The sequence below is a fragment of the Perissodus microlepis genome, chromosome 1 (assembly GCF_051167445.1).
Source record: "Perissodus microlepis isolate ML-2025 ecotype Zambia chromosome 1, ASM5116744v1, whole genome shotgun sequence".
Classification (NCBI taxonomy): domain Eukaryota; kingdom Metazoa; phylum Chordata; class Actinopteri; order Cichliformes; family Cichlidae; genus Perissodus; species Perissodus microlepis.
The window spans coordinates 35,868,133-36,156,490 of record NC_140461.1 but is presented as its reverse complement, the minus strand read 5'-3'; the positions used below and the strand labels follow the sequence as shown (position 1 = coordinate 36,156,490).

At 41.6% G+C, this 288,358-nt stretch overlaps 1 protein-coding gene across 3 annotated transcripts; it reads right to left on the bottom strand.

The window, feature by feature from the left end:
* Positions 1 to 104,089: 104,089 nt before the first annotated feature.
* On the bottom strand, positions 104,090 to 261,136 carry LOC146394199 (nuclear receptor ROR-alpha A-like). 3 transcript variants are annotated; one of them, XM_084917852.1, is made up of 12 exons: positions 260,819 to 261,136; positions 158,217 to 158,249; positions 131,654 to 131,739; positions 127,336 to 127,477; positions 125,528 to 125,784; positions 125,244 to 125,442; positions 120,141 to 120,262; positions 119,625 to 119,757; positions 119,329 to 119,436; positions 117,676 to 117,786; positions 117,476 to 117,588; positions 104,090 to 116,641 (listed from the first exon to the last, which is right to left on the bottom strand). In XM_084917852.1, the coding sequence occupies exons 1-12, from the start codon at positions 260,952 to 260,954 to the stop codon at positions 116,477 to 116,479; spliced, it is 1,605 nt and encodes a 534-aa protein (XP_084773978.1). In that variant the 5' UTR covers positions 260,955 to 261,136; the 3' UTR covers positions 104,090 to 116,476. The 3 variants fall into 3 exon arrangements, with proteins under 3 accessions (XP_084773978.1, XP_084774066.1, XP_084774145.1); XM_084917940.1 differs by lacking the exons at positions 158,217 to 158,249; positions 260,819 to 261,136 and adding an exon at positions 151,796 to 151,946; XM_084918019.1 differs by lacking the exons at positions 158,217 to 158,249; positions 260,819 to 261,136 and adding an exon at positions 131,973 to 134,571.
* Positions 261,137 to 288,358: the final 27,222 nt, after the last annotated feature.

Below are 288,358 nucleotides of genomic sequence, written 5' to 3'. Positions count from 1 at the left end.
GACCACGTGTGGATGGCAAAATCAAAAAGATGGAGCACAAGAAAATAGAGAAGGAACAATGGGAGAAGGATTAAAGTCTAAAGTGGTCCTACTGGAGTCAAGAATAGAGTAAACTAAAGTCTGTTAATAAACTGAAAGCAAGTTGCATACAGATTGTAAAAAATACAGCAACAAAACAGCATACAGTGGTGTGAAACAATCAGGCAATGGGAGGCCAATGGAGGCATAAATACAGTAAGGGTTCTAATATTAGCTTGAAATCTGAAGAGAAATATCTTCACGTGACAGCAGGACTTCATACTTTAGCCATGAAGGAAACTGTGACTCTATCAACTATCTCTGTCAATGTTAGTATGTTGCTTTGTTCCAAGTTGTTATGCTGGGAAGATTATTATTTTCCGGACAAGACTTCCTAATAACATGAGGAGGAAAAAAAGCTTTTCCAACACCTACTTTTTCCCATGCCTCAAAAACTATAAAGTTGAACAGGTGTAACCACTAGAAGCTAGTTAGCACTGGCTAGCTACAGCATATGAATAGTTACTGTGTAGTATTGGGACAATTAGCAATAGACTCCAACTCATTTTTATTTTTTGGGTGATGGCTAAACTTGGTCATTTTTCACTTGGCTATAGCCATAGTAGGGAAAACAATGATTGGACACCATGGCATGACCAAAATTATTGTCACTGTGTGCAGTGAATTGACAGTCTTTGCCTCTGAAAAATGTTGAAATCAGCAGCCATCGTCAAAGCAACTTTGGTGCATTCAGACAGAGTCAGGCTGACATTAGTCTACTATCGGTTTATGACTAAGTGCTACATATAACCTATAACAGACAGTCAACACAGAACTATGTAAAGTATAACGTGCAAAAACTGCAAAAAAACCCCAAGACAAGACAAGACTGTGCAACACCAGACAGAACTGCACGATACAGACACAAGATAGTAATAGTACTGTACTGTGCAAAATTAACTTGGTGTCTGAAGGTGTGTGTGTGTGTGTGTGATTCCAGTCACTGAGTGTTCAGGAGTCTGACGGCTTGGGGGAAGAAACTGTTCCTCAGTCTGGCAGTGAGGGCCTGGATGCTCAGGTACCTCTTTCCAGAAGGCAGCAGGGTGAAGAGTGTGTGTGAGGGGTGTGTGGGGTCCTTCACAATGCTGGTGGCTTTGTGTATAGAGTGGGTGCGGTAAGTTTCCGTGATGGAGGGAAGAGAGGCTCCAGTGACGTTCTCAGCTGCTCTCACTATCCGTTGTAGGGTTTTTCAAATCCGATACGGTGCAGTTTCCATACCAGACAGTGATGCAGCTGCTCAGGACGCTCTCGATAGTCCCTCTGTAGAACATGGTGAGAATGGATGATGGGAGGATGGACTTTCCTCAGCTTCTGCAGGAAGTAGAGACGCTGTTGGGCCTTGGTTATGGAGCTGGCGTTGAGGAGACCAGGAGAGGTTCTCCACCAGGTGGACACCAAGGAATTTGATGCTCTTGACGACCTCCAGAAGCAAATGTGTGTGAAGGTTCTCAGTCATCCAGGTCTTGGTAATCTAAGGAGCTTGTGACTGGAAGACGTCCAGTCACCTTTCTTTCCAAACTCCTTGGATTAAGAAGCTTACAGCCCCACAGAACGGGCAATATGTCTTAGCAAATGAGATGATAAAGAGGTTATCTAAAGGAGGAAAAAAAAAGATGCTACTGTGTAAGAGTTCTGTTTATTCAGAGCGGCAGCTTGATATGTAGGGATGGGTATTGATAAGATTTTCACGATTCCGATTCCATTTTCGATTCTGTTTAACGATTCAATTCTCTTATCGATTCTTTTTAAAAAAGGAGAACACTAAGCTTAGAACTTTGTTTTATATCTGCTCTTTGAACAAGATAGAAATTTAGGAGTAACATGACCTTACAAACCCAACAGTGAGATCTTAAGAGATCCACAGCCTACGGCTCTTCAATGGGGTGTCACAGGGTCCCCAGGAAAAAAAATTGTAAATGTAAAATAATAAAATAAATATTCTTCTGTAGCAATAACAAAGTATAACATAAATTATTCTGTAGCAATTACACAAGAATATCCAGTAATGTCCCTGCCTACAACTAAACACATTCACTTACCGAAAATCGGGGCATCTGCTGTGGCAAATGGGTGCAAGCCTTTTACCACAAACTTAGTCACTGCTCGGTGACATTCGTCTATCCTGGCCTGAAAGGAGACGCTACCGGTAGACTGCAGCGACAACTGACAGCGTCTGAGCCAGACTCTGTCTGTCTCTCTCATCATGGTCACCTAAATGCACAGTAATGGCAGGTTTTGTAATAAGGCAGATCGCGCTAACATAATATGCACTGTTAGTTGATTATTTACCTGCCGCATTAACGGGAGAGGAGGTGCGAACGTTACCGCTGCTGCTGGGTTGAGATTCACGAGTCCGGAGTGGAATTAAAAACACGACATTCATTTAATGTCATCGCGTGTTTTGTGAGCAAATGCTTTTGCATATTCGTAGTGTTTCCTCCCTTAAATGAAATATCTGCTTTGCAAGTATTGCAAGTTGCCCTGTTGTCATCCGTTCTCGTAAAGTATAACCAAACTTTTGAGCGTTTGAGCCGCCGTGTTTCCTGCCAGGTAAATGACGCTCCGAAACGTGGTGACGTCATTCGGGGCGACTGGAATCGATAAGGGAATCGTTTGCAAAAATGGCAAACAATTCCAAGGAATTGAAACAGTGGGAACCAGTTCTCAACAAGAACCGGTTTTCGATACCCATCCCTATTGATATGTGCTCCAAAATGACTTCTGCATTGTTGTTGGTCTGTCTGTAGAAACAACTGCAGCAAGAGTTTATGTTTAAACTGTCGAATTCTACAAAAATTTTGTTGCCATTTTTCACTTCTTGCATGTCTTTATTCCATCCATCCTCACTTACCTTGAATTCGACTTTGCATTTATGAGTTTCTTTATGGTTTCTAACTGATGAGGTCACTTTCTGATGCCGCCATGAGTTAGGGGGAAATTTGGTCTCAGGAAAGACTTATTGCAGCTGGCAATTCCACCACAATCTTTACTGTTGTTACTGTGGTTATGATTCAAATGCAGCTTGTCAACCCAGATATTTATGTAAGGTTGTTACCTGAGGACAAGGCAATATCTTCCTTGCAGAAAGCACACGGCACTACATCCACATTGCTGTGACATTGTGCTGTATGTGCATTCTAAAAACAAGCAACTTAAGCAAAAATAAGTATAAGGCTAATTTTAACGGTACAATACTTAAAAATCCATTTTATATGATACAATTATCTCTGCACTTTTCAGTTTGACATTTCTTAATTGTGAGCTGGTGTCTGTGTTAGATAGTATCATTTCTGTGCATATTCACAGCTTCAGTGTAGAAATAATATTCTGGCTACTAGAATATATAGTGATCATACCCTGCTGAAGCAAACAAATAACACAACTTTATTTTTATCTTTCCTCCTCCCCTTTCTTCTTCTTCTTTTTTTTCACAAAACAAAAACATTTCTTTGCTCTTGTAGTAATCCTACTCTGCCCTTTGCTGGTGTTTCATTCTTTTGTCCTCTGCTATGTACAGCTCCATAACTGCACCTCATGCCAATAAGTGTTACAGCTATTACAGCTAAATGCAAACTATCTCTGATTGCTTTGCTTTCACCGATAATCAGGCCATTTTTACAGTATGTACTGATAACCTGTGCCAGTGTTCAGTCTCATTCCTTAGAATTTATATTCCTGGAAGGTAGAAACATTATGACAGAACATTAGCAGTGTAACATCAAAATCGACATCGTCTCTATTCAGAAGAAGACACAATGATGGCACATGACTCAAATGACTTTGGAGTCCGTGTGGAGCCATCGTTTAGAGAGTTTCATTATGCAGTTGCCATTTGGGCAAGATTTATACACAAAATTGGTTAGGTATCATCGTCTCCACTGCCATCTTCTTTCCTCTCTATTACTAGCTGGTGTACGTTGACGGTCTGCTGAGGGGCATGCCCGTTTACTGCTTCCATATAGACCTGGCTAACACACCTGCTAATAACTCACATGCAGTAGACAAGGACATAAGGCTCATCTACCCAGTCTCTGCTAGACCATTACTGCAGCCGAAGCTATAGCATGCTCAGGCTCCCTTGTCTTTACATCTACCTCTGTTTCCTCTGTCTTTAAGAATCCACTCCTTGGTTAACCTACATGGCTGCCAGCTCACTCTCCAGTTTTATTAATAAAACCACTGAACCGTGTCGCTGCTGTTTTTGGGTTGTTCATGCTATTATGTTCAGGAAAAGCTTCAATTTAAAATACACTTTTTCAAAACCTTTCATTCAGATCAGTTTTATTTATATACCACCAAATCACAACAGCAGTCGCCTCAAGGCTTTTTGATTTTACCATCATATCGAGTAACTAAGGAAAGATAGTAAACAATTAGTGATATTTGTTCATTTAAAGCATTTTTATTACCAGGTGCGCTGGAACGAAGGGCAGGTATTCTGAAGGGATCCTGTCCCTGCAAACAGACATGAGGTTAACACACACACACACACAGACACAGTGGCGTGTCCAGCGGGGTGGCGCGTCCAGCGGGTGTGGCCACCCCCCCAACCAGACTGGCCACCCCAGGTGCCACCCCAAAGCTAAAACAATCAAATATCAAATGTCTGATCATGTTTTCACAGTCAAGGTCAGATATCCGAGTGTAAGTGAATGCAGCATCGGCTTCTGCACTATGAGCATCACGTTAGCAAAGGAAGGAGAGCCAAGCACGAAAGACGGCACAGCAGAAAACAATTCTTCGGCGAAAGAAAATGAGTTGAGAATAAATGTCCTGGTAAGTAATATTAAGTTTGTTGAGTTTAGTAAACTTCGGTGAAATTAGAATACCAAGGAAAAAATAACACTTAAAGAATTATTGCAACCGTTGAATATTTCAGACAGTAGGCTGCTGGGGGGAGCTAGCATAAGAGTTATGAGTTATAAGATATAATCCAAGTCGTAACATTGCTGTATGGAGCTGCAGATTTCATTGCAGGTTGACATCGCTGGACTGGCCATCGGGCATACCGGGCATTTGCCCGGTGGGCTGATGACTTATTTATTTATTTTTGTAACGGCATGAACAATGAGAGGTGGTGGATTGGCCAGATGCTGGCCGATGTGTAAAAATAACTCAGTTGTTTGGTGGTGGCTATGGCGGAGCTTCCACAGAGGCCAGCAGGTGGATGAGGGAGAGGGGAGGCAGGGGGAGGAGAGACCCGAGGCGGCCGCCGGTCCGAGTGTCAGGTGAACTGAACTTCAGGTAAGAAGTTATGACCTGCAGTCTATCTGGGTCAGATATAAACCAAGTTTAGGTGGAGTTTATTTTCGTTGTGCTGACTTTTTACAGTCAGTTACAATAACTCGTACTGCGTGCTAGCTAGCATGACGGAGTTTCTATACAGCTGGGTGGGTGCTATGATGTTACTGATGTTGAACTTTATTTTATTCATAAGGTTAGTTAGTAGAGTTGCCAGCCATCCCGTAAAAAGACGGAATCGTCCCGCATTCAGAGAAAATATTATGCTTTTCGTATTGAGCTGAGAAGGGATGCAGTTTGTCCCGTACTTCAGCTAGAATGGAAAAAGACACAAAGCAGGATTTATTCTGCTTTGTGTGCTTTTTGGGGCGACCGTGGCTCAGGGGGTTGGGAAACGTATCTGTAACCGGAAGGTCGCTGGTTTGATCCCCGGGGTCTCTGTCCTGGTCGTTGTGTCCTTGGGCAAGACACTTTACCCTACTGGTGTTGGCCAGAGGGGCTGATGGCGCGATATGGCAGCCTCGCTTCTGTCAGTCTGCCCCAGGGCAGCTGTGGCTACAACCGTAGCTTGCCTCCACCAGTGTGTGAATGAATAGTGGCATTGTAAAGCGCTTTGGGTGCCTTGAAAAGCGCTATATAAATCCAATCCATTATTATTCTGTGTGTTTACACTGCACAGCTGCCTCTCATTCTCTCCCCTCTCTCTCCTGTTGCTACTTCAGTCATTAAACTGATCAATAATCAGCTGATCGGCTTTTCTCTTTTGTTTGTTTATCGCCCACTTTGCGCCAGAAAGAGGAAACCAGCGGATGTCGCGCTAAACAACAGTAGCACGTTTAAGCTTGATCAGCTGTTGTTAGAATTTATTTTATATTAATTTCTAGTATCAGCTGATGTTTGCTGGAGCCACAGCTGTAAAAGCTGCTGGTCATGATGTCGGTTTGGATATGTGGTGAGAAGGAAACATGAAGATGAAACCAGGAGATGTCCTTACTGAATCATCAGAGCTGAACAGGTGATGGAGAAACAGGTTCACCTTTTAGGTGACATGAATGAGTTGAAGGGAAGTCATGAACTGTTTCTGAGAGACAAATAACACCAGGATCCTTTTCTAAGTAGCTGACAGCTGGTAACTGTGCAGGGGCGGGTCTAGCAAAGTTTTGCCAGGGGGCCAGGTAGGGCATTAACAGGGAGAGGGGGGCACAAGGAAATACTTTTCTTTCTTATTCTCATTTAAAATGTCTAGCTTTTATTAAATAATTATCTGAATCTGGCGAACAAAGTTTTTATCTGACGTAAAATGTATGAGGCAGCATAGAAAGTATTTACTTGCTTTCAGGTTTCATTCAAATGTTAGTCTTTTCATTTGTTTCCCCACTTTTTTCCTGTTTCAAAATCAAACACCAGTTTGTGAGAAGATTATCTTCTTTTTTTAATAGGCAGATAACGTTTTGCATTGGCATTGGCTAATTTGCCAGTTGTATGTTAAAAATGTTCATATTTTAATATTCAAAAATGTTTTTGCCCAAAACATATCTGCACTATATGTCAGTAAAAATACTATGCAAATATTGCTGTCCTTGAATACTGAATAAACACTGACAAAGCACTGATTGTATCTCTTGTACTTTATCTAAAAACTTTGCACCGTAGTGGTTAAAATCTCATTCTAATAAGAGTTAAAAGCGCATTCGGTTATTAGGTTTATAGGGTTATCTAATGTCAGACACTCACAGTACTGCAGCCAATCTGCAGCTGAGAGAATAAAAACTAAAACTGTGTGGAGCTCAGTGCTCTGAGTGTAAGCTCCTCATTTTCACTGAATCAGCTTCTGATGCTGATGCAGCAGCATGTCTTCTTGTTGAATGTCTGCTTTGAATTTGTTGGGGTTTTTTTTTTTACTACTTTTAATGGATTTTAGTGCCTTTTTCCAACAAGGTTTTTAAGGGTTATTTAAATTATTTTGTAAATATTTGGAAAGTGGGATATGCTACGATCAGAAGTTGTTTGCATCACATCAGGGCCTGAGCTGCTGGTTGGAGCCTTACTTGCCATTCTAGCTTTGTCCAGCTTGCTTAATTCAGCAGGGCTCGCAAAATCGCTAGCCCGACGTCCCGGGGCTAGCGATTTTTCCAGTCGGGCTACCAAAATCTATCTCTGCCCTGCCCGTCGGGCTATCGTAGGAAGGAAAAATATATGTCAATGCTTTTGCATTCTTTCGGAAATGTAGCTGGGTAATTATGTCATTGGCATCGGTGAGCCACTGTCAATATGTAGTGTTGGGGAGTAACGGAATACATGTACCGCCGTTACGTATTTAAAATACAAAATATGAGTAACTGTATTCCGTTACAGTTACCGTTTAAAAAGGTGGTATTTATAATACAGTTACTTTGTTGAAATAAATGGATTACACGGCGGTATTTTCCTGTTTCATATGGTCGCGGGTCAGGACTGTTTGGCTTTTGTTTGACAGCTATGTTCTGTTGTTCCAGGCGGCAGCGTTACGGTTGCCATGGTTACAGGGTGACGCTCTCTCTGCGACTGTGTGTTTCCTGGGTGAGAGAGCGCCTTTTTGTTGTTGTTGTGCTAAGCTAATAGGCAGAATGCTACAGGCATAGCCCTAAAGAATGTAGCCTCATGGGCAGTGTAGTCCGTGCTGCAGGGAGAATGGACTGCCATACCCATTATGTGTCTGTGAGCGCGAGGAGGGAGAAAAAGGAGAGTGGAAAACTACCAGTTGTCATCGAGCAGAAACGGGAGCTGGAAGCATGTATATAAAATAACAACCACTGCAGCCAAGAAGAGTGCCTGACGAGCCCAGTTGTAAGTAAGCTATTAAGACTCGACTGTACACCGTGTTCGTGTTTTCCTCCGAAACAATAAGTTCCGTTGGAGCAGCCTTTCAACGCCTCTCTCTGTCTCAAACTTGACCCAGACAACAAAGTAAAGCTATTTTTCGGCTACGAGCCCGACACGGAGCCCGGCGTATTAGCCAGAGGTCCCTTTACTACGGGTTCGGAGCCGCGGACCTTCAGTAATAGTAATAAATCACATTCATGTAGTTGTAAACAGCATGATAATATATTAAGTAATCCAAAGTATTCAGAATACGTTACTCTCATTGAGTAACGTAACGGAATACGTTACAAAATACATTTTGGGGCATGTATTCTGTAATCTGTAGTGGAATACATTTTAAAAGTAACCTTCCCAACACTGTCAATATGTGACATATTGAAATTGCGTTTGAATTTGCGCTTGTTTTTTGCTTTCACTTTGCAATTGCGCGAACTGTTTTATAGAGAGCGACAGTACTGATTGGTGAGTGACGATAATTTGCGCACCAGTTCCTCTGACATCGTCTTATCAATCGTTAGCTTACTATGCAAACATGACAAGTGAAATCTCCCGCAGCAAGCTTAAACATGTGAGAGGTTGATCGCGCAGAGAATCGCTAAGCGTTATGTGAGTGCCTGTGTAAAAGCAGCAGGATATATATTTTAGTTCTGCTGAGCCAAATAAGACAGGTAAGGGTGAAGAAGTGACCACAAAACGTGCGCATTCGCTGTCAAAATAAAAAACGCGCACAAGATAAGAAGTTGCAACACGTGTTTGCGTACATAAGATTTTCTGGAGGAGGACAGACATTTGTTTAGAACTCTTAAAGATGTCGAAGAAGCTCCTTTAAGCAATTACTTTGGTGTTCCTCCACCGCAGAAGAAATGTCAGAAAGAGTCCGAACCACAAAAGAAGCTCGTATTCTCGGAAAAGTGGTTGCAGGAGGTGAGCTGGCTTCAAACAAATGATGAACGCACAGAGATGTGGTGCAAAATGTGCTGTGAAAATCCCACTCTAGCGGACAAAAACAGTGCCTTTTATATGGACGCAAACGCGCGTTGCAACTTCTTATCTGGTGCGCGTCTTTTATTTTGACAGCGAATGCCGGGTGTGTTGTTGGTTTTCCCTCGATCGACAAGCGCCTTTGTTACTGGGACCAGTAATTTTAAGAAAGGCCCCCTTTAGAACCCATGAGAAATGCAAGAAATGCATTATTGCTCAGTCTGCAATATCTTTCCCAGAACAAACACCAATTGCAAATAACATACTAAAAATAAACCTGAAAAATCTGTTTAGAACAGCTACTATGTTGCAAAGAGTGAACTACCACTGGCACAATTTAGCAGTCTTTGCAGACTTCAAAAAGCAAATGGCCTCGATCTTGGTACCACATGCCTCTTACCCGTGACTTCAGTGGAAATTTCAAATTCAGGATCTGACACAGGCTGATTCATGTTCTACACAGTTCTTACAAGTTCATAGAAATTTCTGTTCAATTAGAACCAAGTATTTGAGTTGATGATTGTAATTTTTATACAATGTTGTAATTTGTGTTTCAACAATTTTTTGATTAACGTTTTGTTTCCGTTACAATATTATACTTTAATGTATAATATTGTAACGGAAACAAAACAGGAAACAAAACATCAATCAAAAAATTGCTCTCTTTTTTATTCGGGCTACTTAAATTTATTTTGGGCTACCAAAAACTGAAGAGTCCCTGCCCGAAGTGCTACCAGGGATTTTGAAATTTTGCGAGCCCTGTTCAGCATCAACAATTGTTGTGTATTTTGGCTTTTTTTGTAACTTTATTTTTCTTGTTGGTTGTGGGGACTTTGAGGCAGTCAATTTTTCCAGGGCAAGCACATCTAACAGTCTCATTTAACACTGAGTCTGCGAGACATGGTCCCCGGGTCCACATGTATCATTGCTGCTGTACATCCTGTTCGATCTCCAGTTCATTTGGAACAGGACATGAATTTATTATCTGATTTACCCAAAGATTTACCTCAACTTCAAAACTTTGTTGCTCTGTATGATTACCTCGCAAGTTCTGAAACATTCTGCTTACTTTTAACATTTCAAAAGTCAAATTCAATAAGTAATGTTACAAAGCAGAGACTGCTGATTGTCTTACTACTGCTCTTATCTGGTAATGTGCAACCTAGGGACCTGAGCTGCAGTGTACTCAGACACCATCTGAATTTAAATCCTCACTTGGGCTGAAGATTGTTCATCTTAAGATGGATTTGGTCAAGATTTGGGTTCAATCGACGGATGTGGATATTGTTCTAATTTCTGAAACTTGGTTGTCTAAATATATCTGATGATGGCTGGATACAATATCTATCGTACTGATAGGCTTAAGACAGGTGGTGGTGTTGCTGCTTATGTTAAGTCAAAATGTGATGTCACAATAGTTCGATCAGGATCCATTTGGAACAGCTGTTCGTTGCTGTAGACCTTCTGCCTCTTCAGAGGCTCTGGATTCTTTGAAGATTTCCTGTCCAGACTATAGTGAGCTTGTTTTAACTGGTGACTTGAACTGGGATTGGCTCAACACTGTCTCAGATTATTTTCAAATCAAACTTTCAGATTATTTGATCCTATCAGTCTTACGTAGCTGGTCAATTTACCTACTTGTCAGAATCAAGTCAATCAAAGGGACTTTTGAGATTTGGCCAAATGTTCCTCATAAATGTTCATCCTCGGGTGTCTTTTGCAACGACCACTGTGTTGTTGCTGTTATTAGAAACGCTAAGGCGCCCGAGTCACAACATCACATATTTTTTAAAAGGACTCTTAAACATTTTAATGAACTGTTACAGCCCTAGCACAGCCTCCTCCTGAAGGTGCCTGTGTGGGCGTGTCCCACTACCTCTTCTGCCTGAGGTGCCACCTTTCCCTTTTACACAGCTGACTCTCGTCAGTAATTAAAAGTATTTAAGCCCAGGGAAAGGTTACAGCTTGTGAGCTGAGTGTTTGTTGTGTTTGCAGCTTGTGAGCTGAGTGTTTGTTGTGTTTGCAGCTAGTGAGCTGTGTTTTTGGTGGTTTTCAGCTAGTGAGCTGCATGTCCATGTTTGCAGCTAGTGAGCTGCTCTCTTTCTTTTTGGCTTACGTTTTACTTTATTGACCAATGCCTGAGTTTTGTTTGTTTTCTTAAATGGTGATAGCGGCTTGTCCGTCTCTTTTAGTTGAGCTACTTTAATAAAACTCTTTAATTTAACCCTTTTGCCTCCTTGACTCCTTTTCCTGACCCGGACACTTTTTGTTACTTCCCCCTCACCGCCTAGACCCCTCAGGGGAACGTAACAAGTGGGGGCTCGTCCGGGATATTTGAAAAGGGAGCTTCAAGTTGGATTTGATTATCTTGCTTTGTCACCTTTTTGAGAACTACAACTTCCCATTTAAGTTAGGTGAGTGTCCAGCTGAGCTTCGTTTTAAGTTCTTCCTTTGGGCAGAACAATCATTTCATCAGGATTTGTCAAACTATGATTGGAAGAAAATAGGATTGATCCCTGATGCAGAATTAGCATGGACAGTTTTTATGGATGGTTTTATGCAAAATGTGAATAAACATGACAAATTAAAGGAGATTTAGGATATAAGGTCATGAAAATCCCGGGTTCTCCCCAAAGCTGGCAGATATCATTCATGAGCGTAGCCTGGCTTGGGCCAAACCCCACTGATTGGCTTCTTTTCAGACGAAAAAGAAACAAATGTACTTCCTTTATTAAGAAAGCTAAATCAGATTATTATTATTCTCATTGCTGAGAACATAAATAATCCACAGAAGTTCTGTGTAAAAGCTCCCATGGCCTACCCACTTATGTTTTTAAGGATTCTGTTCCTGTTTATGACAGGAAGGAGATGATGAAGTGCTTCAACAAACACTTTATATCTCTCGCTCTTTGTTTGACTCTCTGAATCCAGTTTCCGTAAAATCCTGCACAAACCTTCTGGTGTACACTGGTCAGTCATTTAACTGTGTTCCTTTCTCTGTGGAGGAAGTCTGTAAAGCTCTTAAAGTGTTAGATCATAGAAGATCTTCAGGACCTGACTTACTAGATCCTTACTTTTTGAAACTGGCAGCTGATCTGGTGGCAGAGCCTCTGACAGATCTTTTCAACCTCACTCTGGATATGAATGAAATTCCCTCGGTATGGAAACCAGCTTTTGTTTGTTGTCTTTGTTTGTTATATCTGTCAGTGCTAGCCAAAATCCTTGAAGCTCTTGTGTGTGAGCAATTAAAGGAGCTTTTACACACCAGTGCTATTTTATTAGAATATCAATCAGGCTTTAAGAAAAATCACATAACTATCACAGCTGCAAATGATATGACTGTTGCACTTCATAAGAAACACCACTGTGCATCCCTTTTTATTGATTTACAAAAGCATTTGACACACATTTGATCACCAGATTTTCAAACTTAGACTCCCCCAGTCAGGACTCTTTGAGAGAGCAGTGGGATGGTTTTCAAATTAACTCAGGTCTCAGTGTATTAAATCTAATGGTCTGGATTTGTTGCAGTGCACAAAGGAGTGTCACAGGGCTCTGTATTAGGTCCACTTCTATTTATCATTTACATTAACAATCTTGGTGTAAAAGTGCCACAGTCACAGTTCAAACTAGGCTTTTATTTTCTAAATAAGTTTTTCTTTTAATAAAAAGAAGCAGCTTGTTGCTGCAACATTTTTACCTGTGCTGGATTATGGAGATATGGCCAAAAATATTTATCATGATATATATATATATATATATATATATATATATATATTTGAAAATTTGCGATAATGATATAACTGACGATATAATTGATGCGAGACAAAATACAACTCCACAACTTTACTAGCGCAAAAAAACACCATCCATTTATTTTCACTTAAACAAGCAGCTGTTTTTTATGTGCATTAAAGCTATATAAAAATTTAACAGTGCAAATGCAAATTCCTTGCTGAAAGTTTAACCAAAAGGCATTTCCAGTAGAAATGGGCTGACATATCCTGAGCATAACCATGTATAATATCCACTGAAGTTAAAAAGAGGTGCTTTGGAACAGTAAACTGCAGTGTGACCAATTAAAAAGTCAAATATGTATTTTTCTGACCATAAGGGATGCACGGGATTATAAGGCACATTAAGCGAAACAAAACAGTCAGATAAGTCAAACTTTACTCAACTCATTCTTCTTGCTTCCTCCACTTCTGTACCATTGATTCATTAATGCTGTATTCTATCACAGCTGCTCTATTCCCATGTTGCTGCAGTATATTAATGACTAACCTCATATTGTGGATGGATTATCTCAGTTGTTCTCCTGACTGAAGTTTGGTTCGTTTACAGCATCCTGCCATGCGATTGCATTTTTCTCTAACCATCGGGAACCCTCACGTTAACTTTTATTGAGTGGAAAAAAGTTAGCGCTCATCCTCCAGCTTCACTGTTTATGTTATGCTAACATAGCTGTGTCGCTAGCCACCACGTAGCACATCATTATTAGGGATGGGTACCGGTATCGTTCTGACATAAACGGTAGTAACCAGACCGAAAAGCAGCACACATTTCGGTGCTTTATTTCAGTGCTTCCTTTTCCTGAGATGTCATACAGTTTAGATTCTAGCCAATCATTTTACGTTTCCAAGGATAGTAGGCGGGCCCAGGTACGATGATGACGGATGATGATGGCAGCCGCAGCCGTTCTTCTCTGCGTGAGTAGCTTAATGTTGTTCGTGTGTAATTTACATTGAGTACGCTAACCGCGTTATTACATTAATGCATGTAAGGTGAACTAGCAAACACCGTCATAGTTACATGCGGTTGTCTTCTTGTTTGATGGCAGATACTCCCTTCACCCTGGCCAAAAAGGCTAAAATGACCAAAGAAAAAGTGGAAAACAGTTAAACATGAGAGGCTTTTGGACAAAGTTGGTGTTTTTTCCATTGATTAAGCACTGCTTACAGCCAAGAGTGATACCATAAATCCCCTATAGCTTCAGAAAAAGCTAACATTGTTATCGTTTTACAAAAAAAAACAGCTCAACATGAGAGGTTTTTGGACCAATTTTGTGTTCTCCATTCTTTAAGCACCGGTTCGAGCACCGGTTCGAGCACCGTTTAAGCACCGGCACCGTTTCAAAAGTACCGGTTTGGTACTGGCATCGGATAAAACTTAAACGATACCCATCCCTAATCCTTATATATTAGCTAGCCCAACTTCAGTAACCCTACAAACATCACTGCTGTTTAGTTTTCTGTCTTCATTTATGTTGGAAGTGATAGCAGAGCATTACGTTTCAATTTTTTTCAGAAATCTCTCAGTCAGAACATGGTATATCATGCTTAGGTAACTAGCGAAACTAACGAGCTAACTTCCGCTAATTTCCTGCTAACTTCTAACTCCGTTAAATGTAATAAATTCTGTTTTCATGGATGCCTGGATGTTAAACTTCATAGTTACACCTGGTAAAGCAGCAATGCTGATCGTTTTATTAAAGATGAAAGAATTTAGACAGTTTTTAACTCTCAGTGATGCTGCAGTGCTTGTTTGACTTTGGGACCTGAAGGAAAGGGAGTTTAGGACCCAGATTACTCCCAGAGCACCTTAGTCCAACAAATACGGCAATAGACCCTGTGCACAAGAAAATTCTAACTTCCTGGTTTGAGACTGGATGTAGGGTTGTACATTTCCGGTAGCTTTACTTTGCGGTCAATCGCTACTGCGAAGATATACTCCAAAATCATGTCCAAAACTTGAAAATGGAAAGATTGCGTTAAGTTACAAAGAGCAGAAGGTGGGAACACTCACCACTGTTGTGTCATAAAAAAATCTAATGATCAATTTTGACGTTTAAAGAGTTTAGATCGATCAGTTGTTTACATCACTCAACACAAGCAGAACTGCATTACTGCAGCAGAAGACACATCGTCCACATTCAGAAGCACATCTCTGTATAGTGACTGGTCTTATGATTTAAACAGGCAAATGTTCAGCATTCAAACTACAGGTGAACAATAGTCAAACCAGATGTTTCCCCCGTTATGTCGATATCAGCAAGTCAGGTACACACCTACACAGCATGTTAACAAACCGTGAAAAAAAAGCTACACAAAAAAATGAATGATTGCTGGTAACGGTTTCTATACATTAGTATTTACGAAGGGTATGTTGTGACTCACCTTCAAAATTACAGTGGTCCCTCGCTATAACGCGGTTCACCTTTCACCTCGCTGTTTCGCAGATTTTTTAGTGCAAGTTTGCATGCTTTTCTTTTTTACGTCACATTGTGTCCTGCGTCCTGATCGCTGCAGACGAGCTCCTCCGTGACGTCTCTCCTGTACAGTACAGAATCGCTGCATCGATCGCTAGCAGTGTGACTCTGAAGTGGAGTGCTGTATGTCCACGATGTCCACGAAACGTTTTACACCGTCAAAAAATAAAATTGGCTACTTGATTTCACCTATCGCTGGTTATTTTTAGAACATAACACCCGCGATAAACGAGGGACAGCTGAGAAATATAACATTTGAATCCCTTTTCTCTTTTGCTCTGAGGCGCGGGGGGAAAATATCGACAAGTCGATGAACATCATTTACATATTGGGTAAATGCCCAAGACATCTATAGAAATGTAAATCGCCGCTTGATTCATTCATTTGCTTAACTTGTTTTGGACCATAAACAGGGCGCGAATAGGACACCGGAAACAAAGCTCCCCACAGGAGTTTCCGCACCGGAAGTAGCTAAGAAGCAAAACTGAACACACTGACATAAGACAGGGACCTTCAGAATAAAACAGGAAACAAGAGACATTTCACAAGACACAGACTTGACACTGAACTAAAAGGGACACATGGAAACATACACTGACAAAACTCAGACCCGATACTGACACAGAACCAAAACCTAGGAACAAACAAAGACATCAAGAAATCAAAGATTAACAATACAAAACAGAAAATGCTGGGTCACCGACCCAGGACTGTGACATATGGTATCTAGAAGTTTTTGCTTAATCTTAAAATACACACACGCAGCAAATGTAAAGAGAGAGGCAAACCCAGGCCTGTGGGCTGTAATATGAGAGCTTATCAATCTTAGCTTATTAAAACTGCTTATGAGAGTGACAGTCAAAGCCAAGGCCTGCCACTAAGCACGCTCTGCTTTATTTCTGTTTTCTTATCTTTTAGCCTAGTCCTAATTTAAAGACAAATATCATAGTGGTTTTCAAAATTAAGAACTCTATAAGCATTACGTTGACACCTGTACAGAGTTCCAGATGTTGGAGGCTTAAACACTGTATTGTGATTTTGATATTTTGCTATCTGTACTGTACTATGTTTGTTATTTTAAAGCATTTAGAACAAAAGCAAAGCTGATTACTTAAGGATGTCTGTCAACTACCAGAATCCTGCTGTAATTTTTTTATTCCATTATAGTTGAAATGGTCATTAGCGGAAGAAAAACAATTCAAACCAAGCACATCACTCTATTCAGCATTTCTTCAAGTAATTCAAAGCTGGAGGCTCAGTGAAGTTTTCATAAACGTTCTCTTTACAGCAGCAGATTACAACTGCCAGGCTGCTGATAATCCCTCCCCCAACTCTTCCTTCAGGCAACAGAAAACTGGGCCTCTGTACCAATGGGAGGATTGATGGCTGCCTGGGGGCAGGTGTGGTCTGGTGTAAGATGACCAGTGCTCAAAACTTCCCCTCTTGGCCTCTTTCACGTCCAGAATAATCTATGTTAGGTGGAAACCCTGGAGTCATTCGCAAAAATATTCAGCTATACATGTATAATGGGCTTCTGGTTTCAACTCCAAATACTAGAAGCTACGTTTATATTCAGATAAATTGCTTTCTGATCAATGTTTATGAGCAGTGTGGTAATATATTTAATGTAGGAATGAAAACACTTACAGTACAAACTGCATTAGTACAAAACACCCTGATAATAAACCACTCAAAGACTCAAAAACAGAAACACTCCAGGCTAAAGTAGGATGCAAGTCTTGGTGAAATCAGATTCATTATTTTGTGCTTCATCCTGCATTGAAATAAACCCAACAGTCATATGACCTGCTGTGACCAAGCACAGCAGGTCAGTGGGAAGGAAAAACTCCCTTTTAACAGGAAGAAACCTCCAGAACAACCAGGCTCAGGGAGGGGCGGGGCCATCTGCTGCGACCGGTTGGAGTTGAGGCAAGTGTGTGTGAAAATGAGTGAAACTGCCTCAAACTTTGAGTTTGGCCCTTCATGCATTGCATCAAGTACTCAATATGAGCTCTTCAGAAAAATAGGTTAGTTCTCATTTAGCAACAAACTTCTGGGTGTTTCAAATAGTTCAAAACTTCAAGTATTGGATTTCAACAAGAACTATTTACCAGATTTGATTATAAAGGGAACTACAGTATGATTACATTTGCACTGTGTAAAATGTAAAAAGAGCAAACAGAAAACAGAATGCAACGATTTGTACTTGTCTTAAACCAGTGTTTTATTCACAATAAAGCTTTGAAACACATCAAATGTTTAGACTGTATCATTTTATTTTTAGCATTTGACTTCTTTTTTTTTTTTTAACAGACATTTTATTTCATTTAAAAAACATTAGCTTATTTTGAATTTGAGAAATGTTGGGACAGGGCCATCAAAAGATACATAGAGTTAACCAATAGAGGTTCAATAACATGACCGGGTATAACACGAGCATCTTAGAAAGGAGGAAATAAAGATGGGCAGAGGCTCACCAATCTACACAACACTGTGTCTACAATTTGTAGAATCTATGTCAATTCCTCACTTGCTGGAGGTTCAGATCAATTCAATTCATCATTTTTTTTAAATGAATACATTAAAATAGTTTTTAAAATAGTGTATTTTCTCAGTTTAAACAAATGAAGTTTTCTGTGTTCTATTGTGGATAAAATATGGATTTATGTGATTTGCACATCATTGCATTCTCTTTTTATTTACATATTTGTCACGGATTGCCGGGGCAAGCCATGTGTGAGTTATTAAGGACCCAAGATGCAGACTGCTACGGAAGTGAGCGAGCTTTATTAACATAAAGGAGAAACAAACAGGAACGAGGTGGACGAAAAACAAAACCTAAGAGTAACCTAAACTGGGAAAAGCTAAGCAAAAACAAACCTGAAACGTTGAAACCGTGAGACATGAAACAGAGATGCAGGGAGAACAACGTGGGGAGAATGCACAGGAAGATGGAGGGGAACAACACAGACGAACCAGCAACGAGGACGAGGGAACACACACTATAAATACACACACCAGTAATCAGGGGATGGGAAACAGGAGGGAAACACACCTGGGAGACATCACAGCTGACGAGGCAGGGGAAACGTAAACAGAACGCACTGACATCAGACAGAGACCTTTAAAGTAAAACAGGAAACACATACACGTAATGACACAGACTCAGAGACGCGGACTAAACACAGAGACCTTACTACACTAAAGGGGATACACAAGCAGGGATGACACCAAACAGAGGGAACACAACTAAACCCTGGGGAACCCAAAACAACAGTCATAATCCAAAAAACTATCAAAAGTAAAAGTACACAACCGAAAACACTAGTGGTGGGTGGATCGATCCAAATATCGATAGTATCGATCCCAAGTCGGCATCGGTATCGGATCAATACTAGCCTGGTGAGATCGATTCTTTACTTTGAGTTCTGCTTGTTTGCTATGCTGTGCTTTCGGCAAAAACGAAACAACCAGATCGCTGGACTCGCCGCTCCTGTGTCAGCAGAGAGCAGGCACACTTTGCTCCCCCTCCCCCATTTTTATGTTTCGGTGTTGCGCTGACACGTCACGTCACTTAGACACTTTGGGGGTTGTTAAGTTGTTTACATATTAATTATATATTTTGTTTTGGTTGTTGAGAATTTTAATTGTAATTTTTGTATTATAGTTTATCAACAGTACTTGTTTTAATTTGTTTACTAGTTTGCGTGCACTTAAGATTAACAAAAAAAAAAAAAAGATCGCCACCACGGCAGACCCGATGGCATTTTCATGCTTCGCAGCATCATTTATTCTTACAATAATCACACAGTTGCTGTAACAGTACATTCAACGGCTGCAGCTCACCCGCTGGCAGCCACCACCAAACCTGCAGCGGCATCGCAGAACACGCCCTGCCACATACCCCCATCGCCCGCTTCACCCCACCCCGCGAGCAGGCGAGGGAATCGGCCCGGACCATCGGCGCCCCATGCCCCAGCCCAGCGACGGGGAAGGTCCACTCTGGCGGTTGCCCGCGCCTCCAGCGGAAGCCCCGGAGCTGGCCTGATGGCCACCCATATGGCAAGCAGCGGTGGCGCAGCAGGCATGGAAATGAGCTGGGGCTCACAGGCAGCTGGGCAGACGGCCGGCACGCAGGACCGTGCAGCCTGCGTGCCGAAGCGGACAGCATGCCGCCCTCAGGCGTGGCAGGACCCCCACGCACCTCGACCTCCGTCTCCAGCTTGGCAGGTCCCGGCTCACCCCGAGCCGTGCGCTGTCCACCCTTACAGTTGCTGTAACAGTAGCCTACATTCAACAGCTGCAGCCCTCCTGCTGCCAGCTGTACACATCAACACCAAAAACAACAACAGCACAAGCAGCAGTTTTAAGCCGGCGAGGCATGATTGTAGATGCAGTGAAGCTGAGTCCATCTCACCTGCAGTGGCATCTCAGACCGCAACCCGCCACAATAATAAAACATTTTTTATTTAATTATAAATAAATTATTTCTCCTAATTATGTCCTGGGTTTTAACTAATTAATAATACCAAAGGAAACATCACAAAAAACACTTAAGGTCATGAAAATTAATTGCGATTTAGCAATTCAATGAGGCATCCACCTTATTTATTGAAAAGTATCGTATCGGTATTGGTATCGGCGATACTGGCCCGTATTTACTTGGTATCGGATCGATACCAAAATATGCAGTATCGCACACCACTAGAAAACACTGGGTCAGAGACCCAGGACCATGACAATATTACACTCATCCCAACATGCATCCGATCATAAAGCCCTCAATGCAACACAGAGTTAGAGGTCATATTCCTAAAACATGAGTTAGGACCATGAAATGCAAGGGAAAGTCCCGTATATGGGACTTGGAGATGGATGGGCAGGCAGGTAGTCCTGTGATATGGTAAGAAATGCTCCATAGTTGATGACTTTGGTCATGAAGTACCTGCATGATGCTGTAAACATTTCAGCTCTGAAGGAGTGACTGAAGAAGTCACTTGGATGAGTGACGAAACGTTTCTCCCACAAAACGCTACGTCCAGATGAACAGAATCAACTTTTGGAGATTTCAGCTCTTCCTTTTAAACAAATACATTAATAATGTGAAAAGTTAAGTAAAAATATAAAAGTCACCCTAGAATTAGAGATGGCTCATGCCTTCTGACCCTCAGGCCCAGTATATTGTTTTGCCATGATGTTTCTTTAAATAGCCACAACAGATTAGCAGTTAAGCTTTTCAAATGACAGCTAATGGCTCTATTTCTCATATGACCAACGTCTTTCTGTTCAATACAAGTTTCAGCTGCACTTGGATTTTTTTTTCCTTGAACTTAGCTGCTAATTAACATGCACACTATGATTTTACTGTTCCAGTTAACAATTTGCAATTTATTTCATCTACTTAATAATATTGTGCTATGCTAAACTAAAGCCGATGACACTCTTAAGCAGAACAGCTAAAAATTCTGTCCATGCATAATAATCAGGATCATCTTTATATAAAGTTAGTGAATTGTAGAAGTACGTTAATGTTGAAGTGATATGTGATCATTGTGTACTTTGTGAGAAAGAACAATTTTTTATTCACACGATGTCAGGGACCTTGTGATTTTTTTCCCCTCAGTGTCTCATCATCCTTTCGTCATCGCAGCACTTTTACCACCACTGGTTTTGTCCATGGTGCAAGAGCAGAAAGGTCATGGCCGCGATATCCCACTGAAACTCTGTGTGTGGGAGCTGTGCTCGGCCATATTTTCACTCTGTTGGACTCTTTTCACACAATAGCAACGCAGTGCTACCCTCACCGCTATAGAAATGTCAGAGCACCTTCTCCACATGTGTGGGTGAACTGAGGAAGAGCATGTGTGAAAAGATGTGTGAACAAGAGACGCTGAGAGATGGAGTGTTCACTTCCAAACAAGACAGCAGCAAAGAGGAGGATGAAAAGTGTGAGACAAACTGGTACCAGGCAGTTAATGTTATTTCTCCAATGTTATACGGTATTTAAACTCCTTAATTACTTAGTCAATGAACTCCCCTGAGGACTTTGTACTTTAAAATGTAAAAATGCAGCCTTTTGGTGAACCCGCACTTTCTCTCATGTTGCATCATTATTTCCATTCTTGGACAACACAATGTAGCTCAATGTTTGTGAAGGTTCTCAGTCATCCAGGTCATTGTAGTCAAAGGAGCTTGCAAAGAAAAGCGTCTGGACTTCTTTAAGTCAGGCGATTAGAGGATCATCAGGGGGTCCTTTTGTCCCTCTGTGGGGGGATACTCCCACTAGGTTTAAATCTGGGACTCCCCACCATTTGACCTTAGAACTGAAAAAGCTTCTCGGATGAGAGGTGAAACGTCTTCAAGCAACTTAAACAAGTCCAGACGCTTTTCTTTGCAAGCTCCTTTGACTACAATGTAGCTCTGTTTCTCCAGGACTCACTTTAGTGTATACCATAATGTTTGTGAATCTATTTACTTATTAAATCGAGGAGAATAACGAACTGTTTCAATACTGCTCTCAGTGCGTTTCTTAACCATTTCAAATGAGTTTTTGATCTTTCAGAATATGTTTCTAGTGAAAACTTTCATATAATTTGTCTTTCCCAGTGTGTAACAGCATATACCTGTACTGATTAATTCTCAGAGCAATGGGAAAGTCCAAGCAACTCAGTGAAGATCTAAGGAGAACTGCAAGTTTACCTTACAAGTTTGTAAGGTTTCTTAGAGCTTTTTATAAACAACTTCAGATTCCAAGATCATACAAGTTCTTCATATGTGTCACCACCGTGCTGAGATCGGGAAGCAGATCCAAACTGGGTAAGCATATTCAGGAACAAACCAAGAACCACCGACGCTAAAGGCACGTTTTGTAATTGTATAAGTGTAATAATTGTGATGGATTGGGCACTGCTGACACAGCAGCACCACTGTACACAAAGAAGCAAGTTGTAGATGGTGCCGAACAAGAAAGAAGCCCACGTGGACAAGCCAAAAGCCTTAGTGAGGAAACCCAGACGAATCAAGGATTCAGATATTTGGCCACAATAACAAGCAGGATGTTTGAATAAGTAAAGAGGAGGTTGAGAAGACGGTACCAGCTGTCAAGCATGGTGAGGGTAACATCACGCTCTGGGGCTATTTTAATGCCAGTGCACTGGTAGGTTCCACAAAGCGGATGAAATAATGAAGAAGGAGGACTACCTCCAAATTCTTCAGCTTCATAAACCATAAGCATAAATCATTCCTTTGCAGGTGATCAGTTAGCTGTTTTATATATTTTACTCTTTCAAGATTGTTTCTGAGATAAGGTTGGAAATTGTCTGTAATTAGCAAAGAGAACTGGGTCAACCTTTTTGAGTAATGGTTTTAATCACTGCGGCTTTACAGGCCTGTGGTATGTAACCCGATAACACGGACAAGCTGGTCATATTAAAAGTTGTAGCATTAACCCTCTGGGGTCGCTGGACGCGCCGGCGTGTCAAAATCACATGACCAATTTAAGACGACACAGCTACAAGATGCAGCGCGTCAGAGTCTCCATTTCAACTTGGGTCGAAAGTGCGGACTTCAAACTATATACCAGTTTTTGAATTGTGTCGATGGGCCACGTAAAACCAGAGTTATGATAAAAAATTCACGTGATGTTTTTTTCTGAACAAAACAGTGGTGTTTACAGCGGGAAGGACGGTAAAAACAGCATTTTCTACAGACAGCGCTAGCAAACACTCTCTGCTTGCGAGTGAAAAAAGAAAAAGAAAAAACACCCCTTCCCTATTGGTGTTAGAGTTCACCAAGTCAGCCAATCAAAAAAATTATATGGCAACATGTGACATTTGGTTGTTTAGGGAGAAGGGGAAGTTTTTAGGAGTGACACCCGCAATGGAAAGCGGGTGAGCGAAAGAGAGAGAGAGAGATTGAGCGAGTTTTCATATGTGAGACATTAGTGACATTTAGCGTGTTTGGAGGCTATAGTTAGTGTGTTGTGTAGTTATTGTTTTGTATTGTGTGTCGGTTAGACTGCTGAATTTCATATTTGCTCTAAAAAAGCCGTCAAAGGCAGATTCCAGTCTAAACGCTGTTCCCACATGGAAAACTGGACTGATGCACCTCCTGCTGTCAGACCTGCAGGGTTTAGGCCTTTGGTGTTCTCCTCTGTCTTACACTAAACACAAACTACATTTTTTGGACTGGCACAAATAATTTGTGTGCCTTTTTATTTGATGCAGCACACCAGATTGTTCTGTAAATAGATTTAAATGGTTATATAAAAAACGCCTGAGGCCTTGGCTGCATTTTTAGGTAAATAGTACCATATAACTTTGTTGTTTGCAAAACTTGTGCATAATTTTTAGAAATGTACAATTTCTATTTGCATTTCAAGTTATGAAAAGGATTCGTTAAAACATGTTTGTGGGTTTTACAGTAAAAAATATAACTTTTTTCTACTTGGATTTTGAATTTTTTTTATCTGAATTTAGATCAACTGTGCTAATATAGTATACTAAAATGAAAAAAGAGAAGAAGAAGAGTGCCAGATGGGACAAAAGACAATTTGTGCACAGTATGACAGAAGAGGCAGAAACAGCAGCCAAGCAGAACAATATGAAGAGAGTATATGAGATCACCCAGACCTCGTCAGGAAAGAGTTTCAACCCAAGTAGGCCAGTCAAGGACAAGAATGGGACAACCAGCACAAGTGATGAAGAGCAAAGAAGAAGATGGGTGGAACATTTTGAAGAGATCCTGAATCGACCACCACCGCAAGCAGTTCCCGACATACCACCAGCAGAAGAGCCCCTCTGTATCAACACTAATCCACCAACCAAGGCAGAGATCACCAAGGTCATCAAGTCGTTGAAAAATGGAAAGGCACCACGGCCTGACGGCATCCCTCCAGAAGCCCTCAAGGCAGACGCGGCAGCAGCAGCGGAGATGCTACATCCGCTCCTAGTGAAGATATGGGAACAGGAGCAAGTGCCTGCTGACTGGAAGCTTGGGTACCTGGTGAAGCTCCCCAAGAAAGGCGACCTATCCCAGTGTGGCAACTGGCGAGGAATTATGCTGCTGTCCATACCAAGGAGGGGTTGACCAGAATCATCTTAGAGAGACTGAAGGAGGCATTGGCCAAGAGACTGAGATCAGAGCAGGCAGGATTTAGACAAGACAGATCATGTACAGACCACATTGCCACTCTGCGCATTATCATCGAGCAGTCTATCAAATGGCAGTCTCCCTTGTACACAACCTTCGTCGACTTTGAAAAAGCCTTCAACAGCGTCGACAGGGAGACCATGTGGAAACTGATGCAGCACTACGGAATCCCGCAGAAGCTCATGAACATCATCCAACAGCTTTATGAATCCTCGTCCTGCCAGATCATCCACAATGGAAAACTGACCAACCCCTTTGCAGTGAAAACCGGAGTGAGGCAAGGCTGCATGATGTCAGCGACAATCTTCCTGATTGTCATGGACTGGATCATGAGAAGAACCACAGAGGGCAGCAACACCGGTATCCAGTGGACCCTCACCAAACAGCTGGAGGACCTGGATTTTGCAGACGACATCAGCCTTCTGTCTCATAAGCAGCAACATGCACAGTCAAAGCTTACCCGGCTCGCTGAGGAGGCAGAAAAGATCGGCCTGAAGATCAATGTCAGAAAAACGAAGGTGATGCGGTTGAACAACCGACAAGAACATCCACTGCAGCTACAGGGAGAAGACTTGGTGGAAACCAACCGCTTCGTCTACCTAGGAAGCATAGTCAACAGCGATGGCGGCGCAGATGAAGACGTTAGGAGCCGGACCAACAAAGCAAGGCTTGCGTTCAACACCCTGCGACCCATCTGGAACTCCAAAGCCTTATCTCAGCACAGCAAGATCTGCATCTTCAACAGCAATGTGAAAGCAGTCCTTCTGTATGGGTCCGAGACGTGGCGGGTGACCAAGACCACTACCAGCAAGATACAGATTTTCATCAACAAGTGCTTGCGACACATCCTCAACATCAGATGGCCTGAGAAGATCTCAAACACAGACCTGTGGAAGAGAACCAGCCAGAACCCGGTCGGTCAAGACATCAAGAAGAGAAAATGGGGCTGGATAGGCCACACACTTCGAAAACCACTCGACAACGTCGCAAGGCAAGCACTGGACTGGAACCCACAAGGGAAAAGGAAAGTGGGGAGACCCAAACAGACGTGGAGAAGATCTGTCGAGAGCGAAGTGAAGGCCGTCGGAATGACGTGGACCCAGCTAAAGAGAGCAGCCCAGAACAGAGTCCGTTGGCGTGGTGTTGTTGCGGACCTATGCTCCCCCAGGAGTCAACAGGAAAATTGATTGAAAATGAAAAAATAACTCAAATTTCAGATATTTGAGGTTGTGCTGAAAATAATGATACCAAATAAGGCAAGAAAAACATATTTTAAAGGTGAAATATAGAGGTAAAATCAAAAGTAAATGGTAAATGGCCTGTATTTGTATAGCGCTTTACTAGTCCCTAAGGACCCCAAAGCGCTTTACACAACCAGTCATCCACCCATTCACACACACATTCACACACTGTAGTGTGACAAAGTAGTCAAAAACGGCCAATTATAGCCTGGACCCCAGAGGGTTAATTACTGGAAGGTCTTCTATAAGCAGTCTTATAAGAATGGGGTCTAATACACATGTTTATGATTTAAAGTAGATTATTGATGTTAACTCAGAAATATTAAATAATAATAATGGATTGCATGTATATTATATTAATCACAGAGAGAGAGAGCCTAAATAATTATCAGTAGTTGCTGTATGTAATGAAAGTAGTTGTATGCAATGATTTTTCTCTGATGATTAAAATTTAAAAAAGTGGTTGTTTAATGGCCAGTACTGAAAATCCATGCTTAAAGCCTGACTCTCTCTGAGGAAGCCAACTGGTTTAAATGAACTTTACCAATTCTACCAAGTAGTCAAATATCCAGACAGAATTATGCAGAATTAAGCTTAATGACGGCTGTATGTCTGTGAAGGTTCTCAGTCGTCCAGGTCATCGTAGTCTAAGGAGCTTGGAAAGAAAAGCGACTGGACTTCTGTAAGTTTCCTTAGCATCAAGAAGTCCAAAATTCCAAGCTCCTTAGACCTTACTGATAGCTACCAAAAACATCAGATTGAGGTCCCACTTCAATGTTTTAGTTCAATATTTAACCAAATATTAATAAGGTTTACTGTATGTATATATTTGAGTCTATATATATATACTTTTTGACTCCGTGTCGTTTACGGACAATCCAAAACAACTTGTGAATCCAGTGATTTTCTTAAGTTAGATACGTGCTGTAGAACCATTCCAACGTGAAAAAAGAACAATTCAAAGAATTTATTAAAATCACAAAAGACCGTCACATTCATGCCCATGATGAGTGAACAACAAGAAGCAATCGCTCCTCCAACAGTCTGTAACTGGATAACTGGTTGCTCGCAGGTATTCTAGGCTCTGGTTGCATACTTCATACTTGTTATTCTGTTATTCTGCAACCTGCCTCCACCAGTGTGTGAATGTGTGAGTGAATAAATAGTGGAATTGTAAAACGCTTTGAGGGCCCCCGAAAAGCGCTATATTAATGCAATCCATTATTATTATTATTATTATATCTTCAAATATCTCAAAAAATTTTTTTTTGAATAAACCTGGAACTGATTTATGTACTGTGGTCCTTGAATGTGGCATTCGATTTGTCTGATATATATTTTCTCCCTGGTAGCCAAACATTACCATCTGAAAACTCTTGTAGAGAACCGTGGCCTTGTGTTACACCAACAGACACACTGAACATAGGTAGTGGTTTAGAGATAAAACGATTATTGCTGTTTAAGGATCATTCTGCAAGTATTGCATATGGCAGTATTATGTATTATTCTTATTTTTGTTATTGTTATTACTAATGCTGGAACTGTTTGCACCCCCCAAGGAACTAAAGTTTAACATGTTATCACTTTTAAAACTCCTGACAAATGATAAATGCAACACAACAATGCTGAAGCACACTCGGAAAATACTGGTTTCACTCACCTCAGAAGACATTATTAAGATATAGTAAAAAACAAGAGGCATCAATCTGTTTTGTGCCAAATGAGTGTGAAACACATCAGTCAGTCTTAATGCAAGTAAATAATACAAATCTTTCTGTCTTTATGTTTGTACGGGGAACATAGCAACAAAAGAAAGAGACATTTCTGTTCATGTAAACACGTTTCACCCCATCTGTGTCTGTTCAGGCACACAGCTCAGCAAACACACAGTAACTGAACTATGAGTGCAGCAGCAGTGCGCATTTCTCCTTTTATTTGCTGACCTTTATGAGAGTTGCCACCAATGAACTCTGAAGTTGTTTCAGAGTGAAAACAGGTTTATATAGTAAAAGAAAAAGTGACATTCGTCTTTCAGCTTAAACTTTAGAAAATGGACAAAAGAATTAGACAGATCATAGTAAAAGCTTACTTGGAGGCATACATGTACACTTTTCTATAATGATAGTAAGTCTGTGAAGGTTCTCAGTAAGTTTTCCCTTAGCAAAACACAAAGCCTGACACAGATAGATATTGTGACTGGTTTCTTTGCTTACGGTTCAAGTTAAATTTAAGGTCGGGGTTATTATTCAATAAGAAAATATACTTTAGAGGGTTTACAGTTCATCTAAGGCAAATAGGGCAGGGATAGCTCAGTAGGTAGGGTAGAGTGGTGGCCACTAGATCGGAAAGGCGGGGGTTCGAATCCACTGAACGGTTACCCTGAGGCACCCCTCAGCAAGGTACCGTCCCTACACACTGCTGCCCACTGCTTCACTGAGTGAATGGGTTAAATGCAGAGAAGATTTTTTCCCACAGGGATCTATAAAGTATCTATAAAGTATACATTAATGCCAAGTCTTTAAAAATCACACTCTAACTCTAAGCCTTGCACTGATATCTACAGATACTGGGGAAATTGCGATTCACCATTCTTACAGCCCACACTGCCCTCATATCTTCCTTTTTTGTTTCATATACCAAAGACAGATAAGTGCAGGCTGCTGACCAGGGCTGGTTCCCATTCTTATGTTCAGTGCAGTGCATCATTCATCACCCGGCCTGGCATCATTGCTGACTGCTCCATTTCCCAAAGTCCAGTCAAGCTGCAGCGATCTCAACATTTGCAGTTGCGTATAATCTGTCAGAAACTGTGCTTTTGTGCGGTCTGTAACACTTGCTAGCAGCTTTATGTTTTTCTTTGTCTGCCTCCCACATACTGTTCTCTGTACTCGTACTGATAGTCGTAGCTTGAAGCGTTGTTGATTTTGTGTAATGAGCTACTGGTGCTGCTGCCTGGAAACTGGGCCAGGCTTCGTTTTCACTGCTGCTCACTTACACACAAATGTTTTTTTGGGGGTGTGGAGATTGTTGCTGCTGTTGTGTCAGTGTGTGTAGGCAGCATAGCTGGTAGATTAGATGACCGCAGAGCTCCGTAGGAATTTCTTGGGTTTAGTTTTTGATTTACCAACAGCGCCAGGAAAAGTTTTTCTTTGCAAATTTCCCTCTTTTGTTAAATTTCATCACGAAGCATGTTTTTTTCTTTTACGACTTGGCAGTAACAATAATTCCTAAAGCATAATCCCTGACTTTTTCCTGATTTTCCAACAGCATCATGAACAGAAACTCTATGAGATCTAAGACATCATCAGTAATGAACCCAGCCTTACCACAATCCTAGACAGTCAGAACATGTAACACTGTAACACCTAGTGATGCGCGAATCATGAACGAATCGTTCAATACTCGAGAATCACTTTACTGACTCGTGAATCATGATTCACAAGCCCAACTGACTCACTGACTCATCCCTGTTGCTGTTAGCAAACTAATTTCATTAGTAGAAATATATCTAGCTTATAATTAAAATTGTGTGGAAAAAAGCAACAGCCAGTTTCTTAACAAAAACATTTCTGCTCTGAACTGGAAGAAAAAACCCTGAGTAGAAGCTCACATCAAGACAATAGCTCCTCGGTTCACAGTAGCATCGCTCTGCTAACATGCTAACAGCACATTTGAGTTACTCACCCCCTCCCTCCTGACTCACAGTTACTTCTTCTTCTTGGTTGGCAACCAATGTTAAGGAGCCTTACCGCCCCCTGGCTCACAGCTCAGTGAACATTTAGATGAGAAAATATATATTTGACACATTTGAGGAAAATACTAATAAAATGAAATAAAAATAAATAAAATAAATGTTCCCTTTGCTCTTTTTTGCTCTATAAAAATAGTTGTTTTTCTTTTTCAATCACTCATCTTTGTCACGGTTCTGGGTCCGTTGGGCCCAGTGTTTTGAGTTTATTATGTTTTGGTTTATTTTTGCATTATGGATTGTTTTCTGATGTTCTGGTGCTTTGTTTATTATTATCATTATGGATCTGTTTCTGTTATTCTTGGTGAGGGATCAGTTCTTAGGTTTTGGGTTCTCATGTGTATTGCAGTTTCTGTTCAGTGTCTAGTCTGTCTCTCAGTGTCATGTCTGCATCTGGTTTAGTAATTCTTGTTTCCTGTCTTATTGTGAAAGTCTTTGTCTTATGTTAGTGTGTGCAGCTTAGCTCCCCCGTCTCGTTAGCCCTGATCTCCCCCAGCTGTGTCTCCCTTCTGTTGCCCATTCCCTCATTACTACCCTGTGTATTTAAGCCCTGTGTTTTCCCATGCTTGGTGTCGCGTCGTACCCTCAGAATTATGCCTGTATGTTCAGTTCTCAGTGTCATTGTTCAGTTCATGTTTTCGTTTATCACCAGCAATAAAGCTAAGGTTCTCAGTTTCAATTCAGTCTCAGAGTCTCGCATTTGGATCCTCCTCTCCATCCGCCTGCACACAGAGCCCTGACAATCTTAGCAGTAGGATTTACATGAAAAGAGAAACAAATTAAGTTTGAGTGAAAATGTAAATTTTTTTGCACTCTCTGGTCAATTGACTCAGTGACTGAAAGGACTCAAAAAACTCGATTCACTTTGGTGAGTGACTCATTAAAACTCGATTCAGTAAAAAGAACTGAATTTACCACCACTAGTAACACCTAGCTCTATGCAGCTCATCAGTTGGAGATTAACTTTGTGAACTCTAAATCAATACCCGACCCTGAAGCCTTTAAAATACGTATTTTCTTTTACTCAAATTTCCTGGGCAATTGAAGCAAAGGGGGAAAAATATTCTAACTTATTTACATCAAAACAACTATTTACATGTTTGCTTTTCTCCAAAACCTGGACTGGGCTCGTCACAGATTATAACTTACACATCAGGAGGTAATAGGTCAAAATTCAAGTCAAAGTCACGTCCACATTTACTGCTAATCAAAAACATATATCTTACAATAATAGAGGGGAGAAAAACTGACTAGATATAGTTTTTTAATGCAATCTTTGTCTCTCCGGAGAGAAATAACTATCAGTCAGCACAAACGCTGATGAGAGTCGGTTGCTGCCACACTAGTCATTTGTTGCAATTTGCTGCTCTTTGAGGGTTTTTAAATGAGTCTTTGTGAACAAAAATAGCTGCCATTAGCTCCTGACTGTTGGTTGATTGAGAGACATTAGCTGCTGCCTGCGGAACCGCCTGGCAGAGAGAATGAAAACACATAAATCCTTCAGAGGAAGGCTTGTCAAACCCTCATGAAAATCTTTTATCACAAAAACAGGAAGGCTCCAGCAGCACTGTGTTACAGTCGGCAGAGCACGGTTTAAAATTAAATTTGGTGACACGAGTAATATGATACAGCATTTTCCATTTTGGAGTTTCTGCTTTTCTTTGTTTCCTTTAAAGGTCAGCGGTGTCAAGAAAGTTTGGGCAAGAGTGCAAACTTTTACCTTGCCGGCAACAGCTCTGGGAACTTTAATAATATCCGGGAAATTCTAGCAGAACATTGTGATTTAGGTTTTCACAGCAGGGTCAAAATCATCTCATTTACAAAAACACAGAGCAAAACATTGACTTCATTTATTGCTTCCTGTCATCTAAATGCTCTGTCTTAATGGCAACAAATTAGTCAAAACATTATGAGGAAATTATTTTCTTTTCTATTACTTTACTCTCATTTACTGCTCATTTTTTTTATTAGTTATCTAAGCAGCAGTAATAACTATTAGCTTTAAAGACATTATGTCCGCTGAGCTTCCAAAGTTTCAAAAAGTCACTTTCTGTTTCACAAATTGCAACCTTGTTTCATAATTTGACGGTCATCTCTGTTGGTTTTGCAGGTGGAAATGTGATTTTAAAATGTTTTTATAAAGCTTTGTTCTCCTGTTTCAGATCTCGTCCTGAATATTATTCCGCCTCTGCCTTCACATTCATTATAGTTACATTTTCAGACTGAAGTAGCCGAAAGACTCAAACAATGTACTGTAGTGTATTTAATCCCCACCTGCAAAATCCTTATGAAATGATGTGATGATGTAATGGTTATTTACAGACATATGTCTAACATAGAGTCATATTTATATTATTTGTCTACAAAAACAAGACACGTGCCTAGAGGTAGGAATCAAGAACCGGTTCTTATAGAGGACCAGTTCCCAGTAGTTCATTTCCTTGGAATTGCAACACGTTCTCACTCCCAAAGCGTAACATCTTACGCTAGGTGACAAAAAGTCAACATATTACGTTTTCGGGCCCCCATCACGTTCCTAAACGACGAGCTCGGAAAAATGAGGACATATGAGAACCGTTTGCACTCAATCGACACATGTTCGTTCACTTTCTTAAAATCGCTTGGGAAAACACTAGCTAACGTCATTAAAGTGCTGGTTAAGATTAGGAATAACGTTAGGGTTAGGGAGAAGGTTAGGTTTAGGGCTGGAATACATGGCTGGAACGTCTATTACTGCGGGAGCGTCATTCCACTGGATTTCATCCATAACCTGGCACGTACCATAACAACGCGGAAGGTCACCTTTCATGTTCCTCAGGAACGCTGCGGAACGTGACAAAACGTCGGGATGTTACGCCTCGGGAGTGAGAACGGTCTCGGAATTGTTAGTCTGCTTGGATATTGATTATGCTTATTGGTTCCACTTGCACTTGGGGTCAGCTGATTTTAGTTTGTGTGCTGGAGGAGAATAGTGGCACAATCTAAAGTGTGGACATTTTATTTATATTTTATTACACAAAAGAATGAGAGCATGATGGTAAAGTGCAAACTGCATTCAGGAAAGAAATAACTGTATTGTACCGCTAATCTATAACTTTGATTCTTTGAAAGCACCTGCAGGATAGCATGCTAGCTCTAAGCTAGCCAAGAAGCCAGAGTGATGTTAAATCTTAGTGAATGTGGACCTCAGCCCAGCAGCCAGAGCCTGAACTTTAACAGGTAACAAACTGATGAGCAGTCAGCCTCCATTTCTACCTGTTTATGTGTCTAAAGTAGAATGACTGTGGCTCTTTGTGCTAGTTTTCATCCTTGTTTTGTGTTTTTGGCTTTGTGTTCATAAATAAATACTCAGAAAAAGATTGGCTGTATGTCCTCATGGGGACAGGGATGTGTGTTGGTGTGTGGGGCCCATAGGTTTATGTTCTTAAATGGTAATTATGAGACAAAGCGTTTCAGATCATTTTATGGAGAAATGCAAAAGTAATGCGAAGAGTAGTATAACGTATTACTTTCTTCTGGGAGTAAAGTGTTCATGTACATGTAGTAATTACTGTTTATGAGCCCAACACTGATCACATGTTCAGTGCATGGAGGAAGGGCAGCAGCCAATCACTGATGTCCGTTAAGTATGCCACAGAAACTTTAAGATCAATCAAAGCTGTGACACTTGCAACCCTGTTTTTGTCTCTCTGTCATTAAATTGCAAAACCCACTGCACCCCACTGCAGAACACAGCACATTAAATCCCCTCTCTGGAGGTTGTCAGAAGGCATTTTGGAAAATGCAGGAAATGACTAAGTGAAGTGGAAACACATGATGCAGACAGAGGTAAAATGAATCCATCTTTGAAAAGTTAATGACATCACTCCATCATAAAAAGGAAATGCAGAAATACTTGGGGAACATCAGCAACCATGCAGCTGACAAACGTCTGAAAGAACGTCTCTTGACCCAGACTCATAGCAGCCGGACGCCGCTGCAGAGAACTACATTACAGTGTTGATTTGTCGTGGTGGACCTGTATCTAGACAGCATGTCCACTGAGACCGTAATGCACTGGCTGGTGAATCAATGTTCTTTTATAGCTACTAACAACCTCCAGCAGCTCGAGTCTGTAGGAGACACACTGCTGCCTTCGTTTCTTTTCTCAAAGAACAAAAACAGAGTTAAAAAACGATTTTGTTGAAAATCACAAAGGAAAACAGGATGCTAGTGATTACAGCTGATAATAGTCTCAAACATCTATATATATATATACACTGTGTATATAGATGTAACAACCAATAGCTACACACTGCAGTGTTATCCTGGACTATTTATATCATGTTTTATTTCTCCAGTTTATTTCCACTGGGACCGGCTTTATACAGAAGATTAAGCAGACGCAGCAAAACAGCTTTTATTTAACAGTGAGCGTATGTGAAGTAAAGGGTCATTGCAGATACATTTTCATAAACCAGGTAATGACATCATTTCCAGTACAGGTAAGGGTTATTGACAAAAATGTTTGAGGCAATTTTTCATTCATCAGATATACACAGTAATACGTTTTCTGCAAACCATAAAACTACAAATGAAGAACTTGACAGTCGTGCTAAAAGGTGTGCACTGACATGTCCTTGCTGGATTTTGGTGCACTCTTCTCTTCTTAATGACTAATACTTTTTAATGAGTTTGTGCAGCAGATCTTGTTCTTGCCAGTGTCTGGCAGCCTCGCCTCTGTCAGTGCGCCCCAGGCGGCTGTGGCTACACTGTAGCTTGACATCACCAGTGTGTGAATGTGTGTGTGAATGGGTGGATGATCGTGTATAGTGTAAAGCGCTTTGGGGTCCTTAAGACCAAGTAAAGCGCTATACAAATACAGACCATTTACCATTAACTGTATACTGACCACCAGCTGCACTCTGCCTGTAAATCTGCTCTACCTTCTGGCTGAAGTAGCATCATGATCAATACATATGTAGTTACCATTGGAATAGCCATTTCTTGATCTATAGAGGTCAAGAGAGTTATTTCACCGAGTGTCTACAACCATCTGTAAACTGTCATGGTTTGGAACTCAGTTTCCCAATCGTGAACGCCAAAAAGCTTTTGATAAGAAAGCATTTCTACATGACAGCGATCCCACGTGCTGATGCAGTAAAAGGATAGCAGTATCAGTCATGGCTTGGCCTCCCCTCAACATTACTGAAGCAGGGTGGCAGAGGATGGAACAGAAGGCAGCCTAAGAGAGTTCAGGCTGTGTTGGAGAATAAATGTGGTCATACAAAATATTGCCTTGCAAGCTTCTGAGACTTATAAAAACTGTTTCTGCCTAATAAACTGTATTTTCACCAACCCTGAATCCAGCAAAACAGCCCCAGACCATCATACGTCCTCCTCCAGTCCTGGCAGTTGATGTCACACACTGTGGAACCATCCTTTGCCTACTCGACGGCGTACAAAGATCCTGTGTGATGATTCATCAGTCCATAATACCTTTTCCAGTCTTCAGTAGTCCAATGGCGGTGTTTCATGGTCCAGGCAAACCTCTGTCTTATTCTGACGTCTGGCTTTCATGCTGCAACTTGTCCTGTCAAACCCACAGCTCGAAGTCTTCTCTTCACAGTTGAATCTTCACAGCTGAGACTTGCTTACTACGACCACTATTAAGGTCAAAGCTGTTGTCCTGTGAGCCACCTATCAGACAAGCTGTTAACTCTCAGAAACGTGTCCTCTGGTTCAGTCGTGTCTTTGGGTCTGCAGACCTCTTCCTGTCACTGAAGGAAACTGTACTCACTGACACCTTGACTTTCTTTGCAGCCTCTCTGTAGGACAGAACTACATTTTTAAGTGTTATAATGATCTGTCTCTCTTCCACTGTTAATTGCCTTGTTCTCAACATTTTTGTATCAACACACTACTTTCAGCAGTACAATACTGTTCAGCTGATGCACACGAGGGTCTGGTAACACCAGTGTGTGCCAACACTGCTTTTATGCAGATGGAGGGGGTTGGAAAAGTTCCTATGGGTGTATCAGAGAGCAACCTGGGGTTCAATATCTTGCCCAGGGCATGCAAGCTGGAGTAGCCAAGGACTGAACCGCTAACTTTCCACGGATGATGTGCTGCACCTCCTGAGCTACAGCCACATGTACATGCTAAAACGAAACTGCTGGTGTACCTTTGCACTTGCCTGTTTTACCAAATTTGTCATGATAGCAGTGCGCGTCCTCTCTCCATGAAGATGGCGCCAGTGTGTACGGCAGGCCGTCCTCGTCTCTGTTGTCGATCTCTTTTCCTTGATATTTGTTTATTATTTGTTATCTTTCTGGCACTATGCCACCCAGATGGTTATGCATTAATCACCTATGACCGGGATACTCTGTTAAATCTTCGTTTCCCCCCTATGCTGGGTTGGATCAAGGCTGGAATTTGGGAGACGCTACCTTTCCATGTATCATCTCTTCTACTAGTTCATACGGTTCCCCTCTCTGCTCCCCGCCTAAGAAGCGCTATAGGGAGCAGGACAAACGGAGTGGGTTTCAGGTTCGCTTAAAGGCTTACCTTAAAGCATCAGCTGCAGCTAATTCCCTCACCACCGCGGGGATTATACGACTTCCATCCGCTCGGGATCCATCATCCTTCAGGCTGCTCAACCATCGCTGGATCTGTCCGGTCCGTAAACAAGCCTGTCCGGTTTCTCCGGTAGTCTCTCTGCCTGTTCGTGTTTGGATTGGGTCCCCCAGTGATGGTGTACGGCACAGGCATTTAAGCCAGCTAAGACGTGCTTCCAGCAAAGATAAGATGCCGATCTCTCGGATGGCTTTATTAAACGCAAGATCGCTGGTGAATAAAACCTTCATCTTAAATGACCTCTTCCTCACCTCTCGGCTTGATGCTCTGTTATTGACTGAAACTTGGATTCGTCCTGGTGAGTCCTCTTCCTTTTCAGAGCTACCTCCGGACTGTGTATTCTTCAGTTCACCGAGGCCCCCGGGAAGAGGTGGAGGCGTGGCCTCTGTTTTTAAAAACAAACTTAAAGTTCGGCAACTGCCCTCTCCTACCTATTCTAGTTTTGAGGTTCAACTATTGGAGCTTGCCGGACCCCCAACGATTCTATGTGCTGTGATTTATCGACCACCTAAATATAATAGGTCTTTTATTTGTGAATTTGCTGACTTCTTAGGTTCATTTTTATTAAGTTATGACCAAGCTCTTATCACTGGAGATTTTAACATACATATTTGTTGTGCTGATGACCCCCTAGCCAAGGATTTTCTTGCCCTAATTGACTCTTTTAGTCAGTGGGTCAGGGAACCAACTCATCTTAAAGGTCATACCTTGGATTTGGTCCTCTCATATGCTTTGGATATTTGTACTATGGACATTGATAATGCTGGTATTTCTGACCATTTTTTGGTCATGTTTGATGTTGAGCTATGTGCAATTGATTTAAATTCTAAAGGCTGTCATCGCCCTGTACGTATCATTAACTCTGAGACTGTGGCTAACTTCAATACGACCTTTCTAAACTTTGCCTTTTTTGATCCAGACTTCACTGATACAAACTGTTACACACCTCCATTGGTTGATGATTTTGCCAACGCTATGCTATCCACCTGTTGTTCCATCTTAGATACTGTGGCCCCTATAAAGATGAAACGTCCCAGAACTTCTCATCAACCATGGCTAAATGACACTATATGAGCCTTACGTCGTGCCTGCCGTCAATCTGAAAGGAGGTGGAAAAAAGACAGGCTTCAGATATCCTATGACATTCTTTGTAGGAGCCGCTTTCTCTACCAGAACTCCGTAAAGGCAGCTAAAGCAGCTTTCCTATCAGACATTATTGAGACTAATAGCCACAACCCCCGAATGTTATTCAAAATTTTTAATTCAGTGATAAATCCCTGTCTGGACTCTTCGAGCTCGGCCTCTCAGGCTCTCTGTGAGCAATTTCTTAATCATTTTAGTGGACAAGTTTTATTACTGAAGGCTTCACACTCTCACTCTCTTGTGCTGAATCCTGTTCCGGTTTTAGGATGCATGTCCACCTTTTCTCACTTTGAGCTGTTATCACTCCCCACTAGGGATGGGTACCGGTTCTGACATAAACGGTAGTAACCAGACCGAAAAGCAGCGCACATTTCGGTGCTTTATTTCGGTGCTTTTTTTTCCTGAGATGTCACTCACTTTGAATTCTAGCCAATCATTTTACCTTTGCAAGAGTAGTAGGCGGGCCCAGGTACGTAGGTTCTTTTAGAGCAGAGCTACAGATTAAAAACGCCCAAAGTCTGGCTGTACTTCACAGCAAAAGATGCAAACTCAGCAGCCTGCAACAAGTGCTTTAAGGTGATACTGTGCAAAGGAGGTAACACCTCAAATCTGATGGAACACCTGGCGACGCATAGCGTTTTTTTAAAAGCCGAGAAATGCACCGTATTTGATAGCTTGCTGTGAGACCTCACATCGAGCACATCTACTGCGGGTGGGTTGCCTGTTATTGGTCCCGGAGTTAGCAACATCCCCCAAAAACCCGAAGAGGAGAGTCCTGGCACCTAGCCCTGCCAGTGTAGCAGAAATGATGACGGATGATGATGGCAGCAGCAGCCGTTCTTCTCTGGGTTAGTAGCTTAATGTTGTTCATGTGTAATTTACGCTGAGTAGGCTAACCATGTTATTACATTAATGCATGTAAGGTGAACTAGCAAACACCGTCGTAGTTACATGCAGCTGTCTTCTTGTTTGATGGCAGATACTCCCTTCACCCTGGCCAAAAAAGCTAAAATGACCAAAGAAAAAGTGGGAAACAGCTAAACATGAGAGGCTTTTGGACAAAGTTGGTGTTTTTTCCCCCCCATTGATTAAGCACTGCTTCCAGCCAAGAGTGATACCATAAATCCCCTATAGCTGCAGAAAAGGCTAACATTGTTATATATTTTTACAAAAAAAAAACAGCTAAACATGAGAGGTTTTTGGACAAAGTTTGTGTTCTCCATTCTTTAAGCACCGGTTTGAGTACCGTTTAAGCACCGGGACCGTTTCAAAAGTACCGGTTTGGTACTGGTATCGGATAAAACCTAAACGATACCCATCCCTACTCCCCACTCTTAAGGAAATAATTGAACAACTGAGAAACTCAAATTCTGTGCACGATATCCTTCCATCCCAAATTATCAAGGAAGGTTTTGAGGAAATTGGGCCTTGCATCTTATTCTTAATGAATTTATCATTGTTTGTGGGCTGTGTCCCGACTGCCTTTAAACATGCGGTAGTGCACCCCGTTCTTAAAAAAAGTAATTTCGATCAGAAAGACCCTGGCAATTATAGGCCAATCTCGAAGCTTCCGTTTTTATCAAAAATTTTAGAGAAAGCCGTCTTTCTCCAAATACAGGCTTACTTAGTTGCAAATTATATCACTGACAAATACCAGTCTGGCTTTAAGCCACACCATAGCACTGAAACGGCCCTGTTAAGAGTCTATAACGATCTTCTTGTATTTGCTGACTCTGGTCGCCCTGCCGTTTTAGTTTTATTGGATCTGTCTTCAGCCTTTGACATGGTTGATCATAATATACTCTTGAGGAGGCTAGAGCATGTTGTAGGCATCAAGGGTTCTGCCCTTAACTGGTTTAATTCTTACCTCACAGATAGATCCTTCTCTGTTGCCCCTCTCTGCTGTGGTGTGCCCCAGGGGTCTGTATTGGGCCCTTTATTATTCTCTTTGCATATGCTACCCTTGGGCTCAATATTTGAAAAATACAATATTTCTTATCACTTTTACGCTGATGACATTCAAATCTATTGTCAACTGACTGATGATTTGTCAGCATCACTGAACTCCCTGTACGATTGCCTGAGAGAGGTTACAGATTGGCTGTCAGAAAATTCTCTCGTTTTAAATGAGAAAAAAACTGAAGTTATGGTGTTCGACAGCCATATTCCTCAAGACCAGCTTGTTGCCCTGCTGGGGCCCCTTGCTAACTCTCTCTCTGATTCTATGCGTAACCTGGGTGTCTATTTGGATAGCTCCTTTAAGCTCGATAAGCAAGTATCATCTGTAGTTAAATCTGTTTTTTTTTTTCAACTGCGCCAGATTTCTAAAGCTAAGCATTATATACCACACAGGGACCTGGAAAAACCTATCCACGCTTTTGTGACCTCCAGGTTAGATTATTGTAATTCTCTCTACTGTGGTCTCCAAGCCTTCTCTCTTCGAAGGCTGCAACTCGTTCAGAATGCTGCGGCTCGCCTTCTTACTGGAACTAGAAAATTTGACCCTATTACTCCGGCTCTTGTTGATCTACACTGGTTACCAATCAAATATCGCATTGAGTTTAAAATCTTGCTACTCGCTTTTAAAATCCTGAATAACATTGTGCCCAGCTACCTCACTGACCTCCTCAATTTGTACACTCCTTGTCGTGCGTTAAGATCATCAGGTCAATTACTCCTGGCCCAACCTAAGTTTAGACTGAAGACCAGAGGCGATTGTGCCTTTGCTTCAGCTGCACCCAACCTTTGTAATAGCCTCCCTGCTTCTATTCGAGCCTTGGACTCTATCCAATCCTTTAAATCAAGATTAAAAGCATATCTATTTGACTTGGCTTTCCTGACCAGTTAATACCCTTTTAAATCTTTTAAATTTTAAACTTTTAAATCTTTTATTAGATTTTATTAAATTTATTATTTTTTTATTAATTTTACTGCTGTTTTTGTCTTCTTAGCAGATTTTTGTATTTATCTAACTCTCCTGGTCTAGTGCCCGATTTGTACCCTGTTATTGACTTATGTTGACTCTCCATATTACTGTGAAGGACTTTGGTGTGCCTTCGGGTTTTTAAATGTGCTATATAAATAAAATTGTATTGTATTGTATTGTTTCTCTGAAACCTTTCATGGCTCATGTGCAAAGAGAAGAAGAAACTGCACACTTCACCTATGGAGAAGTGTTACATTGTTTATTATGGTTTTACTCAAACACTGACATCATGAGAAATATTAAACAGCATGCTTGTGGAGAGAGGCACAGCAGTGAAACAGGAAAGAGTCAGCACGTTCATGTTCACTTTTCCAAGGCCAGAACATCTGGTCATAGATCCAAACATCTGTTTTGGATCTATGACCTTCATTTAGCCTGGAATGATTCAGCATTTTAAGCAGTCTAAGTATTTTTAATAGCACATATGTTACCGCTTTACGTACAATAAAGAAATGACAAAGCCTCTGTTCTCATGATGCTGATGTACACCCTGATATCAGATGCTCCAGTTCTATTCACGTATCATCAGCGTATTATGTGAGGAAGTGCACTTAGGCCATTTACATATTCTCCATCAGTACAGATGCACAGCAGGCAATAGCAAAGACTGATAGGTCCTCTGGTGTGCCAGAGAAGCTCAAGAGAGAATAAAACCGATAGGTGGAGAGTGCTTACAGGAAATGGACATCAGTGCAGAAAGAAGATTCATTTCCATGGGGATGTTTTAGATCCACATCTGAGCTGAGAGGCTGTAGCAGTGCAGCTGAGTGCTGCTCTGTCTGAAGCACAGATGGCGAGCTGTAAAGCACATGAGCTTCTGTTTAACAGCAAAGTTTAACGGTACTTCTTAACTTTAAAACAGAAAAGTATTCTCTCTCTGGCAGTTTGTTGGAGTGATTTGTTCTCTATAAATCTTAAATATTGGAACTGTGTAAACTCGCTGTTTGTAAAATCACTGCTGGATTCTGGTGCACAAAGAATAAATGATTACTTTACATTTCCAAATTAATGGAACAATATTTTACGACTTGCTGAGAAAGTTTTTCTGTATCTCAGTGAGTCTTGTCAACAGAACCAAGAGCATGTTAAAAAAAAAAAAGCAGGAACTTTGTGGGGGTAAAATGCAACCAGTACAGGCCAAATGTGGCTTCATGCAGCTGCACACAGTGCATTTCACTGCATCCATATCAATGTGAAATTTTCGGGTTCTTGAACATTTTTTCATCTGTCAACACAAGTGAACCCTTTTGAGTTTCCAAAGTCCCCGTTGCCATTAGTAACTGTGACTGACAAGTGCCTTAAGCTTATTTTATAATTACAACCTTTTTTTCTTAAGTAAGATAGAAAGTCCTGTTTAAAGATAATATCTACAATATTTTTCCTGTGCCCTAAATGAATTTCCGGACTGATCTGGCAGAAAGTCTGAACATCCCAGGTGAAAAACGCAGAGCTCTGATTAATGGCTGCCTCACGTGGCCTTGAACCTTATCCTGCTTCTCAATTTGAGCTGAAATAAACAGGGATTTGTCTTCACGCGTGTAGTTATGCTGTGTTTCTGGATCACAAGTGTTATGACCCAGGTCATGATTTGAATCCTCTGTATATTGTGTTTCCTCCATGTCTTCGATGATGTTCTAACATTATGCTGAGCTCTAGGTGGCTGGTGATTGGATGGAGATGAAGAAAGTCATTATTGACTCTCTGCTGGGGGAACATGTCTGCAATTTTCTTAAACTGTACCTCAGTGAAACCACTGAATAAAGTGCTACCTGTGTGTTGTTGCATTATCACTCAAACATTCATGTGTTAATCTGGTGTTTAAAAAAAAAAAAATCATTAAAATGTTTTTATACTTGACTCTAATCTACTGATAAGTGTCTTTAACACCAGAACACATATCAGTCCAAGCAATCAAATTAATTTCACTTTGAAAACAAACTAAAGAAACAATTCCTAATTTTATCGGATGGTATGTGGGTGTCATGGTCCACGCGTCTGCCCGGCTGGCCCCACCAGGCTACATGGAGCTCACTGCGGGCTTCTGCTTTTGGCCCACGCTCCTGTTTCCAGTCACGCTGCTGTTGTGCTTATTTGCCATTTAAAGCCGGGACACAGATCCTCTCCTTGCTGGATGATTGTGCGACACACGTTAGTGTTCAGACTCTAGCTTTCCTGAACCCTTTTCTTTGTGAGTGTGTGTCCTTGTTGTAACTACCTTCTTCTGTGTACAGTTTCCCCGGACCTGCACCCAAATCTGCCGTCTGGGATGTGAGTGAGTTGGTGTGTGGAACCGTGAGGTAGAGTGTGAGAGAGCCATTCCCTTTCCCGGAATTCCCTTTTGGACCCTTGGAACCCCGGATTTCCCCCTCTTGAATATATATGTATCGCACCTGGTGACTGTGTGAATAGAAACAACTGTCTTGGACTGTGAATCCCGGTCTGCGCATGAGTAAACTCCTTTGCCCGTGACAGTGGGGCGGTGAACTTTGAATTGCATCCACTGACACATTAAAGTTTCTGAGCTCTAACATGCAACCTCAGAAACAGCAGCACCAACAGCGCACTCAGCCTTAATCTCGTCCTAGTCCCCTTATCATTATTGCTTTTATATTTTTGTTCTTTAGAGATTTCTATCATCATTTTCTCTGATGTCTCTGATTGCAGTAGGTGGCACTCACAGGGATTGGGGATTTGATTAACCTAATGAGTTGATAACCAACTTTGTTCGACCACTTATCCTGATCATGTCATGTGAAGGCTGTGTGCAGGCAGGAGTGGTGAAATGGAGGACCTAATGTGCAGACACCAGGTGGCAAAAAGTGCATTCTGAAAAACAGCTTTACTGCTGATACCCAGTCTAACTAAACTGAAAATACAAAATAAACTTACACAGACAGGCAGCCAAAGCACACAGCATGAGATGAAGGCAGATCGCAAGACAGACCAAAGAAAACACAGGGCTTAAATACACAGAGGGAGCAATCAGGGAATGAGAGACAGGAGGGAAACACAGCTGGGACAAATCAGGGCTGATGAGACAAAGGAAGCAAAACCAGATGCATTAACATGAGACATGGACTTTCAAAGTAAAACAAGAACCACAGACTGAACCTACAGACTCACAAGCAGGCACTGCAACAGAGGGAACAGAGACGAGGAACCAGGGCAGACACAGACACTGACTGGACACAGAACAGAGGAGTATGGAAACCAAAACGTAAGAACTACATAATCACACGCCAAGAAGAACTGGAGAAAATAGAAATGCAAAACAGAACCCAAAACCTTCACAATAAGAAGATGAGAACACAAATAAAGGTACAAAACTGAAAACGATACTCGTCCCCCTCTTAGCCTCGCTGGAGTTTTTTTTTTATGAGTGAAGAACCTTTTTAATCCTGCGAAAAATGACTTCCTATGTTTTTGTTACTTTCACATGAAGAAAATACTTTAGAACCAATATTTACTTGTTGGGTTTAACAATTACTTCTTGTTGCCAAACACAAACAGAGAGGAATTTTATTTGTGCTTATAAGATTACTGCACACACACAGTACATGCCCACTGCTGCCCTTCAGTACATTTGATCAAGAGCTGCTGACTGGCTGAGTGAGCCCACCGTAAATCCATTTATGTTCTCAATGTGAGTTAAACTGTGTGTTAGTTTTGCTGTATGGGGAATAAGCATTGATTTGTGATATTTTTGATATCTGGTGCTCCATCTGACGGCATCATTCTATCTCCCGCTGGCTGCAGTTTAATCTGAGGGGGGAGGAGAGTCAGGGGAGGCGAGCGGCTGCAAACACTCATATCCATGATTACATTGAGTGAAATTGAAAACAGAGGTGAGCTGATACGAGTGATGTGCGAGCGAAATCGTCACTTCTCCCGTTATTTGCGTTTGAGTTTTCATTATGAGACATCACTGAGCCATCTTCCCATCAAGAAATCACCACAATGTGGCAAGACGGTCTCAGATCACAGCACGTTGCCTAAACCCCAGCCGAGTCAATATTGCATTTAAAGAGCGAATGAACATATGGTCTGCTGCCAGAGACAAAAGTTTGATTCGACTAGCTGCAAAACTTCTTCATCTTGTTTTGAGCGCTTCATCTATTTATCTCAGCATGTATCATTAGTTTACAAAGCCAGTAACTGTTGACTTAGAGCTTCCACATCTGTCATGCAAGAGTATATTCGGCTTGCATTAGAATGAAGCTTCTGTGTTCTCAGCTAAGATGATTTTCTACATTTACTTTTATATTTGATTATTTTGCTGCTGCTGTTGTTGTGTGGGTCCAAGACTGTAAACATACATCAAATGCACACACAGCTTGGAGCAAACACAAGTCAGAACACACAGCAGTGCTGTCCTTTGTGTGAGCAGCACTGATGGGCTGGCCTTAGACACAAAGACAGCAATGAAAAGCCAGGTCAGTCTGTCTTTGACAACATTTATTTTTTCCTTTTCTACCTTAAAAAAAAGTTGAGTTCATTAACTCAACCACTGGTTTTTATTCTTTACAGAGTACCTGAAACTAGACTTGTAGTCAAGACCGCCTAATCCGAGACCGAGACCGAGTCGAGACGAGACGAGACCAAGACCGAGACCGAGACAAAAAAAGTCTTTAAACTGCAGCCAGATGCTGCTTCGTTTATGGGTGTCAGGCATATTTATGTGTTTTTGCTTTCGCACAGCCCTCCTCACCGCTGTCTACTGTCTCACTCACTTACTGAGAGGACAGACGGATGCTCCACTTGACTGTCGCGTCTCTCACCCTCTCTGTTTTTCACATAATGATATTATCCTATATCCTCGCATGTGATTGGCCACAATATGGAGTGATTGGAGCATAACTGAGCCACTTTGTGAGAGCTGAGCAGCGAAAGGAAATCAAGTGAGGGTAGAAATGACTGAAAGATTATTATGGTTTGTTTTGAGTTTTGTTCAAAAAAGAATGACTTCATATATATATATATATATATATATATATATATATACACACATATATATACACATATACATATATATATATACACATATACATATATATATATATATATATATACACACACACACACACTTCTATATACATATGCAGGACACCTTAAACTAGTTTTTTAATTAAGCAGCAAGGCAGAACAAAGTCGGGCCTGTATCAAGACACAGGGACTAAACCCCAATTCAACCAGACCCAGAACTGATCCGGAATTAAAACAGGACTACAACAGTAACCAAGACAGAACCAGAATCAGAACTAGATGATAGTAGCACTAAAAATCATCATAGACCTGCACTACACTTATTTTTTAATTCTACCAAAGTACAATATTTAGATTGAGAAATGTTTATATAATTATTTAGCCTTGTTGTGCAAACAAGCCTGCATAACTTAATAAATATAGAATTTGAAAAGTAACAAATGGTATCTAAAAAGAAACACTAGGTACTAGATACATGTTCTGATGAGTTTTGGCAAACAACCATTTGACTAACATGTGTGTCTCACCTGTTTTTGTTCCATCTCTGTTCTGTCGTCATTCTCTCTCTCTCTCTCTGTTCCTCTCTCTCTCTCTCTCCCTCTTTGTGCTGACAATCAAGCCAAACACCAACATCATCAAATATACAGTTGAAACCAGATATTTACAAACTCTTCAGATAAAAACACAAACACTTTTTTAATTGTAACATCAAATCAGACTAAATGTTTATTTTTTTAGATTGATAAATATAAAAAACATATTTGTTAACTTTAAGAGTAAAGAGAGAAACTATCTGTATTTCTTAATTGTAAATGGCACCAAATTGTACTCAAAATTGAGCCACACTTATGGAGCTCCACAATTCTTTTCCTGGTGTTTTGGTTGATATCTCTTGATTTTCCCATGTCAAAGAAACAGGCTCTGTGTTTTGCCTTATATGCATCCACAGCTGTGCCACCAATTTACTCACATGGACTCTACTAACCTATCAGAAGCTTCTTCAGCTCAGAATGGAATCTGGAGTTTTCTTATTAATTAACAATAAACTTAGTGTATATGTACTCCTAAATTTGATGAAAGTGATTAAAATAGACAGCTCCCTGTTTTTATTCTGACATTTAACTAATTCAAAAGATATTTCAACATTTATTTATCTAAAACAAAAGTTTACTCTAAATTGATGTTTAACAGTAAAAAAAAGTTTTTATGTTTTCTCCCTAAAGTGTAAATATCTGGTTCCAACTGTGAATATACTGCTGTGTATTGAAATTCCTCTTGTTTTGCATAGATATACTGAACAACATCCAAAGCATAATATATAAAATAACATCTACCTGAGTTTTTTCTTTGAAAGAAGCTCCTTATGTCCATTTTTGTGTTCATCAGTACACAATTGAAACCGATTTAGAGAGTTTGTTTAGCCGTGGAGGGTAACAACTGAAAATATGAAATGTAAGCTAAGACTCTCTAAAAAATCAGCATTGCTGTTCGGCTTTTTATTTATCCATTTGTTGATTCACTCGAAGAGCAAGTAACGCAACCAAGTGATCAGTTTGATATCAATCTTTTGTGATACACCGTCATATTTACATTATTAGTTCAGTACGAATGATTTGCTTTGGTACCTGGTCAAACTTAAGCTCTCCTCTGTCTGCAGCAAACTCGCAGGCAGCAGCTTCTCCCCCCTCGCTCACATGGGTGCTGTGCTCAGTCGCCTAGTGCCTGAGCTCGGATCATACCAAAATTAGGGGGAATTTACGACGGTGCGCTCTGTGCTTCGTGTGTTGTTTTTGTTTTATACAGTTGTCAGTCAGGCATCTAACTAACAAATTACACTCCAAAAGACCCCATGCTTCTGAAAAAATGACCCGGGCTTAAGCCCAGTAAGCCACCCCCCCGCTCCGCTGAGGGTTGACTCGTTGTCCCGAACACTATGTCGATTTGAGAACGCAAGACCGAAACAGCGAGACCAAGACCGAGACCAAGACAAAAGTCCGTCGAGACCAAGACGAGACCAAGACCACGTAAAAGTGGTCTCGAGACCGGTCTCAAGACATCCAACTCTACCTGAAACCAGCAGTTTCCCAGGTGATCAAAAGCACAGCTGACCTGTTTCCAGAACATCAGTGACAAAGTGACCAGAATAAAGTCTAGGATCGTAGACTTCGGTTAGTGAAGTCAAGCAGAGCATTTTCCCTTTTACAACTTTTGACTTTTGGGACTTTGTGACCCAAACCAAGAGCTGAGAGAGAAACTGAGAGACGTGCACAGGCTTCCCAGGTCAGTCACACTGTAAAGCACAGCTTGCATTATTGTGTTTTCAACTATATAATGTTTAGAAAAATATCATATTATATCCATCAAGAGATGAAACTTGTGGTTATGAAACTGGCAGTCTGGGTTTTTACAGACTAGATGTGTCACCTCTGTTGGAAATTAAAAACACAGTTTAGAGGCACTTCCAGTTTTCAGACCTGATAGCTATAGTCTCTTATTTGTAATAATGCTAACCAGACTAGTATTTTAGTACAGAATGATAGATAGACGAGATATTCAGTCAGTGTGACTGAAGCTTTGGAAGCTGAAAGGAGGGAGTGTGGGAAAGTGCTGGAAAAATGTGATGCAAAGGACCAAAATGACAAAGCAGGCCTGTGCTGAGTAAAACAAAAAAAAAAAATAAAATAATGGAGATGCAGCTCAGAAGGAAGACATCAGTGAGGTGCTTGGGTTACCACTGTTCTGATAGAGGAGACAGGAACCTGTTTATAGCTTTAAAGGCCGGACTCTGTACTCTGTAAAGTATTGTAGCCTGCTAGGCTCCTGTGCATGATGCAGGTAAAGGTAGCTTAGCCACCATTAACACTGTGGCAGCAGATTGTCCCAAGCAGCTGGGAAACCAGAGGGGACTGGCTGATGGTGAGCAGGAAGCCCAAACAGTACACCATTAAAGTCATGTCTTTCTCCACTCAGTGGGGAAAACACTCTGGTTATTGGTGACGGTTCTGAGAAACACAGCCTACAGACACCTGCAGCCATTTAGGTAGCTGTAGGTGGCATAAAAGGAAAGGAAAAGGGTAAACGCTGATACAATAACATTATAATTCACACTGGTGGTAAGGACACTTGTTACATCAACTGGACGCCACTAAAATTAATATTGAATCCAGCTCCTCGTTTGTTTCTTCTTCACTCACCTCTTTTCACGTTCTGTGTGTTTATACATCACTCTCATTGGTTATTATTAATATCTGGCTCTTCCACAGTGTGTCTTTTGTCCCCTGGCTACCCCTCCCTGAGGCTGGTTCTGCTTGAGGTTTCTTCATGTTAAAAGGAGGTTTTATCAGTTTGAACAGGAAGAACTATATGTCAGAAATGATATTGTCTAATATAATCAATATTAATATTGATAAAAGAGAATTTATGTCCTGGGTGCATTAAGGAGTTTTAAATATTTTCTAAATCTCTATGAAATCAGTTTTTGCTGCTGTCTTACAGCGCACACTTTGATGACCTCACCCTCACTGGAAAAAGCAAGAGTTTTCAAGGTCAGCATAGACGGAGGCATCCCTGCTTGAAAATCCAATTCTGCAATCAATTTGAGATTGGTTAACACGTAAGGAGCAGGTTTCCATCAGCAGCTGTTCCATTTTGTCTCCATAATTAAATTTGCCTCTCTTTTTAACTGCTTCCCTGCCTCCTTGGTGAGCCATTTCTGTCTTGTGCTCACTCTCTCACACACAAATATCTGCCTTCTGTATCCCCCTCACTCTTTTGAATCCCACTGAGAAGTGCACTCAGGCTTGTAAAGCAAATAGCTTCAGTTCCCATCCACAGTAAATATTTTCCAGCTGCCATCGAGGCAGAGGGAGGAATTTAAATATTTATCACCTGTAATAACTGTCACATCCACCCCCAGCACCTGCTGTTCAGGTCACACAGACATACACAAGCAGATATAGAGGAGGCAGTAAAAGTGAAATGCATATTTATCATGCTACATCTCACCTCGGCCAGTGTTTTAAATAAAATGCTTCATGCGCAGTATATGTAAATCCCAAATGGATGTGATAGCAGCGGGCGAGTGCTGTTATCACATCCATTTGGGATTTACATAGAAATTCATTCAGTGTACTTCTAGGATAACGGGAAATTATTCCTTTAGCTAGCATCTTGTACACCTGATTTACCTTTGCTAAAGTTAGGAAGTAGTCCAAGCGGCCTGCTACAGTTTGTAGACTTTAAGTACTTGGTGTACAACAAAAATGTCACTGTGTACTTGATTATTTATTAAATGTATGTACACTACAACAGCATATTTTGCAGCTTGAATTAAAGAAGTTTAAAAAAACAAAACAATTTTCAGAGGCTAAAACAAGTAGTTGGACAATTGACTCAAAGGCTAAACAGGCCTGTTCCCTCATTACCCCATGACGAATTAAGAAGGTAATAATGTGCAGTTGATTCCAAGTGTTTAACAGTTCTACTGGACCCTTCACATGGGACATTGACAGGTTTAGGCAATCAAACTCTGAACTAGATTAAACAGCACAATAGCTATTACACAAACATCTGATCCAGATGTTGCGGACACATTAATTTGGCTGACTCCTGTTTCTATTTTTGCATTTGTAAATATTGTTGTCATTTTCAGTGTATATAGTACAAGGACTAGTTCTGCTATTTGTTGTTATAACCTATTGGCCCTCATGTTTTACCTATTATCAACACCTCCCGTTTAACTGTAACCTTTCCACTTGATCTTAAACATGCTATTGTCCACCCACTTCTTAAAAAAACTAACCTTGACGCAACCGTTATTTCAAATTTTAGACCAATCTCTAAACTTTCTTTTCTGTTGCTTTTATTCAGCTCCAGGCCTTTCTGGAGACTAGTGCCACCTTAGAAACATTTCAGTCTGGCTTTAAAGCACTACATAGCACTGAAACTGTGCTTTTAAAAGTTCTTAATGATCTTTTATTGACTACAGATTCTTCATTTTAGTGCTTTTAGATTTGAGTGCGGCATTTGATACAGTGGATCACGGGATTCTGCTATCAAGATTGGAAAATTGTGTGGGCATTAAGGGTACTGCACTTAAATGGTTCAGACCTACCTAACTGATAGGAGTTTTTCTGTCAGGTTCAATGGCTCCTCTTCTACATCCACCCTCCTTACGCATAGGGTCCCATAAGGGTCTGTCCTTGGCCCAATGCTTTTTTCCCCTATATGGTCCCACTAGGTTCTATTGTTAGTAATCATGGAATCTCGTTTCACTGCTACGCTGATGATTTTCAAATCTATTTTCCCTTGAAAAAGAACTCTGCAGACCCTTTTAAAGTTTTACTTGACTGTCTTGATTATATGAAGTCATGGTTTGCTTTAAATTTTTTGCATGTAAACGATCAAAAAACTGAGATTATACCTGACCCCCGTTTTTCCCTTAATGTTGACCTTGGCCCACAAGTTCTGTTTGCTAAAGATTTAGGAGTGTTTCTCGATAGCTCTTTTCTCATTTGAGAACCAAATAAATTCTGTTATTAAAACCAGGTTTTTCCAGCTGAGGGCGATTGTAAAAACCAAGACCATGTTGTCATCTGCCGATTTCGAGTGATTCATGCATTTATATCATCCAGGCTTGACTACTGTAACAGTCTCTATTTTGCTATTGACCAGGCCCTACTCTCTCATTTGCAGCTCGTTCAGAATGCGGCGGCCTGACTCGCAAATCATATCTCCCCAATTCTGGCACGTTTGCACTGGCTACCAGTACATCGTAGAATCAAATTCAACATTTTGTTGTTTGTTTTTAAATCTCTGAATGGATTAGCTCCATCTTATCTCTCGGACCTTTTGACTAAAAATACTCCAAGCAGAGCTCTTAGGTCGGCAGATAAGTTGCTCCTGGACATCCCCAGAACCAGACGGAAAAACCGAGGTGACCGAGCTTTTGCAGCTCTGTAACAGTCTGCCCCTTAACATTAGGTCTTCGCCAACACTTGACATTTTTAAAACCCGCTTGAAAACGCACTTGTATTCTCTAGCTTTCAACTATAACTAGTCTTCCATTATATTTTCTATGACTGTTTACTATTTTCATTATGTACAGCACTTTGGTTCAACCCATGTTGTTTTTTAAATGTGCTGATAAATAAATTTGATTTGATTTGATTACCCAGAACATACAGAAATGCCTGAAGTGTGATCACAGCCTGCAAATATGTGAAACATATTGCAAGAAAAGTTATTTTCAGTGAGATCATGGAAAATGTCTAATATTAAATATGCAGAAACCAACCTAAGCATTAATAGATTAATCTGAAAGCAGAAATCACTGTAAAACAAAAGCAGACATTTAACCCAACGTAACACAGATGATTTCATGAATTTTAAGTTAATTTGAGTTTTCTTTTACTTTTAGTCTTTTGATAAAGTCGAGATATTTTTGAAGTTGAGTTCTGTGGCTGAAAGAAAATATCCATAATTGAAACTTGATTTTTTTATGCATTTAAGTTTAGGTGGTTAGATTGCACTTTCGATTTAACAAGGTTTTAAAGAGTTACAGGGAGTACTCTAACATGCTGTCTTTGTTCTTGGTACAAAATTGTTTGGTGTGCTTCATGTGTACCAAGGACAAATGATTCTTCCAAAAATACTACATGTGAATAGAACACAACTCTGGCTCCATAGTTAATTTCTTACATTTATTGAGCTAATTTTCAAATTTCAGCTAACAAAAAAGGTCAAGAGAAAACAGAGTAGAGAAAGAGACTGTTAACCAAAGAAGTGCAAGAGATGATAAAAACTATGGTAGTTACAAATGCCACTAAAGGAGTATAACAGTATGAGAAGTCACACCCAGTGCAACTTTACAACAACCTCATGATAACTTTAAGCTCAGGTGGGCAGAGGAACATTCAGTCAACTGAAGACATTTTAGGATAAGTGATAAAAACAGTAAAACATCTGTAGTCTCGATAAAACAAAGAGTTTTAAGGAGTCTGTCAATACTAGCATCACTGTAGTATCAAGAAATGTAGAAAGAGCTGAACTTTGTCGATTTGGGGCAAGTCGGCCAATGTGGCATAAGGCTTCATCTACCCAGACAAGAAAGCCGATAAACGAGCAGATTTGGTCCCAAGAGAAAGCAGGAATAGCCACAAAGGCACTCCAAGCAGAGCCAGTGAGCCAACTGGCAAAACCAGTCCATCCCACGGCTGCTATACCTGGAAGCACAACTAGATCTTGGTTCAACTGGCGATCATTCTAGAAGTATGAAGAACTATCACCATTGCCTCCAATGTCTGGACTACCAAGTAGGAGAAGGTCTGGTAGTCATCAGCAATAGTGAGCACATCCTTCCTTGACCTGGCACAAGACCTGAAAGATCACATTGACCGTGATCACAATCCGGTCTTTCCAACAGAGATAATAGCAACTAATTTCACCTCATCTTGTGGTCATTTTTGCAGAAGATATTATCAAAGAAATACAGAAGACAGGGTACCTACATCACAACCCCAGCAAGGTTGTTACATCCTTCTTCAAACACAGAACATTGGGATTGTACCATCAAGTCCTATAAGCTCTAATGATCTTTTTTAAAATGTGCTCGTAGAATACAGTCCCTGCCTGTCCCCAGAAGTCAGCAAAACACAGGACTTGAACTAACCTCAGCATACATCAGACGCTGTGGAGCCCTTTTCAATCAAAGCTTGGACTTCATTTTTATGTCTTACTTTTTAATTAGTTGCCTATTCTTTAACACTTCAGGCCTAACACTATCTCTTGGCAGATTTGTTTCAGTCTCAGTGATTTTATTGTGCCTTAGAGTTAGAGTACAGTCCAGGTTGCCCTGCTGTAGAAATTCTGGAAACGACTTGCTGCTCTCGCTTGTCTTTGTATCTTTCTACTCGCATTTCTTTCATTGTTGATGTCATTCATCTGACCAGTCTTTCCTTCTCTGCGTTTCCTTCTCATATGTTTGAAATTATTAATGTTTTCATCTCTAGTATTTGTACTTTAAATATGCTTCATGGTACATATGAAATTAGAGACCGACTTGGAAGGGCAATCAAAGCACTTTCTATTGAAAAGTAAATGGAAACAGATTTGTAGTTTTTGCTTATTTATTACAGTATCACCCTATTATTAGAAAACACTGTATGTAATTATCAGTGGGACTCTATTCGATCACAAACTAACAGCAGACTGACTCCTTTTTACTGCTGTTTTATTACCACCTTGGTACAATGAGGTAACTTTGAAGAGAACACCTGATTATGAGCAGCCATTGACCTGGTCCTTGACTTCAAAGCGACCATTTGCAGTGTTCACATTTCACTTTGCATTGTATGTTTTCTTAAATTGGTAGTGTATATTGCACACTGTAGTGGTACACTAAAAATGAAACTACTACTAAGGACATGCTCACTATTGCTGACCACCAGACCTTCTCCTACTCTCACAAAAGGAGTTATACTTAGTAGTCCAGACAATGGAGGAGTGAGGCAATGGTGGTAGTTCTTCATACTTCTAGAATGATCGCCAGTTGAACCAAGATCTAGTTGTGCTTCCAGGTATGATTCAATTCAATTCAATTCAATTTTATTTATATAGCGCCAAATCACAACAAAAGTCGCCTCAAGGCGCTTCATAGATGAGCCTTGCTTTCACTATGCAATGCTGTCTAAAGTACAGTACAATATCAAACACAGAACAGAAACAGAAAAGGAAACTAAAAGAGAAAGAGGCTGCTTGTTTTGCCTGCTTGTTCCTAGCTTTGCGCGAGTTCTGTAGCTCACCTGTTAATCTCTTACCTGTTAACATCCACCAGGTCACTGGTGGTCCTTTGAGGATTAGGCTATCACTTGTTTTGTTTTTTGTTTGTTATGTTGCTATAAGTTAAGAGTTTTTTTTAGAGTCTAGAAGAGATCCTTTGCTCTGCTTTACAAAGGCAGCTCTGTTGGTATCAGTATTGTAGCAAAGGAGCATCTTAATTCAATATAAATTTAGTGTCTATTAATATGAGCAAGTTTTAAGGAGACAGTTTTTATTTTTATCTTTTTTTTAACAACATAATTCCTGCAATTGTAACAAACTAGCAGGTGTTAAGAGTGTGAACCTGGGACAGACGTTCTCTCCATGGAAAGAGCTCCGGCACTGAGAGGACACAAAATATACCCGGGTTTGGTCTCTGCTTATAACCTTTCTTTTTTCAATATCTTTTACATTTTTGAAGTGGAAGGGAAGCTTTGAGTTACTCATCCTACAGTTTTTAGGATGAGCAAGGTTTCTTCTACAATGCTAATATATTAATATTTCATCCTACCTTCACCTTTGTGTAGGTGTAAATCATCATTGGCAACAACTCCAATCATTCTCCCAAGTCTTGGCAAGTCAGAAGAAAGAAAATAATTATTCTAGGTGACATACATTCAAAGCTATTTACATTTTTCCCCAAAAAGTAGGTTATGCCTTTCTCCAAATATGATGTTAGTTTTACAACCTATGATGACTTAGACTTTTAAAAAACTTAAAAAACTAAAAAGTTTTTGACTTAGATGTTTAAAAAACAAGAGGTCATATTGGCAGAACTTCTTGAGTATAAAAGTTTTTAGAAACTTTTGTCAGAGAAAGTGGATGTGTACACGAGCAAAAAGCCCCACAAGGGTACCCTTCATGGGAGCTGCAGGGACAGTTGATTATTAGCAGCGTACTGGATCAGTCTTTCTTTGAAAATGAATAAAGCCCTTAGCACAGCAGGTATATTCGGTAGAGTAAGATCCCGAGGGGCACGGAATACAGGTATTCGAACATCACTAACAGAGAAGGAGGAGCGCTGTGGTTGAAGTTGGATCTTTCCCAAGGGTCTTAGACCTTCAGAGCAGCAGTATCCAGCCTTTTAAAGAAAAAAAAACACTCTGTCGCCAGCAGATATAAACAGTTTGGATATTCCTTTAGCTGGAAAAAAAAAGATAGCGTGCAGAAAGTGGTGCTAAAAAAAATCTGTCACATTTTACATAATAAAGAGTTTTTGCTAGACCCTGATCTTTGCCTGACATTGGGAAGATGAGATTTGCAGACGGTCAGTGCTCTGGTTATGTTTGTGTGTACCGCAAACATAACCAGACACATACACCAGATTCCTGTCACCTTCCATGTATGTCTCACATGGCTGGGGAGAAATCTGGGGAAGGTCACGAGCCGTTTGATATTCAGGACGAGCGGCCCGCCAGAGCTTCGCTGCCGATGGAAACTGACAGCACACCATCAGCAGAACCATCAATCACATGAGAGCAGAGAGTTTGGAAACATCAAGGTCCCCTGGGACGCTTTCACGAGAAAGAAAGGAGGGAGGTTTGCCATTCACACGAACCTCTGTGAGTTCATTGAGTGAGCAGAAATCGCATCTAAAACACCCGTCTGACTGATTCATGTGTTTTATTACGTTTGTCCCTTTGCATCGTTGTCCCAAAACACTGGCGCTGATTCCAGTTTCCTTACAATAAGTTAATATGCATACTGTGTGACAGCACACATTTCTTTCATTCTTATGTGTACATCAAGATATTCATTGGAGTTATGTGTGTCAGGTACAGTCAGTGAGTAGCTGGACAAAAATCCAGATCTTCTTTTTATGCAGCATCAGTGCTCGCCCCCACTTAAAAAAAATTGTTCCAGTGTTGCCCATCTAAACTTCCATAGCTTACTCATGTAAACAAAGTACGTATTTCCTGTTAATACCAATTTTTTACTGGATTTTTACTGAATATCAAACGCAGCGCTCTACAGGCGGACTGACAGATTCCCTTGGATTACATAAGCTGGTAACAGAGGGTTTCACTACCATGATTTATTATCCAAAGCTGAACAGCAACGAAAGGGGGGGGGGGGGGGGAATCCACTTTTTGCTCTTATTGGTCAGTCTCATGGAAGTGGTGGAAACATTGTTGAAAACTACAATTCTGTTAGGATGATGTCAGGTATCTGAGATGCAACATTGATTGGCTCAGGGCACTCTGCTCCCTCAACAGCCTCATATGCATCATGTCATAGTCTGCGTGGGTCTCTGTAGTTATTCAGCAGCAGCCCTGCTCCTCTGGGTGGAGACTGGTTGCTCCTCCCTGGCCGACCACCTGGGGGCAATTATTCCAGCAGCATATAAGACCTGCGCGCTCAATTAGTCATCGCCTGAGTGTCTGCTAACCCATGTTAGTCAGTGGTGTTACTATCGCTCAGTCTAGATCTAGAGTGAACATTTACTTGTTTTTCCAGTCTTCATAGTGGGCACCCGTCCTCTCTTGCTTCCCTCCACCTGTAACCAAGTACGGTGACTCAGTTTGACTTTGGGAACTCGCTGATTTACTGCTGGACCACTCTGACTGTGTTCTCCTCTCATTTCAGTGCCCCGGTTTCTTCATAGTATCCCCCCGGCTCAGCTTCCACCCCCAACAGTCACAGCTGTACCACTGTATTCTAGAGCTGCCTAGTTTTCTCTTAAATGTCTTAGTTTTGATAGCACGCCAACTAATATAGTGCGATAGTTTAAATTTGGATTTTGTGTTTACCTCGTGGGAAAATAAACTTTTGTTCACCTTGCTTACAGTTTGGATCCCACGCTTGTGTCCATCTCATTTTCCTCTGGCCGCTGGGCCACAACACATGGATTCAATCAATTTTATTCATACAGCACCAAATCACAACAGTCACCTCAAGGCGCTTTATACTTTATGGTAGACCCTACAATAACACATACAAAGAAAAGCCCAACAATCATATGACCCCCCTATGAGCAAGCACTTTGGTGACAGTGGGAAGGAAAAAACTCCCTTTTAACAGGAAGAAACCTCCGGGAGAACCAGGCTCAGGGAGGGGTGGGATAAAAGACATGCATTCCTATCAATGTAAGTGATTTTATTTTTCTTTAATAGGCAAAAAAAATATCAGCATGTGCAGACTCCATGGGTTGATGGTGTAAGTCAGAGTTCTTAAACTAGGGTTGTTTGGAAGCCTGATGACAGAGACAAAAATCCTGCTTTGGGTTAAGATGCGATTAGGTAAAATAAAATGATTGCTGCTTTTTTACAGGTCTGTTCCCTTTGTTGTAGGCACGAAACACAGCTCATAGTAAAATATAAATTTCAAAGTCATACTGTTTGTAATGAACGAACAGGACGATTGATATTCAGCTTTGCTCACGAGATGGGGCATTTATGGAAGTAGATTCGAGTTACGTTTTGTTAGGTTGACGAGCACCTGTCGGAGACTCCCAACAGTAAATAGAAAAGTCATTCTTAGAGTGTTACTGTATGTGTGCATTACCGACGTGCTGCATGTTTAAAATGATCATCATGTCAAATACTCACAGCATCTGCTTATTGAAGTCATCCTTATCTCCAGGCAAACTGGCACACAAATCCCCAGAAATTAATCCTAATCTGAGAGATCTGAGGCAGGATTTAGCATTGCTTGTTTAAGTCAGTGTATCCAGGACCACACTGGCTGTTTTAATTATAGAAACCAATTTGACTTAGACACTATCTCTGCTGTATTTCATGCACATCAGAGAATTAAAACTTTCTTAGTAACTTCTGCTAAAATATTTCGAAACTGTTCTTTAATCTGCACCTCGCATGTCAACATTGTGCCCGCAGGTTTATTTTGCCATGTAAGTGGTTTCTTGAGAGGCTGAGCGGCAGGCTACTGTAACTCCTTGGAGAACACTGCTCAACAGTTGAAGTGATGTCACGTCATCGCCTGTCAGTCTTTGTTCTTTTAGCCTGTAGAACAGCAAAATATGAAATCGTTGCAGCTGCGAGAGCTATGAAGTCTGATGCCCCGAGCATCTTTGTGTCTGTGTGTGAGACAGAGTTCATGTCTTACGCTGCTATCAGCTTCTTTTAAAGAAGGCAAGAAATCCTGAGAGTGACAGAAAACACAGTGTGACTGATACATCTGCAGATTTATTTACTATAATAGCAACACTGAGCCCATCTCCTCTGTCAGACTTCGTTGGTTGAGGACACAAATACTTGATCTGTGTTTGCTGAAGGTTTAAGCTCTTTAAGACACTGAATGTGCATCGTGTGTGTTGGCTTTATGTCTTTAACTCTTATTCTTATTCTGCTTATGACTTTATTTTTGTTTGGAGCTGAACATTTTAGAAATTAGTATAATGTGTGGTACGAGACACTGATGGACCTCTTTAACCAAACAGTCATCTTGTCTACAGCGTCATGGGGAAGTAGCACTCTAGTCCTGCTCGTGGGTTCATTGACAGCCAGAAAAAAAATCCTTTTTACAGTCAAACTTTCAGAATATTATCTGTAATTAGGTCACAGCCTTTTAAGTGTCGCTTCTTTGGCTGTCTTTATTGGCAGGCACACTGTGGGTAAAAACATCCTACATCAATACTCCTTAATCTATCTGTCAATATGACTGCATTCAGACTCATTCTGCGTGACAGGCGAGAAAGAAAATGTTCCCAGGCCTTATCTGGTAAGAGCAGGGTGTTTGTTCAGACAACAGATGAACGTTAAATTGTTCATTATGAGTAACTGAAACGAGAACCTCACCTTCATTTAAGAAGAACGCAGGTTTAGTTTAACTGCTGCTCGACTCAGCGGTATCACTAAACGCACATATCACCAAACAGAGCTCTTTAACAGAGTATTAATCGCTTACATTAGAGTCATGTAGATCAATAGTAAAAAGAAAAGGAAATGTAGTAGCAATATTCCAGAACTGGAAACAAATTAAACACAGTGAGAAGTTTGCAGCCTGCTACACAAACTAGTTTTTGGTCTGTGTGGACAGCTCCCCTTCATAACAACCACAGGGGGTGTATGTTTTTTTAAAAGTATCATTTGGATCCTTGTCAGCTTTAAAGTCAGGAGTGTAGCTGCTTTGACTGATTGGTTTATGAACACATGGAGCTGTAACTGTATACTAGGCTCTACCACAGTTAATACGAGTCACTGAACTTAACCTCTCCACTGTTAGCTTAGCATCCTGTCATTCAAATATGGCTTAAAACATACAAACAAGAAAAAACACACGGTGGAAGCCAAACACGATTTCTGAAGATTCAGAACATCAAAAAGTCCAAAGTAATGAGTGACATCACAATGGTGTCATCAGTCACTTATAAGCAGTCTATGAGTCACATCTAAATGTAGGGAAGGAGCAGGTGGAGCACCACACGCACTCTGGGTTTTTTTGCACACCTCTTATAATTTATAATTTCTTTTTATTCATAATTTCTTATGTAAACTGTTATTTGCACATTTATACTATAAATTTCTAAGATAAAATCTGTACATTTTTGTAGTAATCTATAACACTGTAAATCTTACTGTCATTAAACGGTCGGGCATTGCACAGCAATAAGCGTTTCACCACATGTCATACTGTGTATGGTTGTGTGTGTGAAAAATAAAATTTGAATTTGAAGCAACAGTAGGAGGAATTAAAGGGCCCACAGGGCTGATTATTTCACAGTAATTGTACAGATTCCAAAAGAAAAAATTATGTTTTAATGTTTCCTTTTTGTCACGGCTGCCGAGGCGAGCCATGTGGTGTTGGAGGAAAGGAGGACCCAAAATGCAGGCGGTGACTGATGATACGAGTGGCGTTTATTTACAAGTGGTGGAGTGGCAAAACAGGCAGTGAGGGAAGAGAATTTACAAAACAAACCTAAACTGGGAAAACGAAATAACAAACCAGAGAACATACGAAACGGGGAGAGAGGCAGAGAGCAGCAGACGAGGAACAGGACACCGTGGAACACAGACGAACCGGCAACAGGCAGGAGAACACACAGGGCTTAAATACACACAGCAGTAATCAGGGGATGAGAGACAGGAGGGCAACACACCAGGGAGAAGTCAGAGCTGACGGGACAGGGGAAACGTAACCTGATCACACTCACACGAGACAGGGACCTTCAGAATAAAACAGGAAACTCAGACACAGAGAACCAGACAAGACACTGAACTAAACAGACAGATTCACAAACAGACAGTGTGACACCATAGACAGACAGAACACAGAAGTGGGACCAGGGCAGGCACAGAACAGAAACCTAACAAATGGCAAATCATAACAGAATACCTACTCAGGAAAAACAAAAGCATAAAGAAACACAAAACACTGAGTCGGCAGACTCAGGACCATGATACTTTTGTTTGAGTTTTTTTCACATTAATGGTCTGTGTACACACGGACCACACTCTGCTGTGATAAATGTATTATAGACTTGCTGCTGTGCTGGGGATCGCTTTCCTGTTGCATGATCCAGTCTTGACCAAGCTTTAGCAGTCAGACAGACTGCTCATGTTTGACCCTAAAATACTCTGGTAAACAGTTAATTACCAAATGATCACCCCTCCACCACCGTGCTTGACAGAGGTGTTTGACTTTGGTCCCGTCAGTCCAAAGGACGTTGTTCCACAGGTCTTGTGGTTTGTTCAGATGTAAGCCTCTGTAAGCCATGCTGCCATGTTCTTTATAGAGAGAAGAGGCTTTCTTGTGACAACCCCTTCAAACATGCATATTCAGAGTGTTTCTAATTGTGTCTACACGAACGTTTGAACAGTCTGACCATGGGATACATTTGCTGGGAGGACTCCGTCATTGTGTGAACGCACATACGATTGCTCCAGAAAAGCAAAGCTGCCAAAACATCAGTGGTCTCACATTTGCTGATGACCAATCAGGTGCATCTGATTATCAGCACATGGCTGATAATTTACCCCTTTAATTCTTATGGGGGCAATAAGAATGTGCTTAATTTTTCATACTGGGCTGCATAAAGTCCTGTGAAAATGTTCTTCACATGACTGTACTTTGGCGTTAGGGTTGTTGTTTTTGTTACATGTTTTGTTCTCACGTTTGAAATTATTGATGTGAAATCTGCAATCTCCTTCAGATTGTGCAACTCTGCAAATAACTCAAAATGATCCTTTAAACCCAGATTAGGCCTTCCTCGACACCTCGATCGGAGGTAAAAACCAGCCACATATACATTTTGTACATATCTTTCACTAAGTAAACATGCTGGGTGAAGAAAACATTTGATTTTTGCTCCCCACCCCAACCAGCATGAAAGCCCTCCTTTGTCAACTTCATTCTCACACCTCCGCTGTGGTGAAATGTCACAGCTGTTACACCCTGTGACTCATCATCACTGTGACAGGCTGACATTTGCTTCCTCCGTTGTTGCCCTCATCTGCAGCTTCTTATCTCTTAATACAGCGGGCTGTCCCTGCTCTGTTATTCAGTCTGCATTATCAGGGCGCAGACAGGATGAACATGCATGGAGACAGGAAACGTGCAGCAGCAGCTTCACACAAGAGGATGGTACAGAGAAGAGAAATGATCAGGAGGCAGAAACAGATGGTAGACAGTGCAGATGGATAACTACCCAGTCTTGTTTAGACTACAGTAATGAAGCACTCCTGGTGAAAATAAGAAGCTCGGTGTATTTTCCTATGGCAGCTTTCACAGTCTGTGTTATATCTGCAGCACTAAAAGTATTAAATAGATAGAGACATCTACATGTACATCAGAGGGCTGATGGGTCATTTTTTCAGCACTCAATGAGTAGAGCCGTAGGGATACAACTGAAAGCAAAGTTAATGGATTCTCCCGAGGTTACAGGGAGGAACTAAACACATTTACAGTGACACTGACTGCACAACTGTTTGGGTTAATGGTGGTCAGCTATGCCCCACAGATGAAGGTCACCTCTGTGAATGTGAAGCAGCACTTGTTTGAAATCAGTTCTCACACTGGCTTTGTGAAAGACAAAAAACCAAAACATAAATGCAGTGTCTGTGTGACCTCTACAGACTGGATATAGTTGAAAATATTCTGTCATGGTCCCCGTGTCTACCCAGCCGGCCCCGCAAGGCTACATGTGTTTTCTCTCTCTCTCATTCACTGCTCTGCCTGGGCGGAGCTCACTGTGGGCTCTGCCCTTGGCCCACACACCTGTTCGCAATTAGCTATCATTACCTTTCCACTATTTAAGGCCGGACGCAGACCTTCTCATCGCTGGATGATTGTGCGGGACACGTTAGTGATCCTCTCATCTCCCATGAATCTGTGCTTGAGTGTTTGTGACTTTTGAGTAATTTCCCTCTCCCGTGTGATAGTTTTCCTCCCCGGACCTGTGACCTTCCTGCTGCGCAAACGTGTGTGAGTTTGCACGTGGAGATGAGAATGAGTGTGAGAGAGCTTCAATTTCCCTCCTCACTGTATATATTCTGCACTGGTGTTGTAAATAAACTGTGTTTGGATATGTCAACCTGCTCTGCGCTTGAGTCCCTGCTATCGACCGTGACACATTCTCCTTGTACCCAGCAGAAATTAGCATAGGTTTATTAGAATGGTCAACTGGTCAACTCATGGTCACCTTACTGTTCATGCACATTCATAAACTTCTATAGTATCAGCAAAATAGCTGATTTCAGCTGGCTCAGATAATAACTCAACACAATAATGCTCAATGAATGGTTAATAAGCTGTTGTTCCTGAATAGCATTTATCCAGATGAACCTGATGTCAAATATGTGCTCTCTAAAAGGGAAGTATCAGAGTTTAAAATGGGAGCTATGCAGCTTGCTACTGCTGTGGGGCTCACCTTACACTGACACCAGAGAGATTCCCAATAGGGATAATAAATGCTAAGAGAATGCTGATGTGGGTGTTGATCAGAACGTACCATCCAAGAAATTCGTTCATCCTTATCTAAAGCAATGTGGTGTGTGGGGTTTTTTTTTAAAGGGAAACAGAATCAGTAAACTAAGCACACCAGTTATGCACTCTCTTCTGTTTACACTATATTTGCGGGAAATATACGCCACTGCACAGATCTGTCATGCTGGTCTATTAAGATCTATCCACAGATATGCATAGACTTCACAGACTACAGTTCGTCTAGGCCAGGGGTGTCCCATTTTTAATTGGCCCGCAAGTAATTTTATAAATAGTATAGAATATAGCGCACTTCACCTTTTGCTTGAGTGTATTGCACTTCTTAGTTTTAACACCAGGGGGAGCTGCTGTTGATCAAGGCAGTTGCTCCACCAAAAAGGACATCACAGAAGAAATTTACCCCCAAGTTACTAAACATGGCAGAACCAAAGAAGCCAAAGGTAGAAAGTGAGTGCAGAAAATTTCAGACACGGTGGGAGAGTGAATATTTCTTCAAAGAATTCAAGGGGAAGTGTGTCTGTTTGATCTGCACTGAAACTGTGGCAGTTATGAAAGAATATAATGTACGACGTCATTATGAAACCAAACATCAGGCCTATGCATCTTACACTGGTGCTGAGCGAGAGCAGAAATTAAAGCAAATGGTAGCTCTCCTGCAGGGTCAGCAACAGTATTTTTTTTCGTGCTCAAATTGTCCAGGAAAAGCCTCCAATAGCCAGCTATGAGGTCGCCCAACTCATCGCAAGACATGGCAAGCCTTTTTCAGATGGAGACCTCATAAAACACGGCCTCGTTAAAGTCACCGAAATAATGTGCCCGGAAAAAGTGCAGGACTTCAACAACGTCAGCATGTCCAGAAATACAGTCGTGCGACGCACTGAAGACTCGTCAGCCAACATTAAACTGCAACTGTCTGATAAAGCTGTGCTTTTGATTTTTACTCCTTCGCATGCGATGAGAGCACCGATGCCACAGACGCCGCACAGATGCTATTTTTTTGTGGGGAGTGGAGGAGAGCACGGGCGCTTTAAAAATATATTCCACAGTACCCGTGTGTTAATGTGCAGGTACACATGCTTCAAATATCAATAATGCGCATCAATTCTGTCACTACTCTGCTTTTGCGCACCACTTTCTTATATGCGTTTTTCTTGTTAACATACAGAGTACACAGAGTGCACAGCGCACGCACACGCAAAGTCAGCTGATCTCATCTGATGCAGATTTGCTCCTTGATCAAGTGACATTTGTCCGGATTTTTGCCACGAGTGGCGATCAGCACCGCAGCTGGATGGCCCGATTTACATACCTAGAGCAGCTGATACTCACCAGAATAATTTACTAAAATTATGCACTCCTGTTATTAAGTCCAGTTCAGTCTGTTAATGTTGATAACGGTTTCAAACAAACGTTAATAGGTGTGTTGCTAAGCCTAATAACTTAAATAACAAACTTGAAATGTACCCGTCCCATTTTCCCCTTTATTGTTTTTTCTCTGTGCTGTAAATCTTCTGTCTAAGAAGAAATCTGAGGCTGCTGTTCTGAGAATGAGCTACCAAAGCTTTTTCTGAATAAATCAATAAAGATCCATTTATGGAAAGCTGTGATGAAGGCAGTTTTGTCTTTAATTATATTCAACAATATAACATATTCGACCACTTTTAAGTGATTTTTCTAACTTTAATACACTAAAGTCTGAACTTTACGACTGAACTCATTTCATTTACTCTGGTGAACTTTTTCACCACATGTCATTAAACTTTGGTGACCCTGAGACGTCAAATGCACTGCAACTTAAAAAAATACCTGCAAAAAGAAAAATGCTGCAAAAGCACAAAAAACCCAACAAAAAACATTAAAACAAAACAAAGTGTTTTTGGGGAGACAACAATGTGACAACTGTAGAAGTGAGAAGCTAACCGTAAATGGCTAATAGCATATATGTATCAACAGTATTACCGAATTTTTTCACTATAAGGCGCACTTAAAATCCTTTAATTCTCTCAAAAATCGACAGTGCGCCTTATGGTCTGAAAAATACAGTAATTAAGACACATTTCTACATCTTCTCCCTCACAACACTGATGAACCTTCTGCTTCTTTGAAGTGTGTCTGAGTGCAGTCCTCTGCATGCTGTGGTTTATGTATCTTCTGCTGCTCTTCTGTCACATTATTGTTTTCTTACGCTGCAGTCCCTTTGACATTTCAGGGTTCCCATATTAAACAGCTAAGGTTTGTTTTTGCAGTATTTCTGCTCGTGTTCAAAACTTGATGTACTTTCCTGTCACACAGATCTGTGTTTCAGGACTCATCTGCACCTCAACTGCACCTCCGACTCTTGTTTTGAGTCCGACTCAGAGACATAGTTGAGACATAGTCTTAATCATAGAAATATAGCAGTTACACAAATATTGGACTCTGACATTTGAAAAATGTCCTAATGAAAAACGGTCTCCTCTTTTCCTTTCTAGCTTCTCTATCACTGAGATCATAACAGTGATTTTGTGTGTGTGTGTGTGTGTGTGTGTGTGTGTGTGTGTGTGTGTGTGTGTGTGTTATTCATGCAATTTGCAATCCACATGCCCTCTTCAGACAGACGGACAGAAATAACTGACAGGACTACAAAAATAAGACTCTGTTTTTTGAAAAGGAAACTTACATCAGAGAAAATTTCTTGAGTGATGCAACAGTTAGCACAACAGGACTGACGGTTTGTAGTACATCAATGGATCTGTTATTTGACCTTATGGTAAAACAAGTCATGCACTGAACTGGCAGAAAAACCTGCAAACTGACTCCACAAAGGCAACTGGTGAGGCTCAAAAGTAGGAAGACAAAACAAAACATGGAATAGGAGGAGGGATTCTGGACAAACAACCTGAAACAGACGGACAGAATCAACAACCTCAAAAACCCAGCAGGGAAAAAGAATAATGTAAAGACGACCTCCGTCAGACGCCAGGGAGGGCAAGAAAGGAGCAGAGAAGGGAAATAAAAACACAGATCAATAAAGTCTTGATTTCTTAACTGAAATTAATATAACACAACATCACAAAAACGAACACACCTGTCAGCGGCTCTTGCTATAGTTTTCGTCTCCCGCTTGAGTTACCCAAATGTAAAATGATCGGCTTGCTGCTGTGAAACATGCAAAGTATAAATAGACTGAAGAGTAATGCATTCTAACAGTAATGGGACAAATAGAGCCTATAAATTTAGGACATAAGCCATCACATTTTCCTATTTAAAAATAAGCTCCATTTGTATTCACTTTACATCACTGCCCAGCTGAAAGCCTCTTTACATCAAGTTAATGTTTTCATTTCCCATATCTCAAAGAAACATCTACTACGCAAAATATGGCACTTATTAGAGGGGAAAACATGCTCTCCGGTTACTCATGTGCAAATAAAATGTAGCAAAAACTTCTTCAATAATTGACTGAAGCAAAACTAAAATAAGAGAGGCAGTTATTTCAGCCATCTTCACAAAATGAGAAAAATCATGCTTTTGCAGAGGTTCACAGGAGGACTGTAAGCTGTACGTGGACAACAGGGACAATCATAGAAGGTGATGGTGAAAACAACAAACAGGGTAAAGCCGGTGAACTAATAAAAAATAATAAAATCCAAACAAAAATTACTCAAAAACAGCAGAAAAATGCAATAAAAAAACCTGTCAAAGAGCTAAACTATTATCCTGTTAATAATTTTGCCTCCTCACCTACATATCATTCTGGATACTGTAGCTCCTGTGAAAACTAAGTCCTCAAATCAGTAGTATTTGACTCCCTGGTATAATTCTCAAATGTGCACCTTAAAGATTCAGTAAAAAGGACTAGATGTTACAGTCCCTGATAATGCATTGCTTTAGATCAGGGGTCGGCAACCCTAGGCATGCGTGCCACAGTTGGCACGCGAAGGGTTAACTGATGGCACGGCCATAGCTGGACTGGCCATTGGGCATACCGGGCATTTGCTCGGTGGGCCGATGGTGAATTTTCGTTTTTATGGGCCGATGATTTAATTTTTTTTTTTTTGTAACGGTATAAGCAACGAAAGGTGGTGGATTGGCCAGATGCTGTCCGGTGTGTAAAAATAACTCAGTTGTTTGGTGGTGGCATCACGGAGCTTACACAGATTCAGTAAAATTAACAAGTGGTGGAGGCCAGCAGGTGGATGAGGGAGATCGGAGGCAGGACGAGGAGAGACCCGAGGTGGCCGCCGGTCTGAGCATCAGGTGAACTGAACTTCAGGTAAAAAGTTATGACCTGCAGTCTGTCTGGGTCAGATATAAACCAAGTTTAGGTGGAGTTTATTTTCGTTGTGCTGACTTTTTACAGTCAGTTACAATAACTCGTACTGCGTATTAGCTAGCATGACGGAGTTTCTATACAGCTGGGTGGGTGCTGTGATGTTACTGATGTTGAACTTTATTTAATTCATAAGGTTAGTTAGTAGAGTTGCCAACCGTCCCGTAAAAAGACGGAATCGTCCCGCATTCAGAGAAATTATTACGCGTTTCGTGTTGAGCTGAAAGGAACACAGTTTGTCCCGTACTTCAGCTAGAATGGAAAAAGACACAAAGCTGGAGTTATTCTGTCGTTACGCTGTCAGCTGCCTCTTCTTCTCTCATTCTCTCCCCTCCCTCTCCTGTTGCTACTTCAATCATGAAACTGATCAATGATCAGCTGATCGGCTTTTCTCTCTTGTTTGTTTATCGCCCACTTTGCGCCAGAAAGAGGAAACCAGCAGATGTCGCGCTAAACAACAGCAGCACGTTTAAGCTTGATCAGCTGTTGTTAGAATTTATTTAATATTAATTTCTAGTATCAGCTGATGTTTGCTGGAGCCACAACTGTAAAAGCTGCTGGTCATGATGTCGGTTTGGATATGTGGTGAGAGGGAAACATGAAGATGAAACCAGGAGATGTCCTTACTGAATCATCAGAGCTGAACAAGTGATGGAGAAACAGGTTTACCTTTTAGGAGACATGAATGAGTTGAAGGGAAGTTATGAACTGTTTCTGAGAGACAAATAACACCAGGATCCTTTTCTAAGTAGCTGACAGCTGGTAACTGTGCAGGGGCGGGTCTAGCAAAGTTTTGCAAGGGGGGCCAGGTAGGGCATTAACAGGGAAAGGGGGGCACAAAGAAATACTTTTCTTTCTTATTCTCATTTAAAATGTCTAGCTTTTATTAAATAATTATTTGAAGCTTACAACCAAAGTTTTTATCTGATGTAAAATGTATAGAAATCATACATATACCAACAAGACTGTACATCACTGTCACAACAGCGTTTGTTTTCATTCAAAGGCTTTATGGCTTTAATACCTGGTGGGCCGGTCTTTAGTCAAAATGCCCGGGCCGATTTTTTGTCCCGGTCCAGCCCTGGGCACGACACGCAGTGAGTTAATCTGTGCGTGTTCATGGAGCTGCATTCTCACCTGCTGGACATCACTACCTGACAAGTTTAACTGTCTTCAGAACATTGCAGAGGCCTTGTTGACAGTATTTGGCTCAACATATCTGTGTGAGCAGATTTTCTCTCACATGAGTGTCCTCAGGTAGCCGTCTGAATGCTGGACACTCGGAGACCTGTGTCTGAGTGGGAGACCAGAGATCATATTAACATGTGTGTCTCTGTATTAACAGACATGCCATATTGGCTTAGTTTATTTTTCTTATCATTGTTGTGAGGAGACCATAGATAGCATTTGTATTTTCTGTTGTACAGTTCATTTGTTGTTATGGATAAAAAGTGTCTTTTTTTGTTTCAAAATAGCTGATAACTATTCGCTGATAGCTGCCAACATCTGCGAACAAATATAATTCTGTAAAGTGGTTCTATATAGTGTGTAACTGTTAATATAGACCGTTATTAAATGTATTGCTAATGCAATCATATGGCATACTGACCTCTGAGGAAATTTTAAATGGCACTCGCCATCAGAAAGGTTGCCTACCGCTGGTGTATTTGTATGGCCTGCCAGTTTTTAGGTTATGGTCTTTTCTCTGAGTGCAGACAAATGCAGCACTAAAAGCTCGGGTACTCATTCCTTCCTCCTGAGGTGGCTGAAAGTGGAAAGTTGAGAGTTTGAATTACATCTCTGTTCTCTTGATAAGAGCTCTGCGCTGCCGGGCACCATTGACAGTTGCCTCCTAAGCTCCACATCTCCGCCTGAAGTGAAAGCTGAAACAACCAGTAATTACATCCCCTGCGATAGAATGCCACGCCACGCCACCTAAACAATGACTCAATAACATTTTGTCTCTTTTAACCAACAGAAAAGCCTAAAAGTAGAGGAGGGTATCAGAATATTACTGAAGGTTAGAGAGGGAGAGTATTTCATTTTTATTTATCCATTAATGACCCAGGTAAGCGTTCAATGGAGCGGAAAAATAAGGCAGATCAATGTCCATCGACCTGCAGCCCATCCCACCACACTTCCCATTACACTGATGCCTCGGGCATCCTAATCTGCTCCCTGAGTAAGAGGGTAACTGGAAATAACATTCAAGAAAGGAGGAGTTGGGAAGGACTATTGATTAATGCCATAAATGATAAAAATATTGATTGTTGCAAGGTTTCAGATGGTAGTTCATTCTGCTCTGCGTTGTTTTATTTATGGTGGGTTGAAAGGTTCTTTTCTCCAAAGAAATTATATTTATAGACACCCTGAGAGTACAGAAGAAGGTCGGTAATAGATTTCACTGTTAGTGTCACCTGCAGAAGGCTACTGAACAATTAGCTTATTAAAATGTGTGGAAGGGTAGACAACAGGAGGGATGTTTGGTTGTTCCTGTGCATAATGACTGCCATTTTTATATTGAACTATCATTCACAAAAACTATTAGTTGGATTTTAATTTCTGTGCCAAATATATCAGGACATCCTTGATAATCTCATATTTTTCGAACATTATACTTTTGCTTTCCCAAATGTAACATGTAGCTACGGTTGATGGGGTCATAGGCAGAGATGGGCAGTACTGTAATCCAATTACTTTTTTCAAGTAACAAGTAATGTAAGGGACCCTAACCCTTTACTATTGCAAAAAAGTATCTGAGCGAGCAGCGAGCACGCTGCCACGGGAACGTGACATTCACAGAGAAACCCCCGGATCCTCCCACTGACATGACCGCTGTGGGCAAACCTCCACCTGCCCCACTGTTGCTAAAGAGTCTTCGATTCTATTTATTTTTACTGTGTTTTACTTGCATCTATTTGAAAAAGTGTAAACACAAAACACGATTTTAGTTTATATGCTGGAATATGCAGAACATAGGTTTAAATGTTAAACAATGTTGAATGATGGATTATGCAGAACAAATAGAATTGGGCTGAAAGGTCTGTTGCTTTATTACGTATTCAGGTTGTTTTTAAAAAGTAGATAATTACTTTTGAAAGGAAGTAATCAGTAAAGTAACAGGATTCCTTTTTTGGAAAAGTAATCAGTAATCAGTTAATAATTACTCGTTTTCAAGTGACTTGACCAACATTGGTTATTTTGCTCAACTGTATTGGATGTTTTGACTGAATTTGGTCTGCGCTGGATCAACATACGATCAAATTCATTACTTTTTTTGGGGGGTTTTTTGTTTGTTTTTTTTGCCTGTCCCGTTTGGATCTTTAGAAATCAGAATTGTTGGGGGTTGAGGGGGTTGTAGTGACGTGCCCGCGGGCTCTGCCGGCAGCCAGCTGTGCCCCGACAATATAGACACAGACGAACAGGCGCACGCAGACACAAACGTGCATTCCCACCCCCATATACACAAAAAAATACTCGGCACTCACCCGACATGGAGACAGACACAAATAGACACTGTACACACAGTCACACTCCCCAAACATACTCTATATCCCAGGTCCGGGTACCCCTGCCCCAGAGGGGCAAACTGTACCCGGACCCAGGAGATGTAACCCTTCTCTCTGGGGTGGAGGAAAGCAGACCGCCTCCTTATCTGCAGTAGCAGGGAGGCCCCGCATCTCAGACCCCAATATGACAGCCAGCACCTCCTCCCAGCCCCTCAGCCCCGACGGTTAACAGAACGGGGGTGAGTGAAGATCCCAAACCTCCCTCCGCCCGCTCATATGTAGTGTTGCTGCGTGCTCTTCTAAAGTGCATTTAAAACACAGGAGGGCATGGTGCTTCCTGCCAGAGAGCAGCACGGCTCCTCACGAAACCCTCAGTGTCTATATGCATTTAAAATTGAGGGTAGGGCACCAGCGCCAGAGGTGGCTTTGAATACACAGACCATCCTCTGGACGCTGTATAACGTGCCCACCCCCAAGGCCCTATATGTATGTGTTATGAGAGTATGAGTAATGTGGATGTCTAGGTTGCGGAATAAAATTGAGGCACAGGCGTCCAGAAGAGGACAGAGGGGGATGCCTCTCCTGCACCCTCGTGACACACCTTTACCCCAAGGCCCTGCATGTGTGTGGCTGTGGTGGAGCGGGAAGAGGGAGGCAGCTGAGGATGGGGAGGGAAGAAAGGGAGGGGCAAGTGGATTTTCACTCCCTTGCCCCTCCCCAGCTGGCCCCAGTAGGCACCCCCACACTCTTGAACCCACCAGGGCAAGGGGGCCCAGGCCCATCCGGACCGGGGCCCACAGCAGCAGCACCGCTGCTTTATTTAAAAATAAAACCTCAAATAAAAGCTGACAGTCAGCAATTAAAGCACGTCTTGTTATTTTCATTTGGAATCTATGGTGGTGGTGTGTGGAGCCAAAATGTTAGAATTTTGTCGATGTCCCAATATTTATGCACCTGACTGTATATTGTCTTACAACTAACAGAGACTGTACATCGTTGTTAAGATGTTTAATACTTTTGTATGTATGTTTATATTTCTGAATTATTTGCAATGAAGCTGCTAAAAGAGAAGCATTGTGTCTGAGCGTCGTCATTGACTTATCCCCTTTTCAGCCCCTTTTCAGGGTGTAACATAAACATTGGATTTTACTGTTGCTCCTGTCCATCTGTCACAAATCACCCCTGATCCACCTACCCCACCCTGCATGCACTTTTTGCCTCTCTTGTCAAAGTGAAGCTCGGCCCAACTAGGAATCAACTTTTAGAGTCAACCTGGATCCATGTAGAGAAAATATTTGTTGGAAGAATTCTTTACCATTGTTAGATAGTGGGAATCTTTTAGAGTACAAAGCTTGTTCATTGATATTACAGCATTGAGCAAAAGAAGAACTGCCTGTAATTCATAATAATAACCTGAAACCCTGTGCTTCAATCATATCCTAATTGCTTCATTTTAATTAAACCCTTTGTGCTGGTGTACAAAAGCAAAATTATTAAAATAACCCCGCCATCCAAATATTTTTTTCCCACAAATACATCTCTTATGAAACATGACAAACATTAATACCTTCTGCTGCAATGACGGCCGACTCCCTGGGGAGCAGTTCGGCCGAGAGTGGCTTCCTGGGAGTCAGGTGGGTTCAGCGACAGCCAAGCAGCCGTCACGACTCATTCACTTGTAAATTGGGGGAAATAACAGAACCAAATGTTCTCATTATTTCTCCTCAGCCCAGGAGCCTCAGTACCAGTCAGTGTTTTGGACCATTTTCAACAACCAGAAACCTCTCATTTCACAGAGAAGTGTGTCCCTGCATGCTCCCTTCCCAGCCCTCCTGCTGCTGACAGCAGGAGACGAGAGGAAAACAGCGGACGCGTATGACCCCGCAGCTGTTTAGGTTTCTTCTAGAAACAGCACATTGGAGATGTGTGTAACAGCTCACAAACACTAGTTTGAGTGGGGTCGATACATTTCCTCACTGTCACAGCTGTTTTATAGACATGTGTTACCGGCACCAGACCTAGGGGAATCTGGACCGGCAGCAAGCGGCACACAGGCTAGAGCAGCGGTCCCCAACCCCCGGGCCTCGGACCGGTACCGGTCCGTGAGTCGTTTGGTACCGGGCCGCGAGAGTTGAGGCTCAGGTGTGAAATGTATAGTTTTCAGGGTTTTTAATCGGTTTTCAGCGTTATTTTGTTATCGTTTTTATCGTTAACTAGGTTTTCCTGGGTCTTTTCACGTGTGTTATGAATAAATCTTCTGTTTTTCGGTACCGGTACTAGTTTTATTTTGTTGTATTTATCCGCGACACCTTAAAGGCCGGTCCGTGAAAATAATGTCGGGCATAAACCGGTCCGTGGCGCTAAAAAGGTTGGGGACCGCTGGGCTAGAGAGCACTGCGTAGCCAAATATGAGCAAACTGTGGATTAATAGAGAGGACACCGAAGTTAGCGTCTTGCTCAGGCCGGAGCTCATTTATTTCTACATATACACAATACAAATCACACTAGACCATGCATTCTTCCCATAAAATAACAGAGTTCATAAACAAAAATAAAGTTACAAAAAGCATTCTCTCAAAAGCAAAATAAATACAAACTAATTCAAAATGACTTTACATACTCACAACTTAAACAAAACACTCGCGGCTAAATACCAAATACATACCAAAATAACCCATCTCACATTCACACAACCTTTCCCCACATTCGCGCCATATACGCTATTACTTTTGAACATGGCGTCCCCTGAACGCAACACAACATGGCGGCAGACGACTGCAAACATTGTTTCACCAACGAAAAGCTTTCCCCTTAATACATGTACTCAGTACTGCTTGGCTAACACTAAAACAAACACTACAACACATTTTTTGAAGTCGCAGGTTGCCACTGTCATAGCATATACTTATAGTGCTACGTAGCATTATGCCGATGATACACTAATACTCATTACAACAAAATACCACAAAACAGCATCATCACTATCATCTCAAAATATAGCCGAACAGTCGTTACTCAACTTACATGACATTTAGAACCAGTTCGGTAACATAAAAGTTTGTTTGTCAGTACCTGTGGATTAATAGAGAGGACACCGAAGTTAGCGTCTTGCTCAGGCCGGAGCTCATTTATTTCTGAGCTACGCATGCGCAGAGCCTATAGCTAGAGTCTCTCTGGTAGTTCCACAGCAGTGCAAGAGCACCATCTACTGGCATAATGAAATATAACCATGGTCTGGCAACACATAACAATGTCAAAATAAGTCACAATAATAAACAAAAAATAAGGGGGTAATTGGTTTTCTTACAAAAATAAACATGTAGCTTTTTCAACCTGCTACACATGCATTATTTTCATTTAAGCCAGCTGAGGCCTCAACTGTTCTTACTGATGTGGTCCTTAAAATTCCTTTGGAATTCTGCAGTTGGTTTTAGATAAGTTATATTTAACATTTTCATCAAAGTTGGGGTTTTATATAATTCTGACTACAAACATTCATATTTAGGTTCTTCATATATTCACTTACAGCCTTCAAAATAACATGCACATATGCTGTCCCCACTACAAACTGTTGCACTCTTTATATTTCCAGGTATATAGATATCTAAACATTATATTCTTCAGCACTCCATCCTCTGAGAAGCAGATGATTTGTTGCATTTTACAGGATTTTATTGTATTTAATATGTAAAACTGAAAAAAAGCAGAAACATGTGTAACACACAAATTCCTGCCGAGACCTAACACATTCAAGTTGTCAAGAAATACCACAGCAGAGATGAACCTATGCAATGCTCCAACTGCTGCTGGTGAAAATAATACAAACATCTGAAACTCTCAAAATTAAATAACTTTGAAGTCTTTAGTCATACAAACCTGCTTGTTATTAGTATATGTACCCAATAAGATTAAGAATTCAAAAGCACACCAAGAAAATGGAGGAACTGCATTTCATTAGGGCTGCCACAAACGATTATTTTGATAGTCGACTAGTCACCGATTATTTTTGCGATTAGTCGACTAATCAGATCATGCATCCATTGGACGTACAGCTTATTGCAGCATGCATCTGCTCTTATATAACTATCATTAGCTTACAGCTTTAAGTGTTTAAGGTATGTGCTAACTAAAAATAAAGACAAGATGATAGTTTATTAAATTTTAATGAGATTTGCAGATTGTTTCGGTGAAGTTTAATAAACTCCTTGCTATCTAAAATATAACGGGACACCGGAGTATATTCTCGAGCATCTCACACTTCTGATAATCAGTTGTCTGCTTGACGTTTATTCAGCTGTGTAAAAACTATAACTTTAATCTCAGCCAAACCGATTTACTCAGGAACAAATAAAATACTACAAAAAGCCAAACAATAACATTTTTAAGTTATCTAAGTGACTTATATATATTTAACCTGAGTAGCGAAAGACGGCGGTGGGTTTGAAAACGATTTGCTGGGAGTCCGGTGTTCTCACGGCTCTAGTGAGCCTTGCTCCCGGCTAGCTATCGAGCTAGTGGGTAACAGACGTCTCCAAAAACGTCGGAGCGCTTTTGAAAATATGTGGTGTCTTGATAAACTGAGCAAATATTTGAGGTTTACACGGTTACATTCTCGCCTGAAAATATGTTAAACGTTTATTTTGTGACCCAGAAAGAATAATAAGAGTAATATTAAAACTAACTAGCTGCCGCCATTGTTGGAAACTGAGCTGGGCAGCGCTATGAATTCTGGGACAGAGCTACTTCTTCTTCTTCGGGGTTTAACGGCAGCTGGCATCCTTGTACATGCAGTGCTGCCATCTTCTGTTTCAGTCCGTTATTACACTCTTAAATTCTACTACTTATTCCTGCGTCTTTTGTGATCTTACAAAGCTTCAAACGACGCGTCGACTATTAAATCAGTCGTCGACGATTCTGATAGTCGACGTAATCGTGACTAGTCGACTAATCGTGGCAGCCCTACATTTCATACTTATTTTACTGAAGTAAATGTAACAAAAGTCACCATGAATTTCGAGAGGCAGAAATCGAAGGTTTTGTCACATTTCTGTGTTCAGAACACAAATAACGCTGGTTAAGCGTGAGCAACAACACTGACTGGTGCAGTCGTGGTGACCTGTTCAAACATACACACAAACACTGGAAACAAAAATCAAACACAAGAGAACCGAAAAAATGACAAAATAGAGGATTTGAAGTGAAACATAACAATCCCATGAGTATTTGCACCGGCTAGTTTAGAACTGCATTTACAAAAATCAAGTACAATTTATTCCCTGAAACCAATTTGCACAGCCGCCGTCCCTGTTATGTAGCACCGCATCGACCAGTACGGTGTGACGAACAAAGAAAAAAAGGAAGAGCTGCGAGAAATCTCCACGGAGACCAACTAAAGCAACATAAATGTACCCTCAGAGTTCTGGGTCAGAAATCTGACAGCTTTTGCTGCTGTCAAATTTAGACATGAGCTGCTGAGCTGGGAAAACATGCTAAGATAATTTAATGCTTTCATTTTAAAATTTTACACTCCTCGTCCACTCAGGACATCTATTATGCAAAGAGCAAGCACTCAGGAGAGGTAGCAAAAGAGGAGACAGGGGTAGAAGGAAATTTATTACCAGGCATATTAACATTTAACACTATTGTGTTGGCTGTGAAGGCTGTGACTTGTTAACCATTTCACTGATAATAATAACTACAATTCTTTACATTCTTATAGTTTGATATAAATACAAACGTAACATTTAGTATGTTTCCATGAATAATTACTCCTCAAACTTTTGATATTTTGGAAACAATTTACATCTTAAATTTCAGTTTGTCAAAAGTGGCTGAGTGTGTTTCATGCTTTTCCTTGTTGGGATGAAGGCTTGAGGGCTTCTTGTCTTGCAACAGTCTGTTCCTGAATGCCCCGGCTGAGAAAATGTTAAGTGGGCCATCGCCTTCATATGCAAGCGACATTAGTGAGGCAAAAGGAATGAAAAGTGAGACAGCAGCAGAGAAGAAGCATACTGGGATGGGAAACAAACCAGCCCGACAGACGGCCCAACGTCTACCCGCTCTCAGTACATCAGGCACACTCCAAAGGTTGTGTTTGCCTAATTGAATTAGTGCCTGTGGCCTTGTTGATGTGCAGCTTCAACAAAAGCTTAATGGGAGTCAGAGCTTTGATTGGAGCTCTTGTGGTTTGACATTCATTTCCTGGCAAACAACATTATCAGGAAAACCAGTGTCCAGGCTAAAATTAGCTCTGACAAAACCGTAATTGGATTCCTTGTACAGTTAATTGAAATGGGCTAAAAGTGTGCGAGCTAAAGTTTGTTTTTGGTTTTCATTTTTACGCCACAGTGGAAAGTCTGTTGATTTTAATACACTTTTCACAATAAATATTGTAACTCTGTGTTGCTTATTATAACATCAAGAAGGGGTAGGGTTTGAGTTTTGTTCTGTAAGAAGAAGATTAATCTATGGATCAGCAGAGGTGGCAACAATACAGACTTTCTGTACTGAAGTAGAAGTAGAGATAACTGTGTTAAAAATACTGTGGTACAAGTTGAAGTACTGATTCAAAAAAATACAGGCTCTGAAATGTAGACAAGTAAGAAAGTAAAAAGTAGATCTTTTGAGGATGCTGTTTATCTGCAAACTGTGCTAACTGAATCCTCTGCTTTATTAAAGCAATACAATTCAGTTAGTATTATGCGTAAATTACATAGTTTTGCCTCTTTAATCACTTTGTATACAATAACCCCTGGTGACTGATTCACCCACTGGATTGCTTTTCATGTGCTACTGTTTCATGTGTGAAGGTTCACTGTGGTGTGAAATAACTCCCCTTAAATGTCTTAAACCAAACAAGCCTGTTTTAAAATGTAAAGAGTGTAAAGTATTGATATGTTTGTTAAAAGCTGTTGTTCATGTAAAAACCTGAAAATTCAAAGTATTTGTACTTAAGTAACTTTGTTACTTTGGACTTCTGTGGAAGACAAATATCAAAGTTTTAAAGAAAATGTAATGCTGAAAAACAATGTATGAGATGAAAGTCCCAGTGTATATCCAAAGTATGGATATCCGCTCAGACAAACAGCATTGGTTGTGAGAATAGCAGCGCTGTTCGTCTGCTGATATCTTTTGATTGAGAGTGACAGACAATTAAAATAAAGCTGCCTTGAAAAAGTGTCTCTCAAACTTCTTCTGATGTGCCCAACTTCAAAAACCCAAAAGCATTCATGCCACACACACCAGAATTATTTAATTAGCTGTTTAGTTTTATATTTAGCAATGCTAACAAAACATCACTAACATTAAACAATAAAACACAGGAATCAGAATGAATTATAGTCAAATAAAGTAGTACAATAGCATTATTCAACTTAGTTTGATTTATTTTTTAAATCTGGTTGTCCACACCCCACCTGGAGTGGGTCTCCCACAGTTTGAGGACCATCTGTTTAAAAGAAGGAGTAAGGGACAGCATTTATATATATGTGGTGCTGACTGAAGAATCACCTGGTAAAAATAGAATAGAATCAATGGTGGAAGAAATGAAGGAAAAGTACAGGAGCTACGGTGCACTGATATACCAAAGAACAGAGCAAAGCAGAGAAAATACGCGGCCAGGGTGGATCAGGCAATGAAAATCATAGGAGCAGCTGGAAAATGTACACTCTAACAACTTGAGTTTCAAATTCAATATATGAATCTGAAAGCAGTTAAAGAGGAAAGAAGAAGCAGCATCTGTAGTCAAAAAAAGTAGTCAGACTCCTTCTTGTGTTTTTATCTCTGACATTTCTTCAAATGGCTGTCATCAAAGTCCCCTGGGCCTTTAATGAGGCGTTAATGCCGCTCTGTGTTTCCTGCATTTCGATTTGGATGGAGGTAAAAACACCAAACACGGCGAGTCACACGCTGATGAGCCTGCAGTGCACTGTGGCTAATTAGGCAGTCCAGACTAATTAATCATCCCAATTCCTTCTCCCCTTTTAAAGGCAAGAGCAGAGCAGATTAGCAGCTGTGTGCTTCTATTATGTGTTACAGTCAAACCTACTCAAGGTTTTCAGAAGACAAAAAGCAAAAAAAAAAAAAGACATTTTTTAGATGGCAGTGCTGATCACACCAAACACCTAACAGCATCCCTCTGTTCCCAAATGACTGATCACCATCTGAGAGAAGTGACGGACTTTTTGATTGACAGCACAGATCTTGAAAACGGGATAGGCTTCAGCCCCTTGAACAAACCAACTGATTACTGTGGGCTAAAATGAAAAAGAGTCCAGAAATGTATTAAAGAAATGGAAACACTTGCATTCATTAAAACAGCATCAAATATCACGTCAGAGGAAAAATAGCTACGGCATTCTCAAACCTACCAGAGAAACAGAAGTAAGTGCACTCTGCTCCAGCGTTTAAACTTGAACACATTTAGGTTAATAGAATGAATAAAAGGGTCAAAGCACCAGCTCCTGGTTCCCAGAGCTGCACACTCAACCGGGACTCTAAAACCAGGCAGACCAACCTGAGCACTGGCAGGACTTTGTACAAGAAATCCTATGAATCAGTGATATAGATAATGAAGTGCATGGCACAATACAAGGCTAATAGTATGCTGATAACATTCATCAAGAACTCAGTGGGACTCTAGAAGACAATACCGTAGGCCAACTCCAAGGCAATTACACAAGTTACCATGAAGTGTGGAATACCAAGCTGATGTACTGTCCCCACTGGTATTCTGCATAGGCCTTAACCCCCCAAGCCAGCTCATGATAAAGAGTGGATACAGATATAAATTCAGGAGTGGAGTGACCATCAACTCCTGGTCACTCCAAGAGTTGATGGTCATCTGTGTACCTGCTATACTAAGCTGTGTGCCAAGAGTGAGTGAGATGTCTACTCAGTGATCCACCTTACCCGGCTCTACAGCGAGGACATTGGGATTTGACTTGGTTAGTGTGGGTGGATATTTATAAGGTCGGGGACCTGAGGGACTGAAGGGGTAGAGGTGCCAGAAGGCAGAATAGTGGGCATACTGGGCAGTTAGAAGTACCTGGATCTCCCACAGGGCAATGAGAACCATGACGAAGATGCACAAAGGTCAGCTGCAGCCAAATATTTCCAGAAGATAGAATCGATGCAGAGAAGCCAGCTCAGTGGTAGGAATAACATCCAAGCCATCAATACATACGCTCGATCAGTACCCAGCTGGAATAATAAGCTGACTACAGGAGGAGGTAAATGCCGCTGATGTTAAGGCACAAAAGTTATTTTCTCTTAATCATAAACACGCCCTAAGTACCAAATCCATAGAGGCAGGGCTCAACAACAGCTGGCAGAATCCAACCCTAATCTCACCCTATCCAAGTTGCTGCCTCTGCAAAGATGCACCGGAGACTATCCAAGACCTAGTAGTGGGATTTAAGATGCAAGGTGGGACAGTGTACACTGAGAGGCACAACCTAGTGGCTGGAATAGTGTACAGAAACAGCTGTCACATATGCATTAAAAGTCCCCAACTCTGAATGGGAAACACCACCAAATGTGGACAGCATCAGGACTAAGGTCCTATAGGAGCTCCAAACAGACAAGCAGGCATACTGGTGGTTGATAAGCAAATTACAGCTGGGATAGATATGGCAGTCCCATTGGACACCAACAACATGAAGGAGCATGAGAAACCAGAGAAGTGCCACAGGCTGAACAAACAATTGGAGTAGATGTGGAACATCAAAGTGGTCCCAGTGGTAACAGGAGCATTGGGACCAGTAGTCCCCAAACTGGAAGACTGGTTTCACCAGATTCCAGGCAAATCATATGTGTGTGTGTGTGTGTGTGTGTGTGTGTGTGTGTGTGTGTGTGTGTGTGTGTGTGTGTGTGTGCGTGTGTGTGTGTGTGTAAACTGACAGCACAGATTAAAGTTCTTAAGAACTTTGAACAGTTACACATGTTTGTATGAATGCCTGTATATTCATGCTGCAAAAAAATGTGTTTACAGCAAGATAATGTTGACAGTTATAATATATCTAACTTTTTTTATTTATTTATTTTTTTACTATTCCTGCAGCGTGCACAGCAAGATAAGAACTTTCATTTGAGATAAATCCGAGCAGCACAAAGCTACTTTAAAGTCCAGGAAGCCGGATAAACACATTACAAGATGGTAACAGTGTTGATAAGCTTGGTGGGTTTCTCTGAGCATAATGCTGTTTCACTGTGATCAGGCAGGAAATATAGAAGATAACAGGCATGAAAGAAAAGTGACAACAGCTCAGATTTCTCAATACAGCTCGCATCACTGTCAGACAGGCCGTCTGTTCTCGGTGATGGGAAACCTTTTTTTACAGACTCACAGAGACAAATGTGCACATAGATGAAGTTACATTTCAGCACACACACAGCTGAGAAACACGTACAACCAGGTCGTCACTGCCGTCTATATCACTTCGGCGCTGAGCAGTATGAGACCGAGCAGGTGCTGAATCGAACCAAAGGACCCACTGTAAAATATAAGACGAAAGAAACATCAATTTATAGGCATTAACCTCCTAATATCCACATACTGAGTTTAACCACATATTTCATATAGGCACATATCCAGAAACTAGAAGATATTACTTTTCAAATTAAGTCTCATGTATTCTTTTTGGTTGTACAGGTTTTCTGTGTGATTGATTACAAAAAGGCCACTTTTTGTAATAACTTTCTGCAAATTTCTTTTGGATCACAATTCCAAATGTGATCCAAACCCTGCCCCTAATCTGAGATGGGCTGCTGGTGACTCAGTGGATGCTCAGAGGTTATGTTTTTGTTGCTGATGACTTTTTCTGTATTTATTTACAGCACAGATATTGGATGTCTTTATTCTGTCTGTCGCAGCAGATGGCCCCGCCCCTCCCTGAGCCTGGTTCTGCCGGAGGTTTCTTCCTGTTCAAAGGGAGTTTTTCCTTCCCACCAAAGTGCTTGCTCATAGGGGGTCATATGATGGTTGGGTTTTTCTCTGTATGAATTATTGTAGGGTCTACCTTACAATATAAAGCTCCTTGAGGCGACTGTTGTTGTGATTTAGTGCTATGTAAATAAAACTGAATTGAATTGAATTCAACAAAGCAATGCTATTAGCTATTAGCATGTGCTGTCTGAAATTAGGTAACTATTGAACTTGATTAATGTCAAAATAACAAAAACCTTTAAAGTTTTAAGATTCTCAAGATTTAAAAGCATAGGGAGGATGTTTTCCTAAGCAGATTCAATGCTGTTTATTTACTTTATCACAGATGATGATATCCTCATCCAGTTAAATCTGCTTTCATACTGCTGTCTGATAAAACGGTCACAAAGTCCCTTTGTTCATTACACATGTCACAAATTTAGGCTGCAACTTGATAGAGACAAATTTGTTTACCCCTGATAAAACATACCTGTTATGATTCTGGATTTTGGTTCTAATATTTATCATTTACTGCTTTTTAAAATCCTCCATCTCCTTGTACTCCCTTCAGTTTCACGTGTGCTTGTACTTCTGTTTGCCAACCCTTTTTGTGTCACACTTGTGTTCAATTGGTTTAACACCCACTTCAGTAAATGTACCACCAACTGTTTACCAGGTCATGTATGGTTGCAATCAAACTCTACGACTCAAGTTTTTAGTCTTTTTAGAGAGAAGAGGCTTTCTTCTCACAAACCTTGCAAACAGGCCATGTATGTTCAGCCTTTCTAACTGTGATGTCATGAATTTTTACATTTAATATGCTAACCGAGAGCTGTAAAGTCTGAGATGTTGGGATTTTTTTCCTACGAAGAGCAGGCACGTGACCAAAGACCACATGGCGTTGAACATTCATGGACGATCTGAGAACTGTCGACATTGCCTGGGACGAAGCTGAAGCAGTCGCTGCTGACCGACATCGATGGAGATCACTAGCTGCCCGATGCGCCGCCCGGCCTAGGAGGAACTAAGTGCTAAGTAAGTAAGTGGGTCAGAGTATTATCTGATCTTGGGTAAACTTCCTAGGACATCCATTCCAGGGAAAATGTGACATCATGTTAAACCACTCGAACACTTCACACCTGAAAATGGCCAGAAATTCAGCTTTCACAGAGATGGTCCCATTTGATCACTTAATCAGCACACAGCTCTTTTAAAGCTAATTGAGTTTGAGTTGTGACTGAACAGTTTGGTTTTTTTCCCCTCAAAGAACGGAAGAATGGCGTGATCGTTTTACTCTGACTGGCATCTAGTTACCATAAGCACACTGATCCCACCTGCTGATTGCTCGTAGGAACCTTCTGTGGGCTGCCCGTCCACAAACTGACAGCGCCTAAGTGATAGAGCTGTAGCGTGTCAGGGAGTGGAAAGCCTTTAAACTTACAAAGAAGAAAAAAGAATTGCTTTCTCGTCTGGTGCACAACATGCTGCAATAAATCAAATCAGAGCGGGTCCTCTTTGGTCAGAGCTGAAGTGGAAAAGTTGTGTTTTTGTGTCGGGCTTGTTTGGGTTCACTGTTTCTAAAGAACAAGTCCAATTTTAGCTGTATGTTTCAATTAATTTCAATTTCAGGTTGATCTCAGCACTGCCAAATTCTTTGTGTTTTTATTTTTATCAGGATGTTTCAGACATGTGACATTTAAAATATCCCCTATGTGCGGCTCTGTGGCTAAGGACACTTTTGTCACCTTGTGCACAGACAGTTTGAATTACGCTGTGCAGATTATGTCTAACTAGTTTTAACATATAATACATCACTGAGTTCTGCTGCAGCAGCGATAAAATGAGAACATTCAGACCACGTTTAAAGAATTAGAACAGAATTAGGAGTTGCCGTTTTGTACAGTAAATCATTTGCACTGGATGTGTTCCTTTCAATCTCAGTTCAGTTTTATTCATAAAGCATGAGTTTCTAGGCTTCTATGTTGGGCAAGACTTACTAATGCATTGCACCAGCAGAAAACTCATATTTCCAATAAGTGCACAGTGAGAGGATTGAAGGGAAGAAATCAGATTTTCGCAACTGAGCCCTCTTGATTGTACATTTCTGGGCGATGCTTACTCAAGAAGGAAAATATATAGAGAGAAACTGGTTTATGAACATATGTGCAGCACAGTTTACTGATAATTGTGCTGATATTTAACACGGAGTAAAAGCATTGTATTTTTTCTGCTTGAGTTTATTGAGTTATGTTGCGCAGAGGAGGCGTTGGAGCGATGTGAGAGTGCATGCTTGAAGAGTGATATATGTCAGTTTATTTGGGATCACACATACACATACATTAACAAACCTGCTAATTATAAATTTGCTCAAGAGCTGAGATGGCTTGGAACCTCGAACCAAAACCAATACCAGCGGCAACAAAACATCTTACGACTCTTCAGTTTTTGGTGTTGAGTTCTTTTCATTATACTGTGGCAGGAATTTCAAAGCTTGTTCAGTGTGGATCAAAGTGAAACGTGTGAAGAACAGAGAGAACGGAGGGATGATGACGTTGACTTTGGCAGTGGAAGTCTCAGTGTTTTTATTTTGATGTTTTGAAATGGTTTGATAGTTTAAAGGTGCTGGGTGTTTCAGTTCTTGTCAGTGTGTTTATGTTAATAAAGTTTTATTACACTCAAAGTGTAATATCATAATAATTATCATACTTGTTATTAATCTCTGGCTCTCTTCTACAGCATGTCTTCCTCGCCTGGTTCTGCTGGAGGTTTCTTCCTGTTAAAGGGGGGTTTGTCCTTCCCACTGTGGCCATTGTTGTTGATTGTTGGGTTTTTCCTCTATATAAATAGTACAGTATACAGAGTAGTTGGTGTTATACTGTAAACATTTATGAAAAGTATTTCCGTATGTCCTTCCTGACCTCCTGTCTGATTGTTTTCCATCAAGGTCAAAGTGATTAATAAAACACTGACTTCATCCCTTGAGTTTAAAACATTTTTCCTACTTGAAGATTTGCAAATGTTTAAAAAGTATTCATTAATTAATTTACTAATTAACTGCTGTTTGCTATAAGAATGGTTGCCCAAAGCAGCCATTCAAGTAAAAAAGAGACGTGAAAACCATGCCATTTATTTTTCTGTATATATTACAAGACATGTATCTTCTTAAAGAAGTATTGCAGGGAAAAGGCAAAGTCTGATCAGTATTCTGACCTAGTGGGGTGTTTTTCTTGCATTTTGACCTCGCCTTCAAAAAACCTTGAGGCTATACCATTCTCCCCTGATATCAGGAGTATTTGGAAGCTCCCACTTTATTGACTCTACTCTAAAAATCCATGACAGTGAAAAAAATCCTCAGCTTAAGAGAAATACTGGCAGAGCAGTCTGCATGCATGTACAGTACTTATCTTGGGAGGCTGGTCTGTGCACTCAGTGATCCAGTGAGGAGAGGACCAAAGCTATGTGGGAGCTGGAATCAATGGACTGGAAAATTAGCCCCTAATTAATAAGTATTTGTATTCAGCTCATCAAGCACTGCAGCAGAAGACACCTGTATGCATGCTAAATACAGCCTGCCACATTTCACACTCACACACACACACACACACACACACACACAAAACTATAACATATAAAACTAGGCCACACGCATTAGGACTCATTATACAAAGCATTGATAAGTTACAGTAAAGGGATTGTGTATTTTATGTCCATGCTTCTATACGTTGGTAGCGTTATAGCTTTGTATTCTTTGTTATATACTTAAAGCCCTCAAATGTCTTAGAGCATCTGAAACTGTCACTAACAATGTTTCTCTCAAGAAAACACTTTGATACAATGTTCAAAAAACCTGTTGAGAATTTGTATCAAATTAAATAATTAAAAAGAAAAAAACGTTGTTGGGTTAAAAAATCATAGAAAATAAATTCTCACGTTGCATGAAGAATGTGAAGAAATATTCACTTAATTTAAAATCTTCATCGACAACTTCTAAAGTAACTTGAATAACAATCAGGACTCAATAAGGTAATCAGCAATCGTACAGAAACACTGAGAACTAATATTTTGAGTAGAACGAAACATTTCTGGCTGAGAAGACAGACCTAGAGTTTGTGTTGTAGGCCAATATACAGGAATATGAACACATGTCAATGACAAACATGTAATTGGTTAAGAAAGCCATATTAGAATAATTCAGTAATTTATTCATTCTAAAAAAGCCAAAGAGAATTAACATTATTGCACAATTTAAAGATTATTTACAAACAAAAGCGGGACCTGTCTGCTTTATTGTCCAGTTAAAAGTGAGTAAATACAATCCATAATATTATAGTTTCAGAAATAGTTACCTTTAAACAGAGGTGTGGTGTTACACCTGCTAGATTAATACGTCTATGCTCTCCTGTAGCAGGCCTTCAATGGAAGGACTGCAGTACAGAGGCTGTAAAAATATATTTACTTGCATACTTGTGTCTGAAACATGAGGAGGCCAGAGGGACAGAGCAAAATGGGGAGAAACTGGAGTGGAGGGGGGTGAGAGTGGGAACTTTCATAGAAAACTCAGTTAACAGTTAGATCGTTAAGTACAGGTACAGGTAACATCAAAATAATGGCTGAAAAGATGCTTGGCTGTGTGCTGCACCACCCCTCGCCTGCAGCGGAGACAAAGACCACACCCCTTCCACAACATGATTGAGAGAGAAACACAGCAAGAGGGGAAAAAGATGCATAATGACAGATAGTAAGATGAAAGAAGAAGATGGCACTTAAGGTAGGGGGTTAAAGGGTGTCTGAGGGGGAGAAAAAAACTGAAACGTTTGTCTGTGAATTACAGGAAATAGATAACGAGATCGCTCCATGACTCTGCAGAACGGTGAAATCTTGACTAGTAAAGCCAAACTGTCTCGTGCAGTGATGTAACATAATAATCTACAGCTCCTAAAACTTCAGTTACCTCATAAGACAACAACTGTAACGCCTGTTAAATAAAAGGACAATCAGGACAAAGCTGTTTGTCCTGATTGTCTTCGCATTTTCACTGTGACCAAAAAGTTGATCTTGAGATCTGTTTGGAGTATGGGAGCCATTCCTCTCCTGCAGCAGACTCTTTATCCTGTTTTATTGGAGATTTCTCCTAAGAGACACTTTCAAAGTTTTGGAATATCTGATTGCAGCAGAAGCCAAATACAGCTTTCATCAAATACTGTTATTCTGTCAGATGCTGCTGGTGTCACCGAGAGATGCACAAGGTGTCCTGCAGGATAAGAGCCCTTACATAACAGCTGCATGAATACTCGACACTTTTCTCTTTTAAAGGGTGAGAAAGTAACTGACTGGAGGTTTGCAGTGGATTAAGAAGTTTGTCAGCCACAAAGGTGTGTGTTTTATTTTCAGAGGTGGGAAGAAATGAAATACAAATACATTGTTACTGCTTTACCTGAGTATTTCTCTTTCTGGTAACTTTTTACTTTCATTCTCTACATTTTAACACAAATATTTGTTCTTTCTACTTCTTACATTTAGGTTCATTTGAGGTAAGATATTATTTCACAGCACTGTGCACCACATCGAACCGCTCTGAACCCAAATATAGAGAGCAGTAACACATAAAGACAGTCCTATTGCAATATCAATCAACAGTGATTGTTGCACACTGAGAGATGAAAGATGCAAAACCATATAATTTAGGCATGATTTATACCTTTTTCACAGTTGCAGGTAATTTAACATGCAAGGTTTGTAACAGCTCAACAAACACCAGTAAACGCACAAACTGTTTGTTTGCAGCTTGTCACACAGTGTATCTGCTAGCTACAGATCCAGCTGCTGTATTACTCAGAGAGAGAGAAGAGTGTGAGATGACTTCACTCAGAGATGAAGGAAGAAGGAAGAAAAACAAAAGAGCAGCCCTTACCTTCACGTTACAGTGAAGGTAAGGGCTGCTCAGAGGTATTTCATATACCGGGAATTTAAAATGAGAGTGTGTGATGTGAACTTGTGTTTTTTCATGTTGTAAAACTTTGTGCCAAACAAACTGATGTATACTAAATTAGTTTCATTCAAAGACTTGGTAGTTCAGTGCAGGATGTACACACTGTTAAAAAAACATCCTAACGGTAATATTCCGGCAGCTGGGGAACCAAAATACTACCGTAAAATAACAGAAAATAACTTCCTCATAAAAATACGGTTATTTCCAGTAATGACAATACAGTTTGTTGCGCTACTTTTACATGGGATCTTGCCTTTTCAAGTGATTTTAAACATTAAATTAGGAACATGTTAATGTGATTAAACAATGAAATTATCTATAAATAGGGAAAAAAAACAAATCCTAAAAAAACAGTAATATTCCAGCAGCTGGGGCGCCAAAATACTACCGTAAAATAACAGAAAATAACTTTCTCATGAAAATAAAGTTATTTTCAGTAACGAAAATAGAGTTTGTTGCGCTAATTTTACATGGGATTCTGCCTTTTCCAAGTGCTTTTAGACATCAAATTAGGAACATTTTAACGTGATCAAACAGTGAAATTACCTATAAACAAGGTCAATGAATGTGGCAATATGAATCATAATACGTAAATGTACAGAAATATACAGTTAACAGTTGGTTTAAATAATAATGGATTGCATGCCCTGGGACAGACTGACAGAGGCGAGGCTGCCATATTGTCAGCCCCTCTGGCCATCACCAGTAGGCGAAGAGTCTTGACCACGGACACAATACCGAGAGTGTCCGAGCCGGGGCTCGAACCGGCAACCTTCTGGTCACAAGGCGAACTGCCAACTCTTGAGCCACGATTGCCCTAAATAGCAATGATAATAATACTTATGTGATGTAACACAAGCTTATAGGAATCCTGTTATATACTTTTCCATAGCATTACATTTGAATTCAACAGTTCAATCTTTCAAATAACGGACAGATATTTATGAAATCATGATATATTTGTGAATGTATTTTAACAATCTAAATATGCATATGTACAGACAGATACATTTAATAATCATGAAAATTATGTTTTATTGCATTACAGTGATTTAATGATATTCTAGAAGAACAGAACAAAACTGTAAAATGCACAGTAGAATACTTTTATATTAGGATTTTTTCCTACAGTGCTGCCATACCCGCGACCTTGTGGTTGTTAGTTCACATTCATTGGCCGATGCTTAGCTTCATGTTATTATGTGTCCCAACATCCAATGGCATGTCACATTGTTTTCATGGCCACACCCTCACCCCAGGTGCAGAGGCCTATTTCTGTTCAGGAATGTTGTGAATATTTTGAGATTTATATTAATTGCAATTCCTACCTCTACATTTATTTTTTAAAATATATAATTAGCACAGCGTGGCCGTGCAATGTTTTATATGGTTTTTTAGTTTTTATTCTTATTAATTATATTTTCACTTGTTACCTCTGAATTATTGAATCAGACCTAGATGACATGAAATTTTCAGCACAATCATAATTCAAATACTCCTTTAATTATTGATTATTCTCATTAATTTTCGATCATTTTATATATTTTTCCATAGTATTACATTTGGATTTAACAGATCATTCTCTCACATAACAGACAAATATTTGTGAAATTATGATACATTTCTGAATGTATTTTTACAATCTAAATATGCATATGTACAAAAAAATATATTTAAAAAACAAATAAATTGTGTTTTACTATATTTACAGTGATGTTATGTTATTTTACCTTTGACATGTAAAATCACAGTCTACTTATGTAAATTTAATGATATTCTAGAAAGACAGTACAAAACTGTAAAATATACAGTTAGATACTTTGACATTACTATTTTTTGGAACAGTGCAGGTTAGCTGTTACTCATTTTTCTATTTAGGGTTGGATGAAAAGTCAAAGAATGTTTGTATTCCTATTTACTAATGTTATTATATTACCGTAGCAAGAGGCACATTTAGCCTTGCACAAAAATAGCTGTTAGATATGTACTTCAAAGAGCTACATTTTACTATTTTACTACAATCAAACTAATAAATCGACCCCATTCCCTCATATTTACTAACTTATTTGCTTAGGTTTAACAAAATAAATCCATTCTAGATTAAACATGTCCACACACACCATTAGCCATGCATGTCAAAGATGATGCTCACCTAGTGTGTCTGGATGTAATTAAAGGTTCTTTGTAAATGGACTGATTCTTATAGAGCACTTTTCTACTCTCCCGGAGTACTCAAAGCGCTCTATACAACATGCCTCATTCACCCCCACTCATACAAGTACAACTAATAAACATTCACACTCCGATGAACGCATCGGAGAGCAATTTGGGGTTAATATCTTGCTCAAGACTGGGGAAACCAGGAATCGAACCACCAACCTTCCAATCAGTAGTTGATCTGCTCTACCGCCTGAGCCACAGCCACACCATGGCAGCAGTCTCTCTGCATCTATGTTTTCTATTAGGACATCAATGATTTTTGCACGTGGTCTGTGAAAAAAAATATGTAAGCTGTGATAAAACTGGCAGTATTAGCCCTGGGAATATAAATGGTCTGGCACAGCAAACTGGATGTTAAATAGTATTTAACCAGCAGTTCCCTAGAACTCGTCTATAAGTCTGATTACAGAGGTGTGTAAAGGTGCAGGCCTACATATTTATACCAGCAGGTGTTCTACCTGTGTCATATCTTCTGCATTTTCATTAGCATCACCTGCTGTGCACTACATGTAAGAAAAGTGTGAAAACTAACCTCTGAAATAGAAATTATATTTCATTTATGTCAGAGGCTCATGAGAGTAAAATAACTGGAGTCAGTGGTAGAGGTGCACGAGGACCTAAAAGAAAAATTCCAGGAAGTGTGGCTAATAGCTTTGCCCGAAGCACTTTGAGGCATGCCGCTGGACAGAAGGTCTGGTGATTTCATCAGGCGATCAGCCCTGAGTGGGCTGACGTAGTGATAAACTGCTGAAGACATGGAAGGCAGGCAGACAGGAGATGTGGCCTTGCTGAGAGGATAATATGATAGACAAAAATGGATGCTGAGTGTGAGTGTGTATGAAGGCAGAGGGAGACAGGAAAATGGAGAGCGGAGAAAGAAATGTCGAGGGGTGAAAACCGTTTAAATGCAATCCAACTGAGGTGAATGGCAGCCAGAGGGTGTCTGTCCTGCATCTCTGTGTTCTTATGCCACTCATCCTCCTCAGCCTCACTCTGTTCTTTCTAAAGTCGTGTGATGTTGTTTTGGAAGAAAAGCATTTCAGACACAAACAGGAAGTGTTTGGCTCCCAGAGGTAGCAGGTTTTGTAATGTCCTGCACACGTACGTCTGTACAAACATATTTACCAAAAATGTAAGTAAGAAGAACGCTATGTTGCTGGTTATGATTGCTAAATAACTTCCATTACGAGAGACGCAGATCAATGATTTGATGTATTTCGCACTGGGCTGAGGGTTAGAAAGGAAGCCTTCATTCTGCAACTGGATGAAGCAAGGCATCCCAGTGTTAACATGCTATGAATAAGACCAAAGACAGACTTTTAATTCATTTGAAAGCCTGATGCTTAGCCTTGTCCACCCCAGCTGTAAAACTCAGAAACCAGTCTTACTTGTTATCATCTATCATCCACCTGGGCCTGGAGAGGAAATGGCGTGTCACAAATTTAGAGGATCATCATTTAGCCTGGAGAAATAGTTTGTTGCTTTATAAGAAAGCCCTCCACAAAGCCAGAACATCTTACTATTCATCACTGATTGAAGAAAATAAGAACAACCCCAGGTTTCTCTTCAGCACTGTAGCCAGGCTGACAAAAAGTCAGAGCTCTGTTGAGCCAACCATCCCTTTAACCTTAACTAGTAATGACTTTATGAACTTCTTCACAAATAAAATTTTAATCATTAGAGAAAAAAGGACTCATAATCATCTCACAGATGTAATATTATCTACAGCTACTTTTAGTACCATTGATGTTAAGTTAGAATCTTTTTCTCCAATTGATCTTTCTGAGTTAACTTCAATAATTACTTCCTCCAAACCATCAACGTGTCTTTTAGACCCCATTCCTACAAAACTGCTCAAAGAAGTCCTGCCATTAATTAATGCTTCAATCTTAAATATGATCAACCTATCTCTAATAATCAGCTATGTACCACAGGCCTTCAAGGTGGCTGTAGTTAAACCTTTACTCAAAAAGCATCTCTAGACCCAGCAGTCTTAGCTAATTATAGGCCAATCTCCAACCTTCCTTTCATATCAAACATCCTTGAAAGAGTAGTTGTCACACAGCTAACAGATCATCTGCAGAGGAATGGCTTATTTGAAGAGTTTCAGTCAGGTTTCAGAGCTCATCACAGCACAGAAACAGCTTTAGTGAAGGTTACAAATGATCTTCTTATGGCCTCTGACAGTGGACTCATCTCTATGCTTGTCCTGCTAGACCTCAGTGCAGCGTTCGATACTGTCGACCATAATATCCTATTAGAGCGATTAGAACATGCTGTAGGTATTACAGGTACTGCGCTGCAGTGGTTTGTATCATATCTATCTAATAGACTCCAATTTGTGCATGTAAATGGAGAGTCCTCTTCACACACTGAGGTTAATTATGGAGTTCCACAGGGTTCAGTGCTAGGACCAATTCTGTTTACATTATACATGCTTCCCTTAGGCAGTATCATTAGAAGACATAGCATACATTTTCACTGCTATGCAGATGACACCCAGCTCTATCTGTCCATGAAGCCAGATAACACACACCAATTAGTTAAACTGCAGGAATGTGTTAAAGACATAAAGACCTGGATGGCCGCTAACTTTCTGCTTCTTAATTCAGATAAAACTGAGGTTATTGTACTCGGCCCTGAAAATCTTAGAAATATGGTATCTAACCAGATTCTTACTCTGGATGGCATTACCTTGGCCTCCAGTAACGCTGTGAGGAACCTTGGAGTCATTTTTGACCAGGACATGTCCTTCAACGCACATATTAAACAAATATGTAAGACTGCTTTCTTCCATTTGTGCAACATCTCTAAAGTTAGAAATATCCTGTCTCAGAGTGACACTGAAAAACTAGTTCATGCATTTATTACTTCCAGGCTGGACGACTGTAATTCGTTATTATCAGGATGTCCTAAAAACTCGCTGAAAAGCCTTCAGTTAATCCAAAATGCTGCAGCAAGAGTCCTGACAGGGACTAGAAAGAGAGAGCATATTTCTCCTGTATTGGCTTCCCTTCATTGGCTTCCTGTTAAATCCAGAATTCAAAATCCTGCTCCTCACATACAAGGTCTTAAATAATCAGGCCCCATCTTATCTTAATGACCTTGTAGTACCATATCACCCTATTAGAGCACTTCGCTCTCACACTGCAGGCTTACTTGTTGTTCCTAGAGTATTTAAAAGTAGAATGGGAGGCAGAGCCTTCAGTTTTCAGGCCCCTCTTCTGTGGAACCAGCTTCCAGTTTGGATTCAGGAGACAGACACTATCTCTACTTTCAAGATAAGGCTTCAAACTTTCCTTTTTGCTAAAGCATATAGTTATGGCTGGACCAGGTGACCCTGAATCCTCCCTTAGTTATGCTGCAATAGACGTAGGCTGCCAGGGATTCCCATGATGCATTGAGTTTTTCCTTTCCAGTCACCTTTCTCACTCACTATGTATTAATAGACCTCTCTGCATTGAATCATATCTGTTATTAATCTCTGTTTCTTTTCCACAGCATGTCTTTATCCTGTCTTCCTTCTCTCACCCCAACCGGTCGCAGCAGATGGCCCCGCCCCTCCCTGAGTCTGGTTCTGCTGGAGGTTTCTTCCTGTTAAAAGGGAGTTTTTCCTTCCCACTGTCGCCAAAGTGCTTGCTCATAGGGGGTCATATGATTGTTAGGTTTTTCTCTGTATCTATGAAGCGCCTTGAGGCGACTTTTGTTGGGATTTGGCGCTATATAAATAAAATTGAATTGAATTGAATAAGGTAAACTAAACAGTATGTTAATATGGGTACTGCTACCATGTTTCCCATAAAAACACCTGCTCTGACATCACAGGTAGGGGTGTGGTCTGATGTGGTAAACACAGAGAACAGCTCTGTTTTTCTGTCTGATTATTCAGCGAGATTATTCCTGCTTCTGATAAGCAGAGCCCTGACCCCCTCACCGTGAAATCATGTGCGATACCAAACTGATGGTATGAAAATTCCAGATAATTCCCAGAGTCTAAAACATTGCTCCGAGGCTGTTTACAGTCCAGGTCTTTGCTGTTGCTCCAGATTTGTTTGGTAAAGTGCGAGTGCAGTTCTCAGATTTGGACGTCCGTCTCTCTCGGCCCACACTTTGCTGCCAGGCTCTGTCGCCTGCCAAGTTTGATACATCTCATTAACAAACAGCCCTCCCAAAAGACTCCCCCTTTCCTCTCTTCGTTCCGTTAGTCTGTTGGTGACATTCTCCTGAGCGTCCGGGTAATTAGAGCCGGAGGGCTGGATGAAGCAGTAAAGAGGTAAACGCAGAGGAGGCTCGTGTAAGTTGTTTGTGTGAATCAAAGCCTCATTCGGGGGACGGAGGGAGTGTTTGGTCATTCCAGCATGAATGGACAGGTGCTGCTGAGCCCTGTTGGCTGTGTCTTGTATCCTCATTGTGCTAATACGGTCTCTCACAGGATTTAATAGAATTTGTCTACAGCCATGACGAAGACAAAGGAGACGAGAGGCAGCTGCTTAGTGTAAACCGTTGCTTTTTGTACGCTGCAAACACAGAGGGGGCGGGGAACGCTAATGCGGTTAAGAAAGTTGGCTCACTGAGCAATTTACCAGCCATTTCACATATTTTACATGCAACCGTGAAAAGCTGCGTGCAAAGGATTGTGATTTAGACCTGTTCAATATTCTGTCAGGAAAAACAATCAAAAAAGCACGAGGCTCAGTTTCAGTAGGATTAAAAGAAAATCAACCCCACAGCAACTGTTGGGCTGATTTCTTTTATCATTACAACCAATTAACATGGTGAGTCATTGGGAACGTGCTCAGAGCTGAGGTGGTAGAGATGGATGGATCGATCCAAATATCGATAGTATCAATACCAACACTAGTATCGGATCAAGACTAGCATGGTTGGATCGATACTTAAAGTTCAGTATGTAGCCCGCTGACCTGTGCTAATTATTTCTTTGGAAGAAAAATGAACCTGAAACAAGGACTATGAAAAATGTCCAAACTATTTTGTGCTTTAGAGACAGAAAACTTTGCCAAGAACCCAGTTTCAAAACACATGAAAAGCTGAAAGTGTTAACTAATTATTGTGGACAGTAACAATCACAGTGATGAAATGTGTTCAGAATTTGCAAATTGAGAATTCAGTTCATAGGTCATGGCGCACTACTCTCCTCCAATCAGCTGCCTGAATAACTTCAAATTATTGGTACTGATATTAGCAATAGTGACCCTGTATTTACTAGATACCAGAGTGTGTAGTGTGGCACAGCACTACTGTGAATGAGGGAGAGTGTGAATGTTGAATGTTTATGCAAGTATACGCATGTTAAATGACAAGATCTATGTGTTCAAATAGCATCAATGAACACACAACTTCAGGTTTTTTATTTCTATATGATAATTCTTCATTATTAAACAATAAGAACAAGTAGTCTGATGTCCTGCAATCATTATGAAGCTATAGTTTGAAATATAATTACACATTAAGTTTTTGTACAAAGTATCGTATCGGCTCAGTATCGTCGATCCCATCCTGAATTTTACTTGGTATCAGATCAGAAAGGAAATCAGTGGTTTGGCACATCACTAGTATCAGATCGATACTACAGCACAGTAGTACTGATACTTTGTTTCTATCCTCCGAGTTCATCATCTAGCTCACTGAATTATGTTAAATAAATGTTTTTTTGGAAATGAAAATGAAAAATGTCTGAACTTATTTATAGCACATAGCACATGTGAACAACAGAAGCTGCTTTAGACACAGGCACATTTACATTCCAGGTCCCCAGAAAACCCAGTTTCAAAATACACGAGACGCTGAAAGCTGTGTTTTATCGTATTAGTTATTGTGGAATGTAAAAATCACAGTGATTTAGTGGTCATTAAAGTGTCTTCAGAATATGCAAATTAATGATTGATTTCAAAAATCATGACACACTGCTACCCTCTACATAAGCTGGTGTTTCTGAAACAAGACAGATGTGGGATAGGATTCATTTCATGTTTCTGCCACTCTTCAGCTGAGTCAGTCATCCTGTGTTTGCAAAGATTTATATGTATTTTATTGATATCTCCCATTAATGGAGCGTCATACCAACTGATTAAGGCATGTTTTGAACCTTCTGAGGTCTGAGTATCATTGGCTGTCTTGTCTCCAAAACATGGGGCTAGGGGTGGGGTCTTCATTGATGACAACTTCAAGTTCAGAGGGTAAAGAATTTAGACAATTAATAATGAACACATCACGTACTCTTTCAGTTCATGGCTATAATGTTTTAACTGGGCTGTTAAACGTTATTGGGAATATCGAACTGTTAATGTATCTGTCTATCTGTGTGGCTCCACACAAACATGTGCAGTTATTCTTGCTAACGTCCCTGTTACCAGAACGAAATGCAAAGATTTTATATGCTTATCGAACACGCTATCCTTCGTTAAGCATGCCATACTGACCCTATTTTTCTGCTGTTGTAGCTAGGTCCCAGAAAATGATTTATTTATCAGTTTTTCCATCTGCAGTTTCTCTTGAGCACTGTTCATGTGAAGCTCAGGTTCATGAAAAGAATTGCCAGGTTATTGTTGAAAGCCACCCCACATTACACAAACACTGTCTTGAGCAGATAAAGTCTGTTAATTCAACAACATTTCTAATCTGTTTGATTAGCTTGCCTACTTCATATGACTATCAATTAAATTGACAATTAGCCATCATAATGTTCATTCAGTTTATCTACATCAGGGGTCGGCAACCCTGCCACAGCTGGCACACGAACTGATGGCACGACACGCTTGAATTAATCTGACAGGGTGCATTAAAAAATAAATATCCACGGCCAGAAATTAGCTCGCATAGACACATTAGTTGTGCCACTTCTTAATGACGGTATCTTAGCTAACAACCCCAACCACCGGATTCAACTTGTAATTGGCTAAAACTAACTTAGCCTACCGGTGAGAGGGACGTTGCTAGGTGGCAGTTTTTTCAAGCGATGTTGAAATTTCCACATTCCAACACTTCAAATGCTTCAGGAGCTGTCCGCTCAGTGCAGCATCAGCACCACGGAAATACACGGATACATCTGTAGACTAGAGACAGAATTCACAATGTGTTTTCTGGACTTTCAGGTGTATGGACCAATGTTTTCTTTTCTGATCGAACCAGAAAGCTTTAATGAACAGCTGGATTTGTGTCGCATTAACTGGCTGACATAGAAATGCAGCTGATTGAACTGAAAAGCTCGATTCGACTGGAATCCACAGCTGTGCGTGTTCATGGACCTGCATTTTCACCTGCTGGACATCACTACCTGACAAGTTTAACTGTCTTCAGAACATTGCAGAGGCCTTATTGACAGTATTTGGCTCAACATATCTGTGTGAGCAGATTTTCTCTCACACGAGTGTCCTCAGGTAGCCGTCTGAATGCTGGACACTCGGGGCAATATTACCTTATTATTGGTAGCAAAATCATACCTGAGTGAGTCCAAATGCTAGATGGCTAGTTTGCTAATTTAATCGCACCTGCCAAAGTGATTCTTGGTGCTATTATGTGAAATAAACCAGCTAACTGTACAAAGCTAAGATGCATAGCTTTATGTAATGGTAGAGGCAGTTAGCCAGCTCGATGCACGACATACATCTGGTATTGACAGGTTGACAATTAACATTATTACTACGTCTTTATAGTGTAAATATCAACATTTCACCGAGTTCTTTTGATTCCTCAGAGGCATCCGATGGAAGACGAAACACTGCTCAGTAGACCATTTAACACTTTAATGCTTCTAGAAGGGAGATGCGTCCTGCATGACACGCTGCTGCGGACCTCAAAATGCTGGTGTGCCCCTGATAGTTTTATTACAGAAGCTCTCTCATTCTAGTCTAAACCACAGCGTCTCAGTAACTTTCCACCAGAGATGGTCCCCTCTTATCTACTTTTTCCCAGGCAAGCGTGAGCGAGAGCAGCTTTCTACTCCCCAAGGACACGTAGTCTCATGCCTTTATTTTTCAGGGCTGTGTCCACTTAATACTACTACATGACTTTATAACACTTATTAATAAAAAAGCATAGCATTATTGAAGCACTGCAAATCATTTTATCTCAACAATAGGTAGAGTTGCCATAATCACAGCATTCAGCAAAACTTTAAACTGATCTTTTTCTGTGATGTACAGAAGCTTTTTAATGGTCTGGGTAAAAGTTGGATTAGAGTTTGTAAAAGCTTTTTAGTTGTGTGTGAAATTTTCTTAAAAGTCTGTAGAAAATGAGTAGAAAAATACACTCCATGGATTATGGTCCTGTTACTTTGTATGTAAGAACATGGTTTTTACAATGTTTTTAATACACAGTGATGTTCTTTATGTTGATGTAACCTGTTTAAAACTTCCCGTTTCATTAAAATCCATTTACATCTTCTGATACGTGTTCATTAGTGAGGCACTAATTTGCCAAAGGAATTCCAATTATGGATGGCTAACTTTAACCCCCCCCCCCCCCCCACCGACCCCACACACCTTTCCTGCTGCTCATCTTGTCACCAGTTGATAAGATTTCACTGACATGAACTTTTCACTCTCATTCATTGCCTTGCCTCAGTCCACATGAATCAGTATTCATTTGTGTTGAACAGCTGCCAAACAGTTGCCAGCTAACAATCAGCCACCATCAGCGCCAAATCATCATTACTGAAAAAGTGATACAGACAGCGGAACATTTTGAGGAGCGTGGATTCAATCCAATTTTGAAAATCAGCAATGGTGCCAAACTACAACTCATCCTTTATGAGAGTATAGTTACTTTATCTTCCTGTCTGTTTTCAAGGCTTGGGATAAACTGTCAGCACATAAAGCAATTACATTAATGACATCTGCCGATGTGCCAAACTGTCTGCACCAGCATCACAAGGATCAAACACAGGAAAAAAACAGAAGACATGAATAACTTACAGAAGTCTTTTGTCACCAAGTATGTGCACTTGACCTCTAAATAGAAATAACCTAATGGTTTAATAACTCTATAAGGATAAAAAAAGGGTAGCATATCAAAATTAAATGTATGCCTGTTGCAGAGCAGAGGGTGTCCATGCCTTGGTAAATGTGTTTGCTTCCCAGTCGACACATTTATGGAAATATCATCTTTGGATATATTCTTAACCCACACAGCATGAGAGGTGGATGTAGAATATGGACTTAATTAAGCCCAAGCACCAAGCAAGTCCAATCCAATTACATGCAATTCAAAGAAAAAGAGCTAATGTGGGAGTGGCTCAAAACGTGGCATGGCCTCGTCGCTCCCAAACAGATTTAAAGAGGCATGACCAAACCCTGTGAATCTGCGACTCAGTGTATATTAGCTCAGAGTTTGGTACAGTCGGTAAACATGAGCAGTGTTATAAGGAGTGCATTTATCAGGAAGTGTACAAGAGAGGAAGTTCTGCTGTCAGCACTAACTGATTATCTGTCAGCTTGTCTAATATAAAAGCCTCTCTCCTTAAAAATCTATCTACTGATCTCCCGATGATGTTTGAAGTGTCTCTTTAAGGATACATGCATGATTTTCCCATAGACTGTAAATAAAAGATGGTCCTACAAAGCCTCATGCTGAGATGTTTTACCTTCGCCATCTTGGTGTTTTTGGATGTGGGACAGTTTTTAGAGCTTGACAGCAGCTGCTCAAGGCAACCAAAGGGTAATGATAAAGACAGAGATTTTGGACAGAAACATGTAGTCTGTGAATGTTGGGACCTTTCACACACACTGACTCCATCATCAATGTCCATCTCTGTTGTTTTTCCCTCTGCAGCAGGGCAGACTGCTACACAGCATGCTGCCACTCATGTGTCCCATGGACTCGCCTAAACTTTGACACATCCTGTCATCTTGCTTGTACTGCTGAACTGAAAGACAAAGCTCGTCCTTGTGGAGCACCCACAGTGCCCACTGTTTGGTTCACTTGCACACTTGCATACTGCCACTGGATGTGTGAGCTTTGTTTTCATCAGCTTTGTTTCAGCTACGCCCACAAGCAATGGCAATGATTAAAAATCTATAAGATTTATGGAAATTCACACAAGTTGATATGCATGACAGCCAACTTTGGTCCACTTTGTGGCTCCAAGTGGCCACGAACAGGAGTCACCTGGGTCACCAAACCTGTGATTTATGCGACCGCCATTCCTCCATCAGGACCATAAACTCCTTGTGGCTGGTACTGCAGGGATCCCTGCATTAAAGCACCAAGGTATCTTCCGTCCTGGCATTAGGATGAGTTGATCTTTCAGACTCAGTCCTGCAAAGCCTTGGTTAGTTTAGTCTCAGCTGCAGCTGAGTTCCCTACAGGTTCCCTACATTTGCTATGGAGAAAACAAATCCACCGAAAGTTAAAATGAGTTGGACATCTCCCATCATTTTCTCTGTAGAAAGGGAAAAGGTCCAAATCATATCAAGCATCCAAGAATTGCGACTGTCACTGATGATGACTCAGAGATGCAGCCTGGAAAATGCTAACTATCAGACAAAATGATTCAGAGAGAGAAAAAATCTACATGCTACGCTAACACAGCCAGCTGGCTGGTGGCTACACCCATGTACACTAAACCTAACTACAAGATTCTCAGCTCGCATGATTCGTAGTCACACTTCAAACGCGTGTGTTATTCATTCCAGTTCATTTTAGGCGTTCTGATTGGATGAGGACGACATCACGTGTTCCTTGTGACCTGTAATTTAAGGTCTGCTCAATGAAAGCAGCTTCTGCTGTGTTCACACAATGTGTGTTCGATATATGTGTTTGTTCACGGAGGACACAGTGGGTACTATTTCGCCTTGACTGCAGTGTTGCTCTTTGGGAATCAGAAAATAAAGATGTCATCCAAAACCCTGAAATCCTCATTTATGCCTTTGTTTATTTTTAGTTGTGTCTTTGCCCTAAAATGTGACAATGTGTGGATGGAAGAACTGAAGTAAGAAGTGAAAACAAAGGGTCTGACAGAGAACTGAAAAATCCTCAGACAGGAGCTCACAAAAGGCTACTTCTACCTGGATCAAATCTCAAAGCTTGAAATGTGAGCAGCGGGGGAGAAATACAAAATAAGCAGAAGAAAATCTGTGCTCCATGACAAGTGACATTCCTGCTGTGTAAAACACTGAAAAACATATCCTATAATTGAGAAAAACATAGACGCAACCTCTGTTGGTTGCAAAGCAATGTGATTCAAACAGTGTGTGATACAAGCATTGGGACCGTGATGAGCTCTGCGGAGAATGTCAGCAAGAAAATTGGTTTAATCTCCCTGTTTGAGGCTAAAAATGCTGCTTCCATCGACTGCAGGTGAGAATAGCTACACCTGTACACTACTGCCATCTACTGGACAGAAAAAAGATGGCAGGCAGATGCAGAAGCAGCAGTGCTGTATACATTTAGGTCCTTTATTTAAGTAAAAGTAATGATCTGACAACTGGTTTCTCTCACTCCAACTGGTCGCAGCAGATGGCCCCGCCCCTCCCTGAGCCTGGTTCTGCCGGAGGTTTCTTCCTTCCCACTGTCACCAAAGTGCTGCTCATAGGGGGTCATATGATTGTTGGTTTTTCTCTGTATGTATTATTGTAGGGTCTACTGTACAATACAAAGCTCCTTGAGGCGACTGTTGTTGTGATTTGGCGCTATATAAATAAAATTGAATTGAATTAATTTGAATTAAATATGTATGGGACTAATCTTGCTTGTAGTTTTGCTATGGTTTGTCATATTTTTTAACAGACTATATGTTTGTGTATGTCATAACTAACAGAAAATCCTCTCATCTTTAGCATTACAAAACTGGTAAAACATTTGTTCTGTTATCTTTTAGCAGTAATAAGAAAGAAAAACATTCATATATGGACCAATAACTGTACGTACCAGTGTGTTTAAACCTGCGAGGGTTTGTAAAAATAAATGCCACCCTGCAGCGGCTGTAACGCTCTTGTTGTCTGTCAATAACAATCATTCCACGTCACGTCTGCTGATCTGGTCACAGCTGATAAAACATTTTTCCTTCCTGTATGTTTGGCTGCATGTTCAGCTCGAAGTCAGCGCATTCTCCTCACGCTCGCCCCATCTCACAAGTGACAGGCATCTCTGAAGAATACTGGAGTACTTTTTAGTGCTTTTTTTAATGCATTGCATTAATAAAATCTATGTTTGCATTACTGATAATAATCCTGCTCACACTTGGTGATGATTTGTATATCAGCTCCAGCAGTGCCAGATTCGTCTGCATACTCTCCAGCATCCTTTCACCTCCTCAGTCTGGGTTTATTCAACATAATTAGTCTGCTAGATTTTACTTGACTAAACAAGTTTTGAACTAAATAAATACAACTTAAATTCTTATGATGGACATATGCAGCGAAAACTTGTTGTACTTCTAAATTATTGGCAAAATCATTTATTAAATTATGAAATTGTGAAATAACTCTGGATGCATTTTCAATAACACTGTCGACCAAAATTACCAGAGCCCACTACTGCACTAAGTATGGATGCTGTAGTCTGGTAGTGTTATATAATCAGGCAGCACTCTGCGTTTGTTGTCGACCACTTGGACTTTTTTCACAGTTGCATCCTTCTTCAGATGAAACTTCTTTTTATCACACTCGACAGTATCAGAGACAGCAACCGGGTGTGTGTCTGTTCTCCTCTCTCTCTCCACAATCTAATTCACTGGTGAGATCACCCAGGAAAGGTCCTAAAGGTGGAATCCACTCACCTGGTTGTGAGGTAAATATAAATATGCTTGCAGGATCTCCTCTGACACCGTCTTTCTCATAATAATCATCGACGTGCTTCTGCTGGTCCTCAGGAGCTTTCACATTTTCTGGATAACCAACACACCGACGCCATGGGACCAATCGTCTGTATGTTACGTGTTTGGTGCCATGAGAGCCGTTTGGAATGAATCTATACATGTAAATGTGTTTTACGCTCTGATCATGATCACTTTGGAAAACACTGTCTGATGGGGTTAAGGTTAGGGTTAGGGCTGGAATAGACAGCTGGAGCGAGTGTTACCGCCACGAGCAGCATTCTACTGGATTCAATTATGAATCCGGAGCGTATCGTAAGGATGCTGAAGGGTACCTTTTGCCTTACTATAAGATGCCTCAGGACGTGATAAATCGTCGGTATGTTGGGAATGAGAAACTGGATGCCTCCTGCTTATGCTGTAAAAAAGTTTGGATGTAATTGTTAAACAGCGTGTCTGTCTTATTGGGAAAGTGCCATACTTCATCGATACAACCTGTTTTGTAGCCTCAGCATCACCATACATACAGCTATGCAGCTGGTTCTGCTCCTCACGTGGAAGGACAGACAGAAGCACAAAGTGTTCCTGTCATTGTTTGGAATATATAAATACTGAGGTACTCCACCCAGCTTAAACGGACGCTGCCACTCCTGATCTGTGCAACTGTTGCAGTGAACTCCATTTCTTCATCCCCTTTAGAATCATCATTGCTTTGCATGACCTGATGCAATTTCACCAAGAAATATATATACACATGTACACTACCAGTCAAAGTTTGGACACAGCTTCTCATTTAATGGTTTTTCTTTATTTCCATGACTATTTCCATGGCAGATTATCACTGAAGGCATCCAAACTATGAATGAACACACGTGGAATTATGTAATAAACAAAAAAGTGTGAAATGTTTTATATTTGAGCTACTTCCTAATATCCCCCCTTTGCTTTGATTCCTGCTTTGCTCACTCTTGCCTCTCTCTCCATGAGCTTCATGAGGTCGTCTCCTGAAATGGTTTTCCAACAGAAGGAGTTCCCAGAGATACTGAGCACTTGTTGGTCCTTTTGCCTTCACTCTGCGCTCCATCTCATCCCAAACCATCTCCACTGGGTTTAGGTCAGGTGACTGTGGAGGCCATCAGCACTCCATCACTCTCCTCGGTCAAACAGCCCTCACACGGCCTGGAGGTGTGTTTGGGGTCACTGTGCTGTTGAAAAATAAATGATGGGATGGCATGTCGCTGCAGGATGCTGTGGTAGCCATGCTGGTTCAGTGTGCCAACCAACTGTTGGGGATTTATTTTTAACCCCCAGCAAAAATAAAAGGAATTAAAAAAAAAAAAAGCCAAAAATTCTCTTTCCCAGTTTTATTTATTTTTTTTACATTTCACATACAGCAGCTCTGTTTGTATCAAAAGCAGTCATGTTTGACCAGTTGAAATTAGAAACTGACAGCCCCAGGCCTAACACACTGATGCAGGTACAGGCTGGGAAATAACATTACTGTACTATGATATTTCATAATCATAATTACATTTGATAATTTAAAGGAAAATTCATTTTTTGTACAACTAAGGACCGTAAACAGGTGCATATTTCTTAGAAGGAATATGTCGTCAGATTGCACATTTTATTTCTGACAGTGAAAGTTTTGTGAAAGTTCACATTATTTAAACTGAATGGAAAATTTAGATCAGTTAAAAAGTTAAACATGGCGACCTGTCTCAATGTCACTGTTGGACAGTTATAATAAACGAACAGTAAAACACAGGTTTCCTTTAATGTGTCCTCCTGTGAGGAAACATACATGTAGCAAAGCTGGTAAAATCAAGACCCTGTTAACCTAGCACCTTACGCATTTCAAAAACACAAAAACAACTGTTACTAAAGACAGAGCTGTGCATATCAAACCATGTATCATACATTATGATGCATATAAATCAGCAGGTACTCTAAAAAGACTGATGCTCAGCAGCATCTATAGCAGTATTTTCTTGTGGCCTGTACAGAAAAATCGATGAAGTTACTTACAGAACGAGGGGCGGCCCTGGAGGGTATGCATTTAGGTGATGGATAATGACAACAAAAAAATTAAAGTGATAACACAGAAGTATTCAATAGGTAAATGAAGAATTTTCATGTCTGTGAGTCTGCTACGGTCAGATTCATCATTAAACAGTGAGCCTGAGTAAGGACATCTGCATGCCATTTTTTGTGACTGCGTTGACTCATCGGCAGAGAATTCATATTACAACGCATCGACTAGCATGTGGCCCAGGTGGCACACTTCAAAGAAGTATCCACCTCTTAAGTCTGGCCTCATTAGCCATTTCAGACTATAGGTCCAGACTATTCCTTGGTTTCCCAACTCAAATACTGAGACTTAAGAATGGCCCAAATTTGTTCATCTTCAATGAAATGTTTACTGTGGCTGCTCTAACAGAGGTTACAATAAAGTTTAACATCCATGAAAAAGAAGATTTACAAATAGAGCTGAAGATGACAGGAAGTTAGCTCGCTAGTCTCCGTCTAAAGATGATAAACCATGTTCAGACTCTGTCACTTTGGACTTAAATGAAGACAGAAAATGAAACAGCAGCAATGTTTCAAGGTTTTTGGAAGTTGGCTTCGCTGGTGGCTACCTACAGAGCTACAATTAGGATAATTATTAACACAGTAAAGGTAAAGGGGATGAACGACAACATTTTTCCCCTCGATAAATTCAATGTGAGCGTCCCCGATGGGCACAGACAAAGGAAACCTTATGGCAGGGAAAAGACGTGGAAAATGAGCCAGAACACCTGATGCATCTGCAAGGTTAGTCATTAAACTGAAACACATGTTTAGTGCCATTTTGTGCCAGTACAGCACTGACACAAGAGATTTTTCCTTGTTGGGTTGAGTACGAAGGGTAGTTATGTTTGTGGTTTGATGTGCATGTAAGTAAGCTGTTATAACTGTAAACTGCTTTGATGTGCTAAGTAAAAGAAAGACTACTGTACTGTATGTACTGATTACATCTTTAGACATCATCTGGTTACATTGCTCAATAAACTCAAATCCGTGATGCACCAGACTCAAACAAGCTCTCCTCCGCACTGCTTTCATTCATAAAATGCTCAACAAACCCCAACATCCTGGCTAACAGGTGGATTTTCCTGTTTCAGCTAAGCTAGCCAACAACGAAGACCCAGTGGGAGAGAGTAAAAGTGGACATCATATGCTTGGTTTTTTAAGATAAAACACACTGTTGTAGTCAGAGGCAGTACAAAAGTGACCCCTTAGATTGCTGAGTTATCTACCATAAAGTAATCTAAGTCTATTAGCTGCAACCAACCACGTTCTGTACTGCCACAAGATGGCACTAAACATGCTCTAAAAACGTAAACACGTATTTCTTAAATCCAGCTTCACATATAGCAGGGGTGTCCAACTCCAGTCCTCGAGAGCTGCTGTCCTGCAGCTTTTAGCTCTATCCCTACTCCAGCGCAGCTGAATCAAATGGTTGGATTACCTCGTCAGCATGCATCAAGTTTGGCAAAGGCCTGATAACAAGCCATTCATGTGATTCAGGCGTATCGGAACAAGGATGCGTCAAAAAGCTGCAGGACAGCAGCTCTCGAGGACTGGAGTTGGATAACCCTAAAAGTTAATTTAGAGTAGGGCTCTATGGTGTAAATTATGGGCAACAAATTATGCTGGTTTGGAAGACACGAGGAAAATTCCTAATCCTAAGCTTCATGTACCCGTTGAAATCTTCTGCACAGAGTGACTCTTTTCTGAAGCGTTCCAATAATAAAACTTAAACACCTATTTCTTAATAATAATTGCTTTCTGGCAAGCTGTGAGCACATGGGCTATAGTAACATTTTTAAATATGAGCATAAAAAGGTGCTGCACATGAATAGCACTAAAAAAACAAACAAAAAAAACCAACCCCACAGAAGCTCACAATGACTTAGTGGCTTTTTTATATTAAATAAAACAAGATACAAAGTAACACAACACGTTAAAAAAGGCAAGACCCTTGATGAACGTAGTAGGAGCTTGGACCTGGAAGCAGGGTTAATACGTCATCACTTAACAACCAGATAACAAAAACACTACTTCACCATTAGCTCCTGTGTCCACAGTGGAGTCTATCTAGGCCTGCTCCTAACTTATCAATTAAAATTTGCATTGACATGGTTTTTTGTACTCTAACCAATAGACAAAGCATAAAATGGCAAGATTTACATTATTGCTTTACATCATTTATGGCTAAAGTTAGGTATAGAAATACTTACTGTTACTGGGCTAAAGACTGAGACGTGATGAGATGAAGCAGAATGTACAATGGCAATAGGGATGGCAGCCAACATAGGTGGACTGATATGATTAGGACTATGATAGAGTTGAGTCTGCAGGTGGAGAAACCTGCAAGCTTTGTGACCCATTAACCAAAACCAATCGTCTGTAATGTGCTTTTACAATAAAACTTGACCAGTGGGTAAAGCAAGTACATTCTGAAAATGTAACCAACGAAAGTAACCAACACAAACACATCCTGTTTTAACAGAAAAGCATCCTGAGCTACAAAAGTATCAGACTTTGTGTAAAGATTGCAAATTAAATTTGAAGTATCAGCATTAATCTCAGTTTTTAGATGTTTCGATGACACACTTGACAAAGAATCAACCAGGAACGGCCACAGACCGAGCCACCTGGGAGGTGGTGCAGGTAATAAAAATGATGTATGATTCTGCATCTCTACACTGTTTCAGCCTTCTATAAACGTATACATTTCTTTAAATTACAGCACAAAACATACAGACGACCCTACCACCCAGCAGATTATCCAGTGATGATCATCATCCAGGTAGTTTTCTTTCAAATAAGGTCAAAATTTAGTTTTACTAGGTCATTACTAAAAATATAATTAACCCTCTGACATGTAACTAATCATAGATCAGTGATGTGGGCGTAGAGCTCGACTCTGGAGGAAGAGAGTGGAGGATGTTGAACAATCCTGCACATCCATCCTGAACAGTCACATGCACTGTGACTTTGATCACAGAGACTGAAACCTGGATTTTTTCGCTTGCCAGTATCTTGTGTATGTATCTCAGAACATTTCTTTTAATATGTAAATAAGAATATTTATATATAATGAAATTACAACAAAAAGCGAAAGAATTATCATTAGATCAAACGAGACTGTTGAATCATCCCGTTTCCAAAGTAAAATCACTAGTCTTGTTAACTTCTACTCTTTGGTGTAATGCTATCTGTAAAGTCTAATTGTTGAATGTTGTCATTGTGCTTCTTAAATTTGTAAGGTCTGAGTTCAATCTATAGGATCAAGACATTCCTTTGTCTCTGACCACTGGCTGGAGAGGCTTTTATTGCAGATACATTCTATCTGAAAGATCTGTTTCTTGTGATGTTGCTTCCTGCTTTTATGATCCTTTTGGTGAGCAGGAAGTCATGCATACAGAGAGACACAAATTCTCACACACTCACTCAAACACACACACACACACACACACACACACACACTCTCACATGCATACAGATGTTTACACATACACACACATAGTGCCTTGTCTTAGAACCATTTTTGAGGGGTTATGGTGGGCGTTGCTTTGCTGTGATGTGTATTGTGTGAACTGTCTTCCCAATAAAAGGCAGCAAGCGGAGGCCGTCGCCGGGGTCATTTTGCGGTAGGATTCAGAGAATATTCAGGAATTAGAAAAAAGCATCAAATCCTTAGAAAAAGCCTACGTGTCCCACCAAGATCAGGAAACATTGAACAAAATACGCAAAACAAAACTAGAATTAAATGAGATAATTGATAAAAAACAGAATTCTTAGTACAAAGACTACGTTTACAAAATTACGAACATGGTAATAAATCCGGTCAATTTCTAGCAAACCAGCTAAAAATAAATAAAGAAAAAACAACTATAGATTCATCTGGGAACACAATATATGACCCGAAACAAATAAACAACAATTTCAGGAATTTCTATAAAACGTTGTATTCACCACAAATAATGTGGAACATAAAATCAGCCTTTATGCGGATGATGTGTTACTTTTTCTCCAAAACTCACAAACCAATATCTCTGGGGTGATTGAATTGATAAACTCTTTTGCAAGAATATCAGATTACTCAATTAACTGGTCAAAATCTACAGTCCTCCCGATTAATTTCTCCTTCCATAATTCTTCTTCTACACCACTGCAATCGGGAAATATAAAATATTTAGGTATTAATGTTTCTCCCAAGCTTGCAGATCTAACTAAATTAAACCATATCCCACTTTTAAAGAAAGTAGAAGGCGATCTGGCTAGATGGAAATGTCTACCCATATCACTCATGGGAAGGGTTGCCGCTATAAAAATGATGGTCTTACCAAAAATAAATTATTTATTCTCAATGATCCCAACTAAACCGCCACAAGATTGGTTCAGATCTCTAGATTCATACATGTCCAAATTTCTTTGGAAAGATAAACCCCCACGTATAAGCTTAAAAACACTACAAAAGACCAAGGATAAAGGAGGATTAGAACTACCTAACTTTCAGCACTACTTCTTAGCCAACAGGCTTCAGTTTATCTCAGGATGGCTAAAACATACCTTCTTAGATGAACCTTGGCTAGATGTAGAACAAGCACTTTGCAATAATCTGGAGATTTCAGACCTACCATTTATCAGCTCAAACATCCAACGACATGAATGCTTCAAAAGCGTCAGCATCAGCTCTTCTCTGACAGCATGGTGGGAGTTTCTAAAATTGACGGAGTCTTCATTAATCCCATGCAAACGTACACCTATCTGGAACAACCCTGACATATTACGAAACAATAATATGATAAACTTTCCAGATTGGAGTGGTAAAGGAATCAAATATTTAGAACATATATTAGAAGGAACAGAATTTATTTCATTTCACAGACTAGTTACACAATATGGGATCAACAAGAAAAGATTTTTAGAATATCAACAAATTAAATCCATAGTAAAAAAGAAATTTAAACCGGGTCAAGTTGAACTACAAACACCACCAAGTGTGGTTCAATTTCTTACTCTTAAAACCCCCAAATTACTTTCCAAAATATACAGAATGCTTTCTAAAACAGATGAATCAATATCACTTCCTATTGCAAAATGGGAAGGGATTTATCAGTTAACTTAGACCAAAACTTCTGGTCTCAGATTTGCTTAAAAACCTTTCATTTAATTAGAAATCCCAGTCTTCAAGTAATTCAATACGAAATACTTCATAGAGTGCACTATACAGGTCATCGGATGTTCAAGATGGGTTATACGTCTACCAACAACTGCTCACACTGCCAAACCAACTCACCGGACAATTATATCCACGCTCTTTGGTTCTGTCCACCAGTTCAGAAGTTTTGGCGCGAGATATGTGAGGACTTATCAAACTGTCTGAAATGTAACATTCCAACTTCCCCTTTAGTGTGTGTGTTGGGCAACTTAGTTAATGTCACTACAGATAAGAATATAGCCCATATGGTTTTCACTGCCCTATGCATAGCCAAGAAAACAGTCCTCATGAACTGGAAAAATAAAAAAAATCTTAATTCTAACCAATATAGAAATTATCTATTAGATTACATTAGTCTTGATACAGCCTCTGCCACCACATCAGATCAATTGCTTTGGGCTCCTTTGAATAGCTCCATCACCTAGTGGGGGTGGGGTGGGGGGGTCATAGTTTGGTCCCACCTTCGCTGTTGTGATTGGTGTTGGGGTAGGGACAGGCTTGGGGCGTCGGGGGATTCCCCAGGAGCATCTTCCTTGGAGGGCTCAACCCGGGGTAGCGGTCATGGCCTATTAAGGGCTCTGTTGGCTCTTAGGTGACGGTTTCCTCGTGGCTGCGTGCAGCAGGGCTAGGGGAGGGTCTGTGCTGACAGATGTGGGTTACTGACCTGGTAGCCTGGCTGCCCATGGGTGGGTCCGGGACGGGCGAGGGGTTCTGGGGGCGCTCCGTCTCTGGGCTGGGGCCCTGGCTGGGCCTTGGGGGCTTGGGTCCTGGTTGGTGAGTTGCCGGGGTTGTGGGCGGGTGGGTGTATGGGGGCCCAGCCCTGGCGCAGGGTGCCGCCAGTGCATCAAGCCACCTGGGGGGCTCTTCAACTGGTGGGGGAGGCTGTCACATCTTGCAGGAGGTCTCCTCTCTTCGGGAACTCACTCTGCAGCAGGGGGAGATACAGGAGAGGTGGAGGAAGATCTCAGCCTGGGTGTCTACTGTCTTGTGTAGTCTGGAAGATGAGTGGATGACGGGGTGGGTGCAGTTTTCTCTGTGGTGGGGTCAGGTGGGCTGTACTGGGCTCGGTGGGGCCAGGCGGCGCTGCCGAACTGGGCCCCGGTCCGGATGGGCCTGGGCCCCTTTTCCCTGGCGGGTTGCAGAGTATGGGGGTGCCTACTGGGGTCAGCGGGGGAGCTGGCCCCAGGGAGGGGTCACATGCCCCTCCCTTCCTTCCCTCCCCATCTCCAGCTGCCTCTCTCTTCCCATTCCACCACAATCACCCACACATGCAGGGCCTTGGGGTAAAGGTGTGTCACCAGGGTGCAGGGGAGGCATCCCCCCCTCTGTCCCCTTCTGGCTGCCTGTGCCTCAATTTTATCTCACAACTTAGACATTCACATTACTCACACTCTCATAACACATACATATAGGATCTTGGGGGTGGGCACGTTACACGGACTCCAAAAGACCATCAGGGTGTACACCTCACCCCTGGCGTCGTTGCCCACCTCTCAATTTTAAATACATGTAGACATTGAGGGCTATCAGGAGGGGCTATGCGCTTACCTGCTGCTCTCTGGCAGGTAGCTCCATGTCCTCCTGGGTTTTAAAGGCACCTTAGAACACACATGCATCAATACTACATATGAGCGGGCGGAGGGAGGTTTGGAGTCTTCACACACCCCCGTTCTCTGCGGCCTGTTGGAGCGGGGGGGCTAGGAGGAGAAGTTGGCCATCCGACTGGGGTCTGGAATGTGGGGCCTCCCTGCTGCTGCCGAGCCGGGCCGGTCTGCTTCTCCCCACCCCAGTTAAAAGGGTAACACCACCTGGGTCTGGGTGCAGTTTCCCCCTCCAGGGGCAAGGGTACCTAGACCCGGGGCTTAGAGTACGCTTGGGGAGTGTGATTGTGTGTACAGCGTCTCTTTGTTTCTGTCTCCACGTTGGGTGAGTGTTGAGTAATTGCATATGAGAGCATGAGGGTGGGAATGGATGTTTGTATCTGTGTGTGCCTGTATGTCTGCGTCTATATGTCAGGTTGGGTATCAGATGCCACCTCTCTGGGGACATCTCAGGCCCTCCAAGGTATGGAGGCCTATCTCCCCCACCACTTCCCCTACCAGTGGCAGACGCCCTCAGACATCGGTGCGTTGGTGGTTCTTTGTGTCTGGGATGGGCGTCCAGGCACACACCGGCTCACTCCTTGGTGGCTGCTTGTCGGGGCCTGGAGCCTGGGGCTCGCTCGGGCCACTTCGGGGATGGGGTGCCCTCAGCCTCTTGGCCTGGAGCTCGGTCACTCTGGCACAGCTGGTTGCCGGCGGAGCTCACGGGCACGTCACTGCAACCCCCCCTGGCTTCTGCTCCGCGGCTGCTGAGTGACCCCTCATTTGGGGCTCTCCTCAGCTCTTTCTGGGATAGTGGCGCGGCTGCCCCTCTGTTGGTCTTCCTTGGTCTCTTGTGTTCTGAGGGCCTCTGGATGTCTGGAGTTTTGCTCACAGGCTGTACACACGGGTGCTCACACACACAAACTACACCCTTTTTGGCTCCTACCTCAAAGCACACTGTGCGCTGTCGATCTTACGTGCTGCACAATAATATTTAATATTTAGTATTTACAGTTATATTCACATATATCATCATGATGTTGTTTATTATGTTGCTCTTTTTTTTTCTTCTGCTTGTTTTCTCTTTTTTCTTTCTCAACAGGTGATCCAGGTGATTGATAGATGGATTTTTTGTCTGCTTATTTTGTTGTTTTTTGTTTTTTGTTTTTTGCCCTTTGCCCGTCCCTCTTCCCCGCTGTTTTTCTTTCCCTCTTTCTTTTCCCCAGTCAAATCGGTCCCGTATTTAGCAAGTGAAAATAAAATAAACAATAAAAAAAAAAAGGTGAATCAAATAGACCATTACGGCAAGGCTGGGATGGTCCATTTGGTAAAGTAAATCCGTTGGGCATCTTTCTTCGCCTTTAGACAATAATTCTGATGGCAAAAGAGCCAAACGGGACGGGCAAAAAAAAAAAGGATTCAGAGTGCTTTCTGAGACACCGGCAGGGGCCTCCCTTGCTAGCAAGTAAAAGATGTTCGTCTTGTTTTTGTCGTTAACGAGAATAAGTCTCTAAACTAGTGGGGCTTGTGGAAACACAGACCCAACACTATCTGTGACTTTCTCAAGTCTGAAGCCATGCGTTGTGTTTTTTTTATTAAGATTCAGAGGAGCTCACTTCCACAGTCTGGGACCTGTGACTGGTGTGTTTTTGCTGCCTAAGAGGCACAAAAACAACCAAACAGAAGATGTTTGACAGCAAGTCTCGTGGATTCATTAACTGTGACTTTCTTCTGTTCTGATGCTGCACGTGGGTAAAAATTCCATAAACAGGGGTGGAGACACACACACACACACACACACACACACGCACACGCACACACACAAACACACACTCTAGGCAGTGGAGAGACTGCCTTTAGTGCAACACATCCCTTTCTTCACACTGCATAGTTGTTGTTTCTTCCTATGAGTCAGGGTCAGTATTGCTCCTCAAAGCTTGTTTTTTGTAGTATTGCTCTTATTATGTTGAATTCTAATCATGTTAACATGATTTTTCTTTTGAAAATACAGGAGGGATAACACATGTTTAATTGTTTCTTTGTTTTTACTTTTGTAATCCTCTGTGTAATTTGTAAAGTGTGTCTGCTAACCTGAGTGGAGGCTTGCTGCATATTCTTGCTTTACAGGAAAGGGAAAAGTTTAAATGTTGCATTCTTTTTCCAGCATCTAACAGAGTAAAAAGCTTTTAAGCACACACAAAGTAAAATATACAGCTCAGTGTCACAGCCACCAGGTGGTGCTAAAGATTTACTGCTGTGAATATCTGCAGGAGGTGCCGGGACACATGCAACAGATGGGCAGCTGAGGAGGAGGAGGCTGGATGAATGCGAGGGAGGATGGGGGTCACGATGAAATCATAGAGACTGATTCTATGGCTGTTAAATCTCTGCTGCTGAAGGGAGGAGGACCTGTCGCATGGGTGTTTTAATTACACACAATTTAACCGATAAAAATCATTCGTTATATTGGGTAAAATTAATCAGCTGTCTTCATCATGTTTACTATTTAGTTTGTCTCCTTGGCTACAAGAAAAGACACAACATTAACATCTAAAACAGAGAACTTTGGGGATTTGATGCCTCAGAAGGGATGAGGCCTCAATATAATCTTGCTGACAGCACTGCACAGTAGTTTATTACTCATCAAATCAGATTTAAAAACAAAAAACAACTCATCTTCAGGTAAATTGAAAGAAATAGTGACTGATGAAGCAGAATCTGTATTTATCCTGTGTTATTTCATCAGCTCCACCCTGGGCCCTGCAGTGAAAGTTAGGACAGAGTTAATGACAGTCACAGAGGGCAGATACAACATGATGTGAAAGCTCTACAACTCTTCGACACGGCAGACAGCTTGTGCTAAAAATAACATAAAATAAAAGGTTTGCATACACAGGGGGCCACACATGTACACCAGAACACGGCACCCTGGTACAAAGGAGAAGAGCTCATCGAAAGTGTTGTGAACAACCACCGAGTTGCTTTGATGGCAGTACGAACATTGTGGCACACAAACAGAACCAGATTTTGCACTGTGTGCCTCATAGACACTGGAAACGAACGCAGACTGGTCCCAGACCACTGCAGAAACAGGAACAGCTTTAATTTAACTTTAATTTAACACATGGATTCATTTGAGTTTTCTTCTTTTCTCAGTTATTGATTTGATATTTCCTTAGTGGGCCTAATAGACTGTATATAAAAGATGGACAACCACCCATCGCTTTTGAACCTTTTCTTTTTTTGATGATGGATGTCACAATATTTGCTGAGTATGAGGTATGAGCTGATGGTAGCAAGCTTGGTTAGCAAGCTGCTATGAATGCAATGCACAGAAACACATGTGCTATCTGCTAGTTAGTAATAGACGTATAAATGACTATAATTTCACTCACCAAAAACAAAGCACAGAGCTTGTACGGTCTGCAACTCACAGCAGCACATACCAGTTGTCACATAATTTCAATAAAGGCAGACAGCCATCAATTAAGCAGCCATGACAGTAGGATATAGTTAGGGCTGGATCACGTGACCCTGAGTCCTCCCTTAGTTATGCTGTCATAGGCATAGGCTGCTGGGGGATTCCCATGATGCACTGAGTATTTCTTCAATGCATCATGGGACTTGTGTTAATAGACCTCTCTGCACTGAATCATACCTGTTATTAAGCTCTGGCTCTCTTCCACAGCATGTCTTTATCCTGTCTTCCTTCTCTCGCCCCAACCAATCACAGCAGATGGCCCCGTCCCTCCCTGAGCCTGGTTCTGCCGGAGGTTTCTTCCTGTTAAAAGGGAGTTTTTCCTTCCCACTGTCGCCAAAGTGCTTGCTCATAGGGGGTCATTTGATTGTTCGGTGTTTTCTCTGTATCTATTATTGTAGGGTCTACTGTACAATATAAAGCGCCTTGAAGCGACTTGTTTGGCGCTGTATAAATAAAATTGAATTGAATGACTTTAAGCTAAATGGATGAGTTAAAAAACTACAGATTCCAAAATAAATGTTTGTATTGTTTTGTAAGTTTGGCATTCCAACATAGGAGTCTCTATGCACCGACTCACTTTCAGAGCTAGCCTCAAGTGGTGATTAAAGGAACTGCAGTTTTTGTCACTTTGGAACTGGCTTCCTGTTTCCACGCTGGAGATCACGGCTGTGGTGCTGTGCTATGTATCTGAGCAATGACTCATACAGTATTTTCAGTTATAAATAGCACTGAAAATGGTGCAATTGATGTCACTGGATAGAACTCAAGAGGACATTGGGATTATTTGATCATTTTGCTAATATCAGCTAAGACTATGATCAATGTAACATAACGTTTCCACAAAGTATCCAAAGTTGTAGAAGCAGCTGTGTGAATGTGGTGCTTTTCATATGCACTCACTCTCACAAAGGATAAGAACAATTTTACTTTGCAAATTAAAATTAGGAAATTATTTTTGCTACCTTTTAATCTTTTGATCATCAAAAAAAACTGTCTGTGGACAAGTCAATGGATCCAACATCATTCTCTCCAACAAACGCAGGAAACTCAAAGCTTTAACAATCAGGTAAACGAAACAAAAACCAAGTTTCAGTGCGAGTACTGTTAGCGGTGAGTCTGATCCAGGTTCAGAAGCCTGGATACATGACGTGGGCTAATGAGACCACCTGACTCCTCAGAGCAAACTCACAGACACGAGAGGAGGACGAGGAGGAGGAAAAACAAACTGAGGAAAAGATGAACTCGGGTTTCTTTGTGTCTGTGTCAGGTGTCCAGGAGATGAAGTACAGCAGCTGCACAGTCGCCATCTTCGGCTGTGTGGGACGCCGCCCCGTCCGCAGTGTCTATGGAAACTGGGCGCAATCTGTCTGGATACACTGGCTTTGGTGCCAGTGACAGTTCAGTCGCTGCTCTGCAGGGTCAGTTCGAGGTCAGCACCGAACAGCTCCTTATAAAGAGGAGGGAAGTGCGATCGAACGATGTCCGGGTAAACGGCTCTGAACGTGCACAGCTTCTCAGTGTGTCGACTGCACAGCGAACGCAACGCTGACGCCTTACATCTGAGCTGATGGGAGAAATGAGAAGAAAGAGGCAAGGAAAGGGAGGAGACAAGGAAACAAGAATAGAAAAGAGGAGACAATAAAGAGAAGTTAGGATAGAAGCGGAGAAGTGAAAAAGGGAAGACGAAGAAAGGAAGTGGGAATAAATTAATGTTTAGCTCTTTAGAATAATGTGATCACAAAGAGTCTACCATACACAGTCTCATGAGTATTCTTACACCCTTAACTTCACTGGTGCTCAGTGGAGAAATATGAGTTATACAGTTGTACTTCCACACTTGTCCACAACAGGGCAGCAAAGAGCTATTTCTCCATTAGGCATGCCCTGCTGGATTGTATTTACCATGTTTTTGGTTAGTTTTCTCTGCCAACACATTATTAGGATTTTTTGCATCTACAACCAACTCATTGGTGCAACAAAAGAATACTGATAACCACAAAAACTTTCAGTTGTGCATCAAACTGTTTCTGAGTTGACAAGTACCTCGACAAGCACAATACAGTGCGTTCATTGCAGACATCACTGTGTATGTTTCTGTAATTATGAATCTAACAGTCTGCTCAAGGACTTTAATCAAAATCATATTTAAATGTTTAGTTATCATTGTTATCTATTCATTTTCAAATTAACTGTTTTACTAAAATGCTGAAAAAAATAGTTAAGCACTTTTTTGGATGTTAAGCTTGAACTTTTCAGAAAAGTCTGTGTGGCTCAAATTTGTGTATAATTTTTAGTTTAGTTCCCGTCTGCATGTTTACGCTCCATTCATGTACTGTGTGTGTGTGTGTGTGTGTGTGTGTGTGTGTGTCACTGACAGGTTTGCATGCAGCCCGGGTACCTTGTTCAGGACTTCGTCCTCTCTCTGGTTCTTCTGCAGCACATGCTGCAGAGCAAGCTGAGTCTTCTGCTGCAGCTTCTCCACCTGCAGCTTCTCCTGCAGCCACGACCGATCTAAACACACACACACACACACACACAGTTATTTAACTCAACAAGTCGGTGTAGAACATCTGATCAGGTGGTGAAGGAAGGACGTACCTGCAGAAAGCAGAATGAACGCTGAGAAGAGAGCAAGCTCGTCCTCTGATAGGTGCAGCGAGCACATGCTCTTAGCAAAGTCGAACACCGCCGTGATGAAATCATCACAGCCTGGGAGAACACGGAAAACACCGGAAACATGCTCAGTGACTTACAGAGGCCAACAGAAACGTCAGATTGCATCAGTAGTGTTGTAGAAAATGTAATTATCACATCAACACATATTTTATTATTTAAGACAATCCAACAGACAAGAACTGCGACATCATTCCTGTGCTTTTGTGATCGATGATCCAAAGAAGCAGCCAAACGTTCCCTGTTACTTTTTTTGGGGTGGCTTCTTTTCTGATGCATCTTGAGATGTTTGGAGTAGTTAAAAAATGTTAAAAAACGCATCTTCAGTCAAAGAGAAGCACTAAAGAGAAGGAGGACATGTGATTTTGAGGCACGGTCTTCCTCTGTGGCAGGCTGCAAGTCAAAGCAGCTGCACGAGCGTTCAAACTTTAGTCTGAGAAAGAAAGAAAAGCAGGCATCTGATTCCACTCTGTTCAGAGGGCACACAGGAAAGGATGAAAAATCAGGAAGAAAACCTGACAGAAATGTGACATTAATTCCTGTATTACTCTGAGCAGGGTTAATTGCTCAGGTCACATGCTACACCAACTTTTCCACACATGAAAACCAGGAACCTGAACCAAACAAGCCCCCTGATCCACATGTGTCCAACCTTACAAACCCTTTTCATCAGTGAAAAACAAGGACAGCACCAGCTTTTGCACACCTGAGGCTTTTTTCCAACTCTGTTTCTGCGTTACACGACCCCACCCGACTCTCAGGAATCAATACAGGAACAGATAAAGCTTCCAAGTACTAAGAGAAGCCTGTAGTGATGAAATTCCAAGAAAATATTTCCCCTGAAAGTTAGCACTGAATCTTGGTAGAGATAAAAGTTATTCACAAAGCATCTGAGCCCTTAAGAGAGTTCCTGAAGTGAAAAACCGTTAGGAGGGGCTAGGGAGACTTTTAGGAGGCTTAAGAGTTTCTTTAGGAGAGGAAAAATGGCAGAAGAACCAAGTGTAACAGTACTGGAGGAAGAAGAATATCTGCAGTGTTTAAGCCTCAGAGGATGTTCCTTCTCCACCTGCAGACAGTTAGAGATGGAGGGGAGGTTGGAGAGACGGCTGACTTTTTGAACTATTCACTTGGTCTCGCTGTGAGGTGGCAGTGCTAACCACTGCACCTCCGTGCCCACATTAGAAACTCTCTGAAAGGATTCTCAGAATGTGTGTGGATACCGGCCCAGACCTGTGAGCTGCACTGGCACTTATAAAATCCTCATTTTTAGAAATAGAAGTAGTTTGAGTGACTGTGTCCAGTCAGCTGACTGTGCTATAGGTGCACACCTGTAGAGTTTTGACACATCTCAGTTATAAGTAGATCTGACCAGACTTTCTACATTAGCACAGATTATTATCAGCTGTTAGAAAGTAGCACTGCCCACACAAATATCTATACTTTTAATTCATACTTTTAATTTATTTTAACCCTAAATTTATAAATTTGGGGTTTTAATTTATAATTGGAGCTTATGTAGGGTTTTTTATCGATGATAAAAACCCTATGACACCTCAGTAGAAAATGAACTCTGCTCACCTAAAGCTTTGAAGACTTCAGGACCTGCAAACTTCCCATCGAAGAAGACAGTGTTGTTCTGCGAGTCAAACACTCGGCACATTCGTAGAAAGACGACCTCCAGAGAGCCTGGCAGAGAAAACGAGGAGATGCTGAGGACACACAAACTGAGAGGAAAGGCTCCTCCAGCTGAAAACACCCGGGGCATTAAATCGACTTGCTGGGATTTCCTTATCTGGATTATTGAGACGTCGCTGTTGTGCTTTTCACAAGTTTAAAAGAAACTAAATGAAAATGAATCCAATCTGTGCTCTCACCAGCTTTCAGCAGTACGATCTGGTCATTCTGGCACAGATCCATGAAGCCGTCGATGCGTTTAGCAAACTCCACCACATACTGAATGGCCTCTGTGATCTTCACAGCACAGAGCTGCCACATCACCTCCTGAGGCTGCGCACACCAGAGCAGCAAGAGTTTAACAAGCTCAACAAAAGAGAATTAAGAATTTGTCAAAGTGGAACATCTAACCGTCTCTAGAAAATATAAATGGGCTTAAAATAAAAAAAATATTACTGGAGCAAAGTATTACTGCTTCCCCTAGATGTAGGTCAAAGAATCCAGTTCAGATGTGTTTTGGATGTTTTCTGCGTGGAGTTAAGAACATGCTAAATTATTTTATATCTAAAGGGACCACAGCAGGATTCTCCAGGGGGACCTAAATAAAGGTACTGAGGAGACAAATGGATAAACTACCCTGCTTATCCTGCTGCCACCATCACCTGACGCTAGGCTTTTGGCTTTACGGATTCATGGGTGGACATATTTAAGCACACCTTGCTCTGGTAGCTTTCCACCTCATCCTGAAGGAAGCTCTGCCAGCTCATCTGCTGCAGCTCCTCCCTGAGGTACTGACATGTCTCCAGGTGAGACTTGGAGACGATCTGGGCCAAGTAATCTGAAACAAAGCAAACGCAGTAGCTGAACGTAAAGCTGCTCACGAGTTTTAGGCCTACTCGGATTCCTGCAAAGTCACGGGAGATTCGGGTGTGAGAGACAACAAGTCTAAAAGAAAAGTCTGGAAACCTGTAAACAAGACACAATCAACCTCTGACAAGGTCAAGTTTTACATTTCTCACTCAGAAAGGACTTTTGGTTTTTAGAGTTTACAAATATACCAACACAATGAGGAAGAACTCGAGCCTCTTTTCCATTAGCACCTCCTCATTTCAACTCGCATGGACTCTAATTTTGGTCCTTTTCCATTATGATTGAAATACCACCTTACTGTGGGTGGGGTTGTTACAGCAAGGCCCGCGACATCATCATAACACAAGGTGATGGTATACCTGCTGCTCAGCTGTTGTCAGACTCGGGGTAAAGGAAGTTTGTATGCAGCCACTTCCCTTGTTGGTGGGTTTGATTCTTGTGAAGGAGTGGCTCTCATGACTACAGTGATGTCACTGGCTGGCCAATCAGCAGTATGCACCCTGCTGAAGTCGCATTTTCAGCTAAGCATACTTGGAGCCCCGGACGAGAAGGCTCCAAAAAAGTACCCTGTACCAGGTATTACCGCCTAATGGAAAACCCTAAAAGCCGAGTTGAGCAGAGTAGGTGACAGATGCGTGACGGAAACAGAATTCCAGCAAAAAGGAATTTTACACTTTGACTGGAGGAAATTTTCAGTCAAAAGACCAGGCACCATCTCTGAGTGACTGAATTCAAAATCCTGCTCCTCACATACAAGGTCTTAAATAATCAGGCCCCATCTTATCTTAATGACCTTGTAGTACCATATCACCCTATTAGAGCACTTCGCGCTCATACTGCAGGCCTACTTGTTGTTCCTAGAGTATTTAAAAGTAGAATGGGAGGCAGAGCCTTCGGTTTTCAGGCCCCTCTTCTGTGGAACCAGCTTCCAGTTTGGATTCAGGAGACAGACACTATCTCTACTTTCAAGATTAGGCTTCAAACTTTCCTTTTTGCTAAAGCATATAGTTAGGGCTGGACCAGGTGACCCTGAATCCTCCCTTAGTTATGCTGCAATAGATGTAGGCTGCCGGGGGATTCCCATGATGCATTGAGTTTTTCCTTTCCAGTCACCTTTCTCACTCACTATGTGTTAATAGACCTCTCTGCATTGAATCATATCTGTTATTAACCTCTGTCTCTCTTCCACAGCATGTCTTTATCCTGACTTCCTTCTCTCACCCCAACCGGTGGCAGCAGATGGCCCCGCCCTTCCCTGAGCCTGGTTCTGCCGGAGGTTTCTTCCTGTTAAAAGGGAGTTTTTCCTTCCCACTGTCGCCAAAGTGCTTGCTCATAGGGGGGTCATATGATTGTTGGGTTTTTCTCTGTATTTATGAAGCGCCTTGAGGCGACTTTTGTTGTGATTTGGCGCTATATAAATAAAATTGAATTGAATTGAAATGAATTGAATTGAGTGCAGTTCCCAGTTTTCCTTAATTCCATGGGTGGCAGGAGCATAAACGAATGCGCTGTAGGCGCACAATAACTTTAAGAAGCTGTCACGTACAATATTTTACATCAGATTAGTCTCAATATTGGATCCTAGCAAGTGCCATTGCTCTGATATGTTGCCATGTCAAGCGGCCTCAGACAGTGTGCTTCCAAAAGGTAACCTCACCCAGCAGCATAACTAGGCTCAGGGTTGGGTTTCATTTTAACCACATCGAAAGAAGCATGAGAGTGTGAAAGGGGTGAAAATTCTATAAAAAGTTGAGATTGTCACCAAAAACCAACCCTACTCCCAGACCAGTGGTTCTCTCAGGGCAGGAAAAAACATTTTCACCCCCATCTAAACAAACAATGACAGAAAAGCCAAGCTGCAACTTTATTTACATAATAAACTCATTCACAATGAATCTTTCAGTCATTTCTGTTTTAAATAAACAACTTTTATTTCAAACAACTATTTGTAACTTTTGTCACTAGACCAGCGGTCCCCAACCCCCGGGTCATGGACCGGTACCAGTCCGTGAGTCGTTTGGTACCGGGAAGCGAGAGTTGAGGTGCGGGTGTGAAATTGCTGGTTTTCAGGGTTTTTATCGTTAACTGGAGTTCCCTGGGTCTTTCCCGTGTTGTAGTTGTGTGTCTTATTTTGAAAGAAATATTTATGCATTACCATAGCGACCAGCGAGCATTAAAGAGCAGAGAGGAGGATGTTACTCTCAGTGTTGTTGGTGCATCTCAGGAGGACGCTGCTAATAAAGATACACAATTACACAGAGAATTTGCATTTATTATTATATTTACAAAACACCACAGTTTTTGTCTCGGTCGTATCATTTTATTTTGTTGTATTTATCTGCGACACCTTAATAGCCAGTCCATGAAAACAGTGTCTGACATTAAACCGGTCTGTGGATTTTAGGTTGGGGACCGCTGCACTCGACTGCTTCATTCGTCTGCTTCATTCGTCTGCAGCACATCTTCAAAAAAGCAACCAGTTAAACAGAACGTGAACGCCAAACATGGAAAACTAAAGTCCAGTCTTAGTCTTATAAAAAAAGAAATCTAGAAACTTGTGAGCAGAGATGAAAAATACATAATTTAGTGAGAGTTTAATATTATTCACTGTTAGTGGCTGCAGTCAGCTTGTGTTTGACTGCAGAGCTGTGGCGGGGCGTGGTCTGCAGCGTGGCTGCAGGGGAGGCGGACCCACCTGAGCGGCATCCCCAATCACGCCTCGCCGGCTTAAAACAGAATGAACTGGGTCCTGTTGTTGCTGATGATGATGATGATGATGATGACGTGTGTACGCTGTAGCCGCATGTGTAAGTTGACAGCCGCAATAAAGAAGTGCGAACACGTGGTCACTCGTGCCCCAGTCCTGGGTTTCAGCACCACTGCAAACGATGCACGACAGACCCGACCACATGTTCGCACTTTTCACTACACTTCTTTATTGCGGCTGTCAACTTACGGACGCGGATGCGCATATTATTAACGTAACTGTCACGAATTTCTTTGTTCCGCCGTAAACATGATTCGATGTTAAACATTAGTTCTGCATGACTTCTCTGCCAGGTAACTTGTGCCCCACCTGTCAGAGCGGCACACACTTTGAGAACCACTAAGACAACATGAAGAGTGAAACTGTTTATGATATTAGCCCAGCCCGTCTTTAACTGTGACCAAAATGAAGGCCAGTCCATGTATAAGTGATGATAATTCCAATCACAAACCTCCTTCTACATCAAGCCAACACTAATATCCTGAACTCTCAGCTGTATGTTGAACTTTTTACTGTAAAATCTAAAACTGTTGACAAAATGTTTGTGAATGCAACTCAAACCCAGAATAAACACACGTACAGACTGTCCCGCTGTGCTGTTACTTATCGTAAGCACAAATACAACAACACTAGTAACCAAAACAACTCAATACATGGTAAACAAAAAAAAAAAACAAAAAAAAAAAACACAGTCACATAACAAAGACTGACACTGGATGAGGGTGGGGGTTATTACAATAAAGAGTGAATCACAAAATCTCCCAGGACCAAAAAAAAAAAAAAAAAAAAAAAAAAAGATTTCCCCCAACGAGCGCCCTGCCACGTCCCAATTGGCCCTAATTAACAGACAGCTAATTACCACACAGAGATTTTAATGAGCTCTGAAGATGAGTTTCTAACCTCCTGCTATTTTAAACCACCTTTCTGTCTCCGTTTGCCCCTCACTTCTCTCTCTCTCTCCCTTTGTAGCCTCTCGTTCCATCTCTCCCCTTCTTTTCTTTTTGCTTCACCTATTTCAAGATATTTCCTCATCTTTGTGTTGCTGCCGACAACATTCGACCAAATGATGAGTCTTTTTATTACTGTATTTATTTTGTCTTGTTCTCAGCACTGCACAGTCAGAGGTGGAGGACTTTTTTTTAAAATTCATGATGAGAGGCCATAATGTAAATAAACATGAAACTGAATCTCCAGCTGCTGAGCAGCTTTGTAGGATTAAAACAACGCAAATAACTCCTCTCCACTTCTTTTCAGGTGTGCCCTTCGTCTGATAAAGTGGGTTTTGATATTGGTAAAAATCATACATGTCATGCACCAGTCTACCACACGTAGACCTCCTCATACAGTAACACACTTCCTCTAGATCCACAAAGTGCAACTCCTAACCTTCTCCATCAGCAAAGCAAACATGGTTAAAAGGGGGTGAAGAGATTTGATTTAGCTTCAACAACTCCTCCCACATCTTTGAGGTCCGCTCCACACCGCCACACATACGTCACCTGGTTCAACTGCCTTTCCACTTCATTCTTCTTCTTTCTTCCACCTACACTTCCTGATTCACTAACTGCCCTCCATCCATCCTCCACTGTCTTCCATCAGCTCCGTTCATCTTCTCAACACTCCCTCTTGACTCTTTGGTACATTTCCATCTCCTTGCTTAATCATCCCAACCTGCTGCACAACCTTTCCAGCTCCATCTCATGAAAAAGCCATCGATACAAGTCCTGTGCTCCTTCCTTGGTGTGTTGCCTCCTGTTTTTTTGCTATACGTAACAGACAATTGACGATATTTTTCAGGTACAGAGTTTGTTTGAATTTGTTCTCTAAATGTTTATTTTTACGTTAGTTTCAGTGTTTTTAATTATTTTAATCTGGAGGAATACAAACTGACTGACAGCTGACCTAAAAAAAAGGAAGAAATTATGGTTTGATTGTATTTATGTAAAGCATGTTTGTTGACGATTACCCCATCCATCCTTCGATAGGTGGACAACTCGGTGCCTACTGAGCCACATCGATGACTTTAATGGAAAAGCCAGACAAGTTTAAGTAAAGGAAGCAGGTCTGAAAGGAGCTAAAGAGGCAGGTTACAGACAAACTCCAGTAAAATGTGCACAAACATCTCACTCTCCTGAGTCCTCCACTCTCCTGAGTCCTCCACTCTCCTGAGTCCTCCACTCACCGAGCTCAGCCATGGGCACCGTGGGTGGCACGTCTCTGTTGCTGAAGGAGCAATATGGAAAAAAGCCGTTACTGGATCCATAGTCGCACAGGGGCTCCGGTTTGATGCCATTAATATCAAGTCCGGATTGATCCGGAGACGGCTGGATATCCAAGTAGAACCCCCCACCACCTCCTTCCCCTCCTCCTGCAGAGTCTCCCTGTTTGTGGAGGAAAAGATTGACGTAGAAAACACAGGAAATATCGTTGAGTTTATCAACTGTCCTGAAAATAGAGACAACAAACCTTAGATGACAAAGATCCGCCTTCAGGCGAGTTCTGTTCCACGTAGTGCCCCCCCTCATCAGGTAGCTCTGTGAGGCCGGTGGAGGACAGGGTGTAGTGAGAGGACAGCGACTCGGACTCGACTGGACTCGGGCTGCCGAGGCTGGGATGGGACAAGAGGTGGTGACCTTGTTGCTGCTGCTGCTGGAGGCGGTGCTTCTGCACCTCCGCGTACAAACTGTCCCGCTGCTTTTTAGACATGCGACCAAACTTTACAGCTGAGGAGGGAAGGAAAGGATTTCAGTTAGCCACCTGACAGAGAATGAAGACCTGGAAACAATGAAACAAAAACGTGCTGATTTCTGTGATAGTTCAGCCAAAGTGAAAGCTAGCCATTATGGTTTCAGAGGCGGAGCACTCATTCGCTTAACAAGACTCACCACCAGTGTTCAAGTAGAGCTGACACTGATTAGCCTCCTTATCTGCCTTCATACTAGATCACCAAGCTGACAGAAACATAGGATTTCATACATTTCACCCGTTACAATCCAGCAGAGACCTCGTGAGAGCAAGTCAGTCCCAACAGACGCCCATGTTAACTGTGGATAGCGTCAGCCTTGAGTAATATTCTAGATGGGATTGTTTGAAATTTCTCATTCACCTAAATATTGAAGTTAGGGGCGTGGCATCTTTGATCGAATAGCCGTCTGCAAATCTACACCTTTATGCTGCAGACATGAGTCCAGCATTACAGAACATCTCATTGTAGAAAACAGAAAGAAATTACACAGACACTGAAACTATATCATATCCTACACTGGTTCATATGTAGTGCTTTTCTAGTCTAAAACAAAAGTTTTTTCATGTAATAACAACATAAAAAATCTATATGATATCAAATTAGGGATGCACTGATACCAATATTGGTATCGGGTATCAGGCCGGTACGGTATAATGTGTGTGTACTCATACTTGTAAAAGTTAACCGATACCAACTTATTTCATGAGTCAGAGGGTGGCTTGTCATTTCTGTTGTAATTTTTTAGATTGGCTGCTGGGGGGACATGTCGTGCTAAACAAGAGCAGGGTTAGGCGAGTGAGGCTGGCGGGTCCAGATAAAAAAAAACAAACTGGAGGCTGCTGTAGCTACGCTAAACAAAAGGTCAGCCGTGTGGACTTACCTATAATATGTGAAGATGACAGAAGCAAGGCCGGTAAGGTGTCCAGGGGAGGGAATCGTTCAATACAAGCAGTTTAATAAAAGATCTGAGGACACATCATGCACTGAGTTCGCTAAGGCTAACGCAAGACCAGAACAGCCAATTTTAACTCAGGTTTTGGAAAAGCGACGACTTATTGATTTTATTCCAAACAGAAGTGTATTTATTATTCTGAAAGCTGGAGACAGAGCCAAATAGTTCACTGATATTTTGTTGAATTACAATGTGGACACTTGTAATTCAATAATTTAACAGAAGTGCTTATTTTTCACTTGAAACTTTATTTTTGTGGTCATTTTTATTATTATTTTAGAGAATAAAATAAAACTGTCTTCCAATTCATTGCATTTTTTGTGTGTGTGCAGTAGAAGTATCGGTAAGTACTCAGATCCAAGTATCGGTATAGTATAGGTTTGAAAAATTTGGTATCGTTGCATCCCTATATCAAATATATATTTTTCATTTACATTTTATGAATTCACTGGATCAGAGTCAGGGTTAACATACACATACAGCACACAGTTGTTGTACTTCAGGGTGATTCTGGACATAGAGGTGGGTTCGATATGTTTGTAATGTGTAGATCTGCTGTGCATGTGTTTGCCTCACCGTCTCGGGACATGCCCACAGCGAGACATTTCTGCAGACGGCAGTGCTGGCAGCGGTTTCGGCTCGTTCGGTCGATCAGACAGTTTTTCTGGCGAGGACACGAGTAGGTGGCGTTACTCTGCTGACTACGCCTGAAGAAACCCTGAGAGAGCACGAAAGAGTTCTATTAAAATCATTGTTTTCATACCAAAATATCTCTATGATCGATCACTGAAACAACAGTCAAGCCTTCATGTTTGTGCTCATGTTGGAGATCATAGAGGCAAAGGATGAAATGTGCGTCACTGTGAGACCTTCCCCCAGTATAAAAACATCAAATCTGGTTACTCTTTGCTTTACAATCTTTTGGCATCTTCAGTGCACTCATGGAGCTACAATTCAAAATGGATTTCCTGAAGCATGCACAGCCCCACTATCACTTACCATTAGGGATGGGTACCGGTATCCGGTGCCATGATGGCACCGGTTCTGACATAAACGGTAGTAACCAGACCGAAAAGCAGCGCACATTTCGGTGCTTTTTTTTTCCTGAGATGTCATACATTTTGGATTCTAGCCAATCATTTTACCTTTCCAAGGATAGTAGGCGGGCCCAGGTACATACGTTCTTTTAGAGCAGAGCTACAGATTAAAAATGCCCAAGGCGAAGCGGTCAAAAGTCTGGCTGTACTTCACAGCAAAAGATGCAAACTCAGCAGCCTGCAACAAGTGCTTTAAGGTGATACTGTGCAAAGGAGGTAACACCTGGAATCTGATGAAGCACGTAGCGACACATAGCTTTTTTTTAAAAGCCGAGAAATGCGCCATATTTGATAGCTTGCTGCGAGAGCTCACATCGAGCACATCTACTGCGGGTGTGGTGCCTGTTATCGGTCCCGGAGTTAGCAACATCCCCCAAAAACCCGAAGAGGAGAGTCCTGGCCCCTAGCCTTGCCAGTGTAGCAGAAATGATGACGGATGATGATGGCAGCAGCAGCTGTTCTTCTCTGGATCAGTAGCTTAATGTTGTTCATGTGTAATTTACGCTGAGTAGGCTAACCACGTTATTACATTAATGCACTTAAGGTGAACTAGCAAACACCGTCGTAGTTACATGCGGCTGTCTTCTTGTTTGATGGCAGATGCTCCCTTCACCCTGGACAAAAAGGCTAAAATGACCAAAGAAAAAGAGGGAAACAGCTAAACATGAGAGGTTTTTGGACAAAGTTGGTGTTTTTTTTCCCATTGATTAAGCACTGCTTCCAGCCAAGAGTAATGCAATAAATCCCCTATAGCTGCAGAAAAGGCTAACATTGTTATCTTTTTACAAAAAAACAGCTGAACATGAGAGGTTTTTGGACAAAGTTTGTGTTCTTCATTCTTTAAGCACCGGTTCAGCACCGTTTAAGCACCGGCACCGTTTCAAAAGTACCGGTTTGGTACTGGTATCGGATAAAACCTAAACGATACCCATCCCTACTTACCATTTAATTTCTTCATGTGACAGTTTTCATTTCTATTCTAATTCTTACTGGAAATAAAACATACTGAAAAACATACATAAAATCAAGTCTTTCACAAACACGTGTACTGAATGACAAAAATATTCTTCATAACAAAAAGTAATAAGAAAACATTCAATTTGAGAAAAAGAAATGTTTTTTTTTTACATTTTTCTGAAATGATAAACTAATCCAGACTGCAATGACCAAAGAGACAAATGCTTCAGACTATCATCAGTCTGGGGGACTGTCTGGGGTCCAGGGGGTTGTCTTGTGTTGCACTCTGGAGCCCAGAGCACAACGCAAATGTGACTTCCACACAAGGACTGGAGCTACTGTGAGATTTTGTAGAAAAATAAAATAGAACAAAACTAACTAACCTACCAGCATACAAACTGAACTAAATTACAGGCCTCTAAACTGCCTCCCTAGGACTGCTTTTTAGTATTTACAATATAGTTAGAATATTTGCAATATGTACAAAGTTACTAATCTAACATTCCTAGACTTAAAACACTTGTTCACACAACACTACATTTCACTCTCTGAAACATACACAGAGCACGGTCTGGTTGAAATATGGAAGTATGTGAAGCCAAGGCGGTCTCATCAGTCTCCAATCATATTAAGAGCCACGGCTCCTCTTCATCAAAGCCAGTTATCTTGTCAAAACTCAGCTTAAAGTTGCCGCTTCCAGGCTCCAACTAATGGCCACTGGTTGATTTAGAGTCATCCTAATCCTAACCCTATTTTTTAAATTCGTCTTTAATATTAATTTGTTGTTTTTTCAACCCTATGCTTTTTTTTAAAAAAAGCAAAGGATTAGGCTTTCGAGCTGGAACTGGAGCTGAGGTTGGGGTTGACATCACTGATGATGACGATATCTTGGCCAAGACATCCAAGTTAGACAATTGTTAGAGAAGTGTGGGGACGGCCCCTTCCTGTTCCAACATGACTGTGTACAAGTACACAAAGCAAGGTCCATGAAGACATGAACGAAGAAGAACTTGACTGGCCTCAACTTTTGGGATGAGCGCAGACTGTGAGCCAGGCATGCTACATCAGTGTCTAACCTGATGTAGCATTCCTCCTTTCGATTCTGGAAGAATGTTCAAAAATTCCCATAAACACTCCTAAACATGGTGGAAAGCCTTTCCAGAAGAGTTGAAGCTGTTACAGCTGCAAAGGATGAGGCGCATCCCGTTAAACCCTTTGGGTTAAGAAATGAATGTCACTGTGTGAAGGCAGATGAGCAAATGCTTCACAATATAGTGTTCATTGGATGTCCAACAACAGTAACAACAACAAACAAACCGTATCCACCCGTGTACCTCTGTATGAGCCATTTTACAGAGTAATGGCAGACTGGCCTATTAGCATATACAGAGACATTGGTAAACCAAGGAGCGCAAAGGCTATCAGATGACAAACACATGAAAGTTATTTCTGCTAGCTTCAGTCTGCTTGTCAGCAACTCACTCTCACAAGCAGTCAGTGAATATGTAACAGGCAATGCAGAAATGTGAATGTAATCACAAGGCAAAGAATGGAGACCATGTGCCATGTAGAGCACAAAGGAGCTGTTAACTGTTTATCAACCTGATGGGGAAAAAAAAGCAGAATTTCATTGTATATGCACGATGACAATAAAAGGCCTATTCTATTCTATTCTTTTCTATTCTATTGCATTTTACCTCAAGAAATGTGGGAACCACATAAAACATGTGTGAGAATGCTTTAGAGATGTCAGCATCATAGTTATAGAATAAAAGTCAACATTACATTCAGCACCATGTAGTGAAAAGGAAACGTTCACAGCACTTTGAAAGTGTGAAGAAATACATGAAGCAAACTGGGGTTCAGCCCACGATCACCATATCCCCGGTACGTTTATAGTACCTGTTATCGTTTCCTGATCACACTAGTTTATAGATGCATCACAGATGGCCTATAACCCTTCTTCTCATAGAGCCACTATAGCCTGTATAGATCTGAATGGAAATGCATCAAAATTATAAAATATAAAAATGTCTGTAATTCAAATTATAGTTAAATTAACAAATGATGCCACTCTGTGTCAAGCTCAAGGGAACAGTAGTAACTTTAAAGGGAAAACATTGATTTCTCTCAGATGACATTATGTAATAACATTATGTCATATTAGCAGCAGATCATTTACATCTAACGTGCGACTTAGTGCAGATGTTGTGGTTTGTTTGGAGGCTGCTTCAGCTGCATGCTGGCTGTGAAATAAGCCTCCAGCTGTCACATCAGCAGCTGCTGTGGCTGAACACACCTGCCTGTTCACAGAACCGCTCTCACCAGGTAGAATATGGTTTAGAGCCTGATGCTCGTGACTGATGTTTCAGACCAAATTCTGTACGAAACATACAAACGTGCCTGGTCAGGTATGGGTATAAAATCATATTGCAATACGTGTAAATACTTTAAACTCAAATGATCAACTACATCGTCAATGAAAACTGGTTTAACACCACAATAAATGCACTGGTGAGCTGTGCCACATAAAAACGCCAGCGATGGATGATTGCAGAGGCCTTTTCCTGGTTAAAGAAAAAAAGACAAAATACGGAGGGTTCAAAGTGCAAACTATTCTCAAACATTAATTGTTGCACAGATGTAACCAAAGATCAGTCTGTGATTGAACGACTTGGAAAGGCTTATCATTTAAAGCAGGGACATTAAACATTAGCACCGGATGCCAGAATCCAAACTGACTCATTGGATAACTTTGGACGATGTGAAGGAGGCCGTACATTTTGGACCCTTTACTTTGACTTGACTTTAGCAGACAACAGGAGGGAGGAGGAGCTTACCTTACAGCCTTCACAGGTGATGACCCCGTAGTGGATCCCTGATGATTTATCTCCACAAATCTTACAGGGGATTATTTCAATCTGAGCTGCAGTGGGAAAATAAAGACAGTAGGTCACACACAGGACATCAGAACAGCTGATATATCACAGTTTGTCATGTAGGTTTCATCTATGTGCAAATAAAGGCGTTTTCCACTGGTCCCCACTTAACCGTCCAGCTGTCACTACACCTTGTTACATGCGGTATATGAATTGTTTAATTTCAAAGTTGTCCAGCTGTTACAATGTCGAAACCAGACACAATAACAACAAAATGTACCAGTGTGATTTACTGCCACAGTAACATCATGCAACCCCTGGGCATCAGGTCTAGTGCAGAACCGCATTTCTGGATACTGATACTGGAAGAAATTGAGGACAAAAAAATAGTCCCAATTAGCTTCATATGAAAGATTGTAAGACCTTAGCAAACACAAGCCTTAATCTTCTGTGGTCACAGCTGGAGAAAAGAAAGAGGTGCCACCATTTATAAAAGCTAAAGGAGACTTTGAAAATCTCCATGTAAAATGCTGGAGTCGACTCCATCCAGGTGTAGAACAGTGCGCACTCTCTGCAGTAATAAGGACAGTGTGCTTGGTAATCACTGTGCTGAGTAATCTGTGTTTGGTGGATGTAACTCTGTGAAGTTAAAACAGTCTGTGTCAAACATTATTCAGCAAAATGTCTGCCTCTGTGTACTGATATTTTTATATTAACTCAATATCCTCTGGGACAAATCAAACAAACAGATTTTCTGAACATTTGTAATGTGTAGTCCGAACTATGATAATGTAGTTTAAACATTTCGTCTCACTCTGCTGGGCTCGGCTGGATGTATTTGTGCCAAACACCAGCTGCTAACAAGGAAGTTACAGAGTTAGTTACAGAGCGCCCTCTGGAGGAGCCATGAAGGGTTGAAGGGTGTTTCTCTTGTCTGTTCTTCACTTCTTTCACTTACTGGCAATTTACCAATACAAAAATATTGGCAAATATTGTCTAATATCACTCCGGCTCCTGCCAAAATTAGCCCCTAATATTAGGTGAGGAGTTCTTAAGCATTTTACAGGTTACTGTAGAGAGCAGGTACATGCAGCACTGATTAAACTGTAGGAGCTCATCTTTCAGACAGCAGCACAGCTGAAAACTCACTCACTGCATGTATTTATACTCCGAGCACTTTGGAACAGAGTGACAGCTCAGCTCTGAGATGCTATTTTTAGCAGAGCAAAGTTATGTAAGTGAGCAGTCACATTAGCACACACACACACACACACACACACACACGCAATCACAAGCTTTCTTCACGTAGAGACACAACAAACAAGACGCAGAGAAGAACCGCCTTTGTACAATTATTAGACTACAATTATAGAAGATGGAAACCATCAGGTTTGGTTTAAGTATTTTGATCAGCTTCTTCTTCACCCTGAATTTATTTGAAATAATAACAAAGACAGATTTATTTACTTATCATAAACCCCAAAATTAATAAAAGGCATAAAGAATGCCTCACTAGGTGAATGAAACTAGGAGTGCAAGAAACATTATTTTTATTATATTTCAATCAATTAAAAAAAACATGAATTCTTAATTGATATGTACAGTTTTGCATATTTACTGAGGCGACCTCTTCAAACGTCTTGTTTTGCTTGAACAACCCCATAATAGTCAGTTCAGTACAAAGAAACAAACACAAAAATGACCATAAAACAACATCAGTATTAAAGCTGTTGCACATTTGTTAGTTCCTTCCAGTCACACACGCGCACACACGACACCCAGCTTGTATGGTGTGACTTTACTCTGCTCCCTCCCTTTACACCTGTATGGCGCTGCAGTCTCTCACCCCTCCCTTACAGAATGACTGACCACCTGACCCAGTGAATGAAGGGCTGCACGATCGCTGCTGAACCCAGTCGACCACAGCGGGACTCAGATTAGGAAAATCTCCAACAACCCTCCTAAGCAGAAGCCACTCAGAGGACAAGTGGGGTTTGGACAGTTTGGTCATTTCCACGGAAAAAAAAACAAAACAATTAAAACAAAGACTCCATGCAAATACTTAAAATGCAAATGACACATTTTAATTTGTTAGAAGAGTTTAAATGTATTTAAAATGATTTTATAATCTGCACGAGTGTGTATTCATTGATAAATGAGATTTATATCCTTTGTAAACCCAGCATGTATATGCAGGTTTTTCAATTTAAGCAATATAGAACAGAAAGCAGCACAGAAAGAATGTTACAGTGGTTATTTTTTAAAACCATTTTTACTTTAATGAAGTCCTACCATTAATTATTGCTTCAGTCTTTATGAGTCGACTACGCACCACAGACCTTTAGCCTGGCAGCGATTACTGAGAGGGACTAGAAAGAGAGAGCACATTTCTCCCACACTGCCTTCCTGTTAAATCCAGAATTCAAAATCCTGCTCCTCACATACAAGGTCTTAAATAATCAGGCCCCATCTTATCTTAATGACCTTGTAGTACCATATCACCCTGTTAGAGCACTTTGCTCTCACACTGCAGGCCTACTTGTTGTTCCTAGAGTATTTAAAAGTAGAATGGGAGGCAGAGCCTTCAGTTTTCAGGCCCCTCTTCTGTGGAACCAGCTTCCAGTTTGGATAAAGACTTTCCTTTTTGGTAAAGCATATCGTTCAGCTTATAGATCAGGTGATCCTGAATCCTCCCTTAATTATGGTACAATAGGCCCAGGCTGCTGGGGGATTCCCATGAAGCACTGAGCCTTCCTTTTTCACTGACCATGTGTTTCTACACCACTCTGTAATTAATTAAGAATTATTATTAATCCCTGGTTGTCCTCTGCAGCATGTCTTTTTGTCCCTCCCCTCAATACACAACTGGTCGTGGCAGATGGCCCCGCCCCGCCCCTCCCTGAGCCTGGTTCTGCTGCAGGTTTCTTCCTGTTAAAAGGAAGTTTTTCCTTCCCACTGTCACCAAAATCCTTACTCACAGGGAGTTGTCTAATTTTGGGGGTTTCCCTATATTAGAGTAAGGTCTTTACAATATTAAGCGCCTTGAGGTGACTGTTGTTTTTGCTTTGGCGCTACATAAATCAAATTGATTACAGGCCAAATAAACAATGTGGTTAGGTTTGGGTTGATGCAGGTGGAATTGAAGGCTGACAGAGACAACAACTTCATTGCCCATCTAATGGTATTAAAACAGGGGTGAAACTTAATGTGTTCACACACATGTCATATTTCCTTTACTGTACTGCTACGTCCACAGAGGTTTTGTCTTTCTACAGACCTGGAAAGTGCTGGAAAGTTCTCAGTTATGTATTAAGACAACTTTTATGAGCAGCATTCATCCTTCATCATCTTTATACAAATCAAATCCAGCACAAACACAATCAGTGTGGTAAGGTCGCCATAGAAAGGGACAATCTCAAAACTCACAGTTCAATGGATGGGCTTACCACCCATTGATCACACCCAATCACCAGCTTCAGCTCAAGAGTGCATACAGCTGTCAGCGCTCCCCCGAACAGTACACCAACCACATGATTCTTAGAAGCCCAAAGTTAGCGCTTCTCAAGTCCTTGGAAATGCACAGGAAGCCCTCAAACCAGATGTTATATGTGATAAACTCAGCAGCTCATAAAGTAGTGGTTAGTGTGAGCAGACGCATCAGTGGAGTGTGAACAAGATGTTACTCCGTGACCACACGACACTGCAAGCTGTTTGTACTTTTTAAGTGTTTAAAGTCCATCGAGACACTTTTGTAAAAAACAAAAACAAACACTTGTCATGTGACTCGCTGGTTTTAATAACTGAACTTAGCTACGTTTAGTCAGAGAGAGCTAACTCTACAGGAGGTATGATGTGTTTTCAAATATACAATACATTTAGAAAACACATAACTCGAAGCACATAACAGGCTGGACCAGTGATCCTGATGAATATTCAGTCTGAATCACGGCTGAGCTAATTAATCATTTCCATCTTCACTTTTTCTAGATTAACACCACTCTGTCCATGCAGCTGGGATTAGAGGCAAGTGGGACAAATTAAAAGCTAATTATTATAATGCTATGCAGAAGGGTTATTTTTTTTAACTTGCAGTACTGATTAAATGTTTAAAACGTGGCAGCATTGCTAATAGAAAAATTAAATAAAGCACTGATAATATTTACAGGGTCAAATTTCACAGGTAAAGGTTTTATAACAGATGTAACTCGCAATGCTGGGAAATATCATTGAGGGGAGGGTTACATGGGGATGGAAAAGGGCCAAACAGACCTGAAAGGGTATCACAACAGGTTACGGAAAACTCTCAAAGAGGAAGGAATAGTTGGACCGAATGCGGCACATCTGCATTTTCTGAGCCTCGGCTAAGGTTAAGCCTCGCAGTGTTCTACCTTATGTTCACATAGGAGACACTCATCCACAAAAGTGTCTCCTATTCACACTGTGACTAGTTACCAGATACATGCTGCACAACTAATTTGGCTAACACTGCTCTTCGTTATTATTTGAGAAAGCGACTGTTCGCTTATACTACCTATTTTTGCTTAATATCAACACCATTGATAACACCGATTATCTGCCATGATCATGTTAGCTGGCAAACCATGTTTGGCAAGCTAGCGAAGTCAGCTACACACTGAATGAATCAGAGCCTAATAGTGGCACCATTATATCTGAGTTACAATAAATGAGTACAGGTAATATAAGGGGTCAAAATGTGCCAAAATGTGACAACAGCTTAATGAAAAACCACCTGCATTACAAATGATGAACAAATGATGACTCGGACTGCAATATAACTGTCCACGAACATGTGCTCAAGGCTTTTTATTCAAGTCTACGTGACTTATTTTTTCTTTAAGCCGAGTTCTACAAACAACTCAATTCAATTCAATTTTATTTATATAGCGCCAAATCACAACAACAGTCGCCTCAAGGTGCTTTATATTGTACAGTAGATCGTACAATAATAAATACAGAGAAAAACCCAACAATCACATGACCCCCTATAAGCAAGCACTTTGGCGACAGTGGGAAGGAAAAACTCCCTTTTAACAGGAAGAAACCTCTGGCAGAACCAGGCTCAGGGAGGGGCGGGGCCATCTGTTGCCACCGGTTGGGGTGAGAGAAGGAAGACAGGATAAAGACATGCTGTGGAAGAGAGACAGAGATTAATAACAGATATGATTCAATGCAGAGAGGTCTATTAACACATAGTGAGTGAGAAAGGTGACTGGAAAGGAAAAACTCAATGCATCATGGGAATCCCCCGGCAGCCTACACCTATTGCAGCATAACTAAGGGAGGATTCAGGGTCACCTGGTCCAGCCCTAACTATATGCTTTAGCAAAAAGGAAAGTTTGAAGCCTAATCTTAAAAGTAGAGATAGTGTCTGTTAGGGGTGGGCGGTATAAACGATATAACTTTGGCCAACTGTAGAGATTTTGACAATACTGCGATAGCGCATGTTGATGGTGTCATCAAGCTGCGCCTGTTTTGGTCGAAAGCATTGCAGCAGCTGCAAACAACATCATCTGCAAATTATGCCGGGCGACAGTAATAGCAAAGAGACGAAGCACTTTTGGAAGATGGGGAAAGCCGAAAACTGTGCTTCCTCCACTTCTGTACCATTGATTCATTAATGCTGAATTCTCTCGCAGCTGCTCTATTCCCATGTTGTTGCAGTATACTAATGACTAACCTCGTATTGTGGATGGATTATCTCAGTTGTTCTCCTGACTGAAGTTTGGTCCGTTTACAGCATCCTGCCATGCAATTGCATTTGTCCCTAACCACCAGAAACCCTCACGTTAACTTTTATCGAGTGGAAAAAGGTTAGCGGCCATCCTTCAGCTTCACTGTGCTAATGTTATGCTAACATAGCTGTTTTGCTAGCAATCACGTAGCACATCATTATATACCAGCTAGCTCAACTTCAGTAACCCTACAAACGTCACTGCTGTTTAGTTTTCTATCTTCATTTATGTTGGAAGTGATAGCAGAGCTGTACGTTTTAATTTTTTCAGAAATCTCTCAGTCAGAACATGCTATATCATGTTTAGGTGGAAACTAGCGAGCTAACTTCCTGCTAACTTCTAACTCTGTTACATTTAATAAATTCTGTTTTCATGGATGCCTGGATGTTAAACTGAATTGTTACACCTGGTAAAGCAGCAACACTGATCGTTTTATTAAAGATGAAAGAATTTAGACAGTTTGTAACTCTCAGTGATGCCGCAGTGTTCGTTTGGGACCTGAAGCAGACGGAGTTTTGGACCCAGATTACTCCGAGAGGCTCCTTGCTATGGCAGCCGTAATGCTCCGGCAATCCATCAAGCGGTGCTACTTCGTAGCTTAGCAAAGTCAGACTAAAACATTTTTGACAGATTTCTGCGCCCGTGTACTACATAAAATCGGTTCGAGGTCAGTGAGCACAACCAGAATTCACAGAAGGCGCATTGTCGATTTTTGAGAAAACTAAAGGAATTTAAGTGTGCCTTATAGTGTGTAAAATACATTATAGAGAAGAAAAGAATATATCGCGATATATATCGTTACCGTACATGCTTCAAATTATACCGTGATATGGATTTTAGGCCATATCACCTAGCCCAGTTTGGAACCAGCTTCCAGTTTGGAAGCTGGTTCCACAGAAGAGGGGCCTGAAAACTGAAGGCTCTGCCTCCCATTCTACTTTTAAATACTCTAGGAACAACAAGTAAGTCTGCAGAGCGAGAGCGAAGTGCTCTAATAGGGTGATATGGTACTACAAGGTCATTAAGATAAGATGGGGCCTGATTATTTAACACCTTGTATGTGAGGAGCAGGATTTTGAATTCTGAATTTAACAGGGAGCCAATGAAGGGAAGCCAACACAGGAGAAATGCGCTCTCTCTTTCTAGTCCCTGCTTGCTGCAGCATTTTGGATTAACTGAAGGCTTTTCAGGGAGTTTTTAGGACATCATGATAATAATGAATTACAGTAGTCCAGCCTGGAAGTAATAAATGCATGAACTAGTTTTTCAGCGTCACTCTGAGACAGGATATTTCTAATTTTAGAGATGTTGCGCAAACTGAAGAAAGCAGTCTTAAATATTTGTTTAATATGTGCATTGAAGGACATATCCTGGTCAAAAATGACTCCAAGGTTCCTCACAGCGTTACTGGAGGCCAAGGTAATGCCATCCAGAGTAAGAATCTGGTTAGATACCATATTTCTAAGATTTTCAGGGCCGAGTACAATAACCTCAGTTTTATCTGAATTAAGAACCAGAAAGTTAGCGGCCATCTAGGTCTTTATGTCTTTAAGACATTCCTGCAGTTTAACTAATTGGTGTGTGTTATCTGGCTTCATAAATAGATAGAGCTGGGTGTCATCAGCATAGCAGTGAAAATGTGTGCTATGTCTTCTAATGATACTGCCTAAGGGAAGCATGTATAATGTAAACAGAATTGGTCCTAGCACTGAACCCTGTGGAACTCCATAATTAACGTCAGTATGTGAATAGTACTCTCCATTTACATGTACAAATTGGAGATATTATGGTCGACAGTATCGAACGCTGCACTGAGGTCTAGCAGGACAAGCACAGAGATGAGTCCACTGTCAGAGGCCATAAGAAGATCATTTGTAACCTTTACTAAAGCTGTTTCTGTGCTGTGATGAGCTCTGAAACCGACTGAAACTCTTCAAATAAGCCCTTCCTCTGCAGATGATCTGTTAGCTGTTTGACAATTACTCTTTCAAGGATTTTTGATATGAAAGGAAGGTTGGAGATTGGCCTATAATTAGCTAAGACAGCTGGGTCTAGAGATGCTTTTTAAGTAAAGGTTTAACTACAGCCAGCTTGAAGGCCTGTGGTACATAGCCGATTATTAGAGATAGGTTGATCATATTTAACATTGAAGCATTAATTAATGGCAGGACTTCTTTGAGCAGTTTCTTTGAACTGTTTGGAGGAAGTAATTATTGAAGTTAACTCAGAAAGATCGATTGGAGAAAAAGAGTCTAAATGAATATCAATGGTACTGAAAGTAGCTGTAAATAATGTTACATCTGTGGGATGATTATGAGTCCTTTTTTCTCTAATGATTAAAATTTTATTTGTGAAGAAGTTCATGAAGTCATTACTAGTTAAGGTTAAAGGGATGGTTGGCTCAACAGAGCTCTGACTTTTTGTCAGCCTGGCTACAGTGCTGAAGAGAAGCCTGGGGTTGTTCTTATTTTCTTCAATCAGTGATGAATAGTAAGATGTTCTGGCTTTGCGGAGGGCTTTCTTATAAAGCAACAAACTATTTCTCCAGGCTAAATGATGATCCTCTAAATTTGTGACACGCCATTTCCTCTCCAGCTTACGAGTTATCTGCTTTAGGCTACGTGTTTGAGAATTATACCACGGAGTCAGGTACTTCTGATTTGAGGCCTTAGTTTTCACCGGAGCTACAGTATCCAGAGTCATACGTAGTGAGGAGGTAAAATTATTAACAAGATAATCGACCTGTGTTGGGGTAGCATTCAGATAGCTGCTCTGCTCTATGTTGGTACAGGGCATTGAAGATGATAACAGTGGGTGGATTATATTCTTAAACTTATTTACAGCGCTTTCAGAAAGACATCTACTGTGATGAAGTCTACTCTCCACTGCTGTGTAATCAATTATTGTAAATGTAAATGTTATCAGGAAATGATCAGACAGGAGAGGGTTTTCAGGAAACACTGTTAAATGTTCAGTTTCTATGCCATATGTTAAAACAAGATCTAGAGTGTGATTAAAGTGGTGGGTGGGTTCTTTTACATTTTGAGAGAAGCCGATTAAGTCTAATAACAGATTAAATGCCATGTTGAGGCTGTCATTTTTAGCATCTACATGGATGTTAAAATCACCCACAATAATTATTTTATCTGAGCTGAGCACTAAATCAGATAAAAAGTCTCAGAAATCAGACAGAAACTCTGTGTAAGGCACAGGTGGACGATAGATGATAACAAGTAAGACTGGTTTCTGAGTTTCACAGCTGGGGTGGACAAGGCTAAGCATCAGGCTTTCAAATTAATTAAAAGTCTGTGTGGGTCTTTGGTTGATTAATAGGCTGGTGTGAAAAATTGCTGCCACACCGCCCCCTCGGCCTGTGCTTCGAGACTTCTGGTAGTTAGAATGACTCGGAGGTGTTGATTCATTTAAACTAACATAATCATCCTGCTGCAACCAGGTTTCTGTAAGGCAGAGTAAATCGATTTGTTGATCAATTATTAAGTCATGTACTAACAGAGACTTGGAGGAGGAGACCTAATATTTAATAATCCACATTTCACTGTTTTACTCTTTGGTTCAGATGTGGATACTGTATTGTTCTTTCTTTGTGATTTTTTATGTTTAAGTTGTTTGTTGCTGGTTTTTAATTTGTTTTTTGTCTGTTTGGGAGCTGACACAGTCTCCATGGAGATGTTTCTTTTTTTTTTGGGGGGGGGGGGGGGGTGTAACAGGAGGAGAGAAGCTGCAGAGAGGTGTGTAAGATGGCAACTCTGCTTCCTGGTCCCAACTCTGGATAGTCATATTTTGGGGGGTTTAATAAATTTGTCCATATTTCTAGAAATGAGAGCTGCTCCATCCAAAGTGGGATGGATGCCGTCTCTCCTAACAAGACCAGTTTCCTCCAGAAGGTTTGCCAATTATCTATGAAGCCCAAATCGTTTCTTGGACACCACTCAGACAGCCAGCAATTTAAGGAGAACATGCGGCTAAACATGTCACTCCTGGTCTGATTGGGGAGGGGACCAGAGAAAACTACAGGAAGACAATTGACTATGGTTGCCGGTGTCTCTAGCTTCACATGTCTGAGAACAGTTTGACCCCCGGAGGGTGTGTCACCGAGTGGGGAAAAACGGTTAGACACATGAACAAGTTGGTCGTGTACCTGGGGCTTCTGTTTAAAACTATGCTTCCTCCTCACTGTCACCCAGCCGCCCTCTTTCCCCAGCTGCTTGGGGTCTGCCGGGGAACAGCTAGCGGGGCCTACGCCCTCTTCGGCTGCACCAGCTACAGGGGCCTGGCTAGCTAGGGGTGAATGAAGGGTGCGAAGCCGAGTCTCCAATTCAGTAATCCTGGCCTCCAGAGCTGCAAAAATGCTACATTTGTTACAAGTATCATTACTGCTAAAGGAGGCCGAGGAGTAACTAAACATCTGACACAATGAGCAGGAAAGTGCAGGAGGGACAGGTGAAGAGGCCATGCTGCTATCGAGTCGGCTATGAGCTAAGCTAAGCTAGCGAAACAGTAAAGACACAGTGAGTGAATACTTTGGCTATAAGTTAGGTAGTGAGTACACAGAAAGTGGGCTTCGGATGAAGCACGTGAAGATTATACTATGAAATAAGAAGGTATCTAAAAGTTTTTAATTAAATTGCCAAGCAGATAAGCTACTCAAAAACACCACTGTGTTTGAGCAGGAACAGGACATTCAGTAAAACATTCAGTAAAACAAACAGCTGAATAGCATTTCTTCATAAATACAGTACTTGGACTTCCAAAATCAAAACAAGACAGAAACATGACTTTTCTGGTTTCTCCTGTTTTGAGGTGACGACAGATCAGTATAATCGTCTCATGCACTCAAATTCATTTCAAAGAGTACACAAACACCACATGAACTTGCCCAAACACATCTGTGTCAACAGCACTGGTCATATTCATGCTTGCTGACATGAAACCATAGTCAGGCAGATTTAGATCTGAATAACACAGTCAGTCCTGACTTCTTCAATTATTAGGAAAACATGGCTACCACTTTAAACATCATGGATCCCAGATTTCATCACCCACCAACACAATCCTAATCCTTGATCATCATCCCATTGGAAGATTGTTTAGAAATGGACAAATGTTGGTCTCTTAATTCATTTGTTGCTGTTGCGAGTGTTAGGAGTCAGACCTCGTCCTCCTCCTTCCACCTTTCTGACAACATTTCACCATTTTATTTTGGTGAAATGTTGTCAGAAATCTCTTCTCACTTAGACTGCACTAAGGATGACAGAGACCATGAACACTGTTTTATCTGAGAGGAGCAGAGAAGATGAAAGGTAGAAAAAGGGTGAAGCAGAAGCTGAGCTCTCTCTGAGGGAGCTTCATACACAGGTCTAACTCTGTACTGCTTAAACCGATTCACAAACAGAGGCTTCGCCACATGCTCTGCAGGTTGACGGGTGTTTTCACAGCAGAAGCTTGAGCAGACGCTGACAAACATTAAAGCTTTGTGAAAGTTTATGGCTGCATCTATGACAGCTGATGAGTCATTAAAACAATTTCCTCCGAGGGTTACTGATGTAAAGAGTGAGAAGAAGAAGGTGGGGGTGGCACGTTGTCACAGCTTACTTATCAAAACCAAAGGTCAACTTAAGCTGCAGGGTAAAAATCAATATCATGATAATTATCACTCCTTAATTTTATTTAAACCCCAGGTCACACAAAGGCTATTTCATCCTGATCATTCTGGGATTTATTTCCACCAACTGCTATTATTACCATTTGTTACATTTTCTTGCTCTTTTTTTTTTACATCATTACAATGGCAGACCATCAAAATTTCACAGAAACCAAGATGATGCTTTTTCATTGCTTAGCCCTGGACCTATATACGATCAGTTTACAGCAATTTAATTTAAAAAATGAAAACAGAAAAAAGCAGAAAATGATCATGTTGGAGGTGCTGAAAGACTGAAATTAGCAGCTTTTCCTCACTAAATGGCCAAAGTGAAGGTGATGTAAGCTCTTCTACAGTTGTGTACTTTAATATTCCCACATTAATCCATGTGTCTAATCTTCTAATGAACTACGACGGCATATGAAGCTCAATGATGGAAGGAAAAACTTTGATACTGAAGTTTCAAAGTTGTGAGAAAAACGTGGCACATTTGTAATGGATAACTCGGAAAACAGTGTTTTTTGGTTAAGGAAACTCATCACTTTGGGCATCAGGTTTGCTATGCACCATGCCAACATTGACCTAATTAAATTATGCTTTTGAATTGGGTTTAGCAACAAAGAAATGTTTGTGATTTTAGCTGAGAATCATCATATTATCGTAAGCATGCAGACTTTGCAGAGATGCTGTTGTGACCTGGGTCTATCCAAAAGAAAAGAGCAGACAAGAACAACAGCACAATGAACAGATGCAAGGATATCACTGGTTACACCTTTGAGCTATTCGAATGGGACTTGTGGTACCGCAGGACACAATCTGACTGATTATTAAAGCAACTGATCCCCACAGTGTGGAGACTCAAAGAGGTCAACATCTTAGGCAACAGCACTAACGTTCCATACGCTATTTGGCAGATGGACTCTTAGGATAAACCTTATGGTATAGGGATTCCTGGATGCATTGATGATTTCCGTTGTTGGATGGAGGCATCAAAAACAAATAACGATGCCAAGGTTGTTGCTGACTCTTATATTTAAAGCGTTGTGCTTGGGTTGTTGTACAGAGAAGTTTTTTTTCACATATCTGCCACTTTAACATAAAAAATTTTGACCCTTATTTTTTCCTACCTTCAGTGGCCCTAACATGTACCCAGCACTGTTCTTCATATTATACATTTTGCACGATCTTCTACATATTTTTAAGTTACTTGATGAATAACTTGCTTGCATCGATGGTTTTTAATATAACATAGTAAAAAGACCACTTGGAACAAGGATAAACTTGCGTACCACTCAACATATGAATTTCCACTACTTAAAGACCAATTATGATGTCATCTTCATCATTTTCAGTCCAGTCCTTTAGATAAAAGGACTGGACTTGTTGAGATACAACAATAAGAGCAATTTTTATTTGCTAAGCTACCGAAGCACAAAAACTCATGTCCACCGATCAGGTGATCACTGAAAGGTGAAGTAAATAACACTGATCGTCTCGTCATGGTGGCACTTCTAGAGAGCAAGTGAACATTTGGTCCTCAAAGTTGATGTGTAGAATCACCAAAAACAGGCAGGCGTAAGGACTTGAGCGCCTTCAACAGGGGCTAAATATTAATGGCTAGATGACTCGGTCAGAGCATTTCTGAAGATGCCGCTCTGGTGGGGTGTTCCTGGTCCACAGTGGTCAGGATCTATCTAAAGTCATCAGAGAAAGGAACAATGGTGAACCAGAGTCATAAGCGGCCAAAGCTCACTGATGTGCATCACAGATTATTGCGTATGGCGCTGCTTAGCAACAAACAAAGCAGGATGCTCACGCTGACCCTGTGGACTACCAAACGAGCCAACAATGGGCATCTGAGCATCAGAACCATGGACTAGTGGAGTCCATGGTTTGATGGGTCAGAGCTGTTAATAGCAGCAAAAGGGGGACCAAGCACAGCATTAGGCAGGTGTTCATAATGATCTGCTTGCTGGGTGTAATTCAAGAGATGAACCCATGTTGTGCCTACACATAGGAAATAATCATGCAAAATACATTAAAATGCTTTAAGCACTTTCATCCAACCAATCCATCCATTCGCTTCCGCTTATCTTTTTCATGGTCACGGGGGGCGCTGGAGCCTATCCCAGCTGTCATGGGGCGAGAGGCGGGGTACACCCTGGACAGGTCGCCAGTCTGTCGCAGGGCCAACACACAGGGACAGACAACCATTCGCACTCACATTCATTCGCACATTCACACCTAGTGACAATTTGGATTATCCAATTAACCTATCCCCACAAGCTGCATGTCTTTGGACGGTGGGAGGAAGCCGGAGTACCCGGAGGGAACCCACGCAAACACGGGGAGAACATGCAAACTCCACACAGAAAGACCCCGGCCTGATGTTGGAATTGAACTCAGGACCTTCTTGCTGTGCGGCAACAGTGCTAACCACCGTGCTACCGTGCTGTCTTTAGGCACTTTCAGGTTGTCAAAAAAAACCAACAAAAAAAACAATTTGTTGACATTTCTTTAGTTGAATCTATGAAAAAGAAAATGCTAAAGGCAAAAATACAATAGTACTTATTATTCCAGACCACAGACTAATTCCAGATGTTTGACTTTTCCAACAGCCTGATCAAAGAAAAGTTGGTCACGTGGTTATGTATCCCTGTCCCCATGTCAGGGCTAGACGAGTGGCGATTAGTGATAATAATTCTAATTGAGGGATAATGAATAATGTTGGCATCTCTTTTTCTCATTGAAAAATGAATCCTGATTTGGACACTGAAGGCTTTCAGCTCGGTCCTAGTTATCTGCATCTCCCACATGTGGACTTGGGTGGATGACCCAGGTAAACTAACAGTAATATGAGTGTACATGGACATGGACGGAACTTTTAGGGTAACTTCTTTGTATTTGTTATTCATCTGAGACAAACACACTACGGACAACTGATTTACTCACCTTTCCTTCAAAAGGTTGGTCACTGCTAAGGAGCCAGCCCCAGACCTTTCCAGACTTTGTCTGTCCCTCACCAGCTGTCTCATAGGCCAGGCTGTTATTGTGACGCTGATCCAAGATGTGGAACATGTCCCTAAAATAGGTTTCAGCACTTTGAGTCTGGGTGGCCACAGCTCAGGAGGCAGAGCAGGTCATCTACTAATGGGAGGGTTGGTGGTTGTTTGACCCCTTGCTTCTGCAGTCTGCATGCCTAAATATCTTTGGGCAAGATCCAGAGGTTCAAGTTCAAAATAAGATTTTTTTTTCGGATTTGTGTCAGCTTTCCGGTGCAGATCCCTCCCATTGCTCATTATGCTGTTGAGCATATCATAGGACACTTTTCTCAGCTGGCCTCTGGCTGATATATGAAGTTAAAAATTCTGTCCTCTGTGATTTAGCTTGCAAAACTGAATCACTGTATTAAGTGAGTGACAGATGAAATGCTGCTGCTGCCAGCGTGAGTTTAGTCCTCAGTCCACCACACTGCAAAGGCCATGCTCACTCCCAGGAGGACCCAAGATCTCGCCTCAACTGCTCTTGCTCAGACGTTGCTAACAGGCTCCGTTCTTTAATCTCCTCGTCCAGCTTCCAAATTCCAGAGTCGATGTAAAAACGGCAGACATATGGTGCCACACATGGAGCACCAACACGCTCATTCAGGCTGTGAGCAGATGAAGCAGCAGCTTGTTCATCAGCCACAGTTGGTGGTTCGATTAGTCACCTCTCTAGCAGGTTGGCACACTAATCGCCAAACCGTGAGTCTCTGCTTCACCTCCACATGCGTAACCATCCATATTTCTGTTTCAAAGACCTCACTGCTGATTTGGACTGCACTGGTTCATACAGGGGGCCTAAATGAACCGACAGAATCCACATTTCTGCACGTGAGAAGCCACAATGACCTGGTGTACTGCCACTGTCATGCAGACACAATGAAGAAAAAAGATATTTAACCTTTTTTTTGAAAACAAAGAAAAGGGAACCATGTGAAATAATGCCCAAATAACTAAAAACATGGAAGAATTTTAACAATGGGGGGAAAACATACAAAAATTAATGATTAAAATGAAGAGTTTAGTAATAAATAACATGAAAGAAGATTTCATTTTTCTTTATTTTTTCATTATCTTTTTGTCTTTTTCCCCACACTTGCCTTTTTTTGTTTCACTCTAACGCTGCACTGCTTTTTTACTTTATTTATCAGTACACAACAAATATCTTACTTTCACTTTGAACCAGGAATCCGGATGAACTTCCAGAGTTTTCCCTCGGGATGCTGCATTTGCTTACTGTACAGATACCACAGTATAATGTGTAATTAGCAAGATAGCAGCACTAAGTGAAGGCTAATGAGCAAGAAAGAATATCACAAGAGCCACTGCTGTTTACTCCAAAAATGCTAAAGCCTGAGCAAAACAAATCCCTAATGGATAAATTATCAGAAACTGAGCTCTAAAGAAAGAAAAAAAATAGCGTTTCTCAGACACTGGATCAAAGCAGCGGGAGAGAGGAGGGCCGAGCAGACGCCGCTCAGCCTCAGAAATGTGTCAAGGTTTGTTTGGTGGTTAATAAAAGGGCCTCCTTCTTTGTCTTCTGTTGAAATGCATGCGTGGTTTTACATTCTGCTTTACTGAGGAATTATTTTCATGTTTATTTTTACAAAACGTGTTTTGTTTTTGTGTGGCGTTTTATCATTTACTGTGACCAACTTAGTTGTTTGGGGGGGAAAGCTGCTACTAAATGCAGAGTCTAAAATCCAGGCCAGACTTGGATCCATCAGAAAGCTGGATGAATCCATTCTGTGTCTTAAGAAAAAAAAACTACTTCCTACAGGAAATATAAAACAGGCAGCTGCCATTTATATATAAGGCCAAACTGTAATGGACAGTAACTTATGGTTACTTATGATTATCGCACTCCTGAAAAACTACAGTCCTATATTCTGCTAGAGGCAGTGATTCATACAGCGCAGAGCAGAGTTCCTGGTCAGTTGTAGCATGCTGATTTATAAATGACAGCTGACAGAGTGTGATATGCCAACAGATATTTCCTAAAAGACTCCATCATGTGCTCATGGATAACTCCTGGATATCTGTGAGGTTTAGATAGCCAGCGCTGTCCTGTAGGTATTTTAATAGTTACTGTATCCTGCACATGTTGGGAGATATTTATAAACACAAATGAATGCAGAGACAGTTTGAGTGTGCAGCACATGCGGCAGAGTCATGCAGTGCATTCACAAAATGTTGCTAACGAGTTTGTGTAAAACGTTGCTGGTTCAGAAACAATGATGTCATCAGCTCCATGTAATTTCATCTGATGTGCACTTGGAGCTACGGCTGCTGAATTAATGGAACTGAACTGAAATTTCCATTCTGGCTTCCAACAGAAAAAGATGACTGAAAACAAAAAGGCCTTTGGCCAACAAGATCTATCAAGAGGAACTAAAAGCCATTAAAAGTCTTCTGTTCTGGATCACGAAGGGTCTGTCACCTTGTTCGCAGCTCTAAATCACTCCCTGCGTGCGTACAGCGCGGGTTTCCTGAGATGTGTAGCCTGAGCCGCGTACAGGCCACAATTGGACCTGCTGACATCAGCAGTGTAGGATACACAACACCGGGGAACCACGGTTATTCTCACACAGCCCTTTTCTGCTAGTACTCGGTCTCAGTCTCGGTCATTTTCCATTACAATTGAGTCCCACCTTATGTGCGTCAGACACATGTTGTTTTTTTCAATTATTGCCATCATTGTTTTTCAAAAATGGTGGTTTTGATTTTCTTGAAGGAGTTGCTCTCACGACTCACAGTGACATCAGTGACTAGCCAATCGGTGGCATGCAGTCTGTTGCGATCATAGTTTTCCAAGCGCTTGGAACTCCAGCGAGTAGGTTCTTAAAAAGGAACCGGCACCAGGTACTACCACTTAATGGAAAACCCTAAAAACTGACTCGAGTCGAGCGAAGCCGATCCGAGTGGGCACTAGTGGGAAAGGGCTAAGAGTCACATCGAGCTCCAAATACCAGACAGCACTTTGTTATTTTATATCATAATTTATATTTGAAGTTCAAGGAAATCAACATGCGGATCCATCCACTGGAGCCCTTTTGGGAAATCAGCGAGCCCAAGCATCTTCTTTTTTTCTCTTTTTTTTTTTTTTTTTTTTTTAAATCGCTGAGATTAGAATTATTGTGCAGAATTTAAAAATGCTTTGTGCCATAATCGACAATATTTCTAAACTGTTTCAAATATTCATACTTTTTTCTGTCTTTTCTGTTTATGTAAACAACTGCGTGCACTTTTTGATCACAATGTCACCAGTGATGTCACCACGCTCCCCCTCCCCCTAAGAAACAGTTAAATAATCTCCTGGCTGTTGTAATCCTCTGACATAACAGGCTGGCTAAATGCCTCCTGCAGTGTTTTCTCACAGATTGGGAATCTGGAACAGACAGCATTAAACCACACACACACTTTGCAATTATCAAGAAAATACAAATCAACTTGAACAGCTGTAAAGTTTCTTACTAAAGGAGAAGCACCTGGGTGTTGGCTAAATGAATGATGAGCTAAATGTAAGCATGTGTTTCAAATCGTTCATGAAACAAAGAAAAATGACGGTTTTGAATCTGCTGGGCAGACTAAAGCACTGACAGTTTGAACTCAATTAAACAATTGTGTCTTTATGACTTATTGCAGACACATTAAACATGACAGTCTGGCCTCGTATCAGAAGCGCCGACGCATCACAGTGACATCAACAGCTGGATTTAAAAATTTAGCTTGAAGCTAAACTCTAGATGAACTCTGCAGATAGAGGCTTTTTAAAAGATTATGAAAGACCTGAGTTTGCACTTCCAGTTCAACAACCCTTCAGGGAATTTACCCCACAAATCTCCTTACAAAGGGCAGTGCACTTCTAGGTCTCGCTCTCAGTGGGGAAGAAGTGATCAGCCAGACCTCCAGTGTTTGTATTTGATGGGAAAACTTTTACCACAGTAAAAGTGCTGAAGCCTGTGGCAAGATATTTCACTCTGCATTCAGAAGACCAAAGTAATTTACAAAGTGCACTTCATTTTTGATTCACTGAGACCCGAAACATACAGAGCAAGGGAGCTGAAGGTCCATTTCCCATAAACCTCTATACACCCAAAAGTGCAACCACAGGGTTTGCCCTTCCAGTAACCATTAAACAGAATGCAGGTTTAAGGCACTTCATTTTTATACGGTGTATAATGTCAACATATAAGCATTGTTGCATCTCTACACAAGAAATAAAGCAAAGACCTAAAAGGGAAAAAACCCAAACCACAGTTTTGATAAATTATATTAAATTAGATGACTGACTGCTACAAATGCAACAAAAACAACCCTGTAATATGTCAAATGAGACTGGAGCGTGCCACACGTCTGTGATCATGTGATCAACCCCAGGGCAGATCATTGTTTTGAGACCTTATTGCTAACTCACTCACTCTCTCTCTCTCTCTCACGCATCCACACACACACACACACACACACACACACACACACACACAGAAACTGAAAAATAATATCTTATAGCAATAATCAATAACACCAACAGCATTTTTCCAGCTTCTGATCAGTACCATGGACAACAACTGCAGTCTGAGGTCGGGCAAATGGACACATTTAACATAAGTTTATGCTACAAGCTCACAATGAATCGACTACTCAGCTACAGATTGAGCCTTGCTATTGTAACCTGAAGACAAGTGTAAAGTCTGTAAGCATGGAACAAATCAGAGAAGCCCATGAACCACAGGTCCTCACAGGCTGAGTGGACAGGGGATTGTACCAAACAAGAACACTCATTCATAGAGTTAGTCATTCAATAACTGTTTCCACTGGACTAATTTCTACATAAATCAACCACACACAAGTCCACACATACATACATATGACTGCATATTTTCAACATATAAGTCGGAACAGCCTTTCAGTTCTTGACAAAAACACAAAGGAAATACAAGCAGTGGATTTCCCAGCATGCTCATCAGCCGTCCAAATGTTTCAGAATGTATACTGCATACATAAACTTGGGCTTTGGTCATGAGACAGAGCCACAAATGTAGTGGAGCTTTTTAACGCTGTCCCATTTTTATCTAACAGAGGAGAACGTGCACATCCAGCAAGTCTACGTTGGTTTGGGGGGCTTTTATGCGCGACTGCCCAGGAACACACCGTCTTGTAGTCCGCCCCTGCCCACACCTCGATTTTCTTTTCCATTTCGATGTGAAGCAAAGAGCTCCACACACAAAAGCACATGACGAAACCTGGAGCAATGCCACAAGCTTTAAAAAAGAAATAGTTAATCCTCGTCCCCGCAACTTTCATTTACACGGAGCGCATCTCAAGACCGTATCGTCAACTTTCACAGACACCCCGTCTGCTGTCCGCCTCATCCTCCACCTCCCATACTTTAAAGTCCCACTAACTTGACTCACATTTCCCAAAATAGCATTTCCACGATCAGTGAGGGTGTCGTGTTTCTGCGCTCCAACAGTTATCAGACACAACAACACATGTAGAGTAGCGCTGACAGCTCGGTGAGGATGAGCGCACACAAACCAGGGAAACCGTACAAAACAAAAAGCAGAGTGGAGCTTCTTCGTGGACCAACAATCATGTTGAAGCGCTGAAAGAAAACTCTAAACCCAAAGTAAAATGACACACTCACCTTTCATGGCAGTAATGACAAAATACATAGTTATAATCCAGGCTCGTGGAGAAAACAGTAACACAGCTGCCTGTGTGAGACCAGCGGCAGCTCTATCAGCACTGTCATCCTCCGGCTGCTCGGCACAGCATGAGGATACATGTGACTGCAACGTCATCGTTCTGGCCCCGCCCCATCACTTACCCGCACCTCTTATTGACACAGCTGTCAGCCAATGAGAGGACACTTTTAAAACACCGTGAGCGTACAATCTCAAAATTATATAAAACCACACAACAAAAAAAACCCAACACAAAAATATGAACCACTGATGAGAAGGAACACAGAATGACACCAAAGAAACACAAAGTACCACAAAGGGACACAAAATCAACAAAATGACCAATCTGCAACATTAATGTCAGTCAACTTTTGGTGTTGTTCTTACATCATCATCATGATGTTTGTCCAGGATCAACATTGCAACTGACCAATCACATTGTATAAGCAGTTATCATTAGCCAAGAAGTTAGCTAATGCTATGAAAAACTATTACTAGCAAAAGAACATGAGTAACCTAAATTTGGTTAATAGCAAACCTAACTTGATAATACCTAATAATATTTTTTTTTAAACCCTGAAATGCTGAGCACTTGTTCCAGAAGAGAGTTTTACATAAACAAAGACATTTTTTTTCTCCTTCTTCCACATTCCAAAGATATGGCATTGCAACAAGGTGAGAGGCCAGTTGCAATGTTGATCCTGGACAAACATTATGATGACGCATGAACAACACCAGCACAGGAATATCAGGTAGACCGTAGTCAGGCAGCCTAGTAGTGCTGTACCACCTGTGAGGTTCTGATCCAGCAAAGAAAAAATAAAATCTCAAGAAGAGATGCTTTTAAATGCCTCCAGTCATACTTTTAGAACAGTTTTTATTTGACCTTACCAGTTATTCGCTGGTAAAGTAATGGCATTATGGTGCTGATCAATATTATAATTATAATGTTGCAATCTAAAATACTAAACAGTAACGTCAGTGAGGTAATCCAGACTGATTCCAAAGTCAACGATTCCAAAATTTGTTGCAGTACAAACATGCTTGTTAATGCTGTACAGCTGGACATTTAAACAGGAGAGTGTATGGAAACAAACACTCGAGAAACACTCTGAAGAAGGAAGCCATATTCTACACTGACTGTATTTTTAAGTCATTTTTCGTGTTGCATCGTTCCCCTCCTCTCCACCTCACACACACAAACCAGCATGAACACAAAATGACTACAAAATGCAGCAGAGTCTCTTACACATAAATTAAATAAAATAAAAATAAGAACATTTTTTGGTTTCTTTTATTTATAGTTATGTATTTTCCTCCATTTGGCTTCCTGGTGAGGCAGAAGGTTTCATTTAGATAGGAAGTTTATCAGATCTCTTAAAAGCAACAGCTAAAATGAAATGGGGTTCCTCTTTCCTCTCAAACAGCCTCAGCTCTAACTGAGACGTTGGAAAGTTTTCTTTGAGATGTCAACATAACCGTGGTGCATCATTTCTACCGATTTGTCAGTTGCAGATTAATGCTGCCAGTTTCACTTTTTACCACATGCCAAAGATGTTTGACTGGTTCTCTCTGTGACAATAAGTTATTAAACAGGCTTTCTCATTATTGTGCTATCTTTGCATTTTGGTCATTATAGCAGTGAGACGGCACTGCTATCGTTAGGTCAAATTGAAGAAAACAACATTCTTCACTATCACTGTGCCCCATAATTTAAAAAGAAAATAAAACGTGTCATGTCGCAGGTCAATTAGTTCAGATAGTTTTTGGTAATGAAACCCTGGCATGAGATCTGCAGCGGTGCAGACACAGATACATCACAAAGAGACAAATGAGATGCACAATAATGCCTAAAAATAGCAAGATTATGTCAAATAAACACAAAACAACACCCAATCACAGTTTTGCATTTGAAACAAACAGACATAAAAAAAAAATGACTTAATTGTCCACAACCACATGAAAAATGACACAATATAGACAGGAAATAACACAAAGAAAAAACAGAAAAATAAAATAAAGAAATGACAATAAAGGCACAAAAGCCCTGAAAGTGATTAGCAGAAAAAATGGTGGAGTTCATGTTCAGTTGGAGTTGGATTTAGAGTTGTATTGCTGCACTGAAAAAAAAAACACTTTTCCCTTTCAGGAGAGACGCAGAGGAATGTGACAAAGAAAAAAGCACACAGTCGTGTGGTGTCGTGCTGCCGCCCTCCATCGCTGTGGTTGACAAAACAAACAGTTCAAAGAAACAAGAGGTAGGAGAGACATGAAAAGGAAGGAAGAGAGCACAATGCAAAGACAGACAGAACGAACAGCAAAAACTAAGCAAAGAGGAAGATAACAGAGGACGACGCAGCAAGAAACCGCTGAGAGACGCAGCTTCAGCAGAAATCTGTCAGCCAGTTACATCCAGGCCTCCAGCAGCACGAGTCTAAAGATATCCACCAAACCTGGGTTTGGAGTGCAGAGAACAAAGGACTAGCACGTCTTATTTGGCAAAAACTGGTTCATAGATTACACACACATTCACAATAAAACTGACATGAATGTTGAGATTTTCTTAATTAAGTTATTGCTAGTGCTGCCTCACAAGATTTTCAGAAAATTTGATTTCCTGAGATTTAAGCATTATGTTCTCAATTTCAAAATCTTAGGAGGTCTTTCAAGTTATCATGTTCACAGGTTTTCAGAAAACTAAAACCTCTGACCATCAAGTCTTCTAAACATCTTGTAAATCCTCGGACGAGTTAGAATCAGTTTTTCCTATGTCGTCTCAATCTCCAGTGATCATGTTCCCAAATATTGGCGTCCATGCTGCCCGCCCACCTGCCGGGTGACGGCAAACCCATGTCAAGCACTTTAAAGCCAAAGCAACAGGTTTGGATATAACCCTACAGAGATGTCGGGAACAGTTACAAACATTAACACAGCACACAGTCTGATGCCAAGCAAGGAGATAAAGGGACAAGGAAAACAGTGTAAAAGATCTGTTTTTCCTGTCGCATAAATATAGAAATGGAGTTTCTGAAATGCATCACCCTTGTCAAATTTTATTAATTATTATTATTTTATTGTTATTATTAAAGGCTTGTTCAGATAATCAGATGCAGAATTGTCAAAATGAAGAACCTATTACTCCAATTAACTGTTATGAAAGGTCCACCTTCACTTTTAGCTTTGGATAACCACCAACAGTTTTCATCTTTATGGAGAAAAATTCATACTACAGCCAGATAATGAGCCAAAACAAACCTCAAAGATCTGAGAACTACTTGAAGACCAAAGATGACCAAGGAGTCCTGCTAGTCATGGACTTTCATACACAGTTACCCAACATTTAAGGGGGTAGTAGAAAAAAAAAAAAGCCAAGCCTTTGAAGATATCACAAATAAGCTCTTTTGAACATTTTCAGGCAATGGATGGATTGTGTATCCAAAATTCTGCTCAGCACTTTTTTTCAAAGAAGTTCCTAAAGTCTTTAAAAGGAAGATAATTAAATTAAGCAACACAAGTTAAAAACCCAGAGTCCATATGAGAAACATACAAAACCAAACTAAGCAGAAGAGGATGAACTCAGATACATACACTGTTAGCATGGGAGGAAAAACAGATGAATGGGCATCAGACAATGGGAGAAACATACCTATTGACACACCCAGGGCACACTGTCCACAAATGAAAGCAATGAGGGAGGGACAGGCAATCACAAAGGAGGGAAAACAGACACCAATGGAGACAAGACAAAGGTGGAAACCATCAAGAGAGGAACCCATGAGCAAAGACATTTACAAAAAACAAAACAGGACATGGGAATAATTACTAAGACATAGACTAGACCAAAAATGGACCACCAAAGACTCCAATCTGGTCCGGTGGACAGCTCTGGAAAATATGAAGGACCTATTCCAAGCCAATTCATACTACTACATATGATGATGCGAAGGACCGATAGAGCAGAGAAAAACTGGCATCCCAGTGCCAGAAAAGTTTGCTGTTGCATATTGCAGAGAAGGGATAGTAGAGCAGTAAACTGGCAACCCGGTGCCAGTAATGTTTATTGTTGTTTTTTGCAAATAATAGATAGGATAGGTTGTAGAGAAGCTGGCAACCCGGTGCCAGAAAGGTTTGCTGCTACATTTTGATAATGAAGCATAGAGAAGAGAGGAGGTGGCAGGCAGCAGGCATTGAAAACAGCAAAACTGCCATCCCAGCGATAGAACGGTTTGCTTCTCCACTTTGGCGAAGCAGGGATAGAAAACAGAAAAACTGGCTTCCTAGTGCCTATCCAAGATAAACAGCAATGGAGGGGCAGCAGAGCATGGAAGTAGTGACTGGTTTCCAGCAGCGCATGAAATTGTGGTAGGGGGCAGCTGCATGGAACTGTGATGGGATGCTTCTTTTTCTGTTACCAGAGCTTGTCTATGCTACCTGGCGCTGGTGGGTGGGTCAAGCTGCAAGGTGCACAGCAGCTGCTGTTGGAAGTTTTATATTTGCGTCTGCTCAACTGACTTTTAGATATGTGAGTGTTAAGAAGCTACAAAGTTAGAACAACAATGAAAAAAAAAGCCTCTCTCTTTTAGGACACATTGTAACCGAGCTACAGTCCAGTCTGGATCCTCAACAGAAGAATACTTTTACGAGACCTTCCCGGAACATAGGAACGGCATGCCGTCTGAATCAGCGTTGACGTGTTTCGGCTTTTTGGGTAAAAGTCACTTTATATCTGGATGGAGTGAAGAGAGGAGTTCTGATGTACGGAAAGATGGATGTAGCCGACCGGATTGCCGAGCGGTGAGAAAAAGTGCTATGAGGTTCCCAAGGATGACCGGTGGAGTTTGGTCTCTCTGAAGCACCTGACATGTTGTTCAGAGAGTTTTGGTTTCTTGGATTGCCTGAAAGAGAATCCAATGAAATAAAGATAGAGAACCGGTAGGGGCATGTATAGAGGTTTGGTCCCACTCCTAAAATTCAGATAAATTATCTCCAATATGTTCATAGGGATACATTGTTGAGTTAAACTTCATTTCCACTGACAGAAAGGGGAGTTCCACAGTTGCATGTTGAAATATCCATGAGCGAGATGCTCCATGTATAAATGGGTAAATGTGGCTTGTAACGTAGAAGTGCTGTAGGCACTCAGTGGTGAAAAGTACCACAACAGTCCGTTCCATCTAATCATTCAGCTAAGACCAATCTTCAGACTCCTACTGAATATCAGTGCCTGAGGAAACTATTTTGTATAGCACTCTGATCGTTGTAGGATTTCCCTTTTTCAAGCACTAAGCACTTACACAGTTCAAAATAACAACCTGAACCTATGAGTAAGTCTCACAAAGCACCTAGCTTTAGGTCATAGCTTATAGGAACTTTACAAAATGCCTCCAGTTGACCTGCAGTAATATCCCCTCTAACACAGCAGTGTGGTGTTTAAGTGTCTCTCCTCCTCTCATGTTGTCTCAGCGAATCTGTGCAGTGACAGAGAACCTCCCTCATAAAATAAAGCTAAAGATATATTTACAGGGCACCTCACCCACCATCCCACTCAGCTTCATAAAACAAATCCCGAATGAGCTGTAGAGCATCAGTGAAAATGGTTAAGCTTCCTGAAAACAGCCATGCTGAGTAAATATCAAAGTGCTGTAGGCGAGAGTGTCTCCTGCCAGCAGAGAGAGGAAACTGAGGTGCACCAGGAGTTTCATTCTTCCTCCAAATTGGCAGAACACGGGAATGATTTATGCTTGGAAAAGCCGCTCAGCCGATGTCGGAGCTCTCCACCTCCCCTCATCAGGCCCAGTCAGTAGATTCACAGCAGCATGTTAGGAGCTGTTTGGGCAGCGCCTGGAGGATCAGTGTTCCTCCCTCCGACAGTCCCACGCACAGACGACTGCAGGAGGATCTCACATTCATTATCCAGCCTTATCAGCTCTAATGAGAGAGACTCCACTCTAGCAGAAGTCCCCTGTCACACATTTGTCCTCATCTATCCTTCACTCTCACAGTGCTTGCATGTTTTACAGTAAAAACTGCTTATAATGTTGGGGGGAAAACACGTTCAGTGTTCCACAGTGAATGGAAACTTCATTAAAAACTCATCGAGTGAATCGACTTAGACCACCTACCCTCAGAATCTTAGTTCAGGGGACAGCGGCCAGATTGCAAACAAAGGAAATCTATTCATGCAAATATTTTGATAGTCTTTTGACCCTCATGCTTTGGATTTAGTTTTACATTTGCTGTCTTGTTCTTACTGATTAGTCTCACCTATTCTTCAACACTCTCCAGTGTGCCTAAAAATGAGGAGCATTCATGTTATTAATACAACTTCTAGATAAAACAGTTTTACCAACCAATACACAGTGATGCAAAAACAGAACTCACATGAGTGTGTCTTCTTCACAGCTGCCGACACACCTGAAAGACACAACAGAGATAAAGTGTTGCTTTTCCCCTTTTTTCAAATGAACAGATCCAGATTTTCCAATCTCATGTTTTTGTCTCTGGTGGTTTTTGCATTGGAGTCTGTGTTGTGCACAGCATTGTGGTAGCTATTGTTGCTAATGACAGTAGAATGAGAGACTATTAGCTCACTGTCGATGCAAGAGCAAGTGTAAGTATCTCATCTTGTGGATTTTTGCTGGGAATTTTTGTTCTTCCCATAGACGTCACTCCACAGAATGTTAGAGGCAACAGAGTGTGTTTGGGAAAGTTTCATACTTTGCCAGTAAAATGAAAAAACAAACCCAAATCAAATGTTTACCTCCTATAGTTTCCCAAAGCTGAAATACACATCCACATTTATGAAGCTGATGTGACAGATCCACCATCCCCTGCAGATCACCTCTGCGGGAGTCTGTCTACGGCGGTGGCTTTCCTACAACTAGTTGTACATTTCTGTACAATACTGACTTATTAACCATGACACTATAACCTGAAAGCATATCCTATACCTTTACTATTCTGGCTTTAACTGTTCCACCGAAGCCTGAACTCATTCACCACCCTGCTGTGTCCGGTCACGTTAACTTTGTATTTACTTTTTAGTTAGAATGAATTTAAGCTGATCCAGGAACTGAATTTTATCTCAGTAAGAATAGAGGTTCATTTTTTTTTTTTAAATGTGAGTAAACCCAAAGTTTGATGGTGGTCCACAATTTTCCCCCTCCCTAACTGCATTGTCAGCCCTTCAACCATGAGGTAATTGACAGTCTATAAATTTGTTTATAATTACATCTGCTGCTGCCATGGAGGTTTGAGGCTCACAAAGAACAGTGAACACCCATAACAACCAAGAAAGAAATGACCTTTGAGTTTCCACAGGCATCTCAGTGTGTCATCAAACATAAAGTGAGGCTCATTATTTTGGGGTAAATGTGGACACTCAGCAGCAGAGTGATGCAAAGCTGCAACAGCTCTTCATACTCTAGCTTCCTCCAGAGGGCTGTGGGAGCGACGGGGTGGTGGTTGGAGACGCTCTGGGGCCACAGTGACTCGACCCTCTGATAGGCTCGCTCTGCCCATCTGGACGAGGTCACTGCAGTGTGTGTGTCGTGTGTGTACGTGTGTGTACACTAGTGTGTATGTGTATATCAGCAGTGACAGGAAAGGGTTGAGGTGGATTTACGACATTTTTAGAATATTCAGCCTAGATTACAAAATGTTTGTGAGATCTTAAATAATTTTATTATAATAATTTACAAAGGTAACCCGCTTTTTTAAGATGTTTTTTCTTTTAACACTTTAAAGTTGAACTGAACTCCCCCGCCCCCATCTCAAGTAGGGGGTGTAGTTGATGTTTTTTTTACCATTTCCTTTTTAATATGACACTTACTCACCACACATCACTGTTTTATCAGTGGAACAGTGTGTATTTTATGTACATGGGTTACACTTGTGTAAGTGTGTTTGGTAAAAAACTGAAAATGATTCATCAAATTTTAGACTGAAATTGTATATTATTAATATTAATATTATTCTGTACTCTGTTATTTTATGCTTCCACTTTCCACAGTGCTGTGCAGTTTCAGGCAGGTGAGAAAAAATGCTGTAAACAAAGAATGCTTTCAAAAATAAAAGTGTTAATCATTTATTTTCATCAGTCAACAAAATGCAGTGAATGAACAAAAGAGAAACCTAAACCAAATCAATATTTGGTGTAACCACCCTTTGCCTTCTTCTAGGTCCACTTGCACACAGTTTTTGAAGGAACTCGCCTGGTAGGTTGTTCCAAACATCTCTGAGAACTAAGCACAGATCTTCTGTGGATGCAGCTTCCTCACATCCTTCTGTCTCTTCATGTAATCCCAGACACACTCCATGATGCTGACATCAGGGCACTGTGGGGGCCGTACCATCCCTTCCAGTACTTCTTCTTCTTCTTTACACTGAAGATAGTTCTTAATGACATTGGCTGGGTGTTTGGGGTCGTTGTCCAGAATACATTTGGGGCCAATAAACAATCATTTATATTTCTGAAAGCGTTCTTTGTTTACAGCATTTTTCACACCTGCCTAAAACTTTTGCACAATACTGTATTTTTTATATATATATCTGCTTGGAAACCAGCCTTTTTTCTGTTGATCAAACTGTAATTATTTAAAATTGTTTCACCTTCACAATGTGTGAGTTTCTCAGGACTGTCTTCTAAAACAAATAGTGTCAGGATAGAGGAAGTCAGGGTGGATGGATGGCTCAGTAAAACACTGGACCTAACACTAAAGGTCATAAGGTCATTGTTCTTTCAAACCAACAGTGTTTTAAGTCATGATCATTGTGAAACCTTATATCACATATAATCTCCAGCAACTGGTATGACAGATAAAATCATAGTGTTAACTGTGCTTTTCTTGAGGTTTCCTGTGTATGCGTTGATCCATCATAACACAAAGACGTGAAACACTCGGTGTGGCTGGGTTCATCATGGCGGAGGGAAAAGCATTGTGGTGGTTCTCTGGGCGTTTGTGCTGCTGCAAGTAAATGTTTAAAATCAAACTTCAAAATTATAGGTACAAATGTGTGTGTGCTATGCATATTTTTTCATTCAGTGCAGGAACAGTTCACCTCTAATGTCAAGTCCTCCCATCAGCCATCTGGTCGTCTACCATCACACATGCACACAACACAACAGGACAGTCAATCACTGTCCAGCACAGCCTGTGGAGGTGTGCACACAGCCCTGACTCTCCTTGTTCAGTCCTTGCAGTCACCTAAGGGCGTTTAAAGAAGCCTTTAAAACCATGTAGATGTTTGGTTTTTCAGATTTTATGTTCTGGACAAAGTTCAAACAGCAGGTTTTTATACCAGATACGTCTGTTTCTGCTATCTTTGTTTTTTCGGGGGGAATGCACCCATGGTTTACACAAACCTTTCTTCAGACAGACAATAATACTGTTGTAAAGCTGAAAAACTAATGGGGCTGAGGAAAAACAGTCATTCTGAAGCAGGAGTATCTCAGGGATTTAAGAGCAGTGGACAATGTCATTACTCCGTCCTGTTCACATTTATTTTCATGAACACTGGAAGAAAAAGTGCCGTTACCATCTTCAGCACTGAGATATCAGTTTTAAATTGTTGTTTTACCTCCAGCTACTTCCTGAAGGGCAAAAATGATGCTGTGGTGTTAAAGTGGGAAATAGTGTCTTTGTGATTGAGACTGACAGCAGTTTGTCCTTAATCTACCAGAGAACAGTTTAAAATAAAGAGTGCAACAACCTTGACAGCTTATTAAAAGCGAAAGGAGAAAACTGACTCCTTTTAGAGAGAAGTCACCTTTCCACATCCAGCCGTGGGGAAATTCAGAGTATTCAGATTGGTTCTTTACAAGCAAGTTTTACACCAGGACGTCTGTATTGTCATTTAACTTGCCTCCTGTTTGTTTGAGATTGTGGTGAAACTCTGGTGGCTTTGTGTGCATCAGAGCATAGACTGTATATAAAAATGAATGTAGTTACCATAGTGACAACCATTGATAGCTGACATTTTTAAACAGTTTTTCCTGGGCACTCACGGTCCTCCTGCCACATTCCCCCCTGCCACTCAGACTCCACCGTCTCTCCGCTTGTCTGAACGTATCCAACCAATCTTAAAATATTTCATTGAGAGAATTAACCATATTCATTCCACTCCATTATCGTGGATGTTTTACAGTAAGTTCCTTTTAACCCCCACCTAGCGTAAGTAGAGTTCGGCTTATTTAGCTTTATTCCTTTTTTTTTTTTTTTACAGTGATTACTAACATTGGAACAACAGAAAAGCTGCATTTTCAGAAAATTAACGATGTCTAGTTTCCTAGACAAGGCCGTATGTACTCTTTATACTGGATGCCTAAGATTTACATGAATATTTCTGGTGTTCAAAATATTTTTCAGACTCACCTATTCTTAATGTTCACAGCAACCACATAATTTAACATTTATTTTTGGGGACGGGCTCAAACTTTTTTTGTATGCAAAACAACAGCTTTGACAAATTAATCACAGTGTGAACTGGTTAAAATGGGCTCTGGGACTGAAAATACAATCATATGGAAATACTAAAATAATACTGTGTTACCTCAGGCACACATCCAGACCCTGCTCCTGGTTCGTCGGCTCTCTGAAAGGATTTCAGAGTCCACAGATGTAGTCCCAACTCTGCCAACGTGAGCCCAAACTGCCCCACTAACCTCCTGAAATATGATTCAGTTCCTGGATCAAACCATAAAATTCTCCCTGCTGCTTTTTGAGGGCAAATCTTTCACAAGAACACAAAGTTTTCAGTGTGTATATACATTACATGACAAGTTCACATCTGAAAAATGTGAAATTTTTCACATTGTTTTTTCACACTGTGTGTGGAGGCCTGTACTCCAGATGAGCATTAGGAGGGTAAAAGGCTTTGTTTTTGTCCTGTTTCTGGGTCTAATTTTGCTGAAGTGGAACTTCACTACTCTTCAAAAGTCGTTCTTTTGACTTTATGGCAGAAAGTGTGTACAATGAGCTACTTTATGTACCCCTCTGTGCACCCAAACATTAGTAGCCATGGGGACCATTGGCATTTCAAGCAGACTCACTACATGTGACGGGAAGGTTTATAACCCAACTTCTGACTTAAATACTTTATAATTCTGTGCAATTCATGTAAGCCCACCAAAGTGGAAATACACAACTTTTTTAGAGCTCTGCTGGAGCCACCAGGACTGTTGCTATGTAGACAACAGAAGAAAATAAAATGTGATTTTTAGAAAGAAACTTTTGAAAATGGTTTATTGTTGTCTATATAAACTGCTCAAATATGACTAAACAACACATCTTGTTGTACAAGTGGGATACAACATAAGCTAAAAAAAAAATCCATGATCTCCTTATCCTGTCTCAGCTAGGATTGGACAGGAGTGTGGACACATTTAGTGGTTGATAGGGTGCCTGGGTTGTCGACCCACAGTTTTCAGTTGTACATTATTATTGAACTTTGATTTTCATATTATTTATCAATTCTGTTCTTTTGGTTTCTGTCTGTGCTCCATAGTTGCTCATTCTCCCCCGTCTGCTGTCTCCCCTTGTCAAGTCCGCGTCTCTGTGTTATGTTTCCTGTTTTACTTTGAAAGTCTGTGTCTCATGTTAATGCGTCTAGTTTTGCTTCCCTTGTCTCGTCAGCCCTCATCTCATTGTCAGTTTGATCTTAAAGACATTATTTATTCTAGGTTAAGCCCTAGAATAATGTGGTTCTCAAACAACAGTAGCATCAGTATACAGTGATGTACATGAGTTTGCTCCTGATGGCGGCTGATAACACTCACACTTAAAGTTTACATCCTCTCCATCCAATCTGCTTCCTATCAGATTAGTCAGAACCAATGCTGTGGTATTACTGAGAAAACCTGAACGTGCACAAAGTCATGTACGCAGCAAGGGAAAAAAGAAAAGAAAAGAGAAAGGCGAGGAAATGTGAAAACAAATGATTCAGATGATTTCATTGATCATCAAACCCTGACCTGGAACACAACTTGATTTAATGTGGCCACAAAAAACCTCATCAGCAGAAATACACTTACTCCGTTTCCAGCAGTTGTCGTCGTTTATCTACAGTGACCTTTGACTTCCTTCGAAAATTAATCCTGCCTGCACACCAACACAAATACACACCCGGCACACAACTTCATATTTCAAAGACGTGCAATAACTGCTGTCCTCAAGCACCTACAAGGTTTTATCACAGAATCTGGGTCAAGTGAGAATATTCATTAGCTGTGGCCTTTCAACTCTGGCTGCAGGAAGAGGAGAAGCTCCAACCAAAACATTTTAGGCTGTAAGAGCGACACATTTACACAGAGCAACACAACAACCTGAGAAAAACACAACAGCTGTGTGAACTTGTCAGTGTCTTTTTTTGTTGTGTAATCTCTTGTGTGTATCTTGGTGGACATTGTGTGTATTTGTTTTAATTTTGTGCTTTATCGGATCATACAGTGAAGACAGACAGGAAAGCAGAGGGACGGGGGGGGGGGGGCACATGGGCCGCGGTCGGACTGATTTCCACTCGTAGCCTGTTGTTGACACTGTAGCTCTTTTTTGACCACTTTGTATTTACTTTGTATCTCCTGGTGGATTACTTGGGCTTTGTTTTAGCCAGTTGCATTTAACTTTAATGAAGTTGATTTGTCTCTTTGGCAGCATGGTGGTTAGCACCGTTGCCTCTCTGTGTTAGCCTTACCCAAGGTGTACCCTCCCTCTCACCCTGTGGTTGCTGTGATAGGCTCCAGATGACCCTGATGGGGATAAACTGATACCTCTTTTTGACGATTGGTGTATTTCTTTAAGCTGTTGTCTTTCTGATTTTGTCAATTTTTGGATCATTTATTTCTTTTTGAACTATTTTGTGGGTCTTTTTGATTCGTGATGTTATTGGTACAATAACACTATTACTGTAGGGTCTTTAACTTGCAATATATAGCACCTTGTTGTTGCTGTGAATTGATGACATATGTAATCAAACTAAAATTGAATTAAATTTGTGTTTCAGAAGTTATTTTGTCCTCTCTAACTAACCTTTTTGAAGTCGAATCATTTTTTTCTGTCTTTGTGGATGATTTGTGTTTCTCTGTAGCCATTTTCTAGCTTTCTCTGAGGATGATTAATGTTCATTTTCTTTTCCAAGACTCTTCAGTATGAACACTCTGGTGACAACGTGTTGATTTTGGCCTGTTATCCAGCAGAATCTGGATCAGAAGGATTTAGTAAACATTAGGAATAACTAGGATAACGTACTTTCTAAGGCTTTAGGAGTACACTGGGCTCGATGTATTAGCGTTTCTGTCCAGCTCAGCCTGAGCTGTGGAAACAACAGGTTTGCAGCTGTCACAATTACACGAGTCTGGTTTGACAAATACATATAAACATCTGTCTGCAACACTGGTGCATGCTTGTGAAAAACAGCCAGTGATTCCCTCAGTGACTGGCATTCTCCACCTCTTCAGTCTGCTCAGACTGCTCCTCCCTCTTCCTCTTTCAGTCTTTTTGCAGTCTGTCACAGTGGATCACACACTGACACACTGACCCAAAACCTGCAGCTCACTGCTGAAATATTCAAAGCTTTACGGAGGAGAGGAATCGACTCTGACTGCCTGTTAGCAGAAAGAAGACAGCCAGGGAATCATTATGGACAACATTAAGGTCACAGTCACGCTCCCTGTAAGTACGCGAGTACAAAAGCCAGCTGGCACAAAACCAATGCAAACCCCACAGCTGACATGATGTTAAACTTATTGTTGTGTTTAACTTACAGAGGAAGGTCTAAGAAATCATGAAGGAGTGAAACAGAATTAAAACCCTCTTTTGTTTTATTATCTGTCCCCCAGTGACCCCCTAAATGTGTCATTTTGCCTGAGTAACCCTCCAAAATATTATTTGATATCATCCAGGACACAAAAATGACTTTAAAAATGTTCTTTTTCAGAAGAAAAGATGGCAAATTTTCTTCTGAAGGTCGACTATAACTAAACAAAGGATTATCTACTTTTGATTGGTGTGCTGCAGAATGATGTAACAACAAGAACAACTTGAAACCTGTAAGTGACAACCACACCTTTCCAGAATTATTGTAGATTTTGTCAAATAGACGTTTTTCTTTGTGTTTTACCGGCATGCCCGGCAGTCCTTCAGAGGCTGAGGCGGACAGGAATAATATGTGAGCTTTGGAAAAATAAAGCAAACAAAAAGCATTAAAATAAACAGTTAAATGAATCTAATCAAACATAGAGTATGCACTCAGTACTGGCGTGTTTCTGTCGTCTCGCTCTCCTCCATAATTCATCTGTAGAGCTGAGCAGAAAGCGGCGACATAAGGAAACACATGAGGGACGTAGAAGCTTCTTCCAGCTGGATGCCCCAGTGGACAGACGAGGCTTTAAGAAGAAAAGCTGGCGACAGAGTGAGAGGATCCCTCAGGGCTCTGATGGATGAAGCAGGGAAACATTTGCTCACAATGAGCTGAGGCTCAAAACTGCAGGAGAAAAATATTTTTAAAAATGCTCTGACAACAATCTACTCAACCAGAAGCCTCATAAGCAAGAGTAGCTTTACTAACAACACAAACAAGAATACTTTGATTCTATTCCCACCAGTCAATGCTTTCATTTCACTGGATATTTTTTGAGCTGGACTGTGATGAAGTTTGGTCTAAAACCAACATTTGACTGAAAGTCTCTGGCAACAAACAACACGTTCCAGAACATTCCAGCGCATCTCTTACCCTGCAAAGCATCACCGATGATGCTTTATCGGTGACTGTGACCCCCTCAGTGATCTCTTAAGTCATATTCACTCATTTTAACTGTTCAGATCTGTATTAGCAAGATTTCTATTTATGTTCAAAACCTGCACATTCAAAATGCATCACAAACCTGTGTTTGTAGCCTCATGTGGCTTCAATGAAGCTGACAGATAACCAAAAGGAAAGGCAATAATATTTCTGAATTAGTTAGGAAACTGGAAAGAACACAAACATACTGATATTAATTCTCTCTCTTTATTGTCCTTCTGGCTCCGTCATGAAGCCAGAAGACATCTCTGCTTTTCGTGGATGATGTGGTTCTGTTGGCTTCATCGGGTGATGGCCTCCAGCTCGCACTGGAACGGTTCGCAGCCGAGTGTGAAGCAGTGGGAATGAGAATCGGCACCTCCAAATCTGAGGCCATGGTCTTCAGCCAGAAAAGTGCCCACTCCGGGTCGGGATGAGTTCCTGCCCCAAGTGGAGGAGTTTAAGTATCTCGGGGTCTTGTTCACGAGCGACAGGAGAAGGGAGCGGGAGATCGACAGACAGATTGGTGCTGCTGCTGCTGTGATGCAGATGCCGTTGTCATGAAGAAAGAGCTGAGTGTAAAAGCGAAGCTCTCAATTTACTGGTCAATCCCTAACCTCACCTATGGTCATGAGCTGTGGGAGGTGACTGAAAGAATGAGATCACGGATACAAGTGGCGGAAATGGGCTTCCTCCGAAGGGTGGCTGGCCTCTCCCTTAGAGATAGGGTGAGGAGTTCAGCCATCCAGGAGGGGCTCAGAGTAGACCGCTGCTCCTCCACATTGAGCCTCCTGAGCGAGGTGTTCTGGGCATGTCCCACGCCTTGGTGTTCCCCAGATAAGCTGGAGGAGATGGCTGGGGAGTGGGAGGTCTGGGCTTCTCAGCTTGGGCTGCTGCCCTCGCGACCCGGCCCCGGATAAGCGGAAGAAGATGGGTGGATGGATGGATGGGTGGATGGATGGATGGATGGATGGATGGATGGATGGATGGATAGCTCTGTCATGGTCTTCAACCTGCCTCACCCATGTTGCCCCTGACACATACTTTACTGTCATTTATTAGCAGCGAAGTATTAAATTCTTAAATATGTGATTAAAGCAACAAGATTTCTAAACATTTACTCATCAACCACTTCATTGGGTACATCTTGCTAGTACTGGGTTTCTCCTTTCTACCATTAGAACAACCATTATGCTTCCTGGCATTGATTCAACAAGGTGCTGGAGAAAATCTCTAGAGATCAGCATGATAACACAATGGCTTCATGTTGTTTAGACCACATTATTAAAACCTGCCATCCGAATATCACATCAGAAATTAAGGCTCATCAGCACAGGTATCATTGTTCTTCCAATCTTTCACGTGAATTGTTCCCGTTCTTTGCTGACAGGTTTGGCACCCAGTGTGGTCTTCTGCTGCTGCAGCCCATCTGCTTCAGTGTTCAGTGTGTTGTTCATTCAGAGATGGTTGTTTGACTTACTGCTGCCTTCCTATCAACTCAAAGCAATCTAACAATGTCTCTGTCCTGTTTTATGGACAGAAATTTTCAGTCAGAGAAGTGCTGCTCATTGGCCATTTTCTTTTTTCAGACCATTGTTTGGGAAGAATTACCTTGTGAAGTAGCCAATGAGGCTTTATAATAATGTCTTCACCGGCGCCCTGTTAAATCCTTCTTGAATAATCAGGTCCAGTTTTATCTTAATGACCTTACAGTACCATATCATGTCGATAGAGCACTTCCCTCTCAGACTGTGGGCTTACCGGTGCTAATAGCATATTTAACCTTCCTCTCGTGTTAGAGTCGGCACCGACCCATTTTAAATTTCAAATGCATAAAAAAATCACAAACATTTGTTTATTGTATCAAGGCTTTTTGACTTTGTCAGGAACCTCTATTTCTACAAAATAAAACAAAAAAAAAATATTTTCACTAAATTATAAAATGCCCTAGTTGAAATTATGACCTTTGTGTTGTTAGGGTCGGTTTCGACCCAGGTATAATATTATGAGTATAAAGCAATAATTAAAGCCAAAACTGAAACCATAAGTGAACTGTCAGCTAAAACACTGACAGCAAGCTCCTCTCCTAATCATATGAGCTTTAGGGGATTCTTATTTTGCGTGTTTTTTGCAGTATACCTGCACAAAAACAAAACAAAATAAAGACGGGACATGTCAAGACATGTGAGGTGAATTCACTCATTTGAGTGGCCATTTGACTTCCAGAGTGCACATTTACAATTTGCAGCATACAAAAATGAGAAGAAGATTCACAGTGAGCCAAGTTCTGCATCATATTTTTGGTGAAAATGAAGAAGAGGACACAGAGCAGCATAGCGATTCAGATGGGCAGGTTTCTAGGAGGAAGACAATGTGGACTCATCATCCAGAAGACACAGACACATCTGATCAGAGGTGGAGGTCGCTGGTGCTGAAGCTACCCCTGCTGAAAGATTCAAGTCCAAAAATGGTAATATATTTTGGAGCTCAGTACCTCATGATGTACATAGCAGGGCAGCTACTGCAAATGTCATCAAAATGACCCCTGGAATCACAAGGTTTGCTCTGACCAAAGTCAGTGACATCAAGAGATGTTTTGAGCTATTTATGCCATTGTCACTAAAAAGAATCATCATTACTATGATAAACCTTGAAGGAAAAAAGTCCATGGCGACATGTGGAAAGATATTGATGAGGAATACCTGGATGCTTTCATTGGTGTTCTTCTTATTGCTGGAGTGTACAGATGCTGCAATGAGGCCACTGATAGTCTATGGGACGCATCAACAGCAGAAATATTTTCTGGGCAACGATGTCACTTCACACATTTGATATCATTTTGATTCAGGAGTCCTCAGATTTGACAACAGAGAGACCAGACCGAGGTCTGACAAGCTTGCTCCCATCAGGGATGTCTGGGAGAGATGGGTGCAGCTTCTTCCACTGATGTTCATCCCAGGGCCAGAGGTGACAGTGGATGAACGTCTTGTCCACTTTTCGAGGAAAATGCCCCTACCGGCAATACATACCCAGTAAGCCAGGGAAATACGGCAGAAAAATCTGGGAAGCCTGTGATGCAAAAACTGTACCCTTTTTAGAATATAAAGTAGTGACTGTTGTGGTGTTTTGGTGCTACATAAATAGTTATTTGGGGATTATGAGCAGTTACCAGTGTTTTTGCTGCCTCAATTGTTTGCCTTGTTTTTTTGATAAAGTAAAGACAGCTAGATAATAAACAAATATATTTTCATTTCATTATATTTTGTGAAAATTGTACACAAGAAAGCATCTTATAAGTGTATGAGGGAGTTTTGAAAATGCTATTTTCTTCGTCATCAAAGTGGGTTTTGTGGGTGTAAAGTAAAAATAACTTTGTCTACAGGAAAACTCCGCAGGGCACCTTCAAAACACGATCTTAACCAGACTGTGTTTGAGACAATTTAATAACCTAAAGAAAACCTGTAAGCTGTAAGCTGACATGTCAGGTCACTGTGTCAGCTTACAGTCGACTAGCTGACAGTTCGTCTTCCTCCAAAATATATCTGACACAAATATATCTGACACACAAAAAAGTCAAATTTACCCCTCCAGGCTGCAGCAGGTACAACCTGTGCTGTCAAACACTGCAGTCAGAGCTGCTACGCCGTGTCTGAAATCTGTTTTAAAGCTCTGAAGGATGTAAAACACGGCAGGCTGACACACCAAAGATGAAGGGAATCTGTTTCTGTCTCTCTCAACAGAGATTGCAGCTCCTGCATCATATAATTGTTCAGAGCGAGTGGCTCCTCGTACCAATTATAGCGCATTAGCCGCAGCCACCAAAGTCATTTCACCGCCACTCATCAGGGAGCTCACAACAAAAAGAAAGAAGAAGAAACACCCTTCCTTTCGCTGCCTTCAGTCGCCCGCAGCATCAAATGAAATGAGGGTTTAAGATGGTGGTGATAAAATGTGATTTAAGGATTAGAGATGTGTGTGAACTTTCAGTGACTTGCTTAAAAATGACAAGAGGAAGTAAAGCTTCCGCCAAAATATCTCCTGAAATGAAACAAACAAAGATGATTAAAATAAAACCGCCTCATGCTGAAAAAAAGGATAAATCAGTCTGCGAAGGATATTAATGACTCATGTAGCCATATTTTTAACATGAGTTTTCATATTTTACCTGCCAACACTGAGCAGGGAGGCAGTACCCACAACACTATGATAACATGTATGTCTGTGGATTTAAAGTTCATTTTAAATGACATGAAAGATAAAGAGCCATGTCCTTTGTAGTTTTCAAAGTGCATCACAACAGCAGAATCGCTGCTGACTGAAAGCAGAAAAGTCCAAATTAAAGCAGCAGAGCACAAATCCAGAAGTTTCTCCCTGTCGTGGGTTAAACACTTCCCAGAATTCAACTCAGATCATGGATATGCAGTGCTACACACCCAAGTCTTTCCCAATCCACTTCCTGTTATGCACTGTTTGTCTCTAAGTTCAAAGCGAGGCTGATGGCGTCACTATGACATCATCAACGGCCCAGATTTACTTCACATAATTTAATTAAACGCAAATGTTTCTTAAATTTGCACCACAGACTCTCCACTGTGACGTGTCCTCAGTTATTATCCAAGGTTAAATTGGGACAGTTTGTTGTAAAACCTTTATTTCTGTAAGCAGCAGGTCTGTGTAGCAGTTGCTTACAGGAACCACATAAAGCTTAACTACTCTTTTGTTTTAGTAATGTCGGTCAGCAAAGAAATTTAAAAGGCAACACATTAACGTTGTCTGACAAGCAGCCAAAAAGTGCGTTCTGGAAAATATCAGGCTCAAGTGCTGAAAACTGCAGCTCCTTGAATGGGAGCCATGACATTACCCGCTGGTTTCTGAAGCCTCAGTCTGAGTGGTTTTTTTTTTAAATTTATTCATTTTTATTTCATAAATTGTACACATGCAACGTGCAGACATTCTGTCAATTAACGCTATATTAAAAAAAATACAAAAGCAAGTCATGTTATCTGTTGGATAATATTAATATAAATGTTCTAAAAGGTACCAATAACACAAACAGGTCCAACACCCACTGGCTGTAATGTCAATCACAGGAACCACACGTCTCACTTCACTATTAAGATGATTGTGAGGAACTGAAGTGAGAAGCTTTCCTTAGAAGCACAAACCGCTTTCCGCACCAGGCTGTCAACACGACTTTTAAGTTTGAGGTAACAAGGATTCATGGCAGTGACTCACTTTTCTGGCCAGAGTCAAGCATCCAAATGTGTTGCCATGGTCGACTGTGTTACCTGAAAATATCTTGTAACCCACCAAAACTTTTTAAAATTACATTTCTAATTAACAAAAGAGACTTCTGGTTCCAAATATTTTCACTGCTGCTGATTCACTTGATGTTAATTTTCCATCAACAGTTTTCATTTGGCACCTGATAACAAACACCTACTGACCAGTCACCACACAGAGAAATAAAACAGATAAAACACACAACTTCAGTAAATGATAATCATAACTTCATTTTCTATTTGTGTACCACCTTTTTGTCATGGATTGGGGCAGATTCAGCCAGTAGTGTTGGGAAAATTGTAAAAATTGGAATTATGTATGCACAAAAGTACCATTTAGATCCAAACACACTGCCAAGCAGTAAAAGCATACCTAGATAATAATACATACAGTGTAACACAATGAGCCATGGATTGGCCTCCTGAGAGCTTGGACTTCAACATTATTCAAGCAGTTTGAGATCAACGTGACAGAGAACAGGACCAAATGCAGCCATCGTCCAGCTTTGGTGCTTTAACCTCCTAAGACCCGAACTCTTCCACAGCATGCATTTTTAATTTCTCTTTGATATTTGGGCATGTTGGGACCTGATGAATGTAAAAACAAAGAATTGACAGATTTTTTTTTTTTACCTGATTTTTGTTTCTGACAAGAATGAGATGCACATATGAGGATATTTGTTTAAAATGTCAATAGAACAGTGTCAGTATAGTGTCGTCGTAAGTGGATATCAGGCCCTTGTAGAGCAAAATTTTGTATTTTGGTTTAGACAACCCAAAATGTGATGTCCACATATGTGGACGCCAGGTCCTAGGAGGTTAAATGTCTTTGAAGAAGACCTGAGAGTTCAGACTGTGTTGAAGAATAAAGGTGGTCACACCAAATATTGACTTTCAAGCTATTCGGAAATGTAAAAATTCTGTTTTTGCCTTACATAATGGATTTCCCTGTAAGTTTGCACGTTTCAATAAATTGCAGCACATATTTCTCATTTTCCCAGGATTATATAAAGCAATATGAGGTTGCTCAAAACATTAGTAAAGTACAATAGTTTGGCAACATAATTTGTGATCAGTTAACGTGCCCACATACACTCTAAAGTTCCCTGAGCTGAAGATGTACAAAGTCTGTAAATGACAAAAGTATAATGAGTGTACAAACACACTCACAGGCCCACATAGCTTGTGGTAGTTGTTTCCTGTTTAACCGCAGTAACGTTCGCTACCACCTCACACAGCCTCACATGAAAGAGCAGCGGCTTATCACCAGCAGCCAAACACAACTGACACTCTGCTGTTGCAACTGAAGCTGCTCCGACGCAGGTACACAACCCAGGCGAGTGCCACCAATCAACCAAAGCAGCCGTCACACATGATTAGAAAGGTGTCTGTGGTCGCTTATAGTCACAGCTCTGCTTTATTCGACATGCTTGTTACCTGACTAAAACATCTTAAACAGTCTCAGTACAGAATAGTCGGAACAATTCATTCAAAATCAGGAAATTGTTCAGAAGTTTTGCACTAACAGATGGAAGTTTTGGTGTTCATGTAGTTCGAGGACTTTGTATGTGGGGCTGAGCTAAAAATCACTCAGACATGAGACGCTCTTCTTTCATCTAGCAGCTGTTTAACACGTCTCAAAAAATAAAACCTGTTTAATTTTTCATAAAAGTCACAAAGGCAGTTGTCTCAGTTCGTGCAATATTTTCAGCATTGATGTAATCGAGGGTCAGAGACATAAGGGAAAGCTATTGTTTACAATAGATTTATGGCATGGCAACCATTATTAATCATTTTATTTTCCTACAGCATATTTTTTTTATTTATTGTGCACATCTGAACACTGCGTAACACATGCCATCACTAGAAAGAGCCTGGCACTACATATCTGCTAAACTTCCACATTTGGAGTCTTGGAATGTTCGGAATACTCTCATGAAGGCAGCGCTGATGCTGACAAACAGAGACGTGTGTGAGTGCAGTAGACTGGTGTAGGACATCATTTGGAATCAGCAGATTTGTTCTAAGTATTGAGACTAATTCTGTGTGAATGGATTAAATAATTAAGGGAATGATGACTGTATTAGAAGCATTTTACAAGATAGTTGTACACACTAGATTATAGCCTGGAACGTCATGGTGGGTGCCGTCTATGTTAAAATATATTCCAGCTATTCCGAGCTGACATTATAAGCAAAGCGTGTTTACGAAGGAGAAAGCGAGGATCTGTGACACCATGCATGCACAGACCCTCGCTTTCTTGGGTAAGACACTGAACCCCAAAGGAGGAGTGTGAGCACATGCAGTATAGTTAGAAAGTGCTTAGAATACAGTGCTGTATGAGTTTGTGTGTGAATGGGCCATTGCAGCTTGTAAAAAATAAATCCTCCAAGTTTCTACTTACACTGCACACTCATTGGCCAACAACATTTTTGCTTAATTTTTTAACTTTATGAGTTTAAGCCTTTATTTTTTCTTTATTGATTTTTGGAAAGACCGTAGAGAGAGAATGAGGGGGATTGACACACAGGAAGTGGTCTGGGGTGGGCTCAGTTCAACGCCACTGCAGCCTTTCAATTCAAATCAATTATATGTATACAGTTGCCTGAAGGTGCTTCATATTGTAAATTAAAGTACAATAATACAAAGAAAACTAACAAAAGCCCCAAAATCAGATGACCCCCATGTGCAAGCACTTTGGTGACAGCGGGAAGGAAAAACTCACTTTTAACAGGAAGAAATCTCCGACAGAACCAGGCTCAGGGACGCACAGTCAGGCGCCGAGATCGGTTGAGTTAGCTGTTTAAACACAGTGAACTAGAGCGGCAACTTTAGTGGTACTGATTCAAGTACAATGGGTGCCATAATTTACACTTCAAGGTAGCAACCCATAAATTTATGGGAAAAAAATGTGTTCAATAAAATCATAATGTATGGTAGAAGGGGCCATTTTTCTATTCTACCCGATGATACAGACCTATTTGGACACCAGGAGCCGCCTCTTGGAACTATTTGCGGTTTGAGCTGCTTGAATAATAAGATGTGATTTCTTCCTGTTAAAAGGGAGTTTTTCCTTCCCACTGTCACCAAAGTGCTTGCTCATAGGGGGTCATATGATTGTTGGGTTTTTTTCTCTATGTATTATTGTAGGGTCAATATAAAGTGCCTTGAGGCAACTGTTGTTGTGATTTGGCGCTGCATAAACAAAATTGTATTGAATTGAAATGATCAAAAGAGCTGAGGGCTGTTTTTCCAAAAAATTTTATGCAAGCTGTGCAAGAGTCGGCCCCTGCCAGAGAAAAACTACAAGCTTTAGGCACTTTGTCTTCACCTTTTATACCCAGAAGCCATTTCAATCTTTTCTGTAAAAATTATTCTCATAACCACATTTATAATCAGATTATAGTTTAGAGTTATAATGCTAGCACAACATTCACACTACACTGCAACAGCTCAGAAGGATTTAGTAACAGTTTCTAAGTTCTTGTATAAGTCAAATAAAACTGAAATTCCGTGTGGATGTGTGTGTGATGATCTATTTGAAGTCAGACGGGAAAGTCGCTCTTTGTAGCAAACTCTGCGTTTCTACAGTGTCATGATTATCACAGTGTTCAGTGTGCTTCTGCTCCAACCTGGTCTTGCTGTGTCCGCCCATTCTGGGTGGAGCCTAGAATCCACACCTGCCTGGTCATTACCGGCAATCAGCAGGAGGTGTATTTTAGATCAGCGTCTCCACCACTTCTCCATCAGTCCGTCACGCCAAGTCACCATTATTGTAAATACACAATAAACCAATGAAAAGCAATTCCTGCCTCCGCACTGTGTTTCGCATTTGAGTTCACGTTCTCTCTCTCTGGCCACCCAGCACTAACAGTACGGACTGGCCACTATGGACCCAGCAGAGACAATCCCGAACGCACTCACCAAACAGGGCACTGTAATAGGCCAACAAGAGTGAACGTTACAGTTAATCAGTATAAACTCATTAGTGATAAGCAAGGGGAAATCCTAGCCAGCTGCTCAGTTGCAATGCTTGCTGGTTTTCAAGCATTGCGGAATTCGCCATAGATTTCCGTATGGCCCAAACGCACTCTTCTGGGCATTTTCCTTCAAGTTTTACCTGACCAAATGAAAGAACAGTTTGCATTGCGTGATGAGCCACGCAAGAAACCTCCGGCAGAACCAGGCTCAGGGAGGGGCGGGGCCATTTGCTGCGACCGGTTGGGGTGAGAGAAGGAAGACAGGATAAAGACATGCTGTGGAAGAGAGACAGAGGTTAATAACAGGTATGATTCAGTGCAGAGAGGTCTATTAATACATAGTGAGTGAGAAAGGTGACTGAAAAGGAAAAACTCAACGCATCATGGGAATCCCCGGCAGACTACGTCTATTGTAGAATAACTAAGGGAGGATTCAGGGTCACCTGGTCCAGCCCTAACTATATGCTTTAGCAAAAAGGAAAGTTTGAAGCCTAATCTTAATAGTAGAGATAGTGTCTGTCTCCTGAATCCAAACTGGAAGCTGGTTCCACAGAAGAGGGGCCTGAAAACTGAAGGCTCTGCCTCCCATTCTACTTTTAAATACTCTAGGAACAACAAGTAGGCCTGCAGTGTGAGAGCGAAGTGCTCTAATAGGGTGATATGGTACTACAAGGTCATTAAGATAAGATGGGGCCTGATTATTTAACACCTTGTATGTGAGGAGCAGGATTTTGAATTCTGGATTTAACAGGAAGCCAATGAAGGGAAGCCAATACAGGAAAAATCTGCTCTCTCTTTCTAGTCCCTGTCAGGACTCTTGCTGCAGCATTTTGGATTAACTGAAGGCTTTTCAGCGAGTTTTTTGGACATCCTGATAGTAATGAATTACAGTCGTCCAGCCTGGAAGTAATAAATGCATGAACTAGTTTTTCAGCATCACTCTGAGACAGGATATTTCTAATTTTAGAGTGTTACTGGAGACCAAGGTAATGCCATCCAGAGTAAGAATCTGCTTAGATACCACATTTCTAAGATTTTCAGGGCTGAGTACTATAACCTCAGTTTGATCTGAGTTAAGAAGCAGAAAGTTAGCGGCCATCCAGGTCTTTATGTCTTTAAGACATTCCTGCAGTTTAACTAATTGGTGTGTTATCTGGCTTCATTTTGAATACCTAGTAATGTCTTTTGGCCTCACTAACGCCAGGGCCTAGTAAATAACGTTTTGAGGGACTTCTTGAATATCTTTGCTTTCGTTTATCTTGGTGATATTTTGACTTTTTTGAAGATCACTGGAGGAGCATCGAGTCCATGTGCGAAGGGTGCTGCAGCGACTACTGGAGAACCGCCTGTATGTTAAGGCTGAAAAGTGCAAGTTTCACTCCCCATCTGTCACCTTCCTCGGCTATATATTAGCAGGGGGACAGGTGAACACAGACCCAGTAAAGGTCAGAGCGGTCGAGGAATGGCCCACCCCTGCATCCCGGAAGGACCTACATACATTTTTTGGCTTTGCGAAATTCGACAGAAGGTTTATTTGGAACTATAGCCAGGTTGACACACCTCATGTAAACAAAAGTTCAATTTCTCTGGTCCCCAGAAGCTCAAGTGGCATTCACCAAACTGAAACAACTCTTAATACTGCTCCAATCCTGGTCCACCGAGACATGAAGAGACAGAAGTGGGAGCCATTCTTTCCCACCGGACCTCACCACAGGTTAAACTACAACCATGTGCCTTAAACCATGCCTTAGCCCTTGAGGGGTGGCGCCATTGCTTAGAGGGCGTGGAGCACCCTTTCATCATCTGGATGGATCATAAAAATCTCACGTACTTAAGAACTGCTATGAGACTCAACCCTTGTCAGGCCTGTTGGTCTCTGTTTTTCAGTAGGTTTAACTTTTCTATTTCCTATCGCCCAGGTTCCCGCAACATTAAACCAGACACTTTATCCCACAACATCCAACATCCTCCCAACCACTTGCCACTTGCGAGCTTTCACCTGGGGAATCGAGGAGGTGATTTGCCAAGCCCTTCAGGAACAACCTGACCCTAATACAGGACGCCCCCCCCCCCCCCAAACAGGTTCACAAAATCTGCACATTTCGTTGCTTTGGAGAAATTGCCCACTGCCAGTAAAAACAGCTAACCTTGTCCATAATATTTTCAGGCTCCATGGAATTTGACTAAAAATAATCTCTGACTGTGGCCCCTTCACTTCTCAGACCTGGAAGACCTTCTGCACCTCGATTGGTGCCAAGGTTAGTTTAGGTTCTGGTTTCCACGCCCAAAACAACGGTCGAACCGAAAGGTTAAATCAAGAGCTTTAGACCATCCTCCAAAGTGTCACCTCCCATAACCCAGACACCTGGTCCTCACACGTCTCTTGGGTGGAATACACCCAGAATTCACTCACCTCCTCTGCCACTGATTTTTGTCCATTTGAAATAACTCTTGGATGCCAACCACCACTATTCCTGGAAAATGAGTTGGACCTAGGTGTTCCTTCAGTGCAACACCATATGGAATGCACACAACAAATCTGGGTGCATGCCCGGGAGGCTTTGCCGGCAGCATCATTATGATGACCGGTGCCGGACGCCTGCCCCTAGGTATGAACCAGGTTGCAGGGTTTGGCTTGCCATCGAGGATGTTCCCCTTAAAGCACTGTCACGCAAGCTCGCACCCTGTTACATAGGCACTTTTGAGATTGAGACAGTCATGAGCCCACTAGCCGTTAAACTCAAATTACCTACAGCTCGTCGCATTCATCCTACATTCCCCATCTCACAGATCAAGCCAGTTCACTCTAGCCCACCGGTTTCAGTTTCATCTGGAAATCAGGTTGGAAGTAGCTTTATCCTGGACACTCACTCAGATTCCCTCCACTCACGTCCACTTCCCTGCAGATTCAAGTAAGCCACTCACCACGCCCACTTAGTTTTCTGATCCTCTTACCTCTGATCATTAACTGTTCTTTCCTGTGTTGGAGTGTCTGTTCCCAGAGACCCTAATCACTTGCATGGCTGGACCAGAGCTCCCAGATTCACACCACATCACCATTACTGTAAATACACAATAAACTAGTGACAAGTAATTCCTGCCTTCGCATTTGGGTCCACGTTCTCTCTCTCTCTCTCTCTAGCCACCTGGCCATAAAACTATTGAAGGATTTCAATTTCATTTGGAAGTGCTTGCTCAAATTAGAATACCAATTATTATCCAGCCTTGCTCAGACAGTGCACTCTGAGCAGATAGAAAAACAGTGAAAATGTCATTTTTGCTGTATTATTCGCCTTTCACTAGCTTTTGCAGTTGTCGTAAATAGTGTTGTTGCAGGATTGTTTACTTCCACCCACACATTCTTCACTTGTGAGATCAAGAGGAGGGAGTGAGGGTTAAATGAATAAATTAGACCTCAGCCGCATTCTTTGCAAATGTGTGGAAAAGTGTGGTTTTATGTGATGGGTGGGGTTAGCTAGTCAACAAATTTGATTGAAAATGCAGAAAGGCATGACTGAACAATAATGCAAGGGCATTGAATGTAACTTGGAACATGCATTTTTCATTTAGTCACATTGTTAAAAGAAGGGCTGTTTCAAGAACTCCAGAAAACACTGAGCTTAATATGTAAATAGATCTGCCTTTTAGACAAGTGACATGCTAAAGCTACTAGGTTTTTGACAAGATCTATGTGCATGTGTGTGTGTTTGCGTGTTGGGAGGCCTCGGGGGTAAACAGCTCTGTGACAGTGCAGTGTGTGCTATCTGCACTAGCTGTTCCGTTGTGCAGATAGATGAGATGCTCAGGGACTGACGATACTCCAGCTGCATACATGCCTGTGTGAGATTCCATCTCTCTTTGTTCTTCTATATGTTCATGCCCTCCACATTTGCAATAAACCCAATGTTGTTTATCAGCGGGGTTTTTTTTAAAATATATCATTCCACTGTGATTCTCAGAAAGACATTTTGTGTTTACAAGATAACTATGTGGAAGCAAAGGTTTGATTTTGTGATTGTGACTCATTTCAGTGTGTTGAGTATCTGTCTTAGGATGATGAGCACAATCTAATGTATCTGTCAGGTTCATTTTAAGGGATCTCCCATGCTCATTTTCAGAGGTGGAAAGTAAGTATAAATACTTAGTTTCTGTACATAAATAAACTTTACTTGAGAAGTTTTTAAATGAAAAACGTTACTTATACTCCCTACATCTTAAAACACATATCTGCACTTTCTACTCCTTACAGTTTTGAAACAGGCTTGTTACTTTTGATTTAACATTTGAGGAGAGTTTTTACTTTACCTCACTGCCGGGCTTCAAACATCAAACTGATTTGAGCCTAAACAGTCAGACACATGAAAGGCAGTCCTGTTCATGTATTAATCACCAGGGAATAAAAAGATGGCATAAAAAGGCATAAAAAGAGATGAAAGAAGCGAAAAAACATGTGCCACAGTCAGTGTTTCATCAGGAACTCAGTGGGATCAACAACACTAGAGGCCAACTTCAAGCATATACCATGTCACCACCAAGGAGGTGCCCTGTCTTTACTGCTTCTCTGCATAGGCCTGAACCCCCTCAGTGAGGTCATTGACAAGACTGGCTACGGATACCGACTATGGAACGGAGCAGGCATCAGCCACCTCCTGTACACGGATGACATGAAGCTGTATGCCAAAAGTGAATGAGACATTCACCAATCCACAACACAAGGCTGCAGAGCCAATCAGATGATTTGATGGTTGTTTAAGGAAGTATCCAAGCACCATGACGGGGGGGTCATTCCCCATACATATGGAACATGTAACGGAGTGTACAGATGACAGAGAACTACTTGCTGTGTTGGTGATGTTAGTGAGCTGTCACCGACTACAGAAACCAACTCAGCTCTTATCAGCAATCTTATCTTGCATTGCAAAACAACACAAAGTGCATGAGGGAAAAGACTCACACACTGATTGTTGTTCTGCTTGTCTCTGAAACCTGTGGCGACAAATCAGACAGGTCCAAACATTTGTCTCATAATCTGGAAGTTTAAAAAAAGTTACAAACTACAAAGTAAACCCTTTAACCAGTCTTTAAACAAATATCAATTCATTTGAAGAAATTTCAAAGCAGATTTAAATATTTTTACTTGACAGCTTCCTTTGCTCTTTCATGTTTTCTCTGCATTTACCTCACAATATAAAACGCACTGAGGTGACTGTTGTTGTGATTTGGTGCTATAAAAAGAATATGTAATGTAATTTCATCAACATTAATACATGTAACAAATATGTAGATATCATTATGCCAGATATACAGTTTTCCTGATAGCAGTTTTCTCTGTGATATAAGTGCTTTACTAATAATAATAGTAGTAATAATAGTAATACCTTTCACTGTGATGTGAATGCACAAACTGTACTTGTAAGTATAAGACATACATAAGGTTCCTGCGCTCAGCCAAAAAATGAGCCTGCAAACTTTGACCTTTTTTTAAAATTGATGTAAACCCCATCATCTCATATTTCATGACTTTTCCTAAAAAATCTTTATTAATTTAGCAACTCGGATTCATTTCTATACACATTTTAATATGAACACTACTAACACACGAGCCAGAGCTAGCGAGAGCCGATGGATGAGAATATCTATGCAGAGCAGCAGGCGTAAACTGTGCAGCACTGATAAGAGTCCAGAGAATCTAAATCGGATGGGTTTCAGACCTGAGGAGCACCGCTGTGCACAGCTGCTGGTAATCAACTTTTTTTGTTCTACACTGACAATAATTAATACATTTCAATGTGTTTTTTATTTTTTGGTCCCAGCTGTGAGGTTGCTTTTGAAGTGAAGCCTGTTTAATCTGTTTAACAGTCAGCTTCTAGCTTCTTTTTTGGTGTAAGTAAAACCACACCTTAGCTACTTTAACATTCTTTGATGTTAGAAGAATGAAATTATTTACATTTGTTGGATATTATTTTGTTTGATGTGCTCTTTTTTTATTAGTAATCCTAATATATATTACATTTTTATGATCTGCACTGAAATAATCTAAATCCTAAACTTTAGCTGTAACACTTCTCACCCACTCCCTGCAATGGGCTACGTCCTGTGCAGTACTTTGCCCTTACCTTATGACAGATGGGACTGACATAAATCAAAAGGCCAATTTTCATCTCAGTAGGTTAATACCAACTTATTTAAAAGTATAGTGGTGTATGGAGCCATGTAAATTTGACATTCTTATAATGTCATTGACTAATTCAACACCGACTGCAGAAACAACACCTCCCTCAACTTTTATCTGCAATATAAATCTTATCTTGCATTGCAAAGGAGCACAAAGTGCACGAGGTGAAAGAATCACACGCTGACTGCTGTTCAGTATATCTCTCATGGTTACCTGTCTAGGTTATGTCTCAGCCCCGTTTGTTCACGTGTGTCAAGGGACACCATGGAGCTTCACCTCTTGTCATGTTATTCATGTTAACCTGTGACATGTCTGTGAAGGTTCTCAGTCATCCAGGTCATCGTAGTCAAAGGAGCTTGCAAAGAAAAGCGTCTGGACTTCTTTAAGTTGCTTGAAGACGTTTCACCTCTCATCCTAGAAGCTTACTCATCCGTTAACCTGTGACCTAAACCCACAAATACGAAACAAGTACATGAGGTTTTGCCCAAAAATAGAAGTTGTGACATAAAACTTGTCAAAAATCCAGGTGAATCTCCAGAAAGCAGCTAAAATAAAGTCAAACCAAAAAAGATGAACATGGAATGCTAAGGTATGCAAAAGGTTTTTCTAATTTATTAAGACAGGAGTAAGAATTGTATCCATTATGTTGAAACACCTAAAGATTTTCTACTCCATCAAACCAAACTGTGTAGTAATTACCTGATGTTTTCAGGTGTTGTGGCTGTGCTCGTTCCTGAAATCATTGTGTTAACTCACCAGTGAACACATGCTGTGTGTGTGTGTTACATCAGAGAGTCATTATGTAACACTGACATCTGCTGGGAATAGAGTGGGTGATGGTAATGGGCTGCAGCTTCATGGTTGCGTCCCTGTGTGTGTGTCTGTGTTTGTGGGTTTAGCTTGTTTGTTTGGTGCTGTTCATAATCATTTACATATATAAATACACATTTGTAGCTGTTTTAGCAGCAAGCTCAGTCTGCAGTGACACACCTGAGCAACATCAAAACAGCTACATCTCTTTTATATAATCATATCAGCTGTCAAACAACAACCCAGCCAGCATCTGGAGACGCGTGACAGCCCAGCTGACAAATTATTATTTTATGCTCATTATATCATGCTTTTTCTAAAGGGTGCAAAAGGAAAAATATTAGATAAAGATTTTGGGGCATAAAAGATAAATACATAGACAGCGGTGCAGGATATAGAGATGTGTAAGAATGACATCTATCACACTCACAAACTAGGAAAATGAGATTAGATCAGGGTAGATTACATTTGCTACTAAAAACCACCATCCAGCCTTCTTTGGCTTTTCTTCTGTTTTCTGTCAAGATGATTCCACATTACTCAAATCATTCTGAGGTTCGGACTCTGGGGAGGCCAATCCATGACTGACAGTGTTCCACTATGTGTTTTTCTGCTGGGGTACAAATGTGATTAAGATCATTGTCATGCTCATTATCTGATTATTTCATGACAAATATTAAAAAAGGGGGATTACAAATAAACATTTCTAAATGAACAATTAAGTCATTAATAAATGCTTCAAAATAAAAGAGATTTAAAGAAAAAAATCAATTTCTCAATAAAAATCTAAAGCTTTTTCTGAATCATAATTAAAAATCTGATTTTCAAAATATTTTTTAAAAATACAATTTAAAGAGAGAAATACATTTTGCTTTTTGCTGTTACTATTAGCTCTAGACTAACTGTTGGATTAGCTACTGGATTAACTTCTTCATTTAGCATTCCTGTGACTCTTTTGGCTAATTAGCCAAAAGAGTGAAAAATTAGTGAGGGACACTCACTCGTGCCGAGATACTTCTACACTGCTGTAATCCCACATCCACCTTTAACACCACTGTCTCTCTGTCCTCGTAGATATCCTGATCAACTTCACGTAATTCTCTGCAACGTCTCTCCAAAACTGAAGATTCACTATCAGCCTTTTCCTCCTTGTAACCTCTCACTTCTTCTATTTTGACCTCTTCTGAACGCTTTCTGGTAGTTCGTCATCCCACCACCAAGTCTCCTTGTCCAGAGGATAAAGTTTCAGTTGTACTTCCCGAGTCATGTGGTAATGGTGTCAAATGATAGCGATAACAGAACTCAATTTTTCTTTGTTTGGTTTCGGGGGGCATTCTGACAGGATTTTTTTCCCCAATTAATTGAAAAGATAACTGAAAATAAAGAAGAGAAAGAATAACATATCAATCGCTGTCATGGTCCTGAGTCTGCCGACTCAGTGTTTTGTGTTTCTTTATGCTTTTGTTTATTCTGATTATGTATTCCATTATGATTTGCCATTTGTTAGGTTTCTGTTCTGTGCCTGCCCTGGTCCCACCTTCCGTGTTCTCTCCCTGTCTCATCAGTGTAATCAGCGACAGCCGTGTCTCCCAGCTGTTTCCTCTTTGCTCCGAGAGAGCTCTTGTGAACTCTTGCATTTAGTGTCTGCGTCTTCCCCTACTCGTTGTCGCGTCGTACCCTCACGTTAACTGTGTGTTCCGTCTGCTAGCCTGCCTGCCTGCTTAGTTTGTTTTTGTATTCTTAGTTTAGTTAAGTTTATGTTCTATTACTACCCAGCAATAAAGCTGAGTGTTTTGAGTTTACGTCTGCCTCCGAGTCCTGCATTTTGGGTCCTTCCTCCCTGCCTGCCTGCGCACAGCCATGACAATCGCACAGTATTATTTTATTCTAAGTGGTCATCTTCATGTTACTGGACAAAGAAAGATGTGATTTGTGCAACTGATGAATTTAAGGTGACTGTTCACTTCAGTTTTTTCTCATTTTTGGCTCAAATCTGCTCTCCACCTAATTATGATTAAAATTTTATGGAGACGGGCCCCTTTCACAATTATCAAACAACCCATAATTTTAGGGAAAAAACTGAATACTGAGCTGCCTGCTCATATTTCTACAGATGAACATTTTCTGCTTCGATTTCTTCATCTTTCTTGCCTCCAAACTCTTCCTGCTTTAGACACCAAAATCCTTCTGTGTAATAAACAGGGGAAATGAATTTAACATGTATTGAATGGCTTCCATCTTTTCAATTTTCAGGGGGGCCGTCAGGCTGAGTTTAAGAGCCCTAAACTGGTAGACGATAAGTTAATCCTTTTATCCAAATCCTTGCTGCAGGGCGACTGAAATAGATGCTGAAATGGGAGCTGAGAGAAATCTGGAGAAAGAGGAAAGTAGAAAGGATGTGATGGGAGAGTAAGGAATGGGGAAAAACCAGATGGAATTAATAAAGATGAAGGACATGTTCATTTTTATTTGAATGAGAGGTGAATGAAAATATTGTTGGAGTAAAAAACATCGTTATAAAGCGAGCAGAGGGGGTTAGAGAGAGATGAGAGTGTCCTGCACTAAAGTTGGAAATTTACAGTTAAAAATCTTTGAATATTAAAGTCAGTTCATGTGGAAAAAAAGGTTTCTTCAAACACCAGATGCTTTTAAGAATGTGGTGATTCTGGGCTAAAATCCTCAGTATTTCCTTAGTGCAAGGTATAATTTGATGTGACATAATATGTGAATACACAAGGTATCTGTAGTGTGAAGTGGTTAATCCAATACTGTAATACTGCATTGAAGCGATCAGTATTCTTCCATATGGATGGCATTTACATGATATAATGAGTTTTTCTTTCAGCAATTCCCCCCACATATATATAAATTCCCTGCTCGCCGCTGTGGGCGGTCTGTCCTCCAAGCTCGGGTCCTCTACCAGAGGCCTGGGAGCTTGAGGGTCCTGTGCAGTATCTTAGCTGTTCCTAGGACTGCGCTCTTCTGGACAGAGATCTCCAATGTTGTTCCTGGGATCTGCTGGAGCCACTCACCTAGTTTGGGAGTCACCGCACCAAGTGCTCCGATTACCACTGGGACACTGTTACCTTCACCCTCCACATCCTCTCCAGCTCTTCTCTGAGCCTCTGGTATTTCTCCAGCTTCTCGTGTTCCTTCTTTCTGATGTTGCTGTCATTCAGTATAACTACATCTATCACCATCTTCTTCTACTTGTCTACAACCACTATATCCGGTGGGTTAGCCACCACCATTTTGTCCATCTGTATCTGGAAGTCCCACAGGATCTTAGCTCGGTCAGAATGTTGAGTTCAGAAAGAAGTTAATACAAGCTCTGAAGGTGTTTGGTGTATCCTCTGAACAGAAGAGGACAAAGGGAAATAGAAAACATGGAAAGCTGCTTTAGATGACTTTTGATTGTCATGAAATTTTCAGCGCTGACACTGAGTAGTGTTTTTGTGAACTTTGAGCTGTATAGCTTTCAGCTAGAAAGCTGACAATGCTTTGCAACTTACACCTGAAGACATTTTAGTGTCACATTTCTAGGTCCCCAAAATGTAGAGTTCAAGTTCTACTTCAAAATATGGCATCGATCCGTCCCTGTATGCAGCTAATATGGAGCCCATTTCTAGCCTCTGTAGCTACAGATTGACTGCACTGCTTTCAGGAAGATTCAGGGACAGTGAGATTTGTCTGATAAAGTCAACTATGAAATCTGAACGACAGCATTTCCATGTAGTTAATTCACCAATTTATGGAGAATTCAGATGTATTAAAATACAGTGTAAATGACTGTAGACAGACGTAGGTATTAGCTTGGTATTAGTTTTAGCTCGTTTAATAATAAACCTTTAGATAACATCTTTCATAATGTAACCTACAGCTGATGCATCCAAAGAATACTTTCCGCTAAATCACTTGCAAATTATATTTTAGTAATTACTTATTGTGTCTTTATTTGCTAGCTTATTATAGCTAATAGCTTAGCTCTTAGCCAAGTCAGCATGTTTCTTCACCTGTCGCTCCTCAGTGTGCCAAACACTTTGGAACAAGCTGCCTGCTGACCTGGGATCAGCTGTCATTTCTGTATTTTATTTGTATGTTTTCACTTCTTTTTAGGCATTGTAAAACCTCCACAGGCTTTTTTTATCTTCTGTGTTAAGCACACTGAGTTTAGGTATAATGAAAAGTGCTACACAAATAAAATTGCCAGTAAGCTTAGTTTCCATGTAGAAAGTGAGGGCACTGTGGATGTTTGGATGAATGCAGTAAGTTGACTTTAACTTTACTTTAAACCTCTAAGTTTGTAAAAACCTCATAACCTCATATACTTAAAGGTACACTTTGTCCTCTTTCAACACTTAAACCGACTTTTTCACTTTTCAGTAAAGACCCTTGTTTTATAACACACACTGACACTTTAATTGATTTAACCCTCTCAGGCTCAAATTAAACTTTTTGTTGCTAATGCACAACCAAGTCCTGCAGTGGTACTTCTGAGTAAAAAAAACTCATAAAATATGTATGTGGGGTAATCAGGTTGTTAGTTTTTAACTGTTGCAAATCTGCAACGCCTGCCTTGAGAGGGTTAAGTGGTTACATTTGCTGACAACTTCCTTTATATACCTAAAATGACCCTCTCCACACTGACACCTGATTTTTGTAGAACCCACAACATAATCTATGTAATCTACATGGTCACGGGTTATTTCAGGTGCAAACATTTTAGTCTCACAACTTTCATCATGTCAGGTTTCAGCATTGTCCCTCCAGGAATTTGCTGATATTTATGAGTCCTTACATTGATGAGATCATTATTTTCTCTTACTTTGAGACAATGATTGTTATGTTCTTGCTGATAAATCCGTGTGGCGGTTAGCTGCCCAGACGTGCACGGGAGAAATCGACGGTGCTGAACAGGCCAACCACGATAGTTGTGGAGTGCGTCGATCTGATGTGTAGATGCATTTATAGGCAGGTTAGGGTTTCAGAGGGGTCTGCACTCACAACAAAGGGCACTCCATTTGATGCTTTACACTCTTTTAAGTTTTCATTTCTTTACATTCAAGGCTATTTTGAATCTTAAATGGTTTTCAGTTTTTTAAAGCATACAATTATAAAAGCCCACAGTGCCTTTTTCCTTCAGCCTGAAAGAAACTTGTGTGTGTGTGAGTAAAACAGCAAGCAGGTGTAACAGCTGTTCATTCATCCCGATGGTTCAGTCGACTCTCATCTGAACGGCAGCAGTGAAAGCAGCTGTGGAGAGACTGAATAAATCACGGGAGCTAAAAGCAGGACAGCAGAGACAGAAAGAGGCAGGCTTGCTGGTCCCCGAGGAGAGTCGTACAACACCTGAAATATCTTTGTTGCCCTGCAAAGGCCGCAGGCTGTGGCGCTGCTGGCTATGCCGAGAAAAATGGATCTAAAGTCCTTGCTGCTGCCCCAGAACAAGATCTCTGCAAAGCACCATAACTTACTGGACTGTTCATTGTTGTTGCACTTTTAGTTTCTTAACCTCTGTCTTTACTGTGACACGCACTCTTTTGTAACTAGTTTATACATATTTCACGCCTACAGTGCTATTACATATTACTCAAATGGCTCCAACCACCCAAGATCTACAACTGACAAAACCAGAGGTACCCTATGATATGTTATGAAATGGATCCACTGTGGGCTACACTTGCTACAGCGATTTCCTTAGTGGGAATGTGGTTTGTCCCTTCTTGGACCACTGTTAGAGTACAGGAGTACCATCAAAGCATTAAAGTTTTACTTCAATTCCATTCAGTTTTATTTATATAGTGCCAGATCACAACAGCTGCCTCAAGTTGCTTCATATTGTAAAGTAAAAACCCTACAATAATAGAGAGCAATGAGATGACTCCTATGAGGAAACACTTGGCAACAGTGGGAAGGAAAAACTCCCATTTAACAGGAAGAAATCTCTGGCCCAACAAGGCTCATCCATCTGTGATGACCAGGTGGTGCTGAGTGGAAGGAGACGGGGCAAAAGTGATGATTAATGCTAAATGGTCTTAACACAGAGAGAGAAAAGAAAAAGAAAAGAGGTTATTAAAGAAGAAACACCCAATGCATCATGGGAACCCCCGGCAGCCTACGTCTATTGCAGCATAATTAAGGGAGGATTCAGGGTCACCTGGTCCAGCCCTAACTATATGCTTTAGCAAAAAGGAAAGTTTTAAAAGTCTTAAAAGTAGAGATAGTGTCTGTCTCCTGAATCCAAACTGGAAGCTGGTTCCACAGAAGAGGGGCCTGAAAACTGAAGGCTCTGCCTCCCATTCTACTTTTAGATACTCTAGGAACAACAAGTAAACCAGTCTAAGTGCGCTATTGGGGTGATACAGTACTATGAGGTCATTGAGATAAGATGGGGCCTGATTATTTAAGATGATCTACATGAGGAGCAGGATTTAAAATTAGATTCTGGATTTAACAGGGAGCCAATGAAGGGAAGCCAATACAGGAGAAATCTGCTCTCTCTTTCTAGTCCCCGTCAGTACTCCTGCTGCAGCATTTTGGATTCAGTGATGAACTGATCAGTAATCCATCAAATGAATCCTTTTCTCTGAGCCATTTAAGAATATTTGGTTTTAATGTCATTTTCAAAAATAAAAATAAAAACCAAGGGCAGCACAGCAGCACTGAGTTCAACTCCATCACCTGACTGTGTATGCAGAGTTTGCATGTTCTCTTGTGTCTGTGCGGTTTCTCTCCCTCCCACAGTCCAAGCACATGCAATTAGTAGGGGTTAATTGGGGGTCTAAATTGCCCATAAATGTGAATGGTTGTCTCTCTCTGTGTTAGACATGTGTCAGATGGGCAATTTTTGTAGAGTGTACCCCCCTCTTGCCATATAGTAGCTACGATAGACTCCAGAGAAAAGACTATGGATAATTTTAAAAAACAAAAGTGCCCGAAGATTGCGTTAACCTTCTGACAGGACCAAAAAAGATTGTTGCATTTGAGAACCTTTGCTAATGTGTGAATCATGGGCTTGCATGGTTGAACAGTTAAATCTAAAAACAGTCATCAGTCAGAACCACATCAAAGTAAAAGAGATCTAAAGTAACATATTTTCTCCACTACTGCTCATTTTCAGCTAATAGTAAATGTTTTGATCATCACTACAAAACTTATTTGAGGATATTTAATTTTTATACTCCATCTTTTAAACGTTAAGCAAGTTCAAAGAAATAACACTTTGGGCAATTGTTCAGTTAGGACTGAAGGTGTCCAGGTAGGGTGCAGCAAGATACACGAGAGAGACATTCGACACAGGACAAACAGGCAGCATAAATATTGAAATGGCACGTTGTTATATTCTGGTCCATTTAGGGAGTGTTTAAGTGGTTTCTATCAAGGTGCCTTCCTTTGATTTTGGACAAATGTCCTAAACTTGTATCCAAAATAATTTTGCTACTCTATTAACTGATTTATTGTTTCAGCAGAGACTTTGTTGCCGTGTCATGATGCAGTGAAACTGCTACTGTTGCACAGCAGAAACTAATGCAACATCCAACATGTTGATGTTATTTCTCCTTAATTACTCACACGCACACCTCTACATGGTTTCCCTGTGGATTTAACCGCCTCAGTTGGTACAGCCCAGATGGATGCTCTTACCAGACTAAAAGTATTGTTAGCCAGTGACCAATGGTGTGATGGGAATCAGGGAGGCTTGCTGGAAATTGGGACTTTGCAGGGATGTCATTAATATCTCCCTGGGCTCGTGCTCGACTCGAAGCAAAGCAGCCGGGAGGAGCTTCGGGGCTGCAGCGCATCTTTATCTTCCTCGAGTGAGCCGCAGCTCGCCGAGCCAGGTGAGAATCCATCATGGCTATTATTACCTGAGGCTCCACACTACATCTATCACACACACACACACTTGAAAACACACAGAGAGCAGTGTGTTCTCTTTCAACAAGCTCTGATCTATGGGGGTTTTACTTCAGATTTTATTTATATTTTTTAATGTGTGTGAACTATTGTGCATTTCTGTATATCATTAAAAGTGTAGTCTGACTTGTGTGTATTTAAAATCCAATCCAGTTGAGAGGTTGTATAAATTTTCTAATCTCATAAGCCAATATTTCATTCACAATAGAACATCGAAAACATGACAAAACTTGTTACTCGTGTTAAGAAAAAAATAAGGTCATGTTGAGTTTGATGGTCGCACACATCTCAGTGTCCCATTCTTGACTGAGAGATGTCAGGGTTCCTGGGCCGTTGACCCAGTGTTTTCAGTTCAGACTTTGCCTCTGTTTATTTTCCATGTGTTTCCTGTTTTATTGTGTTAGCCTTTTCTCTCTGTGCATTATGTTCTGTTCCACTTCCTGTGTCATTAGTTAGATTTAGTTCAGCTGTGTATTTAAGTTTCCTCCAGTTCATTGTCTTGTCATTGTCTAATCCACGTGTGTGTTTCCCGCTTCCGTTCAGTCAGCCAGTCATTCAGTTTCACTCAAATTATGTGCTTATAATAAACACCATCCACATCCTCAATCTGCCTGCAAGTCCTGCATTTGGGTAATCTCTTCTGTCTCTCTACACACCGACACTGACAAGAGATGATTCTAGATGCTCAACAGTTCTTGGTTTCTTTGACAGATTTTTTTTTTTTAATTTATTTTCTTGATGGTCACAAGAGCAAGTAACAGACAAACAGATTTATGGGTGCAAATGGGGCAAAACAGCATGTGAATACAGACCCCCAACTAATGCTGACAAGTGTTGTTAGATGACTCACAAAAGTTGTGCCCTTTTCTAAACACAGATGCAAGCAGTTCATTTTAATATGACATGCCCACAATTTAGTGCAAGGTCACAAACTAAGATTACATTTAGCTACCCGTCAAACCTCATAAACTCATGTTGTTTTTGTTGATCTTTGAAAAAGGATACCGTATTTTTCGGATTATAAGGCACATAAAGCGAAACAAACCAGTCAGATAAGTCAAACTTTACTTAACTCATTCTTCTTTCTTCCTCCGTAACATTGATTCATTAATGTTGAATTCTCTGCAGCTGCTCTATTCCCATGTTGTTGCAGTACATTAATGACTAACCTCGTATTGTGGATGGATTATCTCAGTTGTTCTCCTGACTGAAGTTTGGTCCATTTACAGCATCCTGCCATGCGATTGCATTTGTCCATCGGGAACCCTCAACTTTTATCGAGTGGAAAAAAGTTAGCGTTCATCCTCCAGCTTCACTGTGTTTATGTTATGCTAAGTTATGTTGTTGTTGCAGAAAGGCGCTTCCGCTTTGCGGGCCATATTTTACGTCTACCCCCTTATCACCCAGCCAAGATTGCCATTGCATGGCTCCCACGCACTGGCAAGCGAAAGCAAGGCCGACCAAAGATCACATGGCGTCGAACGTTTATGGATGATCTAAAAACTGTCGACATTGCCTGGGATGAAGCTGAAGCAGTCGCTGCTGACCGACATCGATGGAGATCATCAGCTGCCTGATGCGCCGCCCGGTGTAGGAGGAACTAAGTCTAAGTCTATGTTATGCTAACATAGCTGTGTCGCTAGCGATCACGTAGCACATCATTATATACCAGCTAGCCCAACTTCAGTAACCCTACAAACGTCACTGCTGTTTAGTTTTCTGTCTTCATTTATGTTGGAAGTGATAGCAGAGCTGTACGTTTTCATTTTTTCAGAAATCTCTCAGTCAGAACATGCTATATCATGTTTAGGTGGAAACTAGCAAACTAACTTCCTGCTAACTTCTAACTCTGTTAAATTTAATAAATCCTGTTTTCATGGATGCCTGGATGTTAAACTTAATTGTTACACCTGGTAAAGCAGCAACGCTGATCATTTTATTAAAGATGAAAGAATTTAGGCAGTTTAACTCTCAGTGATGCCGCAGTGTTCGTTTGACTTTGGGACCTGAAGGTGACGGATTTTAGGACCCAGATTACTCCGCGAGGCTCCTGACTACGGTAGCCGTAATGCTCCAACAATCCATCAAGAGGTGTGGCTTCTTAGCTTACCAAAGTCGTACTAAAACATTTTTTGACAGATTTTTGAGTGCGGAAAATACGGTAATTGTATCTCAGTTCAGTATTTCCACAGCCAGTGAATCAAGATATCTGACAGAATTTGATGTATAAGAGTATTTTGTAGTATCTGATACCCTCTGAGGTTGACATTGGTGATTACCCCACCCCTATAAAATAATCATAATATATTTTGTTTTGTTTTAAATGTTTTCTCAAGTCTTAGAAATCAGGGAACAGGAAATAATCATTCTGTCATTCTGATGCTGTTTAAAAACTGAAAACTGTATTCTCTAAGAATTGTAACATTAATGTTTCTTAAACACTAGGTGTTGATTGTGATTGTGTGTCATGTTCAGTTGCCTGCTTGCATAAAGGTTCTTACATTTACCTCTTACCTGAAGTGACGTAACTGTAAAAAATAATAGGAGGTTTGTAACATTAAACATATAAAGCCCTGCGACTGATGACGTGGATGTACAGACGGTGGGAGATCCCAAACAGCCTGATTAGCTCGTGCTCTATTCCTCATCCTCAGTTCAGGGTGAAGTTCAGCCTGCGGGAGAGCAACAGCCGGCTAATGAAGGAACAGGCTGTTTGCTCTGCCACCACAGGAGGCCGATGATTGAGACAGACACAAAAGGAGGGGGCTGGTGTTCTTCAAGAACTCTGGTTATTTAAGACGCAGACCGAGAACAACAGGAAAATAACTAGAAAAACACTTGAAAACAAAGAAGAGATCACAGTGACACACAAAGTTGTCTAACTTTAAGAACAAGGCCAGCACTTACACATTCCCATAGTTACTCTGCAGGAGAAAGTGAATAGAAGATTGGTCACTATGAAATCTGAGGAAATGGTGGATGCTACTTCTTCACGTATGACCAGAGTCTAAGCCACACTGTAAGACTGTGTTTGTCATTCTTAGAATAAAAGCCAGCTTCTTGCTTTTAATAACATGTAAACACCAAAATGTTGGCAGACCTCAAAAAGTTAACACAACTGAATCTCTTGCTATCGTTTAGTTGATTAACTTAAAGACAAATGTTGTCAGAATTTGACTATTATTATTATTATTATTATTATTATTACTTATCATTATTGAGTACTGAATGATTGATACAGAATCATACACACTTGCAAAGTAAACAGAGGGGGAGAAAAGATCTTGCCTTGTTGAAGCCCACTGCCCAATAACAAGTCTGATGCTATTTGATTGCATTGCCACAGCTTTTCCCAGTGTGCAGGGCTAAGAGACACACGTTGTGGCCATAGCACCATGTAATTCAACAATTACACAACAATTACAAGCCCTCACAGAGTCAACAAAACAGACATTGACAAATTCTTCTTCATAGAAAGCAAGTCCCTTAGATTCAGGAGTTCTTCAAAGTGCTCTTTCCAACACTCAACAGCACAGCCAGTGAAAGTGACACCATCTGTTCTCTTGGTAAACAGAAGTTTTTGCTTTTTGCAACTGCAGCCACTACCTGCTGATATGTACCTGCTAAATTACCCAAGAATCAATCAGGTCAACACCAGAGTCCCTGGGAGGGATTCTTTCTAAGACCCCTTAAAATCTCACCTACAATTTGAACAAAGCCTAAAACTAATGGCTTATCTTTTGGTTTAGTACAGGCAACAGCTAAAGTGTGTGTCCAGTCTTTGCGCTACAGACTTTCTGGATGGATCCCAGCCTGTAAATGCACTGACACTAAGCTGACTCAAACAGCTTGACTTTGGGGGAAAAATTCAAATAAAGACTTGCATTTCTGCTCACATACTATACGAGTAAGCACAGCGTTAGCGTTAGTATTCTATAGGGGACACTGCACTCACTCCCATTTGTATTCCAAAGGCTTCCCATCACCTGAATGTTACCCCATCTTCTAAATCCACCAGGAGTAAAACCAAACAGTTTTCACTTCATTTTAACAGTCCGTCCCTGGTTTACTGCTTTGTAGCCCAAAATCTGTCCGCACATGCACGCACTCACACGCACTCACACACACTCACACGCACACTTTGTTCTGACTGGTTTCATTTATCAAAAGCATTTGCAATGTAAAATCAATGTTTGAAGGACAATGAAGAGTAAAGTGAAAGTGAAACAGAAGATGCATCTAAAGGCTCATCTGATGTAATTATCAGTGATGCATTAAACCAAATCAGATGACATTTACAGAATAACCCTGAAGGCAGCACCGTTTATAGGATCCTTCTCCTGGACTGTATAAGAGACACAAGACACTGAGTTATGTGTCACTTACATGGACCGATTAGAAAAGATGGCAGCCACTGTGAAGTCACCTGTTGGTTACTAATGTCTAATCCTGACTTGTAATCAGAAAGTAGACTACAGCATAACCTGATTCATCGTGGATTTTAAACTAAAGATTAATTAAATTAATTAAAGATTACCAGATCCAGGTCTTACGACATGCTGTATTGCAAGAACTTAAACTAATTGGGAAAGGTAAATAGTCTTCTTTTCATTTTCTTCTATACAGTTGAACTTATCTTTGCAACCAGAGGGTGGTGGTTAACACTAATGCCTCACAGCAAGCGTCACAGTGGGTTCAAACCACATGCATGGTTGTCTGTCTGTGTTAGCCGTGTGATATATTGGCAACCTGCCGGGGAGTACATAAGACTCTACGACAACTGGGATAGGCTCAAGTCACCCTAAACCCAGTCAATGGAAATACAATAAGCTTTGTAAAGGTCTTGTTTAACACAGATAGCAAATGTTCCTACAGATCCATTTTTTTGGCTAATGTGTATTTGTATCAGCAGCTCCTTTTTAACGAGCACACACCATCAGAAGAGCAGAATGACATTTTTTACAGATGACGTTTGCCACTAACGAGCACAAACAAATCCTGAGTTTCTCAGATGATCAACGTGTTACTCAAATCACCGACATGATCATTTGTATTGAATTCCAAACAAGGAAAAACGGACCTATTAGTGATCTCAGACATGTGGGCCCCTCGATGTGTACTGCATGTGTTGTCTTGATGGTGTTTATTGTATACTTTAGAAACAGCTCTGAGGGTTCCTGTTACATCAAGATTTCATCAGCCTGACATCACAGACCAACAGTACAAAGCTGTTTCTGGAGCCTGAACACAGCATTTGGTTCATCAGCTGCCTCTGCAGCTCTAAACTGTCAGAGAGAAATCAAAGGCCAAAACACTTCTGTTCAAACACCAGTCAGACAAATCAAACACAGCTGATTCCCATTAGAGAAATCATGATCTGTCCATGTTCAAGCCTACAAGACATCAGCACCCAAGGCCATAAATCCTGAACCTGCTGTGGGAAACAAATCAAGGAGGGGACAAGTGATACCCTGTGATATGTGGTTGCATTTTGTAATTAATTTTTGTATGTTTTGTAGAGTTTTTGTGTGTAATTTTGTTAAATAAAGGCCTTAATTTTCTGATCTTGTGACAGATTGAGAGTAGTGTAAGTGCTCAAGTTATGCCACAAGGTGGCACCTCCCATAAGTAATAAAATCACACATGAATTATGATTTTTTGCGATTTTGTTTATATTATTTGAGTTTATATCGGTTTCTATTCCACTTTATTCTGATGTTGGTAAGGTTGGTAAGAGAGGAAAACGCACGACCTGTGGACCGTCTCACTGTTTCTCTGTTCTTTTCAGAATAAAATATACTCTGTTGGCAGGTTTCACAGAAGATACTTGTTACAAAACCAACGTTTTTACAACAAATACCTCATTGAAGTTTTGAAGGGCCCCCTTCAAAACTTCAAAAGAGTCCAGGCCCATATTTGCATTTATTTCCTTTTGAAGTGGATGAATTATGTATCTGACAATAACATTAAAGCTTGTGCTCCCAAATCTAACTCATTTTGTTTTTCATAAATCACTTCATCTGTTATGAACTGGCCATGTGAAGCAGGCAGGAGAGGACCCAAACACAGACTCATGGAGGTGAAAATGAACTCAAAAATACAACTTTATTAACTAAACTTGGAATATATATAAAAAAGTAAACAGGCAGGGAGGCAGAACACACGGCGGGGAATGAGGGAGAATGCAACGCTGGACAAAGGGAAACAGAAAGCTTAAATACAGGAGGACTGAGGAGGGAACAGAACACATGGGGAACACAGCTGAGACAAATTACACACAACGAGACAGAGGAAGCAAAACGAAACACACTGAGACTGTCAGAATAAAACAGGAACATATGAGACGTAGACTGTAACAATAGAGCATGAAACACATGACGGACTGGGGAAACGTAGGATAAACATGATAGACATGGAAACATGGAAGAAACACAAGGAAGGGAAACAAGACACAAAGACACACACAAACCCATATAAACCCAGACACATCAACCACCTAAAACTCAACCTTGGTGCGTGGCTTATTTGACTATGCTTTATAAACTTCCTTCTAATTTCCAATCTATAACAAACCCAGTGTGCAGTGTTGTGTGTTCAGTGTGGGAAAAGTGTGATTCTGTGGAGAATAATCTGCTCTGGCTCTGTCACCTCAGTATGTATGACTGAGGGGAGGTGACAGTGTCTCCTCCTCCATCTGCTCCCAGCAGACTGAGAATGTAAAAAGGTGGCCCTCTGCCCACCTCTCTGTCAGAAGGTGAGAGCCAGGATAACAAATCAAACACCATGACGTCTTTAAGAACAAGGAGGATGTGCAGAGCTGTAACGAGGCATATCATGAAGCTACGGGAAAGAACTGTTGAAGCTACAGTGCTATGAAAAAGTATTGGCCCAGTATTCAAGTATGTATGCAGCCACTCCTGGTTTTAACCATCATGAAAATAAGATAAGGAGGAATATTTGTCTGCATTTCTTTGTAGGCATTCATACTCTTCACACTGAACAGGAATATCAGGAACTGTCGGGATGGAGTCACCAAATGAAACAAATAACAACCACTCAGACGCCAAATGACAGCATAAAGCAGAGGTCAGTGTGAAATTAGGATTCAAACTTTGTTATCTACCTGTTATCTTTTTACATCAATTAAATTACGTACATACAAGTGTGTAAGTGAAAGCAGCTTCCTTGTAAATGCACTGGAACATGAGTTTATGAAAGATGTGCCTTTGCTAGTAGAAAGATGGCTGCACACTGCAGAGATTTTAACAACATATGGGCTTCTACGTATTTAGTTAATGAAATCAGAACTTCAGTTTGTGGAGAACAGATAGCTGTGTTTGAGTATTACAATTTGAATTATTCACAGCTGAAATTTAATGGAAGAGAAATTACAGAACAATATTGCATCTGAAGGGCTACTAAATAAAAAAATACAGTCCACCCTAGTGTGAAAAATGAAGGATAAAGCAGGGTACGCTCACAGTAAGACTACATTGTGGATGATATGTCCGTACTGAAATTAGGTAGGGAAATGCATTTCCCATCAATATCTCACTTATCACATCATAGTTTCAAGACAGTGATAACGTTTAGCTCAAGCGCACACACTGGGACTAATCCATGCAGTATGCAAAGTGTGATGCCTCAAAGGCATTTATGTCATTTATCTTTAAAATAATTCATTTGTATGTATTTAAGTTAGAAAGTACGGAGCCCCGGAGGGGACATGGGAGTAAAAAAAATGAAGACGGACTTTTGCGAGATCTCGCAAAACTAACTCGGGATCTTGCAAAACTTTTGCGAGCTCTCGCAAAACAAACTCGGGATCTCGCAAAACAAACTCGGGATCTCGCAAAACTTTTGCGAGCTCTCGCAAAACAAACTCGGGATCTCGCAAAACTTTTGCGAGCTCTCGCAAAACAAACTCGGGATCTCGCAAAACTTTTGCGAGATCTCGCAAAAGTTTTGGCCGCATTCTTCCCGTTAGCTTCGAGCTAATGGGAGGTCGAGACCTACTACAGCCGGGAGGAACACCGCTTTCCCGGCACATCGTGCCTCGACCTCCCGGTCGGCTTCGAGCCGGTGTCCGAAGAATGCGGCTAAAACTTTTGCGAGATCCCGAGTTTGTTTTGCGAGATCTCGCAAAAGTTTTGCGAGATCCCGAGTTTGTTTTGCGAGATCTCGCAAAAGTTTTGCGAGATCCCGAGTTAGTTTTGCAAGATCTCGCAAAAGTCCGTCTTAATTTTTTTTTTCTCCCATGTCCCCTGCGGGGCTCCGTAAGAAAGAACAGTAAAAGGGTTAAAAAAAAATGTTAAATAAGAAGATTTTATTTTCAAGGTGAACTTGCTAATAACCTCACTTCCTGCTGAGTTAAGAAAGGTGTTAAGAAAGTATGAATAGCAGTAGTTGTTAAAAACTATATTTTATTTGTAGTTCATGAAGGTCGATTTGTACGTGTTAAAAAAGGCATTCGTTTTGATGATCATTACTGTTGCTCAAGCTAATACGAAGATGTAAAGTCATATTTTGAGTTCTTTCGTGATGCAATATTTATGTAAACATGGTCATTTTTTCTATTCTGTATTTCTTTACAACTACAGTTTTCACCGCTTGTCAAATGAAGATTCTGAGAGTAAAAGGTCAACTCTACTCGGACTCCTGTATTCATTGACAAAGGTTTAGCTTGGTGTCTAATCAGAGTTGCTACACTCTGCAACAGAACACTACAGTGAAAAGGCGGCACTCGATGTTCCTATCCGTTCGAGATGGCAGCAAGCAACAAGTCATCGGTATCAAATACCAGGAGCAACATGACATCAGCATCATCTGTAAGTGCGGCTCGCGCCAGAGCTAAAGCAGAAGCTGCTAAGGTAGGAGCATCATATGCTAGCCAGGAGGCTAAATTAAAACTGGAAAAGGCTGTTAGAGAAGCAGAAAGGAAAACTAGATAAGCTCAAAATCAGTTGGAAACTGCTAGAATGGATACAGAGCTGGAAGTGCTAACATTAAATCGTGAAGCAGACGCAGCCATCGCTGAAGCACCGGTGTTAGAAGATGTAGCAGAAATGCATGGAAATATAGAAAATGTGTGCTTAAATTGCAACATATTAGTGAATATGTTTGCTCTCATAATGATCAGAATCAGTCTACCTTTGCACCAGTATGTGTCCCACCTGTTAAATCTGTAGATTGTGCAGAATCACAAGATCGTTTCAGAACATGTCATCCACCTGCAAGCTTAGCAGAATTCCAACATAGGAATAGCAAGCCCATGCCTGAAATGGGTGATGGGACACATCCACCCACAACAAACCTGTCTAAAGTGACCAGAGCTGAATCAAAGACTGACATCAAAAGGACAAACCCTCGCACGTATATAGGTGCTCAGTCACAAACACCCCGGCATATGCTTCCAATGAGCGTGTCACAACCACCACACCCTCTTGCACAGTATTTGGCGTGACGTCAGGACTGTACCAATTTGATGATAAGCCAAAGAATTTCCGTGCATGGCGGTCCTCATCCACTAATGCCGTGGCTGAAGTTCAACTTACAGAAACACAAGAGTTAGACCTCATGACCAAATGGTTAGGAAAAGAGTCTGGACAGCAAATAAGATGCATACACTCAGTGCACGTGAATGATGCTGGTTTGGCTCTGCGCAAGGCATGGGAGAGGCTGAATGGCTGCTATGGTGCCCCTGAGATGATTGAGCAGTCACTGTTTCAGAGACTTGACAGTTTTCCAAAAATTATGGCCAAAGATCACATCAGATTACGTGAACTTGGGGATTTGCTCATGGAGATACAAGGCGCCAAGGAGGATGGATATCTCACCAGTCTGTCGTATCTAGACACCTCCAGAGGTATTGTACACACAGTAGACAAGCTTCCATATGGGCTCCAGGAGAAGTGGGTGTCATCTGGGTCGTGGTACAAAGAGGAGAACAACGGTCGCTTCCCTCCCTTCAATTACTTTTGTAACTTTGTGTGTCATGAGGCGAGGAAGCAAAATGACCCCAGCTTTATTCGTTTTTTTTTCTCTTTGGCTCTTGGCGAAGGCGGTCGCATTTTTCTCCTCTCCTCTCCTCTCCTCCCTTATCTTCCCTGCTTAGCCTCTTGTGTCCTTGTCTAGTCTTGTGTATTTTGTATTACTTTTCCCTGGAACACTCTCTCACAGTCTGTTCTCTAAAACCTAAAGAGGAATTGTGGATTTGATTAACTGGTCCCTGAATGCAATTGACAGCCTTTTCTCAACGAGAAGTCTGGGCTCGGGTGAGCCTGAGTGTTGAAGATATCTACCTTTTCGGAACCATGATAACAGGGTTCTTGCTGATCGGAGCTGGCTTGGCCCTGGCTTATCGAAGATTAAAGAAAGCGGAATCGGCTGTTCAAAACCCCACAAGGCTGCCCGCTGGGATTGAATTGATGGGACGAGTGGTGAGTTCTCAAAATGGGCTCATTGAGCGCAGCACGGATAAGATCTTGGAGAAGCTTACGGCTGCCGTGAACACTCAAAATAAGACCTCTGAGCGAAAATTGATTACACCTTGGAGAAGCCCACTGCGGTCGTGAGTTCTCAGAAATTGCTCTTTGAGCACAAGAAGGACTACATCACGGAGCGTAAGTTTGATAACATCACGGAGAAGCTCACAGCTCTCCAACAGGAGATTGAGAAACCAGTGTTGGACTGTTAGAACAGCTTTGAAATTCACATGAGTTGTTCGCATTAAAGTAAAAACCACCATCACTTCATGTGGCTACCACTTCAGCGCCAGCTGTGATCTCAAGGCTGGAGCTGAACAAAAGCACCCTGATAACAAACTGTGCTTAGACTGTTCCTCCCCTATGCAAGGCCACCTGGGTTGGCTGGAAGACTGTTTAATTAGTCTGGCAGGGCGAAGGACACTGTCTCAGCTAAACTCAGGACACACACACACACACACATACACTGATACACACTCATCCCCCTCCCTTTCCAAACGCGTTCGATGCTTGTCCCCTCCCGGGGAAGATGGCGGTCGACTGGACCAGCGCAGACATGCTGTAGGACCATGCGCTGTCTACACCGGCTCTCAATTACCCTTTACCCGCCCCTGTTGCTTGTCTTGTGTTTCTTTGGTGTATTGATAGTCATGTGCTTTTTGTATGCGCTGAGGTGGGTTTTTTTTCTGTTCTCAAACTGATCTCCCTGTTGGAGCTCAGTCTGGGGGGAGTTCTTTTTTCTCCTCGTCTTTCCTCATGTTGTGTATTTTCCATTGTTATACCCCTCTGACCTGTCTTCCCCATGTGATGTTTGTGTAATGTATGTATGGTCGGAAGGGTAAGATGGCGCTGGCATGGCTGGCAGCCTTAACCCAATTTCCCTCGGGATGAATAAAGTATGATCAATCAATCAATCAATCAATCAATTAATCAAAGCAACGGCACCAACCCCACAAAACCAGAAAAATTACCTGTGAAGAGCTTTAACACCAACAAGTCTATCGCAGTTCACAAAACAGATGTCTCTACAATCAACAACAACCCTAACAAGAACTGCCCATTGCACAATAAACCTCACCCACTTAAAAAATGCAGGAGATTCAGAAACAAGTCCATCGATGACAGGAAGGCCTTTCTAAAACAGAAAGGAATATGCTTCAGGTGTTGTTCTTCAACTTCACATGTTGCCAAAGACTGCAAATCTTCTGTGAAATGCTTAGAGTGTGAAAGTATTTATCATGATGCAGCCATGCACCCTGGCCCACAACCTCAACTCACCAAGTCTCCTCCACCACCACAAGAGAACGGCGGGGAGGGAGAAGATGCTGCACAGAGGTTTGTGGCCCCGGCCAGTGGGGTCGTTCTTGCTCTAAGATCTGCCTTAGATCCCCCAAACATTCAAAACACAACGCCATTAAAGCTTATGTAATCCTAGACAACTAGAGCAATCGTTCCTTAGCCAGGCTGGAGTTCTTTGAGCTGTTTGGTGTGGAGAACAAACCACTCTTATACCATCTCAGAACATGCTCCGGCATCATTGAAACATACGGCAGGAAGGCAGAAGGATTCCAGATAGAGTCGTTAGATGGCAAAGTTCTCATACCTCTTCCACCACTCCTCGAGTGCCCTGAAATCCCCAACAATCGAGCTGAAATCCCAACACCAGGTGCAGTTTTGCATCAGCCTCGTCTCCACCATATAGCCAAACACAGCCCCGATCTGGACCCAGAAGCAGAGATACTCCTGCTACTCGGGAGAGACGTGCTTAGAGCACACAAGGTCAGGAAGCAAGTTAACAGGCCACACCACGCTCCCTTTGCACAACGTCTTGATCTAGGATGGGTGGTGATAGGGGAGGTGTGCCTAGGTAATTTGCATAAGCCAACGGTTGACGCATTCAAGACCCATGTGCTAGACAGCGGTCGCTATTCCATATTTCAACCCTGTGCAAGTTTCATGCATCTCAAAGAAACACAACCAAGCTTCAGCAAGTCTAACAGAATGCCAGAGAGGACGCTGGGACACACAGTGTTTAACCAAACTGAACATGATAACAAACCTGCCCCATCAATAGAAGACATCCTCTTCCTAGAGATCATAGATACAAATGTCCACAGAGATGACACTGACAGTTGGGTTGCTCCATTGCCATTCAAGGAGCCACAGCAATGTTTGCCAAATAATAGAGAGCATGCAGTTAAGAGGTTTGAATCCTTGCAACGCCAATTCAGGAAGAAACCTGAGATGCAGAAACAATATTTGGCATTCATGGAGAAGATCATTGGCAACGGTCACACAGAGGTGACGCCACTCTTGAGGGAAGACGAAGACGGCTGGTTTCTTCCATCATTCGGGGTATACCACCTACAAAAGCCCAACCAAATCAGGGTAGTTTTCGATTCCAGTGCTCAGTACTGCGGGGTCTCTCTCAATGACGTGCTTCTGACTGGTCCCGACCTTAACAATTCTCTCTTGGGTGTCCTTCTACGCTTCAGAAGGGAGAGAGTAGCTATCCTCGCTGACATCCAACAAATGTTTCCAACGGACTCAGGCTTCACTGGCTGAATCGAACCTCTGCTTGCACAAGTTTATGTCGAACAGTCCAGCAGTCACTGGAGCTTTCCTGCCAGAAGATTGTGTCCCACTCATCAAGGATCTGGATTTGAGTGGGGAGACAGCGCCTATGCAGCACAGCCTGGGTTTGCTGTGAGAGATCAGAAAAGATACATTCACATTCTCTGCATCAACTATTATCAAATCTTTCACCCGACGTGGAGTCCTCTCTACCATCAATAGTGTTTTTGATCCAACGGGTATGCTGACACCTGTCACAATCCAGGAAAGAGCTCTTCTTAGGGAACTTACTTCGGAACTGACTGACTGGCATGCACCTCTCCCAGAAGACAAGCTGAAGAAATGGGAGAGATTCTGTTCAAGTCCTAAAGGAGCTTCATGTGCCACGTGCATACACATCAACCTCGCTCCCCAAAGCGAGGAACACTACTCATCTGGAGGAACCTGTACTTACCCCTGATTGCTTTCGCCGTTTCTCCACCTTTACCTCTCTACTGCTAGCAGTGGCATTCCCTATCCATGTAACAAGATCTCATAAACATTCAAACCAAAACAGCAGGTGTACAGGATGGCACATATGTTGCTTACCTTGTACGGTGGATGAAATAGCTCAAGCGAAACATGTAATTCTGCAAGTAGCACAAAGGCCAGCCTTTGCCAAGGAGCTGACATCAGACAAGGTGAGACATCAGGGTCGACATCTCACAGAAGGCGCAGTAAGGGCAGCTGGACTGTGGATTTTGGGTGGTAAGCAACTAATCAATTCAGTCCTACACAAATGCGTAATCTGCCAGAAGCTGCGTGGGAGACCGGAAGAACAACGTATGGCTGACTTACCACCGGAACATCTCAAGGTTTGCCCTCCCTTCACATACGTTGTTCTTGACGTCTTTGGGCCTTGGTCTGTTGTAACCAGACGCAGCAGAGGAGGACAGGCAGAGAGCAAACGGTGGGCCATGATGTTTAGTTGTTTGAGGTCAAGGGCCGTCCACATTGAGCTGATTGAGTCTAAGGACACATCTAGCTGTATAAACGCTCTTAGGTGTTTCTTCACTCTCAGAGGTCCTGCAAAGGAACTCCAGTCTGATTGTGGGACCGACTTCATTGGAGCTAGCAAGGAGTTGGAGATGGACAATACTGTACAGGGGTACCTCAGCAAGCGAGGATGTAGCTGGAACTTCAGACCCACACATGCTTCCCACATGGGAGGCTCATGGGAACGGATGATTGGTGTTGCCAGGAGAATCCTTGATTCAATGCTCTTGCAGCAAAAGAGTCGCCTAACCCACGAAGTGCTGTCAATGCTAATGGTAGAAATCACAGTTATCATCAATGCACGTCCACTCCTACCTGCGTCTACAGACCCACACCAACCTTTCATTCTTTCACCGGCCATGCTCCCCACACAGAAATCAGGAGTTCCACCTCCTCCTGGAGATTTCACATATTAGGACCTCTTCACAAAACAATGGAGGCAGGTTCAAGCGCTTGCAAACCAGTTTTGGGCCCATTGGAGCAGAGAATACCTACCATCCTTACAACAAAGACAAAAACGGACAGTGACACGCAGAAACCTTCAGGTTGGGGATCTGTTTCTCCTCAGGGACAATTAGACTGTCTGCAACTATTGGCCCATGGCCATACTCACAGCAACTTTTCCTGGGAAGGATGGACATGTGAGAAAGGTTGAGGTAAAAACGACCGACCAAGGTGACACAAGAACCTTCCTAGGGCCAGTTGCAGAAGTAGTTCTTCTTCTGCCTAAGGACTGGTTTAAGGACTGTTGTGTGGACTCATTCAAGTTCATAGTGGCCTCACATAGGCCAGGCGACGAGTGTGATGCCTCAAAGGCATTTATGTCATTTATCTTTAATGTTTGCTTTAAAATAATTCATTTGTATGTATTTAAGTTAGAAAGAACAGTAAAAGGGTTAAAAAAAAAAGTTAAATAAGAAGATTTTATTTTGAAGGTGAACTTGCTAATAACCTCACTTCCTGCTGAGTTACCTGTATTGATTCATTTCCTGTTTACTTCCTCATCATGGTTGCTCTAAGAGGGAGAGTGACATGTGGTCATGCTCTGAGGCTTATCCACAGCCATCCACTTGGGAACATTGTTCAGGCAACGCCGTAAGTGTATATATTTCATGATGAAGGTGTTAAGAAAGTATGAATAGCAGTAGTTGTTAAAAACTATATTTTATTTGTAGTTCATGAAGGTCGATTTGTACGTGTTAAAAAAAGGCATTCGTTTTGATGATCATTACTGTTGCTCAAGCTAATACGAAGATGTAAAGTCATATTTTGAGTTCTTTCGTGATGCAATATTTATGTAAACATGGTCATTTTTTCTATTCTGTATTTCTTTTCATCTACAGTTTTCACCGATTGTCAAATGAAGATTCTGAGAGTAAAAGGTCAACTCTACTCGGACTCCTGTATTCATTGACAAAGGTTTAGCTTGGTGTTTATTCAGAGTTGCTACACTCTGCAACAGAACACTACACAAAGTCTATATGGAAGGTAAAGAGACCAAGGTTTTGTTCACTTGTCTTAGAAAATGAAAGCTTTTTAAAAGTTCTGATCTCTTCAAAGTTTCAGATTCTCATGATGACATCTGTAGCCAGGACGTCTGACCTGTACCACATAAGTGTTTGTTGATAAACCTCAGAATGCTCTTCTGTTGACGTAGCACACCTTAAAAATGTTAGTCTTTGTGTACCTTTGTGTATCTCTCATTAATACTTTTTCATTTTCTTTATGTGAATGGTAAAGAATTTTGAATCTGCTGCAAATAAATATAATACTACAAACAAACTGAGGAAAGAGAGGAAATGTTCACACTGAGAATTGTGATGCTCTAAAATTACACATTTCATGTCCATGAATTTTCTTTCTACAGCATGACATTAACACAGTGTCATAAACAGTTGGTGTGAAAAGACACAAATGACAAAGACAAAAAGCCTTTAACATTAATACACAGGCAGGAGATTCTCTGGTAGGAAGAGAAAGAAGCTAAGTAATATAGTATGAGAACATAGTAAGAAGAATGAAAGAAAGCCTCTAATGTAGGACGTAAAAACAGTAGTGCAATGGGAAATGTACTGCGAGGCAGCAGAAAGGAAGATTTGGGTATGAGGAGAAAAAGGAAAAAAATCAGAGGGAAAAACAGCCTTTTAAGTTCAGGAAGCAAGAAGTTTTCCTACTTAAGAAGGAATTAAATAGGAAGGATTTGAATTAGGTAGCATGGATGAGCAAAGCATCCTTTCCAGTTAAGTAGGGAGGAGGAAATAAGATTTCCTTTTCAAACGAGACAAGATGAATGAGAGCTTAGAGTTAGACTGAGGAAAGTAAGGAAAAATTAATTTCCTCTCCTTTTCATTTTCCTTTAATTTACATAACGTTAACCCCAGACTTGATCTAAAGCTAACCTGGTCTATGACAGTGTGTAAATCTGCAAATACTGGCTTGATGCATTTAACAGAAATTATAATTTTTCAGTCAATTAAATGATGAATTTAAATTAATGATAAATTATAACACAAGGTTGTTTCCTTTGTGGAATAATGATTCCATAGTGTAGCGTCAGGATGAGCATCCGATGTAAAAAACAAACAAACAAACTTCTAAATTAAACATGTGGATCCATCCAGTGTGGCAACCAACAGTGAATGTGGGAGCAGCTGAAATTTGTTTAATAGGCAAAAATCTTAATTTGTGTTTCCTTTGTTTGAGGAATTTTCCTTCTAACTTCCTCCAAAGCACTCAATCTGAGCCGGTCCTCTGATGTACTCATTTCTAATCTTGTCCATTTTGAGGCGCGGTTGGTCTGGCTGAAGTGTGGGAGGTCCCTGATCCACCCAAAGGGTGGAGAAAGGTCCGCTAAACCCATCCTGGTGTCAGAGTTAGAGCCTTCAAGCAAAACAGTACTTGTGCTGTGCTATGACAAAAGACTCTCCAACGAGGCTGAATTAAAACAATTTTCTGAGGAAGAGTGGGCCAATATTCCTTCACAGTGATATTAAAGAGTCACAGCCAGTTGTCGCAAATGCTTGATTGCAGTTCTTGCTGTAAGGCTGGCACAGCAATTAGTTAGACTTCTACTGCAGTAGGGGCAGTTAGGTTTAGATAGCTTCTTCTTTGTTTGATATTAAAATGTGTTTGTAATTTCCAAAAAATATGCAAACAAATAAGAACAAAGGGGGCAAATAGTTTTTCATAGCTTCAACACCTCTTTCCCATAGTTTCATGGTATGCCTCGTTAACTTTATCCCTCTGTAGTTACTACAGCTCTGCACATCCTTCTTGTTCTTAAAAATCGGCACAAGTACACCTTCTCTGTTCCTCAGGCATTCCTCTCATTCTCTACACTTCCATACCTCCACAGGTATGTCATCTGGACTACCTGCCTTTTCACTCTTCAGCTTCTTCATAGCTGTCCTCACTTCCTTCTTACTCAGCGGTCCCCAACCCCTGGGCCACGGACCAGTACCAGTTCGTGAGTCGTTTGGTCCGGGCCTGTGAGAGTTGAGGCTCGGGTGTGAAATTTATGGTTTTCAGGGTTTTTAATCATTATTTTCTTTTATAATTTTTATCCTTAACTCTGTTTCCCTGGGTCTTTTCCCATGTATTATGAATAAATCTTTTTTTGGTACAAGTACTGGTTTTATTTTGTTGTATTTATCCGTGACACCTTAAAGGCTGGTCCATGAAAATATTGTCGGACATAAACCGGTCTGTTTCACAAAAAAGGTTGGGGACCGCTGTTCTTACTAACTGTCCTCCTCCTTCATCCTTCATCCTTCATCCTTCTCTCTCTCTCTTTCATTTTCTATATTCATGAATTCCTTAAAGTACTGCCTCCATCTTCTCACTGCCTTCTCTTCTCATCTTCCTCTCCCTTACACAACCCTCCACATTTATCTGAGCCTGACCACTCCCACTCCCACCACCCCCCATGCCCGTGCCCCCAAGTGGCTGGGCTAGACCACGAATAAACTAATACAGACAACAACATTGAAACAATGACTGAGGGAACATGGGAAGCACAGGAAAGAAGAATCTTTAAAACACACACAGATGCATGCACAGACACAGAAATAAAGAACAGAACAACAGATGATGTGAGATTTTGAGATTTCCCTCTAAGCTAATTTCAATGATGTAATTATAGCCTGCTTGTAGTACCTTCCACTGCCTGACGGGGCGTGTGTTGTAGTGAAGTACATAACTAGGGTGGAATGAAATAGTTATCAGTGGTTATCATTATCCTTTAAATGATTAATCACAATCTCTGTGATATTGGGCTGTTAATGAACCAAATGATTCTCCCGGTGCTGTACAGCTGAAGTTGATACCCCACCACCCATCCTACATACAAATCGTCAACTGATAGGCCAGAAATATTACAGACCCCAAAAATTCAATTTCCCCGAGTTAATTTACTCCACCAAGCAGGGAGGCAAGCATCCAATCTGAGTTTAATTTCTGCAGGAGTGAGAGGTGACAGAGGAGAGGTGACACTGAGAATATTAATGAGGACAAGCTTTTATTTTGTAAAACATTTTTCAACTGAAAAAAGTTTATTATTTAAATGTTGCTATAAACCACTAAAAACTCACACACTTTTGTGGTGTAATGACACGTTTTTTTGACATCTGACCAAACAACTTGGTCTAATTACAGTTTCTGTGAATAAACGACATACAGAAAACAGCTGTCAGACTGGTGTGAATGATAAGCTGTACAGACCTGATATTGGAATTTAAATGGGGTTGGAAATGCCAGCCTCCTGCTCACACGTGTGGTTGCGAGATAACTTACACGCACTGGCCTTGGTGAGCACTTGTATTACTGACACTGTGGGGATAAATCCGTTAGCACAGTCAGATTTTGGAGGTTCAGCCTCCTTTTTGTAAAATCAAGTCACATAAATGCAAATAAGGGTTAGTGGGAGGAGACCAGAATACACTTGCTAAGTATTAGGTACGTTTAGCATAAGGTTAGATTAACATTGCATTAGGATTAGGTTTGGTTAAAATCAATTAAACCTAATCCTAAACCATGGAGGGTCTTAAACAGGGGTGGAAGTTAGAGTTATTGGGCTAACTTTAGGTAAGGGTAGAATAAAGTTAATTTGACGTTAGGGAGACAAAACATCACTTCAGAGAGATTTAACCAAATAAAATAGCTATTGAAATCAGGCCTACTCCATATGGACTCTGGCCATTATCTCCAGAGCAACTGAATCTGCCACAGTTTGTGGAACACCATCTTGCTCATCGTGAGTCCACAGGAAGGTTGTGGTGCATTCAGGCTCAAGCCTTGACCTTATTCTTTTGTTGTACAGTGCTTCTTCACCAAGCCCTCTTTCCCAAAAACAGTCAGGCATGTGGACCTCTACATGAACCCTTGTGCTCACCATCAGCAGTGCTCACCGAAAAGGTGCCGGTAAGATCGTGCACGATCCGGAATAGCGTTCTCGTATTGTTCCGATCAGCAGCTTCCTGTGCTTCGTCTGCTTTCCGCTTGACCCATTCGCATTCATCCCTTCAACAGCTTTGCTTCACCTGCCGATCGAGGCGTCGGTACCGCTCCTCTGCGGCTTGCTGTTGTTCATTTGATGTCGTCTGATCCCAGGCAATTTTCGCTCTTCGTCGTTCATCGACTAGCTGCCATGTTCGATCTCGGATCCAACGTTCCTTGAAGGTCCCTCTTCGCCGACCGATGGCAATCTTGGCGCTGGCCGCCACGACGGTTTGAAGACACTTCCAGTGCGCCTCCAGATCTTAGGCTTCTTCCAAGGCAGCAAAGCGATTTTGGATCTCGACACTATATTGGTCGCAGAGATCGCAATCCTTGAGCTTGGCAACGTCGAAAGGGCGCACGCGCCGAGCATCTTCTCTTGTTCATTTGAGATGCAACTGGATCTTTGCCATAACAAGATAGTGGTCAGAGCCAACATCCGTGCCATGCCAAGTGACAACGTCAGTGGTAGCTGACCTCCATCGCCTCGATATGCAAACATAGTCGATCTCATTTGCTGTTTGATCATCCGGGCTTCTCCAATTCTTATGAATTTGCTTATGACGAAAGTATGAGTTCCTGATACAAAGATTGTTCACCGCACAGAAGCTAATCAATCACAGGCCATTGTCGTTGGTGTTTGCGGCAGATCCATGCAGGCCAATCACCTGCTCAAAGCCATCTCAATCAGGTCCAATCTTTGTGTTGAAGTCGCCCATGAGTATGATGAGGTCACCTCGTCCAGGACCATTTGAAGCTCGTCGTAGAAGGCGTCCTTGTCCACGTCATCAGCGTCCTCGGTTGGAGCATAAACTTGAATCACTGTGGTTTTCGCATGGGCGGAAATAAATCTAGCCACGATCAGTTGTTCAGAGCCTGGTCGCCAATTGGCCAGTGCGGCCGCCGCTTGTTCCGATAGGGCTAATCCCACACCTTTAACGTGATCGGTGACGTGTCCCGCGTAAAGTATGATCTTCTTGTCACTGTCGCCCACTTCCAGTCCATCTTACCTCGCTCAGGCCCAGGATGTCCAACATGTATCGCTCAAACTTGTGTAGCACTTGTGCTAACAGTCCACTGTGGAATAATGACCACATAAACTAGTTGAACCAGCATATAAAGTTCACCAGGGAGGATAGGAAAAATGACAGATTAGCCTTCTTAGACTGGGAGATTCCTATCAGCAATGGGGGACATTTAACATGTTGATGTGTACCATAAACCAACACATACAGATCTATTAAAAGTTTGATTCTCATCATCCAATGGAGCACAAACTTGGTATCATCAGTACGCTACAACACAAAGCGAACTGCGTAGCAAACACCCAGGCAGTAGGAGAGCACGCTGTGGAGCTGTAGAAGGCCAGCAGCAGTTTCTTGTCCAGGTTATTCTTCCTCAGGACTCGGAGGAAATGCAGCCAAGGTTGGGCCTTCTTTACCAGGGCGTTGGTGTTGTGGTTCCTGGTGAAATCAGCGGAGATGTGGATGCCCAGAAACCTTAAGGTGGAGACAGATTCTGCCAGTTCTCTAATCTGAAGTCCAGTATAATAATTTGTTTTAAAGATGTTCAGTTTCAGGTTATTTTCTGAGCACCAGTGGGATGAGTTCTCTACCTCTATGTTACAGATATGAGCCCAACCACAGTGGTTTTATTGGCATACTTGATGATGCTGTTGGTTGGGTGGGTTGGTGCACAGTCATACGTGTACAGGCCATACCGTAGGGGGCTGAGAACGCAGCCCTACACAGGGATCCAGGATTAGTGGTGAGGATGTCTGGTATTATGGTGTTGAACACTGAGCTGTAGTCCATGAAGAGCATCCTCAAATAACTCTTCCTGTTCTCAGTGCTCTGTGAAGGGTGATGGTGATGGCATCGTCCATGGAGAGGTGAGGAAGCCCTCACCAACAATAATGAAAAACTGTGTAACTCCACCATGCACTTAGGTCTTTTCATGTTTTTTTATGTGTGCCTTAAACTACTCAAAATTTTTACTTTAAAGGTACATTAAGCACTTTTGGAGAACACGGTCGCAGACAGTTACAAATTTATCTTAGTCTGTTAACTCTAAGACGCAGAGAAGTAAAAATATCTAACTTTGTCTTCTGATAAAATCAAAATGCTTTTAATACTCTTTAATATTCCACAAAGTTCTGTCACCTGAGGAGAAAAGTTCCCTGGCGTCTTTTAAAAAAAACACCTGGGCTTGTTTTCACTTTGTGCTGTCAATCATTATGTGAGACTGCATGTCGGGTTTTCTCCCTAAATATCTCATCTGGGAAACAGAAGTAAATCATTATGATAAGCTGCTAAGCTCCTCAAGGTGAACGAGAGAGAAGAAGATGAAAATAATAGTAAAAAAAACTCCTCCAGCAATGTGAGACATCACTTTCGCTCACTTCGGTTAACTTTGCTCAAAGTTACCAAAGACAAATAAAGCATCAAAAGTTGATCCATCACGACACAGCAAAAAGACACACCGACCTCCTTCAGAAAAATGATTACACAAAGACGGCGCTGTGTGTGTGTGTGTGTGTGTGTATCAGGTCAGTCTAAGAATACCAGCTCAGACCTGCTAGTGTAAAAGATGGGAGAAACTTCCTCATCAATCAACAGCTGTTAAAACTTTGCCCCACTTTCATAGTATAAGAAGGCCGCCGTCTGTCCTTCACAGAGATTCTCAAACACAAGCAGGGTCAAGGTGAGCAAAGTCCCCATTGAGGGACCTGATGGAGGAAACAAACTTCTCTCAGATGCTTCAGCACTCATTTAGGCTTCCAAAGTACTAATAAAAAAAGATTTATAATCCTGTTTCTTTCTTAAAGTGTGATACGTTTCCCCTCAAAACAAGTTGTTCCAATAGAGCATTTCAAAAGTAATGTTTCTCCAAATGCCAGCAGTCATTAAAGACATATTAAAGAAAAACTGCAGGAATTTGGGGATAAAAACAAATAATAACCAAAGAGGAGAAAAGGTAAAACAGAGTGAGCATCAGGGTTTAACCCCTCTTTCAGTCTTAGCCAGTCAGACTGCATGAATCCATAGAAGTGTCAAGTTTTGTAAGATGCTTGACCCAAACCTAACTGCCAAGTGCCTTGAAAACCGAGTGCAAAATAGAACAGAAAAAATGGGAAAACTATCAAAACCATAAATCATTACATTATGTGGACTGTGCTGTCCATACACGTAGTAGTATGATGTATCTACTTTTCCCCCTGTATGTTCTGTGCCTTTCTCCCACTGAACCTTCTCTTCTCCCTCTCTGTGACACAGTGTAACTGTGGTTACAGTCATATCACACTTCGTTATCACAGAATAGTATAAAAGATGGATGTAGCCAGCATGACAGTACGTTTTGTGGATTTTCGAGACTTGTATGGCCTATCAGACAGCTACAGTGGTGGTAGAGTTTGTCATCTACCAACCAGAAGGTCAATAGAATGAGTTCCAGTACTGGATTCTCACTTGATTCCAAACATCCAAGATACTTAATGATGTGAACTGTGTCACTTTTAAAGCGCTATACAAATACAGGCCATTTTACCATTTACTTTTAGATAATTCACCCACTGTTATCATCTTCAACGCCCTGTACCAACACAGAGCAGAGCAGCTACCTGAACACTACTCCAACAGAGGTCAATCATCTTGCTTATAATTTTGCCTCCTCACTACGTACGACTCTGGATACTGTAGCTCCTGTGAAAACTAAGGCCTCAAATCAGAAGTACCTGACTCCGTGGTATAATTCTCAAACACGTAGCCTAAAGCAGATGACTCGTAAGCTGGAGAGGAAATGGCATGTCACGAATTTAGAAGATCATCATTTAGCCTGGAGAAATAGTTTGCTGCTTTATAAGAAAGCCCTCCGCAAAGCCAGAACATCTTACTATTCGTCACTGATTGAAGAAAATAAGAACAACCCCAGGTTTCTCTTCAGCTCTGTAGCCAGGCTGACAAACAGTCAGAGCTCTGTTGAGCCAACCATCCCTTTAACGTTAACTAGTAATGACTTCATGAACTTCTTCACAAATAAAATTTTTATCATTAGAGAAAATATTACCAATAATCATCCCACAGATGTAATATTATCTACAGCTACTTTCAGTACCATTGATGTTAAGTTAGACTCTTTTTCTCCAATTGATCTTTCTGAGTTAACTTCAATAATTACTTCCTCCAAACCATCAACGTGTCTTTTAGACCCCATTCCTACAAAACTGCTCAAAGAAGTCCTGCCATTAATTAATGCTTCAATCTTAAATATGATCAACCTATCTCTAATAATCGGCTATGTACCACAGGCCTTAAAGCTGGTTGTAGTTAAACCTTTACTTAAAAAGCATCTCTAGACCCAGCAGCCTTAGCTAATTATAGGCCAATCTCCAACCTTCAGATGTCTCCTGTATTGGCTTCCCTTCACTGACTTCCCGTTAAATCTAGAATTCAAAATCCTGCTCTTCACATACAAGGTCTTAAATAATCAGGCCCCATCTTATCTTAATGACCTATTAGAGCACTTCGCTCTCACTCTGCAGGCTTACTTGTTGTTCCTAGAGTATTTAAAAATAGAATGGGAGGGAGAGCCTTCAGTTTTCAGGCCCCTCTTCTGTGGAACCAGCTTCCAGTTTGGATTCAGGAGACAGACACTATCTCTACTTTTAAGATCAAACTTCAAACTTTCCTTTTTGCTAAAGCATATAGTTAGGGCTGGATCAGGTGACCCTGAATCCTCCCATAGTTATGCTGCAATAGGTGTAGGCTGCCGGGGGATTCCCATGATGCATTGCATGTTTCTTCTTCACTCACTATGTGTTAATAGACCTCTCTGCACTGAATCATATCTGTTATTAATCTCTGTCTCTCTTCCACAGCATGTCTTTTATCCTGTCTTCCTTCTCTCGCCCCAACCGGTCGCAGCAGATGGCCCCGCCCCTCCCTGAGCCTGGTTCTGCCGGAGGTTTCTTCCTGTTAAAAGGGAGTTTTTCCTTCCCACTGTCGCCAAAGTGCTTGCTCATAGGGGGTCATATGATTGTTGGGTTTTTCTCTGTATGTATTATTTTAGGGTCTGCCTCACAATATAAAGCGCCTTGATGCAACTGTTGATGTGATTTGATGCTGTGTAAATAAAACTGAATTAAATTTAATGAATAGTGATATAAAGGTACCAGTCAATTTATCATACTGGCTGCTGTCACCTGTACACGTGGTAGGCAACTGAGAATCCACGTAACTCGGTTTTGGTGATGTGAAATGTGAAAATATTTTAGAAGTGGATAAGAGGATGGAGATGAAAAAGGCCCTCCTGCGCTGCGCTCACCCAGCAGGGAAACAGTGATTGGTTGACTCCAGCGGCAGGTACCTGATCAGCTAAGACACAAAAGCGGTAGATCAAAGTGATCTCTGCAGTTTTGGCCTGAAGCTTAGAGAGCAGAAAGCAGGCCACGCCGTGCCTTAGTGTGAGTAATGTTCACTGCATCAACCTCTCACCAGGTGTGTGAGCACTGGGAAAACAAGGCAAAGTGCTCAGTAACTGCTATAAAGGTTTAACCTGATCTATTGTTGTATTTCAACTTTCAGCTAAAAGACTCCCTGCTGCTCTCTGGAGTTTCTGAGTAAACTAGATGTTTGGCATGTTTAAAAAGAGAATTAGAATTATCACTATTATGATTAATGCTTGAGTTATAATGACAGGGAAAAAAGCAGTGACACATTCATAGAAACTTGTCTCTGAAACTGACTCAATGGTTATGACGGCAGCTGTCCATGGTGCTGAGAGACACTGAAGACATGACACCTTTTCCAAATGGTTTCCAAATGCTGTACTGAGGAGAGATATGTTCAAATGTGAGGAAAAAACATTTGAATAAGTTGTTCATTCGTTTATACAATGGCAAATTATATATCATGAAACTCTTGTCAAAGGAAAGTCTAATCTGACTAGTGCTACCATTGTATCAAACAAGCTAAAGAAGCATTTAAAAACCAAAAAGTACGGTGGCCCTGACAGCCAAACGGACTGGACTTTAAAAAAACACCAGCAATAAGAAAAACGCTGCAAAAGCTCACAAAACACAACGGAAAAGGAAAAAAGAAAATAGAAATAGGAAAAAACAGATTTCCAAAAGCACATGGGAAGTGTTTCTGGGGAGACAATAACCCGACGGACGAGTTGCAGGAACCAAAATATGCTAAGAATTGTGCTGGGAGACAAAAAAGTGGAGGATCTATCGGTTTTGTGAGGAAAGAAAAGATGAGAGGTAAGTGTGTTAGGCTAACTATTATCTTAACATGATAAATGAATCATGATAAAACACACCTACCCTACCATGTTTTGGGTTCCTGCAACTGGTCCGTCGGGTTATTGTCTCCCCAGAAACACTTCCCTTGTGGTTTTTCCTATTTCCGTTTGCCTTTTACTATATCCGTTGTGTTTTGTGTGCTTTTGCAGCATTTTTCTTTTTGCTGGTGTTTTCATAAGTTGTAGTCAGTTTGGCCTCTCAGGGCCACCGTAAAAAAGCCCTGAAAGAAACTTCAAAAGTCCATGGAATTTTTACCAGTGTGTATACAATTCACATTTATAGTTCGTTTATTCTGGCCCCAATCAGTTGATGAGTTTGTAAACTTGTAGTTTTCCCTGTGGTTTTTTTTTTTTTTTTTACATCAAGAAAAGTCCAAGTGAACTTCAAACAAATCAAAACACATCACTACAAATCTGCTTAATGGCCAGATGTTTCTGGGGCAGGAGGAACAAAAGTAAATACAGAAAGAAGGTGCAGTATTGTGGACTGTTGAGGAACATGGAGAATTTGCATTCATATCACAGCTAGTTACTACCCCATACAGATCTTTGCACATCTATAGTACCTTGCTACATGCTAGAATTCAAAGCATATGTGGCGACAGGAGGTTTTAATAGTTTAGATTTGCAACACATACCTGCTTATTGGGTTGAATCGAGGTAGGATCACATTCATATAAACGACACACTCTGGAGTTCATTTGGAACCACACCAAGAACACCTCCTCGAAAGGATCTCAATGTGGCTGTTTTGGTTCACACCCAAGTGTGATTAATGTGTTCACATCTGCACAAATGAACTGCACCAAGATGGAAAATAACCCAGAGTTCGATTTAAATGGACTAAACCCCGCAGGTGTGAAAACACCCTCAGTGTTGACATAAAGCAATGGTAGTAGTGGAGCTTATTGCAAAGGAGAAGAAACTTCACACAAGAGCAGTGTCAGGTGAACAAAAAAACCCACCAATTACTTTCCCTTGTGTTGCACTTGTGAGGCTACAACTTGCAAGTACTGAGAATTCCAAAATAAGCTTTATGTTTAAAAATACCTCCAATCACAATGTATCCTCTAGTATTCATTCAGTTTTTAGTTAATTTATATTTAAAGTTCAATGAAATCCATTTTTAAAGAAACACATTTTCTGGAAAGTTCATACATGGTGTTTATATCTTCTATCAGATGTTCCCTAAAGAACATAAACATGATCATGAAATGTAATATTTGATCCTTACATCCTGCTTTTAAAGTCCAGTTTAGTTACTTTTGGCCATTTCACTGTAGAATGGTAAAGTGGTACTTATATAGCACTTTTTATACTCAATTTGAGCAGTCAAAGTGCTTTTCTTCACACTCACATTTTTCTAAGCTGTGCTCCAATCGAGGGCAACTCACAGTTCAGTGTCTTGCCCGAAGATAGCCCTTGGATATTAATACATGCAGACTGGAGAAGCTGGGGATCGAGCCACTGATCTTCCAATTAGTAGACAATCCACTTTACCTCCTGAGCCACAGCTACCCAACTGTTACTAAGAACTATTGCAGAAAAGAATAAAATGAATGCACTCCAGTTTATTTAAAGAGGACTAAATGATCACACAGGGATTCTTACATGGCATTCCTGTGAGCTACAGTGTCAGAGTGCAATGACGGCTCCTGTAAAGATGAGATTGCAGTCATATGTTGTCATCAGTGGCTGCAGACGCTTCACTCTATTCTTCATAGGAGATGTCACGAGCGTGACGAGGCCTCAAAACTCAAGCGCAGCTTGTTTGGAGCAGCAGCAGCAGGGTGAGCTGTGTGCTGACATCAGATCAGGCTGTCAGGAAACACCTGCTTTGATCTCAGCTGAGCGGTTTAGTTTTACATTTTAAAGAGCTGCAGGCTGCCAGAGGTTGGGAGTCTCTACAGTCCAGGAAGAGATGAAACGATGCTGGGGAGCTTTAAGTGGATTTATAGTGTGCCACTGCACCAAATGTACACATTAGATTCTGTTTCTGATTTTTGATTACTGCCTGCTTTTTTATTGAAGGTTAGATCCTTTTTCCAGCCCCGGTTATTGTGTTGGTAGAGTTTACCTATGCCTTATTATCTCTCATTGCTGTGTCAGAGCCTTTATAAATATATACCCACATTCCAGAATCTCACTTATTTCCTTGTGCTGGTCCGGTTATCTGTGTCATCCTCACTTTCTTTCTGAAAGGAGAAAGTGCCGCACATGTAGACGCCCATATGGAAAAGAAATAGTAAAAACTTATAAAAGACTTGCATCAGATGTGGCCTACTTCATATAGTGAATCATATAAGGCTTATATGAGTTACTCATGAAAGTGGCCACTTTCTCATTACTTTCACATATTGTTTTAGGAAGTATCCAAAACATACAAGTTTCATTTATATATTTTTTCAAGGGATCTTATATCTGTTTTCACTCTTGTATGCTTTTCATACAAGTTTCACACAAGACAGATACAAACTTTATAAGATTTATATATATCTTTTCCATATGGGCGAGCTTTGTCTGTCTCATATCTCTCTGACACGTCTTTGATCCACTGCCTGAAGATTGGCAGAAGTTAGCAGAGTTCCAGTCTAGTGTAGTAGATGTTTCTGTGTTCCTAACAGTTCATGTCAAAAGCAAGCTCTTTGGCCGTGGAGGCTATCGAGATGGAGGAACTCTAAACATTATCTTAATTCAGGGACACATAAGTGGTCAATACCACAAATTTACTTTATTCCTGACTTAGAAACAGTGCATCTAAAATAGTTTTCAATTTTACATCACAGAATTTTGAGTTTTTAAATGTTTCCAGAACCTCACACACTGAGACTGCTTTCAGGGTTAAAATGAAAATATAAATTAATTCTGGATGTGCTCTCAGAGTTTATATACCACATGGTATATTTTTATAGGCAGTTCAGATTTTGCTAATATCAAAGCCCTGCACAGACTAACTGAACAGACTAACTGCAGCCTGACACGAGGCTGTGGGACCCCCAGGGAGCAACGTGTACGTCTGTGCATGTACTCGCGTGTGTGTTGCATCTTGCCCTCAGCTCTTTCTCTCTCTGAAGGTATGTGCTGTGATATAAATCAAACAGACAGATGTCTCTGGTGAGATCAGCGATTGGGTCCTCGCTGCTTTAACCCTTTAACTGATTCCCACAGACGAGTTAGCAAGGACACATGCAGGTCAGTCATTTTGTTTCATGAATGCAAAATGTGACCAAAGTGTCTTCTTGTGACCGCTTAATGTTAATACAGCCAAAGGCAGACGAATGCTTAATCGGCTGTTTACAGGTTATTTACTGTGCAGGTGGAGAAAAACAACATTAATTGTAAATTACTGTAGTGGTAATGACATTTGATCAGATAATTGATAAATTCACAAAACCCTTTACGTATTAAATTAATCATCGTTTACCTTTGAAGGGGCAGTCCACCAATTACAATTAAAATATGAATCTAAAGACCAAAAGCACTGCAAAAAAAAAGGCACAAAATTCAGAATTTCTTATACTTGTTATGTAAGGCAGCAGTCCCCAACCCCCGGGCCTCGGACCGGTACCGGTCCGTGAGTCGTTTGGTACCGGGCCGCGAGAGTAGAGGCTCAGGTGAGAAATGTATGGTTTTCAGGGTTTTTATCGGTTTTCAGCGTTATTTTGTTATCGTTTTTATCGTTAACTCGGTTTTCCTGGGTCTTTTCACGTGTGTTATGAATAAATCTTCTTTTTTTCGGTACCGGTACTAGTTTTATTTTGTTGTATTTATCCGCGACACCTTAAAGGCCGGTCCGTGAAAATATTGTCGGGCATAAACCGGTCCGTGGCGCAAAAAAGGTTGGGGACCGCTGATGTAAGGTATATACAAACTAAAACCATTTACAGTTTAAACAAGTAAAGGAAGAAACTGAAAAAGATTCCCAGTGATTTAAGCCTGTAGTGTGTAATTTTTACCCACCTGCATCGATTTGGCGCTGGTCGCCATGGTTTTCAGGGTTTTTAATCAGCTCATACTATCTGCTACTGCTTTCGTACCTGTTAGGCTTCCAAGCAATCCGAGCAGGTACTAAAATGTGACGTTGTCAGACTGCATGTCGCCGATTGGCTGGTCAGTAGCGTCACTCAGTGAGTCATGAGAGCGTCTCATTCACTCTCATTCACTAAAGTCAAAACCACCATTTTGGAAACCCAGCAAAGATGGAAATGGCTAAAAAAACAATGCCATGTTCCCCGCGTCTGACGCAAAGCCACGGATCGACCAGCAGGTATATTCTTGCCTCAATGTCCACCTTTATTTCAGCGTCCGTGTCCTATATTAACTGTGTCCTGGGACGCTTGGATACGCCGCTATGACAAACACCACCAGTGTTGGGGAGTAACGTAGTACATGTATTGGTGTTACGTATTTAGAATACAAAATCTGTGGAACTGTATTCCGTTACAGTTACTGTTTAAATCGGTGATATTCAGAATACAGTTACTTTGTTGAAATAAATAGAATACACTAATACACCAATTATGGTGATTAAATGCAGTCGGCCGCAGGTTTACCTCAGTTGGCTGAGCATGTAGTCATATATCACATGGCTGAGAGCGTCCGGCCCGGGTTTGAGTCCGACCCGCGGACTTTAAGTCTTTTAATTCTTTTTCAACTCAATTTCCATCTGGGATTAATACAGTTTCTCTGATTCTGATTGCTGGAAACACAAACAAAGCATGTAATATTGTAAACGTCCTGTTAATTATGGTGGCGTCAGTTACACCATGGACCCAGAGGCAGCAGTGCACGGGCAGGAATGCGTTTCCGACACCACTTAATAAGAAGAATGGGATGGACGAAACTTCAGTATCTTCGATGTACTATTGCTGTGTGATTTTTATTACTATTACTGAAGGCTACTCGCCACCGAGCTAACATTGTTAGCTGGTGTTCGCTGAGGTTAGTTCTAGAGATGGCACGATACCACTTTTTTATGTCCGATACCGATACCGATATCATAAATTTGGATATCGGCCGATACCGATATGAATCCGATACAGTGTATTTTTTAATCAATAAAACTGTTTTTTTAATATCTTGCTGCTTTTTGTATAAGTTCATACTCAAGTTAAAAAAACAACAAAAACACTAAAGCTATTCTGTTATACCTGTATGCAAAAAATACACTGCACACAAAATATTTCATAGTTCAACAATACTGATCAATCTAATAAACTTAAACCTACTCCATCCTCCCTATTCTGGCTTTTTAAAGAGTACTTAGCAGAAATATTAAGCAACCTAACTAATAGGGTTCTAAAACTCCCAGCAAAAAAAATAAAAAATTAAAAAATAAGGAACCCCCCCACTCTCCACCTCATGATGCTTAATCGACGTAATCAACTTTAATTTGATGCAGTGTGAAAAAAATGCCCAGAAATAAATTATTTTTCAAGAATAATTAAATAGATTCAACATCTTTCTTCAACAGAACTGCAGACTGCAAGATGGTACCTTCCCAAAGGAAAAAGTACTATAGCTTACTAGGGTATATTAGACTTAACAGTTACTATTAGGGATGGGTACCGGTATCCGGTGCCATGATGGCACCGGTTCTGACATAAACGGTAGTAACCAGACCGAAAAGCAGCGCACATTTCGGTGCTTTATTTCGGTGCTTTTTTTCCTGAGCTGTGATACACTTTAGATTCTAGCCAATCATTTTACGTTTCCGAGGATAGTAGGCGGGTCCAGGTACGTACGTTCTTTTAGAGCAGAGCTACAGATTAAAAATGCCCAAGGCGAAGCGGTCAAAAGTCTGGCTGTACTTCACAGCAACATATGTAAACTCAGCAGCCTGCAACAAGTGCTTTAAGCTGATACTGTGATACTGTCAAAGGAGGTAACACCTCGAATCCGATGAAACACCTGGCGACGCATAGCATTTTTTTAAAAGCTGAGAAATGCGCCGTATTTGATAGCTTAATGCGAGACCTCACACCGAGCACATCTACTGCGGGTGTGGTGCCTGTTATCGGACCCGGAGTTAGCAACATCCCCCAAAAACCCGAAGAGGAGAGTCCTGGCCCCTAGCCCTGCCAGTGTAGCAGAAATGATGACGGATGATGATGCAGCAGCAGCCGTTCTTCTCTGCGTGAGTAGCTTAATGTTGTTTGTGTGTAATTTACGTTGAGTAGGCTAACCACGTTATTACATTAATGCATGTAAGGTGAACTAGCAAACATCATCATAGCTACATGCGGCTGTCTTCTTGTTTGATGGCAGGTACTCCCTTCACCCTGGCCAAAAAGGCTAAAATGACCAAAGAAAAAGTGGAAAACAGTTAAACATGAGAGGTTTTTGGACAAAGTTTGTGTTTTTTCCATTGTTTAAGCACTGCTTCCAGCCAAGAGTGATACCATATATGCCCCATAGCTGCCGAAAAGGCTAACATTGTTATCTTTTTACAAAAAAACAGCTGAACATGAGAGGTTTTTGGACCAATTTTGTGTTCTCCATTCTTTAAGCACCGGTTTGAGCACCGTTTAAGCACCGGCACCGTTTCAAAAGTACCGGTTTGGCACCGGTATCGGATAAAACCTACACGATACCCATCCCTAGTTACTATATACAGTAATGGACTTCTATACATTTTACATCAGATTAAAACTTTGGTTGTAAGATTCAGATAATTATTTATTAAAAGCTAGACATTTTAAATGAGAATAAGAAAGAAAAGTATGTCTTTGTGCCCCCTTTTCCCTGTTCATGCCCTATCGGCCCCCCTGGCTAAACTTTGCTAGATCCGCCCCTGCACAGTTACCAGCCGTCAGCTATGTAGAAAAGGATCCTGGTGTAGAAAGTAATATTAAATAAATTCTAACAACAGCTTATCAAACTTAAACGTGCTGCTGTTATTCAGCCGCTGGTTTCCTCTTTCTGGCGCGAACTGGGCCAAAAACAAACAAGAGAGACGGACTCGCGACAGAAAAGCCGATCAGCTGATCATTGATCAGTTTCATGCAAGGGCGTAGATTTGGCATGGACGGAAGGGACATGTCCCCACCAATATCCAGCGATTATTGAATTGTCCCCACCAATAATTTGATCTCTTCGAGTAAAGAAAAACAAAACCGATAGAAATAAATTTAAAAAAAAAAGCGATCTGTCAACATCTCATTCACCCAGTGGTGCAGAAAGAGTTAAATTACGGTCTCTACTGGAGTCCTACATCATGTGACAAATATGGCCAATGTGATTGGCTGTGCCTTTCAGGGAGCTCTGTTTAGTTTTAGCAGCGGCAATCCTGAGCTGCAAGGAGGAGAGGAGGATGGCAGCAAAAAGAACCTGGATATAAGAAAGTATTTTTCAAAGAAACCTGTAAGTCACTTAAAGTCAAGTTCACTCATAAAATCTGTCCATCATAATAACGTTACAGGCTATGCAAGCCAATACATGCCAACCCTCCCGTTTTTTCTCGGACAATCCCGAATTTCAGTGCCCCTCTCATTACTCTTTCTGGGTTGCAAAATTTAAAAAAAAAACTTGTAAAAAATTTTCAGGCGAGAATGTAACTGTGCAAACTTCAAATATCTGAACCGGGGAGAACAGCAAACTCCCGGCACATTGTTTTAGGCTTTGGCCCACATCAGTCTAAAATTGTATGTAACCATGAATAACGTGTTGCCATGTCCACCAGGAGAGACTGGACAGTATAGATGTAAAACAAATATGCCAGCAGTTTATCTCAGTTAATGAGAGGAGCAGGCATGTGTTTGGCTCCTTCACATAGTGGACATTGAGTTGTTGTGTGGGACACCAGTAGTCCATGTCTGTTGCTGTAACAGTAGTTCATGTTTAGAGTAAAACATCCCAGCTCACTGACTTGATAGGGGCAATAGTGCCTAAAATGTTGCATAATTTTGCTAAGAGATCTGTTACTTTGTGGTAATCTTAGATGAATAGTTTTATGGACAAAAACCACCAGGTCATTCAGTGTTCCCTTAGTGCTAATGTATCAGAGATGTTGGTGTAGTATAACTGAAGTAATGTTGTTAAGTCCTTAAAGTCATATTCTTTTATTGTCATGACTGTATTTTAAGCTATTTCTATTTTTGTATGATATCTGATTTATATGGAATATGGTTGAAGTAAACTAAAGTATAAAATACTTAGTCAGTCATTTGTTTAATAGTAACTTAACATTATATAATTCACATATAAAACTATGAATTGTAATTTTAAATGGTTTAAAAGCATGTAGAATAGCATATGTAAGCAAGTATATTTCTCCTTCTTTTTTTTTTATCAAGAAGCAAAGACGAAAAGGAAAAAGAAAGAAACAGGGCAGGGTTCAGTGGTTGAATCATCCGTCCCCACCAATGCCAAAACCAAATCTACGCCCTTGGTTTCATGATTGAAGTAGCAGCAAGAGAGAGAGAGAGAGAGAGAAGAGGCAGTCGCTCCATATATCGGTTGTTAAGCTTAACGCGGGAATGCTTTACAAACATTCAGAGATGAACTTTCACACTTGCTTTACTTCTCTCTGGGATAACTTCCTCGGAGATGAAATGCCAGATTGGTAGCGAGGCTCCAAATACACACAGCCGCTCTATCACGTGAGGCATACTGCTGCGACGTGCTACGGTTATGAGCCCAGTTACGCCCTGTCGCAAGTTTTGTGAGGTGCATTTTTGATATTTAATGGATCGGATTACATTTTTTATTTCTCTTCGATATCCGATCCAGTAATTTAGGTCAGTATCGGACTGATACCAATACGTAATATCGGATCGGTCCATCTCTAGTTAGTTCACAGACTGCAGACTGTTAGGCCGTTTTTAAATACTCATGTTCACAAGCTTGTACTCACGTTCTTGCTAGTCCAGTCTGGACTCCTGCGTTCTCGGGAAGTAGCGATTGTTCCACAATTGGAACAGCAGTGTACTTGATGACATCACAGCTCCATCCCCTCTTAATTTAACTGTGATTAATATTTGCAATGGAAATTACACATGATGTAGTAGATTTATTTAAGGAAAAAAAATATAATTTAAAAGAGTATCTTAAGCACTTTGGCAAAATTTGCTTTTACATATCATCTGTTTCACAATGTCTCATAAGCTTCATACAGAAACACAAGCTTAATCTGTCTCAATAAAAACAGTACACATGTATGCCTGATAAAAACAAACAAGTGAGATGTTAGAACACTTTCATTTTTATTTTAGTAAACACTCAAACTTACAATAGACAGCAGCTTTGGAAGAGAACTGAACAAATATTTAAAACATAATCTGATCATTTTTAGGATCTCGCCTATTAACATGCTGTTTTTAGACTTGATGGATTAAAAACCTGCTAGCTGCAAATAATCATATGCAGTTTCACATGATTATTAACATAATTATTAACAGACAGAAAGAAAACATATTACTGATGCAGAAATAGTTTTCTATATGAGATCGCTGCAAAACGTGCAGCCTTACCTAATGTCCACCTACTGTTACCCATTTTATATTAAGATTTAAACATCTAGTTGGTATTGGTATGGTGAGTAACCTTCAGTAAAAGTAGTAAATCACACAGGAATAGTAAAAGACATGACAATATATTAAGCAATCCAAAGTAAGGCTGTGCAATATGACCAAAATCTCATATCCCGATATAAGACATCTACCGATAACGATATAAATCACAAAAATTTAACATTTTCTGTAAATTTTCTGTAAATTCTCTGAATCTCGGAAGTGTTTTTGGTTTTTTTTTTTGGGGGGGGGGTGTTTGTCTGTCCCGTTTGGATCTTTAGCCGTCAGAATTGTTGTCTGAAGGCCAAGAAAGATGCCAAGTGGATTTACTTTACCAAGTGGATCATCATGGCCTTGCCATATTGGTCCATTTGATTGACCTTTATTATAATTATGTATTTATTTGATTTGATTTTTGGTTGTTACAGACGGGACAGACATGACTGGGGGATAGGACAGGGAGAAAGAATGAAAGAAAGAGAGAGAGAGAAAGAAAAATAGAGGGGAGAAGAGATGGTGAGAAAGGGGGAAGAAAAAAAAGAAAAACAAACAAGACACCTGGATCACCTGTATGGAGATAAAAAAATGAAAAAAAAAACAGAAGAGAGAACAAACAAAAAAGAGCAACATAATAAATACAACACCATCTCAATAAATTAGCTAACAGTAGATAACAGTAGATACTAAATATTACATGTTATTGTGCAGCACGCAAGATCAACAGCGCACAATGTGCTTTGAGGTAGCAGCCAAGAAAGGTGTAGTTTGTGTCTGTGAACACCTGTGTGGATCAGCACGCTTGTATTCAAAAGGTTTCTCCATGTAACGATCTGCTAGGGAGTGTGGGGAGCCATAGCCCCGTCCCCCAGGGCATGAAGCAGATATGGAGGAGATCCAGGCCCCAGACACACCACAGGGGCAACCGTGCCACCCTCCTGGGAAGAGCTGAGGAGAGCCCCAAACGAGAGGTCACCCAGCAGCCACGGAGCAGAGGCCAGAGGGGGTTGCAGTGACGTGCCCGCGAGCTCTGCCGGCAGCCAGCTGTGCCAGAGAGGACAGAGGCCTGAGGGCACCCCACCCCCCAGAAGGGGCCCAGTCGGGCCACAGGCGCCAGGCCCCGCCAATCGGCCACCAGGAGTGAGTCGGTACATACATGAGCGCCCAGCCCCGGACACCAAGAACCACCAACACACCAACGTCTAAGGGCATCAGCCACCGGCAGGGAGTGTGGTGAGGGGAGATAGGCCTCCATACCTCGGAGAGCCTGAGATGTTCCCAGAGAGGTGGAGTCTAAGACCCAAGCTGACATATAGACACAGACGAACAGGCGCACACAGACACAAACGTGCATTCCCACCCCCATATACACAAACAAATACTCAGCACTCACACGTGGAGACAGACACAAATAGACACTGTACACACATTCACACTCCCCAAACATACTCTATGTCCCAGGTCCGGGTACTCCTGCCCCCAGAGGGGCAAACTGTACCCGGACCCAGGAGATGTAACCCTTCTCTCTGGGGTGGAGGAAAGCACACCGCCTCCTTATCTGCAGTAGCAGGGAGGCCCCGCATCTCAGACCCCAATATGATAGCCAGCACCTCCTCCCAGCCCCTCAGCCCCGACGGTTAACAGAACGGGGGTGAGTGAAGATCCCAAACCTTCCTCCGCCCGCTCATATGTAGTGTTGCTGCGTGCTCTTCTAAAGTGCATTTAAAACACAGGAGGGCATGGTGCTTCCTGCCAGAGAGCAGCACGGCTCCTCACAAAACCCTCAGTGTCTATATGCATTTAAAATTGAGGGTAGGGCACCAGCGCCAGAGGTGGGTTGTTTTAACCGATGCATGAAACGATACATTTTTAGACATAAGTTGTAATGGCCGCCGTTTTCTTTGTGAGTGTTTATTACACGGCGTGCTGCAGGGAAAAGCCTGTTCTAATATTTGAGTCTAAGGTTTATTTTTTAGCACCTGGCGGCTCTTTTTTACTTCTCATCCATAAACACTCTGCATCCTCTTTCACGTGATTTAGTTTATTTTGAAAAGTCTCAACAGGATCTTGAGCTTTATTGTGAAACGTTTATGTGGAAAATAAACAAGTGGACACGCGATGGTTTTACCGTCGTTGTTGCTAACGACAACGCATAAAAACAGGCGCTTGTCATCCGTAGTGTGGTTATATTAAATATAAGAGAAAGAGAGAACTTTAAGAAATTAATATAGCCACTACAGTGACCATCAAAACGATGAGAAAATATTGCCGTAACAGTTTATTTTGCAACACCACGAAACAAACGATATCGTAAAATGAAACGATAGACGTTTTTATATTGTCATCCGATATATATCGTTATATCGAACAGCCCTACATCCAAAGTATTCAGAATACGTTACAAAATACATTTTGGGGCAAGTATTCTGTAATCTGTAGTGGAATACATTTTAAAAGTAACCTTCCCAACACTGACCACCACGCACATAAGGAGGTACTACATTGTAATGGAAAACCAGTCGCTCCGAGTTGAGTCATGGAAAAAAAACTCTTGTTTTTGGCTTCAGCTGTTAATGAGAAAATTTACATAATTTATCAGGAAATACAAACTCGAAAAAGATGTTTTTAATGAGTGTTTAATGAGGAGGAACGATGATTTTGACTAAAATACAACTGAAATGTAGAAATGTTTATTTGTTCAAAGAAGTAATTATTAAGGAAAAGTGCTTCCTTTAAATTGACGGGCGTACCAGTCAAGTAAATTTTAATTGACCAGTCTCCATTAAATGTAATATTTTACATTGCGCTTATGTAACAAAATTTTTTTTTTTTTTGGTGGGTTTAGCCCCACGTTCTCCTCCCAGAGTCAGTGTAAATGAAAATTAACTGGAATCTAGGCTGCAAGAAAAAAAAGATTTAAAGAGCCCAGTTTGTGGAATTTTGGACATGTGTATTTGGGTTACAACAACATTGTGTTTCATGGCAAAACAGTAAAATTCACTGTTTAATAAGAGGTTCTACAAATTAACATCAACCAGTTGATGAAGCGGCTGCAGCTTAAAGTGTCACCTAATGTAATGATTAGAAATACTTGGAGACGCCGGGATTGACAGGCACTCCTCAGCGGCCACAGACACTGGGGATCATAAGTTTGTCACCTTGAACATATGGCTGGAACAGACTGCAGATGAGACAGTGTGAGTAATAGAAGCGCTTTCTTTTGAACTCAGTGAGAAAAACAAACAGCTTTGCATCATATGCTGCTCCCTGGTGGTTTCTAACAGAGATACACAGCAAAAAACATTTTTCTTTTTTCTCTTTGCTGCAGAGTCTTCAGGGATCTACCAACAAACACACACACACACACACAAACACACACACACGCGCACACACCTAAGATCATCTGACAGTGGGTCAGAAAACATAGCTATGAAACTGTGCAGAGGTTCAGATGTACATTACAAAAAGGTCTTCCATAGTTGAAACTAATGGAGCTTCCAGTTAGACTTGTTAATGGTACTAATGAGTTCAAGAGTCTTATTCAAACAACACTCTGCAGCCTAGAATAAAATATTTGAATTACAGATGTGCAGAACTCCAATGGATCGGAAAGCAGGAATCATTTATGTGGCGAAGTGATTTATTAATTCAGTAGTGCCGTTATTACGCAGCTTCAGTCAGAGGAGCCTCAGCTGCCTCTGTCAGCACCGTTAGCACGCCATCTTCTCTACGTCGCTGTGAGACATTCAGCACCAATCTGAGCATACAATACGACTGTCTTCAACACTAATCCTGCTCCAGAATTATTCCCAGTCTTTACTTCCAGGCGTTGCCAAACGTCACGCCAAATCTCCACCCAACAACTGAGATAAACACTTCTGACTGATGAAGACAATGACTCTTTCCACACTCAGTCCAAGAACAAAGAGGAGGCTTTGTATGCAAATCATACCCCCCCCCCCCCCACACCCCACCCTACAGTGCTGGAAATAAAAATGTACTGACATCAAAGGCAGCGTCTGACATGCCTCGCAGAAAACGGCTGATCGGTTAAACAATGGTTCACTGTGATCCTACGGGGAAACTTCACCTAACATTAGCACATACATGCTCACACATCATAAACATCAGAGTAATATTAATACTGCATTTATGTGGTATTTGTGGGGAAAATGTGGGAATGCAGGATAGCTGTCAAAGCTGTAAAAAATACAAATGTCCAACTCAATCATTTCAGACATCAAACGGTCTTTAATGTGCCAGCACAAAGTCAGAGTAATGATTCACCCATAGTAGAATAGTGCAGGTCCACAGTGAAATTTAGGTGCTCTGCCCAAGTGGCAACCTCACGGGATGGAAATAAAGCAAAGTGGTAAAACCTGCAATTCCTCTAATGGCCACCTGAGGCAGGCAAGTCAGTCAGTCCCAGATTAAAAGGCTTTACAGCAACAAAGATCATGTTCGCAGCCTGAAACAAAACTGGTTTGGGCCACTGTGGATAGTTTTCCCTGATCACAGCAGATAAAGCATCATGGTGTGTGGCTGCTGTGTTAGCACATGAAGCTGATCGCTGATAGTAGCTGAAGGACTGATAGCTTTCTTCTTGGCTTTACCTCTACTAAGGCACTAACCACTTATTACTTATTACGTCAACTCAGTGCGCATGCGCCAACCAGCGTGCAGCCTGTTACAGTCGCTCCTGCTTTTTCTCTTAGTTTAGCTCTTTTTTCTTACGTATTCTTTTTTTTTCTGACTTGTATTTTCATCCGTTTATTATCTTTTACTCAATCATGTGGATTGAGAGAGTTTTTGTTCTTCTGGTGGCCGTGGAACTGTTACTTTTATCAAGGAACGGGACCGCGGCACATCTCCTACACTCACGGACTGTTTACTCCAGAGATCAGCTGATCGCCCTGATGCCGGCCGGCTCGCTGGCCAGACCCGCAGAAGTACCAGCTGAAATTTGGAGGAAAACACATCGGGGATGCAGAGGTCAAGGACAGAAGAGAAGAAAGAAGGAGACGGTGAGACAGCGGAGGCTCGAAGCGAGGAGGAGGTATAAACCATGTCTGCCGTCTATCGTGATGGGAAATGTGCGATCGTTAGCGAATAAAATCGACGAGCTCTCAGCACTGGTACGGAGTCAGAGGGAATACCGAGAGTGTAGCCTGATGTGTTTCACCGAATCATGGATGCACCAGGACATTCCCGACGAGAATGCTTCCGTGGAAGGCTTCCACACTGTTCGGGCGGACAGGGACAGCATCGCTAGCGGTAAGCGGAAAGGAGGTGGGCTTGCTGTTTTAGTTAACAATCAAAGAAAGGATTTGTTGCCCGGACATTGAACTGTGTGCTGTTGGACTCAGGCTGTATTATTTACCTAGGGAATTCTCTCACGTCATCTTGGTGGCTGTTTATGTTCCTCCCTCTGCTAACCCCACAGCTGCATGTGACACTATCCACTCTGCCATAGCCCGGTTACAGACTCAGCACCCGAGTGCCTTTATTGTGATCTCGGGTGACTTCAACCATGTATCACTGGACAATACACTAACAACATTCAGACAATATGTGGACTGTCCCACCAGGGGAGAGAAAATTTTAGACTTACTGTATGCTAACATCAAGGATGCATACAGCTCCTCCTCCCTCCCCCCACTTGGTAGGTCAGATCATAACCTGATTCACCTCACCCCCCGCTATGTGCCAATTGTGAGGAGGGAACCTGTGACCACGAGGACTGTTAGGAGGTGGTCAGAGGAGGCCTTAGCGGAACTACAGGGCTGTTTTGAGGTGACCAACTGGGAAACACTCTGTGAGCCTCACGCCGAGGACATCAATGGGCTTACTGAGTGTATCACAGATGTCATGGTTCGATTTTTTGGGGAAGAGACATACGACTGGAAGTCCATAGTGGGTCAACACAAATTATTTTATTAAAACACACAGTACAGTGTGTGAAGAAACTTGCAACAGCAACCCTACAATCTTCCAATCTCCCTCGAGCAGACCGCTCCCCATCCTTATATTACCCTGATGACATCACAGCTAGATCTTACTGGAAATGATAACAGTTCCAAAGTTCTCCTTATATAGACATCCGATACTACTTTCGAGACAAACAAGTTCGTGATATGTTGTGCAATTTTGTGAGACTGTGTGTCCAACCGAGAGATTGTCCTGAGACGACCTCCCTGTTCTTAGTACGTGCAGGAGTGAACGTGCGTACTTTCCATGACTCTCTATGTACATGTTGGTGTGGGCCTGAATATGTGTGTAGGTGAATGTAGAAGGCCCTACTGGACCCACAGCTTCGAGAGGTGTGAATACACTGATATGGATACCATTTGCAGCAGCTTAAGCAGATAGAAAGAATGATAGAGAACAACAATAGACTAATTAAAGTGATGATAATATACATACATTAATATTTTGCTCAGATTACCATAGATATAATTCAGAGATTATTCTGTCAACTGGTTCGACAATGATGAATGATTGATCAATGATAGTTCTGATTATAACTTGTCACCATAAGAATACAAAATAAAATATCTCTTGTCCACACTCCTCCTCTTTGGCCATCGGCCAACCTTTACCAGAATTTGTTTCACTCCTCCGTCCAGGCGGCTTCTCGCAACGGCATCATATACCCCGGACCAGCTGAACCAGCTGAACCAGAGTCTAGGGCCCTGCTTACCAGTTTTACCAACACTCGCCTTACCAGAGGAATGAGACAAGATCCGATCATCAATATACCTAGAAAAACTATAAGAGACAACATGGCAGACATAAACACACCCTTCCATTGCCCAAAAACAGACGTGATCCAGTCTCCCAGCCCCGTGTTCACGCCTGATTGCTCATGCATGGTTCTAAATAACGTTTTCAGATTCTCAAGCGCCCGAGTGACCGTTCCGTCCGGAGCAGTATTGTTGGGAATAAAGGTGCAGCACATGTCACCAAACATTGCACATACTCCACCTCTCTCAGCCAACAACATGTCCAGAGCCATTCGATTTTGGACTGCCATTAAAGACGTCGGACCTAATTGTTCCCACCTGAGCCAACCTCGCGCTTGAATTTCCTCGACGACTCGATCGGTTTGGACTCTGGAGCGGATAGACTAATTAAAGTGATGATAATATACATACATTAATATTTTGCTCAGATTACCATAGATATAATTCAGAGATTATTCTGTCAACTGGTTCGACAATGATGAATGATTGATCAATGATAGTTCTGATTATAACTTGTCACCATAAGAATACAAAATAAAATATCTCTTGTCCACACAGACTACATAACTTTCTGCACCGACTCCATTGTTCCAGCTCAGACTGTTCATTGTTACCCAAATAACAAGCCGTGGGTGACTAAGGACATCAAAGCCCTCCTCAACGACAAGAAGACGGCTTTCAGAGGGGGCAATAAAGAGGAGGTGAGGAAGGTCCAGGTGTTACTAAAGGACAAGATCAGAGAGGCTAAGGACAATTACAGGAGGAAGCTGGAGTGGAAACTCCAGCAGAACAGCATGAGAGAGGTGTGGAGGGGCATGAAGACCATCACTGGATTCAGGCCAACCAACAGCAGGGGAGCTGAGGGAGGTGAGAATAGAGCTAACGAGTTGAATCTGTTTTTCAATAGATTCGACACCACAGTGTCTGCTCACACCCCCACAACCTCACCTGTAGTCAGCCTGGAATCCAGAGCCACACCACTGTGCCAGCCTCTCTCTTCACATGGCGCTGTTGCCTCCTGTGAGAGTCCTGTCACCCCTCCCCCACCCATCACCTTCACTCAATACCAGGTTGAGATGCAAATGAGGAGACTTCACTCAGGCAAGTCTGCTGGACCAGACGGAGTGAGTCCCCTCGTCCTCAAGACCTGTGCCCCCCAGCTGTGTGGAGTCTTTCATAAACTGTTTATGCTGAGTCTGAGTCTGCAGAGGGTCCCAGTGATGTGGAAGACATCATGCCTCGCCCCTGTACCAAAGACGCCACGTCCCAGTGGCCCCCAGGATTACAGGCCCGTGGCACTGACCTCCCACATCATGAAGACCCTGGAAAGGCTCATCCTGGACCAGCTGCAACCCATAGTAAGACCACATCTGGATCCCCTTCAGTTCGCTTATCAGCCTCGTCTCGGAACTGGGGACGCCATCATCTACCTGCTCAATCGTGTCTACACCCATCTGGACCAGCCGGCGAGCACTGTGAGGGTCATGTTTTTTGACTTTTCTAGTGCTTTCAATACCATCAGGCCGACCCTCCTGGGTGATAAGTTAGCAGCGATGCAGGTGGATGCTTCTCTGGTGTCCTGGATTGTTGATTACCTGACAGGAAGACCACAATATGTACGTCTCCCACAGTGTGTGTCTGACAAGGTAATCAGCAACACAGGGGCACCACAGGGGACCGTCCTCTCCCCCTTCCTCTTCACCCTCTACACCACAGACTTCAGCCACTGCACAGAGACCTGCCATCTTCAGAAGTTTTCTGATGACTCTGCGGTGGTTGGTTGCATCAGCAGGGATGATGAGACAGAGTACCGGGCTGTGGTCGACTCCTTTGTCACGTGGTGTGAGCAGAATCATCTGCAGCTCAACGTGGCAAAGACCAAGGAACTGATCGTGGACTTCAGGAAGACCAGGAAACACTTGACCCCTGTTTCAATCCAGGGGGTCAGTGTTGACATTGTGGAGGACTATAAATACCTTGGAGTACACATTGACAATAAACTGGACCGGGCTACAAACACCACAGCACTTTACAGGAAGGGCCAGAGTCGTCTCTATTTTTTGAGGCGACTGAGGTCCTTCAACATCTGCCAGAAAATGCTCAAGATTTTCTATGAGTCTGTTGTGGCCAGTGCGATCCTCTATGCTGTTGCATGCTGGGGGAGCAGGCTGAGGGTCGCAGATGCCAACAGACTTAATAAACTAATCCGTAAGGCCAGTAATGTTGTGGGGATGGAGCTGGACTCCCTCAAGGTGGTGTCGGAGAGGCGGATGCTGTCCAAGATAAAGACAATGTTGGATAACACCTCCCACCCACTCCATGACATGCTGGTCAGTCACAGGAGCTCGTTCAGTGAGAGACTGAGATTACCGAAAAGCACCACTGAACGACACAGGAAATCTTTCCTGCCTGTGGCCATCTCTCTGTACAACGCATCCACTTAACACACTGGTTACTGCTACAAATACACGTTTCTTTTCCAGCTATTTATTAATGAGTGACTTATGTATATATATATATGTATATATTGTACTATTCTTAGTTAGCGTATTGTCTGTCTTGTCTTAATGTTGGTTTATGATGGTTTATAATGGAGCACTGTAACAAAAAAAAAATAATAATAATAATTTCCCCCAGGGATCAATAAAGTATTCTGATTCTGATTCTGATTCTGATTTTGTTGCACTAGACAGCCACTCATTTTACCAGAGTAAAATACGACCAGGAAAAATCAGTGCTTTTCTCTGTCTGCACGATCCGACTAGGAAGGCAACTATAATAGTTCGATTTCAAAGGCAACAAAGCCGATCCAAGAAGGCGCCCAAGTGTTGGTGAGTAAAATTCTAGTATTTTATGAATCTGTTTCTTAGAATAATTCAGACTTATGTGTGTGTGCTGCAGTTTAAGGTTTAGATTACAAAGTCTACAACCAATGGGTGACATCACAGTAGCTACATTCATCTTTTATACATCTGTGTTCCTGTTGTTATTATGGAAAAAAATGTTAGCCAAGGTGGAGACGGGAATTACATTTCTGGGTGTGTGAAATGCAAATTAAGAGGACAATGTTGTAATTTCCTAATCCATACACAAATATGCCAGAACAGCATTTTCTTCCATACTGGGATTTGATGATGACAGATCTGCAGCTGAAGGTTTTGTCATTTATGAAATCGTGAATAATTAGAGCATGAATATGACAAATATCAAAACATATCAAGTTAGCATATCGGCAGTCTGTGGGCAGCTACACGCAGCCTGTCTACCTGCAGACAGGCTCTGCTGTTAGGCAGGGGCAGTGTCAAGAATGTGTGGTGCAAGCAGTGAGTGGGCCACTGCTGCTTCTGCTGTTCTTGATCTATCATTCAGCAGTGGAGAAGAGCAAAGGTATAATATACAAGAGCTGGGGTGAAACTGAGTGTTAAAAACTATTCAGTGTCCACTGCAGCCGCTGTGTGTGTTCTTCATACTGTAGTTTAAAAACCCCACAACCAGTTTGACCAGCAGTGGATGAAAACGCCTCCATGAGCAAATATTTCCACAAACACTTAATCATAAGTCTGCTGCTATGAACAAAGTGTGTGACATAAGCCATTTACAAAAGTGATTTGCTTCTTGTCAGAGTATATCGTGATGGTGATGCTGCACACCCAGCCTGCTCCGGGGCAAGTCAGGTACCAAATAACTGCCCGGTACCCAGCTTTCAGAATAACAGAGTCACAAATCATCACTTCCGTTAGTGTCCATGATAAGCATCAATGAAAGTTATAGATTCTGAGTAAAGGTAACTTCATTTTCCCCTGCCTGTAACAAAGCAACTTTAAAATGCTTTTGCAGATCTTTATATGTTCACATAATTCCATAACAGCCAATATAAAAGGTTTATATACACAAATGTTCAATAAGGATTTATCAGCTGTCAAGTAAAAGTGCCTGGGCCCTTTAAATTTAGTCAGGCAGTGAATCCTGACCCAAGCAATGACAACATGGAACTTTCTGTGTTCTAAAAAAAGATCAAACTGCTACAGGCTCCAAATTAGTTTAAGTCTGCTATCAGCAAGACAAAAATGAAATCCCAATTTTGACATTTTAATTAATTCAATTCATTAACCAGTAAAACTTACTTTAATGAAAACAGAGGCAGCTGGGATTAGCCGGCGGTGTGACGTGTTTCTGCTCTGTCAGCTGTCAGTCGCCCATCACTCAGACAGATCAGGCTCATTATTTTATCATTAAAGGCTGACAGTATCTGAGGCAGTGAGCGATGGTCATGAAGCTTCTCCTCAGCAGGTTAATTATCTCTGACATCCTCTCAGTAACCACATTGAATTAAGGTAATGAAAACTAAAACCTTTAAATCCAGTCCCCCCGACCTCATGGCAACATCGCTACAGAGCGACATTTTAATTCAAAACTGTCCTGCTTGACAGTGAGGTCTTCTTCTATTTTTGTTCTTTAATGCTGGCTGGGAACGTATGATCCCCACATTAGCACCACCAACTTCAGCACTGGTAATGTCAAGGGTTATGTATATTAGGACAATAGATAATATTGTCTATTAATAAATGTATCCATTTTTCAGGGATTTAAAGACTACTTGAAAATGTAAAATTCAGGATCTGAACTGAAAAACAAGACATCCACATTTACTAATAACTCCATGATGGCAAGGCCAAAGGAAGCAAAGAGGAATTTTTGTCTTTCTAAGAAGAATACTAAGAATAACTATTGTTAGAGGCTGCTGATATGAACGTCACATACAAGTTTGTCCTTACAACCTGAAGTAATAACCAGCACAGGCTGTATTTTTTACACTTGTCTTTACTAATAAGGAGAGAAACAGCTTTCAGATTGCAGATGTGTATTTTGCGAGCTTGGGTCTCCAAATCATTTTACATATTCATGCATTTATTTTCACCCACATATGAAGCTTCGGACATCCCCTGCAGAAGCATTACTATTGAATAAGAGCTGCAGCTCTCACACTTAGACCTCAGAACCTCTCCTTTCAGATGCTGTGTCTCACTGACCGGTCAAACAGTTACATACATGTTTTCACTTTCATAAATGTCCGTAACAATCTCACAGTGGAAGCATTTGTCTCCAAACTGAAAGGAAGTGCAATTTACATAGACAGCTGCCACAAGTCCAATAACTTCATTAACAATTGAACAAAGTATTTCCTGATGTGATATTGTGATCCTAACTCTTGGGTGGCAGAAAGCAGTGAGAGAGTTAAAATCCAAACAGTGAGAATTCGAATAACAATACGGAATAATTTCAGTTCTAATTACAGAGAAATATTATCAGACTTTAACTAAAGCAAAAACGTTGTACTGGTCACATGTTTATGAAACCAAAAAAGAGTAATAAATTTATATAGAGCATGCTGGAAAAAGCAAAGGACTCGCTGAACCACTGTTTAGAAGAAGAAAACACTTCAAAAGTAAACCAACAACACAGAGAGAGAAGTGTAAGGACAGAGAAACTCGACCCGCCTGATGTTAATTTAAATGCCTTCAGGACCATTTTAGAGATTTGTACCACAGGCTTTTAACTAAATTAAAGTCTTGATAATGGTTTAATTCATGGCTGGCTCATTAGTTGAGAACTAATACCATGGTTTTATTTTCCAGCTTTATTAAAAATACCTTAAAAAATACCTAATATATAGTACATATACTGAAAGTTACAAAACTTTCAGATAATTTAAATATAGTTGTAAAGGTGAAAAAGACTGAGCCAGAGATTTCACTTCATCATCTATTACAACGATGTGAAATTAGTGACAGTGAAACACAAAAGCCTAAAATGAGCGCTAACTCGATAAGCGAGCTACAGAAGAGTTTGGTGGAGCTTGTGGTGCTGATGTGACTGATGCAGGGCGCCTCTGGGCGTGGTGAAGAAGGAGTTTACATATTACAAATACAGTTTCACATGAATAAATTGGTGTGCTTGGAGTGTAAGCACTGTGTTAAATACTTTTAACTCAAGAAGTACATTTACATCAAGTGCAGTTTTGAGTTATTATTACTTTACTTGAGTCTTTTCAATTTTTTCCAACTTTCCAAACTTCACTTTTTTCCAGAATGAAATGTACTTTTGTTTGACTCGGATATTTATTTGACAGCTATTCTCTGTAATATGTGCAATAATTCCCTTTTTGATTAACAACTCCAACACTGATCACAAGAAAAAGGGCAAATACATCCAACATGAACAAACTTTTGACCACACAGCACACAATTAATCTACAGGAATGTAGTGTCATTGATTGCTGCTTAACAACTTTGTTGACTTTCGGTCGATAAAGAATCTAATTGATAAGTGATATGATGATGGAATTGGAATCACTCAATTCGTAACAAATTACATTCCCGCATAAAATAAATAATACAATTTTTTAAAAATCCAATCAAACAAGTTAGACTGTCTTAGAAAAGGTGGTCTGATATATTTCTCTTCTTTAGTTCTTGTATCCATGAGATCCAGTTTATCTTCCTGACGTTCTTTTTCTCTGACAAATATTTCTGACAGTGTAAGGACACATGTTCTGTGATTTCAGCTTCTCCACAACAGTCACATCTCCCTAAATAATGTCCCACAAACATACTGATATGGGCCATGCCTACTGTGTGGCTGTGTGGGCAGGATGTTCATCATGGAGACCCGAAAGGTCAAAACTGCTTCACCCCACATTGGTGCCCCATTATGGTTTTCTGTGGACAGCTCATAGAGGGCCTTCGGAAAACCACCAATGGGGCAAGCAAAGGGAGAAATTTGAGTACAATCAAGTCCCTTGAGTATTTATCCCCTTTATAATTAATTAAGAGTGCTTGCGATCCTGGGAGTAGGGATGGGTTAGTTTGAATAGGGATGAAATGGCTCAAAGTGCTGAAGAAAATGTTTAAGAGAACAAACATTCTGCCAATTTACAGCTTTGTCTGTGAAGGTTCTCAGTCATCCAGGTCATCGTAGTCTAAGGAGCTTGGAAAGAAAAGCGTCTGGACTTCTGTAAGTTGCTTGAAGACGTTTCACCTCTCATCCGAGAAGCTTCTTCAGTTCTAAGAGTCAAATGGTGGAGAGTCCCAGATTTAAGCCCAGTGGGAGTTTCCCCCCAAAGAGGGACAAAAGGACCCCCTGATGATCCTCTACCTAATCACATGAGCCAAGGTGTGAAAACGGGTGTGGGTCACAATCAGCCAGGGTTTCGGGTGAGCTCATTGTGAAACCTGGCCCCACCCTATCATGTGATTTCCTGAGGTCAGGTGGCCCAGGGTGTGACTGGGCGTTAGGTAGAGGATCATCAGGGGGTCCTTTTGTCCCTCTTTGGGGGGAAACTCCCACTGGGCTTAAATCTGGGACTCTCCACCATTTGACTCTTAGAACTGAAGAAGCTTCTCGGATGAGAGGTGAAACGTCTTCAAGCAACTTACAGAAGTCCAGACGCTTTTTCTCCAAGCTCCTTAGACAATTTACAGCTTTGTTTTCTTGTTGCCACCAACCAATCACAGCTACCTCTGAGCCAATCAAATCCCTGAAAAAAACTCCCAGAACACAACAGTCTTCAGAGACTTAAACCCCAATTTGTCTTCGAAGAAATAAGGGGGAAACAAGGCTGGCTGGTCACATCCCAAAACGGATAATTAAATTCAGTTAGTGGTTGTCATTAGCTGGTGCCTGTGGAGTTTCATTCAGTTACAACATTTAAAAATGCAGCTATTGAGACGTCATAGATTGACTTGGAAAGTCCTGTTATGAAGCTCTGAGACGTGTTTTCATTACTGCCATCACAGAGCAAGGTGTGATTCTGACCTTGATCCTTCTGCTTTCTAAAATTGGGATAACCAAATTTACACAATGCGCTTATTGTCTGACTGAGCCTGTAAACTCATCAGGAAAATGTTTAGAGAGATCAGGGCTGGCAGCAGTTTTCCTGTACATTTCTATAGAACTGGGAGGCCTTTTGCAACCACAGCTATTGCCCCCTGGTGGCCATTACAAAGAATGCAGGTGTGCATTCGGACTATATTCATCTTTTATACTCTCTACAGTCCCAACTAAACACAGAGCAGGATTGTAAATCCAGAAGTGTGGCTGGTGAGTGTAATGTCTTCACTTTATTAAGTACACCCTTACAACTGCCAATCACATGGCAGTATCTTAATACAGTTAGGCATGTGGACATAGCCAAGTTCAAACTAAGCATCAGAATTAAGTTAACCATAGATAGTGATTGACTGATTGAACGAATGATTGTGTTATGATCCAAGTGAGTGTTTGGTGTTTTTCCACTTGGACTCTGTGGTTTCCTCTATCCATCTATGTGGGTGGAGCCCTGTTTCCTTACCTGATTCTTCCACCTGTGATCTTGGCAATCAGCAGAGTGACATTTAAGACAAGCTCAGCCTTTAATTCTCCACCAGTTCTTCAGCTACCTCACAGTGGTAACCAGGTCTTCATGTCTTTTTTGCCTTATACTTACTGTGAGATTATTATATTGTTTTAAGCCAATTAAAGATTGTGAAATGAATATGTAGTTTTAGTTTGCATTATTCTCCTGACTTAGAAGAAGGTGATAACTATTAGATTTATTAAACTGATTTGTATTACATTAGACTGCTGATTCATTGTGAATGAATGATATTGTTTTATGATGCATTATACTGCTGAGGTATAAGAAATACTGTTTTCAGAGAATCATGGCCTTGTTTGTCTGATTAGAAAAGAACAGAACTGCACAGGAAGGCAAGGTCATAACTTAGGCTCACTGAGAGAGAGAAAGAATGTGAATGTGTAGGTTTTATGACTAGGTGGAGGGGGGGGGGGGGCTGACGCTATAAGAATGTGAGGAACGCTCAGACACGTCGAGATCAAGCGGACACCCTCCCGCGCTCATCTCCCCTCCGGATGGTTTATGCTCAAAAGTGTTGTATGGAATAATAAGAATTGTATGGAATAAAGAGATTGTTGATTGAGCATTTATACACTGAGTATTGTCCTTCCTTCAGCCCAAAGATCAAAAGAATTGGGAGGATTTAACATTACCTTACCTACACACTTACCTTGCTTATACTCTTTGTGTCTAACCCTGCCCATCATTCTCCTTTGGATCGTTGGAAATATAAGTTCAGAACTCTCCTCCATGCACCCTGCTATTCAGCCAGATGCTCACTTCGCCACCCTCCCAGAAACCTCCCTTCTCCCACGTACAAGTAAGCCTTCAATTATCAAAATCATGTCTTGATGCATGCTCAATCATCGAGGTAAGTAAATAATAATAATAATAATAATGGATTGGATTTATATAGCGCTTTTCAAGGCACCCAAAGCGCTTTACAATGCCACTATTCATTCACTCTCACATTCACACACTGGTGGAGGCAGCTACAGTTGTAGCCACAGCTGCCCTGGGGCAGGGCGAGGCGAGGCTGCCATATCGCACCATCGGCCCCTCTGGCCAACACCAGTAGGCGGTAGGGTAAAGTGTCTTGCCCAAGGACACAACGACCAGGACAGAGAGCCCAGGGATCAAACCGGCAACCTTCCGGTTACAGATGCGCTTCCGAACCCCCAGCGCCACGGTCGCCCCAAGTTTATTCTGTTCATCTGGACGTTTTCAGTGGGAGAAACGTTTCGTCACTCATCCAAGTGACTTCTTCGGTCTCAGCTGACTGCAGGTTTCAATCTTATAAACAGTACATTTGCATAATGACTGAAATCAGCACCACTGAATGAACAATGGGCTGGGAGGTCAGTTCCTTCATCATAATTATGCAAATTCTCACGACCATTGATCAACAACCACTGATCAAGGCCCACTGATCAATGGCCATGAGTACCATTCACAGAGAGTTGGGGAATGGCTGCAATCACAGCATTGTAAGATGGTGAAAGATGTACCCTTAGGCCCCCTCCTCCATTCAGAGATGGTCTTTCCTTTTTCACGACTCCTGATGTATAAATCCTGGCAATCCTCCTTAACAGCGTACAATATGTTACTCTGTTTGTGTCGGGGGACCCGATCCTTGGGGTGGACCAGTTTTTGGCGCAGCATGTTTTGGGGTTTAAAAGCCACAGAGACCCGGTGTTTAGAAAAAATGCGTCTCAACTGCTCCGATACTCCTGACACATATGGGATCACTACAGGTTTTCGTTTGGGCAGCGGTTGCCCTTCTCTCCTGGATCAGCTGGAGCTTTCTTTAGGAGCCTTCCCAGCTTTGACAAAAGTCCAGCTGGGATAACCACATTTACTCAGGGCCTTCTTGATGTGCTGTTCTTCTGCCTCCCTGGCCGCTGTGTCTGTGGGGATGGTGTTCGCTCTGTGTTGTAGCATCCTGATGACACCCAGTTTGTGCTCCAGTGGATGATGAGAGTCAAACCTTAAATACTGATCCGTATGCGTAGGTTTACGGTACACGTCAGCTTTTAGATGTCCTCCATTACTGATGGAAATCTCACAGTCTAAGAAAGCTAACCTGCCACTTGTGATCCGTGAATTGTGGTACGTCCTGAGATTTGATTTTCACCCAGGTGTCATCCACATACCTGAACCAATGACTTGGAGGTGTTCCAGGGAAGAATAGCAAAGCCCTCTTTCGCACTTCTTCCATGTACAAATTGGCGACAATGGGTGAAACTGGGGAGCCCATGGCACACCCATGTTTCTGCCTGTAGTACTGGCCCTTGTATGTGAAACAGGGGGAATGAAGACACAGTTCCAAAAGCAAACACACTTGGTCGATGCTGAGAGTGGTCCTGTTGTCATCCTGTAATCTCTTACGAACTATCTCCACTGCTTCCGTGACTGATGCAAGAATAAAGTATGGAGAAGGCGTGAAACAGCTCATGATCCAAAGCACACCACATCATCGGTAAAATACAGCGTCGGCAGTGTGATGGCTTGGGCATGCATGGCTGCCAGTGACACTGGGACACTCGTGTTCACTGATGATGTCACACAGGACAGAAACAGACGAATGAACTCTGAGGTGTTCAGAGACTGTCTGCTCAAATCCAGCTAAATGCAGTCAGATTGATTAGCCGGTGTTTCATAATACAGATGGACAATGAGCCACAACATACAGCCAAAGCAACCCAGGAGTTTATTAATGCAAATTCAGTCACCTGATCTTAACCCAACTGAACATTTTACTTGTTGAAGATTAAACTTTGGACCGAAAGGCCCACAAACAAACAGGAAGTGAAACCCACTGCAGTAAAGGCCTGGCAGAGCATTAAAAAGGAGGAAACCAGCATCTGGTGATGTCCAAGTTCAAGACTTCAGGCTGTCAAAGCCAGCAAACAGTTTTCAAGCAAGTATTAGAAATTAACCTTTTACTTTTAGTTAGTTAATTTGTCCAATTACTTTTTAGTCCCTGTAATGAAGGGGTTGTGTTAAAGAAAATACTTTAGTTCCTCACATTTTTATCCAAACTTTTTGTTCAACCCACTGAAATTAAGCTGAAAGTCTGCACTTCAACTGCATCCGAGTCATTTCATTTAAAATTGATTGCGGTAATATACAGAACCAACATTCAAAAAAATGTCTCTGTCCAAATAATTATGGACCTCACTGTAAATAGCAAACACAAGTGAATCTAAACTCTGTCACATGAATCACGCTTAACTCATGGCTCATTTAAAAGATTGACTGATCCAAAAATAAATAAAAAGAAAACGTACAGTAAGACTACTGTGGTCGCATTACTTCAGCGTCATCACCACAAAGTGCTGTGCTTGGTGAATTTTCCCAGCAGCAGTAGCGGTTTTTGATACAGGCGAAACGGGCGGTTGCCCGGGGCGGCATCACGGGCATCGGCAAAAAAAACCCAAAAAATTGCTCGTACTCATGCTGCCCCGATGTCAGCGCATATTGGGAATGGCATAGGCACCGATCGGTTGGCTATCGGCCATTTGCTGGGAGTAAGGGCGCCCTCCGTTTGTGAGGTGCCTGCTGCTTGCGGCACAGGGAGGAGAGGGCGGGGCGGCGGGGGTTCTCTGGCTGGCTGGAGCAGCATCTAATAACCAACTCGCAAAATAAAACAAAATAAAAACAAAACAACAAACACGAAAACACCAGACATCATGATACAGACTTATAATTTGCACCGATGTTTTTTCGAAATTCTATACGCGAAAAGTGAGCGCGAGAGCCTTCGGTGCGCCTGCTCGCTGCTGAAGTCAAAGTAAACTTTATTGTTATCTCCGCTACAGTCCAGTATATAGAGAGACGAGACGACGAGGCTCCAGTTACAGCAGTGAAAGTAAACAAACAATAAATATAAGAAGAGTAAGAAAATAAATATAACTTTAGGACTAGGGGTAAAGGGATCAATTACAATTTAAAATTTATATTTTACAGTTTGATGTTTTAAAGTTTCACACACAACCTGTCGAAAGGGGAGGGGCCAGCTGCTTCAAAATAGAGCACATTTCATTCATAATGATGTAAATCCAAGCCCATTATGTATTCTTGGTTTGAATCCTGGGTTGTGTGAAATCCCAGAAATAAACCCTAAACACAGTAAATCTGTGAACTAAGGTGTAGGTCTATTAGGTTATGTTGTGGTGATCCTCGGATTGGGGGATGGGTGTTCATACTGGAGTGCAAAATTAAAACCAATGGAAGATGGACAAGAAAAGTTCAAAGGAAGTGTTTGCCCAGGGCGCCAAACGGGCTAGGACCACCACTGCCCAGCAACATCTGTAGTCTCAGTACATCCTTACATCAATCCTGGGTCCTATGACCCAGCGGTTTCAGTTTTTGTGTTTTGTTATTTTGTATTATGGTTTGAGTACACCTTGTTAGTTTAACGGTTTAGTCTCTAGGTTGTTATGTTTAGCTATTTGTTGTCAGATTTCCTGGTGTAATTGCTCCTATGTCTCCCTCTGTGTATTTGTCTTCATATAGTTCTAAGCTCCTGTGCCTGGTTTCCCCTCGTGTTCTATCCCTTGTTTCCCCAGCCCATGATGTCTGTGCTCTCCCCGTGCTCTCTCTCTCCCCTCCTGTCTGTGTCTCTGTGTTCTTCCTGTGTTACGTTTAAGGTCCACATCTTGGGTTAGCATTTTCAGTTATATATCCTCCCTGTCTTGTTATGCATAATTGTCCTCAGCTGTGCTCCCCGTGTCTTCACTCCTCACTCATAGAGATCGAAAATGTGACGTCAAAACCGCAAAGGATTGTAGGTACCAGTGGCAAGCGGTACTAGCGCACGCAGGCACAAGAAAACAGTCACACAGCGATAAAAAGAAACACAAAGAATGGCAAGAAGCTGTTGTATTATTAACTGCAATAGCCGGTCACATGACAGCCATGGGAAGCTGACGGGTAGAGAGATCGGTTTTTATCGGATTCCGTCGTGGAAGAGAAATTGTTCGAGCTGTGTTTCCGAAGTAGCAAAGAGCCGACGAATGGCCTGGATTGCAGCCATTCGAAGACCAAATATAACGTCCCAGAACACTCCAGCTCACCCCTCCAGGGGTAAGCAGCGTACACGCTGCCGGTGCCCCTCTTCATGACCGGTTTCCAGTACCTCCGAGCCGCCAAACGTGGTGAGTGAGAGAGACTCTTTTTTTTTCACTTGCTGAGCCTGGAAACGTTGATGCCGTTACATTTGGGACTGTTGGTTCCAGTTCAGAAAGTTTGGGGACTGTTTTTCACACCAGTGCTAGCTCAGTGGAGTCTAACGACCCATTTTGTTTTGCTCCTTCCCAACTAGTTGTAGCTACTGGGACTGTTAATGTCTCCATGGCAGCTCAGCTGGAGACTCCCCTTCCTGGGGCTAATTTTATGTTACAGAACTGCGTTTGTCCTACTCCCTCTCAGCCTGGAGAATTCAAGAATCAGCCTTTCATGTGTGATAATTCTGGTTTAGTGAATATAAAAGACTGTTCGTCTCCTGCCTCTACTGAGCATGCAACCTCAGGTCCTGCCGTGAAAAGAGACAGAGAATCCAGTGCCCCTTCTGTTGGTAAAAAAAACTGTTTCCTCTGAGGCTGTTCACTTTGAGGTGAACTCGGCATCTGTTTACCCAGTGTTTTTAAAGTCTAGGTTGGCTAACTCAGGTTCTGTAGTCTTTGAAAGTGTAAACTGTGAGACAGTTTCCCTGGAGGCCACTTCTACTGGCCCAATGGACTTAAAAGACTGTCTGGGTCCTGTTCCTTCTGAGCCGGGAGTAATACTGTCTGAGACTGTTTATGTTAAGCCTGTGGACCAAAAGGACTGTTTTTCGTCTGCTCATTCTGAGCAGAGAATTTGTCGCACGGGGACTGGTCTTTCTGAGCCAGCTCCTCTGTCTCTTTGTGCTCCAGTTCTTGGGACGGCTATGGCTCAGCATCCCCCTGCACCTGTCTCTGTTTCTCAGGTGGGGAGGGCTGAGTCCCAGTTGGCCCCCGCTCCGGTTTCCAGGCCGGCTGAGGCCCTGCTGGCCCCTGCACCTGTATCAGCTCCTCAGGTGGGGGCAGCAGCTTCCCAGTCGCTGCCGAAACCTGTGCCAGCCCCTGAGGTGAGGCCCACCAGGACCCAGCCGATCTCTGCACATGTACCTACTCCTCAGGTGGGAGCAGCTGGTGTAAAGCAGGTGCCTGCACCCTTCATCGTCATTGCAGACTCAGAGGAACCAACACCACCACCTGTCCTACATCCACACCAACCATCACTACAGTGAGCAGCTCAGTCGCCACCTGTTCAGTCACCTTTAGCAGCTCAGTCACCACTAGCTCAGTCTTCAGTGTCCCCGCTACCCGTAGCTCAGTCCTCAGCTCGGCTCCCTGTAGCTCAGCCATTAACTCCGTCATCGGCAGCTCCGTTTGCACCTGAACCATTAGCTCAGTCGCCCTCAGTCCAGTCCCCTGTAGCAGTTCAGTCTCCTAGTTAGAGCTGGGCGATAGAACGATAACGATATGTATTGCGAAATAACTTTTTCTCGATAGAAAAATGAAACTATTGCGATAGGCCTCATCTCTCTCTCTCTCTTCCTCTCTTATAAAATAAATGAATAGCCAATACAAATTAAGCAGCACAGAGCCGAACCAATCACAGCCGCAGCGTCACGTCACGTAACTTGTTACGTACAGCTCAAGTGCCAAGCCGCACATGTGTATTTGTTTGGGAAGCAGCCAGCCGAAGTGCGGCCGGGTAATGGAGGAAATGAGTGTGCCAACTAGAGAAAAATCAACCGAGAGCTTGGGTGACCAGGTTACCGAAGAGAACACAGATGACGGTTCCAATGCCGGAGAGATTGTCGAAAGGAAAGGCCAGAGAAGTTCCGTAGTGTGGAGGTATTTCGGCTATTTGAAGTCTGACAAAAAACAGAGTAACGCGCACTGTAAATTGTGCCGAAAGCATGTTCCCACAAAGTCTGGAAATACAACAAACCTTTTTTATTACCTGAAGCAGTGCCACCCACTAGAGCACGCTCAATCTCTGACTGAAAGAGCTAATTCGTCGTCGAAAACAACCAGGGGAATCCCTTCGAAGCAGCAACAGTCAATTGAGTCGGCTTTCTCCAGCGTCTTACCATATGACAAAAAAGAGACATAGCAACATAAAGAATGCCATAGCTTACCGTCTTGCTAAAGACATGCTACCAATAAACACGGTCGACAATGAAGGATTCAAGCAGCTAATTAAGATAATGGATCCTCGTTACCAACTCCCTGGACATAAACATTTCTCTCAGACAGCGCTTCCAAAGCAATATTAAATAAGTTAGTCAATTTTGTCTCTTCTTCTGTAAAATAAACTAAGATTTATTTTTAGAATTAATATTTTGTTTCTAAGTGGAACTGACAATTTAGTAGTCTGTTTTGTTTGTTCTATTTTGAAACTTAAATGCTTTAGCGGCTACCTTTTGTGTAGTTTGTAATATTTGCCTTTATTTTGCCTAAACTGAAGCCTCATTTTAAGTACATCTGCCCTGTTGAACTTATTATGGGAAATAAATATTTAAATCAAAACAAGCTGCTGATTATTTCACATTTTACTTGTGAGCAACGGCACATTTAAATCTTACAAATATAGTTATTTGGCTTATATCGTGATATATATCGTTATCACCTGAAATGGAAAAAGCATATCGTGATATGAAAAAATCTTATATCGCCCAGCTCTACTCCTAGTCAGCTACAAATTCACCCACCTGGTCAGCTACACATTCGGCCAGGGGTCCTAATACCCTCTGGCCCTGCATCAGCTCCTGCTGAAAGCTCGGGTGAGCCCATCCGGCACTCCGTGGCTCCCACGCCGCCGTCTGCCTCATCCGCTGGGGGTTCTGGAGTCTCGCTACGCGCTGCCAAACCGGCATTTCATCTCCGAAAAAGTTATCCCAGAGAGAAGTAAGGCAAGTGTGTAAGTTCATCTCTGAATGCTTGTAAAGCATTTCCCAGCGAATGCTGGGAGCGACTGCCTCTTCTCTCTCCCTCCCTCTCCTGCTGCTACTTCAATCATGAAACTGATCAATGATCAGCTGATCAGCTTTTCTGTCGTGAGTCCGTCTCTCTTGTTTGTTTATCGCCCACTTAGCGCCAGAAAGAGGAAACCAGCGGCTGAACAACAGCAGCACGTTTAAGCTTGATAATCTGTTGTTAGAATTTATTTAATATTACTTTCTACACCAGGATCTTTTTCTACGTAGCTGACGGCTGGTAACTGTGCAGGGGCGGATCTAGCAAAGTTTAGCCAGGGGGGCCGATACGGCATGAACAGGGAAAAGGGGGCACAAAGACATACTTTTCTTTCTTATTCTCATTTAAAATGTCTAGCTTTTAATAAATAATTATCCGAATCTTACAACCAAAGTTTTCATCTGATGTAAAATGTATAGAAGTCCATTACTGTATATAGTAATTATTAAGTCTAATATACCCTAGTAAGCTATAGTACTTTTTCCTTTGGGAAGATACCATCTGTGCAGTCTGCAGTTCTGTTGAAGAAAGATGTTGAATCTATTTAATTATTGTAGAAAAATTATTGATTTCTGTGCTTTTTTTTTTTTTTTTTGCTTTTTTTCCCCTTTTTTTTTTTTTACACGTGCATTAAATTACAGTTGATTATGTCGATTAAGCATCATGAGGTGGGGGGGTGGTTCCCTTTTTTTTTTTTTTTTTTTTGCTGGGAGTTGGCAACCCTATTAGTTAGGTTGCTAAATATTTCCACTAAGTACTCTTTAAAATACCAGAATAGGGAGGATGGTGCAGGTTTAAGTTTATTAGATTGATCAGTTTTGCTGAACTATGAAATATTTTTGTATTTGTATTTTGCAGTGTATTTTTTGCATACAGGTATAACAGAATAGATTTAGTTTAGTTTAGTTTTTTAAACTTGAGTATCAACTTATACAAAATTCAGCAAGATATTTAAAAAGAACATTTTATTGATTAAAAAACACACTATATCGGATTTATATCGGTATCGGCAGATATCCAAATTTATGATATTGGTATCGGACATGAAAAAAGTGGTATCGTGTCATCTATACTTTCCAGGCCTTTAGCTGGACGTCATCGCCGTCGAGGGTGGCCCCCTGAACGAGGTCGTTGCCGGGCTGCCTTCCGCATGATCGGCCTCCGGACCTGCTCTGGCGCCGCCACTGCCTGCCGCGTGGCCGGCCGCCACCGCTGCCCTTCGGCCTCTGGAGTTGCTTCACCTGCCCCGCCGCCGCTGCTTTTCGCATGGTCGGCCCCCTGAACTGCCCTGTTCTGGACTTTTGTGCCAGCGACCTCCGGGTCGACCCCCTGAACTGAACTGCTTTGGACCCCAGTGCTGCCGTCCTCTGGGTCGGCCTCCTGAACTATGTATGGATCACCCCCTGAGCTCCTGTGATCTGATAGAATTTCTGTTTTGGACCTTTTCTCAAGCCCCTGTGTGTGTATTATGGATGTTATGTTTTGAACTCTTGGTGCTCCTGTTTTGTTCTTGTATTTTCATTTCTTCATTTGAACACAATAACACACTTTAGTTTCCAATAACTTCGTTGACTGGTTTGGATACATTTGTTCTATTTGTAAGCGCGCACATTTAGTTTACTTTTGTATTCATACCACTTCATTACTTTGATTTTTGACTAACCTTTGTTTCTTTTACTCCTTACCTGCCATCATCCCTGGGAGTTGCCAGACAAAAGGTGGTGGACAGGGTTTGAAACCACTAAATGCAAAGAGGGATAATTGGACCGCACCACCACTTCCTGCTGAAGGGGAGAATGTGTGTTTTCTTTAATTTAAAAACAAAGTAGTTGTACTTAATTAAATATTTGAATTTAGGGTTTAGTAGTTTTGATTTCCTTCTTTGGTGTTTAGTTTATAAACAAACCAGACTATACTGCATTGTTTGTTGTTTACGATTGTGTTTTGTTTAGTTACCCCTCGTGTGTCATAGTGGTCTGATCAGCCATTATATAAACCCCTGTGTGTCATTTCATGTTGAGGTCAGTCATGTTTGATTGGGTAGTCCTTTGCCTGGTTAAGTTTGTGGTCCTTTGCCTGAGTTGAGTTTTGTTTCTTTGACCTCTTTTATGAGCTCAATATTTATTACTTTTGTAAATATAATTTTTGGGGGTTAAATAAATGAAAACCCTATTTTTCTAATAATTCCTGTGACTCCTCCTGCTTATTCAACTCGGTCCATCACAGTCCCACAGGAAAAGAAGACAACAGGGGAGAGAAAAAAGAAGATAAAATGACAAAGACATGATGACATCAAAGCTCTGTGGACACAAATGCTGAGAATATGAGGACAAAACAACTGCAGAAGTACAAAACTACGAACAGATGTGGTCTTATTTGTGTGCCTCCAGCTTTGTGAGGAAGGCTAAGAATTTTAAACCTGCAGTTTCAGAACGTCTGTGACAAAAATAATAATAATGTGTACTTTATTGATCCCCGTGGGGAGATTCCTCTCTGCATTTAACCCATTCACACAGTGAAGCAGCCATTGGGCGCCCAGGGAGCAGTGTGTAGGGATGGTACCTTGCTCAGGGGTACCTCAGGGTAGCTGTTCAGGGGAATCGAACCCTCAACCTTCTGATCAAGTAGTTAAATATGTCATTCTGCCTGTTACCTGTTACCTGAAGAGGCTTTTGTCAGTTCAGACCAGGCACCCACACTTGGTCTGCATTACCCACCCGTGACGAGGGTCCACTTGGATCCATGTGACATACATTTTATCATCTGTAGGTGAATGCAGCATTCTCTTTGGCCATGAGTAAAATATGAATGGGTGACGCACTTTTGTTCATTTGTGAGACCGCATACAAGTAAAAAGGTAAAAAGTGTATGACACTACAACATTATTAACAACAAGTAAAGGGTCTGGTGCTGGTTTAGCACTTTTCTACTCTAACTGAGCACTCAAGCTGCATGCACCCAATTACACGAGCTTTTTCCCCTCCCTATACCAAAGTGAGTTTTCTAACATTAACACACACACGAATGCATCAGGGGCAATTTGGGGTTCAACATCTTGCCCAAGCATACTTTAACATGTAGGACGGAAAAGCCAGCGAACAAATCGCCGATCTTCTGATTGGTGCGCGACTTGCTCTACCTTCTGACATCCCAATAAAAGAGCCATGAAAACAGCATAAACACAGCACAATGAATGTGAAGGATAAGGATCAGCTTTATTTGTCAGTTGCAGTTGCCTGCAGCTGAAACGACAGACCTAGTCGACCATACAGACAATTCATACAATATACAAACTTACATTGGGGAGACAGGACAGGCTAGGCAGCAGAAAAGGGGATAGACAGTGAGATATGTAACATATAGGGGCAAAATTAAGTAATCAGAAATAAGGGAAACAGAAAAGCTGGTGAAATCAAAACAAAGTGAAATCAATGTGACAGAAAACACAGAATGAGAGCTCCGCTCCTCTTCTCCCAAATGAGTGTCAGAAAGTTAGCGTTCAGCTTTAAGGCTCTTCACAGCTCGGTTTTTAAAGCCTTCACTCTCCCACACTGAAGGCTCTGGCTCTGTGCCCCTTCTGCCAGAGACCTGTTACGTAACACGCCCGCTGCTTTCAAGTACCGTCAGAAATAGCACTACTGCCACCAGAGTGTACGACTGAGCAGTGTGTGCTTTCTATTTCAACTACACATACGTTTCATTTGAATTGATTTAAATGAGAAAAATGTGCTTCAGCTGAGTTACTTTTCTGGATTCGCAGCACCTTGTTTATACCAATACGTAACATTTTATGACCTTTTCAAATCGTAAATTAACTTTTTTCAAACATGAGTTGAACACTTTACACTTTTGGACACTCACTTGGCATTGAAGATTATAATTCATTTTTTTATTCCAACCATATTTTGGGCACATTTTTTTAATGTTGTACAGTTTATGTACAAAGGGAGAAAATGTAGTTAATTGTATTCCTCATAAATCTTCTTAAATTTGCTTGTTTCTTCTAAAAAATTATTTGGTTCCAAAATTGATATTTTCCAGACATTGTTTTCTAAATATTTTGACAGTTTGTTGTTAATTGCCTCGTAGTGTAGTGGATTACACTCACTTTTTCAGCTGGAGAAACAAATCCTCTTTGGGGTCACAAAGGACATCTGACATAAAAATGTCCCGGCCAGCGTCTAATATTATCGTCGATATTTTTATTATATTTTTTCTTTTTTTAAATGATATGTTATTGCTTTAATGTTTTTTCAATAGTAATGCCAAATGTATGATCTTGTGAATGATTTGCAGGGCTCAGTGCACTTTACAAACACTAAACAAATACAGATAAACTGCACACCAAAACGAAATAGGTTCACATTTTAGGAGCACTTGCTTGTGTGTTTTATTTTGTAGGAGAAATCCTGATTTAATTTCAGACATTCAAAAAAACAAAAAGGAAACAACAGACAATGACTTTGAGATGAGGGACTGAAAGTGTAAAACTGTTTAAACTTACTTTACTGCCCAAGTCTTTATGTTCTGCTTCCAAGCAGCCAGACCTTTGTGTATTTTCTTGAATTAGTCTCGAGGAGTAGTTCTCCAGGCTTTCAACGTTCTTATTCTTGACCTTGGCTGCATTTTCACTAATTTCCATTTCAGATTTTTAAACCACTTAACACTGAATGTGACTCATGACTCAAGCATTAAAAGGGCATCTAACTCAAGAGCAAACTACTGAAAATATCAGACAACTTAACAACAAAAACATTTTAAATAGTATCTTTAGAGACTTTGTTACAGTGATGTATTGTAAAACATTACAATAATTTACATCAAATTATCAGTATCAGGTCTAAAATCTGATCTACAGCTATCAACAGTACCTGAAAGTCATGTTCTTAAGGAATAGGAAGAAATTCAGCAAAGACCTGACACAGGACCGTCTGTCTGCTGTTCACATGAAAAAGGGTCTCAGTGGAGGAGCTGCTGTTCGTAAAGAAGGAAAACGGGAAGACTAAGCTGATGTATTTCATGTTCCACAAGAACCTGACTGAAAATCAGTGGCAACGAGGTTTATGGAGTAAAGAATCCACATTTGAATTTTGGTTCAAAATGTCTCAAGTATGCACAGAGGAGGTCAGGAGAGCACATCACAGCAGGAGGTCTGTTACAGGCTGAAACTGCATTTCAGGCAGTAGTTTGGGAAATCCTGAAAAATGATGGAAAGCACCTGATTGGCAAAAGCTGTATTTTCAGCATGATGGTGATCCCATACATACTGCCAATATAAAAGCATACTTGGATAGAAGGACACAAAAAGAAACACTATCATGGGTTGGCCTCCCCAGAGCCCAGACTGAATGTTGTTGAAGCAATGTGGGGTCAACTGGACAGGAAACAGAACAAAAAGGCAGAAACATCCAAAGAAGGAAACCTGCTGAACTATTCCTGGGGACTACTTAAAGATATTACAGGAACGTTTGCTTCAAAGAGTTCAGACTGTTCGAAGAACAAAGGTGGTCAGACCAAATATTGATTTTCAAGATCATCAGAATTTCCATGTTTGCAATACATACAAATACTGACACATTTTTGCAATTTTCTTAGCAAAATACAGTGAAATGAGGGGTGTCTCGACACTTTTTTACAGCTCATTCCTGCAGCACTATAATCCACAACATGTTCTCCATAGAGCTCCATAGATACATGCGCTACAACTAGATTTTGAGATTTTGTGTGATTGCCATTTATTAAAACATCCATCCAGTTATTTCAGGATTGCCAGGAATCTAATCCAGGTATCACAGAGCAAGAGGCAGGCTTCACCCACGGCCGACCGTTAATGCCTACATTCACACTTATGCTCAATTTTGGAATCACCAGTTAACTTAACCCCATGTATGTTTTTCGACTGTAGAAGGAAGCCGGCGTACCCGGAGAGAACCCACACAGACACTGGGAGAACATGCAAGCTCCACACAGAAAGCCCCCAGCCTGGATTCAAACCCAGGACCTTCTTGCTAACCACTCCTGCTAACCACTGTACCCCCATGCCGAAGGCTCAGAATAAAAGAAAGCTACTTATTAAGAAATGTAAAAATGATTATAGAGCCTGTAAAATTGATACGTATGATAAATATTGTGAGGTCCTTTCAAGGGAGTGAAAGCCAGACATGAAGTCTACATCAGCATCAACACAGGAAATGAAAATGATAAAAACCCTGCAACTCTTCACACTTTGCCGTGGAAGCTCAAACTTGGTGTCAGTCAGTGTAACAACACTCTGCCCAAATGAACCGTCACACCTCGAATGTGTTTGTGTAAATATGCTGCAAGGCAGTTGTGTCTGTTTACCAGCACCTCTGGGGTCAAAGGTCAGGTTCAAGTAAAATTTCAAGTGACTTTTAATAAACCCAGTCTTGTTGTTTTAGATCAAAAATTCTATTCCATTGTATTATAACTTGCACATTAAAGAAACTCATATCCATGTCTTCTTGGTTTCCAAAGCAGCTTCAGTTATTTTGACTTCTTTGCATGCTGATGAAACGAATGGCTATTCTGCTTTGCTGCAGAGCGCTGGTGGGGCTGGATCCTGAACAGAATGACTGTCAAAGCGCCTCACGAGCCACGATAACACAGCAAAAACCACAATCAGGCAATTGTGATGTAAATTATTTAACACAGTTATTCATTCATTTCACATAACGAACTTAAAAATCACAGTTGCTTTAATCATCCATCTCTAACACACCATTTCATGACTGATGTGTTATTATGTAAGCGTCAGTTACAGGAGTGAGCTGCACTGACTACCACAATTAATGTGCTGCTGCATGCTACAGACCATGCAGGAAGTTTGTGCCGCCGTTCTGGGGAGTGAAATTCATGTTTTTATAACTGTTACTCAGCACTGTTTAGCAGTTACAGTTTCCAAATCAAGCTGTCTAGTTGATAAATGAACAATTCACTGGACATTTCTGATTGGTCAGCACTGTCACAGGCCTTTCTGTGTGGAGTTTACATGTTCTCCCTGTGGGTATGTGGGTTCTCTACAGGTACACCAGCTTCTTTCAAAGTCCAAACAGATGCATATTAGGTTCCTGGTCAGTCTGTGGATGTAACTCTGTGTTAGCCCTGGGTCGTATTGGTGACATGTCCATGGTGTACTCTGCCTCTGAATACAAGAGGCAAAAGACCCTGTTGTGGATAAATGACTAAGAACATTTACAGAGGGAGTTAACATAGAAGCTGTAAGAAAAGCTTCTGTAAGAAAGCTTACAGTTTGCTTAATCACACAAAGAATCTTTGTCATAATGAAGTTAAACTTTTGAGTTTTAGGTTTTGAATATGGTGTAGATCTATGGTGTACCAGTCAAGCTTAACAGACCTCTCTGCACTGAATCATACCTGTTATTAATCTCTGTCTCTCTTCCACAGCATGTCTTTATCCTGTCTTCCTTCTCTCACACCAACCAATCACAGCAGATGGCCCCGCCCCTCCCTGAGCCTGGTTCTGCCAGAGGTTTCTTCCTGTTAAAAGGGAGTTTTTCCTTCCCACTGTCGCCAAAGTGCTTGCTCATAGGGGGTCATATGATTGTTGGGTTTTTCTCTGTATGTATTATTGTAGGGTCTACTGTACAATGTAAAGCATCTTGAGGCGACTGCTGTTGTGATTTGGTGCTGTATAAATAATAATTTAATATATTTCCTCAATGAATTCAAATGATATTTTTTTCAAGAGCACAGAACCACCTGACAAAGAAACCTCTCAAACCGTGACAGCAATTGCCAGATTGATTTATCTCAACCTAAAGATGCCTTTTAAAAAGTCTACATACCTTTACATTACAAAGTAAACACATAACACACAGTGTAAAATGATCTCATCATCAGGGACCCGTGGTGCATGAAGCTTTTATCACTAGTCACTTCTAATGGCCTATTCAGTATCTATTAAGTGAGCGCAGAGGAGTCAAGGTGTCAGTCTATTGTAAGTACTGTTGAAAGGCGCTGAGACTGTACGTCCAGAATGTGCTCACTGATTCTGGTTGTGATCCCGCATGGTTGCTATTGAATTATTCCAGGCTTTCACTGACATTCAGTCAAGCCTAAGCAAAAGAGGCTTAGGTAAATTTGTATTTAAAAGAAGAAAAATTAAACATCTTGAACTGAGCGCTAGTTTCGCTTACCAGGCTGAGTAGGCATCCATATGCTGCAAAGCCACCACAGACATGCACTTCCTGCATGTTGACCTCTTTACTTTCTCTTCGTCCTTTCCTGTCTGCTTCACTGTCTTATCCAGCAGTAATGGCTGAAAGGCCCAAAAACGTTAAAACAGGAGTGTCCAACTCCAGGCCTCGAGGGCCGGTGTCCTGAAGGCTTTAGGCCATGTCCACACGAATACGTTTGAAAGCGCATCTTTCTCTCTCTGTTTCGGCCTTCCGTCCACACTGAGACGGCGTCTTTGGTCAAGCAAAACCGAGCTTTTTGAAAACGCCCTCCAAAGTGGATACATTTGAAAACACTGTTTTCGTGTCGCAGTGTGGACGGCGAAAACGGAGGCTTTCGAAAACGATGACGCATTTTAGTCATGTAGTGCAGTCATGTCACCAATTCAACTAAGATGGCGGACGGCATCGTACAGCAGTTGTTTTGTTATATATATATAAAGTGAGTCTATATTCCCACTCATTTTTGCAACTTTGTGCTCTAGTGTTACTCGCAGCAACTCCACCTCGACATTTTGCCGCGACGTTTCACAGAGCCGGAAAGTAAATAAAGGGCAGGTTGAATCATCTTATGTTTCACACATGCGCAGTACGGGAACATAAGCGTTTTCAGTGTGGATGAAAAACAATAGTGTGGATGTGGAGCATAGACAAAACGCCGTTTTCATCAGATGATTAGTTCATTCCCAGGCCTCTGGTGAACTTCAAGACATGTTGAGGAGGTCATTTAGCCATTTGAATCAGCTGTGTTGGATCAAGGACACATCTACAACCTGCAGGACACCGGCCCTCGAGGCCTGGAGTTGGACACCCCTGCCTTAAAACATCTTAAACCATCAGAATTTTTAAGATGTTTTAAAAAAGGAGAAGAAGTATTCATGTGATATGACTTGTTTATATTTGTTGTTCAGCGGGTCCTACTTATGTTCTCCAGTTACTGTAGGATAAATCATTCATTGCTCTCTTTCTCCTCACACTGGCAGAGGTGTGTCTGAAGGCTGAAGCAGTGAGAGCTGCACCAAGTACTGTACACCACACACTGACTGATGCACACAGAGCTGTGTATGGATAAAGCTGCGCTAGCGTACCAGCAAGACTCTGTGCAAAACCTTTATGTAAAAAATATGCAGTACGCACTGCTCAGGAGAAAATGTCTACATTGTGTCCTGAACATGATTATTCATTTCACAAAACAAATGTGAAATGTTATCACACCAGTTTTTAGCCATTAATATGTGCTCGGATTGAACAGCAGGCTGGGACGAGTCCCAGAAATCCCGAGTCCCTGATTTCAGGATTGACATTCAGTGACAAATTGTACTTTGAGCACTGAGAGGACCCGTCGCTATTCTTTCATGGAGGACCAGCTTCATCACCTTATCAAGACTCTAATTCTGCATCTCAACGGGAACCTTTCCTTTCTTATTCACACACCCCACAGTCATCTCAGTTTTTACAAGTCAAACTTGAACACAGCATCTGACCCATTGACTTGGCTTTATTTATTTGGCTTTATTTACCTTTCATTGTTTACTCTGCCCCTCAGGGCTCTGCTTTGACTGCATGTCTCAGAAACAGTCACACTATCTGCCCGTCTCCATTTCAACACAGCTCAAACACTCACTGTGATTTTTCTCCTTCTCCTCAAACAGCTGTTACGTAATCGACTCTGCTCCGAGAAACTCAATGAAGTTCGATCTGACCGCCTCTCTCTCTCCAGGCTGCATACCAATAATGAGCAGCAGGAAAATCTGCCGTCAGGTCCGTGAGCTGCTCACAGGGGACGTATGGCTTCATTCACTGGTATTAATTACTGCATGCAAGTGAGAGCGTGACACTCTGTTTAGGTGGCCATCAAATAATAAAAACATGCAAAATATAATTCTGCTGCAAAACATATCCACCAATATATTTGTGGTTGTTTTCAAAGTCTTTGTAGTAGTTTTAGCTGTTGTGAGACTGTAGCTGTTACTTTGAACCTCTTAGTACTTGTTTCGTGGTTATTTTGAGACTCTGTGGTCGTTTTAAGTCCTTCTTTGATTGTTTTGAGTCTGTGGTTCTTTTAACTGTCGCTGATTTAAATCTCTGTGGTTGTGTTGAATGTTTGGCTGTTTTCTAATTCTTTGGAGTTGTTTGGAGTCTCTTTGTGCCCGTCTTCAGACCCTGGTGTTGTACTGAGTCTCCTTGTGGTTGATTCTGTGTTTTGGGGGTTTTAAGTCTCTGTAGTCGATGTGGACTTGTCATGAGACTTTGTGTGATCATTTTAAGTCACTTTATTTGGTTATTTCAAGTCTCTTTGTGTCCCTTTGACTCTACTTCTTACTCATTTAGATCTCCTACGATCTTTTTTTAAATGTTGTAACAGCCTCCAGTTCAGTCTTTTGTTAAATGTACTGTTGCAACAACTCGCAAATCGTTGTTTCTCAACAAAAATTGTCATTTTCTAAATAACAAGGAATTGACATTTGCGCCTCAAATCTGGATGACACAGCTGGAGCAGCAGGGTTTAACAATGTTGTACTAACGTATTTATCAAAAGAGTTTCTATTGATGATAAATGAACCAGTTCTGATACAGTGCTTTTCCACTCTGACGACACACAGCACTTTTTTCTATGCTTTCTGTCAAACACTCACACACTGATGGACACAACGTGGGGTTAGCCCAAGATATCTGATGGACACACGGGGATGGAACCACCAGGTGAAGCACCACCTGCTGTGCCACCTGAGCCACAGCCACCCCACAAAAGAGCCACAAATCACTGTGTTCCTGTTATGAATCAACAATTTCTACTTTTGTTCATTAGCTTCATGTTCTTTGTTACTGATCTGTAAAAAGAAAAAACATTTTTGGAGCGGGCTGATTGTTGACATGAAAGGTGTACACAAGCTGCTAATACAGTAAGAACACGTTTGTCTTAAAAACTGAAGTCTTATAAAGACGATTTCCTTTCACTGGAACAAAAAAATAGCAAAACGGCCAAACAGGAAGGGTATGACATTCATTCACTTTCACGTTTTAAGTCGATTATTTTATTATTTATTAATTAAAGTTAAATAAAATGCCTTCAGCTCAACATGACATTTTCCGTCCACATCAAAGTGATGTTCTCACACAGAGGTGTTAATGTGCACGTGTCAGTGGATGTCTGCGCTCCAACACATCAAACTGCTCCACAAACCGTTTGAAGTTGTTGCTGCAGCTCAAACACACTCACAGCTGTGACAGATGTAACCGAGATCAATAATAATCATCATCATTTAAGAATTAGCAGTCCTACCTTTGCCGCAGCTGGAGCCGGAGGAGCTGTGTGTCCTGGGCGGTGTGAGGTGCGGAGTCTCCAGGCTCGCTGATGTAGCGGGCTCGGAGCCGCTCCTGCTCGCCTCGCTGGCTGAATCCTGCGGGGACGACTCCATCCATCAACCGAAAACAAAAACTCCCTGAAACGAACCGGATCTCCCCCTGTGGTCGGTGCCTGCTACTGAAATATCAAAACCCCCACGAACGGCTGTGGGGTGGTGTGTTTGAACAGCGGCAGAAGCGCGACTGCTGAGCGGCCGTCAGGTCGCTGCTATGAGCGCCGTTTGGAGGAGAAGAAGCCGGGCTGAGAGAGAGGGAGGGCGGCGCTGTAGAGAGCTCGTCTGCCCTCCCTGGAGGCTGACACACGGGCAGGCTGCAGTCTCGAAGCGAGCGCTGTCAAAGTAGCGAGCAGGTTGGAGTGTTTCTGTTGCAAAGACAGCTGGGCTCCTGCACACTGTGTGAACCATGTAAAAGTTTCTGACTGTCAGTTTCTGACACATTATCAGTAAAATAGCACCCAAAGTAAAGGTTCTTGCTGTGAACACATGTGAATATTCGTGTAAAGGCCCTCATTGCTATAAAGCAATGCTGTCAAGCGTACAACTCAGGGGCCAGAACCCCTCAAACAGTTCGATCCAACCAAAATTGCTGCAAAACTGTAAAAGAGAAGAAGGACTTACTTTCATGTCTTACTATCTTCCCACTGTCACTCAAGAATCTGCAGTTTTCCACTTGATTTAACTCAAAAACTTTTCGTATGAAATGTATATTTCTACACCACCGCAGGGATGCGCAGAACATATCACTGCAGTTTGTTACCTATCACTTGCATTAAAATGGAGCAATGAGGGACCTTTTTTGGGTCATACATACTTGATAAAAGCAAAACCTATCCTTCAAAACTTTACCACCAAACAAGAGAGCTTCACTCTTTGGCCGTGCCAAAAAAATTCTGTCCATAAAAGTTGAAAAATGGAATCTGTGATAAACAGCAGCCCTGTCTCTAAACTCTAACGCTCGTCGGCACAAGTCTGACTGTCAGCAAATCAAACCAGGCTGCAGCTGTGACAGAAAGGCTGTAAAATGTGCTCGATACCCCACACTCAGGAAGAAACACTACAGCATGCAATCATTTGCCTTCTTCAAGACCACCAAACTCCCACCATCTAGTATCCATGAGAGGTTAAAGACCTGCTCCAGTTTTCCACAACAGGGACAAAAACATATTGTTCCCTTTGAATTGGAGATCCAACAAACAGGCAGACTGGTACGGTGGCATAGACCTTCTAAAGGAGGTTAAGGAGTATGATACTCCTGAAGCTGGAGCACACCTTCTCATATCCCATCTTCAAAAGAGCGATCACCAGCTGACTCTGTCCGTCCATCTCATATATATTTTATTTGCTGTCTCTCTTTGTGGAGTTACTAAGTATTGTACATGTAGACGGGATGGACAAAAACATGGCCACTAAACAGCGTCTCCCTGACAAGTGAACAAAATGAACTTTTGAAAAGTAGAATTGTTGCACAGTATATCATAGCCTGGATATTTACTGCACGCCGTCTGACCCGGGTCATAGTGATGATTGAACACAGACAGCTTTCATCTGGCTGTGGACCCTCCTGCAGCCTCGCTCCACTCTGTGAACCCTTCCAGCTGTCTTACTGCCTCCCTCTTTGCCTTTTCATCATCGTCAGCTTCTCCTATCACTGATTTCTTTTCTGCCAAAAGCTTCACAATGCCTGGAAGATTTTAAAGGGAGGATATTACTACAGATTTCATCACTCTAATTAGTTCAGATGAATTTTTTTTAAAAAGCTGAATATTATGATTATTTAGAGGACGAAAGCGGCTGACAGTCTTTTTTAGCCCAGAGTGAAAAGCCTCAGGAACATTCATACATTTTACTCCTCTTCATAAAGAAACAATTCAGCAGTTCTTGTGAACCTCCTGGATTATTGCACTGATGCTCTGAATTTTAAGCATTAATCTGGTATAATCGCCTATAAATTATGCACTTGACACATGAGGTAATTGTGATATCTTTGATGCCAATTTTTTCCTGTGACAATGACTATAGATAGTTTTATGCAGAAGCTTTAAAGTGATCACATGACCACATGTCACAATTTAAACCAGACCTTTGCGTTTGATCCCGTTTGTGATAATTCACTGGAGAAAATTCCAAAAAGCACATTTTGAGTAAACTTTAAAGTGTATTATTGCCATATAGCCACAGGTCATATTTTAACATTTCCCAAACTGTTAAATAAGATTATTTTGGAATTATTGTACCAATTCTTGTACTGATGATAATTAAGACCATAGTTAATAGACACTGTACATTTAAACCATTTGGTCAGCCTTACCCTGTCGGCATTGAAATCACTGGGCGTAATAAAGAACTGAGTGATTCTAGTGTTGCATGAATTAGACTGTTCCAGACCAGAACGTGATCCCTGCTCGTTTCGACCCACCGCAGATGGACGCTGAGAGACTTTAACGTGGGAAATATTCATAGTGTGAAAGTTTGGGAAGGGATATGTGGTATTTTTCATCTCAGTTTTTTTTAGATTTGATTGATCTTGTGGTTCAGCATTGACTCAGAACAATCAACTCCTTACTGAAGTCATGTAGAGAGGCCAGACTGTTCTCCCGTTAGAAACAAGATACATAGATTGTACCAAAGCTGATTCATGATTGGTTTTAAGGTTCAGCATTAACTTCAGTAAAAAAAGAGTCAAACAGGCTGATATAGAGAGGAGGTTGGACTTGATGAATGGATCTTTAAATGTGGACATCACTATTTTTCATTTCAAACTGTTGTTTCCTTTAATCATACGTGCTTCATTTTAACTAGTGCTGCAACATTATGAAATACTAAATAACTGGAAAACATTGTGATTGCAAATAGAAGTAAAAAGTGTGCAAGTGTGAAAGATTAGATGTGTATCAGTAATTGCGACTTTCTTAGTGTAAAAGTTGACGTGATCATCTGCAGCATCTACAAAATAAAAGCCTGTTGTTGTTGTAAAGGTCAGTGTGTCAAACAGTCTTCATAAACACAAATAGGCTTTCACACAACACAGCTGTCTGTACTCTGAACTCTGCCAAAGATTGTTTATAATGTGAAAAAGATCCACCACAGTGCGCTGTAATCCACACGGATTCACTAAATCACAGGTGTCCAACTCCAGGCCTCGAGGGCCAGTGTCCTGCAGTTTTTAGATGTGTCCTTGATCCAACACAGCTGATTTAAAGGCTAAATGACCTCCTCAACATGTCTGGTAATGAACTAATCATTTCATTCAGGTGTGTTGACCCAGGGTGATATCTAAAACCTGCAGCACACCGACCCTCGAGGCCTGGAGTTCGACACCCCTGCACTAAATAGTTCATTGAAAAAAAAATTCCAGCAAATAAAGAGAAACTGTTGACAGCATTAGTCGTGCTTTGGTCCTGGTACCTGTGACTGTACCTCAAGGCCTGTTTAACACCCGGCATGTCTGCTGTCCAGAGCAATGTTTGGCTCAAATTAACCAAAAAAGAAAATCTTTTTGGGAAATAGTACAAAACGTAAACGTAAGTGTCAGAGCCCCATCAGTCCTACAGAGCTTTTCAAATCACACAGTAAAATCTACAGCTGTTTTTAAAAAAGCATTTTTATTCAGATTTAGTTACATTTGTCTTGTGTGTAATAGAGTGTAAGAAATTGGGTTAAAAACAAAACAATTAAAGTTACTGTAGAATAAAATTAAAAAGACACTTTTTTTAACTTTATTTGAACACTGAAATAAATAAATGTGTATCAGTGTATGTGTTCTTAACAGAGCTTAAAAACTGAGCTGTCAACCAGTTTGTTTTATAGAATATACTATATTGGCATCTGTTTTGGCGGTTCCTAATGTTCAAACTGAAGTTTGGACAAACTGATTTTTTTACATATTCCACTAAAACCATCAGCTGATTGCATCGTATCCAGTCCAGTGTTTTTCTTTGAATACAGATTATTTATTTGTACTTTACAAACTGAGCATCATCAGTATGGCTTAGGTTGTTTGTAGTTTTGTTTGCATTGACAAAAACAATATGCATTTCCCTGCAAACTGCCCCCTGGTGGAGAAAGCCCACCTCAGCAAAACCCCTAAATGAAGAGCAGCCTGAGGCTGAAGACAAGTTGTTGTGTGACCGGTTCAAAGGGTGTAAATCATCAGCTTTACTTTTAAGCTCAGTTCTCTCTTCACAGATTATAGGCCGACAAGTGATTTACAGTTTTTTAAATACCAACAATCTTTTTTTTTTTTTGGCAAATACTGGAAATCACTTTTTGCAATTGCGCTGCAATTTTCATAAATCTGATGGTAATTTGCATGGGATCTAATCTTTTTGCACAAGTTTCCATACAAATATTAGTAAACAATGCAAATGTCAGGAGCCTGATCCATGGGATTCATGGGAGCAGTTAAGGAAATGCTCCAGAATGTTAGCGTTACTCCCCCATAGTGTTGAAAGGATCTGTTCCTTTCTAGAGGCCGTCACCGTCCTGGGTCGATGACCCAGTGTTTTGTTTATTATTATTGTTCTATCATTTCTTTGCTGTTCTGACTTGTGTTCTGATTTGATATTTGGTTTTCATCATTGTTATCACTCTTAGTGTTTAAGCTTCTTTCTCTGTATTTCTAGTGCTCTAGTTCTTTGAGGAGCCACGGTGACACGGTGGTTAGCACTGTTGCCTCACAGCAAAAAGGTCCTGAGTTCAATTCCACCATCATTTCTGTGTAGTGTTTGTATGGGTGTTTACTCTGGCTTCCAAAGAAATGTAGTTTGTAGGGATAGATTAATTCAAATTGCCCATAGGTGTAAATGTGAGTGCGAATGGTTGTCTGTCTCAGTGTGTTAGCCCTGCGACAGACTGGCGACCTGTCCAGGGTGTACCCCGCCTCTCGCCCCATTACAGCTGGGATAGGCGCGTCCCCTGCGACCCTGAAAAGAATAAGCGGAAGTGAATGGATGTATAGTTCTTTGTTATGTGATTTCTATTTCTTAGGTTTTCCATGTGTCCATTTTAGTTAAGTGTCAATTCTGTGTCTTGTGAATTGTCTCGTTTCCTGTTTTACTTTGAAGGTTCATGTCTGATGTCAGTGTGTTCCGTTTTACCTCCCCCCTGTCTCGTTAGCCCTAATCTCTCCCAGCTGTGTCTCCCTCCTGTTTCCCATTCCCTGATTACTCCCCGTGTATATAAGCCCTGTGTTTTCCTTGCTCTCTGTCATGTCATCAACGTCTCCTCGCTGTCGGCCCTTGGTGTATGTTCCGGCCTCCTGCCTGCTAGTTTAGTTTTATATTCCCAGTTCAGTTCAGTTTGTGCACAGCAATAAAGCTGCTTAAGTTCACCTTAAGTCCTTTTCTGCCGGCCCGCACACAGACCCTGACAGAATGACCCGACCAGATAATAGACCCAGCTGACTCGGTGTTCATTTTGAGAATAATTACTTCCCTCTGGGTTCAAAAGACTGTGCTCCTCATGTTCCTTCAGAGCCAGGAGTTAAGACTGTTTCATCTGGGACTGTTTTGCATTCTAATGCAAGCTCAATTAAGGACTCAATTTGTTTTGCCCCTTCTAAGCCCGGATTTATTTCTGGACAATTTGTCTACTGTGAGCCTGTTAATTTTGTGTCAGCCACTTCTGGTCTTGTAAATTTTGAGCCGGTCCAGCTGGTTAGTGAATGTTCTGAAGACTCAGGAGCACCTACACCACCACCTATTCCACTTCCATCACAGTCACCAGCGCAGCCTACAGCCTACAGCTCAGCTGCCCTTTTTGTTGGCTTGTAACTCAGTCAGCCACTCAACCACCGCTCCGCTTCCACCAAAACCACCACTTCAGCCTGAAGCTCCATTTTTACCTCAACCATTACCTCAGTCATCAGCTCGGTCTCCTGCAGCTCAGTCTCCTGCTCCGTCCCGAGCATGGTTACCTGTTCCATGGTCTCTAGGTCAGTCACCTACTCAGGTTGCAGCTCAAAGATTAGCTCAGCCATCAGTTCAGTCTTCACCTGCTTCTCCCGTACAGGTAGCTATCGTAAGACTATCCGTAACGGACTGTTTTTTTTAACCACTCACTCTAAGCAGAGTGACAAACCCATTAAAACTGTTAAGTTCCCTCAAAAGCTGGGCCCCTTAGAGTTAGTTACTCTCTCCAGGGCCTAAACCCTCAGCTGACTCTGTACCCCTGGAGGCTAAGAAGCCAGCTGAGGAGAGTCAACACCCTGCGCAGCTCCAGCCTGCTCTGTGCCTGCCAGAGGTCCCCACACCTGTGCCTGCCTCCTCTGGAGGGCCTGTTCAGCAGCCTTCTGTTTTCACTGGGGGGTCAGAGGAACCGCTCCAGACTCCTCCTTCCGCTCGGGGGCCGAGGAGCCCATCCAGCCATCACCATCGCCTGCAGCGCCTCCACCTGCGGTTTCCACACTGTCGCCTGCAGCATCATCCTCGTCCAGTCCTGCGGCTGCCACGCCGTCGTCCGGTCCAGTCAAAGTAGTAAAAACTACGCTCACATTAACCAGTGTTGTCTTAAATGTTTTGCTGAATACTGAACAATATTCCTTTGCGAGGGTCTTCATTGAAACCCGACTGCAACTAACTTCCTGAAATGCCGTCCACGTTGCAACAAAGTGAGTGAGAGGAGTTTGCAGAAAATGCAAATTTATGCAGTGTGTCTTATTAAAATGCATCTGGCTAAAATGAAAGAAAATATTCAGTGAGCGCTAATGCACAGCATTATAATTTTAAAACTTGCCTTTGTAGTTTGTTTCATCAGGGCCGGGTGTGATGAAATGATTGTGACACTTTATTAGTGATTCATGTGGAGATAAGAGGAAGATACTGTGTGCACATGATTCACTTTGGTTACAGGAATGCCAGAGTTTTTTTTTTTCTTTAAAAAGAAATCTGACTGTCAGATTAACAGCTGCTCTGTTACAATTCAATAATAAAACAATGGCAGGCCCTGCATGAAGAGCTGTGCATTAAAACCCCTGTTTAAGATTTATCTCTTTTTTTTGCACTTTGTGAGATTTTCACTAGTGGAGTGAAACACGAGATTTTCAATGCATTCTTCAATCTAAGCAGATTTTCCTCACTATACCTTTCATAAAGAAAAAAAACAAACAAACAATAGAATTGTTCGTTTCAATTCAGTTTTATTCATACAGCAACAAATCACAACTACAGTCGCCTCAAGGTGCTTTATATTGTAAGGTAGCCCAACAATCATATGACCCCCTATGAGCAAGCACTTTGGCGACAGTGGGAAGGAAAAACTCCCTTTTAACAGGAAGAAACCTCCAGCAGAACCAGGCTCAGGGAGAGGCGGGGCCATCTGCTGTGATTGGTTGGTGTGTGGGGAGGAAGACTGGATAAAGACTTGCTGTGGAAGAGAGACAGAGATTAATAATTAAATGCAGAGAGGTGTATAATTATTTCAGAATCTGCATACTTTATTAATCCCTAAGGAAATTATGTGGGTTACAGTTGCTCCAGTATAAATAACAGAAACAGACCAACAATACAATATGTTACAGGTTTAAGAAATTTAAGAAATAGCACTAATATATACAGGTCACTCAATAAATATCAAGGATTGACAGACGTGATTATAAATAAATATCAAGAGTGTTGACAGGAATATGACAGAGTAGAAAAGGGTGTGTGCAAAAAGGGTGTAGCTATTGCAGTGTTTACAGTGTGTTAGATGGAGGAGTTGTACAGGGAGATGGCCACAGGTTTCACAGTTTCTCACTGCTCCTGTGGCTAGCCAGCACGTCATGGAGTGGGTTGGAGGTATTATCCAACATCGTCTTTATCTTGAACAACATTCACCTCTCCGGCACCACCTTAAGGGATTTGTATTTGTATTATTATTTAATTTTACATTAATTTATTGTACAGGGTGGGCCATTTATATGGATACACCGTAATAACATGGGAATGGTTGGTGATATTAAAGTCCTGTTTGTGGCACATTAGTATATGTGAGGAGGCAAACTCCTCAAGATGGGTGGTGACCATGGTGGCCATTTAGAAGTCGGCCATCTTGGATACAACTTTTGTTTTTTCAATAGGAAGAGGGCCATGTGACACATCAAACTTATTGGTAATGTCACAAGAAAAACAATGGTGTGCTTGGTTTCAACGTAACTTTATTCTTTCATGAGTTATTTACAAGTTTCTGACCACTTATAAAATGTGTTCAATATGCTGCCCATTGTGTTGGATTGTCAATGCAACCCTCTTCTCCCACTCTTCACACACTGATAGCAACACCGCAGGAGAAATGCGAGCACAGGCATCCAGTATCCATAGTTTCAGGTGCTGCACATCTCGTATCTTCACACCATAGACAATTGCCTTCAGATGACCCCAAAGATAAAAGTCTAAGGGGGTCAGATCAGGAGACCTTGGGGGCCATTCAACTGGCCCACGATGACCAATCCACTTTCCAGGAAAGTGTTCATCTAGGAATGCTCGGACCTGGCACCCATAATGTGGTGGTGCACCATCTTGCTGGAAAAACTCAGGGAACGTGCCAGCTTCAGTGCATAAAGAGGGAAACACATCATCATGTAGCAATTTCAAATATCCAGTGGCCTTGAGGTTTCCATTGATGAAGAATGGACCCACTATCGTTGTACCGCATATACCACACCAAACCATCACTTTTGTTGGTCCAGCAGTCTTGGAGGGATCCATCCAATGTGGGTTAGTGTCAGAACAATAGCGGTGGTTTTGTTGGTTAACTTCACCATTCACATAAAACTTTTCCTCATCACTGAACAAAATATTCTGCGTGAACTGAGGGTCCTGTTCCAATTTTTGTTTTGCCCATTCTGCAAATTCTGTGCGCTGATCTGCGTCATCCTCGTCGAGATGCTGAAGCAGCTAGAGTTTATAAGGGTGCCATTTGTGAGTAGCTAATATCCGCCGAAGGGATGTTCGACTAATGCCACTCTCCAGTGACATGCGGCGATTGCTACGCTGTGGGCTCTTGCTGAATGAAGCTAGGACAGCCACTGATGTTTCTTCATTAGTGACAGTTTTCTTGCGTCCACATTTTGGCAAATCCAACACTGAACCAGTTTCACGAAACTTAGCAAGCAGTTTGCTAACTGTAGCATGGGAGATGGGTGGTCTCATAGTGACATTACCAATAAGTTTGATGTGTCACATGGCCCTCTTCCTATTGAAAAAACAAAAGTTGTATCCAAGATGGCCGACTTCTAAATGGCCACCATGGTCACCACCCATCTTGAGGAGTTTGCCCCCTCACATATACTAATGTGCCACAATCAGGACTTTAATATCACCAACCATTCCCATTTTATTACGGTGTATCCATATAAATGTCCCACCCTGTATTAATAAATCTATTTTTTCATATTTATACTTGCTGCATGCATGGGGGAAATGTTAGCTGCAAGCTTTATGTGTGCATGTTGTTTACAGCAGTGCAGCGACCCCCTTGAGCTTGAGCCTTTGGGTCGATTGCATTGTCTGCATTGTCCCTTCTTCTCAACTGTGCTGCTCGTTGCTGTTAATTATTTTGTGATTGACAAGTGCAGTTTCACAGATAATCCCAGATAATTCTTCATTTTCAAACATAGGTTCATTGAGATTTACAAAATCCCCAAAAGTTGATTCTGTTCAGCTGCACGTAGCGTTCCCGATAAACAGAATCAACTTTTTGGGATTTCCTTCTCTGGATGATTGAGCATGCATCGAGACATTTACAAAATAGATTTAATGTTGTATTCAGAATAACCTAAAATGAGTAACTAAGGCCACAAACTTGGAAGAAAGTGTTTAAAGAGGTCAAGTCATAGTTTGACAGGAAGTCCTTTTCCCAGCCACAGCTAACACCATCTGGTGACCTTCGATTCAAAAAGCAGGCTCAAGGCATTTCAGTCTGGCTTTGTATTTCTAACCTGAAAGCTAAATCCTTGTTTTTACTGTCTATGCTTGGAAGCTACATATCTTTGATATACAGTCTATGGTCACAATGTGATGAGAAGGAGGAGAAAAGGGCAGAAATTTAAACGAGACGCTTAATGATTCTGAGAAAAACGGGTGAAGATGGAGAAGAACGAGGCAAAAATGTGCTCAGAAGAAAAGTGTGATGAACAGGGAAAACTAGGCAGTGGTACCAGGAGCAGATTTAAAAGAAAGTGCAAATGGCAAATTTGCAAAGATGATCATTTTCATCTGGACAAACTTTTTTTCTATGGATTTAGGAAAATATCATATGCAGCTGAGTCTCATGGCTGCGTCTCTGAAGACTGTAGTGTGTCTGCTGTCACATGTAGGGATTAAAAGGTTAAGAAACAAAAAGGTCTGCTTCCCAGGTGGTTCAAGCCATTCACACACACGGTATCCATGGGAAACATGTTCGCTGGTTAGGTTTAGCGCTGCGCTGCCCCTGCCCATCTGGGATGTCACACAGATAAAATGCAATCATCTTTTTTATTAAGTCGGTGTTCAGTTTATATAGTGAACATATGTAAGACGTGTGACGTGCTTTATAAACTCCCAGACTCACTGAAGTTCAGCGACTCCAGAAGCCGATCACGCAAGAAGAAGCAGCAGTTCCTAATAAAAGGGGAAATATTCATTGGAACGGTTTCACAGCACAGGACATCGTCTCCAGGCTTAATAATTCATACTTACAGAGGAGCATTGAATTATTGAACTGAGCTGTTAGTCCAGTGATGACTCACACACTGTTATTCTGAGAAGAGTTTCAGTTTTGCCTTTTCTTTCTGCGTTTTATCAGCCCGGCTGTTATGTACCAGACGAGACGGATGTGTGTTTGTTGCATCTTCCTAGCTGAGCTTTATTCTGATGTTAATTCAATTCAATGTTAATTTTACGATCAGTTGATTTAATTATTGGGTTTAGCTGTACAAGGCTTCCATTTAGATATCTGGATGTCACGGTGGTGGGTCGAGTGAGGAGAACCCAGGAGGAGACACAGGCGAGGAGACGGAACTGAACTCTAAACGAAAGGCGAGCCTTTATTAGGGCTCATACAAGGAGGCAAAAAGCAAGCAGCAAGGACAGTGGTGAAACTACACTAGAACCTAAACAGGGAAAAATGAAAACTAAGAAAATTGTGATTCAACTATGAAAACTAGGAAGACTATAACTATGACTATGACTATGAACACTCTGAACACTGTGACAAGACATGGGGGAGGTAACACAGACGACCTGACAATGACTAAACGGAAACACATAGACTAAATACACAAGAGGTAATAAGGGGAAGTGGAAAAACACGAGGGAACAGCTGCTACCATGAACATCATGACGCCACAGTGGAAGTGAAACTAAAACAATGAACATGCACCACAAGACCCCTTCAAAGTGAAACGGTAACCATAGTAAGACACAGAAATGACATGAGCTATACAACATGAAACTCACAGACATGAGACATGACAGATTAGACACAGTAACCAATGAGGGAGACTTAAACACGGGTGAGACACAAGGGGAATCTGTTAAACCATGAACTGTAACTGCACCCTAGCCATGACAGAATTTAGGTCAGCTGAATATGAAAATAGAACACAAATGAACAACAAAATACAAAGAAACTCAAAACACTGGGTCACACAAGCCAGTACCGTGACACTGCCGACAAACAAAATCTGGATCTGTGCAGCTGCTAGTATTTCCTCTGCAGACCAACACTGTGCCAACCAAACTCATCTGCTTAGCCCTGCTGTACTCATTGTTGGTATGTGAGCCTGCAGAGGTGCGTGCTGCGTCCTTAAAAACACACAGTTACAAGGTGTCCGTAAAACAGTAACAAATGGAGGAGTCGTTTTAAGTTAATAACCTGACTTATTTCAGCTTTTCCTTTTTTTATTGTCATTACTACACAGCAAAGGAGGAAAGCAGAAAGCTCTGACACTTGGTGCTGTGTAGATTATATACAGGAACTCTGGCAGTGTTGTAATTTCCGGTTCCACCTAATGTGGGCAGTGTTGTCTCATTGCAACAGTTCAGTGAAAAGTATTACCTGGATTCTGAGAACAAAAGAAAAAATGACACCGTGTTAATGGTTGAGTGTGTCGGCAGTTGTGAAAAAGTAAAATGATAAGAGCTTAAAAAGTCTTTGTATGTATCTTTGTAATTATATAGCCAAACAAGGCAGTGAGAAGTAGCAGCCTCCCCATCCCCGGCTGCCTCCCCCTTCCCGCTCCAATACACCCACCCACACAAGTAGGGCCTTGAGGTGCGGGTGTGTCACCAGGGTGCAGGGGAGGCATTCCCCACCCTCGGGTTCTCGGGAGGGGCCGTGCTAACACCTGCTGCTCTCTGGCAGCAGCACCATGCTCTCCCGTGTTTTAAATGCACCTTAGAACAACACGCAGCAACACTACACATGAGCGAGAGGAGGGAGGTTTGGGGTCTTCACACACCCCTGTTCTCTGCTGGCCATCGGGGCAGGGGGGCTGGGAGGAGGTGTTGGCCGTCCGATTGGGATCTGGGATGCGGGGCCTCCCTGCTGCTGCGGAGCCTGGGGCGGTCTGCTTGCCTCCACCCCGGGGGAAAGGGTTACATCTCCTGGGTCTAGGTGCCGTTTCCCCCTCCAGGGGTGAGGGTACCTGGACCTGGGGTATAGAGTTTGTTTGGGGAGTTTGATTGTGTGTACATGTCCATGTATGTCTATCCCTATGTTGGGTGAGTGCTGAGTATTTGTATGTGTGTGCATGAGGGTGGGAATGCATGTCTGTGTCTGTGTGTGCCTGTTTGTCTGTGTCTATATGTCAGGTCTGGTCTTACACTCCACCTCTCTGGGAACTCCCAGGCCCTCCAAAGGCCTATCTCCCCTCACCACACTCCCTGCCGGTAACTGATGCCCTCAGGGGTCGGTGCGCTGGTGGTTCTTGGTGTCCGGGGCTGGGCGCTCAGGTATGTACCAGCTCACTCCCGGTGACTACTTGGCGGGCCCTGGTGCCTGTTGCTCGGTCAGGCCTCTTCCGGGGCAAAGGGGGCCCTCGGGACTCCGGCCTCTGGGCCTGCGGCTCGGTTCACTCTGGCACAGCTGGCTGCCGGCAGAGCCGGCGGGCACGCCACTGCAGCCCCTTCTGGCTTCTGCTCCGTGGCTACTGGGTGACCCCTCATCTGGGGCTCTCCTCAGCTCTTCCCAGGAGGGTGGCACGGATGCCCGTCCGGTGGTCCTCCTTGGGCTCTCGCACTCTAGGGCCTCTGGATGTCTGGAGCCTGGATCTCCTCCATGCCTGCTTCATGCCCTGGGGTACGGGGCTATGGCTCTCTACACCCTCTAGCAGACCATTACATGGGGAAACCTTTTGAATACAAGCGCGCTGATCCACACAGGTGTGCACACTTGTGTTCACTGTTCATAGACATAAACTACACCTTTATTGGCTGCTATTTCCAAGCACATTGTGCGCTGTCGGTCCTGCTTGCTACACAACAACATTCAATATTTAGTATTTACTGCTGTTTACACTTAGCTAGATTAACGTGATGGTGTTGTGTTTAGTATGTTGCTCTGTTTTTTTTGCTTGTTTTCTCTTCTTTTTCTCTCAACAGGTGATCCAGGAGATTTTTTTTTTCTTCTTTCTCTTTTTAAGTGTCCTTCCTCACTGTCCCTCTTCCCTTCTGTTTTTCTTTTCCTTTATCTTTCTTTCTCCCTTTCCTATCCCTCAGTCATGTCTGTCCCGTCTGTAACAACCAAAAATAAAATAAATAATAACAACAAAGGTCGATCAAATGGACCAATACGGCAAGGCCGTGATGATCCATTTGGCAAAGTAAATCCATCGGGTATCCTTGTTGGTCTTCAGACAACAATTCTGATGGCTAAAGAACCAAATGGGACAGGCAAAAAAAAAAAGAGAAGTAGCAGCCATCACACCACCACCTGCCAAAAGCAAAAAAGTGTTGTGTTTTAGAAAGTTGTGCTAAAGCATCACGATCAAGCCATCATGCTCAAAAGGGACTCTCACATCTGTCCCTGATAGTGATGTGTTGGTCGCAAACGAAACGGCTCTTAGAGCCGGATCTTTGAAGTGAACGACAAATAAATAAATAAAAGTATATTTACGGTGGACCCTAGAGAGAAAGCAGCACGTAAAAACTCCAAAACACGTACAAAACACAACAGAAGTGCTCCAGGATGCTAGGGCGCAGTGTTGAGCTTTTGTTACCTAGTGGCTACACAAGCCAGCAAGTACCAACGACCGGATTTGGCATGTGGTAGTAACAGGTAAATGAACATTGTTATGATCCAATGTTGTCAGTGTTTGTTTTATGTGTGACTCCTCCCACTAGAGGATGGCTGTGGGTTTTTTCCTCTCTCTCTCTTAGGAGGTGGACACCTGGGCGTGCCTGCTGAGTAGTTGGGTGGAGTCTCTTCCTGTCCTTGGATTGGATAATTGTCTAATCACCTCCAGTACTTAACTACCGGATGACAGCCACCTGGTCCCCTCTCTACTAGCCTCCACCATCCACCAGAGTTTCTTTGACAAAGTGATTTGCAAGTGTGTGAGTGGGCCAACTTCTTGTTGCGTTCAATACTCGCCTAGACTAAGAACGTAACATTAATTGGGGGCTTGTCCATTCTTTTTTTTTTCTCTTGTTGGGTTCTTTTGGTGAGTGGGCTCTTTTGTTCTTTGTTCATTGCTGTTGTCGCAGGTAGGTTGCCTGTGTTCTTGGTTAGCTCTACTTTTCTGGTTGGCAGTTTTTTCTTGTGTGGGAGGGTGTGTGTGTTAGTATGGAATTTAAATTGGAGGATTTCACTTTAGGCCCAACTGAAGAAAAGTTGGACAGAAGTCTGTAGCACGGATGTTCCAGTCAGGTGATCATGTGTTGGTTTTCTTTCCTGTCGTTGGGTCTCTCCTGCAGGCAAAGTTTTCCGGTCCGTATGTCATTGAGCGTAAACTGAGTGAAACCGATTACGTCGTGTTAACCCCTGACCGTAAGAAGAAAAGTCGCGTCTCTCACATCAACATGCTGAAGGAGTATGTTGGTCGTGAACGCTCAGGTCCGTCGCCTGCTGTGTCACCTATTGTGTCAGTGTCCATCTCTCAACCCTTATATAGTCCCTGCCATGATGGGTTGGATGACAGGCACAGCTCTGTTTCCGGTGCACGTCTGAGGAACTCTGAAATTTTGGCTGACTTGGATGTCTATTTAGCACATCTGTCTGATCCTGCCAAATCTGATGTCAGTGAGCTCATTAACAATTACCCAACTCTTTTTGGTGATATCCCCACTCAAACGCACGTGCTAAGTCATGATATTGACGTGGGTGATCACAAACCAATAAAGCAACATGCCTACAGAGTAAATCCCACTAAGTGTGCCATAATGCAGCAAGAAGTCCAGTATCTTCTTGACCATGGTTTTGCCCTTCCCAGTAATAGTTCTTGGAGCTCACCATCATTGCTCGTTCCAAAACCCGACCAAACCTCCCGTTTCTGTAACGATTACCGAAAGGTACACGCTGCTACAAAACCAGACTCTTTTCCACTCCCACGCATGGATGACATGGTCGATCGTGTGGGCTCGGCAAACTTTGTGACCAAACTTGACCTCCTAAAAGGATACTGGCAAGTCCCATTAACCAAACGCACATCAGAAATCAGTGCCTTTGTTACACCCGATCATTTTTTGCAATACACCGTCATGCCGTTCGGGTTAAGAAATGCTCGCGCCACATTCCAACGACTGATGAACACTGTGTTACATGGAGTCATAAACTGCGAGGGGTATCTGGATGATATAGTGGCCTATTCATCCACCTGGACTGAACACCTCAAAACTCTCAGTGAAATATTTGACCGTTTGCGTGATGCCTCTCTGACACTAAACTTGGCCAAGTGTGAGTTTGGAAAGGCTGTTGTAACCTACCTAGGGAAACAAGTAGGACAGGGTCAAGTCCTCCCTGTTGCTGTGAAAGTGCAGGCAATATTAAACTTCCCAGCTCCGCAGACGCGTCGGGAGCTGCGGCGTTTTCTAGGCATGGCAGGTTATTATCGTGGGTTCTGCAAAAACTTCTCCGAGGTAGTAGCCCCATTAACCAGTCTTGCTAGTCCAAAATCACCATTTGTGTGGTCAGAGACATGTCAGTTTGCTTTCGAAGCTGCCAAAGCTCTCCTTTGCAGTGCTCCTGTGTTGGCCGCCCCTGATTTCGCACGTCCGTTCAAGCTTGAGGTGGACGCCAGTGCTTTGGGGGCTGGTGCAGTGCTTTTGCAGGAGGATGACAATGGCATTGACCATCCAGTCTGTTTCTTTTCCAAAAAATTCCTAAAACGCCAATTGCATTACAGCACGATTGAAAAGGAAGCCTTAGCCTTATTGCTAGCCTTGCAGCACTTTGAAGTGTACCTTGGGTCCAGTCCCGTTCCAACTGTCGTGTTCTCTGACCACAACCCTCTCCAGTTCCTAACTGGGATGCAGAACAGCAACCAGCGCCTTATGCGTTTGTAGTAGCGGCCGGTAATAAACCAGTCCTCATGAAGAACAGTGCTCTTTAATGAATTCAGCACAGACTAACATCGAAGAGGTAGCAGTTACACACATCAGTTATCAGCTAGCCATCTAACTGTATTCTATCTCTCAACCTTTACCGACTCCGCTTTACTCTTATTTTGCGACACCACCCTCTAGTGGTGCAATATGATATAAACATTACAGAACACAATATCGCTATATAGAAAAGCGCTATATAAATCCAATCCATTATTATTATTATTACAGTTTTTCTCAAATGTTAAAACACAAAAGCCAATCCTGTAACCCAAATGACCAGTAGTCTAAACACATTTACTAAATGTAGCCACCATATTCCAGTACCATAAACACATGTCACATGAAGACACAATTCACAAAACACAACCCTCTGTACTCATAAATCTAAACACATTTTTCCTTGCTAAAACACATGTTGCAAAACAACTCTGCTCATATTCTCAAATGAAAGCCCATGTGATGCAAAATGCTTGCCACAGCCACCAATCTTTGAACACAGGGAACACACCTGGCGTCAGTCACTACACACAACGACTCAAAATTGAAGACACCTGTTGCTAATGATGTGACCCCACCTATAAAAGCATAGTTTGGTGAAGATGCCAAACAATCACAATGGATGAAGGCATTCGAGTGTGCGGAAGGAGAAGCGCTGCAGGCCGAAGAGGGGTTGAGATCAGAGGAGGAAGAGGTGAAGGCCTAAGAAGAAGAGGAGTTCGGAGTAGAGGAGGAAGAGAAGGAGGCCAACAAGAGAGAGGAGAAGGTCCAGGTGGGAGAAGAAGACAACCTCGCACCATCATAACAGATGATATGCGAGCAACAGTAATTGATCATGTCATTGGCCATGGCATGACAATGGCTGAAGTGGGACGAAGAGTACATCCAAACCTGAGTAGGTTCACCGTGGCCACCATTATCAAGGCATTTAGACAACACAACAGGTATAGTACGCTATTGCTTTCTTTGTCACACTACAGTTTTACAGGCCTGTGAAAGTGGTCTGTTACTTTACATGTAGTTTTACATATAAATCAGTCAATTGACAACACATGTTTCTTTCTTTAGAGCTGAAAGGATGCCACATAGAGGTGGGAGGGTTGCCATATTCACAGCGGCACAAGAAACCCTCATTGCAGATATGGTCCGTGAGAACAACTGCATTAGACTCCGAGAGATCAGAGACAAAGTCATTGCAGATAATGTAAACTTTGAGAACATTGATGCTGTCAGCGTGTCCACAATAGACCGAGTTCTCCGGCGCCAACAGATGAGGATGAAACAGGTCTACAGGGTTCCCTTTGAGCGCAACTCTGCGCGACACATAGAACAACGTTACGAGTATGTGCAAGTACGTATACATCCATGTCCACAGTACAGTTAGTGGACATACTGTGTTGCTTAGTGGCCTACATTACTTCTGGACAATACTGTGCTACCTGATTGACCGTTCTGAACACCTGTACACTTTTCCATGTTCAGAGGATAATGCAGTTGGACGCGATGGCCAGACCCCATGAGTACCTCTTCCTGGATGAGGCTGGCTTCAACCTCCAGAAACGAAGGCGAAGAGGCCGTAACATCATTGGCCAAAGAGCCATCACTGAGGTTCCTGGCCAACGGGGGGGTAATATTACTCTTTGTGCAGCTATGGGTACGGAGGGGCTTGTCCACCGGCATGCTGTCCTTGGGTCTTACAACACCCAACGTCTCCTCACCTTCCTAGAGGAGCTAAAAGACATCCTCCTGGACCGTCAACAACACCATCCTAGGCTAGCACATCACATGTATGTGATCATTTGGGACAACGTCCGCTTCCACAAAACACACCAAATCAGAGAGTGGTTCACCACCAACAGTGACCACTTTTTAAACGTCTGTCTGCCACCCTACTCCCCTTTCCTGAACCCTATAGAGGAGTTCTTCTCATCATGGAGATGGAAGGTGTATGACAGACAGCCATACACAAGAGAGAACCTCGTACGGGCAATGGAGCTGGCCTGTGCTGACATCCCAGTGGAGGCCTTCCAGGGATGGATTCGCCATTCCAGGGCATTTTTCCCGCGGTGCCTAGCAAGGGACAATATAGCCTGTGATGTGGATGAGGTGATGTGGCCCAATGCAGCTCGGCGACATGATGCCGCACAGTGACTGTGTGTAATACTGTAAAAAGACCGTGTAGACAATAAAAAAGACTTCACACCCTGATCATGTTTCCGAGAGTACTGTTGTGTGCGATAGATTCTGTTTTTGCATTGAGTTGTGTTACAGTAGTGTACGTACATGCAGGATGTTTTTATAGATTTATAGTCTTCATGTGAAACTCACAAATCTAAATGCCTAATCCTCTGCAGGGTTCTATGACGATCCGTTACTGTACAGTTTATAAAAATATGCATTGGCAGTTATGAACCAAAGAACCTTCTCACAAATTGAACATTGTGTTTTCAATTGTTTTGCTGTAGTGTGTAATGCTGTGCATAGTGTTTACAGTTTTGACAGCTTCGAGCTGCTCTCTTGGTGTGGGAGTTTGAGTTTTGCAGTGGGAAGGTGTGGTTGTGTTTATGTAGCTTTAGAGAAGGGTGTTGTGTTTGGACATTGGGGGACCTGGTGGTAACGTTTGTGACATGTGTTTTAGCATTTGAGAAAAACTGTAATAGACCTCTCTGCATTGAATCATATCTGTTATTAACCTCTGTCTCTCTTCCACAGCATGTCTTTTATCCTGTCTTCCTTCTCTCACCCCAACCGGTCGCAGCAGATGGCCCCGCCCCTCCCTGAGCCTGGTTCTGCCGGAGGTTTCTTCCTGTTAAAAGGGAGTTTTTCCTTCCCACTGTCGCCAAAGTGCTTGCTCATAGGGGGTCATATGATTGTTGGGTTTTTCTCTGTATCTATGAAGCGCCTTGAGGCGACTTTTGTTGTGATTTGGCGCTATATAAATAAAATTGAATTGAATTGAATTGAATTAAATAGGCTCGTTATTCGTTACTTCGTGTGGTGGCTATCGCGGAGCTTCCACAGATTCAATAACATTAGCAAGTGGTGGAGGCCAGCAGGTGGATGAAGGAAAAGGGAGGCAGGAGGAGAGACCCGAAGCGGCCGCCGGTCCGAGAGTGTCAGGTGAACTGAACTTCAGGTAAGAAGTTATGACCTGCAGTCCATCTGGGTCAGATATGAACCAAGTTTAGGTGGAGTTTATTTTCGTTATGCTGACTTTTTCGTACTGCGTGCTAGCTAGCATGACGGAGTTTCTATACAGCTGGGTGGGTGCTATGTTAGAATGGAATAGAATAGAATTCAACTTTATTGTCATTGCACATGCACAGGTACAGGGCAACGAAATGCAGTTTGCATCCATCCAGAAGTGCTTTAGTGATATAGATATATTACAATATATATTAGCAATAATATAGATATGTAAGTATATTACAGAAATGGGTCTATTATGGTATGTTATAATGTACACGGTATGAGGTATGTTGTGAATATTCTATAACTATAAGTATGTACAGGCTGTAGTGAGTACAAGCTATGTACAGGCTATGAACAGGATATAAATATGAAAAACTGTACAGAATATGAAATAAATAACTTTACAGAAATCTGAGATATACAGCTATACAGAAATGGGAACTATGCAGGTTATAAACAGTTGTAGGATTAAAAATTATCGAATGTACAGAATGATTATTTACACAGAGCTATACAGTAGTGCAGTTAAGATAAGTGAGATATAATTCCTACAGAGGCTATATAAAGTGCTAGTGGTTGTGAGTGGTGGTTCAGTCCATGTTATTATTGTTGTGTTTGAGGGTACAGTTGTCCATTGTGTGTGTGTGTGTGTAGGTGGTTGTGGTGTGTGTATGTCCAGTCCATGTGTTAACGTGGGTCAGATGTCAGGAGGCAGAGTTCAGGAGTCTGACAGCTGTGGGGAAGAAGCTGTTCCGGTACCTGGTGGTCTTAGTCCGGCGGCTCCTGTAGCGCCTCCCAGAGGGCAGGAGGGTGAAGAGTCCATGTGATGGGTGACTGGGGTCTCTGATGATTTTCCCAGCCCTTTTCAGACACCGCTTCCTGTAGATGTCCTTTATGGCAGGAAGTGGTGCTCCGGCGATGTGCTGGGCAGTTTTCACGACCCTCTGCAACGCCTTCCGGTCCGAGGCAGAGCAGTTCCCGTACCAGACTGTTATACAGTTGGTCAGGATGCTCTCGATGGTGCAACGATAGAAGTTCACCAGGATGTCTGAGGACAGGTGGTTCTTCCTCAGAGTCCTCAAGAAGAAGAGGCGCTGGTGAGCCTTCTTGACCAGCTTGGAGCAGTTGGTCATCTAGGTGAGATCCTCGGAGATGTGGACTCCCAGGAACTTCCAAAGCTTCCAAAAAGACAAAAAACAAACTAAAAACCAGCAACAAACAACTTAAACATAAACAATTACAAAGAAAGAACAGTACAGTATCCACATCTGAACCAAAGAGTAAAACAGTGAAATGTGGATTATTAAATATTAGGTCTCTCTCCTCCAAGTCTCTGTTAGTACATGACTTAATAATTGATCAACAAATTGATTTACTCTGCCTTACAGAAACCTGGTTGCAGCAGGACGATTATGTTAGTTTAAATGAATCAACACCCCCGAGTCATTCTAACTACCAGAAACCTCGAAGCACAGGCCGAGGGGGCGGTGTGGCAGCAATTTTTCACACCAGCCTATTAATTAATGAAAGACCAAGACAGACTTTTAATTCATTTGAAAGCCTGATGCTTAACATTGTCCACCCCAGCTGTGAAACTCAGAAACCAGTCTTACTTGTTATCATCTATCGTCCACCTGGGCCTTACACAGAGTTTCTGTCTGATTTCTCAGACTTTATATCTAATTTAGTTCTGAGCTCAAATAAAATAATTATTGTGGGTGATTTTAACATCCATGTAGATGCTAAAAATGACAGCCTCAACATGGCATTTAGTCTGTTATTAGACTCAATTGGCTTCTCTCAAAATGTAAAAGAACCCACCCACCACTTTAATCACACTCTAGATCTTGTTTTAACATATGGCATAGAAACTGAACATTTAACAGTGTTTCCTGAAAACCCTCTCCTGTCTGATCATTTCCTGATAACATTTACATTTACAATAATTGATTACACAGCGGTGGAGAGTAGATTTTATCAAAGTAGATGTCTTTCTGAAAGCGCTGTAACTAAGTTTAAGAATATAATCCACCCACTGTTATCATCTTCAATGCCCTGTACCAACACAGAGCAGAGCAGCTATCTGAACGCTACCCCAACAGAGGTCTATTATCTTGTTAATAATTTCACCTCCTCACTACGTACGACTCTGGATACTGTAGCTCCTGTGAAAACTAAGGTCTCTAATCAGAAGTACCTGACTCCGTGGTATAATTCTCAAACACGTACCCTAAAGCAGATGACTCGTAATCTGGAGAGGAAATGGCGTGTCACAAATTTAGAGGATCATCATTTAGCCTGGAGAAATAGTTTGCTGCTTTATAAGAAAGCCCTCCGCAAAGCCAGAACATCTTACTATTCATCACTGATTGAAGAAAATAAGAACAACCCCAGGTTTCTCTTCAGCACTGTAGCCAGGCTGACAAACAGTCAGAGCTCTGTTGAGCCAACCATCCCTTTAACGTTAACTAGTAATGACTTCATGAACTTCTTCACAAATGAAATTTTTATCATTAGAGAAAAAATTACCAGTAATCATCCCACAGATGTAATATTATCTACAGCTACTCTTAGTACCATTGATGTTAAGTTAGACTCTTTTTCTCCAATTGATCTTTCTGAGTTAACTTCAATAATTACTTCCTCCAAACCATCAACGTGTCTTTTAGACCCCATTCCTACAAAACTGCTCAAAGAAGTCCTGCCATTAATTAATTCTTCGATCTTAAATATGATCAACCTATCTCTAATAATCGGCTATGTACCACAGGCCTTCAAGCTGGCTGTAGTTAAACCTTTACTCAAAAAGACGTAGGCTGCCGGGGGATTCCCAAGATGCATTGAGTTTTTCCTTTCCAGTCACCTTTCTCACTCACTATGTATTAATAGACCTCTCTGCATTGAATCATATCTGTTATTAACCTCTGTCTCTCTTCCACAGCATGTCTTTTATCCTGTCTTCCTTCTCTCACCCCAACCGGTCGCAGCAGATGGCCGCCCCTCCCTGAGCCTGGTTCTGCCGGAGGTTTCTTCCTGTTAAAAGGGAGTTTTTCCTTCCCACTGTCGCCAAAGTGCTTGCTCATAGGGGGTCATATGATTGTTGGGTTTTTCTCTGTATCTATGAAGCGCCTTGAGGCGACTTTTGTTGTGATTTGGCGCTATATAAATAAAATTGAATTGAATTGAACTTTATTGTCATTGCACATGCACAGGTACAGGGCAACGAAATGCAGTTTGCATCCATCCAGAAGTGCTTTAGTGATATAGATATATTACAATATATATTAGCAATAATATAGATATGTAAGTATATTACAGAAATGGGTCTATTATGGTATGTTATAATGTACACGGTATGAGGTATGTTGTGAATATTCTATAACATCGTTGTCACTGATGAGGCCAATCACCGTGGTGTCATCTGCAAACTTAATGATGGTGTTGGAACCATCAGCAGGTCTGCAGTCGTGGGGGAAGAGGGAGTAGAGGAAAGGGCTCATCACACAGCCTTGTGGTACACCGGTGTTCATCGTGATTGTAGATGAGCAGCGGTTATCCAGCCGGACATGTTGGGGGCGGTTGGTCAGGAAGTCCAGTAACCATTTGCAGATGAGGGAACTGATGCCCAGGTCTGTCAGTTTCCTGATGAGTTGTGAGGGGAGGGTTGTATTGAATGCTGAACTGAAGTCTATAAACAGCATTCTGGCGTAGGTGTTGTTGTTGTCCAGGTGTGAGAGGACAGAGTGCAGTGCGATGGAGACTGCATCCTCTGTGCTCCTGTTCTGGCGGTATGCGAATTGGTGGGGGTCCAGGGTGGGGGGGGGACAGGATTTGAAGTGTGCTAGGACCAGCTGCTCTAAGCACTTAGTGATGATGGGGGTGAGTGCTACTGGGCGGTAGTCATTGAGGCAAGATGGGTTGGAGTTTTTGGGTATCGGGACGATGGAGGTGGATTTGAAGCAGGCCGGTACCACAGCGTGGGCCAAGGACAGGTTGAATATGTCTGTCAGCACTCCTGCAAGCTCCCCAGAACACGCTCTGAGAACACGCCCGGGGATGCCATCGGGACCTGCAGCCTTGTGGACATTGATCCTGCTCAGCACCGCTCCTACATCGGTGGGGGAGAGAGTCAGAGGTTGGTGGTCTGGCGTCACGTCTGCTTTGGTTACTGATGTTGAACTTTATTTTGTTCATAAGGTTAATTATTAGAGTTGCCAACCGTCCCGTAAAAAACGGAATCGTCTCGTATTCAGAGAAAATATTACGTTTCGTATTGAGGTGAAAAGGAACAGTTTGTCCCGGACTTCAGCTACAATGAAAAAGACACAAAGCTGGAGTTATTCTGTGTCTTTGCTGCACAGCTGCCTCTTCTTCTCTCATCCTCTCACCCTCCCTCTCCTGTTTCTCCTTCAATCATGAAACTGATCAATGATCAGCTGATCGGCTTTTCTCTCTCGTTAGTTTATCTCCCACTTTGCGCCAGAAAGAGGAAACCAGCGGATGTCGCGCTAAACAACAGCAGCACTTTTAAGCTTGATCAGCTGTTGTTAGAATTTATTTAATATTACTTTCTAGTATCAGCTGATGTTTGCTGGAGCCACAGCTGTAATGCTGCTGGTCATGATGTCGGTTTGGTTATGTGATGAGAGGGAAACATGAAGATGAAACCAGGAGATGTCCTTACTGAATCATCAGAGCTGTGATGGAGAAACAGGTTTACCTTTTAGGTGACATGAATGAGTTGAAGGGAAGTTATGAACTGTTTATGAGAGACTAATAACACCAGGATCCTTTTCTAAGTAGCTGACAGCTGGTAACTGTGCAGGGGCGGGTCTAGCAAAGTGTTGCCAGGGGGGCAGGTAGGGCATTAACAGGGAGAGGGGGGCACAAGGAAATACTTTCTTATTCTCATTTAAAATGTCTCACTTTTAAAAAAATAATTATCTGAGTCTTGCAACAAACGATTGATAGATTGATACATATATACCATCAGAACAGTGTACATCACTGTCACAAGAGCGTTTGTTTTCATTCAAAGGCTTTATGATTTTTGCTATAATGGTGGGCCGGTCTCTAGTCAAAATGCCCGGGACGATTTTTTTGTCCCAGTCCAGCTCTGTATGCAGCTCATCTGCAGTCTGGTGTTACCTACATCTTCCTATTCAGAAGGCAGAATTTCCGAGTTCTGAGTACAATCGAAAGCACCACGACTGCAGTTTTTGTGTTGGATGTAAAAAGCAGGCTAGGATAGAATCAGGTGTGGGATTTCTCTCGTGGAAATGTGCACATTATTTTTTCCTTTCTATTGGTAGGTGGCACAGTGCACTTGTGGCAAGTAAGCAAGCTAGAAGACTGGCAATCTTGCTGGGTATCCAGTTACGGAAGCAACACATTAACAAGAGAATTCTGAGTAAAACCAAAGTTACTTTCCCTAGTAACTAGTTACTCTGAAAGTAACGAGTAACTTGAAGTAACTGAGTTACTTTTGATAGAAGTAACTAGTAATGTAACTAAGTTACTAATTTAAAGTAACTTACCCAACACTGGACACTACTCATGTCAGCACTTATATTTCTGACCTCGTGTTATAATCGATTAAACGCGATCTCCTCCCTTTTGCCCCCATTTTTGATGTTGTGGGTACAAATGATCAGGCATGACATTCTCATAATAAATCAGATAAAATACTGCAAATAATTAATCCTGCATTTGTGTGATTGAAATGTGTGTGCAATGACACAGTTTTAAAGATTTGGCCTAAATGATTCTGGAGTGAATGAGCCTGAACATGATGACCGGACTAGTGACACCATATCACCTGTGACACTCACACACGCACGTGTGACTTTGCCAGTTTCAGCTGAAACAATTTCAGTGTTTCAAACCATGTTCCAGAGTTTTTAGTTCACCGTTCATGAGGTTTCAAGAAGAAAATGAAAGACAGATCTGAATGTTTGAAAGTGTTTTGGAAAAACTCTGTAAAGATTAGATGAACAATACTCAAAGGATAAATTCAACTGTTTTATTTTGTTAAGTTGAAAAAAAAGTTAAACAAGCAAGTAAATAACGAAACAAGGTTAAATGAGTTAAGAACAAAAAGTTAACAAGTAAATAACGAAACAAGGTTAAATGAGTTAAGAACAAAAAGTTAACAAGTAAATAACGAAACAAGGTTAAATGAGTTAAGAACAAAAAGTTAACAAGTAAATAACGAAACAAGGTAGAGGAGCGAAAACCCCAACAATCCCCTCTGAGCAAGCACTAGGCGACAGTGGGGAGGAAAAACTGCCTTTAAACGGGCAGAAACCTCCGGCAGAACCAGGCTCAGGAGGGGGCAGTCAACTGCCGGGACTGGTTGGGGGGGTGAACAGAGGTGGAGCAAGACGAGGCTACATCAGTTGAAGAAGCAGTATTGTCCCTCTTCCGGAAAAAGCTGAAGAATCTTTTCTTCTTTTTCATGGACTTTTCCACGAGCGCCTTTTTGTCCAGGATGAGGGTTCTCAACTCATCGATGGTTTCTGTGTTCTGCTTCTCCAGTTTCTTGCATGTTTGTTCCACCTGTTCTAATGTTGCTCGTGTTTCTTCAAGCTGTTCTTTGAGCTCTTTGGATGTTGCCTCCTGTGTCAGCTTTGCCTTCTGCAGGTCTGCATTTCTCAGTTGATCTTCTTTGTGCAGGCCTTCTAGCTGCTCATTTCTTTTCTGGATATTGCGGAGCGTACACTGCAGGTCTTCATGCATTTTGTCTTGCTTTTGCTTTTGCGCCTGCATTTCTGTGTTTTCCCGCTTCAAGTTGTTGAATTCCAACAATATCCCCTTAATGAGCTCTGAGTTGTTTTTGGCCATGTGATCGATCCTTTTCTGCATGTGTGAGCATCGTTGTTCCAGTGTTTCCTTTTCTCCCTCCAGCTCACTTGTTTTGACCTTCAGTTCATTACAGAATTCTTGCAACTTTTGATTTTTACTCTCAAAGTCCTTGATGATGCACTTTTCTTCTGCCAGCCTTTCTTGCTTTTGCTGTTTCTCTTGAAGGTCTTTATTTTGGCGCAGTGTTTGGTCCAACCTTACCTTCACCATTGTGTACTTGTCCTGCATGCCCTGGAGTTCGCGCTGCAGGTCTTTTTGCTTTGTGTCCTGTTCTTCCTTCTGTTGGAGGACTTCTTTCTTTTTTTCTTCAGCTTCATCAAGCTTTCTTTGGAGCAGGTGATTCTGTTGGTCCATGTATTGGAGATCCCACTCTAGCTTATCAATCGTCGCTTTCCTGCCTTGAAGCTGCTCGGACATTTCTTTAACTTCAGCGCTCTTTTTCTTGTTTTCTTTGATGAGGAATACAATCTGCTCTCTGGCTTGAGCAAACTTGATCCCCCAGCCCTCATTAATAATGTTGATGTCGGGCTGGCGCTGTAGTGTTTCTTCCAGGTGTTTGTTTTGTGCTTCCATTTGTAAGCACTTCTTCTCCAGGTGAACTTTTTCTTCTTCAATTTGTCGAATTTTGTTCTGGAGATGGTTGTTTTCATTTCTACTCTCCTGTAAAGCCTTTTGGATGGAGAAGAGGCCATTTGGAGAAATTGGCCGGCCACGCGTGGAAGGAGAGGCGGCGAAATCTTTTTGTCTCGGTTGCCGTAATCTTGGATACATGTTGGCGTTTGTATCCGATGACTCTGAGAGGTTTCTAAATTTTTCTGTAGTGAACGTTTGAAAGCTGCTAACACAAAGGCTGCGAAGAAACGAACTAAAAATTTCTGTTTCTCACCCCTATTTAAGGAAAAA

Excerpts from the sequence above, each read along its gene's own strand:
- LOC146394199 (XM_084917852.1), bottom strand. The coding sequence starts at position 260,954 with ATGGAGTCGTCCCCGCAGGATTCAGCCAGCGAGGCGAGCAGGAGCGGC. Across the intron at positions 158,250-260,818 it reads CGGCTCCAGCTGCGGCAAAG|GTGTGTCGGCAGCTGTGAAG; the intron begins GTAGGACTGCTA and ends TGTGTCTTTCAG. Across the intron at positions 127,478-131,653 it reads TCACCTGTGAAGGCTGTAAG|GGTTTCTTCAGGCGTAGTCA; the intron begins GTAAGCTCCTCC and ends GTGCTCTCTCAG.